Source organism: Salvelinus namaycush, chromosome 19, assembly GCF_016432855.1.
Source record: "Salvelinus namaycush isolate Seneca chromosome 19, SaNama_1.0, whole genome shotgun sequence".
NCBI lineage: Eukaryota > Metazoa > Chordata > Actinopteri > Salmoniformes > Salmonidae > Salvelinus > Salvelinus namaycush.
The window spans coordinates 23,574,988-23,793,329 of NC_052325.1; the positions used below are offsets into that span (position 1 = coordinate 23,574,988).

General features: G+C 44.8%; 3 protein-coding genes across 4 annotated transcripts; all 3 read left to right on the plus strand.

Moving 5' to 3' along the window:
* Nucleotides 1–3,188: 3,188 nt before the first annotated feature.
* On the plus strand, nucleotides 3,189–5,693 carry tmem177 (transmembrane protein 177). The gene is made up of 2 exons (XM_039014057.1): nucleotides 3,189–3,343; nucleotides 4,246–5,693. The coding sequence occupies exon 2, from the start codon at nucleotides 4,285–4,287 to the stop codon at nucleotides 5,215–5,217; it is 933 nt and encodes a 310-aa protein (XP_038869985.1). The 5' UTR covers nucleotides 3,189–3,343; nucleotides 4,246–4,284; the 3' UTR covers nucleotides 5,218–5,693.
* Nucleotides 5,694–8,566: 2,873 nt separating this feature from the next.
* Nucleotides 8,567–112,289, plus strand: LOC120064248 (tyrosine-protein phosphatase non-receptor type 4-like). Its single transcript, XM_039014683.1, has 27 exons — nucleotides 8,567–8,971; nucleotides 41,616–41,770; nucleotides 54,596–54,703; nucleotides 60,980–61,022; nucleotides 61,110–61,188; nucleotides 70,001–70,045; nucleotides 71,209–71,261; nucleotides 77,497–77,617; nucleotides 77,849–77,936; nucleotides 79,674–79,762; nucleotides 81,087–81,150; nucleotides 86,713–86,885; nucleotides 87,456–87,524; nucleotides 89,632–89,766; nucleotides 90,069–90,230; nucleotides 93,578–93,734; nucleotides 93,958–94,041; nucleotides 94,406–94,462; nucleotides 98,615–98,771; nucleotides 99,116–99,282; nucleotides 103,172–103,262; nucleotides 103,391–103,452; nucleotides 103,678–103,824; nucleotides 104,062–104,190; nucleotides 104,720–104,868; nucleotides 106,652–106,787; nucleotides 110,726–112,289. The coding sequence occupies exons 2-27, from the start codon at nucleotides 41,633–41,635 to the stop codon at nucleotides 110,975–110,977; spliced, it is 2,955 nt and encodes a 984-aa protein (XP_038870611.1). The 5' UTR covers nucleotides 8,567–8,971; nucleotides 41,616–41,632; the 3' UTR covers nucleotides 110,978–112,289.
* Nucleotides 112,290–116,214: 3,925 nt separating this feature from the next.
* On the plus strand, nucleotides 116,215–170,157 carry LOC120064249 (band 4.1-like protein 5). 2 transcript variants are annotated; one of them, XM_039014684.1, is made up of 26 exons: nucleotides 116,215–116,497; nucleotides 118,386–118,587; nucleotides 131,377–131,481; nucleotides 131,918–131,960; nucleotides 132,212–132,290; nucleotides 132,413–132,457; nucleotides 136,421–136,473; nucleotides 140,286–140,406; nucleotides 141,180–141,267; nucleotides 141,696–141,784; nucleotides 141,948–142,038; nucleotides 151,391–151,560; nucleotides 152,857–152,963; nucleotides 153,048–153,066; nucleotides 154,062–154,098; nucleotides 154,398–154,525; nucleotides 161,620–161,780; nucleotides 162,134–162,219; nucleotides 163,341–163,463; nucleotides 163,937–164,001; nucleotides 164,755–164,874; nucleotides 167,123–167,204; nucleotides 167,350–167,442; nucleotides 167,656–167,721; nucleotides 167,906–168,051; nucleotides 168,666–170,157. In XM_039014684.1, exons 2-26 carry the CDS (start codon nucleotides 118,408–118,410, stop codon nucleotides 168,730–168,732), a joined length of 2,364 nt encoding a protein of 787 aa, XP_038870612.1. In that variant the 5' UTR covers nucleotides 116,215–116,497; nucleotides 118,386–118,407; the 3' UTR covers nucleotides 168,733–170,157. The 2 variants fall into 2 exon arrangements, with proteins under 2 accessions (XP_038870612.1, XP_038870613.1); XM_039014685.1 differs by lacking the exon at nucleotides 167,906–168,051.
* The last annotated feature ends 48,185 nt before the right edge of the window (nucleotides 170,158–218,342 follow it).

Genomic DNA, 218,342 nt, shown 5'->3' on the forward strand with positions numbered 1-218,342 from the left:
TAACCAGTCACCACCATTACTACTGCAGACACTATCACTACTATAATGTTTTTCTAAACCATACATACTTTAAAACTGCTTTGCTTTAAATAGTAAAGTAAAACTTTTTAAACATCTACCACTACCACAAAAATACTTTTAAAGTGTTAAAGCAAGTCCCATCAATTGTACTTCATGTACAATTATTATCTATACTGAACAAAAATGTAAATGCAAAATGCAACAATTTTACTGAGTTACAGTTCAGATAAGGAAATCAGTCAATTGAAATAAATTCATTGGGCCCTAATCTTTGGATTTCACATGAATGCTGAATGGGCAGGTGCGCAGCCATGGGTGGGCCTGGGAGGGCATAGGCCCACCCACTTGGGGGCCAGGCAGAATTAGGTTTTCCCCACAAAGGGGCTTTATCACAGACATAAATACTCCACAGTTTCATCTGCTGTCTGGCTGGCTGGTCTCAGACGATCCCGCAGGTGAAGAAGCCGGATGTGGATGTCCTGTGCTGCCGTGGTTACATGTGGTCTGCGGTTGTGAGGCCGGTTGAATGTACTTTCTCTAAAATTACATTGGAGGCAGCTTATGGTAGAGAAATTAACATTCAATTCTCTGGCAAAAGCTCTGGTGGACATTCCTGCAGTCAGCATGCCAATTGCACGCTCCCTCAAAACTTGAGACGTCTATGGCATTGTGTTGTGTGACAAAACTGCACATTTTAGAGTGGCCTTTTATTGCCACACCTGTCAGGTGGATGGATTCTCTTGTCAAAGGAGAAATGCTCACTAACAGGGATGTAAACAAATTTGTGCACAAAAGTTGAGAGGTATAAGCTTTTTGTGTGTATGGAAGATTTCTGGGATCTTTTATTTCAGCTCATGAAACATGGGACCAACACTTTACATGTTGCATTTAGATTTTTGTTCAGTGTTTAGACAGTATCATAGGCTTGCAGTAGCTAAAGCTAAATAATAGCCACGCCACACCACACCTTGACAAACGTTTCTAAACTTTATTATGGTAATATCAAAAGTAAGGTTATTTATGAGCAAGCTATTATATTGTGGAAAACAGCATTACAGTTGGAACTTAAATTGGACAAAGAGAATGGCTCAACAGAATTAAATATGGTTTAAACCTTCGCAAAAGTTCTGAACAGGTTATATTGTAGCAGTTACCATCAAAGGCAACTGCCTACCCTACCCAACAAGTGACCGAAATAGGCTAATATTATTTATACAGACCTACTAATCACCCATCTTAAACTAAACATGGAGCACACAATTAAAAAGACAGATCAAATTTAATTTAGCCAATGAAATGTCTCAACAGAATTAAACAAAACAGGTTTTGCATATTTAAAAATCTGGGTTTGATTAATAAATAGTCTTACAATAATAACAATGATATACAATAATAATAATGATATAACAAATAATTATAAATAAATGTAAGTTCCAAAATTGCACAGTAGCCTGGAATTTGGCAATGCCAACGTTCTTCTCATCTTCCACTACAATATTAAAACATACTAAATTCCCCTTATAGGCTTTTCACTACAGGCATGCTCTTTTTACTCTAACTTCTGTTTTAATTCAATGAAAAAAGCTTCCATCTTCACAATCAACAGTGGCCTAGGCAAAGGCTCCTCTCTCGCTTGCTCTGTCCTAAGCTGGAGGCTCACGTGCTCGCAAGGCATGAGAGAATTGTGCCGAAGCACGAATTCTGGGTATAAGCTATGATAGACAGTCTCTCCTGAACAATTTGGCTTGCTACAATTTTATTTATTGGCTTTTCATTTTTTTATTGGCCAAATGCCGCAATTAGCCTAGGCTAAGGGAAACCCTTGTGCATGTTCCCATCAGAGTTGTGCTTCCATCAAATGTACTTGTTGCAGATAGTCTGTGCATACATACGTAGTGCAGATAATAACTTTTGGGGTCAAATTCCCATGTAGCGAATAAAAAATACAAGTTAAATGGGTTTCCATGGCATTTTCAACTCTAGGTTTACTGATGGTTTTGTCACAAAAAATGTTGTGTAAGTATAGCGAATGTGCCGACTAAGTAATGTACGTTCCTTGCATCACATCCACCTAGTTACATTTAATTTGCATCTCCTGCATACTCCAACAACACCATAAACATTTCATAACAGCTCGCAGACATTTTGGACATTTATTGAGCACATCATTACAGCTCAGGGTGTGAACACACATTCCTACACTGATCAATGTGCGTCTGGCAGTAATAATGCATGAGAAGTGTGCTATGCACACTGTAATTACCCAGATGCATTACGTTGGTAAATCCCCAGAAAAAAAAGAGAAAAGAGCCGGTTGGTAATCAAGCATTCTCTACCCATCACGCCCACAGCTCCAGCAACAGTCTGGAGGAGAACAGGGAACAACAGTGATATGGGAGCCTGGAAAGCTAAATGATTCATATCAGGCTATGACTTTGAAAATGTGAGACAAATAGAGGGGATGGAACTTTGATATCATTGTGACAGGGGTTTTTGCATTTTCTCTGTGACACACACACACACACACACACACACACACACACACACACACACACACACACACACACACACACACACACACACACACACACACACTAAATATAGTAATATGTGTTATTTATAACAGCCCCTATTAGAACACTTTACAAATGCCTCCCTCCTTCCTTCGGTGATATCTAATAGGCTGATACTGTGCCTTTGCTTTGCACTTATTTCAAGCAGCGGTAAAATAGCCCCTATATTAGAACACTTTACAAATGCCTCCTTCCTTCAGAGGTCTAATAAGCTGATACTGTACCTTTGCTTTGTACATATTTGAAGCAGCTGTAAAGTAGAGTATGCCCCCTTGTGGTCAAGTGAATAGCGTGACACGTATATGAATCTATTCCAGCAGACTACGATAGCAAAACATGAATGCATTAAAAATAAACTACTTTAACCCACTATGCAGTGTTTGATATTCTTACAGCGTAAACAGATTGACGCGCTTGTCACTGATTAACATAGTGACTAGACATTAACGTAAAACGGTCGTAATAACAGTTGCTTTACGGCGTTGTTGCCTTCGTAATAACCGGTTTCCACTATATAGCACAGCAACAAAGTCAAAATGTCTATATCTTACAAATTTATGAAAAATAAAATTTGCTTTTTTGTGTTAATTTAAGGTTAGCAGCGTGGTTGAGTTTAGGGTTAAGATTAGGTTTAAAATCAATTTTAAGAAGTGAAATTGTAGAAATAGGCGGGGTGTATGACTTTGTGGCTGTGGGAATTAGTGACGACCCTTTTAGTCCAGTTGCCCTTACATAGATGTCCATGGCATGTGAGTTATTCAAACGTTTTATGAAACGCAACATTACCTGTTGGTTCAGTGTGTGTTTTCAAGCTGTTAGTGTTAGTATTGCTTCACTTGCCTGGCAGTCATGCACAGCTATCGTTATTTTATTGAGATGGCTGTGCTGGTTATGCTAACCAACTAACGTTAGCCAGCCAGCTAACATAATAATCTTGCTTCTAGTTGCACACGTCTCCATTGCATTTTGGATTTGACCAACAGGATAACATATTTGCCAATTGGAACATTAGTGTGAGACTTTCTTGTTACATTTTCAGCAGACGCGTTTATCCAGAGCGATTAAGGTTGGCTAAGTACTTTGCTCAAGGGCACATCGACCAATTGTTCAACCGTGTAACTTTTTATTTAACTAGGCAAGTCAGTTAAGGACAAATTCTTATTTACAATGACGGCCTACACATTAGTCTGCTCTGGGATTTGAACCAGCGACCTATCGATTACTGGCTCTTAACCGCTAGGCTACCTGCCGCCTTTATTACACTATGCACTGTTGTCACTGTTGTCAAGTTCAGGTGGTCTGGATGAATTCTAGGACCCCATACATTCTCAACACATCGCTATGAGAATGTGTTGTATGCAATCACAGTAGAATAAAAACAGTCCAGTCCTCATGGTTCCCCAACTTCACAGAGAGCATTGTTTTCCCTGTATTCATTTAGCAGCGGTGGCCCTATATTCATTTAACCCCCCACCCTTGCCACCACTGCTGGGGAAAAAATCCTAGGGGAAACACTGGAGAGTATATATTTGTTATTCCTAAAACAAGAGTAGGCCTATTCACCGACAGTATTTTGTCACAACTCATTCAGTCAGGTCAAACCTGCTTTGTCAGATATAAAACCATTAATGTTATAATTCTGTTTCTGCAGATCCATCCCTCTGAAGTCTGTGTCTAACAGATTACGACCATGGCGTCTCCTTTTCTGAAGTATGCCGTGATGGTACAGAAGTACCGGACGCCGCTGCTCATCGCTGGGTGCAGTGGGGTGTTTGCGGCCCAAATGTTCTACCACTTATTCCCAGAGAACACTTATAGGAAGCTGTATCAGGCCTGGAACAAAGGAGAACCAGCCAGCCTTTCTGAGAAGCTGGAGAGTGTCTTCAAACAGGTGCTGAAGGATTCTGATGTGGGCGCCCCTGATGGTTATAGTGCCTTCGCGTCGTTTGGCTTCCACCCTGTTGGGGCTGGCGTACCCTGGCTTCCCTCCGGTGCCCAGATTGGCATCCCTGCCAACTTCAACAGCACGCTGGACGACCCGGCTGGCATCACCAACCGCACCATACTCATCAATGGCGAGAAGGTGGAGTGGGACAGTGTCATCGGCACGGCCCTGAAAGATGCTCTAGTGTTCTCCCCAGAGGCTCAGAAGTTTGCCGTGGCGAGGGAGGTAGCTCGTCTTGAGGTGGGCGGGCCTGTGCTGAATGCGGCTGTAGCTCCATTCTGCTTGGCCGGAGTGATGGTCTACTCGGTGACCCTGAAGCAGATCTTCAGGCTCCACGCTGGGCCTGTGATCTTCAGGGGCGTAGTGAATGTAGTGGCGCTCGGCCTTGGCGCTGTGTCTTACTTCCTGACTTCCGACGCTGTCAGCCAATGGCTGGACTACAAATCAGACCGCCGTGCTGCAGGCCTGTCCAAGATCTATGCCAAGGGAGGGGTGGAGTTCTACAACAAGATCCTCTCCCGGAACAAGACGCTACGTTCGCTGATGGGCCAGAAGGGGGAGGAGATGTACGCGCCCAGTGGCAACCTGTTCCCTGCTCACCTGCTAAGACTGAAGCACGCTCCTTACACCTCCAGGAGGGACGGCATTGTGGGCCTACTCAAGGAAGAGAAGGCCTAAAAAGGACATTGGTCGCCCAGTAATCTCCGCACCAAGAACCAAATATCACGTGAGCTTTGACCTCTGGCCAGCTACTTGTAAAGTCTGACACGAGACTAGAAGCCCACTGCTGTTTGTTCTAGTTTTCCAGCAGGTATTATTTATGAAATCACAATTACTGTGAGGAAAAAGGACATTTCAACCACATGTAACATTGCCTGAATAATGACAGTTATACTTGACCTTGATACTATCGTTTCTTTATCAGTGACCTCAATTTGAGCACAAATTTGCCTAAAATTGGTCTACATGGTGAACCTGCACTTTTGTGTTGTAAAATACATCAGGGCAAGGCACAATACAAATATTTCATAACATTACCAATTTGACAAAATGTATGTTATAATGTTTAAACGTGTGCAGCTGACTTGTGTGAGATGAAATTGTTGTGAATGTTTAACCACAACAAATAAATAGCCTTTGGCTATTGTGTGAGAGAGAGTGTGTGTGCGTGAAGGGAATCAAGAATCAGTTTGGTTTTAATGAACCCATCTTTTTAAAGCAATTTGCTTGGTGATACAGATCTTAATCTCCCGAGTCTCCACATTTAGCAGTTGTCTGCATATGAAATTGGAAACTTAATCTAGTTTTTTAATCACATCTCACACGTCTGAAGCCCTGTGGCGTTCTACAAAAAGAACCAAGTAATTAACGTTGTGACAGAGTGACTACTGCGGAGCAAAACTGAACCTAGAGACTAATAGCATTGTCAAATGAAGGTGCATCTCAATGGCACTTTATCTCGGTCTAAATCAAAGAGCCAGAACAAAATCCACACTAGTCACAGCAATTGACAGCATCTTTTTAGCTTTGATAGTGAGGCTCTCATGGGCTATATACGAATGCCTGTGTTTGTGATTACAAAAAACTCCAATAATTTTATGCAACGGAAAACTTGTTTAGGAAAATGACAATTCTCCACCCAACTTCCATGGAAATGTGATTGGGCCGTTCTCCACAGAAACTAATTACAGCACTGTACTGGGCTACCACCAATGGTACCCACAGACTGGGTGGAGATGACATGGGGTACCACTAATTTGTGACAATAGATACTCTACAATTCATAGTTTAAAAAAATCACATGCAAATAGCATTTATCTTTTAAAATATATTCTCAGTTTTTTACATACCACTTCACCAGTATGAGAGAAAATCATTTTCATCACCACATCAGTCATTGCTAACTGCATACATGGATTGTCAACAGAAGTGGGAGGATCAAGAGAAGTACACTATATATACAAAAGTATGTGGACACCCCTTCAAGTTAGTGGATTCGGCTATTTCAGCCACACCAGTTGCTGACAGGTGTATAAAATGGAGCACACAGCCATGCAATCTCCAAAGACAAACATTGGCAGTAGAATGGCCTTACTGCAGAGCTCTGTGACTTTCAGCGTGGCGCCGTCATTGGATGGCACCTTTCCAACAAGTCAGTTCGTCAAATTTCTGCCCTGCTAGAGCTGTCATGTCAACTGTAAGTGCTGATATTGTGACGTGGAAACGTCTAGGAGTAACAACGGCTCGCCATGTGTAATGCCAAGCGTCGGCTGGAGTGGTGTGAAGCTCACCGCCATTGGACTCTGGAGCAGTGGAAACAGTGTTCTCTGGAGTGATGAATCGCGCTTCACCATCTGGCAGTCCGACGGACAAATCTGGGTTTGGCAGATGTCAGGAGAACGCTACCTGCCCCAATGCATAGTGCCAACTGTAAAGTTTGGTGGAGGAGGAATGATGATCTGGGGCTGTTTTTCATGGTTCGGGCTAGGCCCCTTCGTTCCAGTGAAGGGAAATCTTAATGCTACAGCATACAATGACATTCTAGACGATTCTGCGCTTGGGGAAGCGAAAAACAAAACAGTTTGGGGAAGGGCCTTTCCTGTTTCAACATGAAAATGCCCCCATGCACAAAGCGAGGTCCATACAGAAATGGTTTGTCAAGATCGGTGTGGAAGAACTTGACTAGCCTGCACAGAACCCTGACCTCAACTCCATCGAACACCTTAGTGATGAATTGGAATGCCGACTGCCAGCCAGGTCTAATAGCCCAACATCAGTGCCCGACCTCCCTAATACTCTGTGGCTGAATGGAAGCAAGTCCCCGTAGCAATGTTCCAACTTATAGTGGAAAGCCTTCCCAGAAGAGTGGAGGCTGTTGTAGCCGCAAAGGGGGGACCAACTCCATATTAATGCCCATGATTTAGGTATGAGATGTTCGACGAGCAGGTGTCCTCATACTTTTTGTCATGTAGTGTAGGTGTATGGAAATCAAATCAGCTAATTGGGCAGATTTGTTACCACTTAAGACCATTTTGCTGGCTGATTTGGATGCACGACAAGTCGATTATGGACAACTATAGCATTTTAGCTAAGCCTAACCCTTTTCCGAACCATTCTCCTAACCTGCCAAGTTAATTATCCTAACCTGCCACAATAATTATCCTAACCCTTTTCCTAACTGGACACGTTAATTATTCTAAACTGCTACGCCACGTTAGTTCTCTTAACCTGCTATATTAACATTAAGTTAACATTAAATATTTAATTTAAGTTGACCCGCAGTGCACCTGGTTATGGCCTGTCTAACCAATAATGGAGACTTGACGTTGCACCCATCGCTGTTGATCCAACCATTGATTCTACTGCACCCATCACTGTTGACCCATCCAGTTATTTTGCAAAGCCCACTTTCAGACACTCCAAGTATGTAGGTACCCATACTTGCCCCATCATTGGTCGCAGTGATATGGAATTAAGGGGGTAGTACTGTTCTTGTTTGGACCACATGATGTCGCCACAGCCCAAATTTACATTCTACTCTATAGTCGCATTGTCTGGCCTAACCCACAGTGGTGTATTGTTAATATAGTTCATTCACAGTCACAGGCCTAGATATTTCCTGAATTTAGGACAATAACAAACTAATTTAGGCTAATTCTGACCAACAATGGAATATTGCATATCCTGTGGCTAAAATTAACTGAGGCAATGGTGTCGTTTCCTCGCCACTGACTACCGGTATTCTACTCCACACTGTTGCTTTTAGATTTCAGTGACCTTGGCTGCACAATGTTCTAAGGTGATGCCACAGTTCTCACAATACATTCGGTAAATCTATAAAACCGGCAAAATACCAATAACATGGCATGAAAAGTAGTGGAAAAATTACAGGAATGCTCACTCGCGATTTAACAAATTAAAACCACGCCTCCCTGTCCTGTGACTCCACCCCAGTGCACTGGTGGCGCTACGGAGATTGCGCCGGTACGTTGCTATGCTGTTGCCTCTGCTGCAGTGAGCGTGCATTGACAACGGACTCCGCTGAGAAAGTCAGAGACGCTATTCGGCAATCCGGAATACACTTTTTCCCCCAACATTTATGTCGCTCATACCCTCTCATTTACAAATCAAAGGAATTGTAAATATCATTCACTCGGTCTGAGATGCCTGCTGGTTCGCTGTAGCCAATGGTTGCTGTATGTTGTGTGTGGATTATTCGTCGCCGAGCTAGTCGCATATTCGAACTAGTAAAGGGCCCGCAGACAGTTGAATGTATGAAGCTGAAGGATCGGAGTGATAAAAATGAGGTTTTGTCGGAGTTCCCAGCGGGTGAACTGAACTTGGATTTTCAGTCCCTCACCCTAAACTCATTTCCCGCTGTAAGAAAACCATATTCCTTAAAAACTGGACGCCTCTGGAACTGTTTATGACGGTAAGATATTTGACCAACTAGCTACAGTACCTAGCTAAGCGAGAACGTTACTCCTTAGAACCACATTGTACTGAAAAGTAATGCAGCTTGTTAGTTACTGTACAGTAAGTTAACGTTAGATGGGAATGAAGTAGCTAGCTAACGTTAGCTAGCTAAATTGCTAGGTAACTTTTGCTGTCCATAAACCCAACCAAGATATAGCTAAATGTTTTGCGAACTTTTCTAGTTGCACTTTTGAACTGTCCTATACTCGCGTCCAATGCCTTTGGGTTTTTATTGGAAATGATGAAAATAAACTGTTCACTACTGTTACTGTAACGTTACTATCTCACTGTAACGTTAAAGGTATTCACAAGACTTCAGCTAACGTTAGATTTAACCAGCTCAAATTTGACAGATTATGGAAGGAGAATAGCAAGCTAACAGTATTTAGCTAATCCAATTCTGGATCATGTTGGAACTAGCTACTGTAGCTAGTTAGGCATCTACTGTTGCAGATATTTATATTTGAATTACGCAGCTAGCTAAATTAGTTATGATGCTAACTAAATTAACCCATTCTAAAATAGCCTACAACAGAGCCTAAATTGTCATAATTAGCATCCAGTTACTGTATCCGCATGGCCCACTATCACCAAAGACAGTACAGTATGTGATCACTCACAACTGTTCAACCAGGTTGCAGTTGCGTTGTACTGACAGCTGTATCAATCCTGTCACTTTCTTGTTGGTCATTTTGAAACAACATTAGGGAGAACTAACGTTACAAGCATTCGTCAAGGGTTTCCTTCCTTCTGACATTACTGAGGGCCGTTTTCAAATGAGTAAATCGATGGTTAATCTGTATTTTCTGAATTTGGACATAATTAAATTATGTAGCTAGCTAATGTGGTCAGCGTTTACAATTACTTAATCGTCAGACATGCCCCATTAATGTTTGTGGAAGCGCATCGAGAGCGTACCTGGACTGATTTCAGCCTGCGAGCTCGAACATGTCACTACGTGAAAGCAAATTGAATTCCACATCAATAATTTGTTTATGTTTTATTGTCCGAGTTCTGCCTGAATGAATGATAGTCTACATCACAAGACCGGACCTCTCACTTTTCGCAAATGTGTACTGGTTGGCTTTCTCAGGTCCCCGAATCTCATTCAATCGAACCTATTCCTCCCTTACACGCTGAATGACGGGCTGCTTTGTAGTCCAAAGAGGACCTCTGTATTTTTCCTGTCCTCATTTCATTAATCTAACAAGGCCCCCATAGATTGCTACTTTGCTTCACAAAATCCTAAGGAGATCACGTCCAGGATTCAGAGAGAAATCAGACTCATGCCAAAGGGTGGATTTACATTAGTAAAATATGTCTAGTGAGGTCTATCTCTGTTCAACATCAGATTTACAACGTTTTTGTTTATGCTAGCCTTGGATGTGGTGTGGCCAATGCCACATTCCTGCTTCATGTGTGGAGCTATTATCATACCTTAAAAAAACATATTATATAGACAAAGAAATTCAAACTATACAGGAAGTTCTCATCTAATCCATATTGCACATAGTGGTGCACATAGTGGTGCACACTTGATTAATGCAATGATTCTCAATTGTGTGGATATTTTAAAAGCCTTTCATTACATTTGGCTAACAGAGCAAAAATGATGTCTGTCTATTGGCATTAAGGTAATTCTTGCATGGACATGTGGTGTGGGAGAGCTGTTGTCGTTAAACTGTACCACTCAGAGGGGTGTATGTGGTGTAGATATGTTGTGTGGGATACATCTCTTAAAGAGAGTTAGTTAGCCCTCTTAAAGAGATGTATCCTGGACCTAGTTTGTGTCGTCAAAGTAGTGTTGTGTAAAGAAGCCATAAGAGACTGTGACTGTCTGTGTCAGCAGAGATGCCTCTGTGTACACTAGAATAAAACCTTTTATGGGGACCCAGCTGGTAATCGAAAAATGGCCGGTGGCGAGAGCCATGGCTTAATAGGTTGTGTACCGGAACTAGGCATCCCTGGATTTGAAGTGGAGTGTGGGTGGGGTATTGGGACTGGGGGTAGAGTGGGAGGAGGGGGAGAGAGGGTCCCAGGTGCGGGTATAATTGGGATAGACTACACCTGCTAACATGAGCATGGACGAATCCACAGGGAGATTGATGGGACACAGCTAGCTAATCTACAATGAGGTTGGCTAACATTACTGCTGGGATGACAGTAACAAAGCTAGAGGCAGAATTTGTATGCTCACACAATGGTTTTGGGAATGCCTGCAATGGGAATGCCATTCTCATCCTTGTTTTAGTTTATCATACGTGAAAATACAGCTATAGGTTGGGGATGAGATAAACCTGTGATCGTATGCCATGTTCTCTTAGACAATCCCTAGTCTAGTGGATGATCTAACTACACCAATCAGTCAATACATTTCAACCCAGGTAAGCTACTCTGAGAAGGCAGCAGCTCCAAGATTGACAGCTGTGTTGACTTGGCTCAGGTCCACCTCTGTTTGAGACAAGAGGAGGCAGGCTAACAGGAGACAGCTCTTAGCTCTGACACTTTCTGTTTAGTTAGCCCTGCAATGAAAGCTACATGCTTGCGCTGGGTGTTACAGCAGTGTTGTCATGTGTGCAGCACACCCTGTCAGCACCCCTTGCAGAGACAGCCTGTGTGGCAATCCATAACGAAGTGGCCGTCGGGTCGGCCGGCCGGATATCACACCCGTTTCAGCAAATCTCTAAAAGGCAAAACACAGCTGTGTTTATACTCCCATCTCTCACAGCCTCACATCTCAGAATCAAATGTGTTTTGGCTAATCTTTTCGCTTCCTAACTCTGTGATGATCACTGGATTGCCAGCTAAATGAAGGGTATTCATCAGCTAAGCGACAGTCCACAGAGGGATGAGTGACAGCTGGTTCTACACACTCCTGTTTGTACTGGACTACACTGTGCCTTGAAATGAAACATTAATTACTGATATAACAAAGTTAAATCCACAACTGGCTTTAACTCTTTATCCTTCCCATTTCCCAAAATCAGCTACTTAATTCTTGGAAGAGGGACCAGAATAGAAAGACCCTTTTACCAACAACAACAAAAAACCTCTCAGACATATACAATTAACAGAACCCCATTCTCCAGGGCAGACGATGGTAGGCTTCACATTAATCAAAGGTCCTAATTGGAGCATAGTGTAACAGCTTTATGCTCTAAAACACAGGCGTGGTAGGGTGGAAAGGTTCAACCAGTCCTTTCATTCAGAACCTATTGTTAGTTCACAGGCCTGTTGTCTCTTTTGCGCTGGACAGATGCATAACAAATCAGATGAAATAGAATTTTAGCTGCATGTTAATGATGTTATTGGTTACTCACCTGTTGTACAGATTTAAGTTGTTGAAAAGTGTGGTAGAGAGAGGGAGAGACAAACTGTAGGAGCTTCTGACCACCTGCTGTCAACTGAATTGAACCTGCTCAGTGCACCTACTCCCAGGTTGAACATTTGTGATTATATTGTTGGAGATGCAGCATTTAGTTCAGAGCAATTCCACAGTAAAGGAATTACCACAGAACATGGTTAGCTTTAGACTTGATTTACAGAGGGGTAATTCCACGCAAATGGAATTACTCCTAGACTCCTATTTTTCACTTTAAGATGTATGCCGAACAAAACATTGATTTAAAAGTTTAACAAACCATACAACACAATGACTACTTCAAATAATTTACACAATAAATCAAGTTTGGTAACAGAATTATGGTAAAATCCATAGAATTTTGAATTTAATAGGATCTCTGTGGTTAAATCTCACTGTTTTAAGGTTACCAAACTTGAGCTGCAACATTATTCCTGTAAATGTGTTTTTGTAAAATGTTCAGTGGAAAGGTACATTGTAAAGGGAAAAATCTGAGTCTCAGCGTAATTCCGTTACCATGGATTTGCACTTCTATTCCCAGCCAATGATTATTTAGGGTGCACCACTGGGACAAGAGAGGATTGCCTCATGACTGATACACCACCAGTAGGGAATCGAGAGAATGAGATGAAATAGATGACACAATGAATCACCTATAAAAATCCACGTGTGTGTGATTGCCATTGCCAGCTGTGGGAAGGCCCAATCTGGCACACCCTTTGTGTTAAAGTCCAGCCCTGAAAGATAGACTGTTCTGTTTGCCTAGATTGGATACAGTGTGTTAGAATCTGTGTGTGCTTGTTGGAGACGGTATTGCACTATTTCATAGTGAATAGACAGTTTTAGTCAACCTCCATCCAGTGGTTCTACTGAGCATGTTGGCGATGCCTGTTGCCCAGCTACGCCCAGTACACTGCCCACTGCTAGACCATAGGAAGGTGATCTGCTCCAGCTGTGAGGGTTCATATTGGGCACTACGGACAGTGTGACTCAAACATCCTCACATCATCCAGGTCAGATTAAGAGATTACGGGCCCTGGGGGCTGCCTGCCGTAGCATAGCGGTGCTCTGGGTCATGGCTGAGTTTGCTGTGGCTTAGAAAATAACAGGTACGAACATTAAAGGATTAGCATGATCTGTGGTGATTACTGTATAGGGAGGGTTAGGGCCTATTAATGGACTAACAACGGGGAAGAAGAGGGCATGTCACCATCCATGCGTATGAAAACATAAATAGAGTGAGGAGGAGCTTTCTTCCATTTCTGTTATTGTGCATCAGAAAGCAAAGATGAAGTGTAGCCATGATATTCCACATGAAAAGAGACCACAGAACATGGTTCAGCTTAGACTTGATTTATAGAGGGTGGTTCCTCTTTCTGAAGCCTTTGTGCTGTATATCAACATTGAGTTGGATAGCAGGCTTTGGCGGCTTCCCAAATGACATCCTATGGGCCCTGGTCAAAAGTAATGCATTACTACATAGGGAATAGGGTGCCATTTGAGATGCAGCTTACAGTGCATTCGGAAGGTATTCAGACCCCTTCACTTTTTCCACATTTTGTTACGTTACAGCTAGGGATGCACCGATATTACATTTTTGGCCGATACCGATATCCAATATTTTCCTTGACAAAAAAAATGATAGTGCTATTTTACATTTTAGTAGCCTTTTAAGCATTCTAGTACTGTTAAATAGTTAACACACACACACACACACACACACACACACACACACACACACACACACACACACACACACATGGACACAGTGGTCTAAGGCACTGCATCTCAGTGCAAGAGGCATCACTACTAGAGGTCGACCGATTATAATTTTTCAACGCCGATACCGATTATTGGAGGACCAAAAAAGCCGATGACGATTTTTTTTTATTTTAATTTTTAAAAAAAATGGTAATAATGACAATTACAACAATACTGAATGAACACTTATTTTAACTTAATATAATACATCAATAAAATCAATTTAGCCTCAAATAAATAATGAAACATGTTCAATTTGGTTTAAATAATGCAAAAACAAAGTGTTGGAGAAGAAAGTAAAAGTGCAATATGTGCCATGTAAGAAAGCTAACGTTTAAGTTCCTTGCTCAGAACATGAGAAGATATGAAAGCTGGTGGTCCCTTTTAACATGAGTTTTAGGTTGTAGTTATTATAGGAATTATAGGACTATTTCTCTCTCTACGATTTGTATTTCATATACCTTTGACTATTGGATGTTCTTATAGGCACTTTAGTATTGCCAGTGTAACAGTATAGCTTCCATCCCTCTCCTCGCCGCTACCTGGGCTCGAACCAGGAACACATCGACAACAGCCACCCTCGAAGCAGCGTTACCCATGCAGAGCAAGGGGAACAACTACTCCAAGTCTCAGAGCGAGTGACGTTTGAAACGCTATTAGCGCACACCCCGCTAACTAGCTAGCCATTTCACATCAGTTACACCAGCCTAATCTCGGGAGTTGATAGGCTTGAAGTCATAAACAGCGCAATGCTTGAAGCATTGCGAAGAGCTGCTGGCAAACGCACGAAAGTGCTGTTGAATGAATGCTTACGAGCCTGCTGGTGCCTACCATCGCTCAGTCAGACTGCTCTATCAAATCATAGACTTAACTATAACATAATAACACACAGAAATACGAGCCTTAGGTCATTAATATGGTCGAATCCGAAAACTATCATCTCGAAAACAAAACGTTTATTCTTTCAGTGAAATACGGAACCGTTACGTATTTTATCTAACGGGTGGCATCCATAAGTCTAAATATTCCCGTTACATTGCACAACCTTCAATGTTATGTCATAATTATGTAAAATTCTGGCAAATTAGTTCGCAATGAGCCAGGCGGCCCAAACTGTTGCATATACCCTGACTCTGCGTGCAATGAACGCAAGAGAAGTGATACAATTTCACCTGGTTAATATTGCCTGCTAACCTGGATTTCTTTTAGCTAAATATGCAGGTTTAAAAAGATATACTTCTGTGTATTGATTTTATGGCATTGATGTTTATCGTTAGGTACACGTTGGAGCAACGACAGTCCTTTTTCGCGAATGCACACTGCATCGATTATATGCAACGCAGGACACGCTAGATAAACTAGTAATATCATCAACCATGTTTAGTTATAACTAGTGATTATGATTGATTGATTGTTTTTTATAAGATAAGTTTAATGCTAGCTAGCAACTTACCTTGGCTTCTTACTGCATTTGCGTAACAGGCGTGCTCCTCGTGAGGCAGGTGGTTAGAGCGTTGGACTAGTTAACCGTAAGGTTGCAAGATTGAATCCCTGAGCTGACAAGGTAAAAATCTGTCGTTCTGCCCCTGAACAAGGCAGTTAACCCACCGTTCCTAGGCTGTCATTGAAAATAAGAATGTGTTCTTAACTGATTTGCCTCGTTAAATAAAGGTGTTAAAAATAAATAAAAAACGGCGTCCAAAATTACCAATTTCCGATTGTTATGAAAACTTGAAATCGGCCCTAATTAATCGGCCATTCCGATTAATCGGTCGACCTCTAGTCACTACAGTCCCTGGTTCCAGGCTGTATCACATCCAGCAGTGATTGGGAGTCGGGCGGCGCACAATTGGTCCGGGTTTGGCGGTGGTATGCCGTCAATTTGTTCTTAACTGATTTGCCTAGTTAAATACAGGTTACACACACACACACCACACCACACTGACCAAAAAGTTATTTTGTTGGCATTTACGTATGTCCCTATTACCAGTAAAACATAATCAAAACATATTTCTTTCACTTACTTGCTGTGCTGTTTCGTTGTTCATTTGTTCAGTCATTTCATTCTCAACCAGGATTTCATCATACATGTCAAGCAGTGAAGTTTCAGCTCTGTCTGTAGCCTCTCTTCCTCGGTGCGCACTGTCACTGTGTCCATTTCCATCTTGTCCAGCTGTGTATGAAACATTTCACGTAAACCCTGTTTCTTATCTGCTTCGAAGTAGCGGTCCTTGTACCTAGCATCGAACATGGTGGCGACACAGTATAGAGGCTCAGAGAGAATGTCACCGAATCGCTTGTTCACAGGCTCTTGTGGAGTACTTTTGCAAGTTTTAACCCCACTGTCTGTGTCGGCAGTTTTGTTGAGCAGGCGTTTCAATGCCATGACAGAGGGTATCACGTCTGCTGCAGACGCAGTTGATGAGCTTATTTCTCCAGTCAGTTGTTCGAATGGGGCTAGGAGTGTGTTCATGTTTCAAACATGTTCTCAAATGCCATTTGAAATGGCAGCAGAGGTATAAGAACCAGCACATTCTTGAGCATGCAATACGGCTTTCCTCAGTACGAAATCCTCGTCGACCCACTGTGCTGTCAGTCTCAGCAGGCTCACGGGGCTGACATCGCTGGTCCAAATGTCAGTCGTGAAGCTAATAGCAGTGACGCCCATAGCAAGTAGCTCATGGATGTGCGTTTCAACAATACTGTGTTACTCCAGTAGGGCAACCTCTGACAAATAGCGCCTACTTGGTAGTGTGTACCGAGGCTCGAGGTGCTCGACCAGTCGGCAAAAACCAACATCATCCACAACAGAGATTGGTTGATTGTCAAGGGCAATGAATTCTATTATCTTGGCGTTAATGTATTTCGCTGAAAGGGTCTTACTCTTTCAAATGACTGCTTGACTTGAACTTGTTTAATTGTTGGAAGTTTGCGTGTAGTTTATTTCTGCTTTTGTTCTAAGTAGTCTCTGAACATCTGGGGGTGATGCACTTCAAATGAGTAATTAGGTTTGTGGTATTGAAAGTTATCACTTTCACAAACGTTGCATATGGCCTTTTTGTTATCTTCCTTTGAAACTTCAAAATAGATCCACACAGCAGACATTGTGTGCTAGGTTAGGCCAACATGATGGTTGTCTAGCAATGATCACCAACAAATTTGAGCACTTGAAGAATAATGTGCAAATGCTGCACAATCCAGGTGTGGAAATCTCTTTGAGACTTACCCGGAAAGACTCACAGCTGTAATCGCTACCAATGGTGCTTCTTCATAGTATTGACTCAAGGGTGTGAATACTTATCTAATCAAGGTATATGAGTGTTGGTGTTTTATTTTTCATAAATATTTGACAAATGTTAGAATTTTTCTTCCACTTTTACATTAGTGTTTTGTGTAGCTCTTTTTTTTAACCTTTTATTTAACTAGGCAAGTCAGTTAAGAACAAATTCTTATTTACAATGACAGCCTAGGAACAGTGGATTAACTGCCTTGTTCAGGGGCAGAACAACAGATTTTTACCTTATCAGCTTGGGGATTTGATCTTGCAACCTTTCGGTTACTAGTCCAACGCTCTAACCACTAGGCTACCTGCCGCCCCGTTGACAAAACATTACAATTAAATTCATTTTGATCCCACTTTGTAACATGCTGACCACACCTCCCGCATTGTTTGCACGAGCATTGCAAAATAAATGTACACATACATGTTATTCAATAATTTCATCTGAAATGCTCGTGTGAGTCAACAAGCATCTGTGTAGCCATGCGCTAAAATAGAATTTATAGAACGTGCTACAAGTCCCGCCTCTCCCATCTCCTCATTGGTTTTTAAGAGCATATACCCATGTGGGTGATTGAAAGATGAAATAGGTCCACACACCTGTCCAGTTGGTGGCTGTAATGTAACTTAAAGTTGGTTGCCATCCACTGAAGAAGACTGAATGAGGAGAGATTACTAGAACCTAACTAGGTTTCCCATTTTATCTGTGGATTAATTGTCGCAGTAGAGAACACACGATTTTGTGTGACTCAAAATTCTACAAAAGTCCAGCAAATAAAAGAACCTTGTGCATTTCAGGTAAAATAACAACCCAATGCTTATATCCCAGGACAAATTAGCTAGCAACAGCAAGCTAGATATCTAAATGTCCAAGAATGTTTCATATGTGTTTCGACCTGTCCTCAAAAGAATGATCATTGTTGGTTCAGGGTTTTTGATAATAACCTGCGTGTCCTGACCGCGTCTGGTGGAGATAGACAAACTCAGTATGTGCAACCGGATACACGCTCGGAGACGGTTTGGTCATCATGTAGCACATCAAAATGTGGAATAAGTCAAGGGGTGTGAATACTTTGATGTCACATGTTTGATGTCCTAAAAACAGCCGGACTTTGTCAAAATAAAGGACAGAATACACACAGGGAACTGTCCAGGGAAAACTCAGGTGGAGTTTTGTGCAGCAACAGCAATGGTTCTGAATATGTTAGGAAGAGAACTTTACATTTGCAAACCTTGTTAAAGACTTCAAACGGTTCAGATTGGATTTGGCTGATTCTAAAGGTTGTGGTGTAAGGGCCCTTTGTTTCAGCTAGGTGTATGAACCCTTATCGCTGTTTGTTCCAGAGCAGGTTTACCAGTGTTTACAAACCGGAGGTCAGATCATGGTCCTTCCTTCACTTTGATGCCTAAAGAATCTAGGCAATGCTCTCTACTCTTCTAATGGCAAACCTGTGACTGCATTTCCCCTGTATTGAAATTAAGACAGTCTTCCCTTAAAAAAAAAAAAACACAGGCCTCCTCTTCTATAGCGCACCCATCCAACCTCTGACATCTCTGGCATGTTGCTATTGCGCTACATTTTGCTCATATCTACTGCTGTGCTTGTTGTGACTTGCCCTCTCCTTTCTCTCCAACCCAGTAGGAAAAGTCTAAACAGAGTCCTTGGGACGTCCCAACTCTGACGACACCCCATTTGAAGTTGAAATTTATAAGGTTTAGGGTAGGCAAGTCCCAAGGATCCTGGATAGCACTAACCCAGCCCCCCACACTCCTCAAATCAAATCAAATTTTATTGGTCGCATACACATTTAGCAGATGTTGCATGTGTAGCGCAATGCTTGTGTTCCTAGCTCCAACAGTGCAGTAATATCTAACAATACACAACAATACTCACATCTAAAAGTAAAATAATGTAATTAAGAAATATAGAAATATTAGGACGGGCAATGTCGGAGTCCAGATTGTGTGGGATAGGATGTATAGACAATTTGGACCATATGTGGATAGAATATGTAGTATATCTGAAGAATACATAGGCTAGAATAGTATAGCAATAGTTGAATAGGATGGCCTTGACTAGAATACATTATATCATATGAAATGCATAAAACAGTATGTACACATTATTGAAGTGACCAGTTTCCAAGTCTATGTACATAGGGTTAGCAGCCTCTAAGGTGCAGGGTTGAATAACCGGGTGGTAGCCACATATTGACGGTGACTAGTTCAGGGCAGGGAACTAGGTGGAGGCCGGCTATTGATATTTAACATGGCCTTGAGATAGAAGCTGTCTCTTGGTCCCAGCTTTGATGCACTGGCCTTCTGGATGATTGCAGGGTGTGGCTCGGTTGGCTGAGGTCCTTGATGATCTTTTTGGCCTTCCTGTGACACAGGGAGCTGTAGATATCCTGACGGGCAGGCAGTGTGCCCCCAGTGATGCGTTGGGCAGACCGCACCGTGGTCTGGAGAGCCCTGCGGTTGCGGGCGATGCAGTTGCTGTACCAGGCGGTGATACACCCCGAATAGGATGCTCTCAATGGTGCATCGGTAAAAGTTTGTGAGGTAGAGGTGAGGTAGGTAGAGGTCGACCGATTATGATTTTTCAACGCTGATATCGATACTGATTTTATTGGAAGACCAAAAAAAGCCGATACCGATTAATCGGCCGATTTTTATTTATATATACACTGCTCAAAAAAATAAAGGGAACACTTAAACAACACAATGTAACTCCAAGTCAATCACACTTCTGTGAAATCAAACTGTCCACTTAGGAAGCAACACTGATTGACAATAAATTACACATGATGTTGTGCAAATGGAATAGACAAAAGGTGGAAATTATAGGCAATTAGCAAGACACCCCCAATAAAGGAGTGGTTCTGCAGGTGGTGACCACAGACCACTTCTCAGTTCCTATGCTTCCTGGCTGATGTTTTGGTCACTTTTGAATGCTGGCGGTGCTTTCACTCTAGTGGTAGCATGAGACGGAGTCTACAACCCACACAAGTGGCTCAGGTAGTGCAGCTCATCCAGGATGGCACATCAATGCGAGCTGTGGCAAGAGGTTCCCCTCTTGCCAGGGTTCCCCTCTTGCTGTTACATTGCACAACCTTCAATGTTATGTCATAATTATGTACAATTCTGGCAAATTAATTACGGTCTTTGTTAGGAAGAAATGGTCTTCACACAGTTCAAAACGAGCAAGGCGTCCCAAACTGCTGCATATACCCTGACTCTGCTTGCACAGAACGCAAGAGAAGTGACACAATTTTCCTAGTTAAAATAAATTCATGTTAGCAGGCAATATTAACTAAATATACAGGTTTAAAAATATCTACTTGTGTATTGATTTTAAGAAAGGCATTGATGTGTATGGTTAGGTACACATTTGGTGCAACGACAGTGCTTTTTTCCCGCGAATGTGCTTGTTATATCACCCGTTTGGCGAAGTAGGCTGCGATTCAATGATAAATTAACAGGCACTGCATCGATTATATGCAACGCAGGACAAGCTAGATTAACTAGTAATATCATCAACCATGTGTAGTTAACTAGTGATTATGTTAAGATTGATTGTTTTTTTATAAGATACGTTTAATGCTAGCTAGCAACTTACCTCGGTATCGGCGTTGAAAAATCATAATCGGTCGACCTCTAATGTGTACACTGGGGAACTTGAAACTTTTTGGCTTTTCCACTGCGGCCCAGTCGATGTGGATGGGGCGTACTCCCTCTGCTGTTTCCTGAAGTCCAGTATCAGCTCCTTCGTTTTCTCTTGATGTTGAGAGAGGTTATTTTCCTGGCCCCACTCTGCCAGGGCCCTCACCTCCTCCCTTTAGACTGTCTTGTTGTTGGCAATCAGGCCAACCACTGTTGTGTTGTCTGCAAACTTGATTGAGTTGGAGGTGTGCGTTGCCACGCAGTCATGGGTGAACAGGGAGTACAGGAGGGGGCTGAGCACGCACCCTTGTGGGGCCCCTGTGTTGAGGATTAGCTTAGTGGAGGTGTTGTTGCCTACCTCCACCAACTGGGGGGCTGCCCGTCAGGAAGTCCAGGACCCAGTAGCACAGGGCGGGGTTCAGACCCAGGGCCCCACGATTAATTATGAACTTGGAGTGTACTATGGTGTTGAAGGCTGAGTTGTAGACAATGAACCACTTTCTGACGTAGGTATTCCTCTTGTCCAGATGGGAAAGGAGAGTGTGTAGTGTGATGGCAATATCATCCTCTGTGTCTCTATTGGCTTGGTATGCAAATTGCAGTGGGTCTAGGGTGTCGGGTCTGGTGGAGGTAATATGATCCTTAACTAGCCTCTCAAAGCACTTCATAATGACTTCATAAGTGAGTGTTACGGGCGATCGTCATTTAGTTCAGTTACCTTCGCTTTATTGGGTAAGGGTGGCCCTGAGGTGTTATGGAGAGACTTCAGAACAGAGTATATCCTGTTTCTCAATCAGTGCTGCTTGTGTAACCTAAGCCACTAAAGACAAGCTCTTAACCATATCGATGCACAGCTTCAAATGCCACGAGTTCCAGTCCTCGGGCTGATGCCACTCTAGACAGCCACTGTTAAGAGTATACTGAAATACTACACCATTCAACTGTATACTGAAATACTACACCATTCAACTGTAGACAGTTGACAAACATAGTCATTTTGGAATGTAAGCAATTTAGGAACTGTTTTTAGTTTTTATCCGCTGTGTATTTGGATTGGACACCCATAGAGGAAACAAAAATCTATGTCCAAATTAAATAAGGATACGCTGCAATCCAAAAATAAGACTGTAGTGCGTTAAGTGCTTTCTCCTTCAATTCCACGTGTTTTCTTTCTCCCTTCCATTGGAACCCTGAATTCATGTCTACGTTCAACCTGTTCTAGAGGCAGAGTTGTTGGAAAAGTATTTTCTTCTCTCCATAACTTCCCTCAGTCTATGTATTTATGGTGATGGTGCCAAATGTAGCCAGGGGCTGTGAAAATGTCAGGTGTGCGTGCGTGTGTCAGAGAGTGGGGAACCTAGTTTCAAGTTCCTATCGACATGGTGTTCCAGTGGATGTGTTCACGTGAGGAAGCTTGAGAAACGCCCTTCGCACCACAGTCATGTCTAGATGGGATACAGCATTTGTCAAATTTGATGTAAAAAGTAGGTTTTTTGCATTTTAGCTCTGTTGTGTAAGTAATCCAAAACCTACAACGAAAAGACAATTTTGACAAAAGCTGTACCCTTCTAGACAAAACCCTGCACCACCTCCCATACCGACAACAGACATGCTTTCTGCACTCTGCTCTGTTAATATGCATGCTTGACTTGCCTTTACTTTGGCTAACCCGCCCTTAGCTCACAGCCAAACGAGAGGAAAAGAGAGCAAGCATTTATGGTCCTGTAATAACACTAACCATGGTCTCTCTGTACAGAATGTATGTAGGGTATTTGTGCTTGCGAGCTTTGCTTATAAACTTTGGTAGTTGCCCCACTTCACAGAATAGTACACTCTCATGCTCCATCTGCTTTCAAGGTTGTTGATTGTAGAAGCTATAATGCTTCCTTTTATTCTTTCAGAGTTCATAGGACTGTTCCTGTCAGCATCTACAAACCTGGCTGTTTTTTAGATTTCATGTATTCTGTAATAGTGAGGGAGTGGGAAGAGCATGTTATTTTCTCCTCCAGGGATAATAACAGAAGCTGTTACATTCTTGTGGTTACTGACTGTGATTTCAGCACTGGGCCAAGTCTGACTCGTTCCCGCTACAGTACCCTGCAGTTCAGTTTAGCAGTCCCCAGCATGTAAGGACACAGCTAGCCTTGACTTCTGGTCCTTGGCAGATGATTTAGCAAAATGGTTTTCACAAAAATCCCCAGTCATACTTGACAAGAAAATGTAAGTAGGCTAAAAGCCTTTCCATTGGGTTGTCATCATTGGATTCAAGGGGTCATCCTCTGGGGCCCCTCTATGAGCTACGCCTGGGTGTAGATTCTACACCTAGTAGGGAGCAGGTGTTAAATTGGGACTGGATTCTACACCTAATAGGGAGCAGGTGTTAAATTAGGACTAGATTCTACACCTAATAGGGAGCAGGTGTTAAATTGGGACTAGATTCTACACCTAGTAGGGAGCAGGTGTTAAATTGGGACTAGATTCTACACCTAGTAGGGAGCAGGTGTTAAATTGGGACTGGATTCTACACCTAGTAGGGAGCAGGTGTTAAATTGGGACTAGATTCTACACCTAGTAGGGAGCAGGTGTTAAATTGGGACTGGATTCTACACCTAGTAGGGAGCAGGTGTTAAATTGGGACTAGATTCTACACCTAGTAGGGAGCAGGTGTTAAATTGGGACTAGATTCTACACCTAGTAGGGAGTAGGTGTTAAATTGGGACTAGATTCTACACCTAGTAGGGAGCAGGTGTTAAATTGGGACTAGATTCTGCCATCAGATTTCTCATGTTTAGCATAGAGCGTAGCCAGCTGCATTTCTTTCTGTTTTGCTTGAAGTTAATCTTGCATTTTAATTTACATTCGGAGAAAAGTAAAGTATCGCAGTCACAGTGCTGTCTGCTGATTGAATGCCCGTTCGTGAATGTGGAAATTAGATTGGTCAAGACGAGCAATCATATCTCATCTGAGTGAGTGGAGAAGTGCAACTGAAGCACAACATTTTCATTTTAAAATGAATGATTTAGAGTGAACTGTGGTTATAAAACGCAGCAGATATTTTTTTCAGCATTTTAGCTTTTCTGCGTGAAAAACGCTGAATTCTGCATTATTGCACCTCTGTGAGATTCATGTGTAAAGGTGAAGATCTGACTGGTCGCAGACTAGATGTAGTGAATACTGCATTATTATTATTATTATTATTATTATTATTATTATTATTATTATTACCTTTATTTAACAAGGCAAGTCAGTTAAGAACAAATTCAGGCGACGCTGGGCCATTTGTGCGCCGCCCTATGGGACTCCCAATCACGGCCGGATGTGATTCAGCATGGATTCGAAACCAGGGACTGTAGTGTTGCCTCTTGCACTGAGATGCAGTGCCTTAGACTGCTGCACCGCTCGGGAGCCCGATGGGAAAACGTGTCAAGTGCTCTCATGCTCAAGACGATATTCTGTTTACTGCTGGTCAATTGCACTTTAACAGAATGTCACTGCCAGAGACCATTGATTTTAAAGTTAAACAAACCATACAAGTCTATGCTCAAGGACTTATTTTTATTTTTTATTTATTTTTTACAAATGTAAATAAATGTGAGATTTGAGATTCTTCAAAGTAGCCACCCTTTGCCTTGATGACAGCTTTGCACACTCTTGGCATTCTCTCAACCAGCTTCACATGGAATGCTTTTCCAACCTTGTGTGTCCAAACTTTTGACTGGTACTTTATAAGTTTTCAACCCCCTGAGTCAATACTTGTTAGAATCACCATTGGCAGCAATTACAGCTTTCAATTTGTTTGTTGATCAATGCTAGACAGCTATTTTCAACTCTTGACATTTGATTTTTAAACCGATTTAAAAGTCAACACTTTAACTAGGCCTCTCAGGAATATTCAATTTCGTCTCGGTTAGAAACTCCATTGTATATTTGACCTTGTTTTAGGTTATTGTCCTGCTGAAAGGTGAATTCATCTCCCAGTATCTGTTTGGAAAGCAGACTGAATCAAGTGTTCCTCTAGGATTTTTTCTGTGCTTAGCTTTATTCCATTTATTTTTATGATAAACACCCTAGTTCTTGCCGATGACAAGCATACCCATAACATGATGCAGCCACCACCATGCTTGAAAATGTGGAACATGGTACTCAGTGAAGTGTTGTTGTGCTGCATTTGGCTAAAACATAACGCTTTTTATTCAGGTCAAAGTTAATTTCTTTGCCACATTTTTTGCAGTTTTACTTTAGTGTGTTGTTCCAAAAATGCATGTTTTTGAATATTCTTTATTCTGTAAAGGCTTCCTTCTTTTCACTCTGTTAATTAGGTTATTATTGGGGAGTAACTACAATGTTGTTGATTCATCCTCAGTTTTCTCCTATCACAGCCATTAAACTCTGTTTTAAAGTCGTCATTGGCCTCATAGTGAAATCCCTGAGCGGTTTCCCATCTCTCCGGCCACTGAGTTAGGAAGGACACCTGTATCTTTGTAGTGACTGGGTGTATTGATACACCATCCAAAGTGTAAGTTAATAACTTCACCATGCTCAAAGGGATATTCAATGTCTGATTTTTTATTTTTACCCATCTACCAATAGTTGCCTTCTTTGCGAGGCATTGGAAAACCTCCCTGGTGTTTGTGGTTGAATCTGTGTTTGAAAATCACTGCTCGACTGAGGGACCTTACAGATAATTGTATGTGTGAGTTTTAGAGATGAGGTAGTCATTCAGAAGTCATGTTAAACACTATTATTGCACACACTGAGTCCATGCTACTTATTATGTGACTTGTTAAGCACATTGTTACCCATTAACTTATTTAGGTTTTCCATAACAAAGGGGTTGAATACTTATTGACTCGAGGCATTTCAGCTTTTCATTTTTAAATAATTTGCACAAAATTCAAAAAACATAATTACACTTTGGCGTGATGAGGTATAGTGTGTAGGCCAGTGCCCCAAAAAATCGCAATTTAATCAATTTTAAATTCTGGCTGAAACAAAACAAAATGTGGAAAAAGTCAAGTGGTGTGAATACTTTCTGAAGGCACCGTATTTCTAATACCTTTTTAGACTTTTGGTAGATGTTTTCTTCGACCCATTTTCCAACTGTCTGACCAGAAACCAAAGCCTTTGCTTATTCCACATTTTTAGGATGGGAATTGGTTGAACAATTTATTTATCAAAAATAGACTGTTAGCTATCATTTTACACCAAATTTGATGTGCTGCTATGAACTTCACATGTTCGTGCTCATGGAGATTTTTACATGGAAATGCCTTGCTGCTCAAGCCGCAGCCTTGGCTGTACCTCCACCACTGGGTTCTCACGGCACAAATTGATTACGCCACACGTTTTTTCCCTCTCTGCCTCTGCATTTCGTGTGAGATGAATGTGACAGACTGATTTTCTGAGAAGTGTTTAAAAAAAAAGTGGAAGCTTCCTTCATGAGAATTCCAGTTCTACAATTGCATGTATAAATATCCCTTAAAAATTACCAATCTGTCACAATTTGTGTTTGAGGAGGAAGTGATTGGTTTGAGAAAATGTTCAGATGAATCTTATCTCATACATCATTCAGAGGGGGAATGTTAGATTAGCTCAACGGCAGGGAAACCTAGTAGGAGCTACATTATACATCAGTAGAAACACTCATCAAATAAATGTGCTGCTGGGCCTATTAGGTCACATTCTTCTCAGACCAGACGCACACACACACACACACACACACACAGACAAACAGACAGACAGACAGACAGACAGTTTTGTATTGCTGTCCTTGTGTGAGGATCAAATAATTATTTACCATCCAAAATCCTATTTTCAGTAACCCTAAATCTAACCTTAACCCTAAAACTATACCTAAACCTAACTGTAACCTCTAACCTTAATCATAATCATAACCCTAAACCTAAAATATTATTTTTCCCTGTGCAGACCAGCAAAATATCCCCCTTGTTTTACTATCCTTGTGAGGACTTCTGTTACCCACAAAGATAGTTAAACACACACACAGTGTTTTCAGTGTGACACCCTCGTCAAAGGCACTAAACCTCTCCAAGGTGATTATTTACGCAACTGGCAATGAATTTTTATGCCTTCTATAAGCAGCTTGTGTGTGTGTGTGTGAGTGAATGTTGCGAGGCAGAAAAAGGCTCATGCCAGTTAGAATGGAAACAGATAAAGTAGGCCTATGTGGTTTCTCAGATGACTCCTCGTTTCCTCTTTCAGAGACCGAGAGAGAGGGAGGGGTTTCCACACTGACGCCATTTTTAATTTCCCCTCTTCTTCCCTCTCCATGGGTCAGAGCATGATTAGCAGGAAGACTGAGCAGAGTGTTGTTCATCTGGAATTAAAAGCTAATGGTCACATCTGGATGTGATGATAAAGCCCTTGTCTGAAGAGGATTAGGCACAATTCAAATGTCAGTTTTCTTATATAATAGGAGTTTCCCTTCTCCAGAATCTCCACCACGCCTGACCACTCCAGTGTGATTCTAAGAAATGGGCACATGTCACAACTGACTGATGTGTATCAAACTGACTGACAGCAGTTGCTGATCAGTTCCTGTCCAAATTCCAAGAGCCTTTTCCAAACTTTCTCACGCTTTTCTATCTGACCAATATCATTAACAAGACAAGTCAATGTCTATGGTTGTGAGTTAGGACTGACACATGCCTTGACAGACAGACGGCCTGACACATGCCTTGACAGACAGACGGCCTGACACATGCCTTGACAGACAGACGGCCTGACACATGCCTTGACAGACAGACGGCCTGACACATGCCTTGGCAGACAGACGGCCTGACACATGCCTTGGCAGACAGACGGCCTGACACATGCCTTGGCAGACAGACGGCCTGACACATGCCTTGGCAGACAGACGGCCTGACACATGCCTTGGCAGACAGACGGCCTGACACATGCCTTGACAGTGTTCTTAGCAACACAGCCTGAAGAACAGAGGGTCACTTGTGTGTGTCTGTAATTCACTCTACCCACACTGCACCAGGATCCTCTCCATTTTAAAACTTGGAAGTCACACAGAGCCCACAGAGGAAGTTTTTGTGTCCAAGTCTATGAGATGCATCGGAAACTAGTCGTAAAGAATTCACAAGGGCCTAACTTCCTCCCAGACTATTAGCAATCCCCAGCAGCCTGAGCAGCTCTGGGGCATTTTCTACAGCTCTTCTAATGAACAGAGGCTGATTCACTTACAGCCTATCAATCTCCCTGAAACTCCTTAGCTGGTTCCCCCTGCCTCATCCTGCATGTTGATTCCCCTCCGGAGATAGCCGACTGTAATCTGCCCGGCCGTTAGTTTCCCATCAGGGCAGGTATGATGCCTCTAGTTGGCTCCATCGTTGGCCATAAGTGGGTCGCAGGAGCAGCAGGGGGCCCCCTCAATGACACACCTGGCTTCCCCTCCGCGACTGCTGCCACACAGGAAGGTGCAAGGTCAAGGTGGATGCAGGAAGAAATGTGCTGCGTGATCAGAACACGGCCCCCTAACATTTAAACCTGCTAACGTAAGCAGAAGAAAATCTGGGGAATGTGCTGCTTTAATCAAATGTATATTTCTGTTTTTTTTTTCTGAAAGTCATGAGTCTAGTGCAATGGGAAAGAGAGGGTCTCTTGTTTTCAACCCGAGCCTCTTGAATGATGTTGTGTAACCAGTTCCCGCTCTCACAGCATTGTACTGGATGACTGATCAAATGTTAAACATGCATCGCTTTAGGATGGTTTTAATGACTGAATCATAATGTATTTTGAATTGACCAATATGCTGTATTATTAGGTTTGTAGCCTAGGGCTATATCTGTACCAGTTTATATGTCGTGACAGAGCCGAAAGTCGTCATGTCATGAGACCTCATGAGGACACAGGCCTTCTGGGGGCACAGACGTCATAATACTTAACGTTGAGGAAATAAGTCTGCTGTTACTCACTTGTCTCTCAGCTGAGGTATTCAAAGGCTTCCTGAGGTTAACATCATTTCAGCACCCTTATAAGATCAGGGGATATTGACGCTCCAACTGTACCAAACATCAATGTAAAGGGGCAAAGGCTTCACAGCTACATCCTCAACCTTATTTAGTTACAAGATGATGTAGCTCTTTGACATGCCCAGCGTTCTCAGGCTTCCACATCTGCACAGTTCATACATTAGCTTTACAGAAGCACAGTTGGGGTGGCCGAGGGGTTGGGTGGGGGGGCGGGCAGTGCGACACACAAGGCCAGTCCAACCATATAGATGCTGTAAAGAGGTCAATCGAACTCGACCAAAACAATTGAAATTAGGGATGCACGATATATCGGTGAACATATCGGAATCGGACGATTATTAGCTAAAAAGTCCAACATCGGTATGGGCCCGATGTTAAAAAACGATGTCAAAGCTACCTTGCATACCTATATTACGTAGGTACATGACGTAATGATGCCACGTAAAATTTTGCGCTACACGTGCAACACAGCATTCCTAACCTAGCCCACAATGTCTGCTGTGTGGATCGAGCAGTCAACAAGTCGAGCAGTCATTTGAAAGAGTAAGAAAATTTCAGCGAGACAACTCAAAGGCGAAATCCATTAAAGCCTATATAATGGAATTCATTGCCCTTGACAATCAACTGTTCTCTGTCGTGGGTGATGTTGGCTTTCGCCGACTGGTCGAGCACCAGGGCACACTACCAAGTACGCTATTTTTCAGATGTTGCCCTACCGGAATTACACAGTAATAGCGTCACTGCTATTAGCTTCACGACAAACATACTATGGAACACCATTTGGATCTTTGCGTGTCAAAAAAGATACAGTAGCACTGTCAAAGCTGAACAAAAAAGTCTGCAAACAAGCAAACACCGGCCACAAACAATGTTTACTATACTGAGTTGGTAATATAGCATAATTTGCTCGACCGCAACTTCTGGGGTAGCAAGCTTTAGCTTGGTACCTAGCTAGCACCTATACAACCTGAAAACAATGACCAGTTGAAACTGCAGTCATTTTCGACCGGACCTGGTTATGTGTTGTGAAGCTAGCCACAATAAGGATTAGGCACAATAGTGGAATTTGCGGGTTGCCTTCAAAAAAAAAGTATGTCATTGGGGCGGCAGGTAGCCTAGTGGTTAGAGCATTGGACTAGTAACCGAAAGGTAGCAAGATCGAATCCCCGAGCTGACAAGGTAAAAAATCTGTTGTTCTACCCCTGAACAAGGCAGTTAACCCACTGTTCCCTGGTAGGCTGTCATTGAATATAAGAATTTGTTCTTAACTGACTTGCCTAGTTAAATAAATATAAAATAAAAAAAATGCTAATTAATACAAATAGTAGAATTATGCTATAGTTTTATTTTGAAGGCTAACGGCAAAGTCCACTATTGTGGCGAGCTTCACATAGATGGGTCCGACCACCATTAATCAAATAAGAACTGTCTTATAAATTAGGGATATTTTAGATGACACCTAAATTATGTCGTTTTGCTGTGTTTTTGGGGAAGAACATTGTTTGCATCCATGAGCTAGCTAGCTTTTTTTCATGGCCAGCACTGTAGGTGCGCTCGACAACTTTACAAGCATCATAGCATACGTATTGATGAATCGTTGTGACATATGAAATGCAAGTGATAGTGTAATCAATGTGTAATAACTAAAACAAAAAAATGAACTCGTTAAATTATTATGAGACGTGCAGTCATATTCAGTCCTGATTGGTCAAATAGAGTTATTTGACACGTCAAATAGTGTTATTTGACACATATCTTTTTTGACACGCAAAGACCCAAATGGCGTTCCATAGAAATCCTGAACAAATTAACAACAAAACAACACAGCAAGTAAGTGAAAGAAATAGGTTTTGATTATGTTTTCATCACGGCCGGAATGTGATACAGCCTGGATTCGAACCAGGGACTGTAGTGACACCTCTTGCACTGAGATGCAGTGCCTTAGACCGCTGCGTCCGTGTGTGTTAACTATTTAACTGTACTAGGATGCTTAAAACGCAGCTAAATTGTAAAATATTGGTTATCGGTATAGTTTTTTTTGGCAAGGAAAATATTGGATATTGGTATCGGCCAAAAATGTCATATCGGTGCATCACTAATGGAAATACCTTGGAAACTCGTGGGGGAAAGAAACCGAGTCTCCTCATTGCCCCCGAGCTAAATTACCCTACATTTAGGCTATTGTTAATGTGTATTTCACACTATGTTGAGGTAAAAATCGGAGTGTAATGCTTGTATGGATGTCAACCCCAATACATGTTCTTGTCATCGTTACCAATCAACTGCATTACAGTTAAAAACAACTTTGACTACCACCACTGAGTTCTGTATGCTAGCTATGCTAACCAGTTTATACGAGCGGGAGTTAGCTATGCTAACCAGTTTATACGAGCGGGAGTTAGCTATGCTACCAGCTTATACGAGCGGGAGTTACCATTTACCAGTCACTTCTTCTAAACCTGAAAAGGGACAACTTCTACATGTTATGCAGCTAAAACATCCACATTTATCCAAATCAGACTTAAGTAACCACATTGTGGACCTGTTACAATACATCATGACGGATTTGACGGATATCCCCTTTTTTTAGATCAGATTTGTTGGTGCACATTCAATCTGTTGTTCCATTGACTCCTTTACCGCGTCTATGGCCTCCGCTCTGCTCGTCTCATCTAGCTGACCTTTGAGCACTGTTAGTGTGCTCAGAATACGTTTAACTTGATGTTCTTGGAAAGGACTGAAACTCTCTTGTGTGAAACCCTCGGTTGTAAACTGCACCCCACCCCCCCAGCACTATCCACCAGCCTCCACCCCCTGTGGGCCGCTGGCCACTCAGCTATGAATGGCCTTGAGAGAATGAATGGTTTCTCCGAGGAGTTGATTATTGCAATTTGCATAATGGCCTTGCTCGGGAGTGACAGGCAGAGTGGAGGCTGAAAGAGAAAAGGGCATACACACAAAACATTTCCCCGCAGTAGGAGCAGGAAAAGAGAAGGGGGAAAGGAGGGGATGGAAGAGAGATGGGAGACTGGAAGAGCACAACACAACTCAAAAAGTGCTATTTATGGTATTGTATGAAATGTATATATTTTTTGAGGGTCTGAGATGATGGCTGTCCGGGACAAATAGTACTTGCTCTCTGGGAGCCATCAGACTGTTAAATAGACTGTTAAATCGTCACCACTAGCTGTTCTCCACCCAGTACCCGAACAAAGATTTTACTGAGTTACAGTTCATATAAGGAAATCAGTCAATTGAAATAAATTCATTAGGCCCTAATCTATGGATTTCACATGACTGGGAATACAGATATGCATTTTGGCCACAGATACCATAAAAAAGGTAGGGGCGTGGATCAGAAAACCAGTCAGTATCCGGTGTGACCACCATCACGCCTTATCCGGTGTGACCACCATCACGCCTTATGCAGCGTGACACATCTCCTTCACATGGCTGTCGACTGTGGCCTGGAGAATGTTGTCGCACTCTTCTTCTATGCGAAGTTGCTGGATATTGTCCGGAACTGGAACACGCTGTCGTAAACGTAAATCCAGAGCATCCCAAATATGCTAAATGGGTGGAATGTCTAGTCAGTATGCAGGCCATGGAAGAACTGGGGCATTTTCAGGTTCCAGGAATTGTGTACAGGTCCTTGTGACGTGGGGCTGACCTTGCGTTATTATGGTGAAGCATGAGATGATGGCGTAGGATGAATGGCACCACAATGAACACTGATCTGTAGTGACTCCTTTAATTGTCCCCAGCACAAGGTGCACCTGTGTAATATCATGCTGTTTAATCAGCTTCTTTATATGCCACACCTGTCAGATGGCTGGATTATTTTAGCAAAGGAGAAATGCTCACGAACAGGGATGTAAAAAAAAATATTCCCAACATTTTTGAAAAATAAGCCTTTTGTGCGTTTGGAACATATCTGGGATCTCTTATTTCAGCTCATGAAACATGGGACCATCCCTTTACATGTTTATTCAGTATACAAAATCATGGAACACTGGTCACTAATTTTCTCATACTGTTTTACCCACTTCGTATGTACTGTATTCTAGTCAAGGCCTATCATATTTAGCTATTGCTGTACATATACTATTCTATCCTATATATATATATAAACTACATATTCTATCCATATACTGTTCATAATGACTTCATCCCATCCTATAGATATATATTTATAGTCCGTGCTCTGACATTGCTAATATTTCTGAATAGCATTATTTAACTTTTTAGATTTGCATGTATTGTTAGATATTACTGCACTGTTGGAGCTAGGAACATAAGCATTTCGCTACACCCGCAATAACATCTGCTAAATGTGTGCGACCCAATATGATTTGATTTTGATTTACAATACCAGTCAAAAGTTTGGACACACCTACTCATTCAAGAGTTTTTCTTTATTTTTACTATTTTCTATATTGTAGAACAATAGTGAAGACATCAAACTATGAAATAAAGCATATGGTCATTGTCTTGTTGAAAAACAAATGATAATCCCACTAAGCGCAAACCAGATGGGATGACGTATCGCTGCAGAATGCTGTGGTAGCCATGCTGGTTTAGTGTGCCTTGAATTCTAAATAAATCACAGACACTGTCACCAGCAAAGCACCATCACGCCACCTCCTCCATGCTTCACGGTTGGAACCACACATGCAGAGATCATCCGTTCACCTACTCTGTGTCTCACAAAGGCAGTTGGAACCAAAAATCATCAGGACAAAGGACTGATTTCTACCGGTCTTATGTCCATTGCTTGTGTTTCTTGGCCCAAGCAAGTATATTTTTCTTATTGGTGTCCTTTAGTAGTGGTTTCTTTGCAGCAATTCAACCATGAAGGACTGATTTATGCAGTCTCCTCTGAACAGCTGATGTTGAGATGTGTCTGTTACTTGAACTATGAAGCATTTATTTGGGCTGCAATTTCTGAGGCTGGTAACTCTAATGAACGTATCCTCTGCAGCAGAGGTAACTCTGGGTCTTCCTTTCCTGTGGTGGTCCACATGAGAGCCAATTTCATCATAGTGCTTGATGGTTTTTGCGACTGCATTTGAAGAAACTTTCAAAGTTCTTGAAATGTTCTGGATTGACTGACTTTCATGCCTAAAAGTAATGATTGATTGTCGTTTCTCTTTGCTTATTTGAGTTGTTCTTGCCACAATATGGACTAGGTCTTTTACCAAATAGGGCTATCTTCTCTATACCACCCCTACCTTGTCACAACACAACTGATTGACTGAAATGCATTATGAAAGAAAGAAATTCCACAAATGTAATTTTTAAAAAGACACACCTGTTAGTTGAAATGCATTCCAGGTGACTACCTCATGAAGTTGGTTGAGAGAATGCAAAGGGTGGCTATTTGAAGAATCTCACATTTTAAAATATATTTTGATTTGTTTAACACTTTTTTTGTTTACTACATGATTCCATGTGTGTTATTTCATATTGTTGATGTCTTCACTATTATTCTACAATGTAGAAAACAGTAAAAATAAAGAAAAACACTTGAATGAGTAGGTGTGTCCAAACGTTTGACTAGTGCTGTAAATAAGAAATTGATTTATTGTAGCTTTATGATCTGTCATTGTCTCTTCACTGACCTTATTCTCATAGATGAATGAAACAGTTTAGACAGGTCTTCAGTAGACACCACTGGGATATTTTTGTTTCTGTTCAATATGATATGTGATGATGGCGGTTCAAAATGTTCAAGGTCAATAGTGCAACAGCGAATGTCCTCAAAAACAATGAGCAGGAAACAAATTGCTGACCTTCATCATAAATATGGCTATGACTTGGAGTTTGTGTTGTGTCATTCTTCACCACATTCTTCTTATGCTCAGTCTTTTAATCTAACCCATCTCTTTGCTCAAATTAAATGAAGCGTAACGGTGATCTCCAATGTTTGGTGCAGCTGGTGATGAATGGTGCTTACACCAGCCTACAGAATAAGCCTAACATATGTATTGGACAGACATTGTGTGAGATACATCAGTCAGTGATCATTCATTGGATTTGCAGGGGAAGAGTGTGTCAGCCTAGTCCAGGAAAGTTTGCAGTAGAGTTAGGACATGGAGGGTGTCTTTACAGAGACAGAGGCATTGCTGCCCTACAGACACTGCATGGTCGCTGTAGAAATGATATGTCAAATCTTTTCAAGTCAAGCCAGTCTGGCAACACTCATACAGAATGACGGTTCTGAAATGTATTCTTCTGGAAATAAAACATTTACAGGAGTTAGAAGGCCCATTGCAGTCCAAAACATGATTTTTCTGTGTTTGTATATGTATTTCTACACTGAGGTGGGAATAACACAAGGCAGTAAATTAGTTAAAAGACCAATAAGAAAGAAAATGCCAAAACTTTCTGCCAATAGCAGCTAGTTTTCAGTTTTCCCCTCCCAACTCAGGCCACTTCCGGACACTCCTAGCAAAATTCATGCAATAAAATTGCTCTTTGCAAAGAAGCTATTTTTATTTTGACCCTTTTAATTGAAAACAAATCACAGTAAAGTACTTACATTGCTAGCCAGAAATGATTTGATATTGAGATAAAAATGGCATCATTGGACCTTTAAAGGGCAGAAAGCTGTAGGTCAGAATCAAATCAAATGTTATTCGTCACATGCTCCGAATGCAACAGGTGAAATACAACCATACAGTGAAATGCTTAGGGTCTGTAGTTCAACTGAGATGCAGTGCCTTAGACCGCTGCACCACTCAGGAGCCAAATTAACAGGTGTACCTTGTTAAAAGTTCATTTGTGGAATTTCTTTCCTTCTTAATGCATTTGAGCCAATCAGTTGTGTTGTGACAAGGTAGGGGTGGTATACAGAAGAGAGCCCTATTTGGTACAAGAGCAAGTCCATATTATGTCAAGAACAGCTCAGATAAGCAAAGAGAAACAAAAGTCCATCATTACTTTAAGACATGAAGGTCAGTCAATCCGGGAACATTTCAACAGTTCAAGAACTTTGAAAGTTTCTTCAAGTGTAGTCGCAAAAACTATCAAGCACTATGATGAAACCGGCTCTCATGAGGACAGCCACAGGAAAGGAAGACCGAGAGTTACCTCTGCTGCAGAGGATAAGTTCATTTGAAAACTGCAGCCCAAATAAATGCCTCAGAGTTCAAGTAACAGACACATCTCAACATCAACTGTTCAGAGGAGACTGCGTGAATCAGGCCTTCATGGTAGAATTGCTGCAAAGAAACCACTACTAAAGGACACAATAGAAAGAGACTTTCTTGGGCCAAGAAACACGAGCAATGGAAATTAGACTATTGGAAATCTGTCCTTATTGGTTCCTACCGCCATGTCTTTGTGAGACGCAGAGTAGGTGAACAGATGATCTCCACATGTGTGGTTCCCACCGTGAAGCATGGAGGAGGAGTTGTGATGGTGCTTTGCTGGTGACACTGATGTATTTAAAATTCAAGGCACACTAAACCAGCATGGCTACCACAGCATTCTGCAGCGATACGCCATCCCATCTGGTTTGCGCTTAGTGGGACCATCATTTGTTTTTCAACAAGACAATGCCCTAAAACACCTCCAGGCTGTTTAAGGGCTATTTGACCAAGAAGGAGAGTGATGGAATGCTGCATCAGATGACCTGGCCTCCACAATCACCCAACCTCAACCCAATTGAGATGGTTTGGGATGAGTTGGACCACAGAGTGAAGGAAAAGCAGCCAACAAGTGCACATCATATGTGGGAACTCCTTCAGGACTGTTGGAAAAGCATTCCAGGTGAAGCAGGTTGAGAGAATGCCAAGAGTGTGCAAAGCTGTCATCAAGGCAAAGGGTGGCTATTTGAAGAATATAAAATATAAAATGCATTTTGATTTGTTTAACACTTTTTTGGTTACTACATGATTCCATATGTGTTATTTTATAGTTTTGATGTCTTCACTACTATTCTACAATGTAGAAAATAGTAAAAATAAAGAAAAACCCTTGAATAAGTAGGTGTGTCCAAACTTTTGACTGGTACTGTATGTTCGCTTGCACTTGTTAATATTTATCTAGAATCCGCTAGTAATTTGTTAGCGTTTGTTAACATTATTTGCATGTATTTTTATCTTTGGAAAGAAATAACGCCCTTTGTGTGCACTGCCGGTGACACGTATACCCCGGTATGGTACAGGAACGGTAATTCAATCTGGATAATGGCCAACCCTACTATACAGTACTATTGACATCAGCACTCAGCTAACAAACTTGCACATCCAGAAGGGGCAACAAGTGCTCCATCTAACAAGAATGAAAATTAAAAAATGGGGAGTACAGACAAACCTACATGCTGACTGGGGAGAACATAATTCCATGTTAACTCCCTGATTGAATCCTCACACACACACACTGCATTGGTTGGTAAAGCCCTGTCTTCACAGCATCACCCCTCTAGGGATCGGCTACATAACCTAAGCTATGGAGGTCACGCCCCTTCAGTTTAATCCTGATGGATCCATATGGAAGGCTTTCTGTGCCTTTCTGAAGAGTTATCACAAAACATCACAGGCCTCGCCAATGATGAACGGCAGAAGATGGCCTGTGTGTGCAGAAGTGCTGAGTTGAACAGAGGCATAGCAGGGGACCCCAGGGACTAATTCCAGCGTGCTGTGCAGAGTCACAGCAGTACTTATTCCATGAACACACACAGCCTTCTACCCTGCTGTACTTAGTAATTCTGGTAATGTAAACTCTCACACAAAGAGGAACAAGTAAGCCAACTCGCCCATATTAAGAGCACATTGTCCATTCGTCCTACTACACGGAGGTGTCTTTAGCCTGTCATAGGGAGGTTCTGAGAATTGTACACAAGTACACGAGACAGGCTACAGTACTTGGAAAAAGATTAGTGACTTAAGAAAGGCCTTGGGGATGACTTATTACGGCTCACGAGTCACGCATATTGTATGGAAAGAGCAGCATGTGATATGCTACATATTGTATGGAAAGAGCAGCATGTGATATGCTACATATTGTATGGAAAGAGCAGCATGTGATATGCTAGATATTGTATGGAAAGAGCAGTATGTGATATGCTGAATATTGTATGGAAAGAGCAGCATGTGATATGCTACATATTGTATGGAAAGAGCAGCATGTGATATGCTACATATTGTATGGAAAGAGCAGCATGTGATATGCTGAATATTGTATGGAAAGAGTAGTATGTGATATGCTGAATATTGTATGGAAAGAGCAGCATGTGATATGCTGAATATTGTATGGAAAGAGCAGTATGTGATATGCTGAATATTGTATGGAAAGAGCAGCATGTGATATGCTGAATATTGTATGGAAAGAGCAGTATGTGATATGCTGAATATTGTATGGAAAGAGCAGCATGTGATATGCTACATATTGTATGGAAAGAGCAGTATGTGATATGCTGAATATTGCATGGAAAGAGCAGCATGTGATATGCTGAATATTGTATGGAAAGAGCAGTATGTGATATGCTGAATATTGTATGGAAAGAGCAGCATGTGATATGCTACATATTGTATGGAAAGAGCAGTATGTGATATGCTGAATATTGCATGGAAAGAGCAGCATGTGATATGCTACATATTGTATGGAAAGAGCAGTATGTGATATGCTAGATATTGTATGGAAAGAGCAGCATGTGATATGCTACATATTGTATGGAAAGAGCAGTATGTGATATGCTACATATTGTATGGAAAGAGCAGTATGTGATATGCTAGGTATTGTATGGAAAGAGCAGTATGTGATATGCTAGATATTGTATGGAAAGAGCAGTATGTGATATGTTAGATATTGTATGGAAAGAGCAGTATGTGATATGTTAGATATTGTATGGAAAGAGCAGTATGTGATATGCTAGATATTGTATGGAAAGAGCAGTATGTGATATGCTAGATATTGTATGGAAAGAGCAGTATGTGATATGCTACATATTGTATGGAAAGAGCAGCATGTGATATGCTACATATTGTATGGAAAGAGCAGTATGTGATATGCTGAATATTGTATGGAAAGAGCAGCATGTGATATGCTAGATATTGTATGGAAAGAGCAGTATGTGATATGCTAGATATTGTATGGAAAGAGCAGTATGTGATATGCTGAATATTGTATGGAAAGAGCAGCATGTGATATGCTACATATTGTATGGAAAGAGCAGCATGTGATATGCTACATATTGTATGGAAAGAGCAGTATGTGATATGATACATATTGTATGGAAAGAGCAGCATGTGATATGCTACATATTGTATGGAAAGAGCAGTATGTGATATGCTGAATATTGTATGGAAAGAGCAGCATGTGATTTGATACATATTGTATGGAAAGAGTAGTATGTGATATGATACATATGTACATAATAATATGGGCTCAGGTGGCGAAGGTCAAGTCATGCATCCTCCAAAACATGACCGCCAAACCACGCTTTGTAACACCCGCCCACTTAACTCAGAAGTCAGCCGGAGCAATGTGTCAGAGGAAACATCGTTCACCTGACAACCGAGGTCAGCCTGCAGGCGTCCTGCCCGCCATAAGGAGTCGCTAGAGCGCGATGAGACAAGTAAAGCACCCCCGGCCAAACCCTCCCCTAACCCAGACGACGCTGGGCCAATTGTGTGCCACCCTATGGGACTCCCGATCACAGCCAGTTGTCATACAGCCCGGGATCGAAACCGGGTCTGTAGTGACGCCTCTAGCACTGCAATGCAGTGTCTTAGACCGCTTCGCCACTCGGGAGGCCCAAATGGTTTCATTTATAAATTTAAAGCTGTGTGTGCGTGTACTATGATGCTGTTCACTGATGCTCAACATGTGAGGCGCCACAGCTGAGGCTTGTCTTCTCCCATCCCAATGAGAGGAGGACAAAGCAAAGCCCAGTGAGTTAGCGCTCCGTCAGGCAACAGGAGGCTGGCCGCTCAGGCCTCTGCTCCTCTCCTCTCCCTCCCGGCAGGAAGAACGCTCCGGAAGCATACTTCCATTATTGCTTACTCCAGTAAGCAAAGCTTCCAAACACTGGGCCTGGGCTCCCGTGTGTGTGTAGCAGGCCACTTGACCCCAGTGCTTCCCTCACCGGTGGGCTCCTCCGGTGCACTCGGCTTATTACAAACACAGACAGCCCAGCAGCCTTTCTGTCTCCCATCTCCCATCCTCCCCCCTACATACCAGTCCTTCCCCCTCACCCCTCTGCCTCTCTACTGTCAACAGGATATTAGAAAAGCCCAGAAGAATCTCAGGAGATCTCTTTCCTGCTCCAGTAAGGTGCTGTAGTGCAGTTTACACTGGCCACAGAGAAACATATCAAATACAGATTTAGAGACTAGAGCGTCTTCATCATCTTCATGTGAGCTGATAGGGAAAGACGGCTGGTGAGCGCTGCCAACAGAGCTCTGCATATATATTTTTTAAGTAGCTAGCTTTCACGAGGCACCTAATTGGCAAAGCACAGGGATCAGAAGCAGTGAGTCAATCGTCAGACAGCAGCTACAGTAGAAAAGGAGGAGTCACTATGGGGAATCCCCGCTGAGATCCACCCAGGTCGACAGCTAGCGTGTGACAATTCAGGCACAACAATACAACTAAGAACAGAGAAGCTTGTTTAAGGAAACAAAAACAGGAGAGATGACCGTTCCTAGCTCGATCAGTAGAAGAAAAAGCAACACTACAGGTTTGCTGTACTAGTATCTAGGACAGCACATATAATGGCCAGAACACACAGACAAGAGAGGGAAGAAAGAATGCTTAATTTTTAAGAGGGTGTGTTTAGGGGTTGTGGGTAGCTCAAATACCCCGACACCGGTGCCCCCGCACATTGACTTTGTACCCCCTGTATATAGCTACGCTATTGTTATTTACTGCTGCTCTTTAATTATTTAAAGAGGGGTTTCTTAAAACTGCATTGTTGGTTAAGGGCTTGTAAGTAAGCATTTCACTGTACGGTTGTATTTCACCTGTTGTATTCAGAGCATGTGACGAATAACATTTGATTTGATTCTGACCTACAGCTTTCTGCCCTTTAAAGGTCCAATGATGCCATTTTTATCTCAATATCAAATCATTTCTGGCTAGCAATGTAAGTACTTTACTGTGATTTGTTTTCAATTAAAAAGGGTCAAAATAAAAATAGCTCCTTTGCAAAGAGCAATTTTATTGCATGAATTTTGCTAGGAGTGTCCGGAAGTGGCCTGAGTTGGGAGGGGAAAACTGAAAACTAGCTGCTATTGGCAGAAAGTTTTGGCATTTTCTTTCTTATTGGTCTTTTAACTAATTTACTGCCTTGTGTTATTCCCACCTCAGTGTAGAAATACATATACAAACACAGAAAAATCATGTTTTGGACTGCAATGGGCCTTCTAACTCCTGTAAATGTTTTATTTCCAGAAGAATACATTTCAGAACCGTCATTCTGTATGAGTGTTGCCAGACTGGCTTGACTTGAAAAGATTTGACATATCATCTCTACAGCGATCTGTCCATTGGCCAGGTTGTCACGGTCAGCTTCCTTTCTGTGTTGCAGACCCTGGTTGGACCGTAATGACCGCACGCTTCCAGTTGCCTGCTGGCAGATCTTACAATGTCCGGGCATCAGAGCTGGCACGCGACAGGCAGCACACTGAGGTGGGCTGCAACGTACTTCTCTTGGACAACACTGTCCAAGCCTTCAAAGTTAATGTAAGTATCACAATAAACTCTAGTATGTTCATGTTTATGTACAGTGCTGTCAAAGTATTCACACCCCTTTACTTTTCCCACATTTTGTTGTGCTACAGCCTGAAGTTAGTGTCATTGGCCTACACACGCAATACCCCATAATGTCAAAGTGGAATTATGTTTTTTCTAATGTTTACAAATTAATAAAAAATGAAAAGCTGAAATGTCTTGAGTAGTAGGACTGTTGCGGTGACCGTATTACCGTATTACCGCCACACTGGCGGTCACAAGTCACAAGTCACGAAGGCAGTCAAATTCCACAATGCAAATTACCGTTTAGTCACGGTAATTAGGCTTCTCCAAGCTCTGATGCTGCTGCTGATCATTAGTAGCCTACCAAACGTGCTAACTGCCTGGTACTCAATCATCAATCAATCAAATTTATTTATAAAGCCCTTCTTACATCAGCTGATGTCGCAAATTGCTGTACAGAAACCCAGCCTAAAACCCCAAACGGCAAGCAATGCAGGTGTAGAAGCACGGTGGCTAGGAAAAACTCCCTAGAAAGGCCAGAACCAGGAAGAAACCTAGATAAGGACCTAGATGCTTTTATCCAGAAACTCAGCACTCTATTGTCCCTCTCATCACTCTGACATCAATGCAAATGAGAGCCCATGAGCTCATGTTGCGCAACAGTTCTATAGGCTATGCAATTGCGGGAGAAAACCGAGTGATTGCTACTGATAAAAAGAATAGGATCCCATCAGCTATCTATAGGCTAGGCCTATATTTATTTCTCAACTTTCCTAACATGAAGCACATTGCTTGTATTTACAACAGGAGTATAGCCTACCTGGCTGGCATGAAAATAAACCACGGGGAAAAGCGTCCTCCATTCGCTATTTAAGTGCATAGATGACATGTATTTTTTTTCTAGCTGACCCTGTTTTGAGACAGGTGCATGATTATGGTCCATTCTAAATCAAAACAAATGTCACACATATATTATTTAGTATATGTAAAGACAAGATTAAATCAAGAAATGTCTGATGGGTGACGATATTAGCCTGTCACTTGTGAATTATATATTATCACTTGTGAATGATGCCCAGCATAAGAAATAATGCCTTTTTTTGCGACTTGTTCGAATCACACCTCATGTATCCTAGCCCATATGCCTATATGTTTTAATAAGGTTGGTATCACAACTAAAGTTACCAAATAACTTAAAATGAAGCACATTAATCCGCTTTACAAAGGGTGTAGAGCCTAACTGGCATACATAAGCAGCGGGTAAGTTCCAAGTTTGGGGAAGATCATTTTCACAAAAAATGCTCCTTTTATAATTAAAACATTACATGCATAATTGCATTTGTGGTCACTTTTGATAGTGTTGTTGTCCGCTAATGGAACATTCGTGCTTATAGCCTAATACCATGTACGCATTGCTGCTCTTATAATGTGAAGAAATAGCCTAATAGTTGATCAACATTTTAAGCTAAAAGTCTGTTGCTGTCCCAGACTATGTTTGTAATTTTTATTTCTCGCACAGAATAGAATGGGTCAACTTTTGTACTATGGGGGAGAGTAGATTGACATGGGCTAGTGCTTTTACTGTTCATTAGGCTTACTCATCTTGTTGGCTGACGAAAAGTAAATGTGGACAGTTCTTCCAATATCTTCAATAGGCACCTCGGAATTGGCTAAGGACACGCGCAGTGTCTGTCTTAACTTGTAGCCTGTGAGAAAGACCGATAATGTGACGGAGAGCCATATGAGTGAGAGACGCTTTGGGTTGCGCAGCACACTCAGGGAGAAGGGTACAACGCAGCACTCTGGGCTACAAAAGGCATGGATTTTTTTGGGGGGGTGCATTACGGCCACAAAGGTGATGCCACTGTGAAATTCGAGGAATTATCAAGTACTTGTCAAATTGTGAATGAGAGACTATTGGAGTGTGTACAGCCTGCTCAAAAAAACTAAGCAGAGCTCATGCCTTTCAAGCAACTGTTTTCAAATCTTCATTAGAATCTCGTCATGCCACCTTACTATGTATTAAAAATCAAAACACAGCCCAAATTTGCAGAACAACTAAAGTTACATTAACAACAGAACATTAAGCATATTGGCGTACCTATTTCTTTGTTAGTCGCTCAACACAGGATATCTGCGTGTGCGCACTTTCTCAAATCATTTGGAGAATTATTATTTTTTCCCCCAGATTTGTTCAATTGTATTCTTCATACTATAAAATAATATAAAATAATGCCACGGAATTATAAGCAAATCTTGTCTGCTAAATTAACTAGTGTAGTAACCCACAGCCATTTGTCATAGCCAGATCAGGACCCAACATAAGGACAACTCAGAGTATTCTGTTCTTCTGAAATAGACTACATTTTCTTAATACCATTCTTCTTTAGACCTGTCTAAAATAAATAATGGATTTATTGTGGTGGTGTAGGCTATATGACATGGATTTATTAGCCTACAAGCCATTTTAAAAAGTATATGTGTGGAAGCCATGAGATGCTAAATGTGTTTGTTAATTAATGGTAAATTACCATGAGACTGACAGTTATTTGCTTGACAATCGTCGGCTGACAATTTCGTGACCACCATAGTCTTGAGTCAATAAATATTCAACCCCTTTGTTATGGCAAGCCTAAATACGAGTACAAATTTGCTTAACTAGTCACATAATAAGTTGCATGCACTCACTCTGTGGGCAATAATAGTGTTTAATGTGATTTTTTTTATGACTCCCTCATCTCTGTACCCCATACAATTATCTGTAAGGTTCTTCAGTTGAGCAGTAAATTTCAAACACAGATGCAACTACAAAGACCAGGGAGGTTTTCCTATGCCTCGCAAAGAATGGCACCTATTGGTAGATGAGTAAAAAAATAAATAAACAGACATTGAATATCCTTTTGAGCATAGTGAAGTTATTAATTACACTTTGGATAGTGTATCACCCAGTCACTAAAAATATACAGGCGTTCTTCCTAACTCAGTTGCCGGAGAGGAAGGAAACCACTCAGGGATTTCACTACGAGGCCAATGGTGACTTTAAAACAGAGTTTAATGGCTGTGATAGGACAACTAAGGATGGATCAACTAAATTGTAGTTACTCCACAATGCTAATGTAATTGACAGAGTGAAAAGAAGTAAGCCTTTACAGAATAAAAATATACAAACATGCATCCTGTTTGCAATAAGGAACTAAAGTAATACGGCAAATAATGTGGCAAATGAACTTTGTCCTGAATACACAGTGTAATGCTGTTATTGTACAATCCAGGTGTGCAAAGCTTTAGAGATTTACCCAGAAAGACTCACTGCTGTAATCGCTGGCATAGGTTATTTAACATTTATTGACTCAGAGGGTTGAATACAATATTGTTATTGTATTCAATATAATATATTTTTTAAATATTTTTTTTAATACAAATGTTAGAATTTTTCTTCCACTTTGACATGAAGAGTATTTTTTTGTTGTTGTTGATTGTTGACAAAAAATGACATCTAATTTAATCCCACTTTGTAACACAACAAAATGAAATCTAGTTTAATCCCACTTTGTAACACAACAGAATGTGGCAAAAGGGGTGTGAATTCTTTCCTCCTAATCCATTGTCATGTGCTGTTACTCTTAACCATGTCGAAAGCACTACATGGCCATGTCCCAGAATAGGTAGATCTTTCAGGGCTATCTTTCTCCTATAAGATACCCGGGACTGTAACACCACAACATGTTGCAAATCTAAGATGGAAATGTCCCCCATCCGTTCCTTCCGTCCTCTGCAGGGTGGTGGGGGTTGAGGCCTGGGCTGTAGCCCTAGCTCTTCTCACCGTGAAATGCCTGACATTCTTTCTCACATAGTAGCTTCCCTAAGGGCTGTCCATTCAAGTACATACTCGCTCACAGGCACGTCTTTCTAGCTACACACACACACACACACACACACACACACACACACACACACACACACACACACACACACACACACACACACACACACACACTGGGTGCCAATTATGGAGGGAAAAAATCAGTGTTCAGAGTAGGGATGGGTATCGTTAAGATTTTAACGGTATTGCTACTCTTACCGATACTGCTTATCGATCCGGTACTTTAACAGTATTCCTATCGGGGTTTTTTTGTAATTTTTTACGAGAGAAAAAACAAAACAAATTACGATCATAATTAACATTTGCTTTATTTTCTGAAATGTAAAATATATAAAATACACAATTATTTACAGCAAAAGAAACAGCAATGATTTGAACAAATCACTAATTATAGACTCTAATGTTGTGATGATGGAAATGTAAAACAAAATAAAACAATATTTTCTTGCAAAAGAAAATACAGTGGTATAGAACAACAGGGGTGGGGCATGCAGGTAGGCTGCAAAAGGACTAACAGTTCTTAGCAGTTCTTCTGGAGAAAGATGAACATACACTGCTCAAAAAAATAAAGGGAACACTTAAACAACACAATGTAACTCCAAGTCAATCACACTTCTGTGAAATCAAACTGTCCACTTAGGAAGCAACACTGATTGACAATAAATTTCACATGCTGTTGTGCAAATGGAATAGACAAAAGGTGGAAATTATAGGCAATTAGCAAGACACCCCCAAAAAAGGAGTGATTCTGCAGGTGGTGACCACAGACCACTTCTCAGTTCCTATGCTTCCTGGCTGATGTTTTGGTCACTTTTGAATGCTGGCGGTGCTCTCACTCTAGTGGTAGCATGAGACGGAGTCTACAACCCACACAAGTGGCTCAGGTAGTGCAGTTCATCCAGGATGGCACATCAATGCGAGCTGTGGCAAAAAGGTTTGCTGTGTCTGTCAGCGTAGTGTCCAGAGCATGGAGGCGCTACCAGGAGACAGGCCAGTACATCAGGAGACGTGGAGGAGGCCGTAGGAGGGCAACAACCCAGCAGCAGGACCGCTACCTCCGCCTTTGTGCAAGGAGGTGCACTGCCAGCGCCCTGCAAAATGACCTCCAGCAGGCCACAAATGTGCATGTGTCTGCTCAAACGGTCAGAAACAGACTCCATGAGGGTGGTATGAGGGCCCGACGTCCACAGGTGGGGGTTGTGCTTACAGCCCAACACCGTGCAGGACGTTTGGCATTTGCCAGAGAACACCCAGATTGGCAAATTCGCCACTGGCGCCCTGTGCTCTTCACAGATGAAAGCAGGTTCACACTGAGCACATGAGCACATGTGACAGACGTGACAGAGTCTGGAGACGCCGTGGAGAACGTTCTGCTGCCTGCAACATCCTCCAGCATGACCGGTTTGGCGATGGGTCAGTCATGGTGTGGGGTGGCATTTCTTTGTGGGGCTGCACAGCCCTCCATGTGCTCGCCAGAGGTAGCCTGACTGCCATTAGGTACCGAGATGAGATCCTCAGACCCCTTGTGAGACCATATGCTGACACATGCACATTTGTGGCCTGCTGGAGGTCATTTTGCAGGGCGCTGGCAGTGCACCTCCTTGCACAAAGGCGGAGGTAGCGGTCCTGCTGCTGGGTTGTTGCCCTCCTACGGCCTCCTCCACGTCTCCTGATGTACTGGCCTGTCTCCTGGTAGCGCCTCCATGCTCTGGACACTACGCTGACAGACACAGCAAACCTTCTTGCCACAGCTCGCATTGATGTGCCATCCTGGATGAACAGCACTACCTGAGCCACTTGTGTGGGTTGTAGACTCCGTCTCATGCTACCACTAGAGTGAGAGCACCGCCAGCATTCAAAAGTGACCAAAACATCAGCCAGGAAGCATAGGAACTGAGAAGTGGTCTGTGGTCACCACCTGCAGAATCACTCCTTTTTTGGGGGTGTCTTGCTAATTGCCTATAATTTCCACCTTTTGTCTATTCCATTTGCACAACAGCATGTGAAATGTATTGTCAATCAGTGTTGCTTCCTAAGTGGACAGTTTGATTTCACAGAAGTGTGATTGACTTGGAGTTACATTGTGTTGTTTAAGTGTTCCCTTTATTTTTTTGAGCAGTGTATTTGCCTTCTCTGGCAGAAGTCGGGACCTCTCCTGGCTTATTGTGTTCCCTGCAGTCGAAAATACCCTCTCGCTAGGGGTGGATGAGGCTTGAGCAAAGAGGTAGCTTGTTGTAATGTTTGTGAGGAGGGGCAGAGTAGCTCTCTTCTCCCACCACCACATCACAGGATCTTCAGCCATGGGGATGGGAGGCAGGTCTTTGGGATGGGAGGCAGGCCTTTGTAGAGCTCGACCTCCAGGTCAACACGCTCGCTGAGGGACGAGGTGTCCTGTTGGATCGTCAACTTCAACTCCCTGTCTTCCTCTGAGAACAGCTCCTCCAAGCATCTCCTTGTTTTGTACAATGGAGGGGTTGTCTCCACCATTTCCTCTCCTTCTCATTCAGACTCCTCCTGTTGCTGGTGCTCTGTGTCTGTCTGCTCCGGCTCCTCTGACAGCCCTGGTGTTGCTCCTGTCACATTGGCCTCAACAGTTGCTTTCCTCAGCCTGTCCCAGGTGGCGTAACTCACCAGCCTCCCTTCAAATCTGGGGTCCATTGCTGTGGCCTCATGCAGGAAGGCTTGAATGTCCTCATCCTGATAGCGCTCGGAGAGATTCTCCCAGACCTTCTCTTTGATGGTTGCCACAAACGTTGTATCTTCATGTTCACAGTGAAGTGCTCTTCCAGTTTGTGGAGGATGGGTTTGATCTGTCCACAGGTGGCACTCTTTTCACATGACACACACAGTGTGGATGTATAGAGGATTCTCATGAGCTGGACAAACTCCTCAGCCTTATGGAAGTCCTCGTCCTTCAGACGGTCCAGGTTGTCCTTGGTCATTGCTTTTCTCAGTCATGTGTCCAAGGCTGCTGCTTGGATCGCTGCCTACTGCTCCATGAATCTCTCTATCATTAGATAGAGTTCCATCTGGTCCTGACATCAAGAATGAGTGAGTGTTGTGGAAGGTCTGAAACAACATCAAAAATCAACATACATTTAATTACCACACACTTGAATATTGAATTAAATTGTTAAATGTGGGGATTTCAAAATAATACTTTAATAGATTGAACTGGCTTCTTACCAAGGAGCTGCTGCTTTTCCTTCAAGACTGTTTTGGACATCGAGGATCTCTTGAACCACACGGCCACTGCTCTGATTCAGGCTTCCCATTTATTAATGGAAGTAATATTGTAGATTTTATGTGCTACTAGATTTACTGTGTGCACAAAGCTCTTGATGGCAACATCCATATTGCCAGCAATATCAACAGTCACAGCTACAATCTTTCTCGGCTCTGTCTCAAACTCTTCCAGAATGTCTTAGATCTCCTCTGCCACTACTTCGCCAGTTTGCGATTTGTACACTGTCCTGGTGTGGAGGACCTTCTGTTTTACACTGCCCTGGTGTGGAGGACCTTCTGTTTTACACTGCCCTGGTGTGGAGGACCTTCTGTTTTACACTGTCCTGGTGTAGAGGACCTTCTGTTTTACACTGTCCTGGTGTGGAGGACCTTCTGTTTTACACTGTCCTGGTGTGGAGGACCTTCTGTTTTACACTGCCCTGGTGTGGAGGACCTTCTGTTTTACACTGTCCTGTTGTGGAGGACCTTCTGTTTTACACTGTCCTGGTGTGGAGGACCTTCTGTTTTACACTGTCCTGGTGTGGAGGACCTTCTGTTTTACACTGTCCTGGTGTGGAGGACCTTCTGTTTTACACTGTCCTGTTGTGGAGGACCTTCTGTTTTACACTGTCCTGGTGTAGAGGACCTTCTGTTTTACACTGTCCTGGTGTGGAGGACCTTCTGTTTTACACTGTCCTGGTGTGGAGGACCTTCTGTTTTACACTGTCCTGGTGTAGAGGACCTTCTGTTTTACACTGTCCTGGTGTGGAGGACCTTCTGTTTTACACTGTCCTGGTGTGGAGGACCTTCTGTTTTACACTGTCCTGGTGTGGAGGACCTTCTGTTTTACACTGTCCTGTTGTGGATGACCTTCTGTTTTACACTGTCCTGGTGTAGAGGACCTTCTGTTTTACACTGTCCTGGTGTGGATGACCTTCTGTTTTACACTGTCCTGGTGTGGAGGACCTTCTGTTTTACACTGTCCTGGTGTAGAGGACCTTCTGTTTTACACTGTCCTGGTGTAGAGGACCTTCTGTTTTACTTACACTGTCCTGGTGTGGAGGACCTTCTGTTTTACACTGTCCTGGTGTAGAGGACCTTCTGTTTTACACTGTCCTGGTGTGGAGGACCTTCTGTTTTACACTGTCCTGGTGTAGAGGACCTTCTGTTTTACACTGTCCTGGTGTGGATGACCTTCTGTTTTACACTGTCCTGGTGTGGAGGACCTTCTGTTTTACTTACACTGTCCTGGTGTAGAGGACCTTCTGTTTTACACTGTCCTGGTGTAGAGGACCTTCTGTTTTACACTGTCCTGGTGTGGATGACCTTCTGTTTTACACTGTCCTGGTGTGGATGACCTTCTGTTTTACACTGTCCTGGTGTGGAGGACCTTCTGTTTTACACTGTCCTGGTGTAGAGGACCTTCTGTTTTACTTACACTGTCCTGGTGTGGAGGACCTTCTGTTTTACACTGTCCTGGTGTGGAGGACCTTCTGTTTTACACTGTCCTGGTGTGGAGGACCTTCTGTTTTACACTGTCCTGGTGTGGAGGACCTTCTGTTTTACACTGTCCTGGTGTAGAGGACCTTCTGTTTTACACTGCCCTGGTGTGGAGGACCTTCTGTTTTACACTGTCCTGGTGTGGAGGACCTTCTGTTTTACACTGTCCTGGTGTGGAGGACCTTCTGTTTTACACTGTCCTGGTGTGGAGGACCTTCTGTTTTACACTGTCCTGGTGTGGAGAACCTTCTGTTTTACACTGTCCTGGTGTGGAGGACCTTCTGTTTTACACTGTCCTGGTGTGGAGGACCTTCTGTTTTACACTGTCCTGGTGTGGAGGACCTTCTGTTTTACACTGTCCTGGTGTGGAGGACCTTCTGTTTTACACTGTCCTGGTGTGGAGGACCTTCTGTTTTACACTGTCCTGGTGTAGAGGACCTTCTGTTTTACACTGCCCTGGTGTAGAGGACCTTCTGTTTTACACTGTCCTGGTGTAGAGGACCTTCTGTTTTACACTGTCCTGGTGTAGAGGACCTTCTGTTTTACACTGCCCTGGTGTAGAGGACCTTCTGTTTTACACTGTCCTGGTGTGGAGGACCTTCTGTTTTACACTGCCCTGGTGTAGAGGACCTGTTTTATACTGCCCTGGTGTGGAGGACCTTCTGTTTAACACTGCCCTGGCTTGTGTAATGCACTGTACCAGTGAGACAGTGGTCCTGGCAGAGGCTGATCCACCCGTCTGATGTGATGGCCAGCTTTGGCACGTCCTTCAGCTCAGTGATCACATTGGTCTTTTCTACACTATACCAGGTAGGAATGAATGTGTCACTGAGGTAACTCCTGGAGGGAGGGGTATATTTGGGTTGGGACTAACATACAACCCTTTTATACTACTATATCCAAAAAATGTATCCAACTCAACATATACTGACAGACTGTTACCTAAAGCCCTTGGACTCCACTGTTGCAAAGGGGTGTAGGCCTTTCACTATGACCTTGGTCACGGCTAGGTGGCACTCATTCACCCTCTCCTCATGCATCCTCCCACTAGCTGCCAGCGTGTAGGGGCTTTGGGCTGGTCTTTGGCTTGGACCAGCAGTATTAGAGGGAGGAGTGGGTTGGTTCATTGTAGCTGCAACTTTAACAAAAAAGTTGCAACATCTTTAAATGGGTGATTAAATTTATGAACACACCCATAGCTAAACAATCAGCTGGCTAATGGTTCCTTTTGATCAGGAACCCATGTTCTCATAATAGAGTTAACTCAGTGTGTGGGCTCTAGGCTGCTAGCATACATACCTAACGTAGATCAGCCAATGACAGATGAACTACGAGCTAGGCAGTCGAAAACTGTGCATTTATCTGCCTGTACATGATGCACTTTCGATAGATGTTTGGACAGATTGCATGCGTTTCTGCCCTAACAAGCAAAACTCTTGTTGCATTGTGGCAACGAGCATTGTCAGCATCGACTCTGGTGAAGTGTATCCACATTTTTGTATGTTTAGTTCTCTCTGCCATCGTCACTAATTAAGAGCAGGGTCTTTGTGCGTGCGACAGGCTCCTCGCGAGAGCGATCTCGCTTCTGGATTGGGAATAGTGAAAATGCATCATAGACGAATGTCTTAATCTTATTGCAAATTAGAAACGGTTGGTGAGATGATAAAATGTACAGGATAACGTTTATGTAGCAATAATAAATAGAAAATGTATTTTCTTAATTTCTCCAGTTCCGAAAGCAGAACCGATAACGTCGGAGTTTACCGATAATACGGTCTTTTATAATTTAGCCCCGGGGCCCATTTAATAGCTGGTTTCGGGACCCATCCCTAGTTCAGTGTCTTTTTTACGACACCAGTGTCTTCCCTCCTGATGGGGAGCAGTCACTGCTTCTGCCAGGTTATTTGATCATGAGGCAGCCAGCCAGTCACAGAATGTTCGCCACAGGACATTTGTTTTTTCTTCATGTTGTCATTGTTCCGAAAGAGGAAAAGCCTTCCTCTGTGAAGCATATTGAGCGTGTTCAGATATAAAAATTATTATTTTTATTTTTATTTAGCTAGGCAAGTCAGATAAGAACAAATTCTTATTTACAATGACGGCCTACCGGGGAACCGTGGGTTAATTGCCTTGTTAAGGGGCAGAAGGACAGATTTTTACCTAGTCAGCTCGGTGATTCGATCCAGCAACCTTCCGGTTACTGGCCCAACGCTCAAACCACTAGGCTACCTGCCGTCCCAAATGGCCACACAATCATATTAAATGTCAGGAAGAATATGAAAGCGCTTGCACAAACCCCCCTCCCCATGTTATTTTTATTATATAATGTGGGAATATGTGAATTATATTATTATGTAACTTCTCTGAGTAATTTTTTTTCTGGTTGATACTGTATATATATATATACTCCATCTGTTGCCGTGGTAGCCCGGCTATAAAAGGAGCTTGTGACACTGATCTTGGCTCAGCAGCTAAATTAATAAAGCTCAACTTTCCTTCGATTTCCTTCCTCAGTTCCGCATCGATTTGTACTCTGCAGTTCCTGGAAAGCCATCCGTCCCTGGCATAGCAAGAGTTAGATTGATCAGATTTGTCCAAGCCTTGTCGTGACCTACATTCCCTGACTGAACAGTTCCTCTGAATGTGAAGGGAAACTGAGAAGACAAGATGTAGTGATGAGAAAGTAGGAAGGGAGGAGGAGTGAGGATGATGAACGGGACAGTAAGAAAGAACCTGGGTGATTGTTGGTGTCAAAGACTGGTCACTAAATATTGTCACTAAACATAACATAACTAACATCGGTTCAATTACTTGAATTCCATGTAGTATCAACTCAAGAACTTTGTGGGACGCTGGAAGGGAGTTTTCATTAAGCAAATATTCAACCTTGCTCAGCTCAGAAACATGGTAATTAACTACAATGACCATAATCCATTGCGCCTGTTTTTCCCAGCTCAGGCAGAGATGGATATACTTTTATGCCTGCTACGTTAGGTTAGATGCACACAGACCACAGCCTGAATGAGAGGAATGTGCACATCACAGCAAGGAGAGAGGGATAGAGACCGTTTGTTTATGTATGCCTCATCTTCTTTGAAGAACTAGTAAAATGATTTAGTCAGACAGCTCTGCAGCTAGCCTAGCAAACTAAATAGGATGCTCCATGCTCTGGACACTACGCTGACAGACACAGCAAACCTTCTTGCCACAGCTCGCATTGATGTGCCATCCTGGATGAGCTGCACTACCTGAGCCAATTGTGTGGGTTGTAGACTCCGTCTCATGCTACCACTAGAGTGAGAGCACCGCCAGCATTCAAAAGTGACCAAAACATCAGCCAGGAAGCATAGGAACTGAGAAGTGGTCTGTGGTCACCACCTGCAGAATCACTCCTTTATTGAGGGTGTCTTGCTAATTGCCTTTAATTTCCACCTTTTGTCTATTCCATTTGCACAACAGCATGTGAAATTTATTGTCAATCAGTGTTGCTTCCTAAGTGGACAGTTTGATTTCACAGAAGTGTGATTGACTTGGAGTTACATTGTGTTGTTTAAGTGTTCCCTTTATTTTTTTGAGCAGTGTATATATATATATATATATTCTTAATCCATTCCTTACTTAGATTTACGTGTGTTTTGGGTATATGTTGTGAAACTGTTAGATATTACTGCACTGTCGGAGCTAGAAGCACAAGCATTTCGCTACACCCGCAATAACATCTGCCAAACACGTGTGTTTGTGACCAACAAAAATGTGATTTGATTTGGTGTCATCTGAGGGTTGAGGCTAAAAATAGTGTACACGGGGAGAGGCTGCGTTTCCCCACTCTGTCAGCGCATGTTTGACAGTCAGCAGCCCAGAGCTGCCAGTCTGCTCCCTGTGGCTTAGAACTGGCCTGGGGCTGTGACATGGACTTACCTCTGTGGAGCTCTGTGTCAACACCATCACCATCCCCTCACTGGCACAGCACTGCTGTGTGCCACATGGGAGGCAGGGGGAGAGTGGGAGGGGCAGAAGGGAGACAAGTGGTTGTCACTGTGTCCCTGGTGTGACCGCGCTATGGGAGACGGACAGTGATAGGTAGCAGCTACTCAGACCTGGCTGCCATGGAGACTTGAGGCATGGGGAGTTTGCTAGGAGACACACACAAATAATTTGTTATTTTCTCGCTCCCTCTTTCTCACCCCCTCCCCCTCTCTCTACAGAAGCACAACCAGGGTCAGGTCTTACTGGAGGAAGTGTTTAAACACCTGGAGCTGACAGAGAGGGATTACTTCGGCCTGCATCTGTCCGACGACTCCTCCGACAGCCCGGTAGGTGCCAAGGTCAGACTCTTGATGGCAAAACACCTTTTTACACTTCAGTCAACACTGTCTCGTTCACTACTGTCCATCTCCATCAAGTCTTTCACTTGAGGACAGCCTTTTCCTGCTCTCACCTAAATGTAACTCTCTGTGGTGAATTTAGTCTTCAGACAAGTGTGTTGCTGTGAGAAATGGAGGGGGATGGGGAGTTATTGTTCTACATAACCCATTGTACAATCCATCTGTTAGCCTAAGTCATGTTGGAAGCCTGTATGTTAATGGGACATTGCCTGCCACTACACACTATACTACAACACAGCTGATGGTCGCCTCGCTTCGAGTCCTAAGGAAACTATGCAGTATTTTGTTTTTTCACGTATTCATTCTTACGTTGTCACCCCAGAAAATCTTAAGTGTTATTACATACAGCCGGGAAGAACTATTGGATATAAGCGCTAAGTCAATTTACCAACATTACGACCAGGAAAATGACTTTCCTGAATCGGATCCTTTGTTCGGACCACCACCCAGGACAATGGATCTAATCCCAGAGGCCGACCCAAAACAACGTTGCCGAAGGAAGAGGCAGACGGAGCGGCCTCCTGGTCAGGCTCCGTAGGCGTGCACAACGCCCACCGCTTCAGAGTGTACTACTCACCAATATCTAGTCTTTTGACAACAAGGTACATGAAATTAGAGCAAGGGTTCCCTTCCAGAGAGACATCAGAGATTGTAACATTCTCTGTTTCACGGAAACATGTCTTTCTCGGGATACGTTGTCGGAGTCGGTTCAGCCACCGGGCTTCTTCATGCGTCGTGCCGACAGAGATAAATACCTCTCTGGAAAGAAGAAGAGCGGTGGTGTATGCTTCATGATTAACGACTCATGGTGTAATCATAACAACATACAGGAACTCAAGTCCTTCTGCTCACCTGACCTAGAATTCCTTACAATCAAAAGCCGGCCATATTATCTTCCAAGAGAATTCTCGTCAGTTATCTACACAGCTGTGTATATACCCCCTCAAGCAGATACCACGGCGGCCCTCAAGGAACTTCACTGGACTCTATGTAAACTGGAATCCATATATCCTGAGGCTGCATTTATTGTTGCTGGGGATTTTAACAAAGCACATCTGAGAACAAGGCTACCTAAATTCTACCAGCATATTGATTGCAGCACTCGCGCAAGCAATACACTGGACCACTGCTACTCTAACTTCCGTGATGCATACATGGCCCTCCCTCGCCCTCCCTTCGGCAAATCCGACCACGACTCCATCTTGCTCCTACCGTCTTATAGGCAGAAACTCAAACATGATGTACCGGTGACTAGAACCATTCAACGCTGGTCTGACCAATCGGAATCCACACTTCAAGATTGTTTTGATCACGTGGACTGGGAAATGTTCCGGGCAGCCTCAGAGAATAACATTGATCTATACGCTGACTCAGTGAGTGAGTTTATAAGGAAGTGCATTAGAGATGTTGTACCCAATGTGACTATTAAAACCTACCCTAACCAGAAACCGTGGATGGTGGCATTCGCGCAAAACTGAAAGTGCGAACCATAGTTTAACCATGGTAAGAGGACTGGGAATATGGCCGAAAATAAACAGTGTAGTTATTCCCTCCGCAAGGCAATCAAACAAGCGAAATGTCGGTATAGGGACGAAGTGGAGTCGCAATTCAACGGCTCAGACACGAGACATATGTGTCAGGGTCTACAGACAATCACGGACTACAAAAATAAAACTAGCCACGTCACGGACACCGATGTCTCGCTTCCAGACAAACTAAACACCTTTGCCCGCTTTGAGAATAATACAGTGCCACTGTTGCGGCCCGCTAACAAGGGCTGCGGCCTCTCCTTCTCCGTGGCCGACGCGAGTAAGACATTTTAAACGTGTTAACCCTCGCAAGGCTGCCGGGCCAGACGGCATCCCTAGCCGCGTCCTCAGAGCATGCACAGACCAGCTGGCAGGTGTGTTCACGGAAATATTCAATCGCTCCCTATCCCAGTCTGCTGTCCCCACATGCTTCAAGATGTCCACCATTGTTCCTGTTCCCAAGAAGGCAAAGATAAATTAACTAAATGACTACCGCCCCGTAGCACTCATTTCTGTCATCATGAAGTGCTTTGGGAGACTAGTCAACGATCATATCACCTCCACCTTACCATTTTAGAATAAGTCTTTCAAGGACAACAACCACCCGAGCCACTGCTTGTTTACCCCGCTACCATCCAGTAGGCGAGGTCAGTACAGGTGCATCAAAGCTGAGACCGAGAGACTGAAAAACAGCTTCTATCTCAAGGCCATCATTAAACAGCCATCACTAACTCAGAGATTCTGCTGCCTACATAGACTAAAATCACTGGCCAGTTTAATAAATGGATCACTAGTCACTTTAAATAATGCCACTTTAATAATGTTAACATATCTTACATTACTCATCTCATATTTATATACTGTACCTTATACCATCCATTGCACCTTGCCTATGCCGCTCGGCCATCGCTCATCCACATTTATATGTACATATTCTTATTCCATCCCTTTAGATTTGTGTGTATTAGGTAGTTGTTGGGAATTTGTTAGGTTACTTGTTAGATATTACTGCACTGTCGGACCTAGAATCACATCATTTCTCTACACTCGCATTAACATCTGCTAACCATGTGTATGTGACCAATACATTTTGATTTGATGACACACACTGATGCAGTGTTAATATGAACAGGAGTTGTGTTGACACCGTCCTCCTCATCTCCCCTCCATAATTGTTGTGTACTGTCACTACTGTGTGGTAAATTTGTACATTCGGAAAGTATTCAGACCCCTTCACTTTTTCCACATTTTGTTACGTTACAGCCGTATTCTAAAATGGATTCAATAGTTTTTTCCCCCCTCATCTATTAACACACAATACCCCATAATGACAAAGCAAAAAATGTAAATGTGTGTAGATAGATAGATAGATATCTATCTATAAAAAAAAAAAATCACATTTACATACCGGTAAGTGTTCAGACGGTTTTGATTCAGGAAACTAGGCGTATGTCGTAAGTCACGACTTCACAAGAGAGCTGTTTGAACGTATTATTTTTTTTTTTTATCAATTTTTTTTGGGCAGAAATGCCTTCTCGAACATGTGAACTTTCATGTGCCTTAATATCAAACTTGTATGCCATCTGTAAATACGAATACAATTGTTAAATTATGAGCCTAGTTGGTTTAGCCACAGAAAAAGGGGCAACCTTCCCACTAGCCATGATTGGCTGAGATAATGAGTGGGCTTTACATGCCAAGAGATGAGTTTGGATTGGTCTATTGGAGCTGGTCAGTATGTTTAGGTAATCGTGTCAAACGCTGCTTTTTTATATTTTTATGTATGGCGTAGTAAAACTGCATAAACTTAATGTCAAGTTAAAGTGTACTGTTAGCTAACTAACGTTAGCTGGCTGGCTCGCAAGGAAACGTTATGTGTATGCTCTCCACTTTTTGGAGGACCGAATTTTGAAATCAGTGGAATTTGAGTATGATAGCTAAGGAGATGGAGAAAACACCAGTCTGGATTACAATGTAAAACTAAGGCAACCATGCATGGCATCAGACAGGAGATGCGTCCAACCATGATGTATACTGGTAATATTTTCAGATATTACATGTTTCTAATTTTGACAGAAAGTGGTTTCATTTCCAGTGTAAGGTTAGCTAGCTAACGTTAACTGGCTGGGTCGCTAGCTAATGTTATGTGTATGATCTTATTCTTTGTATCTCAGACACATTTGCTTGACTAGTTATAGCCGTTGAACCTGCTGGTTAGCTACCTGCAGATTTATGTAGGGTAGTAATGTCATGAGTTGTTGGTCCATTGTTTTGCTTGCTAGCTAGCTAGCAAAACAATGTCCTAACAATACATGTCTTAACAAAAGACTCCACTCTAATTTTTACGAAGTATTTTCATTTCCAGTTAGTGTACTATTAGCTAGCTAGCTAATGTTAGCTGCCTGGCTCGCTAACGTCATGGGTTGGGATTGATTGTTTACCTAGCTAGCTATCAAGCTACAATTCTTAACAAAAGACTCATCTTAGTGTGCCAGAGCGCAGAATAACTGATGCATTTTTGAGCGCTAAACACCCGTTGAAAATGTCCGTTGTCAGTAAACGTTGGCAACAAAACGTAATTCAATTGTTGCTAGTCGCACAGGTACAGTCACCAACGCTCTGGATAATGCCTAACCAGCTCTGCTAGTGTGAGTAAAATGGTCAGAGTGGGGTGTTCTCTCATTATGTCTCTCATTATGTGTCTGGAAGTAGCAAGCCAATGTTTAGCACCCAAGCCAGTTAGCTTGGGTGCTTGACTGTAGGTCAGAGCTTTCGGAACAACCCTACTTACTTATTGGCCAGAGCATCCAGTGTGCGCTCTGAACGCGAAACCACAGATAGAGCAATAGGGTGAGTAATGTTCAGTGTGCTGTTCTCTCTCTCTCTCTTAGATGTCTGGAAGTAGCTGGACAATTAGTACAGGACGCACGGATCAGTGTGTGATCAATGCTGAATGGGTGTAGACAAAGAAGGGCTCTCCAATAGTAGTAGCAAAACATTGAAAGACGGTTTTCTCAAAAGTGAGTTTACAAGTTAATCAACTTTCAAAGCAGATTTACTTTCCCATTGTTTCCTCAAATGCAGTGTATGATATACCAGTTTGTAGCTATGAGTCTCTAATTTATCCAATGTAAATAACATAAATTCAAATGTTGCTATATAAGACAGAATCCAGGTGGTGAGTCACATTTACTCAGTACTTTGTTAAAGTACCTTTGGCAGCGATTACAGACTTGAGTCTTCTTGAGTATGATGCTACAAGTTTAGCACACCTGTATTTGGGGAGTTTCTCCCATTATTCTCTGCAGATCCTCTCAAGGTCTGTCAGGTTTGATGGGGAGCGTCATTGCACAGCTATTTTCAGGTCTCTCCAGAAATGTTTGATCGGGTTCAAGTCCAAGCTCTGCCTGGACCACTCAAGGACTTTCAGAGACTGTTGGGTAGTGATCCTTTGCCCCGGCTGATGTCCTGAGCGCTCTAGAGCAGGTTCTCATCAAGGATCTCTATTTACTGCTCATCTTTCCCACGATCCTGACTAGTCTCCCAGTCTCTGCCACTGAAAAACATCCCCACCACCATGCTTCACCGTAGGGATGGTATTAGCCAGGTGATGAGCGGTGCCTGGTTTCCTCCAGACTTGACGCTTGCCATGCAGGCCAAAGAGTTCAATCTTGGTTTCAGCAGACCAGAGAATCTTGTTTCTCTTGGTCAGAGTCCTTTAGGTGCCTTTTTGCAAACTCCAAGCGGGCTGTTGTGTGCCTTTTATTGAGGGGCTTCTGTCTGGCCACTGTACCATAAAGGTCAGATTGGTGGAGTGCTGCGGAGATGGTTGTCCTTTTGGAAGGTTCTCCCATCTCCACAGAGGAACTCCGGAGCTCTGTCACAGTGACCATCGGGTTCTTGGTCACAGTGACCATCGGGTTCTTGGTCACCTCCCTGACCAAGGCCGTTCTCCTCCGATTGTTCAGTTTGGCTGGGCAACCAGCTCTAGGAAGAGTCTTGGTGGTTTCCATTTAAGAATGATGGAGGCCACTGTGTTCTTGGACCTTCAATGCTGCAGAAATGTTTTGGTACCCTTCCCCAGAACTGTGCCTTGACACAATCCTGTCTCGGAGCGCTACGGACAATTCCTTGGACCTCATGGCTTGGTTTTTGCTCTGACGTGAACTGTGGGACCTTATATAGACAGGTGTGTGCTTTTCTAAATCATGTCCAATCAATTGAATTTACCACAGGTGGATTCCAAGTTGTCAAAGAATCTCAAGGATGATCAATGGAAACAGGATGCACCGTAGCTCAATTTCGAGTCTCATAGCAAAGGGTCTATGTAAATAAGCTATTTCATTTTTTCATTTTTTTATGCATTTGCAAAAATTTCTAAACCTGTTTTTTCTTTGTCATTATGGGGTATTGTGTGTAGATTGAGGATTTGTTTATATTTAATGCATTTTAGAATAAGGCTTTAATGTGACAAAGTGTAAAAAGTGAAGGGTTCTGAATACTTTCCGAATGCGCTGTTACTAGCTACAGATCATCACGGCCCAGCCTGCATTTCCCAACTGGAAAACAGAGAGTGAGAGGTGGAGGGGGCTGACTTGTGAATAATTGAGAATGAACACGGCTGCTGAGGAAATGCTGTTGTGTCATTGAGTTTCTCCTCATTTATCTTTTACAGAGATGGCTGGATCCAAACAAACCCATCAGGAAGCAACTAAAACGTAGGTGAACCTTCAGTGGATGGATTAACTAGGAAGTGGTTGTTTTCAAGTGTAGATACAATAGTCTCTCTCATTGTGCATTTACAGGGGGATCGCCTCATAATCTGAGCTTCAGAGTGAAGTTCTTTGTGACCGACCCTAATAAACTTCAGGAAGAGTACACTAGGTAAGGATACTAATTAGAAATTGAACATTTTGCTTAATGTTTAAACTGCCAAAATTCCACGTCAATTCAAAATGTAGAATAATGGTCCTATTACGTATGTATGACCAGGCAATGACATTATATCAACTGCAACCCTTTACAGACATGGAATGCAGCTACAGTAACATGCCAATAGCGACCACTGATAACAATTTATGAAGGAATCAGAAGAGTATGTACCTTTTCAGACGGTAGAATTCTGCTCCGGCATATGTTCTATTGTTTCGCTGACCACAAGAAACGTTGCTGATTTGATGTGCTGCTGTGTTGTTTTTTAGAGTAGCTAGATGTACTTTCTTTCTACTAAATGTCTTGGTAAGTCACGGTCTTTAAAAAAATGTAAGTATTTTTTTAGGAGAGAGTGTTCTGCAGGCAGGCAGGCTGTGCGAAGCAGTTTGAGAGGATTTGATTGACAGTTCTGGTCGCCTAGTGATGGAAGTTAGTCCCACTTTAGAAGCAGCATTACTTTACAGACAACTAAAATGCCATTCATATCTCCAGAGATGGTTTTGTGTCGGCATTTAAAAAGCCGCAGTGTAGCCTTACCCTAACAGACAAACAAAAATGCCGTAGCCGAGGCGCTTTCCATTCCATTATATCTGAAAAGGGTCATCTTTACAGGCTACCAGTAGTCTACTGTAATTTCATATTATGAGACAAAAACAGCCCCACCCACTCAGCAACGAAGAGTACTGAAGAGTCGTGCTCGCAAGACTGGCCCGAAAATACCTCTGTATCCCAGCGACATCGGTCCCATGATTAAACTAGGATATTCTCCAGGCAACAGACTGAACACACACATGCATCATTAGCAAAGTGAAAGAGCAGGCAGGCCAGCGCTAGGGAGGGAGAGGGGCAGGCAGGCCAGCGCTAGGGAGGGAGAGGGGCAGGCAGGCCAGCGCTAGGGAGGGAGAGGGGCAGGCAGGCCAGCGCGATGGAGGGAGAGGGGCAGGCAGGCCAGCGCGATGGAGGGAGAGGGGCAGGCAGGTCAGCGCTAGGGAGGGAGAGGGGCAGGAAGGCCAGCGCTAGGGAGGGAGAGGGGCAGGCAGGCCAGCGCTAGGGAGGGAGAGGGGCAGGCAGGCCAGCGCTAGGGAGGGAGAGGGGCAGGCAGGCAGGCCAGCGCGAGGGAGGGAGGGAGAGGGGCAGGCAGGCCAGCGCGAGGGAGGGAGGGAGAGGGGCAGGCAGGCCAGCGCGAGGGAGGGAGAGGGGCAGGAAGGCCAGCGCTAGGGAGAGGGGCAGGCAGGCCAGCGCGATGGAGGGAGAGGGGCAGGCAGGCCAGCGCGATGGAGGGAGAGGGGCAGGAAGGCCAGCGCGATGGAGGGAGAGGGGCAGGAAGGCCAGCGCGATGGAGGGAGAGGGGCAGGAAGGCCAGCGTGAGGGAGAGCGAGAGGGGCAGGCAGGCCAGCGCGAGGGAGAGAGAGATCCAGAAAAGAGCTGTTAAATTCTACAACCACCTAAAAGGAAGCGATTCCCAAACCTTCCGTTAAAAGCCATTACCTACAGAGAGATGAACCTGGAGAAGAGTCTCCTAAGCAAGCAGGTCCTGGGGCTCTGTTCACAAACACAAACAGACCCCACAGAGCCCCAGGACAGCAACACAATTACACCCAACCAAATCATGAAAAAACAAAAAGACACATTGGAAAGAATTAACAAAAAAACTGAGCAAACTAGAATGCTATTTGGCAGAATACCTGACCACTGTGACTGACCCAAACTTAAGGAAAGCTTTGACTATGTACAGACTCAGTGAGCATAGCCTTACTATTGAGAATGGCTGCCGTGAACAGGCGTGGCTCTCGGGAAGACAGGCTATGTGCACACTGCCCACAAAATGAAGTGGAAACTGAGCTGCATTTACTAACCTCCTGCCAAATGTATGACCATATTCGAGACACATTTTTCCCTCAGATTACTCAGATCCACAAAGAATTTGAAAACAAGCCCAATTTTGATAAACTCCCATATCTATTGGGTGAAATACCACAGTGTGCCATCACAGCAGCAAGATTTGTGACCTGTTGCCACAAGAAAAGGGCAACCAGTGAAGAACAAACACCATTGTAAATACAACCCATATTTATGTTTTTTTATTTTCCCTTTTGTACTTTAACTATTTCCACATTATTACAACACTGTATATAGACATAATATGACATTTGTAATGTCTGTATTCTTTTGGAACTTTTGTGAGTAATGTTTACTGTTCATTTTTGTTTATTTCACTTTTGTATATTATCTACTTCACTTGCTTTGGCAATGTTAACATATGTTTCCCATGCCAATAAAGCCCCTTGAATTGAATTGAATTGAGAGGAGGGGCAGGCAGGCCAGCGCGAGGGAGAGAGAGAGAGGGGCAGGCAGGCAGGCCAGCGCGAGGGAGAGAGAGAGAGGAGGGGCAGGTAGGCCAGGGAGAGAGAGAGGAGGGGCAGGTAGGCCAGGGAGAGAGAGAGAGAGGAGGGGCAGGTAGGCCAGCGTAAAGGAGACCGGGAGGAGAGACAAGCAGGCCAGCGTAAAGGAGAGCGGGAGAAAAGAGGGGAGGGGCAGGCAGGCCAGCGTGAGGGAAGGAGGGAGAGAGAGGGGCAGGCAGGCCAGCGTAAAGGAGAGCGGGAGAAGAGAGAGGAGGGGCAGGCAGGCCAGCGTAAAGGAGAGCGGGAGAAGAGAGAGGAGGGGCAGGCAGAACCATAAACATATATCTTGGTAATCTGAATTTCGCAATGTTTTGTCTTGCATGCCTCGCAAATTCACCAAACTAGCCTAAAGTTGGCCTCTTCCTCTCTGGTTTTATTTGAAATACACAACTCTTATTACACAATACAAGGCTATGTGTATTAACGTTTAAACGTTCACACCCCTAACACTAATAAAGAGCACTGGCTGAGGACCCTAATAAAGAGTACACTGGGTAAGGGCCTAATAAGGAGTACACTGGGTAAGGGCCTAATAAGGAGTACACTGGGTAAGGGCCTAATAAGGAGTACACGTGGTACTCTTTAGAGGTAGTAGACAGGGCTGATCACTTTCCCCCGCTCATTTTTGAACCCCTGGCGGAGGCAATAAGAACAGATCCTGGCATATAGGGCTTTCAGGGGGGCCAGATAAATCAGAAGATCTCATTGTTCGCAGACAACATTATTTTGTTCCTCTCTGACCTGACCGGATCCCCCTCAAAACTACAGACACTTTTTGGTACATACAGCTCTATATCAGGTTACAAAGTCAACATGGACAAAATTGAAATACTTCCACTGACTCGCTTTGACTATAGCATCTGTGAACGAACAGGTTCCTTCAGATGGTCGCCACAGGGGTTCAAATATCTCGGAATCACAGTTGATAATGACTTAAGAAATTTGTACAAGCGTAACTACTCTGTCTTGGTTCAGAAGGTGGTGGATGACTTGAATAGTATTTGGGAGAATTAGCTGTATTAAGATGAACGTTCTGCCTAAGATGTACCTATTTCAATATTTACCCATAATCCCTACCTGAGAGTTTATTTAAGTCCTTTAACAAGACCATAAGACAATTTGTATGGAACCGTAAAACACCAAGGGTGAGCCTGGACAAATGTATGTGGGATTATAGTCTAGGAGGTCTCCGTCTACCAAAGATGCATCCTATTTGAAACTGAACCAGTCCCTTGAACTCTGATGGACATGTTTGCTCTTAATGAAGAGGTTGGGAGTAATATTATCTACAAGTGGAACCCCAAGACTATATCAACAAGAACAAGCAATCCCTGTACCATCAATTTAGTAAGATCTTGGTATGACATTTGTAAGTTATTTGGTCTGAAACAGGACTTGTCACCCAAAACACCCCTGTGGCAAAACAGACTCCTGCCAATGATTTTGGATAGCAACATGTTTCAACATTGGCATGAGAAGATGTAGAACATGTAGAACATTGTTATAGAGATGGGGTACTTATGACATGTAGAACATTGTTTTATATAGATGGGGTGCTTATGTCATGTAGAACAGTGTTATATAGATGGGGTACTTATGTCATGTAGAACATTGTTTTATATAGATGGGGTACTTATGTCATGTAGAACATTGTTTTATATAGATGGGGTACTTATGTCATGTAGAACATTGTTATATAGATGGGGTACTTATGTCATGTAGAACATTGTTATATAGATGGGGTACTTATGTCATGTAGAACATTGTTTTATATAGATGGGGTGCTTATGTCATGTAGAACATTGTTTTTCTATAGATGGGGTACTTATGTCATGTAGAACATTGTTTTATATAGTTGGGGTACTTATCTCATGTAGAACATTGTTATATAGATGGGGTGCTTATCTCATGTAGAACATTGTTATAGAGATGGGGTACTTATGTCATGTAGAACATTGTTTTATATAGATGGGGTGCTTATGTCATGTAGAACATTGTTTTATATAGATGGGGTGCTTATGTCATGTAGAACATTGTTTTATATAGATGGGGTGCTTATCTCATGTAGAACATTGTTATATAGATGGGGTGCTTATGTCATGTAGAACATTGTTTTATATAGATGTGGTACTTATGTCATGTAGAACATTGTTTTATATAGATGGGGTACTTATGTCATGTAGAACATTGTTATATAGATGGGGTACTTATGTCATGTAGAACATTGTTTTATATAGATGGGGTACTTATGTCATGTAGAACATTGTTTTATATAGATGTGGTACTTATGTCATGTAGAACATTGTTTTATATAGATGAGGTACTTATGTCATGTAGAACATTGTTATATAGATGGGGTACTTATGTCATGTAGAACATTGTTTTATATAGATGGGGTGCTTATGTCATGTAGAACATTGTTTTATATAGATGGGGTACTTATGTCATGTAGAACATTGTTATAGAGATGTGGTACTTATGTCATGTAGAACATTGTTATAGAGATGGGGTACTTATGTCATGTAGAACATTGTTTTATATAGATGGGGTGCTTATGTCATGTAGAACATTGTTTTATATAGATGGGGTGCTTATGTCATGTAGAACATTGTTTTATATAGATGGGGTACTTATCTCATGTAGAACATTGTTATATAGATGGTGTACTTATGTCATGTAGAACATTGTTTTATATAGATGGGGTGCTTATATCATGTAGAACATTGTTTTATATAGATGGGGTGCTTACAGTTAAAGTCGGAAGATTACATACACTTAGGTTGGAGTCATTTAAAACTTGTTTTTCAACTACTCCACAAATTTCTTGTTAACAAACAATAGTTTTGGTAAGTTGGTTAGGACATCTCCTTTATGCATGACAAAGGTCATTTTTCCAACAATTGTTTACAGACAGATTTTTTCACTTGTAATTCACTGTATCACAATTCCAGTGGGTCAGAAGTTTATGTACACTAAGTTGACTGTGCTTTTAAACAGCTTGGAAAATTCCAGAAAATGATGTCATGGCTTTAGAAGCTTCTGATAGGCTAATTGGCATCATTTGAGTCAATTGCTGGTGTACCTGTGGATGTATTTCAAGGCCTACCTTCAAACTCAGTGGCTCTTTGCTTGACATCATAGGAAAATCTAAAGAAATCAGCCAAGACCTCAGAAAAAACAAAGAAAATTGTAGACCTCCACAAGTCTGGTTCATCCTTGGGAGCAATTTACAAACGCCTGAAGGTACCACGTTCATCTGTACAAACAATAGTACGCAAGTATAAACACCATGGGACCACGCAACCGTCATACCGCTCAGGAAGGAGATGCGTTCTGTCTCCTAGAGATGAACATGCTTTGGTGCGAAAAGTACAAATCAATCCCAGAACAACAGCAAAGGACCTTGTGAATATGCTGGGGGGATCAGGTACACAAGTATCTATATCCACAGTAAAACAAGTCCTATATCGACATAACCTGAAAGGCTGCTCAGCAAGGAAGAAGCCACTGCTCCAAAACCGCCATAAAAAAAGCCAGACTACGGTTTCCATCAGCACATGGGGACAAACATCGTAATTTTTGGACAAATGTCCTCTGGTCTGATGAAACGAAAATAGAACTGTTTGGTCATAATGACCATTGTTATGTTTGGAGGGAAAAGGTGGAGGCTTGCAAGCCGAAGAACACCATCCCAACCGTAAAGCACGGGGGTGGCAGCATCATGTTGTGTGGGTGCTTTGCTGCAGGAGGGACTGGTGCACTTCACAAAATAGATGGCATCATGAGGAAGGAACATTTTGTGGATATATTGAAGCAACATCTCAAGACATCAGGCAGGAAATTAAAGCTTGGTCGCAAATGGGTCTTCCAAATGGACAATGACCCCAAGCATACTTCCAAAGTTGTGGCAAAATGGCTTAAGGACGACAAAGTCAAGGTATTGGAGTGGCCATCACAAAACCCTAACCTCAATCCTATAGAAAATGTGTGGGCAGAACTGAAAAAGCATGTGCGAGCAAGGAGGCCTACAAACCTGACTCAGTTACACCAGCTCTGTCAGGAGGATTGGGCCAAAATTCACCCAACTTATTGTGGGAAGCTTGTGGAAGGCTACCCAAAATGTTTGACCCAAGTTAAACAATTTAAAGGCAATGCTACCAAATACTAATTGACTGTATGTAAACTTCTGACCCACTGGGAATGTGATGAAAGAAATAAAAGCTGAAATAAATAATTCTCTCTACTATTATTCTGACATTTCACATTCTTTAAATAAAGTGGTGATCCTAACTGACCTAAAAGGGGAATTTTACTAGGATTAAATGTCAGGAATTGTGAAAAACTGAGTTTAAATATACTTGGCTAAGGTGTATGTAAACCTCCGACTTCAACTGAATGTCATTTGAGCAACTTAAAGAGAAATACCATTTATCCAATAATCATTTATTTTGTTGTTTACAGTTAAGCAACTTTCTCAGAAGCACTTTTGGAGATAATACTTACCAAACCTATCAAGTTTTGAACAACTACTCCATGATAACAATGACACACACAGATTTATATCCAGAGTGTACTCATTGCTAATGCAACAATGCCCAAAACAAGATGTACATAAGTCGAGAGAGCGATGGGAATCCGATTTGAATATTACAATTGAAAAGGGTCTATGATTGAACCTATGCCAAGATAGTGTGTCAGTGACCATCAGCTCTAGATATAGACTTCTACATTACAACTTCCTCTACCAACTCTATCTGACACCTCAGGTTACATAGATATCACCCTGAAATATCAGAAATGTGTTTTAGATGTGGAACAACAGAGGACACTTTTTTTCATTCTACTTGTCAGTGTACTAAATGACAAGCCTTCTGGCATGATGTTTGTGACACCCTGGCCTTTATTATGGAGGTCCCTTTCCCACTTGAGCCTGAAATATGCTTTCGGGGTAACTTCACAAATGTGAATTTGAGGAATAACTTCAAAATCTAATTTACAGAAACCTCTCTTGCCACTGCAAGAAAATGTGTTGCATTGACATGGAAATCAGATTCCCCTCTCCCATCCCCTCTCCCATCCCCTCTCCCATCCCCTCTCCCATCCCATCCCCTCACCCATCCCCTCTCCCATCCCCTCTCCCATCCCATCCCCTCACCCATCCCCTCACCCATCCCCTCACCCATCCCCTCTCCCATCCCCTCTCCCATCCCCTCTCCCATCCCCTCTCCCATCCCCTCACCCATCCCCTCTCCCATCCCCTCACCCATCCCCTCTCCCATCCCCTCTCCCATCCAATCTCCCATCCCCTCACCCATCCCCTCTCCCATCCCCTCACCCATCCCCTCTCCCATCCCCTCACCCATCCCCTCACCCATCCCCTCTCCCAATTACAAGACGGCTCTCTGAAATGAATAAGTGTATTCCTATGGAGAAGATTACCTATGCTTTAACAAATATATTCAACCACTTCGTGGAAATATGGTAACCCTTCCTGGTCTATATGGAAACACTTCCATTGAGGTTGGAGGATGTGAGCTTGTAGATTGATGTAGCTATTGTCTCTGTAATGTACTGTTTTGTGTAAATGTTGGTATCTCTTGTCATTTGTCTTATTTAGTCATTAGTGTTATTACTATTACAACCTGCCATGTCATGCCCATATAAGGACATGAATTACCCTGTGTAACTGTATTGCACTTGCTAAAGCCCTCAGCTAATCATTCTACTAATGGAGATGACTACAGTAAACGGGTTAGGAGTAGGTCTGGGGTTGAGAGTTCGCTACAACTTAGTCTAAGACTAGGATCAGCTTGGTAGATATATTAACCAATAATGGGCTAATTCTACTGCTGGCTGCCTGGCACACAGCTAGATAAATGTGAATAGCATGCCATGGATGCTGCCAGCCCCTATTGCAAGGGTGTCCATCCATGGTCATTAAAAACAGAGTTACAGTCAACTAGATACTCCAGTGTTATTTATTCAATCCATGCACCACTCAAGCATGATATTGCTCAGCCAGCCTTATTAAGTGAGTAAACCACTTTGTATGTCTGAGATGCAGAGGCATGGATCTGTTTTGGATGTGCATTATCGATTCCAGACAGCACACAACAACAGTGCTGGTGAGCTCTTACACTATGATGAGATTCATTCCGTATTAGTTATACACAAAAACAACAGGCTACAAGTTAAGTCATAGAAAAGTTGCCTAAGCAATGAGCATCAGAGAAGCTCCATGTGAGTGGGTCCGGTCCAGGTGCTTTATCTAGTGTACTGTACATTATGTCCTATGGTCCATAATCACAGAGATATCTGTATCACATTGTTGTTGCTGTAACTGCTCTCCTTATTCCCTGTAGGTACCAGTATTTCCTCCAGCTCAAACAGGACATCCTGACTGGAAGGTTAGTTCAGTTGGCTGTTCTTATTTACACAGGTTCAGCAGCACTCTGACACACTGTTCTAGTGGACTAACACTGATTCTACCAGGCCAGCACTCTGACACACTGTTCTAGTGGACTAACACTGATTCTACCAGGCCAGCACTCTGACAAACACTTCTAGTGGACTAACACTGATTCTACCAGGCCAGCACTCTGACACACTGTTCTAGTGGACTAACACTGATTCTACCAGGCCAGCATGCTGACACACTGTTCTAGTGGACTAACACTGATTCTACCAGGCCAGCACGCTGACACACTGTTCTATTGGACTAACACTGATTCTACCAGGCCAGCACTCTGACACACTGTTCTAGTGGACTAACACTGATTCTACCAGGCCAGCACTCTGACACACTGTTCTAGTGGACTAACACTGATTCTACCAGGCCAGCACTCTGACACACTGTTCTAGTGGACTAACACTGATTCTACCAGGCCAGCATGCTGACACACTGTTCTAGTGGACTAACACTGATTCTACCAGGCCAGCACGCTGACACACTGTTCTATTGGACTAACACTGATTCTACCAGGCCAGCACTCTGACACACTGTTCTATTGGACTAACACTGATTCTACCAGGCCAGCATGCTTGACACACTGTTCTAGTGGACTAACACTGATTCTACCAGGCCAGCACTCTGACACACTGTTCTATTGGACTAACACCGATTCTACCAGGCCAGCATGCTTGACACACTGTTCTAGTGGACTAACACTGATTCTACCAGGCCAGCACTCTGACACACTGTTCTAGTGGACTAACACTGATTCTACCAGGCCAGCATGCTGAGACACTGTTCTAGTGGACTAACACTGATTCTACCAGGCCAGCACTCTGACACACTGTTCTAGTGGACTAACATTGATTTTTACCGGGCCAGCATGCGGACACACTGTTCTAGTGGACTAACATTGCTTTTTACCGGGCCAGCATGCGGACACACTGTTCTAGTGGACTAACACTGATTCTACCAGGCTAGCACTCTGACACACTGTTCTAGTGGACTAACATTGATTTTTACCGGGCCAGCATGCGGACACACTGTTGTAATGATTTTCCTATTGATCCAAATTAAATTAATGTGGTGACTTGTGTGTTTGTGGTTTGTTTCACACAGACTGCCCTGTCCGCACAACACTGCCGCACTCCTGGCGTCCTATGCTGTTCAATGTAAGTAACCATTCTCCTGGTGTCCTATGCTGTTCAATGTAAGTAACCATTCTCCTGGTGTCCCATGCTGTTCAATGTAAGTAACCATTCTCCTGGTGTCCTATGCTGTTCAATGTAAGTAACCATTCTCCTGGTGTTCCATGCTGTTCAATGTAAGTAACCATTCTCCTGGTGTTCCATGCTGTTCAATGTAAGTAACCATTCTCCTGGTGTCCCATGCTGTTCAATGTAAGTAGCCATTCTCCTGGTGTTCCATGCTGTTCAATGTAAGTAACCATTCTCCTGGTGTCCCATGCTGTTCAATGTAAGTAACCATTCTCCTGGTGTCCCATGCTGTTCAATGTAAGTAACCATTCTCCTGGTGTCCCATGCTGTTCAATGTAAGTAACCATTCTCCTGGTGTTCCATGCTGTTCAATGTAAGTAACCATTCTCCTGGTGTCCCATGCTGTTCAATGTAAGTAACCATTCTCCTGGTGTCCCATGCTGTTCAATGTAAGTAACCATTCTCCTGGTGTTCCATGCTGTTCAATGTAAGTAACCATTCTCCTGGTGTTCCATGCTGTTCAATGTAAGTAACCATTCTCCTGGTGTTCCATGCTGTTCAATGTAAGTAACCATTCTCCTGGTGTTCCATGCTGTTCAATGTAAGTAACCATTCTCCCGGTGTTCCATGCTGTTCAATGTAAGTAACCATTCTCCCGGTGTTCCATGCTGTTCAATGTAAGTAACCATTCTCCTGGTGTTCCATGCTGTTCAATGTAAGTAACCATTCTCCTGGTGTTCCATGCTGTTCAATGTAAGTAACCATTCTCCTGGTGTTCCATGCTGTTCAATGTAAGTAACCATTCTCCTGGTGTTCCATGCTGTTCAATGTAAGTAACCATTCTCCTGGTGTTCCATGCTGTTCAATGTAAGTAACCATTCTCCTGGTGTTCCATGCTGTTCAATGTAAGTAACCATTCTCCTGGTGTTCCATGCTGTTCAATGTAAGTAGCCATTCTCCTGGCGTCCCATGCTGTTCAATGTAAGTAACCATTCTCCTGGTGTTCCATGCTGTTCAATGTAAGTAACCATTCTCCTGGTGTTCCATGCTGTTCAATGTAAGTAACCATTCTCCTGGCGTCCCATGCTGTTCAATGTAAGTAACCATTATCCTGGTGTTCCATGCTGTTCAATGTAAGTAGCCATTCTCCTGGCGTCCCATGCTGTTCAATGTAAGTAACCATTCTCCTGGCGTCCCATGCTGTTCAATGTAAGTAACCATTCTCCTGGCGTCCTATGCTGTTCAATGTAAGTAACCATTCTCCTGGCGTTCCATGCTGTTCAATGTAAGTAACCATTCTCCTGGTGTTCCATGCTGTTCAATGTAAGTAACCATTCTCCTGGTGTTCCATGCTGTTCAATGTAAGTAACCATTCTCCTGGTGTTCCATGCTGTTCAATGTAAGTAACCATTCTCCTGGTGTCCCATGCTGTTCAATGTAAGTAACCATTCTCCTGGTGTTCCATGCTGTTCAATGTAAGTAACCATTCTCCTGGTGTTCCATGCTGTTCAATGTAAGTAACCATTCTCCTGGTGTTCCATGCTGTTCAATGTAAGTAACCATTCTCCTGGTGTTCCATGCTGTTCAATGTAAGTAACCATTCTCCTGGTGTTCCATGCTGTTCAATGTAAGTAACCATTCTCCTGGTGTTCCATGCTGTTCAATGTAAGTAACCATTCTCCTGGTGTTCCATGCTGTTCAATGTAAGTAACCATTCTCCTGGTGTTCCATGCTGTTCAATGTAAGTAACCATTCTCCTGGTGTTCCATGCTGTTCAATGTAAGTAACCATTCTCCTGGTGTTCCATGCTGTTCAATGTAAGTAACCATTCTCCTGGTGTTCCATGCTGTTCAATGTAAGTAACCATTCTCCCGGTGTTCCATGCTGTTCAATGTAAGTAACCATTCTCCTGGTGTTCCATGCTGTTCAATGTAAGTAACCATTCTCCTGGTGTTCCATGCTGTTCAATGTAAGTAGCCATTCTCCTGGCGTCCCATGCTGTTCAATGTAAGTAACCATTCTCCTGGCGTCCCATGCTGTTCAATGTAAGTAACCATTCTCCTGGCGTCCCATGCTGTTCAATGTAAGTAACCATTATCCTGGTGTTCCATGCTGTTCAATGTAAGTAGCCATTCTCCTGGCGTCCCATGCTGTTCAATGTAAGTAACCATTCTCCTGGCGTCCCATGCTGTTCAATGTAAGTAACCATTCTCCTGGCGTCCCATGCTGTTCAATGTAAGTAACCATTATCCTGGTGTTCCATGCTGTTCAATGTAAGTAGCCATTCTCCTGGCGTCCCATGCTGTTCAATGTAAGTAACCATTCTCCTGGCGTTCCATGCTGTTCAATGTAAGTAACCATTCTCCTGGTGTTCCATGCTGTTCAATGTAAGTAACCATTATCCTGGTGTTCCATGCTGTTCAATGTAAGTAACCATTCTCCTGGCGTCCCATGCTGTTCAATGTAAGTAACCATTCTCCTGGTGTTCCATGCTGTTCAATGTAAGTAACCATTATCCTGGTGTTCCATGCTGTTCAATGTAAGTAACCATTATCCTGGTGTTCCATGCTGTTCAATGTAAGTTCCCATTCTCCTGGCGTCCTATGCTGTTCAATGTAAGTAACCATTCTCCTGGTGTTCCATGCTGTTCAATGTAAGTAACCATTATCCTGGTGTTCCATGCTGTTCAATGTAAGTTCCCATTCTCCTGGCGTCCTATGCTGTTCAATGTAAGTAACCATTCTCCTGGTGTTCCATGCTGTTCAATGTAAGTAACCATTATCCTGGTGTTCCATGCTGTTCAATGTAAGTTCCCATTCTCCTGGCGTCCTATGCTGTTCAATGTAAGTAACCATTATCCTGGTGTTCCATGCTGTTCAATGTAAGTTCCCATTCTCCTGGTGTTCCATGCTGTTCAATGTAAGTAGCCATTCTCCTGGCGTCCCATGCTGTTCAATGTAAGTAACCATTCTCCTGGTGTTCCATGCTGTTCAATGTAAGTAACCATTCTCCTGGTGTTCCATGCTGTTCAATGTAAGTTCCCATTCTCCTGGTGTTCCATGCTGTTCAATGTAAGTAACCATTCTCCTGGTGTTCCATGCTGTTCAATGTAAGTAACCATTCTCCTGGTGTTCCATGCTGTTCAATGTAAGTAACCATTCTCTTGGTGTTCCATGCTGTTCAATGTAAGTAGACGTTCTCCTGGCGTCCCATGCTGTTCAATGTAAGTAGCCGTTCTCCTGGCGTCCCATGCTGTTCAATGTAAGTAGCCATTCTCCTGGTGTTCCATGCTGTTCAATGTAAGTAACCATTCTCCTGGTGTTCCATGCTGTTCAATGTAAGTAGACGTTCTCCTGGCGTCCCATGCTGTTCAATGTAAGTAGCCGTTCTCCTGGCGTCCCATGCTGTTCAATGTAAGTAGCCGTTCTCCTGGCGTCCCATGCTGTTCAATGTAAGTAGCCATTCTCCTGGCGTCCCATGCTGTTCAATGTAAGTAGCCATTCTCCTGGCGTCCCATGCTGTTCAATGTAAGTAGCCATTCTCCTGGCGTCCCATGCTGTTCAATGTAAGTAGCCATTCTCCTGGCGTCCCATGCTGTTCAATGTAAGTAGCCATTCTCCTGGCGTCCCATGCTTTTCAATGTAAGTAACCATTCTCCTGGCGTCCCATGCTGTTCAATGTAAGTAGCCATTCTCCTGGCGTCCCATGCTGTTCAATGTAAGTAGCCATTCTCCTGGTGTCCCATGCTGTTCAATGTAAGTAGCCATTCTCCTGGCGTCCCATGCTGTTCAATGTAAGTAGCCATTCTCCTGGCGTCCCATGCTGTTCAATGTAAGTAGCCATTCTCCTGGTGTCCCATGCTGTTCAATGTAAGTAGCCATTCTCCTGGCGTCCCATGCTGTTCAATGTAAGTAGCCATTCTCCTGGCGTCCCATGCTGTTCAATGTAAGTAGCCATTCTCCTGGCGTCCTATGCTGTTCAATGTAAGTAGCCATTCTCTTGGCGTGCTGCTAAAGATATGTAGCTACTGGTAGTTAGTTCATGCATTTGATCTCTCTGTTGCTTCATACAAGGCTACACAGTTCCTGGCCACTAGGCAACTCCAACGTTTTTGTTGTGAGATGACTAGAAAGATGTGTGTTGTAAGCCTTTAGCCGAGAGTCAGTGTATTCACCAGGACTTCCCAATGATCACTCTGTGTGTGCTGCCCTGCATAACTTTTTACGACGTCATATCCAATTTATTCTTTAATTCTCTCACCCAATAAAACAAGCAGTTTGCAGCGGAGCCTGAAATCGACCATAATCCTCTCTTTATGCCCTTGTTGCTTTTTTAAATTGAATTAACCTTTATTTAACTAGGCAAGTCAGTTAAGAACAAATTCTTATTTACAATCACAGCCAACGTTAGCAGGACATGGAAAGCTGTATACGGAACGCTATGCTAATCATTAGGCTGTTTCTCCCCATCTTTTGTCCCAGATTGATTTGTGTGGTATGACTATTTTGTGCTGGTAGTGTGACTGGCCATTCGCCAAGCATGCTCAGGACAGCAAAGCACAGTATAGTACAGCACATAACACAAGAGGTTGGGGAGAACAGGTTTATGGTAATGGCTGACGCAGAATGAGTAGAATGGTATCAAATACATCAAACACATGGTTTCCAGGTGTTTGATGCCATTATTATTACTCTGTAACCAACATTCTAACTAATAAACTAGCACGCTGACTACTGTAACATGTTAGCATAGTATAGCCTAGCCTAGCGGTCCACAGCTAGCATAGAGCCACAGCCTACCATTGTGATGGGCCCTTTAGCCTGAGGAGTGTAGTTTACCAGCCTGTGTCACCAGATTGACCTGAATAATGGCTCCTGACAGATTGGAGAGGGGGTTAGCCAGGGGTCTGTCCCCATTCAATCTGTCCACATCCCCACTGCAGTGGCCTGCTGAGGCTTGCCTCTCTCTCCAAACTCCCCAGGGAGTCTCATGGCTATATAGGTCACTGGAGGGATTTGAACTGCACCTCCAACATCTAACACAACCTGTGAGTGTCCATGTCCAGAATCTCACTTAGCTCAGTGTCCCTCCCCAAGAGAAGGTTTTCATTTCATTGTAGCCATGGGGATAGCGGTATGAATCATTTTAGCTTCAATTAAATGCTGCTGGTCATTCGGTTAGTTTTACCAAATCAATGAGGCTGGTCAAATTCGATCAAGAAAAGCACTCTGCTGAAAGCTTTGGCGTTAGTGCTGTGTAGATATTTATTTGCATACTGCTAATAAATCCATAGGCAATTGACCGGTTAGTTTGTGGGTCTTTTTGTGTGTGATGATTAGATTGAAAGCTGTTTTGAATTGATCTGTTTGTTTGAGGCCGTGGTTAAAGGGATTTTCCCCCAGAGTCAGATGAAGTCGTGGATGTCATATTTATGTCTCTGCGTCCAGTATGAAGGAAGTTAAATGTAGTTTTCCAATCCAATGCTAACTAGCGTTAGCGCAATGACAAGAAGTCAAACTAGGCATGACTTCCTGTCATTACGCTAGTTACCAGTTGCGCGAACGCTAGTTGGCAACTTCCTTTAAAATGCACGCTGAGACATTGTCAAAATCACAAACTATCCATTTTAAAGCAGCAATCTGCAGTTGCTACATCCATTTTTGGACTTATAAATGAGTTATGAATACCCATTGATTCTTGGAGAATATAACTAATACACGCTTGTTTTATTCCAATGTTTGTAAACAAACACTGTATAGCTTCAACATGCTTAAAACTATACATGTTATATTGGATGGTCAGTCCTTGAATTCCTCAGCTTTTTCACAAAAACAGAGGCAAGGACACTGCTTTGTTATTGTTACAATGAAGGATTGTCCCTTTAAGAGGTCCACTCTTATGAATTGGTGTCTGTTTCACACACGACCACAAGCTAATGGATTTGAGGTACTCAGCTACTGTAGTGGTGGTTGGTGCTCCAAAGCTTCTCAACCACTTGTGTATTTTATAAACAGACCTCTCAACCAGGCTTTTGATTGAGGTTATTGTATTCATTACTGCATTGATAGGCAATGGTTTGTCTGTCCAGTCCAATATAGGCCTACTGTTTGCTGTGTATGATACAGGCTATGTTTGTCGACTTAACTGTCTGTGTACTATTGAATAGATTTTCTCTCTCTGCGTTGTGTAGCTGAGTTGGGAGACTACAGTGACTCGGAGCATGCTCCTGGCTACCTCTCAGAGTTCTGCTTCATCCCCAACCCACCACAAGGGTTCCACAAGGAGGTCACCAAACACCACCAACAGCACAGGTAGAGAGGCCCATCTTTATGTCCCAGGCACACATGTTCATTCACAGCTGTATACTTGTCACTTGTCTGCCCCAGCTCTTATAGCAGACTAGGTTTTCATGGTTTTATTGGGTGCATTTCCAGGCATGGTCTCACTGTGCTGCTCTATCTTCTGTGAATGGATTACGTGCGTTTGATTAGAGGAACCGTCTCCCTCTCATTTATCTCTCTCTCGTTCTCTCTACTTCTCAGTGGTCTGTCTTCTGCCCAGTCAGAGTTTAATTACCTGAACACAGCACGGACGCTGGAGCTGTACGGAGTGGAGTTGCACTATGCAAGGGTAAGGCTGCTCCCCTGTGTGTCTGTCACTGCTACAGTAGAAAGGGCTTGTCATAGCAGCACTGATACCCATGTTCCATACAGCTGTGCCTTAGCTCTAGAAAAGCCTGTGCCTTCTAAGCCAGCAGGTAGAAGTAGGTTGAGGCAGTGTACAGTAGTATGTAATTCCTCTGTCCCCAGCTGCCAGGGCCTCATGAAGCCTTTAAAGGGATACTTTGGGATTTTGGCAATTAGCCCCTTTATCTACTTCCCCACAGTCAGATGAACTCCTAGATAAAACATGTATGTCTCTGTGTTCAGTATGAAGGAAGTTAGAGATAGTTTTGTGAGCCAGTGCTAACTAGCGTTAGCGCAATGACTGGAAGTCTATGGGTATCTGCTAGCATGCTAGTAGCGAAGCTATCTCGAACTTCCTTCATACTGGGCACAGAGACATAAAAATGGTGTCCACAAGTTCATCTGACTCTGTGTAAGTAGATAAAGGGCCTCATTGCCAAAATCCTGAAGTATCCCTTTAAGGCTGAGGATTCCTTTATAGCTGAGGAACAGCAGAACCACTGAGCCTTGACAAGCTGTGTCTGTGTGTCTGTGGAGTCCACTAATCCAGCCATTGTCTGGAGTACAGAGAGTTCCCTCATTGTCCGATTTAGACAGACTTCTCTTTTTGTCCCAGATAATGTGTGTGTGTGTGTGTGTGTGTGTGTGTGTGTGTGTGTGTGTGTGTGTGTGTGTGTGTGTGTGTGTGTGTGTGTGTGTGTGTGTGTGTGTCCGTCTGTCCGTCTGTCTGTCTGTCTGTCTGTGTACTTTTATGTGCATGTTTGGGTGTCTTGGTCTGTTTGTCTGACTGTCTGTCTGGGTACTTTTATGTGCATGTTTGGGTGTCTTGGTCTGTTTGTCTGACTGTCTAGGTTTGGTTGGTTTTGTCTGGATAGTAGTTTGGTTCATAAGACAAAGCAGGTCACAAAATTATTGGTACAATGAGTGAATGGCAGATCTCAACTGAGGCCCAGCCACCATTGTCCATCCAGCCATTTTTTGCTGTAGAATGATCATCACATTTTGACTATTACAGTGAAGAGGTGGAGTGGTTGTGCCCCATTTTAAACTGGGGACAATATTGCCCCCCTACTGTTGTCATACCCTTACACCCCCCCACCCTGCCATAGAGAGATGGGGGGAGAGAGATAGGAGGAGAGGGTCTGTGTCTGTACCCCCACTCCTGCCATAGGGGGAGAGGGTCTGTGTCTGTACCCCTACTCCTGCCATAGGAGGAGAGGGTCTGTGTCTGTACCCCCACTCCTGCCATAGGGGGAGAGGATCTGTGTCTGTACCCCCACTCCTGCCATAGGGGGAGAGGGTCTGTGTCTGTACCCCCACTCCTGCCATAGGGAGAGAGGGTCTGTGTCTGTACCCCCACTCCTGCCATAGGGGGAGAGGGTCTGTGTCTGTACCCCCACTCCTGCCATAGGGGGAGAGGGTCTGTGTCTGTACCCCCACTCCTGCCATAGGGGGAGAGGGTCTGTGTCTGTACCCCCACTCCTGCCATAGGAGGAGAGGGTCTGTGTCTGTACCCCCACTCCTGCCATAGGGAGAGAGGGTCTGTGTCTGTACCCCCACTCCTGCCATAGGGGGAGAGGGTCTGTGTCTGTACCCCCTTCAAAGCTTCCACCAGGCTGGCCCACTGTCAGGGTGCTTAGACACTTCATTTTCTCTCTCTGTCTCTGTGTGTGTGTTCCAGGATCAACGCAACACTGAGATTTTAATTGGGGTGATGTCAGCAGGGATCGTGGTTTACAAGAACAGGGTACGAATCAACTGCTTTCCCTGGTGAGTGACAAACTGGAGGCGTTTGATTCTGATACAAGATGAGGCGATTTGTAAATCCGATAATTAATTTGATCGTTGCTGCAAGGGGATCGTTTGTGATCACACAGCGCGTCCACTTCGGGAGATTGTGTTAGAAATTCTAAATGCTTACTGTATGTGTGAGTAGGAAGAGGAAAGATGAGGATATGTATTTTTGAATGTATATATTTTTATTTATTTGACCTTTATTTAACTAGGCAAGTCAGTTAAGAACAAATTCTTATTTTCAATGACGGCCTAGGAACAGTGGGTTAACTGCCTTGTTCGGGGGCAGAACGACAGATTTTTACCTTGTCAGCTCTGGGATTCGATCTTGCAACCTTTACGGTTACTAGTCCAACACTCTAACCACTAGGCTACCTGCCGCCCCATATATCATTGAGTCTTCCAGGGTGCAGAATCATTCTGAGAAATGTTAAATATGATTCTTCTAAGCGCATCACATAACTGTTTTGCATATTCATCTGTACACTACAGATGATCATTCCTAGAATCTCAGAGCGGACTCGGAGCGGTTTAGGCTTTCATGTGGATTGTCTTTGAGGCCCAAAGCTTTAATTCTTAGAAATCTTTGATATTCAGCTGTGTTGGTGGGGCTACTGGAAGTGTGTGCCAGGGGTGGGATAGCACAGCCCAAATCCCCACCAGACGAGTAATAATCCAACACACACACTGACACACACACTTCCCCACCCCCCACTAGCTCCTCACAGCACACATCCCCATTCTTTTTCAAGCAGCCAGCTGCTTGCTGTAGCACAGGCAGCTCCGACGCTTTCCAGTCAGGCTAAATTTAGGGCTGCTGGCAGTGGCGCGTTTCACAACAGCTGTCCTCCACTGTCAAGCGAGAAGGCTCGCTCCTATTGACCACTCTCTCTGTTTGGCTTGCCTGCCAATACTATTAAAAGGTGATACACAACGTTACTCCTCTCAGAAAGCAGAGTGGTCCGGTATCTAAGAGAGATGTGTGAATTCTAGCCTCTCTCCCATTTATGTCCACAACGGGCTGACAAATTAGCTATCTTAGATGACACTGTCTTAGAGAGAGAGTGTGTGTGAATTTAAAATATATTTATCTGAGCTGTGAGTCATGTAGAAGGGCTGTAGGGGGAAGGGAGCGAAGAGGGGAGGGGGAAGGAAGAAAGGAGAGGGGGGATTAGTTTTGATGGGGAGACAGCTGCTCTCTGCAGCGAAGGCTCTGATTTGAGCCGTGAAGGAAGGAGACCCTCTGCAGTGACACACATTGTGACGCAATTTCTGTGTATTTCTCACTCACCCCTTTCAGGTTGAAGATTGTGAAAATATTGTTCAAGTGCAAACAGTTCTTCGTTCAGCTCAGGAGAGAAGTGGTAGGTATTCAAGCCGTCGTTTTCAATGTCCTTATTTTGATAATAAAATGTAAGGCGGGATCTACTAATCTAGCAGCAATGTGTTTTATACAGTAGGAATGATGACTTACCCAGCAGAAAACACAGCAGTGAACACAGCCACAGGTTCTGCCTCAGCTTGTGTAACTGTGCTTCCCTGTCATTAGTGTCCCCAAACCAGACCCAGTTCTCTGACTCTTCCTCAGGGAGGAAACTAGCTAGCACTGCTAATGGACCACCTACCACTGGTCCAGTCCCTCATCACTCCACAGGCACCATATCAATCTGAAACAACCTAGCTTAGACATGAACAACATTAACTGCCCCCTCACCCAGACCCAGCGTCCATATTTGTTTATTTGATGAACTGGTTTTCTGGCATAATCACCGGCCTGCTCCGCCGCTGACTGTCACTGAAATCTGAAAGAGCAACAGAGGGAGAGCCTCTTAAATGCTTTTTAATTATGAAGAATAGATAATGTATTTTGGATGTGGAGGTGGGAACGTGATCTGAAAATGAATTGAAAGTGCTGCAGGCTCCCTCTCCTACTTCCTCTGTTCCATGGAATCTCAGGAAAAGATCCCCAAAACAGCCCCATCAACCCCCCTCCCATCTCCCTCCCTGGTTTCATAATGGAGAAGGGGTTTTTCCAGAGCAGTTGTACTAAGAGCACTGCGGCCGTCGCCCAGCCTCCAGGGTGTCACTCAAACTGAATTATTCATGGATTGCATCCCAAATGTAACCCTAGTCCCCATTTAGTGCACTACTTTAGACCAGGGCTCTGATCAAAGTAGTGCCATGTATAGGGAACAGGGTTCCATTTGGGACGCAGACCCATGGACATATGGGTCATGTGCGCGCGGGTCACGGCACACGCTTTAAAAAGCAACAACGAACCAGGAAATTAATTTCCCTCCTTTTACATTTTCCTCCTGGAGTAGTAAGTTGTTCCTGCGAGCAATATATATTTTATTATATACTATACATATACTGTTCTTCAGATATACTACATATTCAATCCATATGCTGTCCACATTGTCTATACATCACTCATATATATATATATATATATACAGTGCATTCAGAACGTATTCATACCCCTTGACTTTTTCCACATTTTGTTACGTTACAGCCCTATCTGTAAATATATTTTAAAAAAAACATTTAAATATTCATAAATCTACACACAATATCCCATAATGAAAAGTGAAAACAGGTTTTTAGTACTTCTTAGTACTTCATACTTCTTACTTATTTCATTTAAGAATGATGGAGGCCAATGTGTTCTTGGGAACCTTCAATGCTGCAGAAATGTTTTGGTACCTTTCCCCAGATCTGTGCTTCGACACAATCCTGTCTCGGAAGTCTACGGACAATTCCTTCGACCTCATGGCTCGGTTTTTGTAGTGACATGCAGTGTCAACTGTGGGACCTTATATAAACAGGTGTGTGCCTTTCCAAATCATGTCCAATCAATTGAATTTACCAAAGGTGGACTTCAATCAAGTTGTAGGAACATCTCAAGGACGATCAATGGAAACAGGATACACCTGAGCTCAATTTCAAGTCTCATAGCAAAGGGTCTGAATACTTATGTAAATGTATATAGATACATTTTTTTTTAAATTAATTTTTTAATTAAAAAAATGTGCAAAACATTTTTACAAACCTGTTTTTGCTTTGTCATTATGGGGTATTGTGTGTAGATTGATGATGGAGAAAAGAAATGTAATACATTTTAGAATAAGGCTGTAACGTAGCAAAATGTGGATAAAGTCAAAAGTATGTGGACACCCCTTCAAATTACTGGATTTGGCTATTTCCGCCACATCCGTTGCGGACAGGTGTATAAAATCGAGCACACAGCCATGCAATCTCCATCGACAAACATTGCCTGTAAAATGTCCTTATTGAAGAGCTCAGTGACTTTCAACGTGGCACCGTCATAGGATGCCACCTTTCCAACATGTCAGTTTTTAAAAAATTGCTTCCTTGTTGGAGCTGCCCCGGGCCAACTGTAAGTGCTGTTATTGTGAAGTGGAAACGTCTAGGAGCAACAACGGCTCAGCCGCGAAGTGGTAGGCCACACAAGCTCACAGAACGGGACCACTGAAGCGCGTAGAAACATCTGTTCTCGGTTGCAACACTCACTACTGAATTCCAAACTGCCTCTGGAAGCAGTTCCAGCACAAAATGTGTTCGTCAGGAGCTTCATGAAGTGGGTTTCCATGGCTGAGCAGCTGCACACAAACCTAAGATCACCATGTGCAATGCCAAGCTGGAGTGGTGTAAAGCTCTCCGTCATGGAAACACGTTCTGTGGAGTGATGAATCACGCTTCACCATCTGGCAGTCTGACGGATGAATCTGGGTTTGACGGAAGCCAGGAGAACGCTACCTGCCCGAATGCATAGTGCCAACTGTAAAGTTTGGTGAAGGAATAATGGTCTGGGGCTGTTTTTCATGGTTTGGGCTAGGCCCCTTAGTTCCAATGAAGGGAAATCTTAAAGCTACAGCATACAATGACATTCTAGATGATTCTGTGCTTCCAACTTTGTGGAAACAGTTTGGGGAAGGCCCTTTCCTGTTCCAACATGAAAATGCCCCCATGCACAATGCAAGGTCCATACAGAAATGGTTTGTCGAGATCGGTGTCGAAGAACTTGAATGGCCTGCGCAGAGCCCTGACCTCAACCCCATCGAACACCTTTGGGATGAATTGGAACACCGACTGCGAGCCAGGCCTAATCGCCTAACATTATCTGACCTCTTGGTGAGGCGAGGGGAGCTTTAGTCTACTGTACATGATGATGGTGTTGGTCAGAGAACCTGCTCTTCCTTGACGACGTTTCAAGATGCTGAGAACCTGCTCTTCCTTGACGACGTTTCAAGATGCTGAGAACCTGCTCTTCCTTGACGACGTTTCAAGATGCTGGTGTGGACAGTCACAGCAAAGTTAACATTTATATTTTTTTAAAGACACTGAACCTTAACTGGTCTCTCTCTGTTTCTGTACAGTAGACTCACAGGCTATATGAGCAGACAGCTTACTAGAACATTATGCTATGGCTGTCTCTGTGAACATAATGACCCAAGTGGGAATGGGGACCACCATGTCTTCATGACGAGTGGCATGTTCCCACAGGAAACACTGTGGAGGCTGAGGGAGGGGTATGGGGATGTGGCATGTTCCCTCAGGAAACACTGTGGAGGTGGAGGGAGGGCTATGGGGATGTGGCATGTTCCCTCAGGAAACACTGTGGAGGCTGAGGGAGGGGTATGGGGATGTGGCATGTTCCCTCAGGAAACACCGTGGAGGCTGAGGGAGGGGTATGGGGATGTGGCATGTTCCCTCAGGAAACACCGTGGAGGCTGAGGGAGGGGTATGGGGATGTGGCATGTTCCCTCAGGAAACACTGTGGAGGCTGAGGGAGGGGTATGGGGATGTGGCATGTTCCCTCAGGAAACACCTTGGAGGCTGAGGGAGGGTTATGGGGATGTGGCATGTGCCCTCAGGAAACACTGTGGAGGCTGAGGGAGGGGGATGTGGCATGTGCCCTCAGGAAACACTGTGGAGGCTGAGGGAGGGGTATGGGGATGTGGCATGTTCCCTCAGGAAACACCTTGGAGGCTGAGGGAGGGTTATGGGGATGTGGCATGTGCCCTCAGGAAACACCGTGGAGGCTGAGGGAGGGTTATGGGGATGTGGCATGTGCCCTCAGGAAACACTGTGGAGGCTGAGGGAGGGGTATGGGGATGTGGCATGTGCCCTCAGGAAACACCGTGGAGGCTGAGGGAGGGGTATGGGGATGTGGCATGTTCCCTCAGGAAACACTGTGGAGGCTGAGGGAGGGGGATGTGGCATGTGCCCTCAGGAAACACCGTGGAGGCTGAGGGAGGGTTATGGGGATGTGGCATGTGCCCTCAGGAAACACCGTGGAGGCTGAGGGAGGGGGATGTGGCATGTTCCCTCAGGAAACACTGTGGAGGCTGAGGGAGGGGGATGTGGCATGTGCCCTCAGGAAACACCGTGGAGGCTGAGGCAGGGGTATGGGGATGTGGCATGTGCCCTCAGGAAACACTGTGGAGGCTGAGGCAGGGGTATGGGGATGTGGCATGTGCCCTCAGGAAACACCGTGGAGGCTGAGGGAGGGGTATGGGGATGTGGCATGTTCCCTCAGGAAACACCTTGGAGGCTGAGGCAGGGGTATGGGGATGTGGCATGTGCCCTCAGGAAACACCGTGGAGGCTGAGGGAAGGGTATGGGGATGTGGCATGTTCCCTCAGGAAACACCTTGGAGGCTGAGGGAGGGGTATGGGGATGTGGCATGTTCCCTCAGGAAACACCGTGGAGGCTGAGGGAGGGGTATGGGGATGTGGCATGTGCCCTCAGGAAACACCTTGGAGGCTGAGGCAGGGGTATGGGGATGTGGCATGTTCCCTCAGGAAACACTGTGGAGGCTGAGGGAGGGGTATGGGGATGTGGCATGTTCCCTCAGGAAACACCGTGGAGGCTGAGGGAGGGTTATGGGGATGTGGCATGTGCCCTCAGGAAACACCGTGGAGGCTGAGGGAGGGTTATGGGGATGTGGCATGTGCCCTCAGGAAACACTGTGGAGGCTGAGGGAGGGGTATGGGGATGTGGCATGTGCCCTCAGGAAACACTGTGGAGGCTGAGGGAGGGGTATGGGGATGTGGCATGTGCCCTCAGGAAACACCGTGGAGGCTGAGGGAGGGGTATGGGGATGTGGCATGTTCCCTCAGGAAACACCGTGGAGGCTGAGGGAGGGTTATGGGGATGTGGCATGTGCCCTCAGGAAACACCGTGGAGGCTGAGGGAGGGTTATGGGGATGTGGCATGTGCCCTCAGGAAACACCGTGGAGGCTGAGGCAGGGGTATGGGGATGTGGCATGTTCCCTCAGGAAACACTGTGGAGGCTGAGGGAGGGGTATGGGGATGTGGCATGTGCCCTCAGGAAACACCGTGGAGGCTGAGGGAGGGTTATGGGGATGTGGCATGTGCCCTCAGGAAACACCTTGGAGGCTGAGGGAGGGGTATGGGGATGTGGCATGTTCCCTCAGGAAACACCTTGGAGGCTGAGGGAGGGGTATGGGGATGTTGGGGCTGCAGATAGAGATGAACTGCCTGTCTCCTCGTCTCGTGCAACAAACCTACCGGATCATGGTGGCTAATCCAACACATTCTATTTCCCCATCTATGAACATGGCACTGTAGCCTTGTCTTGACATCTGTGACCATAGGACCAAGATTTGAACTCAACACCTCACTACTGCCTCTCCCCCAAATGCATAGTACACAGTACACAATAAAGCCTATGGATTAAAGGAATTGAATGATGTGTGGGAGGGTGGTCACATAACAGCAGCTCAGAATATATTGCGCTCAGTATAGAAACATGTCCTTTCTCATTATTGTTCTCACTCACTCTGTCATTCTCTCTCTCTCCCTCCCTCCTTTACATTCTCTGTCTCTCCCTCCCTCCCTCCTTTACTTTTTATCTCTCTCCCTCCCTCCTTCTACAGAATGAGACGAGGGAGACCTTGCTGGGGTTTAACATGGTGAGCTACAGAGCCTGTAAGAACCTATGGAAGACCTGTGTAGAGCATCACACCTTCTTCCGTCTGGACCGGCCCGTTCCCCCTCAGAAGAACTTCTTTGCCCACTATTTTACCCTGGGCTCCAAGTTTCGTTACTGGTAAGAGAAAATCCCCATTACCACAGGTGCATACACCAACCCATGCACACTATACCTGCAAGGCACAAAGCACTGCCACTGAAATGTCAACACAGGTCAAAAATGTTTGCGAGGTCACGGTGAGTGGCATCAACAGTCAGTGTTTGGGGAATTGCGTTAGTGGTTGCTTATTGTGCTCTCATCTTTGGGAAAAGTAGATGAATTATTAACGCAAACCCAAAACTGGGCTTGTTTTTCTTCAGTCCTTTCAAAACGCTTTTGGGGGAAAAGGAGTTATTCTATTATTCATATGGATTCACGTCTCAGATGGAGATTAGAAATAGTAGAAATAAAACAAACTGTTCATTGTTGAAGTACTTGAGCATTTGCTTTGAGCTGTGAAGGGGATGAGGGGTGGTAAGGGGGCGTTTCGTCCAGTGAGATATACAGTCTGGGTGAAACAGAGTTGGGAGATTGTCAATGCATTTTTTTAAGCTCCAGTTGGGATGTGAGGTGCAGCACAGCAGTTTGTAAGATGTGGCTGAGTGTTACTAAAATGATGGTTTGGATGTTTGAACGTGTTCTATGCAGCGGGAGGACCGAGGTGCAGTCGGTGCAGTATGGCAAAGAGAAGGGGATCAAGAACAGGGTGTTTGCCAGGTAATGCAACACAACACTACTGTATATGTACAGTGTCTATAGAATATCTACACCTCCCTTGAATTTCTGTACATTTTATTGTTACAAATTGGGATTAAAATTCATTAATTGTATTTTTTTTGTCAACGATCTACACATTTTAAAGATGAATGAAAAGCAAAACACTAGTATTCCTTGATTAGATAAGTATTCACGCCCCTGAGTAAATACATGTTAGAAACACCTTTGGCAGCAATTACAGATGTGAGTGTACTTGGATACGTCTCTAAGAGCTTTGCACACCTGGATTGTGCAATATTTGCCAATTTTTTCCCCAAACAATTCTTTATGCTTTGTCAAGGTGTTGGGGATCTTGACATAGATTTTCAAGCAGATTTATGTCAAAACTGTAACTTGAACATTCACCGTCTTCTTGGTATGTAACTCCAGTGTAGATGTGGTTATTGTCCTGCCGAAAGATGAACTTGTCTCCAAGTGTCTGCTGGAAAGCAGACTGAACCATGTTTTTCTCTAGGATTTTGCCTGTGCTTAGCACCATCCCACATTTTTTCGTCCTGAAAAACTCCCCAGTCTTTGCCGATGACAAGCATACCCATACCATGATGCAGCCACCACCATGCTTGAAAATAAGTAGAGTGGTACTCAGTGATGTGTTGTGGTGGATTCGCCCCAAACATAAGGCTTTGCATTTAGGCCATTTTTGATGCAGTATTACTTTAGTGCCTTGTTGCATACACATGCATGTTTTGGAATATTCTGTATATTTGTGTTCTCCTTTTCACTCTGTCATTTAGGTCATTATTGTGGAGTCACTACAATGTTGATCCATCCTCAGTTTTCTCCCATCACAGCCATTGAACTCTGTACATGTTTTAAAATCACCAATGGCCTCAAGGTGACAACCCTAAGCAGTTTCCTTCCTGTCCTGCCGCTCAGATCAGAAAGACAACTGCATCTTTGATGTGTCTGGATGGTTTAATACATAATCCACAGCATGATTATTAACTTGACCATGCGTAAAGATATATTCAATGTCTGATTTGTTATTGTAACCCATTTACCAATCACTACCCTTCTTTTTGATGGTCTTTAGTTGAATCAATGCTTGAAATTCAATAATTGACTGATGGACCTTACAGATGTATGTATGGGGGGCAGATGGAAAGGGTAGTCAATCAAAAATCATGTTAATCCCTATTATTTCACACAGAGTGAGTCTATATAACTTAGTGTGTGATTTATTAAGCCACATTTTACTTCTGAACTAATTTATGCTTGCCTAAACGAAAGGGGTGAATACTTACGCAATGGCTATTTTAGTTATTACATGTTTTATTAATATTTAGAATGCTCTTTTCACGTTAACATTATGGAGTATTTTGTGTAGCTCAATGACAAAAAAATTAAATTTGATCTGTTTCAATCCCACTTTGTAATGCAACAAAATGTGAAAAAAGTTAAAGGGGATGTCGAATGTGTATAGGCACTATATTTATGATTTATGCATGTATCTCTGCTATTAAGTCCTCTATCAAAAGAAGTACGACAGCTCTAAATATCTGTTAATGCCCAGAGAATTAGTAATGTTGATGGGCCAATCATCACATCCTGGAGGTGCTGTAGGATGAATTAGTGATGTTGATGGGCCAATCATCACATCCTGGAGGTGCTGTAGGATGAATTAGTAATGTTGATGGGCCAATCATCACATCCTGGAGGTGCTGTAGGATGAATTAGTGATATTGATGGGCCAATCATCACATCCTGGAGGTGCTGTAGGATGAATTAGTAATGTTGATGGGCCAATCATCACATCCTAGTCTCAAGGATTCTATCTTTATCACTGAGTTGTGTTTCAGTCATTTACATCTGGGCTTTAGACTGGAGTGTTTCACCACTCTAACTGGGTCTGACATGGCGCCCTATTCCCTATATAGTGCATTACTTTCCACCTGAGCCCTATCCGGACCCTGGTCAAAGGTAGTGCACTATATAAGGAATAGGGTGCATTTTCAGACACACCCTCTGTCTTCCTTATCACAAAGTCAGCAGTATCACATCCTCATTGGCTCTGTCATGTGACTGATTATATTTCCTGTTTGAGTAGGTCTCCCAGTAAGCCCATGGCCAGGAAGTTGATGTGCGGGACAGACTGGGAGGCGGTGAGCAGGAACAGCCTATCAGACGAGAGGCTGGAGACCCAGAGCCTGCCCACACGCTCCCCACCCGGTACCCCTAACCAGTGAGTACCTGGCTGTCACTCCTTATATACCCTGTCCTAATATAACGCCCATGCCTCCGAGTGGGAGACACGCTGTGAGGGAGTCCCAGTTCCAATAACATCAGAAATGGAAGTCACACTGTTCATAGCATGGGCAAAACAAAAGGAACTCTACACATTCAAATGTATCACAGAAGCTGGGTAAAACATAATAGAATCAAACAAACAATGGAAGTCTTCAAACAGTGTGGAATACCGTACATTCATTTGCTTTGATTCCACACACTCTCATCCTAACCACCATGTTGCGTGTGTGTGTGCAGCCGGAACTCGTTGTTCGTAGAGGAGGGGACGCGGATGCGCCCGTTGTCGGTTGGGCACCTGGTGGACCACATAATCCACGCCTCGCCTAGTCTCCCCGTCTTCTCCAATCACAAATCAGCGTCCTCCACCCAGGCCAACTCTATCAGTCTGGACTCCAGCCCGTAAGTCTGCTGCCACACACACACACACACACACACACACACACACACACACACACACACACACACACACACACACACACCAATCGCAAGTCAGCCTCATCCACTCACCCCAACTCCATCAGTCTGGACCTCTAGTGGACACTGGACACACTGTAGTAGTCAGGAAGATGAGAGGTGTGGTGGTTATCAGTGGCCCTGTTGACATGACTGTACTGATCTGACCAGGAACAACTGGGGCACCTAGTTGTAGCCCAGTACGAGATACTAGGCCTACATTAAAACAATATGCACCAAGGGACTGCTCTAAGCAAGACTGACAATCTAATGGAAGTTGTCTCTGACCAGCTCTTCCCTCTCTGCAAAACACCACCATAGCTGTTAATGAGGGTGAAAGTTGGTGACTGTGACTATATTCCACTGTTAAAGTCTCCACTAAAGCCACTGTCTAAAAATCAATGGAAGCCACATTTGAATTGGACATGACAGTACCAGTGCCATGGTGTCTGCTCCGACTTCTGAAACGGCTGCTTTTTAAAAGTTATCCTTTTTAACGGTTGGCTTGTGTGTCTGTGGCTTGCAATTACAGTTCACACCCTTTCCCAAATGTCATTTAATGGGCTTAAATGGAAACAGAGCCTTTGAACGCGGGCTATAAAAAGTGTTTACAGCTCTGGGGGCATGGAGGGGGTTCGGCAGGGCTGGGATGGAGCAAGGTGGGGGGTGGTAGACACATAAAAATGAGGCCTGTCTGACTCAGCGCAGTATACCCGTCCTAGGTCAAACTTCCCCGGCCCGTGGCTGTAGTCTACTGCACTGGTAGTCCACTGATATCTGAGAGTAGCCTAACAGTAGAGCCTAACCCAGCATGACGTGTGAGAGTGACCTAACCCCTGGTGACTCTACTTTAGCAGTGTGACATGTGAGAGTGACTTAACCCCTGGTGGCCCTACTGTAGCAGCGTGACGTGTGAGAGTGACCTAACCTCTGGTGACTACTGTAGCAGTGTGAGAGTGACCTAACCCCTGGTGACTCTACTGTAGCAGCGTGACATGTGAGAGTGACCTAACCCCTGGTGACTCTACTGTAGCAGCGTGACGTGTGAGAGTGACCTAACCCCTGGTGACTCTACTGTAGCAGCGTGACATGTGAGAGTGACCTAACCCCTGGTGACTCTACTGTAGCAGCGTGACGTGTGAGAGTGACCTAACCTCTGGTGACTACTGTAGCAGTGTGAGAGTGACCTAACCCCTGGTGACTCTACTGTAGCAGCGTGACGTGTGAGAGTGACCTAACCCCTGGTGACTCTACTGTAGCAGCGTGACATGTGAGAGTGACCTAACCCCTGGTGACTCTACTGTAGCAGCGTGACGTGTGAGAGTGACCTAACCTCTGGTGACTACTGTAGCAGTGTGAGAGTGACCTAACCCCTGGTGACTCTACTGTAGCAGCGTGACGTGTGAGAGTGACCTAACCCCTGGTGACTCTACTGTAGCAGCGTGACGTGTGAGAGTGACCTAACCCCTGGTGACTTTACTGTAGCAGCATGACGTTTGAGAGTGACCTAACCCCTGGACTACTAGTGTTGAGTTGCCCTGCTGAGTAAGGCTATGTTCAGCCCTCTCCTTGTCCCACCCCCCTGTTTTCCCTCTGCTCTACATCCTAACCTCAACCTCCAGACAACCCTGTACTCCAGTTCTTTTGGCTGTTATGTTCTTTGAGATGCCTTTCAGAGTTCCGTTAACTGTTTATTATTAGGCTAGATTGGGTAAGAGCCTCTACAACAACTGGTTTGTTATGTTAAAGCAGGAAGGGTATTTATCTGCTCTGCAGAAGTGTTATCTTACCAAGAACTGTGTCGCAAGCACTAGTACAGATACCGCATCTCTAATGGGAATAGAGGGAGGAGTTCAGAGTTCCCTCACTTCCCAATTTAACATTTTAGTCATTTAGCAGACGTTCTCATCCAGATCGACTTACAGTAGTGAGTTCATACATATTCATACTTAACCTATGCATATACACAGAGGCACACCCACACTCGGCCTATATACTTTCCCTCCCTCTTTCGCTCTCATTTCACTCCTCTATTCACACACACAAACATATACACACACACACACACACAAACACACACACACACACACACACACACACACACACACACACACACACACACACACACACACACACAAACACACGGACAAACGCACGGACAAACGCATACACACACGCTTGCACGCACCCACATTCTGTGCCAAGCCATTTGCTCTTCTCTTCACTGATCCAGAAGATGACATAACCACCTGCTCACTCTTCCTGGGATCTCAACATCGCCCTCTCTCTCCCCATCTCTCTTTTTCCTCTCTGTCTCTCTCCCTGTCTGTCTCTCTCCCCATCTCTCTTTTTCCTGTCTCTGTCTCTCTCTGTCTCAAAAAGAAACATCAATACAACAGTATTCGCTGTCACAGCATTACTTCAGTAAGATGAGGTTTTAAGCAGTGGCAACCAAGGCAACCAGGTCATATGATACCTCCCTTCTACAACCTGATCTGTGAACCAGGAAAACATCCCATTACACTGTCACGTTAGAGGCTGCTGACCCCAGCCTGACCTTTAAAGAACTAAGTTAAGGTTGACCGTTCCGTTCCCTGACTTCAATCAGTTGGGGGGAGAAGGACAGCAACTGTATTTATGTCTTACTGTCTTGATGTAATGAGATAAATACAGACAAATACTCTGTGTATGTCCCCGTGGTCAGTGTCAGTGAGCAGTAGTCCCTTCCCCCCTTCCCTCTCTCAGCCATGTGGCTGAAGTCCTTGTGGTATCTGTTTATTTTGAGAGAGAGGCCTGTCTGTCCCTCCTGCAGTGTCACCACTCCCTCCCAACCAGTGTCTCCTGTGTTGTGACACCAGCCTGGCATACAGGACGCCAAACAAAGACAATGTGCTGTGACTGTTCCTGACTGGCCTCTAGTCCCCCTGGGCCTCCTGGGATTTATGTGGTTGAGTGACTGGGATGGTTAGGTACACTGTACACAACACACACCCACTGTGACTGGGATTGTTAGATAGTTACACACTACAACACACACACACAGTCTCTCTCTGTGTGGAGGATGTGCTGTAGGAGCTCAACTATTGGCCAATGGCCACGAGCAACTGGAGTTTCTACTTATCCAAAAGCTCTGATTGGCTGAATGGCTTACTGAGCTCTTGTTAGCTCTGTTGTATTTTAGGAAATGGAACGTGCCTTATCTTGAAAAAATATCAAGGACTTAAAAGGGACTGGCTGACAGACAGACTGAAGGTACTCTACCATGAGCTAACGCTGTCTGTGTCTCTCTCCAGCTCCCCAGAGACAGTAGATGGTCTGCCCCCGGCCCTGCCTCCAAAACAGTCCAGGAAGAACCTGAGCCAGATCATCCAGGACCACTCCCAGCAGAGTCTCCTTGACAACCACATCAACGAGATGTACGATGTCCCCATGGCAACCGACAAGACCACGGTAAGTCTGCCCTGACTCAATCTACCACTGTTTTCATTTTGTTTCATAATGAATTTATTCAGCTGAACCTAAATGACTTAGAACTAGGGCCAGGGTCATGGTTTTTCTGACCTTGTGACCTCTGAAGAACTGTGGGTCCTTCAGAGGCTCTGTAGGCTGTCAGGAGCTTATGTCCTTTCCAGTGTAGACATGTATTAACACATCCCTATGTCTTTCTCTACAGTTGAACGGTGTTGTCCCTCACGACAATCTGGTCCTGGTCAAGATGAGGCCAGACGACAACAGACGATTTGGCTTCAACGTCAAGGTGAGACCTCTGCCTAGTGCCTACAGTAGTGCTTTGTAGGGCCGCAGGTAACCTAGCGATTAGAGCGTTGGGCCAGTAACCGAAAGGTCGCTGGTTCAAATACTCGAGCCGACAAGGTGAAGAATCTATCGATGTGCCCTAATTTGCTCCAGGTGCGCTGTTCTACACATTTCACTGCACCTATCATGTGTGTGTGACAATGAAACATCTTTATTATTATATCATTTTTTAATGTATAATGCTATGAAATAACAATGCCCAGAGGGTAGTCACCTAACCCTACTGCTCCTAATCCTGAGACTTAACCAAGAACTGCTGGTGATATGATCAGATTGTTTAGCCCTCTCCATTGCCTTGGTTTTAGGGTGGAGCTGATCAGAAGGTGCCCGTCATCGTGTCTCGTGTGGCCCCTGGGACATCGGTATGTTAGAACATTAACCAACACCCCATACACTCTGGCTCCTGAGTGGTGCAGCGGTCTAAGTCATCTCAGTGCTTGAGGCGACACTACAGACCCTGGTTCGATTCTAGGCTGTATCACAGCCGGTCGTGATTGGGAGTCCGGGTTAGGGTTTGGACGGGGTAGGCCGTCATTGTAAATAAGAATTTGTTCTTAACTGACTTGCCTAGTTAAATAAAGGTAAAATGAAAATAAAATGTAAAAAACATTTACAGTACACATACTCATGTTCTTCCTCTCTCAGATACTCAGAAACACGCTCACACTTTCCCTATCACTTCTGCCCTCACACTCACAATGTCTCTACCCCTCATCTCACTCTCTCTCGCTATTTCTCTCTCCATCTTTCCCTTCTATCTGTCTCTCTTTCCCTCCCAATGTCTTGTTCCCTCTCACGCTCTCTCATTGGAACACGCACATACTCACACACTGTATGAAACGTTCCATTGTTTGGAACAGTAGACTCACACTTGTAGGACTGTCTGTCAATGTAAATTGCGTTGACCTGGTCTGATTTGACATCACCCAGTAATCAAATCAGATTTGATTGGTTGCATACACATATTTAGCAGATGTTAATTGCAGGTTAGCGAAATTCTTGTGTTCCTAGCTCCAACAGTGCAGTAATATCTAACAGTAAATTAAAAAAGTAGAAGAATGGAATTAAAAAATATGTAAATATTACGACGAGCAATATAGGAGTCCGGAGTATAAATATATGTGATGGGATGTATAGTCATTATGGACAGTATATGGATAGAATATGTAAATGTGTGTGTGTGTGTGTGTGTGTGTGTGTGTGTGTGTGTGTGTGTGTGTGTGTGTGTGTGTGTGTGTGTGTGTGTGTGTGTGTGTGTGTGTGTGTGTGTGTGTGTGTGTATAAACATATATACACATAGATATATATGTGTGTGTGTGTATATATACAAATTTCTTGTTAACAAACTATAGTTTTGGCAAGTCGGTTGGTGATTTTTCCAACAATTGTTTACAGACCGATTATTTCACTTATAATTCACTGTATCACAATTCCAGTGGGTCAGAAGTTTACATACACTAAGTTGACTGTGCCTTTTAAACAGCTTGGAAAATTCCAGAAAATGATGTCATGGCTTTAGAAGCTTCTGATAGGCTAATTGACATCATTTGAGTCAATTGGAGGGGTACCTGTGGATGTATTTCAAGGCCAACCTTCAAACTCAGTGCCTCTTTGCTTGACATCATGGGAAAATCAAAAGTAATCAGCCAAGACCTCAGAAAGAAAATTGTAGACCTCCACAAGTCTGGTTCATCCTTGGGAGCAATTTCCAAACGCCTGAAGTACCACGTTCATCTGTACAAACAATAGTGCGCAAGTATAAACACCATGGGATCACGCAGCCGTCATACCGCTCAGGAAGGAGATGAGTTCTGTCTCCTAGAGATGAACGTACTTTGGTGCAAAAAGTGCAAAACACTTCACAAAATAGATGGCATCGTGAGGAAGGAAAACTATGTGGATATATTGAAGTAACATCTCAAGACATCAGTCAGGAAGTTAAAGCTTTGTCGCAAATGGGTCTTCCAAATGGACAATGACCCCAAGCATACTTCCAAAGATGTGGCAAAATGGCTTAAGGACGACAAAGTCAAGGTATTAGGAGTGGCCATCACAAAACCCTGACCTCAATCCCATAGAAAATTTGTGGGCAAAGCTGAAAAAGCATGTGCGAGCAAGGAGGCCCACAAACCTGACTCAGTTTTACCAACTCTGTCAGGAGGAATGGGCCAAAATTCACCCAACTTATTGTGGGAAGCTTGTGGAAGGCTACCCGAAATGTTTGACCCAAGTTAAACAATTTAAAGGCAGTGCTACCAAATACTAATTGACTGTATGTAAACTTCTGACCCACTGGGAATGTGATGAAATAAATAAATGCTGAAATAAATAATTCTCTCTACTATTTTTCTGACATTTCACATTCTTAAAATAAAGTGGTGATCCTAACTGACCTAAGACAGGGACTTTTTACTAGGATTAAATGTCAGGAATTGTGAAAAACTGAGTTTAAATGTATTTGGCTAAGGTGTATGTAAACTTCCGACGTCAACTGTGTGTGTATATATATATATATATGATAGAATGGTATATGTACAGCAATAGTTAAGATAGGCCTTGACTAGAATACAGTACATACATATGAAGTGGGTGAAACAGTATGTAGACATGATTAAAGTGACCAGTGTTCCATGTCTATGTACATAGGCAGCAGCCTCTAAGGTGAAGGGTTGAGTAACCGGGTGGTAAGCGCATAGTGACAGTGACTAAATTTCAGGGCAGGGTACTGGGCGGGGCCGGGTAGTGGTGACTATTCAACAGTCTGATGGCCTTGAGATAGAAGCTGTTTAGAAGAGAGATAGAAGTCTCTCGGTCCCAGCTTTGATGCACCTGTACTGACCTCGCCTTCTGGATGGTAGCGGGGTGAACAGGCCATGTCTTGCGTGGCTGAGTTTCTTGATGATAGTTTTGGCCTTCCTATTACACCGGGTGCTGAAGATGTCGTGGAGGGCCCTCTGGAGAGCCCTGCGGTTGCTAACCGCGCAGGTGCCGTACCAGGCAGTGATACAGCCCTCGATGTTGGTAATCAGGCCTACCACTGTTGTCGTCTGAAAACTTTATGAGTTGAAGACGTGTGTGCCCATGCGGTCATGGGTGAACAGGGAGTACAGGAGGGGGCTGAGCACGCACCCTTGTGGGGCCCTTGCGTTGAGGATCAGCGTAGTGGAGGTGTTGTGTTGCCTACCTTCACCACCTGGGGGGCTGCCCGTCAGAAAGTCCAGGACCCAGTTGCACAGGGTTGGGTTCAGACCCACAGCAGACTTCCTCGGAAGCGGCTGTGGCCTGTGTCTGCGGCAGTGTGATTTCCTTGACGCGGGCGAAGGTGTTTTAGCTTGTCCGGTAGCAAGGCGGACAAGCTAATATACCTGGCTGGTTTTCCCTTTTATAATCTGTGATTGTCTGGAGTCCCTGCCATACGTCTTGTGTGAGTCGTTGAATTGCGATTCCACTTTGTCTCTGTATTGACGTTTTGCCAGTTTGATAACCTTACGGAGGGCATAACCGGATCTGTTTGTACTCAACCATATTCCCAGCGAAATTGCCGTGGTTAAATGGGGTGATTTACGCTTTCAGTTTTGCGCTTATGCTGCAATCTATCGCCATTTTCTGGTTTGGACAGGTTTTAATCATCACGGTAGGAACAACATCCCCTATCCACTTCGGTGTATACAGCAATGTCATTCTCAGAGGCAACCCGGAACATATATCAGTCAGCGTGATCAAAACAATCTTGAAGCATGGATTCCGATTGGTCAGACCATCATTGAACAGACCTTACCACAGGTACTTACTGTTTGAGTTTCTGCCTATAGAAAGGGAGGAGCAGAATGGAGGCGTGATCTGATTGGCCGAAGAGAGGGCGTTGTAGCCGTCCCGGAAGGGAGAGTAGTAATGGTCGAGAGTTTTTGATGCGCAAGTAGCGCAGGCAATGTGTTGGTAAAACTTTGGTAGCGTATTCCTCAGATTTGCTTTATTAAATTACCCAGCTAGAATAAATGTGGCCTCAGGATATGCGGTTTCCAGTTTGCACAAAGTCCAGTGTAGTTCCTTGAGAGCCGTTGTGGTATCTGCTTGAGTAGAAAGTAGAATATACATGGCTGTGACAATGACCGAAGGTAATTCTCTTGAGAGGAAATGAGTGTGAGGTATTCTAGATCAAGTGAACAAAAGTAGCAGTCCTTTCACGGCTCAACTAAAAAGGCTTCAGGATGTTACTCTGATGTTGATTTAGTCAAAGACAATGAACAGCAATTAGTTCTCTTTGTTGTCATTTAACACAAGCTATCGCTACAGGGCCCATATTCACAAAGAGTTGATATAGGATCAGTTTTGCCTTTGGATCATAATAAATAAGATTATATGGACGGAGAAAACCTGATCCTAGAACAGCACTCTTGCTCTGAGAAACTTTATTATATTACAGGCCCAGTGTTCTAGTCTGTTCTTCCCAGTATACCACTTTAACCACTTGACTCAACTGTGTTCTGATTGCGTTCTCCTCCAACCCTCTACAGGCTGACCTGTGTGTCCCTCGTCTGAACGAAGGTGACCAGGTGGTTCTGATCAACGGTCGAGACATCTCGGAGCACACTCACGACCAGGTGGTCATGTTCATCAAGGCCAGCTGTGAGAGCCACTCAGGAGAGCTCATCTTATTGGTCAGGCCCAATGGTGAGGAGAGGGTTCTGATTGGTGACTAAGTAATCTCCTTGGGTTTACTACATTTAACATTTATGTCATTTAGCAGATGTTCTTATCCAGAGGTACTTACAGTAAGTAGTAATTGCATACTTTTCCCGTACTGGTCCCCCGTGGGAATCGAACCCACAACCCTGGCGTTGCAAGCGCCATGCTCTACCAACTGAGCTACACAGGACCACTATTAAAATGTGCAGTTAAAACAGGCCAAATCATTACGATACAGGTAGAAGAACAAGTGACATCAAATATAGCAGGCTATTGTTCTCAAGACACTATTCTAACTAACTGTGTTACTTCCTTCCCTGTCTCTCCAGCCATCTATGACATGGTGGAGGAGAAGCAGGAGACTGAGCCAGACTTCCAGTACATCCCAGAGAAGTGTCCCCAGGACCCCAGTCAGCTGGACCAGGACGCCTGGAGGGACTCCATGAACACCCTGAAGGAGGGTCTGGTCAGCGGGGAAGTACTAGCCCAGTTTGATGTGAGTCAGTCCTCACCTCATCTACAAATTTAAAGCTTTCATGAGCAATACTATCACGTCTATTCCTCCCAATTTTCTTGTGATTTTTTTGTTGTACCTCGAGTCATGTGGGTCTTGTTAATTTTTTTTTTTTTTTTTCTGAGGTGACTGGAAATGTGGCGAGAGCAATAGCTCCCCCTAGTTTGTGCACTATTGTTTTCACCTCATTGAGGTCACAAAGGAGGTTACCACTTTCTGGAGGGAAATGTTGCCCAGGACTGGTGTTACACAAGTTCTACAGTATCAGCTTTATTGCTGTGATTTACTGTGCCCTCTAAGTGCAGGGTGATGCCCCTCACAGAGACCCCCATAACTTCTAGGTTATGGCACATAAGACAACTACTATAACACCTGTTACTGTGTGAGGAATAATCGCCAAGTAGTTTACTTTATTTATTTAATATATATTTTTATCCCCAATTTCCATCTTGTCTGTTCACTACAACTCCCCAACGGGCTCGGGAGGCGAAGGTCGAGTCATGCATCCTCCGAAAAACAAGGCCCGCCAAACCGCGCTTCTTATCACCAGCCCGCTTAACCTCCGCACCAATGTGTCGGAGGAAACAGAGTTTAACTGACAACCGAGGTCAGCCTGCAGGCGCCCGGCCCACCACAAGGAGTTGCTAGAGTGCGATGAGCCAAGTAAAGCCCCCCCGGCCAAACCCTCCCCTAACCCGGACGACACTGGGCCAATGGGACTCCCGATCACGGCTGGTTGTGACACAGCCTGGGATCAAACCCGGGTCCTTAGTGACGCCTTAAAACGCTGCGCCGCTTGGGAGGCCGCAAATAGTTTACTTAAAAACAAAGGTATAATACTTTGATGCATCGGCCACTCTTTGAATGTGGTGAGAAGCACCAGTGTTATCATTTCCGCATTCCGATAACTTCCTGCCTTTCATCAGGCACACTTAAGAGCTTCCTGTTTCTCTACCTTGTGTTATTAGACTAGAAGAATGTGCTAAAGTGTGAGGGCAAAGGAAACATGCACACATACAGACCGAACATACCGGTATGCACTGAGAAAATGTTTTCCGTTCATGTGTGGGTTTATACAAATATTTGTGTTTTGGTCTTAATCCGCTACTGCACTTCACATACAATGTATGTATGCCCCTTTTAAAGATTAGTAGCATCTTTTGAATTCCACACACAGCAGGTGGAAGCAGCTTAAGGAAAGACGTGGGCCTTTTCAGACATAGAAGGCATTCTGATTCTGAACATTCAGACATAGAAGGCATTCTGATTCTGAACATTCAGACATAGAAGGCATTCTGATTGTGAACATTCAGACATAGCAGGCGTTCTGATTGTGAACATTCAGACATAGCAGGCGTTCTGATTGTGAACATTCAGACATAGCAGGCGTTCTGATTGTGAACATTCAGACATAGCAGGCGTTCTGATTGTGAACATTCAGACATAGCAGACGTTCTGATTGTGAACATTCAGACATAGCAGGCGTTCTGATTGTGAACATTCAGACATAGCAGGCGTTCTGATTGTGAACATTCAGACATAGCAGGCGTTCTGATTGTGAACATTCAGACATAGCAGGCGTTCTGATTGTGAACATTCAGACATAGCAGACGTTCTGATTGTGAACATTCAGACATAGCAGGCGTTCTGATTGTGAACATTCAGACATAGCAGGCGTTCTGATTCTGAACATTCAGACATAGCAGGCGTTCTGATTGTGAACATTCAGACATAGCAGGCGTTCTGATTGTGAACATTCAGACATAGCAGGCGTTCTGATTGTGAACATTCAGACATAGCAGGCGTTCTGATTGTGAACGTTCAGACATAGCAGGCGTTCTGATTGTGAACGTTCAGACATAGCAGGCGTTCTGATTGTGAACGTTCAGACATAGCAGACGTTCTGATTGTGAACATTCAGACATAGCAGACGTTCTGATTGTGAACATTCAGACATAGCAGGCGTTCTGATTGTGAACATTCAGACATAGCAGGCGTTCTGATTCTGAACATTCAGACATAGCAGGCGTTCTGATTGTGAACATTCAGACATAGCAGGCGTTCTGATTGTGAACGTTCAGACATAGCAGACGTTCTGATTGTGAACGTTCAGACATAGCAGACGTTCTGATTGTGAACGTTCAGACATAGCAGACGTTCTGATTGTGAACGTTCAGACATAGCAGACGTTCTGATTGTGAACGTTCAGACATAGCAGGCGGTCTGATTGTGAACGTTCAGACATAGCAGGCGTTCTGATTGTGAACGTTCAGACATAGCAGACGTTCTGATTGTGAACGTTCAGACATAGCAGACGTTCTGATTGTGAACGTTCAGACATAGCAGGCGGTCTGATTGTGAACGTTCAGACATAGCAGGCGTTCTGATTGTGAACGTTCAGACATAGCAGACGTTCTGATTGTGAACGTTCAGACATAGCAGACGTTCTGATTGTGAACGTTCAGACATAGCAGGCGGTCTGATTGTGAACGTTCAGACATAGCAGGCGTTCTGATTCTGAACATTCAGACATAGCAGGCGTTCTGATTGTGAACGTTCAGACATAGCAGGCGTTCTGATTGTGAACGTTCAGACATAGCAGGCGTTCTGATTGTGAACGTTCAGACATAGCAGGCGTTCTGATTGTGAACGTTCAGACATAGCAGGCGTTCTGATTGTGAACGTTCAGACATAGCAGGCGTTCTGAATGTGAACGTTCAGACATAGCAGACGTTCTGATTGTGAACGTTCAGACATAGCAGGCGTTCTGAATGTGAACGTTCAGACATAGCAGGCGTTCTGATTGTGAACGTTCAGACACAGCAGGCGTTCTGATTGTGAACGTTCAGACATAGCAGACGTTCTGATTCTGAACATTCAGACATAGCAGACGTTCTGATTCTGAACATTCAGACATAGCAGACGTTCTGATTCTGAACGTTCAGACATAGCAGGCGTTCTGATTGTGAACGTTCAGACATAGCAGGCGTTCTGATTGTGAACGTTCAGACACAGCAGGCGTTCTGATTGTGAACGTTCAGACACAGCAGGCGTTCTGATTGTGAACGTTCAGACACAGCAGGCGTTCTGATTGTGAACGTTCAGACACAGCAGGCGTTCTGATTGTGAACGTTCAGACATAGCAGGCGTTCTGATTCTGAACATTCAGACATAGCAGGCGTTCTGATTGTGAACGTTCAGACACAGCAGGCGTTCTGATTGTGAACGTTCAGACATAGCAGGCGTTCTGATTGTGAACGTTCAGACATAGCAGGCGTTCTGATTGTGAACGTTCAGACATAGCAGGCGTTCTGATTGTGAACGTTCAGACATAGCAGGCGTTCTGATTGTGAACGTTCAGACATAGCAGACGTTCTGATTGTGAACGTTCAGACACAGCAGGCGTTCTGAATGTGAACGTTCAGACATAGCAGGCGTTCTGATTGTGAACATTCAGACATAGCAGGCGTTCTGATTGTGAACATTCAGACACAGCAGGCGTTCTGATTGTGAACATTCAGACATAGCAGACGTTCTGATTCTGAACATTCAGACATAGCAGGCGTTCTGATTCTGAACATTCAGACATAGCAGGCGTTCTGATTCTGAACATTCAGACATAGCAGGCGTTCTGATTGTGAACATTCAGACATAGCAGGCGTTCTGATTGTGAACATTCAGACATAGCAGGCATTCTCCGTCTGTACATTTCATTTTTGATGCTTTGCTGAAATATCATGGTTCCTTGCTCCACATTTCTAAATGTATTGAGGCTGTTAAAGAACGAGGTGCTTGTGTAGAGTTAAAGTAAGATTTGAGATTTCCAGTCAAGGTTTTTTTTTCTCCTAAAGCTTTTATTATTTTCTCACAGCAACTTTACCGGAAAAGTCCTGGAATGACAATGTTGTGTGCCAAATTACCTCAAAACATTTCCAAAAACCGCTACAGAGACATCTCACCCTGTGAGTATCACATCACACTACAGTCTCCTACACACAGTTGTCTTCACTTTCTTAGTCTGTGTTAACCCACCATTTCACACACCTCTCCTCATTTCTCTCCCCTGTCTCTCCTTCTCTTTCGTTTTTAGATGATGCCACACGGGTCATTCTGAAAAGTACAGATGACTACATCAATGCAAATTACATCAACGTGAGTTGCTCTAACCTCCTCCCTCATCACATATGCTGTTCGCCTCAGTCCACCCACACTACCATGGACTCTTTGTTCAGCAGGCCTAAAATAGGCCTCTGTCGGCCAAGATGGAGGTGTAGTCTCCACTCCAAGGACTGGAAATGGACACATGCTCACATGCCCACACACTGTTGATCGTTAACAGCCCTACACACAGGTCTTATTCTCCTCCCTGTACTCTAGATGGAGATCCCAGCGTCCAGCCTGATCAACCGGTACATTGCGTGCCAGGGCCCGCTGCCCAACACGTGCCCAGACTTCTGGCAGATGACCTGGGAGCAGAGCTCCTCCATGGTGGTCATGCTCACCACCCAGGTGGAGAGGGGACGGGTATGTACAGTAAGGTTAGACATGTACTGTATCCTCTCTGGGCCTCCAGGGAAAGGAGACAGGAGTTTTTCCTGAACAATGTAACCTAAGAAGGAAAAACTCCAGGCCCTAGTCATACACTCAATATAAACAGGAGTTTTTCTGGAGTAAAGAAACATTTCATTGATCCTGTTTTTTCTATCATGATGCCATACTAATCTGTGTCTGAGGCCTTATGTTGTTGCTCTGTGCCAACAGGTAAAGTGTCATCAGTACTGGCCCAACCCTGACAGCACTGCCACGTACGGCCGCTTCCAGCTGGCCTGTCTCACTGAGGAGGGTAATTCTGCCTTCCTGGTCCGAGACATGACCCTTACACACCTCGAGGTACATGACGCTCACCAGTCACTGTTGTGTTTCCCAATGGCCAGTGCTAATGCAATGACAACTATTTGGAAGTCAAAGTAAACTTAGCGAAATGGTGGATCACAGCTAAAACCGCTTCAAAGCGTTACGAACACAGCATTGGAACTATCGCTTTAAGCATTTAAAAGAGTTGCCATGGTGACTTGTGTGGGCTGTTCTTTTTTGGCCTCATGCGGTGCACGTACGGTGGATCATCATGTTGCCATGGGGACCAGCAGCTACAGCCATGAGGCTTCCAGTATTAGGGTGCAGCCTGTGTGTATTACCATAGCGACACTGATAGATGATGTTGAAAGGGCAAACAAACATCCCATAATAGCTTTGATTAACCGTGCTGGTCTGGCTGTGCTCCACCATTGTCAGTGAGGTGTCGTGGTGTGTCGTGGTGGGGAATGTTAATAAAGGGGGGTGCAGAGCAGACAGTCCTTTTTTCCCCCTGTTGTCATAGCGACATTGCACTGACTGTACTGTTATGTTGTCATGGTGACAGAGCGAGGAGGTCCGGGAGTTGACCCAGATCCAGTACGTGGCCTGGCCGGACCATGGCGTCCCAGATGACTCCATGGACTTCCTGGACTTTGTCAGCCTGGTGCGAAGCAAACGAGCCGGCAAGGATGAGCCCATGGTGGTCCACTGCAGGTAGGGAACATAATGCATGACACACATCCTTGGATGTATAGCAAGAAATGGTCTATGTTTTCACTAAACAACTCATCACAGGATCCCTCGATCTGACCTCAGCCCTAGTGGCTCAACTACAGAGGCTACTCCTCTCCCTATTTGTGGAACTGTCTGAATGTTCTACTGGACTCCTACACACTGCTGTAGTACACAGCCCAGTGGAACTGTCTGAATGTTCTACTAGACTCCTACACACTGCTGTAGTACACAGCCCAGTGGAACTGTCTGAATGTTCTACTAGACTCCTACACACTGCTGTAGTACACAGCCCAGTGGAACTGTCTGAATGTTCTACTAGACTCCTACACACTGCTGTAGTACACAGCCCAGTGGAACTGTCTGAATGTTCTACTAGACTCCTACACACTGCTGTAGTACACAGCCCAGTGGAACTGTCTGAATGTTCTACTAGACTCCTACACACTGCTGTAGTACACAGCCCAGTGGAACTGTCTGAATGTTCTACTAGACTCCTACACACTGCTGTAGTACACAGCCCAGTGGAACTGTCTGAATGTTCTACTAGACTCCTACACACTGCTGTAGTACACAGCCCAGTGGAACTGTCTGAATGTTCTACTAGACTCCTACACACTGCTGTAGTACACAGCCCAGTGGAACTGTCTGAATGTTCTACTAGACTCCTACACACTGCTGTAGTACACAGCCCAGCAGCCCAGAACACTCCAGATAGAACACCTACACACCTTTTTAGAAATCCACGTCTCAGGCAGATAACTTGGCTAAAGTAAGACCTATCTGACTCAGCCAAAACATGTCTCAACAACACACTGGAATGTATTTAATGTATAGAGCCCAGGGATTGGGAGATTTCTGGATTCGAATCTGGACTTAATTCCATAAATCGATCTTTATGTGTGTTGCTATACGCCAGAAAAATAATGATGCACTGATTTAACCCTCTAGAGTCTAAGCTGCAGAGGGTTCTACTGAGCTAACATATGGAAGTGTTTTAAGATGGTCATACCACGGATCATTTAGATATTTGATATTTTAGGACCCCTTCAGGTATACAAAAATATATTCATGTTTTTTTGTTGGATAAAACATTGAATTTGGCCTTACTGCTATTAGCCCATGTAAAAGCATTGAATAACAGATTCACTACATGGAACAACAGACAGTCCCCCCCAAAATCTAAAAGAAGTTTGTTTTGAAGTGTCTGTCCTATATCTGAGAAATATAAGAAAGATCAGGAAACTATTGTATTTATTTTGACACATATTTAACCCCTTTTTTTAGGCACTAAACTACTTCCATACATTTTTTTATTGGTACCCGGTAACCTTCAGGCAAGTCTTGTGATGCTTGTGATGCTTGTAGAGAAAAACAACCGAGAGACTCACCTTTCCGTAGAGTGGTCATAATAGTTTGTGGGCCATACCGTTCGGATCCTACAGACGTTTTCTTGAGAAGACCGATTTTCTGGATGTCTCATGGGCTAACCACTAGCTCTGCCTCCTTTCACTACAGATGTAGAAGGCCGATTTCGGAGGATACGGTGGATTGAGATGCAGCCCATGCAGATATCTAGTTTAAACAGACAGATATTTACGTGGATTTTTTTACAATGCTTATTGGATTTCAGCAGGGCTGCGGAAATTGACTCGAGGGTTTTAAAAGGTAGAAATGATGTCATGAGTTTATAGTGAAACTTCTTCCTTCGCCCCTCCTCTCCTCCTCCTCTCCCCTTCTCTCCCGCTTGTGTGTCATCACTCAGTGCAGGGATTGGCCGAACGGGAGTTCTCATCACCATGGAGACAGCGTTGTGCCTGATGGAGTGCAGTCAGCCCATCTATCCATTAGACATAGTCAGAACCATGAGGGACCAGAGAGCCATGATGATTCAGACACCTGTAAGTCCTCCTTTCTTCTCTTCATCCTCCTTTTCTAACCTTCTATTTATCCTCCTCGCTCTCTCTCTCTCTCTCTCTCTCTCTCTCTCTCTCTCTCTCTCTCTCTCTCTCGTTCTCTCTCGTTCTCTCTCTCTAGTTCTCTCTCGTTCTCTCTCTCTAGTTCTCTCTCTCTCTCTCTAGTTCTCTCTCTAGTTCTCTCTTCATCTTCCTCTCTCTCTAGTTCTCTCTCTAGTTCTCTCTTCATCTTCCTCTCACTTCCTTTCCTCATTCTCTTTACCCCTTCTCTTTTCCTCCTCACGCTCTCTTCTTCCTCCTCCTTTTCTGGGCAGGCTCGCCTCTCACCTCCTCCAAGATGGCTCCCTTTAGCCTCTGAAGACAACCGAAACAATCTGTGTTAGTGTGTTAAGTAATAACAGATGGAGCACAGTGTAGAATAGAACAGTGTTACTAACTGAAAGGAGAGGGTCATCCTACTAGGAAGATGTTTTATTCATCCCTGTTGTATTGTCAGTGGTAGACTTTCCATTGTTACAGTCTACCAGTGATAATCTCTTATGCCATGAGAATGCCATTGTCTCTCCAGATTCCCATTTTTAGGCTAGGTGTAGGATTTTCTTTTCGTACACTCGCTGGGTTCTCTGGTATTGAGTCTGGGCTACAGTATCAAAGTATTGGGACAGAGACACATTCTTTGTTGTTTTGACTCTGTACTTCAGCACTTTAGATTTGAAATGATACAATGACGTTAAAGTGAGGACTGTCCGCTTTAATTTGAGGGTATTTGCATCCATATCGGTGTGAACCGTTTAGAAACCACAGCACTTTTTGTACAACATCCACCCATTTTAGGGGAACAAATGTATTGGAACAAATTCACATACATGTGTATTAAACAGGGTATGTGAGTGGAGTTGAGCGGTTTGAAATCCCTCTCATCGCTCATGGAGCGGTGCTTGCCCATGGAGCGGTGCTTGCCCATGGAGCGGTGCTTGCCCACGGAGCGGTGCTTGACCACGGAGCGGTGCTTGCACACCGATGCTCCACGTTCCTTCCAAAATCACTCCATTCATTAAAATACCTGGATTTTTGTGACTACCTGGACCAACCATTTGCTTTTGAAGTATTGAAACCAAACCATATGATTTGAATGAAAAGTATTTTAATAAACAACAGGAAAAGGTGACTAAGAAGCGCTCATCGTTTCAAATAGGCTACATGTCATATCTTATAAACACTCTAAAAAGGAGCCAGACAGGGAGCCTAAATTAATTATTTAGGCTATATTATTTAAATTATTTCAAGGCTATAGCCTACAAATAAATAAATTGTGAAGCATTTGCGAGTGCGACACACTAGGCTGGTAGGGACATACAGCACTCAGAATTTAAACAACATTTTGTTGTATTAAACCATTATAGTCTATAAATTGCACATATAGGCTGTGACTTACTTAGAATGAAATGCACATTAAACTAAAAATGCCTTATAAGGCTCCATCTACAGTGCCTTTGAATTCCTTTTTAGAAACATGAGTTTAGCCAGAGTCTCATGCGATGGTACCCGGAGAGCAGGCCAGCACCAGAGAATACCCTCTCAGTGCTTGCAGAGCCACTGCGGATGCTGAACAACCTTTGGGCCACTCTTGCCAGACTGGGCAGGGATGTGTCGTTTTTTATATTATTTTGGTAATATTTTTTTCTGTCGGTATGCCTAAAGGGTTTTAGTTCAAACAACCCTATCAAAACGTAAAGGTTCTTGAAAGCGGTAATAGACCCCTTTCCAGAACACGACACACTGACGTCAGATGCACGCGACTCTTGGCTGCAGTCAGAAAGCCATCACCATCTGCACCCATTCAACATAGCCTAGATTTACGTTTTTATTTCTTCTAAACAAAATAACTTTTTGGGGTTCTCATATACTTACAATGATCTTTTTATTCTGGCTTGAACAGTCGCCAAGATTATATTTGGTTGTGATCTCTGCAAAATAACTATTTTGGATGCAGCATTTGTTAGCTAGAAGGCTAACGCTCATTGATATAGGCTGTAGCAAAAGCTAGCCAAAGAGCCATTTTACTGGTTGAAGTTCAAGTGTTTTCTAATTATAATGCAGTTGATTTGCGATGTTGACACAAACATTATATTAAGCAGGACATTCATACGAGCCTTAAAATCCAATTATAATCCAAAAGCAGTGTGAAATGCACTCATAAGCAACATGTAAATAGAGTTTTTTTTGCTGGCATTCTATAAGAACAGAAAGACCCTGTGTTCTGCCACCAACTTGCGTGCATTTCCCTCATGCGGCAATGTTTGCAAACACAGGAAGGGGTCTATATGCCTATTGAGCCAAAATCAATGATGGCCTATTGTGTATATATAATAGAACGAAAATGAACGAAACTTTTAAGAGATCAGATTTTTTGTTTATAAATACTTTGCTACAATGACACCCTTAGGTAGCTACCCTCCTCGTTCCTTTCTGTTAGCATGTACACATCATGCTTTCAGGATACCCGTCTTTTCAGATTCCACAATGATTCTTTAGTTGTGGACACTACATCACCGCACTCCCTCTCTTGCTCTTGGTCCTCCTCATCTTTGTAAGTCACCTTTATAAAAATATTTAACATACTCCATGACAGTATCTAAAGCAAGGGGCTATAGGGGTGGCAGATAGCCTAGTGGTTAGAGCGTTGGACTAGTAACCGAACGGTTGCAAGATCGAATCCCCGAGCTGACAAGGTAAAAATCTGTCGTTCTGCCCCTGAACAAGGCAGTTAACCCACTGTTCCTAGGCCGTCATTGAAAATAAGAATTTGTCCTTAACTGATTTGCCTAGTTAAATAAAGATAAAAAAATATATAAAAAATAGCAGCACACAAGTAGACTACATATGCATGCTGGGCCGGGCATGCCCTGAGCTTGTTAAGTGAGCGCTACTGGAGCGGGCGAGAAGGCCGACGCTCCAGCTTTTGGGAAATTCGCTCCAGTCAAATTGGGCAAGCTCCTCGCTCTGCTCCAGCTCCACTCACATACTCTGGTATTAAAGTAGTAAAAAGTGAAGTATTTGGTTCCATATTCGTAGCACGCAATGTCTACATCAATCATGATACTAATAATAATGATGTGAGAAAGTTAGAGGCATAAATATCATACCCCCCCCCCCCAAAAATCCTAACTCCCTTGTTAATGTTATGATGAGAGGTTAGCATGTCTTGGGGGTATGATATTTGTGCGTCTAACTTTCTCACTTTAGGCTGAGCTGTTTCTCATCAATACTCAGGGTCTCTGGGTACTTCCCAAATGGCACCCTATTCCCTATATAGTGCACTCCTTTTGACCAGACCCAGCTATTGACCCTGGTCAAAAGTGGTGCACTATATAGGGAATAGGGTGCCGTTTGGGATGCACACTCTCTTCTCAGTCTCTGAAGAACTTCACATGAGTACAATTTGGCCCTGTGCTCAGAACCAGGGTAGCGGGGGTAGAGATGCAGCTGCAGCGGTAATTTCATTAGAATATGCTGAGCTCTAATGAGGCTAGGACACCCTCAGGGTCCGGGAGAAATAGGTGGAAGATAATGGCACTAGGGGAAAAGAGTGGGCTACCTTTCTCCTGTCATGCACACTGAACTAATAAGTATGCGTGCGCGCGCACATGCATTCACACACACACCCACCCACACAACACACCCTTTTCCTCGTACACAGACACACACTGACATAAACACATATGTACATACGCACAGACACATTTGCGGCACACACCACTGCATTACCCACCTCAGGGAAGTTTATTCACGCCTGGCTGCCTCTGTATCCCAATCACTGGCTGTCCTGGCTCCTTTGCTCATGCCTTGCCATTGGCTCTAATGTTGTTGACATTCTCTTCCTTCCCCCTCTCTCTTTCTCTCTTTCTCTTCTGTGTCCTCAGAGCCAGTACAAGTTTGTGTGTGAAGCCATATTAAGGGTCTACGAGGAAGGCCTGGTCAAACCCCTGAAGTCCACCCTTTACCAGAGAGAAGAAGAACGAGAAGAAGAAGAAAATGGAGGAGAAGCAGTAGGAGAGGAAGAAGAGGAGGAAGAGGATGTTAGCGTTAGTGTTAGCGTTAGTGTTAGCGTTAGTGCTAGTGTGACCAGTGTGACGAGTGAGACTAGCGCAACCAGCGATTGCCCTGAACCCTGACCCCTTTGACCTGACCTGGGTCAGCCCAGTGCCAGGGAGGAGGAGCCCTGGTTACCATGCTTACCGCCATGGGCCGAGGAGAGAACAAAGCACTGTTGCACTTTACGCCATCAAAAAAACTAATAACTGAAAGTTATGGACAAATGAATCCAGTTATGTTGAATAGGTACCATTAGGGGTATTGTGTGTTCAGGTAAAAAAGAAAAAGACATTTAAAACATGGTGAAATTGCTGTAGTAGTGCCGTAAGTACAATGAATGGGCGGGGCTGTGAGAGAGGGAGTGTTTTTAAGAGTGATCGATAAGCCCCTCCAAATGAATCTGCCGCCTTTTCTTCTATGTCCCTCCGGTCCAACGAGAGACACCGTATTTTTTTCAAATAATATTTATTGTGTTTTAGTTTGTCAAACCCTGTCCATTGAACAAAGTGTATGTTAGAATGAGTCTTAGCTTCAGGCATCCCAAATGAAATCATAGGTAGTAAAAGTTGTCATTCTTGACTTTTTAATGAAAAAAGTGGTTTAATTTATTATATATTTTAGCTTTTGTCAAATTCAGACACTACACATCAGAGCACTTTGTGTCTACCCCTAACTAACCTTGTGGCTGATGTGGGGCTATGCCCAAGGAGCCATTGACTGGCATCGATTGGCATGTTAAACTGTCCAGTTGGTCAACTTTTAGAGCTGTTTACTGTGTCAAGACAGGGGGAGGATCTACTCTAAGCAATTTGACAAAGTCCACAGCTACTAAGAGGAAGCTCGACCTTAAAACGATCTTTAAGTTCCGTTCCTCTCTGTCTTTGTTTGTGTGTCTGTCTCTAAAGAATGTAGAGAATATCAAGAGCATTCAACCAATAATGATTAGAAACCCACCTCCCCCCTTTTGATATATTTCAAATGGTAGTTAGAGTTTTTAAAACACATTCTTTTTTATTGGAGATGATAATCACTTAGAATGTTTTAGGTACAGATTACTGGGAATTTGTTGTACTTGTACCCAACACAGTTATGACATGTTTCACTCAAACATCTGACAACACGAGGTGTCCTTTTCACACTGGTTCAACTGTATTCACATTATCATCAGCTCTTGTATTGGAGTTATCAGCATGTTTAGTTTGAGCTACTCTCCTTCTCATGAAAGAGTCTGTTTCTTGCTTTGTTTGGTTACCTGGCTGCTGGCATCTTGGCACTGCAGGTAGTGCCACCCTCTCTGATGCGCTCTTCTGCACAACCAAACTGCTGTATGCCTGTATGTGTGTGGGGATGTGTACGAGTGTGAGAGAGTGCGGCACGCATGTGTATTTTTAGTGTGTGTGTGTGTGTGGGGGGGGGGGGGGTGTATGGGTGAGAGAGTGCGGCACGCATGAGTATTTTTAGCAGTTTCTGTTGTGTGTATGTATTATGCCCTGCCTCTGATGATGCTGTGTCTGTGTAATCATCAGCGAACCCCCTACCATTTCACCTTAACCTGGTCGTCATTTCTAGCTCAATATTGGATACCAGGGTTGAAGCCTGCTTTCTTGTAAACTAATTTGCCATAGTTCCATCTTCTTGACCTGCTGAAGAGACTGTGATGCATCTATAGCAGGTGTATTGGACATGAATACATTGTGACCTACGTGTCCATGCTGTAAGAAGCCCGTACAGTAAATTCTCCCTTTCAACCTGGCTCTCACGGGCCGCTATGGTGGGTCATCAGCCCGCTGTGTGGAATCCACAAAACCCTCATTTGATTCTTTTTTTATTTTCTGAAATGTTTGATCATACATGGAGCCCACTCACTCTTTTGCCTGAGAGTATTATGATGACGCATCAAAAAGACCAGACTACAGAGTCCCACATACAAGACTTGGGTTTCCAGAATCATCAAATGTTAATTATCATGAATGTCCAGCATTGAGATGTGTGTTGTGATAGCGTATTGGCGGTACTGTGGGGTTCTGTTTGGAAGCAAGAGTCAAGGGAAGTGGGGTAGGTATTGGAGGGTGGATGAGTTGTATTTTTGTAAAACTGAAACCACAGTTCTTGCTTCTTAAGAATGGACAGCACTTTGCAGATGACTGGGTAGCCATGCTCGCTACTGAGTATGTCAGAAACAGAAAGTGGTGTAGAATTTTTATTTATCATTGAATTTGTTTAAGACACCTGTAGGGAACAAAAACTGCAAACTACACAGTGCCACTTGTTAATGTTGTGTAAATATACTAGACCATGTAAATACAATGTTGTGTGTATATATAAAAACATCTTTAAAATAAAAGGGAAAATGACTTGTGAGTTAAAATGTTTTTATATAGAGAATGCCAAACTTGTGTTTTAAAAATCAAAGAGAAATTGAGATCTGCAACTGTACATTAATTAATGACGTTGCTTTTCCACACTGCAACGGTGAGGTCAATGCAATGTTTTGATAGTAGATTGATGTTATGTTTACTTAACTACACGTAACTGTATTCCAAATTCTACATTTCAGAAGTGTGACTGATGCATCGATTATTTAAATAGTAGCATAAATGTAAAAAGCCTAAAATAATAGCATTTCTACTTGTAGGTGATCAACCTCCCACGTTCCAATAGCCTGAATTAGACATATTTCACTGTTTGCTTTGAGTCAACTTTTAAGTTAAGCATCGAGCATGTTGGAATGGAGTGCACATGTACAGTCTGGATATCCATGGCAGGGCATATGATGACACATTCATGAAGATCACACTGAAGCCATTTTTATTTTATTTCATCTTTATTTAACCAGGTAGGCTAGTTGAGAACAAGTTCTCATTTGCAACTGCGACCTGGCCAAGATAAAGCAAATCAGTTCGACACATACAGCAATACAGAGTTACACATGGAATAAACAAACATACAATCAATAATACAGTAGAAAAATCTATATACAGCATGTGCAAATGAGATGGGATAAGAGGGGTAAGGCAATAAATAGGCCATCAACATGGTCAGTAAGTGGCGCTGTTGCTAAATGGAGAGGAATCATACAGTAGATCAATGGAGAGAGAGGAATCATACAGTAGATATTTGGTCTTTTTGAAAAAAGAAAAAAAAAGTTTTACACTGACATGATGCAGTTTAAAAACATTGAGATTGAGGAATAATCTGTTACTGAATGCACTGACTTCCTATATGAAATTATCTACCGGTATGCCCAGTATTCGACGGGGCCGCATTGAAGAAGGTGAAAAGCTTCAAGTTCCTTGGCATACACATCACTGACAATCTGAAATGGTCCACTCACACAGACAGTGTGGTGAAGAAGGCACAACAGGGCCTCTTCAACCTCAGGAGGCTGAATAAATTTGGCTTGGCCCCTTAGACCCTCACAAACGTTTATAGATGCACCATTGAGAGCATCCTGTTGGGCTGTATCACCACCTGGTACAACAACTGCACCGCCTGCAACCGCAGGGCTCTCCAGAGGGTGGTGCAGTCTGCGGTCTTCCCAACGCATCACCGGGAGCACACTGCCTGTCCTCCAGGACATCTACAGCAGCCGCTGTCACAGGAAGGCCAAAAAGATCAAGGAGATCAACCACCCGAGCCACGGCCTGTTCACCACGCTACCATCCAGAAGGTGAGGTCAGTACAGTTGCATCAAAGCTGGGACCGAGACAGAAGCTGTTTTTCAATCTCAAGGCCATCAGACTTTTAAATAGTCACGACGAGCTGACCTCCGCCTAGTACCCTGCCCTGAATTTTAGTCACTGTCACGATGCGCTTACCACCCGGTTACTCAACCCTTCACCTTAGAGGCTGCTGCCTATGTACATAGACATGGAACACTGGTCACGTTAATCATGTCTACATACTGTTCCACCCACTTCATATGTATGTACTGTATTCTAGTGTGTGAATAACCTGTCTATATAAGGTCCCTCAGTTGACAGTGCATGTAAGAGCAAAAACCAAGCCATGTGGTCAAATGAATTGCCCGTTGAACACCGAGACAAGATTGTGTCGAGGCACAGATTTGGGGAAGGGTAGCAAAACATTTCTGCAGCACTGAAGGTCCCAAAGAACACAGTGGCCTCCATCATTCTTAAATGGAAGAAGTTTGGAACCACCAAGACTCTTCCTAGAGCTGGCCACACGGCCAAACTGAGCCGTGGGAGGTGACCAAGAACCCGGTGGTCACTCTGACAGAGCTCCAGAGTTCCTCTGTGGAGATGGGAGAACCTTCCAGAAGGGCAATCATCTCTGCAGCACTCCACCAATCAGGCCTTTATGGTAGTGGCCAGACGGAAGCCACTCCTCAGTAAAAGGCACATGAAAGCCCGCTTGGAGTTTGCCAAAAGGCACCTAAAGGACTCAAAACATGGGAAACAAGATTGAACTCTTTGGCCTGAATGCCAAGTGTCATGTCTGCAGGAAACCTGGCACCATTCCTACAGTGAAGCACGGTGGTGGCAGCATCATGCTGTGGGGATTCTTTTCAGCGGCAGGGTCTGGGAGACTAGTCAGGTTTGATGGAAAGAAGAACGGAGCAAAGTACAGAGATCCTTGATGAAAACCTGCTCCAGAGTGCTCAGGACCTCAGACTGGGGCGACGGTTCACCATCCAACAGGACAACAACCCTAAGCACACAGCCAAGACAATGCAGGAGTGACTTCGGGACATGTCTCTGAATGTCCTTCAGTGGCCCAGGGAGAGCCTGGACTTGAACCCGATCAAACATCTCTGGAGAGACCTGAAAACCTAAAAATAGCTATGCAGCAACGCTCCCAGTCCAACCTGACAAAGCTTGAGAGGATCTGCAGAGAAGAATGGGAGAAACTTGGTCATTATGGGCTATTGTGTGTTGATCGATGAGGAAAAGTTTAGAATAGGGCTGTAATGTAACAATGTGGAAAGTCAAGGGGTCTGAATACTTTCCGAATGCCGTGTATATGTATATATTATACTTTGGTCTCCAACGACGTAATTTTTCTTAATTCTGTTCTTTTGATTTTTTTAGATTCGTCTTTATTGTCTATTGTTATATTACTGCTGCAATAAGGTCTACTAACGTAAATATGTGAATGCGACCAATACAATTTTATTTGATGCATGATAAAATGGGCATAATCTGAAACAACACCATATGATAATGTGAAGTTGGGAGGACGTATTTGTTTTACTATTTCATTTTCACGATTATAGAAACACCCAAGTGCCCCTTTAAATGTAAATCGCAGTTTTGTTAGGGATTTATTTCGACGTCATTTCCTGAGGGGAATTTTGCTTTGCCTCCCACTTTTCTTGGGAATTGTGAAAATTGTCGCGTTGGAGTGTCGAGTAGGAATTGTAACGCTAGTAAGACTACCTGTCAACCATGGACACGTATTAGTTTTATTTTGTGAAGGTGGAACAGGCAAGTGGATTGGTTCTTATTTTAGATATCGGCAAGTATTTTGTGAGTGTTGCTATAGTATAGGACTTTCGGATCTACAAGTGGCCATCGGCGACATCAGCAAGTGTGAATGTCGGACTTCTTTCATCTGTTGCTTCAGCATCCTCACAATAGGTAACGGTAACCTGTTAGCTTGTTAAACCTGTTGCTCTCGTTCATGATAGGTTAGTCTTTGGGACAGACTCACAATGTTTTGTCCCAAAGCTAGGCTAGTAACGTTATACGGTATTTATTGGGGCAAAGCTTTCTAGTTAGCTAAGTTACTGTAGTGAGCTAGATAACGTTAGTTAGTTAGCCAGCCAACTAGCTAACTAATAATAGGTAACGTTAGTCCATAACATTTATGTAAAATTGTCACCTTTTCAGCCTCAATGGATGTAGTTATGTAATGGCGAATAACCTGCATATTGCTAACAGTAGCTAAGTTAGTGTTAACACAGCAAGTGTTTCTTCATTGCCAAGCCATTTGGAGCAACAACAAAACTATTTGTGGGGAGTCTACATAACATTGTACAAAAGTAATAGGCCGAGAACTTAGTTGCTGTGAGTCACACAATTTTGAATTGCATACTATATTTTGATGTTTTCCTCCTTAGACGTATACTGATGTGGCTTCTGTCACAGTACAGTATTTAACAGATTGAACAAAAAATTGCTATTTTGTACTTTAGTGTGTGTACAGTTGAAGTCGGAAGTTTACATATACATTTAAACTGTTTCACAATTCCTGACATTTAATCCTTGTAAAAATTCTCTGTTTTAGGTCAGTTAGGATCACCACTTTATTTTAAGAATGTGAAATGTCAATAATAGTAGAGAATTATTTATTACAGCTTTAATTTCTTTCATCACATTCCCAGTGGGTCAGAAGTTTACCTACACTCAATTAGTATTTCGTACTATTGCCTTTGTTTAACTTGGGACAAAAGTTTCGCGTAGCCGTCCACAAGCTTCCCACAATAAGTTGGGTGAATTTTGGCCCATTCCTCCTGACAGAGCTGGTGTAACTGAGTCAAGTTTGTAGGCCTCCTTGCTTGCACACACTTTTTCAGTTCTGCCCACAAATGTTCTATAGGATTGAGGTCAGGGCTTTGTGATGGCCACTCCAATACCTTGCCTTTGTTGTCCTTAAGCCATTTTGCCACAACTTTGGAAGTATGCTTGGTGTCATTGTCCATTTGGAAGACCCATTTGCGACCAAGCTTTAACTTCCTGACTGATGTTGCTTCAATATATCCACTTTTTTTTTTGCTTTTCTGGGATTGATTTGCACTTTTCGCACAAAAGTACGTTCATCTCAAGTAGACAGAACTTCAGAACTCCTTCCTGAGCGGTATGCCGGCTCCATGGTCCAATGGTGTTTATACTTGCGTACTATTGTTTGTACAGATGAATGTGGTACCTTCAGGCGTTTTGAAATTGCTCCCAAGGATGAACCAGACTTGTGGAGGTTTACAATTTTTGGGGGGGAGGTCTTGGCTGATTTCTTTAGATTTTCCCACGATGTCAAGCAAAAAGGCACTGAGTTTGAAGGTAGGCTTTGAAATACATCCATGGGTATACCTCCAATTGACTCAAATGATGTCAATTAGCCTATCAGAAGCTTCTAAAGCCATGACATCATTTTCTGGAATTTTCCAAGCTGTTTAAAGGCACAGTCAACTTAGTGTATGTAAACTTCTGACCCACTTGAATTTTGATATAGTGAAATAATCTGTATGTAAACAATTGTTGAAAAACTTACTTGTCATTGCCAAAGTAGATGTCATAACCGACTTGCCAAACTATAGTTTGTTAACAAGGAATGTGTGGAGTGGTTGAAAAATTTACTTTTAAAGACTCCAATGTAAGTGTATGTAAACCTCTGACTTCAACTGTATACTTGTGATATCGCTTTTCAACGGGAAAAGTTCAAACAAAGCTGTAGTCCATCTTTAACATCACGATCTGATTGAGGAACTCAACCGATTGTATTATTTAATCCTTCCTCTCGCATGTGCAGGTAGTGTTCACCAGGCCCCACCATGCTGAGTTTCCTCCGCCGGACGCTGGGCCGGCAGTCCATCCGTAAGCATGCTGACAAGGCCCGGTTGAGAGAGGCCCAGCGGGCCACTACACACATCCCTGCTGCCGGGGACTCCAAGTCTGTCATCACCTGCTGTGTGTCAATGCTGGACGGCACAGATGTCAGTGTGGACCTGCCGGTGAGACTTTACACACAACACAAAGATTCTGAATCTCTAACCTGTTGTTTGAGTTTTAACCGATGTCAAGGCACACCCCGTGAGAAAGTAAAAGAGTGAATAATTGGTACAGGGCTTTCAAAAGGTATTTGAAATGGAAGGAGGACAGAGCAGCAGAGTAGACCCATGTTTTTGGTCATGCCAGGTGCCCTGAGGCTGATGCTCTCTGTGTGCCATTGGTGCTGGTTTGAGTCCATTCCCATGCATAAGGCTCTGCTGTATAGTACTTAGTGACCAGCTCCTTCCATTGCTCTGCGATCCTGCTCATGTTGTGGGCCTGTTCTCAGGGTGAGGTGGAGAAGATGGTAGCTATTAGCTTGTTGCCCTCGTCTCAGTGTGCTGTTACTGAGAGAGTTCCTCTCCGGTCTTGGCATGAGACCTGCATGCCAGTGTGTGTATATGTATAGGACTGTGTGTTGTTGTGAATGCTGTTGATCACTGGTAATTCATTCCATGATCCCTCTACAGCACACCTGGTCACATGATCCACTAGGTCTGAGCGATATATCAAATTCATTTGTATGTATGTTTTTGCGCCATATTCCATATGCCTGTATTGCAAGTATTTTTGTTATTTTAATTTTTATGAGTGTTTGTCTCATGTTGTCTTTTTGGACTTTGGTCTCCTTCGCTCCTGTGCTGTGCACCTTCCCATTTACACCAGAGATCTGAATATAATGACGATATGCTCATGTCTCCACCCTGACAATGGGAGTTGCTGTCCCAAAGGTGGAATGCAGGCGACAAGCTTAGGTCAAAAATAAGCCTATAGAAACGCATTGGGCTTATTTTGGACAGATTTTGCGGAGAGTGAAACCTCTCACTTCACCATGTACGCCAGCAGCGTTTTAGCCAAAGACTTATACTAGCTGTCTAGTCTGTGTTTTTATAAATGTGCAATAAGCTTAAAACACAATTTTTATATAAGGAATTGGCAACTCGTTCTCATTCTGAGAAATAAGGTAAGCCGCTTGATTTCAACAATCTGAACAAAGTGAACAGGCTAGCATGATGTTCAAACAGTTGGAGACGGACAGAAGGGCGTGTTCACAATTAAACTGTTCTGCCTTGTTTTCTAGAATATAGATCCGAGTTGACCTAACTTGAAATATAAAGATTAGATGGCTACTCACTAGAATGTGGGCTTGTGCTTGAGACATTGTTTGAGACCTGTGTTCATTTTCTATAATGCCTGCTATAGGAAGTTGGTCATTATTAGTGAATGTGCGGTATGCCTGGGTATGGTTACATTTTTAACAAAAAGGGCATTTTCATAGACTACCTTGAAAACCAGATAAGTGATTATTGCAAAAAAACAGGTATTATTTTGATAATAAAATGATTTTCTAAGTGGGGCTTATATTTATCCACATTCTTTACGTTACAGCCTTAGTCAAATGTCCATTGGTCATGTTTCTTGGCCCAAGCGAGTCTCTTCTTGTTATTGGTGTCTTTTAGTAGTGGTTTCTTTGCAGCAATTCAACCATGAAGGCCTGCATCACACAGTCTCCTCTGAACAGTTGATGTTGAGATGTGTCTGTTATTTGAACTCTGAAGCATTTAGTTGGGCTGCAATTTCTGAGGCTGGTAACTTTTAATGAACTTATCCTCTGCAACAGAGGTAACTCTGGGTCTTCCTTTCCTGTGGTGGTCCTCATGAGAGCCAGTTTCATCATAGTGCTTGATGGTTTTTGCGACTGCACTTGAAGAAATGTTTTGGATTGACTGACCTTCATGCCTTAACCTCACTAGGGTATGTGGGACGGTAGCGTCCCACCTCGTCAACAGCCAGTGAAACTGCAGGGCGCCAAATTCAAAACACCAGAAATCCCATAATTAAAATTCCTCAAACATACATGTATTTTACACCATTTTAAAGATACACTTGTTGTAAATCCAGCCACAGTGTCCGATTTTCAAAAAGGCTTTACAACGAAAGCAAACCAAACGATTATGTTAGGTCAAAGCCAAGTCACAGAAAAACAGCCATTTTTCTAGCCAAAGAGAGGAGTCACAAAAAGCAGAAATATAGATAAAATGAATCACTAACCTTTTGATCTTCATCAGATGACACTCATAGGACTTCATGTTACACAATGTAACGGATGTGAAATGGCTAGCTAGTTAGCGGTGGTGCGCGCTAATAGCGTTTCAATCGGTTACGTCACTCGCTTTGAGACCTTGAAGTAGTGTTTCCCTTGCTCTGCAAGAGCCGTGGCCTTTGTGGAGCGATGGGTAACGATGCTTCGTGGGTGACTGTTGTTGATGTGTGCAGAGGGTCCCTGGTTCGCGCCCGGGTCGGGGCGAGGGGACGGACGTAAAGTTAAACTGTTACAACAATACATGTATGTTTTGTTCGGTAAAGTTCATATTTATATCCAAAAATCTGAGTGTACATTGGCGCATTATGTTCAGTAGTTCCAAAACATCCGGTGATTTTGCAGAGAGCCACGTCAATTTACAGATATACTCATAATAAACATTGATAAAAGATACAACTGTTATGCATGGAATTTTAGATCCACTTCTCCTTAATGCAACCGCTGTCAAAAAAAATATAAAAAAAATAAAAAACTTTACGGAAAAAGCAAACCATGCAATAATCTACGCATAATAAAATAATTCTATGCAATACGGCGCTCAGGTGACAAATCAAGCCAAACAGATATCCGCCATGTTGGAGTCAACAGAAGTCTGAAATAGCATTATAAATATTCACTTACCTTTGATGATCTTCATCAGAATGCACTCCCAGGAATCCCAGTTCCACAATAAATGTTTGTTTTGTTCGATAATGTCCATCATTTATGTCCAAATACCTCCTTGTTGTTCGCGCGCTCAGTACACAATCCAAACTCACGACGCGCGTGCAAGTCCAGCGGAAAGTATGGACGAAAAGTCCAAAAAGTTATATTACAGTCCGTAGAAACATGTCAAACGATGTACAGAATCAATCTTTAGGATGTTTTTAACATAAATCTTCTATAATGTTCCAACCGGAGAATTCCTTTGTCTGTAGAATTGCAATGGAACAGAGTTCGCTCTCTCGTGAACGCGCGAGACTGAGCTCGTGGCTCTCTGGCAGACCTCTGACTCATTCCCCTCTCATTCGCCCCCACTTCACAGTAGAAGCATCAAACAAGGTTCTAAAGACTGTTGACATCTAGTGGAAGCCTTAGGAAGTGCAATTTGACCCCCATAGACACTGTGTATTCGATAGGCCAAGAGTTGAAAAACTACAAACCTCAGATTTCACACTTCCTGGTTGGATTTTTTCTCAGGTTCTTGCCTGCCATATGAGTTCTGTTATACTCACAGACATCATTCACACAGTTTTAGAAACTTCAGAGTGTTTTCTATCCAAGTCTACTAATAATATGCATATTCTAGCTTTTATGGCTGAGTAGCAGGCAGTTTAATTTTGGCACGCTTTCATCCAAAATTCCCAATGCTGCCTTCATGTTTTAAAGTAATGATGGACCGTCGTTTCTCTTTGCTTATTTGAGCTGTTCTTGCCATAATATGGACTTGGTCTTTTACTAAATAGGGCTCTCTTCTGTGTACCACCCTTACCTTGTCACAACACAACTGATTGGCTCAAACCTATTAAGAAGGAAAACATTCCACAAATTAACTTTTAACAAGGCACACCTGTTAATTTAAATGCATTCTAGGTTACTACCTCATGAAGCTGGTTGAGAGAATGCCAAGAGTGTGCAAAGCTGTCATCAAAGGGTGGCTACTTAGAAGAATCTAAAATATAAAATGTATTTTGATTTAAAACTTTCTTTGGTTACTACATGATTCCATATGTGTTATTTCATAGTTTTGATGTCTTCACTATTATTCTACAATGTAGAAAATAATAAAAATAAAGAAAAACCCTGGAATGAGTAGTTGTGCAAACGTTTGACTGGTACGTGTGTGAGTGAGAAAAAACTGGGTGGTTCGAGCCCTGAATGCTGATTGGCTGACAGCCGTGGTATACCACAAACATTTTATTTGTACTGCTCTAATTACATTGGTAACCAGTTTTTAATAGCAATAAGGCACCTTGTGGTATATGGCCAATATACCACGGCTAATTGCTGTATCTAGGCACTCAGCTCTGCGTCTATCTCGTGAATGGAAGTTGGGAAAAAATGTATTTACATTTTTAAGCCATATTGCCCAACCCTATGACCTACCCACACCCAGGAGCCAAGTGAATGGAGTAGAGGTCGACCGATTAATCGGAATGGCTGATTTCAAGTTTTCATAACAATCGGTAATCGGCATTTTTGGACACCGATTATGGCCGATTACATTGCACTCCACGAGGAGACTGCGTGGCAGGCTGACTACCTGTTATGCGCGTGCAGCAAGGAGCCACGGTAAGGTGCTAGCTAGCATTAAACGTATCTTATAAAAAAACTATCAATCTTAACATAATCACTAGTTAACTACACATGGTTGATGATATTACTAGTTTATCTAGCTTGTCATGCGTTGCATATAATCGATGCGGTGCCTGTTAATTTATCATTGAATCACAGCCTACTTCCCCAAACATGTGATTTAACAAGCGCATTCGCGGAAAAAGCACTGTCGTTGCACAAATGTGTACCTAACCATAAACATCAACGCCTTTCTTAAAATCAATACATAAGTATATATTTTTAAACCTGCATATTTAGTTAATATTGCCTGCTAACATGAATTTCTTCTAACTAGTGAAATTGTGTCACTTCTCTTGCATTCTGTGCAACAGAGTCAGGGTAAATGCAGCAGTTTGGGCCTCCTGGCTCGTTGCGAACTGTGAAGAATATTTCTTCCTAACAAAGACAGCCAACTTCGCCAAACGGGGGATGATTTAACAAAAGCGCATTTGCGAAAAAAGCATAATCGTTGCACGACTGTACCTAACCATAAACATCAATGCCTATCTTAAAATCAGTACATAAGTATATATTTTTAAACCTGCATATTTAGTTAAAGAAATTCATGTTAGCAGGCAATATTAAACTAGGGAAATTCTGTCACTTCTCTTGCGTTCATTGCACGCAGAGTCAGGGTAAATGCAACAGTTTGGGCTGCCTGGCTCGTTGCGAACTAATTTGCCAGAATTTTACGTAATTATGACATAACATTGAAGGTTGTGCAATGTAACAGGAATATTTAGACTTATGGATGGCATCCATAAGAATAAACGTTTTATTTTCGAAATGATAGTTTCCGGATTTGACCATATTAATGACCTACGGCTTGTATTTCTGTGTGTTATTATGTTATAATTAAGTCTATTATTTGATAGAGCAGTCTGACTGAGCGGTGGTAGTCAGCAGCAGGCTCGTAAGCATTCATTCAAACAGCACTTTTGTGCGTTTGCTAGCAGCTCTTCGCAATGCTTCAAGCATTGCGCTGTTTATGACTTAACTGGCAATACTAAAGTGCCTATAAGAACATCCAATAGTCAAAGGTATATGAAATACAAATGGTCTAGAGAGAAATAGTCCTATAATAACTACAACCTAAAACTTCTTAACTGGGAATATTGAAGACTCATGTTAAAAGGAACCACCAGCTTTCATATGTTCTGAGCAAGGAACTTAAAAGTTAGGTTTTTTACATGGCGCATATTGCACTTTTACTTTCTTCTCCAACACTTTGTTTTTGCATTATTTAAACCAAATTGAACATGTTTCATTATTTATTTGAGGCTAAATTGATTTGATTGATGTATTTATTATATTAAGTTAAAATAAGTGTTTTCACTATTGTTGTCATTATTATAAATAAATAAATAATTAAAGAAATGGCCGATTTTTTTTTAATCGGTATCGGCTTTTTTGGTCCTCCAATAATCGGTATCGGCGTTGAAAAATCATAATCGTTCGACCTCTAGAACGGAGATACCCTTCTCCAGTGGGAAGACTTGCTCTTGTCCCTCAATGTCCTCTTTTATTTCTCTGGGTTACAATTTCTAAGGCATTCCAGCTATCAAACCAGTTGAATACCTGATCTTTTGATTCCACTCTGGTATTCCACTGTAATGCTATAGGTCTATTTATAAACCTGGTGGTTCGAGCCCTGAATGCTGATTGGCTGACAGATGTGGTATATTTAAGCAATAAGGCACAAGGGGGTGTGGTATATGGCCAATATACCACAGCTAGGGGCTGTTATTATGCACCACGCAACGCAGATTCCCTGGATACAGCCCTTAGCCGTGGTATAGTGTATTGGCCATGTACCACAAACACCCAAGGTACCTTATTGCTATTATACACTGGTTACCGATGTAATTAGAACAGCATTCGAATCACCCAGTTTATAACAGACCTTATACCACAGTTATGACCAGATTTTTTTTTTTTTTTTACTGTTCTAATTATGTTTATAATAGCATTAAGACACCTCAGGGGTTTGTGGTATATGGGCAATATACCACGGCTAACGACTATATCCAGGCACTCCGCATTGTGTCGTGCTTAGAACAGTCCTTAGCCATGGTACATTGGACATGTATACCACACACCCTCGTGCTTTATTGCTTAATTATACAGTGCTTCTCCATTTGTTAATTCTGTTTTGCAATAGACTTATTACAACATGGAATAGTGCACTGTTTGTCTGAAGAGTTTTTGGAGTTCAGGGGTGTATTCATTACGCCGATTATGTTGCAAAACGTTTTGTCTGTTGCAAATTGTTTTGCAACAAAGTTTACTACAAACGGAAAAGGTTTTGAAATGAAAACAAGAGTTTCTATTGGACAAATTCGGGTAGGTCCCTCCATTTCATTCCGTCTGCTCTGTTTGGTTCTTAAACGGTTTTCGTTGCGAGACATAATGAATACACCCCTGGTTTCTCAACTTGGATGGAAACATCTTTGTTCAGTGACATCAGTACTGTCTCTCATGCTGCTGTGCAGGACAGAATGAGTCTTTAATTACAGACATGAGAAACGGTGGGTAGTTTTCTAATAGCTTCTTAATTTTCATGGGAAGGTATCATTTAGGAACATTGAGAAGTGTTCGCTGTGGCTTTGTATCTCTACCGTTAAGAGTCCTGATGACGTCCGTCTGTGATATTCAACAACAAATAAGTTACTGTACACAACGGAACACTGTTTTTCCCTCCGACATCATTGCACGCACAATATAAGAGCACAATGTGTACTGGTATTTCTTAACCGTGCTACACGACGTCAGCTCGGCAACAACAACAATGGTGGTGTGGCCGTGGCGCTGTTTCCACCTACTGCAAATTCCATCTTTAAGTGTTACACAGCAACGCAGAACTGCTGTTTTTTTAGTTGTGTGTTCTTCTTCCCTTTGGTTAGTGTAATGTTCTGTTTAGGCTGTCGATGGGCTCCCCAGGCAACAACTGAATGATTCTAATCATCAAGGCCTGATGTTAGGATTCTGAGACAGCTTTGGGTCTAATGGGCTGTCCTTTTGTTTACATATTCTGTGTGATGTCTGACTAGCATGCTGCTACAGCAGCCACACTTGGGACTAGCTGGAATAGTGGGATTAAACAGAGTGAATAAACATGTTGACCAATAGGGCTGGTAACTAAATGATGGGTTGGTATTTGTAAAACATGAATGATTCGACTTATTTTAGAAAAACCTTTGCATATTCACTGTCCAGTCCTTTTCACTGTAAGGATACCATGGGGGACTTGAGCTCTCTTGGTCAGTAGAAACTGAAGTTGTTTCCTAATTAGGCCTAATGCATTCTGATTTAACAATGAGTTAGGTTTTAGTGCTAGTCAGTCAATAGTCCAGAATAACTCTTAAAGAAACTGTGTGGCGTAGCATATTTATTTCCCTTACCAAGATGGTTGAAGGCTTGGGTATGCCCACCCAAAGGCTTTCCTAGAGTTACACGTCTGCAATTGCAGACATCCCTCTTGACGCAGGCAGCACAGTGGAGAACCTAATGATTCACCTCCTCCTCGGACACCTACAGCTACTGGACTCCAGTCTGAAGGAGGGAGCTTTAAGACTATGTTTGGAGGAAGGCTGACATATTTCTTGTCCCCTCCCTCAGTCCTGCCCCAGTGGCTCTCTGATGTGCATGCAGCGAGCAGCCTTGTAAATGTAACTGTGTCTCCAGGCAGATAGTTGGCCGGGCAGGCTGGAAACCTCTGGTGAACAGTGTGGCAGCGAGGCCCGGGGTTCACTGGAGCGTACAATGGCTGCTTTGTGGCCATTGTCCCTGGCCGCGGGGCTGCTTTGTGCCCATTGTCCCTGGCCGCGGGGCTGCTTTGTGGCCATCGTCCCTGGCCGCGGGGCTGCTTTGTGGCCATTGTCCCTGGCCGCGGGGCTGCTTTGTGCCCATTGTCCCTGGCCGCGGGGCTGCTTTGTGCCCATTGTCCCTGGCCACGGGGCTGCTTTGTGGCCATCGTCCCTGGCCGCGGGGCTGCTTTGTGGCCATTGTCCCTGGCCGCGGGGCTGCTTTGTGGCCATTGTCCCTGGCCGCGGGGCTGCTTTGTGGCCATTGTCCCTGGCCGCGGGGCTGCTTTGTGCCCATCGTCCCTGGCCGCGGGGCTGCTTTGTGCCCATCGTCCCTGGCCGCGGGGCTGCTTTGTGCCCATTGTCCCTGGCCGCGGGGCTGCTTTGTGCCCATTGTCCCTGGCCGCGGGGCTGCTTTGTGCCCATTGTCCCTGGCCGCGGGGCTGCTTTGTGCCCATTGTCCCTGGCTGCGGGGCTCCTTTGTGCCCATTGTCCCTGGCCGCGGGGCTGCTTTGTGGCCATCGTCCCTGGCCGCGGGGCTGCTTTGTGCTCATTGTCCCTGGCCGCGGGGCTGCTTTGTGCTCATTGTCCCTGGCCGCGGGGCTGCTTTGTGCCCATCGTCCCTGGCTGCGGGGCTCCTTTATGTCGATTGTCCCTGGCTGCGGGGCTCCTTTGTGCCCATCGTCCCTGGCTGCGGGCTGCTTTGTGGCCATTGTCCCTGGCTGCGGGCTGCTTTGTGGCCATTGTCCCTGGCCGCGGGGCTGCTTTGTGCCCATTGTCCCTGGCCGCGGGGCTGCTTTGTGCCCATTGTCCCTGGCCGCGGGGCTGCTTTGTGCCCATTGTCCCTGGCTGCGGGGCTCCTTTGTGCCCATTGTCCCTGGCCGCGGGGCTGCTTTGTGGCCATCGTCCCTGGCCGCGGGGCTGCTTTGTGCTCATTGTCCCTGGCCGCGGGGCTGCTTTGTGCTCATTGTCCCTGGCCGCGGGGCTGCTTTGTGCCCATCGTCCCTGGCTGCGGGGCTCCTTTATGTCGATTGTCCCTGGCTGCGGGGCTCCTTTGTGCCCATCGTCCCTGGCTGCGGGCTGCTTTGTGGCCATTGTCCCTGGCTGCGGGCTGCTTTGTGGCCATTGTCCCTGGCCGCGGGGCTGCTTTGTGCCCATTGTCCCTGGCCGCGGGGCTGCTTTGTGCCCATTGTCCCTGGCCGCGGGGCTGCTTTGTGCCCATCGTCCCTGGCCGCGGGGCTGCTTTGTGCCCATTGTCCCTGGCCGCGGGGCTGCTTTGTGCCCATCGTCCCTGGCCGCGGGGCTGCTTTGTGCCCATCGTCCCTGGCCGCGGGGCTGCTTTGTGCCCATTGTCCCTGGCCGCGGGGCTGCTTTGTGCCCATTGTCCCTGGCTGCGGGGCTCCTTTGTGCCCATTGTCCCTGGCCGCGGGGCTGCTTTGTGGCCATCGTCCCTGGCCGCGGGGCTGCTTTGTGGCCATCGTCCCTGGCTGCGGGGCTCCTTTGTGGCCATTGTCCCTGGCCGCGGGGCTGCTTTGTGGCCATTGTCCCTGGCCGCGGGGCTGCTTTGTGCTCATTGTCCCTGGCCGCGGGGCTGCTTTGTGCCCATCGTCCCTGGCTGCGGGGCTCCTTTATGTCGATTGTCCCTGGCTGCGGGGCTCCTTTGTGCCCATTGTCCCTGGCCGCGGGGCTGCTTTGTGGCCATCGTCCCTGGCTGCGGGGCTCCTTTGTGCCCATTGTCCCTGGCCGCGGGGCTCCTTTGTGGCCATTGTCCCTGGCCGCGGGGCTGCTTTGTGGCCATTGTCCCTGGCCGCGGGGCTGCTTTGTGCTCATTGTCCCTGGCCGCGGGGCTGCTTTGTGCCCATCGTCCCTGGCTGCGGGGCTCCTTTATGTCGATTGTCCCTGGCTGCGGGGCTCCTTTGTGCCCATCGTCCCTGGCTGCGGGCTGCTTTGTGGCCATTGTCCCTGGCCGCGGGGCTGCTTTGTGCCCATTGTCCCTGGCCGCGGGGCTGCTTTGTGCCCATTGTCCCTGGCCGCGGGGCTGCTTTGTGCCCATTGTCCCTGGCCGCGGGGCTGCTTTGTGCCCGTTGTCCCTGGCCGCGGGGCTGCTTTGTGCCCGTTGTCCCTGGCCGCGGGGCTGCTTTGTGCCCGTTGTCCCTGGCCGCGGGGCTGCTTTGTGCCCGTTGTCCCTGGCCGCGGGGCTGCTTTGTGCCCGTTGTCCCTGGCCGCGGGGCTGCTTTGTGCCCGTTGTCCCTGGCCGCGGGGCTGCTTTGTGCCCGTTGTCCCTGGCCGCGGGGCTGCTTTGTGCCCGTTGTCCCTGGCCGCGGGGCTGCTTTGTGCCCGTTGTCCCTGGCCGCGGGGCTGCTTTGTGCCCGTTGTCCCTGGCCGCGGGGCTGCTTTGTGCCCGTTGTCCCTGGCCGCGGGGCTGCTTTGTGCCCGTTGTCCCTGGCCGCGGGGCTGCTTTGTGCCCGTTGTCCCTGGCCGCGGGGCTGCTTTGTGCCCGTTGTCCCTGGCCGCGGGGCTGCTTTGTGCCCGTTGTCCCTGGCCGCGGGGCTGCTTTGTGCCCGTTGTCCCTGGCCGCGGGGCTGCTTTGTGCCCGTTGTCCCTGGCCGCGGGGCTGCTTTGTGTCCGTTGTCCCTGGCCGCGGGGCTGCTTTGTGAGCTATGCCAACTTCATGGGGCCTGCGTGAGCATCCGGCAGGCTGGGGCTAACACTGAGAACTGTGCAATGGCACCATCCACCCCTCTCCTCTCATCATGACCACACCCCCTGTATAGCATGCTGGACTAGAGATGGGCAGGGCAGGCATGTGTCCTCACTGCTAATGTCAATGTTTGTTCCCCTTGCAGGGTGTTTGTGTGTGTGGCTGTGTCCTTTATCCATGTCTACAGCAGTGTCACAACCGGTAATGCGCTTGTTAGGTTTTAGCGATACTGTTGCAGGCTTTGCTGCATGTGGTAACGTTTTATGATTAACCTCTGTCTTTAGTGTGGTGAGTTACCCTTGTTTGAGCACTTGGGAGTGTCTCCTCTGAGTAATAAGTTGCTTGTGTTCACGAAAGAAACCGTCTAAAGGATGACGAACTCTCCCATCCACTGCAAGGGCTGTTTTCTCCCCTTCTATAAGCTTTGTTCATTCAGTCACCTTGAACACAATGAGCTCAAAGCCGCGGCCCAGTGGCGTGCCGACCCAACCCGCGGCCCTGTGGCGTGCCGACCCAACCCGCGGCCCTGTGGCGTGCCCGACCCAACCCGCGGCCCTGTGGCGTGCCGACCCAACCCGCGGCCCTGTGGCGTGCCGACCCAACCCGCGGCCCTGTGGTGTGACCGACCCAACCCGCGGCCCTGTGGCGTGACCGACCCAACCCGCGGCCCTGTGGCGTGACCGACCCAACCCGCGGCCCAGTGGCGTGACCGACCCAGCCCGCGGCCCAGTGGCGTGACCGACCCAGCCCGCGGCCCAGTGGCGTGACCGACCCAACCCGCGGCCCAGTGGCGTGACCGACCCAACCCGCGGCCCAGTGGCGTGACCGACCCAACCCGCGGCCCAGTGGCGTGACCGACCCAACCCGCGGCCCAGTGGCGTGACCGACCCAACCCGCGGCCCAGTGGCGTGACCGACCCAACCCGCGGCCCAGTGGCGTGACCGACCCAACCCGCGGCCCAGTGGCGTGACCGACCCAACCCGCGGCCCAGTGGCGTGACCGACCCAACCCGCGGCCCAGTGGCGTGACCGACCCAATGTTTTTGCTGTATCTCTCCACTCTGGTCCAGTGAGGCAGGACAGGGGGAGTCAGTGGGAGCATTTTGTTTTAATAGGCTGACTGTGGATCAGTCATTAGCTGAGAGATGTCTCTCTACAGGACAGAGCTCCAGGCCGGGCGCTTTGTAGTCAGGCTGTTGAGTAGAGGCTGACTGGGATCACGTGAGCCAGCCACTCCCTTGCTGTGCAGGTGGCTTCGAACAGGTTTCATGGCAACCCCTGTTTGGTTGTCCTTCCTTCCAGCTGTTTTAAAGTTGGCTCCGCCGTGTAGTGAACTGCCTAGTACCGCAGCAGGCTACAAACAGGAGTAGCACTGGCTAGCTCTCTGTCTGATTCTGAGCATGGCAATGTGCCCGGTTTTTAAAATGGGTGAAGCCAGAAAAATAATGACGTGTTCTACTTAGTGCTTGTCTCTCTTTCTGGTGTTTTTTAGTCAGAGGCAATGAAATCAACACCAGGTCTGGGGAATGGAATATCAGGGAAGAGTACCAAACACCTAAAACAGATCCATGTTTTCTCTTTTCCACCAGTGGTGCCTCAGTGAAACTTTACTACAATAGCTCATTCTATTTGTATTGTTGACCATAATGAATACCATTTAGCAACAGTTTACAAATAATTGAATTATTAAACAATTATCAAGATACTAAAGAGAACCCAATGAAAAGTCTTGACCTAGTCTGTTGAATGAATGATTGATTAGGTTGATGACATTGCTTCCAGACTAATGACTGTGTGATGTGACCTCTGACCTCTCTCTGTCCTGTCAGAAAAAAGCCAATGGTGAGGAGCTGTTTGACCAGATCATGTACCATCTGGACATCGTAGAGAAGGACTACTTCGGACTACGCTTCATGGACTCTGCACAAGTACCAGTAAGAACAGACAACCAATTACAACACACCCTTGTTCTGACTAGAAATTTGGAAGGGGTTTGTTTTGGTTAGATTTATCCACTCTCAACTGGAATTGCTCTTCTCTGGATTAGTGATTTGAATAACATCGTTCAGTTTACGTACTTTTGGTTTTCTAATGTAGGGTTTTATGGGAAGTTCAAGTCTAGTTCTTTTCAGAAAGTTATTTTGAAGTGCCTCAGTCAGAGATCCAGCAGCTTGGTCATGCTGATATGGTGTGAAGGGCATGGAAGGAGGGAGAGGAGAGAGGGAGAGAGAGGAATGTGAAAGAGGGCTGTGGCAGAGACCTTCGGTTCCTTCATCAGCACGATGAGGGAACCGCACTCTCTCTCCTAAACCCCAGCCTCTACTTCTTACATTGTTCATGCCTCACAGAAGTCTTTTTCATCTTTCGCAGCATTGGCTTGACATTACAAAAAGCATAAAAAAACAAGTCAAAAGTAAGTATCTCTTCTTTACCTAACAGTCACTGGAGATGCACAACCTATATTTTCTTCTACTGTCTCCTTCTGTACCAATGGAGACCTAGAGCTGTAGAGATGTAGAATGGATAAACTGATAACAGATGGATAAACTGGTGCTTTCATGTAACAGACAGAAATGGATTGATTTCATTACTGGCATTCCAACTTTCACACCTCGAGTTATTTTCCTTTTATCTCTTTCTTCCTTCCCCTATTTCTCTGTGCAGTTGGACCTCCATACTGCCTTCACATGAGGGTTAAGTTCTACTCCTCAGAACCCAACAACCTGCATGAGGAGTTGACCAGGTCAGCTTGTCGTCTTCGTGTTATTAGTATTCAATCAACCAGTTGTTTTTAGAACATTTATGTTGATGAACATTGGATTGATTGGTCAGTTATCTGGACTTTTGACCTTTTTGTTCCTTCAGATATCTATTTGTATTACAACTAAAGCAAGACCTCCTCAGTGGCAAGTAAGTAACCCTCCACTCAACAGTTGTCCTCTTCCTATAGTAGATTAGATGTACAGTAAATTAGATCAGTGTATAGTTCATGTGGTCATGTGCTTCATTATATTTAACATATTTGATGTCTGTAGGCTAAGTATATAATTTCATTTTGGCTACATCTGTTTTGTTGCATCATGGTACAGATGCTAAGAGGTTTAGCTACAGTAGTGGATTACACACTTGTTATTGGGGAATGGAATTATTTGCATCCATAAGTAGTGTGAATATTAATATCTGTTTTCGATACAGGGGATTAGTGTTCATGTTATGTCTGTGTGGTGATCCTATAACACAGCGTTGTGTGTGTGTGGTGATCCTATAACACAGCGTTGTGTGTGTCTGTGTGGTGATCCTATAACACAGCGTTGTGTGTGTGTGGTGATCCTATAACACAGCGTTGTGTGTGTCTGTGTGGTGATCCTATAACACAGGGTTGTGTGTGTGTGTGTCTGTGTGGTGATCCTATAACACAGGGTTGTGTGTGTGTGGTGATCCTATAACACAGCGTTGTGTGTGTGTGTGTCTGTGTGGTGATCCTATAACACAGCGTTGTGTGTGTCTGTGTGGTGATCCTATAACACAGCGTTGTGTGTCTGTGTGGTGATCCTATAACACAGGGTTGTGTCTGTGTGGTGATCCTATAACACAGGGTTGTGTGTGTGTGGTGATCCTATAACACAGCGTTGTGTGTGTCTGTGTGGTGATCCTATAACACAGGGTTGTGTGTGTGTGTGTCTGTGTGGTGATCCTATAACACAGCGTTGTGTGTGTCTGTGTGGTGATCCTATAACACAGGGTTGTGTGTCTGTGTGGTGATCCTATAACACAGGGTTGTGTGTGTCTGTGTGGTGATCCTATAACACAGCGTTGTGTGTGTGTGTGTCTGTGTGGTGATCCTATAACACAGCGTTGTGTGTCTGTGTGGTGATCCTATAACACAGGGTTGTGTCTGTGTGGTGATCCTATAACACAGCGTTGTGTGTGTCTGTGTGGTGATCCTATAACACAGCGTTGTGTGTCTGTGTGGTGATCCTATAACACAGGGTTGTGTGTGTCTGTGTGGTGATCCTATAACACAGGGTTGTGTGTCTGTGTGGTGATCCTATAACACAGCGTTGTGTGTGTCTGTGTGGTGATCCTATAACACAGCGTTGTGTGTGTGTGTGTGTGTCTGTGTGGTGATCCTATAACACAGCGTTGTGTGTCTGTGTGGTGATCCTATAACACAGCGTTGTGTGTGTGTGTGTGGTGATCCTATAACACAGGGTTGTGTGTCTGTGTGGTGATCCTATAACACAGCGTTGTGTGTCTGTGTGGTGATCCTATAACACAGCGTTGTGTGTGTGTGTGGTGATCCTATAACACAGCGTTGTGTGTGTGTGTGTCTGTGTGGTGATCCTATAACACAGGGTTGTGTGTCTGTGTGGTGATCCTATAACACAGGGTTGTGTGTGTCTGTGTGGTGATCCTATAACACAGCGTTGTGTGTGTGTGTGTCTGTGTGGTGATCCTATAACACAGGGTTGTGTGTCTGTGTGGTGATCCTATAACACAGGGTTGTGTGTCTGTGTGGTGATCCTATAACACAGCGTTGTGTGTGTGTGTGTCTGTGTGGTGATCCTATAACACAGCGTTGTGTGTGTGTGTGTCTGTGTGGTGATCCTATAACACAGCGTTGTGTGTCTGTGTGGTGATCCTATAACACAGGGTTGTGTGTCTGTGTGGTGATCCTATAACACAGGGTTGTGTGTCTGTGTGGTGATCCTATAACACAGCGTTGTGTGTCTGTGTGGTGATCCTATAACACAGCGTTGTGTGTGTGTGTGTCTGTGTGGTGATCCTATAACACAGCGTTGTGTGTCTGTGTGGTGATCCTATAACACAGCGTTGTGTGTCTGTGTGGTGATCCTATAACACAGGGTTGTGTGTCTGTGTGGTGATCCTATAACACAGCGTTGTGTGTCTGTGTGGTGATCCTATAACACAGGGTTGTGTGTCTGTGTGGTGATCCTATAACACAGCGTTGTGTGTCTGTGTGGTGATCCTATAACACAGCGTTGTGTGTGTGTGTGTCTGTGTGGTGATCCTATAACACAGCGTTGTGTGTGTGTGTGTCTGTGTGGTGATCCTATAACACAGCGTTGTGTGTCTGTGTGGTGATCCTATAACACAGCGTTGTGTGTGTGTGTGTCTGTGTGGTGATCCTATAACACAGCGTTGTGTGTCTGTGTGGTGATCCTATAACACAGCGTTGTGTGTGTGTGTGTCTGTGTGGTGATCCTATAACACAGCGTTGTGTGTCTGTGTGGTGATCCTATAACACAGCGTTGTGTGTGTGTGTGTGGTGATCCTATAACACAGGGTTGTGTGTGTGTGTGTCTGTGTGGTGATCCTATAACACAGCGTTGTGTGTGTGTGTGTGTGGTGATCCTATAACACAGCGTTGTGTGTGTGTGTGTGGTGATCCTATAACACAGCGTTGTGTGTGTGTGTGTCTGTGTGGTGATCCTATAACACAGCGTTGTGTGTGTGTGTGTGTGGTGATCCTATAACACAGGGTTGTGTGTCTGTGTGGTGATCCTATAACACAGCGTTGTGTGTCTGTGTGGTGATCCTATAACACAGCGTTGTGTGTGTGTGTGTGGTGATCCTATAACACAGCGTTGTGTGTGTGTGTGTCTGTGTGGTGATCCTATAACACAGGGTTGTGTGTCTGTGTGGTGATCCTATAACACAGGGTTGTGTGTCTGTGTGGTGATCCTATAACACAGCGTTGTGTGTGTGTGTGTGTCTGTGTGGTGATCCTATAACACAGCGTTGGTTGTGTCTGTGTGGTGATCCTATAACACAGGGTTGGTTGTCTGTGTGGTGATCCTATAACACAGGGTTGTGTGTCTGTGTGGTGATCCTATAACACAGGGTTGTGTGTCTGTGTGGTGATCCTATAACACAGGGTTGTGTGTGTGTGGTGATCCTATAACACAGCGTTGTGTGTGTGTGTGTCTGTGTGGTGATCCTATAACACAGCGTTGTGTGTGTCTGTGTGGTGATCCTATAACACAGCGTTGTGTGTCTGTGTGGTGATCCTATAACACAGGGTTGTGTGTGTCTGTGTGGTGATCCTATAACACAGCGTTGTGTGTGTCTGTGTGGTGATCCTATAACACAGGGTTGTGTGTGTGTGGTGATCCTATAACACAGGGTTGTGTGTCTGTGTGGTGATCCTATAACACAGGGTTGTGTGTCTGTGTGGTGATCCTATAACACAGCGTTGTGTGTGTGTGTGTCTGTGTGGTGATCCTATAACACAGGGTTGTGTGTCTGTGTGGTGATCCTATAACACAGGGTTGTGTGTCTGTGTGGTGATCCTATAACACAGGGTTGTGTGTCTGTGTGGTGATCCTATAACACAGGGTTGTGTGTCTGTGTGGTGATCCTATAACACAGGGTTGTGTGTCTGTGTGGTGATCCTATAACACAGGGTTGTGTGTGTGTGGTGATCCTATAACACAGGGTTGTGTGTCTGTGTGGTGATCCTATAACACAGGGTTGTGTGTCTGTGTGGTGATCCTATAACACAGGGTTGTGTGTCTGTGTGGTGATCCTATAACACAGGGTTGTGTGTCTGTGTGGTGATCCTATAACACAGGGTTGTGTGTCTGTGTGGTGATCCTATAACACAGGGTTGTGTGTCTGTGTGGTGATCCTATAACACAGGGTTGGTTGTGTCTGTGTGGTGATCCTATAACACAGGGTTGTGTGTGATCTCTGGAGAGAGATACAGGCTGTTAGATCCACTGTATTACCTCTGCAGTTCCCTGGTCTAACAGACAGTCTCCTTGCCTAGAGCGTACTGTACCTCCATGTTGAAAGCAACAGCATCCAGACAGCTGTAATCTATTGTCCACTCTCCTCCTCGTATCACAGGTTAGAATGCCCTTTGGACACAGCAGTGGAACTGGCAGCCTTCTCGTTACAAGGTAAGAACTAGCTAGGATGGTCTAATGTCTTGCTGTGGTTGTCACTCTTCTTGAATGAGATCCACGGAGTTGCACTTTTCTGAGGGGGTGGAATCTAATATGTCAGAAGGGAGAGCCCACAGCACCCCAGTAGTATTCAGAGCCTGTTAACATGGTGGAGTATTCAAGGAAAATGGAAGATAGCCCTGTACCCACATTCCAGAACTGTCTTTCCAAAGGGTTGGAGAAATGCTGAGGCTGCAGTCCTTGCTGAGTGTTTCAACTGTAAATGAGCACTCCAGGGTTGTTCTGAAAGGAAGCGAGCGCCCCTCCCTCTCTCTCTCCCTCCCACTCTTCCAGCTCCTCTGTGGGGTAAATGCCAGCTCGTTAGTGCCCAGCTCTCTACAAATGCCTCCTAATCCAGCCCTCTCCCTCGTTCCTTCGATCTCTCTCACTCACACACTCCCTCTGTCTCTCGATCTCGCTCCCTCCCCTTCTCATAGAAATCCTCCACAGCTCAACATAGCCCCTTTTCACATACAGCAAAACCACTATTTTTCTCAATTATTGTTAGCCAGAACTCAGAATGGCCCTTCCTAAACAAAACAGTCACACTTAAAAGGTCACACTCACGGTCATATATACTTTTTTATAGGTAGAATAGATATCAGGGTTTAAGCTCTTATTCTTCAGACTGTATTCTGTTCTGCTAGCCAAATGGCCAGTGAGTCAAACGATGTCTCAGGTTGGAATGTAACAACTGAATGTCCAGTCCGTAGCTAGATTCCCCTCTGTTTGGCAGCCAGGCTGGGTGTCTGTCTATAGTCCTGGAGCACATCACTGATAATGGAGTCTCTCCTCACTTCCCCCACCCAGATAACATGGTGACACCCTATTTATCCCCCAGCCTGCAGAGTCACACTGCCGCCCTATTTATCCCCCAGCCTGCAGAGTCACACTGCCGCCCTATTTATCCCCCAGCCTGCAGAGTCACACTGCCGCCCTATTTATCCCCCAGCCTGCAGAGTCACACTGCCACCCTATTTATCCCCCAGCCTGCAGAGTCACACTGCCGCCCTATTTATCCCCCAGCCTGCAGAGTCACACTGCCGCCCTATTTATCCCCCAGCCTGCAGAGTCACACTGCCGCCCTATTTATCCCCCAGCCTGCAGAGTCAGACGTGATCTGCATGCTGCTATTTAGGGAAGGAGGAGAGTGAGGCGTCATTGGAGGTCTGTTGCTCGGCTTGAATGTGATGTATTTGAATGTTAGTGTCCCAGTGGGTTTTAGGAATTTAAGGTGGTAAGGGGGGAGCAACCATTTAAAGGGGTTATTCAAAATGTACAAATTTCATGAATAGCTAGCAGGTAATCTATAGATCCTTAGTCAGGGACCATAATCATGGGGATAGAACAATACATGCCCACAGGTTCTCATTAGCTTCACTTTTATTGCAAAACAAGCCCAGACCCCAGATAGCAAATTGCCTTAACATTGATATATAATGGCGCCGGACGGGATGCCTGCCGTTCCTAACCAACTGTGCTATTTTGTTAGTTTTTTTGCATTGTTTGTAACCTATTTTATGTACATAAAGTTGCTGCTACCATCTCTTATGAGTGAAATGAGCTTCTGGACATCAGAACAGCGATTACTCACCTCAAACTGGACAAAGATTTTTTTCTTTAATGAGTCTGACGCGAAGGATATACTGCTTTCCGTAGAACGTGTCCAAATCCCTGTCATTCGCATGAAGAAAAAGGCGGAGTTAGCAAGGGAGAAGGTCGGGATGCCTTGTTAGAATTCGTATGCGAATAAATCACCATTACCATCGGTTCTATTGGCCAACGTGCAATCACCGGAAAACAAACTGGATGATCTACGGTCGAGACCAACGGTACATTAAAAACTGTAACATCTTATGTTTCACCAAGTCGTGGCTGTACGACGACACGGATAATGTAGAGCTGGCTGGTTTTTCTGTGTAAATCGCCAGGACAGAGTAGCTACGACGAGGGGCAAGGGGGTGTGTGTCTATTTGTCAATAATAACTGATGGTGCGCGATGTCTAATGTTAAAGAAGTCACGAGGTATTGCTCGCCTGAGGTAGAGTACCTCATGATAAGCTGTAGACCACACGATCTACCAAGAGTTCTCATCTATATTATTCGTATCCGCCTATATACCACCACAAACTGATGCTGGCACTAAGACCGCACTCAACGAGCTGTATAAGGCCATAAGCAAACAAGAAAATGCTCATCTAGAAGCAGCGCTCCTAGTGGCCGGGGACTTTAATGCAGGCAAACTTAAATCTGTTTAACCTAATTTCTACCAGCATGTCACGTGCAACCAGAGGAACAAAAATTCTAGGCCACCTTTACTCCACACAGAGACGCATACAAAGCTCTCGCCCGCCATCCATTTGGCAAATCTGGCCATAACTCTATCCTCCTGATTCCTGCCTACAAGCAAAAACTAAAGCAGGAAGTACCAGTGATTTGCTGAATACAGAATTGGTCCGATGACACGGATGCTACGCTACAGGACTGTTTTGCTAGCACAGACTGGAATATGTTCCGTGATTCATCCAAGTGCGTCGAGTATACCACCTCAGTCGCCGGCTTAATCAACAAGTGCATTGAGGATGTCGTCCACACAATGACCGTATGTACATATCCCAACTAGAAGCCATGGATTACAGGCAACATCCGCATCGAGCTAAAAGATAGAGCTGCCACTTTCAAGGAGCAGGACACTAATACGGACGCTTATAAGAAATCCCACTATGCCCTCAGACGAACCATCAAAGAGGCAAAGCATCAATAAAGGACTAAGATTGAATCCAACTACACCGGCTCTGACGTTCATCGGATGTGGCAGGGCTTGCAAACTGTTATGGACTACAAAGGGAAACGCAGCCGCGAGCTTCCCAGTGACACGAGCCTTCCAGACGAGTTTAATATATTTTTATTCTCGTTTTGAGGCAAATAACACTGAAGCATGCATGAGAGCACCATCTGTTCCGGACGGCTGTGTGATCACGCTCTCCGTAGCTGATGTAAGCAAGATCCTTTAAACAGGTCAACATTCACAAGGCCCTGGGGCCAGACGGATTACCAGGGCGTGTATTCAGAGCATGCACAAACCAACTGGCAAGTGTCTTCACTGACATTTTCAACCTTTCTAGAGTATGTAATACCCACATGTTTCAAGCAGATCACCATAGTCCCTGTGCCCAAGAATGTGAATGTAACCTCAGTGTTCAAAACCGTAGTGCCCACAAAGCTCATCACTAAGCTAAGGACCCTGGGACTTAACACATCCCTCTGCAACTGGATCCTGGACTTCGTGACAGTCCACCCCCAGGTGGTAAGGCTAGGCAACAACACATCTGCCACGCTGATCCTCAACACCGGTTCCCCTCAGGGGTGCGTGCTTAGTCCCCTCCTGTACTCCCTGTTCACCCACGACTGCGTGGTCAAGCACGACACCAACACCATCATTAAGATGACAAAACAGTGGTAGGCCTGATCGATGATGATGAGAGCCTATAGGGACGAGGTCTATTTCTTGAACTGCACTGTTGGTTAAGGGCTTGTAAGTAAGCTTTTCACGGTAAGGTCTATCTATACCTGTTGTATTCGACGCATGTGACAAATAAAATTAGATTTTATTCAAGAACTCATGTCTATGGTTGTGTTCCAGCTGAGCTGGGGGACTGTGATCCTGGGGAGCATGCTCTGGACATGGTGTCTGAGTTGGAGTTAGTTAGGGTGTCTGAGTTGTGGTTAGGTTTAAAGTACTCAGTATGTTACCTGTTGTGTTCCAGCTGAGCTGGGAGACTGTGACCCTGGGGAGCATGCTCTGGACATGGTGTCTGAGTTCCGCTTCATGCCAGAGCAGACAGAGGCCATGGAGCTGGCCATCTTCAACACCTGGAAGGAGTGCAGGTAAAACAATGATATCACCTGTCTGAGTAACACTTTATGGGATCACCATTGATAGATCATTTACAAGGTAACGTTTTAATGAAAGCTAGTGTAAAGTGTTACCAATGTCTAGAAGTTATATTGCCCATCTTATACAGCCTTTATGTTACAATGGTTACAGCCAGGCGTTACAGCCAGGCGTTACAGCCAGGCGTTACAGCCAGGCGTTTGGGTGCCAGTAGTTGGTTACTCACCTACCTAGTTAAACTCTCCTTGGATTACCTGCTGTATGCTCCCCATGGGCTATAGGATACCTATATTATTTGATCACCCTTGATGTACTCAAGCTGGGGGTGTTCCCAGGCCGGGTTAAGTACACTTATTTTTAGAACTTGATTTAAAGCATGTGTCGGTGTGGACCGGGGTTGACCAGAGGTTACGTTGACTCATGTACTACAGAGGATCAATATTGTCATTGTCTGTTTTTTAATCCTGGGCACATGCATGGGCTTCCTGTGTTGTATGACTTCCTCATGGGTGAGATTTTAATGTCACCTTTTAAGATTTAGAATCATCAGTCGGGGTTCATCTCAAGAGTCAGCATTCTTTGTATGTGACCTTGTCTCTCTCTCTCACACACACACACACACACACATGCATACATAGAGACACATATCACACACATACACATGCATACATACAGAGACACACACACACATCGTACATACACACACACACACCCCATCTCCTGTTCATACCTGTATTCTGTATTTTCTCCCTCTGCTCCATCCCAGGGGCCAGATGCCGTCGCAGGCAGAGATTAACTACCTGAACAAGGCCAAGTGGCTGGAGATGTATGGGGTGGACATGCACATGGTCAAGGTGAGGAGAACAGAACGTGCTGTACTGGTCCTGTGTCTCTCACGTGGTAGAGCATGGCACTTTCAACGCCAGGGTTGTGGGTTTGATTCCCACGGGGGACCAGTATGAAAATGTATGTACTTACTACTGTTATTCGTTCTGGATAAGAGCGTCTGCTAAATGACGTGAATGTAAAATGGTAAAAGAGAAACGCAGAGCGCTAGTGACGATTTTAAGGACGATGACAAACATAAACAGGAACACTGCGCTGAATGGGTGTGTTTGGCCTTTCTAGGGAGTTTTTCCTAGCCACCGTGCTTCTACACCTGCATTGCTTGCTGTTTGGGGTTTAAGGCTGGGTTTCTGTACAGCACTTCGAGATATTAGCTGATGTACGAAGGGCTATATAAAATAAACTTGATTTGATTTGTGTCCTCTTTTCCCTCCAGGCTCGAGATGGTAATGAGTACCAGTTAGGACTGACTCCCACTGGAGTGCTGGTGTTTGAGGGAGAGACCAAGATAGGCCTGTTCTTCTGGTAAGAACACATTTAAGCTCCCAACTCTGCTGCTGCGCTCACTTTCCAATGGACAAAGCCCTGTGTCAATAGATAGTAAGGCACATCCTTGTTTTTAACAGAACAACTGGAAAACACCTTCCACCCGTTGCATCTGAAACACCTGTGTGTGTGTGTCTCCCAGGCCCAAGATCACCCGTCTAGACTTTAAGAAGAGCAAGCTGACCCTGGTGGTGGTGGAGGAGGATGGAGAAGAGGCTCAGGAGACAGAAGAGGTAATTAACCAACCCTACTCTACACTGGGGAAGCCATGGTCCCTACTATGAGAGAGAGAGACACACACACACACACACACACACACACACACACACACACACTGGGGTAGCCATGGTCCCTACTTGTGAGTGAGTGAGTGAGCCGAAGACAATCAGAAATTGGCTCAATGTAATTGAAGAATCCATAGAATCTAACCACTTCAGGAAAAATTGGAAAACGCTAAACAAACAACAACACAGTTATCTTTTTTGGCCCTATAACCAAGAACAAACAGTGAAAACATATACATGATCAAATACAAATCTTAGAATCAACTATTAAGGACTATAAGAACCCACTGGATTCACAAATTACATTGAATGAACTACAGGACAAAATACAAACCCTCCAACCCAAAAATGAAATTATGAAATATACAGACAACAAATTCCAATTGGATATACTTACTCTTTAACATCATCCTTAGCTCTGGCATCTTCCCCAATATTTGGAACCAAAGACTGATCACCCAAATCCACAAAAGAGGAGACAAATTTGACCCCAATAACTACCGTGGGATATGCATCAACAGCAACCTTGGGAAAATACTCTGCATTATCATTATCAGCAGACATTGAAAACAATGTACTGAGCAAATGTCAAATTTACTTTTTACCAAATTACCATACATCAGAGCATGTATTCACCCTGCACACCCTAATGGACAAACAAACAAACCAAAGGCGAAGTCTTCTCATGCTTTGTTGATTTAAAAAAAAACTTTGACTCAATTTGGCATGAGGGTCTGCTATACAAATTGATGGAAAGTGGTGTTTGGGGAAAAAACATACAACATGATTAAATCCATGTACACAAACAAGTGTGCGGTTAAAATTGGCATACACACATTTCTTTACACAGGCCGTGGGGTGATGCAGCTTAAGCCCCACCCTCTTCAACAAATTGGCGAGCGAACTAGAAAGGTTTGCAGCACCTGGCCTCACCCTACTAGAATCTGAAGTCAAAAGTCTACTGTTTGCTGATGATCTGGTGCTTCTGTCACCAACCAAGGAGGGCCTACAGCAGCACCTAGATCTTCTGCACAGATTCTGTCAGACCTGGGCCCTGACAGTAAATCTCAGTAAGACCAAAATAATGGTATTCCAAAAAAGGTCCTGTCGCCAGTACCATGAATACAAATTCCATCTAGTCACTGTTGCCCTAGAGCACACAAAAACTGTACGTACCTCGGCCTAAACATCAGCGCCACAGGTAACTTCCACAAAGCTCTGAACGAGCTGAGAGACAAGACGGGCATTCTATGCCATCAAAAGGAACATAAAATTCGACATTCCAATTAGGATCTGGCAAAAAATACGTGAATCAGTTATAGAACCCATTGCCCTTCATGGTTGTGAGGTCTGGGGAAAACACCCAATTGATTGAGACTCTATGCAGAATTCTGCAAAAATATCCCCCGTGTACAACGTAAAACACCAAATAATGCATGCAGAGCAGAATTAGGCCGATAATCATCAAAATCCAGGAAAGACGTTAAATTCTACAACCACCTAAAAGGATATGCACACTGCCCACAAAATTAGGTGGAAACTGAGCTGCACTTCCAAACCTCCTGCCAAATGTATGACCATATTAGAGAGACATATTTCCCTCAGATTGCACAGACCCACAAAGAATTTGAAAACAAACCCAATTTTGATAAAACTCATCTACTGGGTGAAATGCCACACAGCAGCAAGATTTGTGACCTGTTGCCACAAGAAAAGGGCAGGCGGGGAGGGAGGGAGACTGGGCAGGGAGGGAGACTGGGCAGGGAGGGAGACTGGGCAGGGAGGGAGACTGGGCAGGGAGGGAGGGAGACTGGGGAGGGAGGGAGGGAGGGAGACTGGGCAGGGAGGGAGGGAGGGAGACTGGGCAGGGAGGGAGGGAGGGAGACTGGGGAGGCAGGGAGGGAGACTGGGGAGGCAGGGAGGGAGGGAGGGAGACTGGGGAGGCAGGGAGGGAGGGAGGGAGACTGGGGAGGCAGGGAGGGAGGGAGGGAGACTGGGGAGGGAGGGAGGCAGGGAGGGAGACTGGGGAGGGAGGGAGGCAGGGAGGGAGGGAGGGAGACTGGGGAGGGAGGGAGACTGGGGAGGGAGGGAGACTGGGCAGGGAGGGAGGGAGGGAGACTGGGCAGGGAGGGAGGGAGGGAGACTGGGCAGGGAGGGAGGGAGGGAGACTGGGCAGGGAGGGAGGGAGGGAGACTGGGCAGGGAGGGAGGGAGGGAGACTGGGCAGGGAGGGAGGGAGACTGGGCAGGGAGGGAGGGAGACTGGGCAGGGAGGGTGGGAGACTGGGCAGGGAGGGAGGGAGACTGGGCAGGGAGGGAGACGTGGGAGGGAGGGTGGGAGACTGGGCAGGGAGGGAGACGTGGGAGGGAGGGAGACTGGGCAGGGAGGGTGGGAGGGAGGGAGGGAGACTGGGCAGGGAGGGAGGGAGGGAGACTGGGCAGGGAGGGAGGGAGGGAGGGAGACTGGGCAGGGAGGGAGGGAGGGAGACTGGGCAGGGAGGGAGGGAGGGAGACTGGGCGGGAGGGAGACTGGGCGGGGCGGGAGGGAGACTGGGCGGGGAGGGAGGGAGACTGGGCAGGGAGGGAGGGAGGGAGACTGGGCAGGGAGGGAGGGAGGGAGACTGGGCAGGGAGGGAGGGAGGGAGACTGGGCAGGGAGGGAGGGAGGGAGACTGGGCAGGGAGGGAGGGAGGGAGACTGGGCAGGGAGGGAGGGAGGGAGACTGGGCAGGGAGGGAGGGAGGGAGGGAGACTGGGCAGGGAGGGTGGGAGGGAGGGAGACTGGGCAGGGAGGGAGACTGGGCAGGGAGGGAGACTGGGCAGGGAGGGAGACTGGGCAGGGAGGGAGACTGGGCAGGGAGGGAGGGAGACTGGGCAGGGAGGGTGGGAGGGAGGGAGACTGGGCAGGGAGGGTGGGAGGGAGGGAGACTGGGCAGGGAGGGTGGGAGGGAGGGAGACTGGGCAGGGAGGGTGGGAGACTGGGCAGGGAGGGTGGGAGGGAGGGAGACTGGGCAGGGAGGGAGGGAGGGAGGGAGACTGGGCAGGGAGGGAGGGAGGGAGGGAGACTGGGCAGGGAGGGAGGGAGGGAGGGAGGGAGACTGGGCAGGGAGGGAGGGAGGGAGACTGGGCAGGGAGGGAGGGAGGGAGGGAGACTGGGCAGGGAGGGAGGGAGGGAGGGAGACTGGGCAGGGAGGGAGACTGGGCAGGGAGGAGACTGGGCAGGGAGGGAGACTGGGCAGGGAGGGAGACTGGGCAGGGAGGGAGACTGGGCGGGAGGGAGACTGGGCAGGGAGGGAGGGAGACTGGGCAGGGAGGGTGGGAGGACTGGGCAGGGAGGGTGGGAGACTGGGCAGGGAGGGTGGGAGGGAGGGAGACTGGGCAGGGAGGGTGGGAGGGAGGGAGACTGGGCAGGGAGGGTGGGAGGGAGGGAGACTGGGCAGGGAGGGTGGGAGGGAGGGAGACTGGGCAGGGAGGGTGGGAGACTGGGCAGGGAGGGAGGGAGGGAGACTGGGCAGGGAGGGAGGGAGGGAGACTGGGCAGGGAGGGAGGGAGGGAGACTGGGCAGGGAGGGAGGGAGGGAGACTGGGCAGGGAGGGAGGGAGGGAGGGAGGGAGACTGGGCAGGGAGGGAGGGAGGGAGACTGGGCAGGGAGGGAGGGAGGGAGACTGGGCAGGGAGGGAGGGAGGGAGGGAGACTGGGCAGGGAGGGAGGGAGGGAGGGAGACTGGGCAGGGAGGGAGACTGGGCAGGGAGGGAGACTGGGCAGGGAGGGAGACTGGGCAGGGAGGGAGACTGGGCAGGAGGGAGACTGGCGGGAGGGAGACTGGGCAGGGAGGGAGGGAGACTGGGCAGGGAGGGTGGGAGACTGGGCAGGGAGGGTGGGAGACTGGGCAGGGAGGGTGGGAGGGAGGGAGACTGGGCAGGGAGGGTGGGAGGGAGGGAGACTGGGCAGGGAGGGTGGGAGGGAGGGAGACTGGGCAGGGAGGGTGGGAGGGAGGGAGACTGGGCAGGGAGGGTGGGAGACTGGGCAGGGAGGGAGGGAGGGAGACTGGGCAGGGAGGGAGGGAGGGAGACTGGGCAGGGAGGGAGGGAGGGAGACTGGGCAGGGAGGGAGGGAGGGAGACTGGGCAGGGAGGGAGGGAGGGAGGGAGGGAGACTGGGCAGGGAGGGAGGGAGGGAGACTGGGCAGGGAGGGAGGGAGACTGGGCAGGGAGGGAGGGAGGGAGGGAGACTGGGCAGGGAGGGAGGGAGACTGGGCAGGGAGGGAGACTGGGCAGGGAGGGAGACTGGGCAGGGAGGGAGACTGGGCAGGGAGGGAGACTGGGCAGGGAGGGAGACTGGGCAGGGAGGGAGACTGGGCGGGAGGGAGACTGGGCAGGGAGGGAGGGAGACTGGGCAGGGAGGGTGGGAGGGAGGGAGACTGGGCAGGGAGGGTGGGAGGGAGGGAGACTGGGCAGGGAGGGAGGGAGACTGGGCAGGGAGGGAGGGAGGGAGGGAGACTGGGCAGGGAGGGAGGGAGGGAGACTGGGCAGGGAGACTGGGCAGGGAGGGAGGGAGACTGGGCAGGGAGGGAGGGAGACTGGGCAGGGAGGGAGGGAGACTGGGCAGGGAGGGAGGGAGACTGGGCAGGGAGGGAGGGAGACTGGGCAGGGAGGGAGGGAGACTGGGCAGGGAGGGAGGGAGGGAGGGAGACTGGGCAGGGAGGGAGGGAGGGAGGGAGACTGGGCAGGGAGGGAGGGAGGGAGGGAGACTGGGCAGGGAGGGAGGGAGACTGGGCAGGGAGGGAGGGAGGGAGGGAGACTGGGCAGGGAGGGAGACTGGGCAGGGAGGGAGGGAGGGAGACTGGGCAGGGAGGGAGACTGGGCAGGGAGGGAGACTGGGCAGGGAGGGAGGGAGGGAGACTGGGCAGGGAGGGAGGGAGGGAGACTGGGCAGGGAGGGAGGGAGGGAGACTGGGCAGGGAGGGAGGGAGGGAGACTGGGCAGGGAGGGAGGGAGGGAGACTGGGCAGGGAGGGAGGGAGGGAGACTGGGCAGGGAGGGAGGGAGGGAGACTAGGGAGGGAGGGAGGGAGACTGGGCAGGGAGGGAGGGAGGGAGGGAGACTGGGCAGGGAGGGAGGGAGACTGGGCAGGGAGGGAGGGAGACTGGGCAGGGAGGGAGGGAGACTGGGCAGGGAGGGAGGGAGACTGGGCAGGGAGGGAGGGAGACTGGGCAGGGAGGGAGGGAGACTGGCAGGGAGGGAGACTGGGCAGGGAGGGAGGGAGGGAGGGAGACTGGGCAGGGAGGGAGACTGGGCAGGGAGGGAGGGAGACTGGGCAGGGAGGGAGGGAGACTGGGCAGGGAGGGTGGGAGGGAGGGAGGGAGGGAGACTGGGCATGGAGGGAGGAAGGGAGGGAGGGAGACTGGGCAGGGAGGGAGGGAGGGAGACTGGGCAGGGAGGGAGGGAGGGAGACTGGGCAGGGAGGGAGGGAGGGAGACTGGGCAGGGAGGGAGGGAGGGAGACTGGGCAGGGAGGGAGGGAGGGAGGGAGACTGGGCAGGGAGGGAGGGAGGGAGGGAGACTGGGCAGGGAGGGAGGGAGGGAGGGAGACTGGGCAGGGAGGGAGACTGGGCAGGGAGGGAGACTGGGCAGGGAGGGAGACTGGGCGGGAGGGAGACTGGGCAGGGAGGGAGGGAGACTGGGCAGGGAGGGAGGGACACTGGGCAGGGAGGGAGACTGGGCAGGGAGGGTGGGAGGGAGGGAGACTGGGCAGGGAGGGTGGGAGGGAGGGAGACTGGGCAGGGAGGGTGGGAGGGAGGGAGACTGGGCAGGGAGGGAGGGAGGGAGGGAGACTGGGCAGGGAGGGAGACTGGGCAGGGAGGGAGGGAGGGAGGGAGACTGGGCAGGGAGGGAGGGAGGGAGGGAGACTGGGCAGGGAGGGAGGGAGGGAGACTGGGCAGGGAGGGAGGGAGGGAGGGAGACTGGGCAGGGAGGGAGGGAGGGAGGGAGGGAGGCAGGGAGGGAGGGAGGGAGGGAGACTGGGCAGGGAGGGAGGGAGGGAGGGAGGGAGACTGGGAGACTGGGCAGGGAGGGAGGGAGGGAGACTGGGCAGGGAGGGAGGGAGGGAGACTGGGCAGGGAGGGAGGGAGGGAGGGAGACTGGGCAGGGAGGGAGGGAGGGAGACTGGGCAGGGAGGGAGGGAGACTGGGCAGGGAGGGAGGGAGGGAGGGAGACTGGGCAGGGAGGGAGGGAGACTGGGCAGGGAGGGAGGGAGGGAGGGAGGGAGACTGGGCAGGGAGGGAGGGAGGGAGACTGGGCAGGGAGGGAGGGAGACTGGGCAGGGAGGGTGGGAGGGAGGGAGACTGGGCAGGGAGGGTGGGAGGGAGACTGGGCAGGGAGGGAGGGAGACTGGGCAGGGAGGGTGGGAGGGAGACTGGGCAGGGAGGGAGACTGGGCAGGGAGGGAGGGAGGGAGACTGGGCAGGGAGGGAGGGAGGGAGACTGGGCAGGGAGGGAGGGAGGGAGACTGGGCAGGGAGGGTGGGAGGGAGGGAGACTGGGCAGGGAGGGTGGAAGGGAGGGAGACTGGGCAGGGAGGGTGGGAGGGAGGGAGACTGGGCAGGGAGGGAGACTGGGCAGGGAGGGAGACTGGGCAGGGAGGGAGGGAGGGAGACTGGGCAGGGAGGGAGGGAGGGAGACTGGGCAGGGAGGGAGGGAGGGAGGGAGACTGGGCAGGGAGGGAGGGAGGGAGGGAGACTGGGCAGGGAGGGAGGGAGGGAGGGAGACTGGGCAGGGAGGGAGGGAGGGAGGACTGGGCAGGGAGGGAGGGAGGGAGGGAGACTGGGCAGGGAGGGAGGGAGGGAGGGAGACTGGGCAGGGAGAGGGAGGGAGGGAGACTGGGCAGGGAGAGGGAGGGAGGGAGACTGGGCAGGGAGGGAGGGAGACTGGGCAGGGAGGGAGGGAGGGAGGGAGACTGGGCAGGGAGGGAGGGAGACTGGGCAGGGAGGGAGGGAGGGAGGGAGACTGGGCAGGGACGGAGGGAGGGAGGGAGGGAGGGAGACTGGGGAGGGAGACTGGGCAGGGAGGGAGGGAGGGTGACTGGGAGACGGGGCAGGGAGGGAGGGAGGGTGACTGGGAGACGGGGCAGGAGAGGGAGGGAAACTGGGAGATGGGGCAGGCAGGGAGGGAGACTGGGAGACCAGACATATAGTTGTGTAATGGGACAGAGTAGACCAGGGATTGGCAACAGGAATTATGTTAAGAATGAGTTTAATTTAGGACGTCTTAAGTATTCCCACAAAATAAATTAAATAGACTCTATTGTGTCTCAATGTAATCGAGGTATATAATGATTTCTTTTTCAAATACAATCTCTTTTTGGGCTTAGTTGTGGTCAATTTGCAGTGTACAAATTATTCTCATTTTCCGGCCCCCCACCATTCGATCGGACTAAAATTGGCCTGCAGCTGAACCTAGTTGCCTAACCCCTGGAGTAGACTAATTAAAGTCATGATTTATGAAGCTACTCTGGACTGTTGCTCAGCCAGTCTGACAGGTGACCACTTGGAATGTGTGGACTATGTTGCACCATCGGAATGTGGCCAGGGTCTTGACTTTGGGACATTTTACTAATCGTGTGTGTGTGGGGGGGTATGTGTGTATATGGGGGGTCTGTGTGTGCACACTCAAAGGTATTCTGGTTGTCCTCTCCTGGTGTCTTTGTTGAAGTCTTAATCCTGCCTAGGGTTGAAATCCCGGTTGGTTGTTCCCGGAATAGGGGAGAATAAGCAGGAAATCTGGAATCCTCAAACCAGCATTTCTGAAAAACCCAGGGAATTTATTGAAAGTTCCCCGAATTCTTCTACCCTAATCCTACATGTGAATGTGTGGTGTTCTCTTTGTATCTCTGTACTGTGCTCTTGTGTCCGAATTAATTAAGCACTGTTAGCCGAGCACTGGACAGACTGATTGTAGTGTACTGAGCAGGCTGTCTAGCAGCAGAACAGAGCACTGCTGAGAAAGTCGCTACGCTGGCATAACCGAATAGGACACGAGAGGGGATTTAATTTGCCTCATCGAGGTCTGATGGAAAATTGCAATAATGAGCAAGTTAATGAAATGAAGCGGCCAATTCTCGCTTGCGGGCGCTCTCTCGCGCGCGCTCTGTCTGTGCTTGTCTATAATTTGAGCTAGGAAACTGGGGTATAGGATTGTTGTACACTACCGGTCAAAAGTTTTAGAACACCTGCTCATTCAAAGGTTTTTCTTTATTTTTACTGTTTTCTACATTGTAGAATAATAGTGAAGACATCAAAACTATGAAATAACACATTTGGAATCATGTTGTAACCAGAAAAGTGTTAAACAAATCAAAATATATTTGAGTTTATTCAAATAGCCACCCTTTGCCTTGATGACAGCTTTGCACACTCTTGGCATTATCTCAACCACCTTCACCTGGAATGCTTTTCCAACAGTCTTGAAGGAGTTCCCACATATGCTGAGCACTTGTTGGCTGCTTTTCCTTCACTTTGCGGTCCAACTTATCCCAAACTATCTAGTAAAAAGAAAAACCCTTGAATGAGTAGGTGTTCTAAAACTTTTGACTGGTAGTGTATATTTTCATCTGAATTTTAAGAGAAATATACACTAACCACCCTCCTAATATTGAGTTACACCCTCCCTTTTGCCCTCAGAATAGCCTCAATTTGTTGGGGAATGGACTCTACAAGGTGTCGAAAGCTGACTCCAATGCTTCCCACAGTTGTGTCAAGTTGGCTAGATGTCCTTTGAGTGGTGGACCATTCTTGAAACATTCGGGGAACTGTTGAGCATGAAAAATCCAGCCTGGCACCCCGTTCAAAAGCACTTAAATCCTTTGTCTTGCCCATTCTCCTTCTGAATGGCACACATACACAATCCATGTGTCAAGGCTTAGAAATCCTTCTTTAATCTGCCTCCTCCCCTTCATCTACACTGACTGGTTGAAGTGGCTTTAACAAGTGACATCAATAAGGGATCATAGCTTTCACCTGGATTCACCTGGTCAGTCTGTGTCATGGGAAAAGCAGGTGTTCCTAATGTTTCGTACACTCAGTATATTACATTGTACTAAGTCTTAACTGGTTTAATTAGCATGTCTCTGGATCCATAATAACCTATTAGATCATGTCTCTGGTCTAGTTTCTAGTTTCTAGAGCCCAGGACCCAAAGCCCCAAAATAGTCCTAACCACTTTTTAGTCATTGTACTGTTTCATGTATATGTGTTCCCTCTCTGTCCCGTTCTTTATAATACAGGGGATGTTCTTGTCTGTCTCTCTCCGTCTCAGGGTAAAGAGCAGCAGCACACGTTTGTGTTCCGTATGGACCACCCCAAGGCCTGTAAGCACCTGTGGAAGTGTGCTGTGGAACACCATGCTTTCTTCCGGCTCCGCGGCCCGGTCCAGAAGGGCTCAGCGCGCTCCGGGTTCATCCGCATGGGGTCACGCTTCCGCTACAGGTAGCTATTGAGCAGCATGTGTACACTACACTCTGCAGTATACTACCATCTGCATATTACTCCTCACCAACCATGTCAGTCTGATATGGTTGATGACAGTACTGCTACACTTAACACTCATTATTCACTCCACTCTGCACAAGTCTCTACACAATGCCCCTATACAATTCAATCCCCAGTTCATTATTGTAAAACTCAAAAAATGTGCACATTAGACAAATCCACAGATTATAATTTTAATAGGATTTAACTGACCATGTGCTCACATTAAGCTAACTGTGCCTAATGAAACTCGTTACAACTTTCAACTTGTCCCGTTGTGTAAAAATAGCTTGTCTTGCTGCAGTGTAAACAACAGACTGCTAAAACAGCAGCTTCAGGCTCTCTTTGGGGCCTTGTTGTTTTAAGATGGCGTGTTTCTGGTTGGATGACCACAGAGTTCAGCAAGGGTCAGTCCCGTGTCACAACACCTTGTCGAGGGGGGTTGAGCATTGAAGGCCACCCTGGGGGTTATGAGGGGGAGCTGGGGACTGGGGGTGAAGGATGGGAGGAGATACAGAACGGTACACTGCACCCTCCACGTCTCTTTTTCCTCTGAAGTAGCCCAGCAGTGGCTACTATACTCAAGTTCTTGGCTATATTCCATAGGGCCAGGCGTGTTTCCATCCTGACCGTGTGGCGGACTAGTAAAACCTCAACCGTTACCAGAGATGAAGGAATCTCGTTGCCTTTTGTGTTTTCATGTGATCTTCTTTATATTCTAGCTGAAGTGTCTCCTCCACAAACTTGACTCCAATTACCCCCTCTTGTTCTCCTTGAAACTACCACATTTGCATATTTTCCAAGGCTTGTCTGTTTGAATACAAGCTTTCCCTTCAGCCCAGATCTAGCTAAGGATTTTCTATATGTTCAAGTCATTTGCAAAACGGTTTCCCAGTGTTGCTCCTGAGCCCCAACAAAAGTTCCAGTCAGTATGTGAATCAGTCCTGGTGGTCTGATTGCCAGGGAGGCTCTCCCTCTCCCTGCCTGCCTGTGTTCAGGCTTCACTGGGCAGACTCACTGCCTGATTGTCCCCTGCCTGGTGGTGGGTTGTTTGGTTTCGCTCTCATTCACCCTCCTTCCTGTCTGTTGTTCTGGGTTGTATTCAGGAACGAAACAGAATCAAACAGGCCCGAAATGGGGGGGGGGGGGGGGGGGGGCGCTACCTTGTCCAATAGGAAATGCTTGTTTTCGTTTCCCGTAAGCAAACTGTTTTGCTACATTGTACGCTAATGAATATTACCCTGTTGTCCTCAGTGGGAAGACTGAGTACCAGACCACCAAGGGCAACAAAGCCAGGAGGTCAGCATCGTTTGAGAGGAGGCCCAGCCGCCGTTACTCCAGGAGGACCATGATGAACCGGGGTGCGTTCACTGTACACACACACACACTGTTTAATATACTCCTTATACATCATAATGACTCATGTTCTGTCTCTTATTTCCCAGGAGCCAACAAACTCCAGGAGTAAGTACACCCCCCCCAAAGTAACTAATAAATAAATAGATATTTGAACATGTTTTTTAAAGGGAATGTTTTGTTACTAAATGTTTGGGATGGGCACTGATCAGTGATTGACTAATCTCAAGCTGTTGATGTATACATATGTTTCCTGTTGTTATAAAACTCATCTCAGTATGATAACCATGACATACACACACACACAGAGAGAGAGAGAGAGAGAGAGAGACAGACACTATATTATTTTCTTTGCATTGTTGGGAACGGGCTCGTAAGTAAGCATTTCACGGTAAAGTCTACACGTGTTGTTTTCAGTGCATGTGACAAATAAAATGTGATCTGATAATTGACTAGATTAATATCAGAGGCCCTCACACAGTCTGTAGTATCCTCTGGCTTGTATCCTCCTCCAGGCTTGCCTTCCTCTCCCAGCACACAGAAGAGATAAACACACTGGTTATCACACACAGTTCTCTGTCCACACTGTGCTGTCTGCTGCAAGAAGTTCTAGATCTCTCTCTCTGTGTGTGTGCGCGCACTACTCTGCTCTTTCAGCCGGTGACCTTTTTACATCACAGCAGCAATAAAGCGTTGTGAATGAGTAATGTTAAATGTCACGGAGAGAAGGCTTAATTATAAAACAGTCAGCCTGACGTCCCCTTCTTACCATTCGTCATGCTCACTGAATCATAATGGTTAAATCATGTGTGTGGATTACTTAGGTAGTTAGCAGTGATGTCATCATGACTGTGGGAGTGATGATGCTCACTTCACGTGCATCGCCGTAGCGATGAGTGTTTAATCAAAGGCAGAGTGCTCTGACAAGGACATGAGTCCTCCATGGCAGCCTTGACATGGCAGCCATGTCTTCTGTGAAAAACAAGGGTGGAATGTAATTTGCTTCAGGGTTACATCAACATAAGCTCATAAGGCTGAAAGGTCAAAGGTCAAAAAAAAATATATATATATGTCCGTTGAGTTCTCTCTCCTCTCTTTACCAGTCACAACAACGGAATGAGCCCCAACAAAGATGCCAAGGTATGTTGCTCTGCTGTCCTTGAACCCTACTGACTCTAGTGACAGTTTCCCAGGCACATATTAAGCCTGGTCTTGGACTAGGAAGCACTTTCAATGGAGAATCTCAATTCAACATGCTTTTTTTATTTCAGGACTTGGAAGAATCTGTGTTAGGGATGGGCACAGTTATTTTAATATTCAAATAGCCGAACGGACCTAACCCGTCTGTTACATCCAGCCCCTCCACATCAGACCTAACCCCTGTCTCTCCCCCAGCCCCTCCACATCAGACCTAACCCCTGTCCCTCTGTTTCCCCCAGCACCTCCACATCAGAAGCCCCTGGTCCCTGCCCGTGGTCAGCCCTGTATCCTCAGTCTGCACCAGCAGACCTATGAAAATCGAAACCCTCCCCAGGAGTCCTGGCGGTGGCCAATCGGAGAAGAGGAGGTGAGGCGCTCTCTGTTCAAATGCCATAAGATCATTAAGCTGCCTAATCTGTTCATCCTGCTGGCAGTGGGTACTGGGTGGCGGTGGGTGGCACTGAGTGGTGGCCACAGAGCTGTCATTGGGCAGTGGGTACTGGGTAGAGGACACAGAGCTGTCATTGGGCAGTGGGTACTGGGTAGAGGACACAGAGCTGTCATTGGGCAGTGGGTACTGGGTAGAGGACACAGAGGCAGCATCCCAAATCACACCCTATTTCTTATGTAGTGCATTACTTTTCATCAGAGCAGTGGGCTATGGAGGGAATAAGGTGCCATTGTGGACGCGCGTAGTGGCTCTGCCTAGTGCCTGCTCTGCGACAGCTAGTGACCAGACAGATGGGGAGACACTTAAATGTGCCTCCCGCATTTAACCCAACCCCTCTGAATCAGAGCGGTGCGGGGGGCTGCCTTAATCGACATTCACGTCTTCGGCGCCCGGGGAACAATGGGTTAACTGCCTTGCTCAGGGGCAGAACGGCAGAATTTTACCTTGTCAGCTCGGGGATTCGATCCTGCAACCTTTTGGTTACTGGCCCAACCTTCTAACCACTAGGCCCCCTGGGTCGTGTTCATTAAGCACCAAACTGAATAAATTAGACAAACAGTGGTGGGATTAACTGGACTTGTTAAATAAGAAACACACATTTTTGTTTTCCGTTGCAAAATGTTTTGACGCGTTTTCCTTGGCGTACCCTAGTGAACATGACCCTGGCTACATTACGCTCACCCTGGAGCTCTCAGGTGGTGGTGGTTTGGTGTGTGTGTAGAGGTACACTGAGTGACTAGAATGTGAAGGGGATCTGGGAGGTGGTGGTGCATGTTTGACAGTGTGTTACGACACTGAGTAGACGGATAGTGGTTGTAGTCCAGCTACTGCTGCGTTGGTGGTGGCCATGGCCCCCGCTGAGGTGGAAACAACAAACTCTCTTTTCTAGGAAATACCCCATCTTTTTCTTCAGCCCCCTCTCTCTTCTCTCCTAAAACTTGATCCCCAGAGGATGACTCTGCAATGAAGGCTGTCTGCCTTTAGAATTCCTGACATATTAAAAATAAATGGTTTCCTGTATTTGGTTGACCTTTTAAGATAAATCCCCATTTCTAAGCTCTACCTTTTTGTTCTAGTATGATGTACTGAGACCAAACAGGCCTTTTCATAAGGCAAGGTATGTACCCTCCAAGTTACCTGGAGTTCTGCTTCAACCAATTAAGTTATCTTGGTCCTGCTGGGGACTGTGATTCAGGGCTGGGGGCTGGGTCCTGTGATTCAGGGCTGGGGACTGGGTCCTGTGATTCAGGGCTGGGGACTGGGTCCTGTGATTCAGGGCTGGGGACTGCCTCCTGGGGTAAACAAATCATCTTCATCCATGGTAATGGTTGCTCTCTGCATTGATCCTCCTTCAATACCAACCCAAATACTCAGGTGACCCTTGCCCTCTGTCCCGTTTTCACGACCACCACTTGTTGTGATCTACTAATGCTACTGTATCCTCCCTCTTTGTTAAATCCTTTTCCATTATTGGCTCAGTACCTGGCTGAGATTATATCTACCATTTGAGTCTTTATTTCACTTCTCGTCTCCCTCCCTAGCCATATGAGGAAGAGTAATGAAAAACAAACTTGATTATAATGATAATGCAGTACTGTAGGCTAGTTGTTTTGATTTGATTAAAGCAGCCACTGAGGATAGATCAAAATGTCAGCCCACAGCCTATAAACGCTTAAATCACACTTGGTGCATATTTCATGGCACTGAGTGAACAAGCTTGAAGGTCTTTGCCAGCTGGCGATTACGATTTAATGAAAGTTTACTTTAGGCCAGGAGATCTCTTCAGAGCCACTTCACACAGGCCAGGGAAGAGATTCTCACGTTGTCATGCGATCAGGTGGTGGAACTGAAGATAATGGCACACCATCCTCCCTGGATCTAGGCCTATTCCCCATCAGTGGTGTAGTAGAGATTATATGTTATATGCAGGTACAGTTGAAGTCAGAAGTTTACATACACTTATGTTGGAGTCATTAAAACTGGTTTTTCAACCACTCCACAAATTTCTTGTTAACAAACTATCGTTTTGGCAAGTCGGTTAGGACATCTACTTTGTGCATGACACAAGTCATTTTTCCAACAATTGTTTACAGACAGATTATTTCACTTATAATTCACTGTATCACAATTCTAGTGGTTCAGAAGTTGACTGTGCCTTTAAACAGCTTTGAACATTCCAGAAAAAGATGTCATGGCTTTAGAAGCTTCTGATAGGCTAATTGACATCATTTGAGTCAATTGGAGGTGTACCTGTGGATATATTTCAAGGCCTACCTTCCAACTCAGTGCCTCTTTGCTTGACATCATGGGAAAATCAAAAAAGTCTGATCCATCCTTGGGAGCAATTTCCAAACGCCTGGAGGTACCACGTTCATCTGTACAAACAAGGTCTTATAAACACCATGGGACCACGCAGCCGTCATACCGCTCAGGAAGGAGACGCGTTCTGTCTCCTAGAGATGAATGTACTTTGGTGAGAAAAGTGCAAATCATTCCCAGAACAACAGCAAAGGACCTTGTAAAGATGCTGGAGGAAACGGGTACAAAAGTATCTATATCCACAGTAAAACGAGTCCTATATCGACCTAATCTGAAAGGCCTCTCAGCAAGGAAAAAGCCACTGCTCAAAAACCGCCATAGAAAAGCCAAACTACAGTTTGGAGAAATGTCCTCTGGTCTGATGAAACAAAAATAGAACTGTTTGGCCATAATGACCATTGTTATGTTTGGAGGAAAAAGGGGAACGCTTGCAAGCTGAAGAACACCATCCCAACCGTGAAGTGTGGGGGGGCAATGCAAATAGTCTGGGTAGCCATTTTACTAGATCTTCAGCAGTCTTATGTCTTGGGGGTAGAAGCTGTTCAGAAGCCTCTTGGAAGGGTGTTCCTAATGTTTTGTACACTCAGTGTAGCTTTCACTCACCGTGCGTTAATAGCAGCTGTGACCATAGCACAGTGTTAAGTGGGGAATTCACATGAATAAATGAGGCACGGATTTGGCTGGAGTTCTGGAGTAACACTGCTCCTAATCCTGTGGATCTGACTGCGACACAGGCCAGAGCAGAGACTTTAAGGACCAGTATTATGACTGTGTTTATACTGATAGGAGCCTGATGTCTGACTCACTGAATAGTTTTTCAGGGGGTTTTGGTTTTGTTCTTTCCTGTAATTTGATAATCTCTTGCATTGATTCATGTTGAGATCAGATTATTTGTTTGTGCAGTTACTGGCAATGAACTAGACCTGCTAGACACATTCCTTAGGCTCTTTGCTGACTGCTTAGCTTTCCTGGCTGTACGTCATTGGTTCCGTTTTCAGTTGTTGAGGATTAACGATGCAGGTGAAGGCCAGTGTTCACTTTCAAGCCCTAAGAAATCGACTTTTACAGAAACATAGGAGTCGTGTTAAATTGGTCTTTAGGTTGCACCCCTCTCCACCCCAACCCGTGGAGGATTCTGCATGCTAACCTCTTCTTTTCCTCTTCTCCCGTCTCCCTCAGTTTACCCTCATTAACCTCCACCAAAAACACTCCCAATCACTCGTTACCAATCATCTGCCTGCCTTCCCACTAACCTAACCAATGCATGACAACAACAAGCACATTTATAGCTAGCTTTAAAAAAAAAAAAAAAATGTTTAATTGATGTTAAGTTGTCCTCCATGTCTGTCTGATGTGTAATGTTATCTTCCTGTTACCTCCTCTTTGACCTCAGTTTCACACTCATCTATACACACCTCATCATCCACCTTCTGTAGAAGTACTGTGAACATCAATATTAAGATGTCTGATTAGTACACCACTAGCATGCCTTTCTCAGCGGTCTTTGAAGAGAGGTTAGCCTAGTTGTACGGGTATAGAGTTGCCTGCTTCTTCATCGAGTTGCAAAGCGAGATATATTACTGGAAACTTTCTAAGTTTACCAGTAAACTACCAGACTTTTGGTCAATTTCAAGGACAGAAACTCATGGACAATATAGACACAGATGTAAAAAATGTATACTATATACTCTATAAATGACCCAAGATACTATAGATTGCCATAGAGTACCTGTTAATTACAAAAATTACAGAAGATTCGATTAACTTTGGTAAATAAATGGTAGCTATGCAATCCCCTAGGCATGCATAAGTATGAGAAACACTCTCCACTCACATTGAGTTTGTGAAATGGTCAACATTGGAAGAGCTGTTTCCTATCTGCCTAATCTCAGCTAACCCTGAACTAAAGTTTCAAGTAATTGGTCATCTGCTCGATTTAAGTTCTTGGTCCATACATGTTAGGAGAAGATCTCAAGAAATACTAGAATGATGAGCGGAACTGGAACGAGGTACTCCACGAATGTCCCCTTCCAAAATTCAAAAGATGCTAACACCTGCGAAATTGTGATTTGTCCAAATAACCAGTGATGGGAAAACCCCTAAATACTGCTGCTCTTATCATACACATCCCATTCAGTCCCGACAGATTCTCACTTTCCACGAAAGATTACGGTCTGCCGATTAATCTGTGATTTGAAATGCGGTGCTTCAAGTCCACTGATGTAGTTCTATTAGTCAACCAGACTCTAAAGAATGTCACGACTATTCATGTCTCTTTGAGATCCTAATGCAGTGATGTCACAACATCTTAATGTATGTAGTGAATTATATAAGGACCTTCCATCACTTACAATGCTGTTGTAATACTATCATGTAAGGGAATGCTGACTTCAGGACCTCCCGTTTACCTCTGTCTTGCACTTGGTAGGTACACTGACTTTAGTTTGCAGAAAGAATAGTCCCCCACAGCTGATTAGTCACTGAACACCTAATACAGGCAGGTCAAGACCTTCTCTGTAAATTCTGCTGTATCTCCTCTCCAGATCTGCTCTGCCACTCCCTCTCTTCCACACACTCCTCTTTTTGACTCCTTCCCCCATACCCCCTGTCTTCTCCTCTCCTCCACCCTTCCTGTCCAGGCCTCACCCTTTCACCACCCAATGCTGACCCTTCTCCTGGATGTGGGCGGACACCACTGGACCTACCCGTCTCACTAGGACACTAAGCTAATCCTCAGCAAGAGACAGACCAGACAGAGCTCTGTGTGTCTCAGTGCTCAGGTGACACCACATTACCTGGACTATTCACTCTCTCTCTACTCCTGCCCATTCCTCCTCCTCCTCACTCAACCACTGAAACTGCCATGACACCCCCCCCGCCCCACAGAAACTGTCTGGCAAGATGGTATTGGAGGGAGAAACAGTAGAACAAAAACCAGTCTGTAGACAGGAACCAAGAGGAGAGAGGCAACATGAACCCACTGGACCACTGTTCTGTTCAATTATAGACAGACTGAAAGATGTCTCTGAAGAACGACTTTATATTATATTTCCAGGGATATTAAGTGTTCCTCTTGTTCTCACTTCCCCAGTTGTTTTATCTGTTATATTTCATGTTACTGCCGGCTGTCTTTGTGTATTCTCAATCATCCAATGATTTGATTCAACCCACTTTTTTATGATTGTTGATTTGAATCTGTTTTGGTACATTTTATGGATCTGCACATGTTTCAGTCTCGCCTTAATCGGTGTTAAGTTAATGCACAAACTATGAATACAGATAGAAGATAGATTCCTAACAGTGTACTTGCTGTAAACTCCTAGCTGGTTAATTTGAATGTAATCTAATAGTTCTATATTCTATATTATTTCTATATATTGACAGTACTCTTACACAGCTCTACCAATGATTTATTTATTTTAAATGAATTTCCTGTTTACATTATTAAGTCGTGTGAACAAAGGTTGTCTCAGTATTGTAATTTATTGAGACTTCTGATAATGAACAGAAATAAAGCGCCCAGCTCCAGTTGGTGAGTAGGCAGTTGTTGTTTATATAGTTTCAGTGTAAAGTGCACTGCACTTAGTCATTTGTATACTTATTTGTTAATTCTGTAGAGGCAACAAGTGCTGTTTGGCTGTATTATGGCCAGTGCTGTCACTAGTCCCTGAGGTGTAATTATTAGTAGCTGGCCTAAATCTTCTTTACTATGGAGGCAGGTGTCTCCTCTGTGACAACTGAAACCACTTGTATCAAAGCCTCTTAGACTGCGTTTACACAGGCAGACCAATTCTGCTATTTTGTCCAATAATTGGTCTTTTGACCAGTCACATCAGATCTTTTCACATCGGATCTTTTTCATAGCTGATCTGTTTTGCTCAAAAGACTAAATAGTGAAAAAAATATCAGAATTGGGCTGCCTGCGTAAACGCAGCCTCTCAGCCTGTAATCTCACTGCAGTCACATATGGAATGTGATTCGCTAGCTAGTACACCGCCCCCTCTCTCTACTCCCTCTATCCCCTTCCCTCCCTCTCCAACTCCCTTCTCCCACCAGTCTCCCTTTCCCTCCCAAACTGTGTGTAAAGAGTTCTCAGACCATTGTTGTTCTCCTTACATGGAGTTTGTATAGATGATGCCAATGCCATGTTACATGATGTGTGGTGTGTCACGTCTACAGGACTTGAGGCAGTAGGTGGTAATATTTCCCTCAGCTTTCACCGTGTCTTTGTCCTCAGGCTGCAGCAAAGTGTAAGCTACGCCCTGCTGGTCTCACTTCAAGGCCCTCTTTGATGTAGAGAAGAAGCTACTTCCTCATTACCATACAGTTACTTGAACTAACTCGAGGCCTGATAAGGCAGCTGTTGACTTACAAGTGTAATTATGGATATGGTCAGTTGATTTCAGGATTAGTCGTGCATGGTGCTGGCTCTGAGCCTCATTCATTAACTGTCACAGTGGGGTAGACTCTTCAGCCTTTCTCATCCAGTGTTCACAGGTAAGTCATACTCATGTTGTGACCCTGTCTTTCTGTACCAGGTGACTTGATCAGGGGGGGGAAAACCTGGGCCCAGTAACTACCCTGGAGGTTGTTAATTTTGTTGTCAGATCAAATGCTCTGGAAAAACTCTGCAGGTATAGCAGTGTCTCCCTCCCATGCCTCTATCTGTCCTCGTGTGTGTGTGTCCGCAGCATGGCCCTGCCACTCGTAGCTGATCTGCTGGAGACATGCGTTAATGACGTCACCCATACACCTGTTCCCATGGCGACAGCAGGCCTGTCTGAGGAGGCGGGACTAAGCATGGCTGCCTCCGCCTCCAGCCTCACAGGGGAGGAGAAAGTCTCTCTTGCCGGTGAGTTTAAACACAGTCATGCCAAGGCTGGACTTACTGTATAACACCAGTCATGTCATATGTTTAGTAGGTAACCTTAGTAGTAGGACTTGCCTCATTAAAAGTACTCCCCTTGCAGAGGAAGTTGTGTTCGCTAAGGTTGTATAATGTCAAAAAGAAGCGCACTGCCTTGCAAATATTCTGCCTACCAAACACAGGATGTTTGTTATTGGAGGCTTGGTACACCAAAGACGTTCACTGGTGTTATTGAACGTGCTGAATAGAACTATGAAATGTATTCAACAGTTAAATGTTCTGTGTGCTCCACCAGGAGTGTTACTGATAGTAAAGACGTGTCCGTGTTTCTTCAACAGAGGCGGCAGCGCGGCTGAAGCAGCCGGAACTACAGAGTCTCTCGCTCCCTGTCCCTTCCAGAGCCAACCTCAACATGAACAACCAGGTCAATGCACTCAGCTGGAAGAGGGAGAGGGGTGGAGAGAGGGGGGTAGGGAGAGCGGGAGGTAGTGGGAAGGGGGTGGAGAGAGCGACGGGGAGACGAGGGAGAGAATGAAAGGGGGATACTCTGCATGCCCAAAAGAGACATGAATACTGTGTACATACACTCAGCCACACACACACACACCACCCTCTACAGGGAACAAAGCCTGGTTAGTGTCAGTCAGACGAGCAGCGCTGTGTTGTATGGGAAGAGGCAGAGAGCTGCACGGCCCGTCTCCCTGGTGGGGCAGAGAGCTGTACGGCCCATCTCCCTGGTGGGGCAGAGAGCTGCACGGCCCGTCTCCCTGGTGGGGCAGAGAGCTGCACGGCCCGTCTCCCTGGTGGGGCAGAGAGCTGCACGGCCCGTCTCCCTGGTGGGGCAGAGAGCTGCACGGCCCGTCTCCCTGGTGGGGCAGTGAGCTGCACGGCCCGTCTCCCTGGTGGGGCAGAGAGCTGCACGGCCCGTCTCCCTGGTGGGGCAGAGAGCTGCACGGCCCGTCTCCCTGGTGGGGCAGAGAGCTGCACGGCCCGTCTCCCTGGTGGGGCAGAGAGCTGCACGGCCCGTCTCCCTGGTGGGGCAGAGAGCTGCACGGCCCGTCTCCCTGGTGGGGCAGAGAGCTGCACGGCCCGTCTCCCTGGTGGGGCAGAGAGCTGCACGGCCCGTCTCCCTGGTGGGGCAGAGAGCTGCACGGCCCGTCTCCCTGGGGAAAAAGCAAATGTGTGATGGTTCTTGATTTGATGTGTGCTGATAGGCAGGGGCTTGCCAGGAGTGTTGGTTTTAGTTTCACAGGGACCCTAATTGGCTCCATATGCTGAGGAAGACAGTAGGCCACTATGACAGGCTAATGTATGGAAGCAATGGCAGACAGGGAGCGACTCAGAAGGCTGGGGCTGGGGAGAAAGGCTGGGGTGGGGAGCCATTGTAGGGGTGGGGTGGGGAGCCATTGTAGGGGTGGGGTGGTTTTGTGTTTGTTTTTGGATCTTAAAGGAAGGTGGAGGGCAGAGATATATTGTAACTACAGCCTTTACAGGAAGATACTGTAGCCTAACTCCTCCGTGTGTGTGTGTTGGTCCCCCCACAAGGAGGATGTGGTGAAGCTCACAGTGAAGTGTCTGAACAGTGTGGGTAGCAGCTCTGTGCCTTCTCCACTTCGCCCCCCAGAGGACCTGAAGAGTAACATCATCAAAGCCCAGGCTGCCCTCAAGGTACTGAACACTAGCGCCACAGAGTTTTGCGATACTTCCAGCAACGCTTCGAAGCAGGTTCCACAGACCAAGACGGGGTTGGGAAGTCAATGGGAGAAGTGAGAAATTCTTCCTTAGTTGTTAATTTTAGAACCGATTTACATGTTTCTGCCCATAAGCTTAGCTAGCCACCATCGCCATGACATCGCCTACAAGCGTGATCAGGGATTTCTACTGGAGGAGCCGTTTCTGCCTATCTTCATACTGTCTGTGCTAGCACTTTGTCGATGGACACTCAGAAATCATCTTGGTGCAACATAGAAATGGTACAGGGATGCTTTGGAATCTTACATCTAGACGAGGAAGTATTGTATAAGTACTGTAAACCTTTGGATAATCAGGAAGTTGGATACAGTGGCAAGTTTCTATTTGAAATACACGCAGCCTGGCATATTGATTGTATTATACCTCCACTGATGTTCTGTATGTTATAGAGCTCCCTGGAGGAGCACGTTGTGATGGGGGACAAGAACACCAATGTACAGGAAGCTGCAGCCAGGTGAGTGAGGACACTGAAAGAGTCACTACGGTTGTGTTCCTAGTCTCTACCCTTTAGTGTGCAATCTTTCGCTTCCCCTCGTGCATTCAAAGCATTGAGCATTGCATGATCACGCTTTATTGTACTGTATTTGATGACGAAGGAAACCTCAATCTTGGAATGTCACCAAGCCTCCCCTGTCTCCATCTCCCTGGAGTCACCCCAACACTCCACAGCCAGCCTAAGCCAATCACAGCCTTCCTCCAAAGCTCATTAACAGCTAGAATATTTATGAGGGTTCTTGGCATAATTCTGTTATGACATCACCCCCTGAATCAACGGCTCATTCCCAGGGGCTGCCCACTTTTCTGTGGGCAGGACTCTTGGGGTTGATTGACAGGAGGGATTCTTGCAGCAGCTGTAGTCAAGTTAACACAAAAGCCAAAATGTGTTACGGTGATAATTCCTCTGAAAGAAAATCCCCCCTTTTCTTTTCTTTTTTTGTTGTTAAACAAACCTAAGCACCACACCTGCATCCCTGCACACACAAGAAACAGCAGTTCATGGAACTTTGTTTTGCCCTTCTCCAGTGACCTATTATGTTGAGCTTCAAACAATGCACAAGATGGGGGATTGGTGTAGTGGTACAGAAGCAACAAAGGCGACTCGCATCGAAAAATCTAAATTTGCCTCAACAAACTGGATGTTTAGGCTGAGCTGAGTAGTGGAGGGTGTTGTAGATCTCTCTTACTGTCCACTCTTTTTCATTCCCAGGCTGAAGGTGCGTAGTGGCCGTATGGGCAGCAACTCCTCCCTGTCTCTAACTGGACATCCCGAGAGACAGGAGTCAAGGGACCTGCTCAAACCAACACTGCTGACCACAGCTGGGACCAGGTGAGGCTGGGAAATAAACACCTCACACTCACTGTATAGATTATGAGAAGGAGTAGGCCTGCCATTTGAAAAGGGGGGGGGGGGGGGGGGGGGCGGTTTCAATGTGTTATTGCTTAATGCTTCTTGAAGTAAACTGTGCAGTGTTCATATGGTTTCAGTTAGAACTGGAGAGATATGTGTTTGTGTATGTTCCATGTGCGTGCCAATGTTAGGGTGTGCGTGTGTGTAAGATGATGTACAGTACCTTCAGAAAGTATTCACACGCCTCGACTTTTTCCACAATTTGTTTGTTACAGCCTGAATTCAAAATGTATTACATTCTGATTTTGTCACTGGCCTACACACAATAATCAGAATGTCAATGTGGAATTATGTTTTTTGAAATTTGTACAAATGAATTACAAATGAAAAGCTGTTATGGCAAGCTTGAATAAGTTCAGTAGTAAAAAATGTATTTAAGTTGCATGAACTCACTCTGTGTACAATAATAGTGTTTAACATGATTTTTGAATGATTACACATTTATGTACCTCACACATCTAAGATTAATTCACCTTTCAGCAGGACAATAACCTAAAAGGCCAAATCTACACTGGAGTTGCTTACCAAGACGGTGAATGTTCCGGAGTGGCCGAGTAGCAGTTTTGACTTAAATCTACTTGAAAATCTATTGCATGACCTGAAAATGGTTTTCTAGCAATGATCAACAACCAATTTGACAGAGCTTGAAGAGTTTTTTAAAAGAATAATGGGCAAATGTTGCAGAATCCAGGTGTAGAAAGCTCTTAGACTTACCCAAAAAGACTCACTGCTGTAATTGCTGCTAAAGGCGCAGTTGTTGATCAACCACAAGATGATTTTCCCACCGGTCACACTTCAGTCTGCATGGTCAATGCAGCAGATGCAGCAATATGTGAATGACAATGATGCCGCTTTCCACTTTTTGCTTCTTACTGTAAATCGACAACCGTTCTATAATTACATTATCTTACTGTCTGCAAACAGCTTGGCTTTTCTTAGCAAGCTGTACCTAAAATAAATTGTTAGCCACTAATCGCTAGTTAGATAGCTAGCTAATAAATGTATGGAGTCAGAGCAAACGTAGCTAGCTACAGCCTTATACCAGTGCTGGTGTAGGCCTAAATCAATATGTTTATGCAACAGTATCTTCTGAATCCGAGAGGAATAGGCGGAGAATGAATATGTTAGCAACATGAAGTAAGAGAATATTTAATGTAGCCAAACATTCTTGGGTCCCACTCCCCTGGGAAACACTGACCAACACTTTGGTTCCTAACCTGTCACAATAATACCTACATAGAGATCCTATTAGTATTCTAATGAATAGTCATATGAAAGCCTCCCTGGCTTTTTCATCTGTTGTCATTGTTATATTTCCATGATTCCAACAGTTCACCTGTGTTTTGATCTAAATCGCAAGTCAAATCCAAATTCCAATATTTGGTTAAAAATAAGTTCTCTATTTTTTTGCACATATCGTGCAGCCCTACGTCGCAGTGTGGAATGATATATTGTAAAATGAGATGGACTTTTGGTTTAAGCTCGATTGTTTTATGCTGTTCAATCAGAATGGAGATAGCTCCATTGAAATAACTTGTAGAATGTATGTGTTGCCACCCTAGGACCATACACAACTCATAAAGCACATTTACAAGTTTTATTATTCAAAAACATAAAATACCGTCATACTGTCAAAAATCACGGCATGAGGAGATATTTTGGCCATATCGCCCAGCCCTATGTGAGGCTAAGAGTGGGGCCCACCCAGGTTAGAGGGTGCCACCTGTCCAGCCATAGGGTACCACGAGACAGCCTCATGCAGTCAGGACTACAGCTCCATCTGACACTCATTTAAGGATATATGTCACTTCTTAGATTCTAGTCAACATTGTTAACAAGCGTTCTTTAGTCTACTAGGCTATAGGTTGCAGCACTCAAGACAAAGACAGTGTTTTTACACAGCTCTCTGCTGCCATCTGGTGGATTATAGGAATCATAGATCTCTGATACCATCTGATTGAGCATGGGAATCACACTCCTGCTAATGTGATATGACTCAATTCTGCATGGATACATGTCTTTGCATATTCAGCACTTGTGAGGATTGTGTCCATTGATAATGTGTATGTTAGCCTTGCTATTGTTCAGTACTTCCTCATCAGACCCTATAGGAATGAATTAAACTCTCGTCCCTCTATCTTCTGTCTCGTCCCTCTTTCCTCATCAGTGTTGAGATGTTGGCTGTGGATCTCATGCAATCAGCACCTATGATGCCCCTCGAAATACTTAACGGGGGGCAACCAACAAAGGTAATCAATGAATCTGTGTTTTGCTTTTCCGGTTAATCGCGTGCATTAGAAGGCAAACTACATCTGAATGCACAGAGAATTGTATGCCTTTTTGTGGGAATGTGAGAGCTGTTTGTAACATAGCCATTGGCTTGTCACTATGCAGGCCGAACCTGAGGAGCTGAAGATGCCCACCCCTCCGTCACTGCGGGCCCCACTGAGCAGTAACCTGATGGACTTCTCAGACCTAACCCCAGTAGTAAGTCTATAGACCACGTCTGCTGCCTCACGCTTCAGCTGCTGTTATCTTTTGCCTTGAGTAGTTCAAACTTACCAAAAATAAGTGTGATTCGCTTTCAAGTTTAAACCCAATAGGCCTACTGTATGTTGACAGGTCACCTACTTACTTTGGCATCATTGTGCCAATTGATAGGTGTTTGAGTGTAACTCTTCAACATTTGTTATCTTGTAGTTACCGCCACCATCAGTGCAATCCAAGCCCATGATATCACCTCGCTGGATCATCCCTGCTGCTGCAGTGAGTACTGTCTTTCACTGTCCTCCAGCCTTTAATGCTCCTGTCTGTCTTTAGCCTGCCTGTCTGGCCTGGGTTTAAGTATGTCTGTATTTTAGTCTGTCTGTACGTCAGTCTACCATTCCTACTGTAGCTGCCTCAGAGACTGACCCAGTCAGTCCACTTTCCTTCTCCCATTCTAACACAGCCACTCACTGCCATCTTTACTAACGGCCTCTTTGACCTTGACCACTCTGCAAAGACCGCCGCCCCTCTCCAACCTGAAGGGAGGGCTCTCACCCCAGCTCTGCACCCCCATCTCTCCTCTCAAATGCACAATGTGATTGACACCAGGTAACTCCGTCGTGGCACGTCGTCATCTCTACCTTGTCCTAATGCTCTTTAGGTCATCTCATCTGGACATTGTGGTCATCGTTGCTAGTCTTAGTTGCTATGTGCTTTTGCTGCCATGCCATATGCTGTGTTGTAAAGAGTAGACAATATAATTCTCCATCCTGTTAATAATTGAAGCCTGTAGTGATTAACATCCACATTTACTAATTATGGTCCTGATGAGCTTCTTGAAATAGCTTTGTGAAAGCTGGAGCTAAATGTTTCATTTTCCACTACATCTCTACAGAAGTTATAAAGTTTGGCTGTACTGCTGAATAAAGTCTGTTCGTTAAGATGAATGTTGTGACCACTAAAAGTTAGTAGTGATCACATCAGGTAAATGGAAAGATGAATGGTACAGGCAGGTCTGGAACAATATGCGTAGATTGATGGATGTGAACCGTCTTGTGCAGTTTCTCATTACGTTGTGACGTTCCCATGCATCACATTATACTGGCTAGCAATACAATATTCCTATTCTACTAGAATATTACTATGATACATTACTTTATGTTGTGCACACTGAAAAGTAGGTGTTCTGGGCTTTTTATTTAGTTGTGTTCTCCTCTCACCAGCGTTGTGGCCCAGCCACCCAAAGAGCACAGCTCCAAGCACAAAGGTCTGTTGACCACTGAGCTCTGAGTGGGAACCAGGGGGGAGCTAGCTTCTACCCTCCTCACAACGAATACTTCCTACCCCTGGTGTTCCCAAACTAGGGGACTACTTCCTACCCTGAGCACATTCATCTCCTACTGCATTCCCAAACCTGGGGGAAGTTCCTGCCCTAGCGACAACCAGTATCTCCTACTGCGTTCCCAAACAATTCCCAAACCAGCAGCAATCAAGAGATTGGATGATTGGAATTCCTCGTCTCACTAGATTCCAGTTTGGAGCAGTGTTTTTGTTCTTTATTTTAGTACCACAGTTGGTTCACTGGTTCTTTTCATAAGCATTCCTACAAAGTGCACAGACTCCCTTTTAGAAATGTTTTAAGCAGGAAGGGACTGCAATAAGTGCTACGGAAGAGGACATCTGTTCCTCAAGCCACTGGATTACATTGGAGCATTGGACCTGGACTCTTAGAAGATATGAAACAATGACTTTTTACAGACTTTTTTTTTTTGTGCTGTTTTTTAAAATTTAAAGTCATACCGAGTGAATCGATCAAGTACCAGTGTTCAGTTAGGACCTGGTGCTCACTAGACGTTTCTGAATCTGATTAAGACTCAGTTATCAGAGGATGACAACAGCAATATGTAGAATGCAGGCATGAATTTAGCCACATCTAAAATGTCTATTTTGTATCCATATAAAAACACTGTAGCTACAACCTGCCTTAAGCTAGCTGAATGTTAAATTATGATTGCATAACTTCACACTGTAAGGAAATACTACCACTACTATTACCAATACTATCACTACTGTTACTAATACTACCACTAATACTATTACTACTGTTACTAATACTACCACTACTATTACTGATACTACTATTACTAATACTACCACTACTATTACTAATACTACCACTACTAATACTACCAATATTACTACTATATTTAGGCCTATACTGTACTTTAGTTTTTCATTTTACTGAGTCCACTGCTTACGACTGGAGTGTCTGTGTGTGATGGTAATATCTAATCATGTAGTCTTGACACCGTTTCTGGCTGTGGTCATCAATGACAGGTGACATGACTCATAGGCCTATTTCCTCTGTCAGCCTATCATAAACTGGCTCTCCATTGGTTCTTTTCCACAGTAAGCCAATCACATACAGGATCTCTGGTGGTAGGAAGTTGTCAGTCAACTGTATTATTCACTAACATAAAATGTAATGAAAAATGTATTTTAGATATCAGACGGGCGGTAGATCAGTAGGTCTTTGCGAGACGATGTGCAGTAGAGGTAAAAGCAGAAGACATTTTCAAATACAGTTAATTTGAACAAGTGATCTGTGAACAACACCCATCTCAACGGAAAGACTTAAAACGCATCACGTTTATAAAAAAAAAAAAAAAAAGTGAAGTCTTTAGGTTTTTTTTATACTTAAAATAGCCACTCTGAGAAGATGTGAAGTGTTCTCCCTCTCTCTCTGTATCATGAATATAAACTCAGCAAAAAAAGAAACGTCCTCTCACTGTCAACTGCGTTTGTCAGCAAACTTAACATGTGTAAATATTTGTATGAATATTACAAGATTCAACAACTGAGACAAACTGAACAAGTTCCACAGACATGTGACTAACAGAAATGGAATAATGTGTCCCTGAACAAAGAGGGGGTCAAAATCAAAAGTAACAGTCAACGCAGCTGGGTGGCCACACCAGATACTAAGTACTGCAGTGCAACTCCTCCTTATGGACTGCACCAGATTTGCCAGTTCTTGCTGTGAGATGTTACCCCACTCTTCCACCAAGGCACCTGTAAGTTCCTGGACATTTCTAGGGGGAATGGCCCTAGCCTTCACCCTCTGATCCAACAGGTCCCAGACGTGCTCAATGGGATTGAGATCTGGGCTCTTCGCTGGCCATGGCAGAACACTGACATTCCTGTCTTTCAGGAAATCACGCACAGAACGAGCAGTATGGCTGGTGGCATTGTCATGCTGGAGGGTCATGTCAGGATGAGCCTGCAGGAAGGGTACCACATGAGGGAGGAGCATGTCTTCTCTGTAACACACCGTTGAGATTGCCTGCAATGACAACAAGCTCAGTCCGATGATGCTGTGACCCACCGCCCCAGACCATGATGGACCCTCCACTTCCAAATCGATCCCGCTCTAGAGTACAGGCCTCGGTGTAACGCTCATTCCTTTGATGATAAACGCAAATCCAACCATCACCCCTGGTGAGACAAAACCGTAACTCGTCAGAGAAGAGCACTTTTTGCCAATTCTGTCTGGTCCAGCGACGGTGGGTTTGTGCCCATAGGCGACGTTGTTGCCAGTGATGTATGGTGAGGACCTGCCTTACGACAGGCCTACCAGCCTCTCTCAGGCTATTGCGGACAGTCTGAGCACTGATGGAGGGATTGTGCGTTCCTGGTGTAACTCGGGCAGTTGTTGCCATCCTGTACCTGTCCTGCAGGTGTGATGTTCGGATGTACCGATCCTGTGCAGGTGTTACACGTGGTGTGCCACTGAGGATGATCGGCTGTCCGTCCTGTCTCCCTGTAGCGCTGTCTTAGGCGTCTCACAAGTCAGGACATTGCAATTTATTGCCCTGGCCACATCTGCTGTCCTCATGCCTCCTTGCAGCATGCCTAAGGTACATTCACGCAGATGCGCAGGGACCCTGGGCATCTTTCTTTTGGTGCTTTTCAGAGTCAGTAGAAAGGCCTCTTTAGTGTCCTAAGTTTTCATAACTGTGACCTTAATTGCCTACCGTCTGTAAGCTGTTAGTGTCTTAAGGACCGTTCCACAGGTGCATGTTCATTAATTGTTTATGGTTCATTGAACAAGCATGGGAAACAGTGTTTAAACCCTTTACAATGAAGATCTATAAAGTTATTTGGATTTTCACGAATTATCTTTGAAAGACAAGGTCCTGAAAAAGGGACGTTTCTTTTTTTGTTGAGTTTATAAACTAATTTACCTGGCAAGAACATTCTTTGTCATATTATTGAATTCCATCTGCATTATAGATTGTAGAGATGGTGATTGACCAACATGAGTGGTCTTTTTTAAAGCTCTGAGAGGAAACTTTTCTCAGTTAAACATACCACTGTTTTTCTCTGCTGTTAGAAATTGTGCCTCACCATGTAAGTGCAATTGTGCTGTAGCTCTCGTACGTTAATTTATTCCTCTTTTTGTAAGAGCACCCTTGTTATTCGCACTGTATTTAAGTGTATTGTAGATGTTAAAAAAAAACTGCTCTAGATAGTCATCATACCGATTTTGTATCTTGTATGTACATTGAACGTCATTACTTTTTAAAGGATATGTAGACTAGTATGCCAGTAGTAATTTTGTACAATGTAGTAAATTCTGTAAGTAAAAAAAGTATTATAAAAAAACAAGTGTGAATTCTTCCATTTAAGATCTCTGGTCTTTGAGAAAATGTGGATCTCTTCCTGTACATGCAGTATTATCATGAATGATATGTCCATCAGCATCGATTCATTGATTTCCTATAGAGCCTTTCCAGATGCTCGAAGACTCACCTCTTCCACCACCAATGTGTAGCACCCACTTGGGGGGGGGGTGCATGGTCAGCAACCATTTCTGCCAGAACGCTCACCACACATCAGCTATCGGGTGGAGAGATTAATGATATATGCCAATGAGGAACTGGAGCTGTTTGTTGGGACTGCGGGAGCTGTAATTCTGCCTTGATATATTCTAACACTAGATGGCAACATTAGGTGAGGTTGGACTGTACTACTTCATCGTCAAGCTTGCTCAACCTGTCTGGTTTAACCCCTTAAATCCAATCCCATAGGTCAAATGTATTATCTTTTAAAAAATGTATGTAGAAGCCTATGAACTTTGACATCACATTGTGTAGTAGGCTAGGATGAATGTCATTTTATTATAATGTCAACAATGACACCAGGCTGATACTGATCACTTTTCCCAGAAGCAAGTGTTCATTTTGAATGTGTAACAGGCACCATTTGCTCACAATTTGTTTTATGTACAGTACTGAATGTATGTAGTCCCTGCAGCAAAGTCGGCCTCTGCCTTATGCTGCGTTCAAAACAACTGAGAACTCGAACAATACGAGGTCAAATCATGACGTCAGTGATATTCAGGTCGAAAAGTCGGAGCTCTAGTTAGAGGCTCGAGTTCGCGAGATCAAAACGGTTTTTCCCCCAGACGTGTTTTGAACACACTGAAGTAGGAAGTCGAGATTTCCCAGTTGCTTTGAATGCGGCATTACCCCCAGAATAGTTTACCGACATCAGGGATAATCGACTAGATACAGCTGCGTCCCGATTTCAGGGGACCGGAACATATTTTAAAATAATTGATAGACTGCAAATTGACCGCAAGAATCCCAAACATATACATTTGCCTAAAACCTAATACTTTTAAACCTTGCTGACATTTGTATGCTTGGGAATACTTTGGAACAGATTTACAAAATGTAAATAATTTTGAGCTGATTTGCTGGTGTTTTAATGTCCCCCAAAAATACAATTATAGATTTGTTTTGCTCAGAACGTGGGGGGTCAAATAAAATCACCTGTGTTCCCCCCAATTGGGGAACCCTGGCCTACATTCTGGTTATGGTCCCTTGGCTCTCCCACGCACTCTCTGTTGATGTCAGTCAAGAGAACGCACGCTCGAGATCCAGCAATTCACTGGAGGCTTTACTCTGGCTCAGTGCGTTTCGCTTACGCATGGTTGTTTGGAGTTGCCAAGTATGTCCTCGTAGTGTACGCAAGGTTTTTGGACTCTAATGGAACTTACAATTTTTGAATTATCAAGACTCGATGTTGGTTGCATATTCATTTAAATGATAGCGAATCTATTTCGTAAAGAAATCTGACGGGAGAGGTTACTCCGAAAGCAAAACTCCCGACGACCCGACCCAAGTGTACCTCTTCCGAGTTCTTGCGCAAGGTGATAGTGACCGTGACGACAGTTGAGCTGCCCTCATAGTTGGCTGAGAGGAACGAGTCGAATGCTTATGGATTACAACTCTGTGATTCTGTGACAGGGTCGTCTCTTAGTGGATACATTAGCGAGGAGAATTGTGACGCTTTTATCGTCGGTTTCATCTTAACGCTTCTCCAACTTCTTGCATTGGATAGTTGTTTTTAAAGAAGACCATGGCATCGGATACCACACCAGTGTTGTCGAAACAGGTGCTCCTGTGGCTGGTTGTAGGTAAGTTTTGGAGAGACGAGCAGCGCACCGCTATCCTTGATGCCGCTCAAGGCTTTCTTTAATTCCATTCTATAAATTATGCCTGGCCATGATGGTTTATCATTCATTAATGAATGATGACCATAACATAATTCGATAGAAACTGGAAAGATAAAGTATTGATATATTAAAATAATGACCATTCCTTTCATGTCAAATCATTGATTTATTAGTAATATATAAATATTATTAAATTATGTTAATATTTTTAGAGATTCCTATATTCAATCATTTTAGAAACCATGAAAAATAATATTAATTCTAACAAATAAACGTGTTTGTCTGAGCCAGAGGGTTGACTTGTGTGTATATATGGAAAATCGTCATCATGAATCCGAATTATTACATATCCTAAGGGCATTTTCATAACATTTCGTGAAAGGAGGACGCTCCAGACATGGAAGGTCTAAGTGGCTTGTAAAAATGTCATGTCAATATGACATTTAGACTTTCCAGCAAGTTGGAGGTGCTCATAACGGACCCATCCACACAAGTTAAATATCGGTTTTAATTAATCATGCAAAGCTCCCTCCTGCTGAGAAATGTAATTTACACTTCTCTTAACCAGCCTGCTGTGCTAAGGTCTGATGAGGGGTGTTGCTGTCTGTGCACACCTAATGGCTTCACTTTGCTCCCCAGTTTTCCTTTCCCCTTCAGCACGATCCACGTGGAGCCTCTCTATTTTTCCTGTACACACACCGACTCACAGGACCAAGACATGGCTCCTCATAACTATTGAACTATTTTTGTCTAAGAATAGGCTAGCATTCTCTTTGCCTAATAAAAAGCTAGGTTTTTGGTGCTGTCTTGCCTACTGTTAAAACAGATGGAATACTTTGACCTACCTAACTGAGGTGATAATAATTTTCAAATGATAGTTCACATCATTCAATATTATATGATTAATATTATTTGTTTCCCTGATAAACCAGGCAATTGTGGATGCTTCGCATAGTACTGTAATGGTCTGTGATGTTTAACTGTGTGAGAGTCTGAGTCATAACTGCAGAAGGCCACTGTGTGTTAGGACCCATACGATACAGCAGCTCTGACTTTTAAATGAGGGAACTCTTATTAATTTTTTTATGTTTTAATCTCAAAACAGTATAGAAATGGGAGCATGTCATGCTAAAACATTCCTCCATTTTGTTTTGTTCATAACAGAACCTCAATCAATACACAACCCTTTGTGTAAAATGCTGTCCACACTACTGTGCTCTAAGAGTCCTGGCTAAAAATCACAAGAAAATCATATTTAAAACAAGCTCAAAGAACATTTACATAGCTTGTCTCAGTCTCTCTCTATTTCCCTGTTTGTCTAAATAAAGCTTTTTTCTTTTTTTAAAAAGCTTAATAGCTTAAATGAGGGTGGAATTCCACTCTCTTACAAAATACAATACATTTAGCAGTATGTTTTATAGTTGTGTTATCCCTGCTGGTTGATCCAGTGAGGCATGCTTAGCTGCAGTGTTCTGATCCAGTGAGCCATGCTTAGCTGCAGTGTTCTGATCCAGTGAGGCATGCTTAGCTGCAGTGTTCTGATCCAGTGAGGCATGCTTAGCTGCAGTGTTCTGATCCAGTGAGGCATGCTTAGCTGCAGTGTTCTGATCCAGTGAGGCATGCTTAGCTGCAGTGTTCTGATCCAGTGAGGCATGCTTAGCTGCAGTGTTCTGATCCAGTGAGGCATGCTTAGCTGCAGTGTTCTGATCCAGTGAGGCGTGCTTAGCTGCAGTGTTCTGATCCAGTGAGGCGTGCTTAGCTGCAGTGTTCTGATCCAGTGAGGCGTGCTTAGCTGCAGTGTTCTGATCCAGTGAGGCGTGCTTAGCTGCAGTGTTCTGATCCGGTGAGGCGTGCTTAGCTGCAGTGTTCTGATCCGGTGAGGCGTGCTTAGCTGCAGTGTTCTGATCCGGTGAGGCGTGCTTAGCTGCAGTGTTCTGATCCGGTGAGGCGTGCTTAGCTGCAGTGTTCTGATCCGGTGAGGCGTGCTTAGCTGCAGTGTTCTGATCCGGTGAGGCGTGCTTAGCTGCAGTGTTCTGATCCGGCGAGGCGTGCTTAGCTGCAGTGTTCTGATCCGGCGAGGCGTGCTTAGCTGCAGTGTTCTGATCCGGCGAGGCGTGCTTAGCTGCAGTGTTCTGATCCGGCGAGGCGTGCTTAGCTGCAGTGTTCTGATCCGGCGAGGCGTGCTTCGTTTAGCTGCGGTGTTGTTCTGATCCGGCGAGGCGTGCTTCGTTTAGCTGCGGTGTTGTTCTGATCCGGTGAGGCGTGCTTCGTTTAGCTGCGGTGTTGTTCTGATCCGGTGAGGCGTGCTTCGTTTAGCTGCGGTGTTGTTCTGATCCGGTGAGGCGTGCTTCGTTTAGCTGCGGTGTTGTTCTGATCCGGTGAGGCGTGCTTCGTTTAGCTGCGGTGTTGTTCTGATCCGGTGAGGCGTGCTTCGTTTAGCTGCGGTGTTGTTCTGATCCGGTGAGGCGTGCTTCGTTTAGCTGCGGTGTTGTTCTGATCCGGTGAGGCGTGCTTCGTTTAGCTGCGGTGTTGTTCTGATCCGGTGAGGCGTGCTTCGTTTAGCTGCGGTGTTGTTCTGATCCGGTGAGGCGTGCTTCGTTTAGCTGCGGTGTTGTTCTGATCCGGTGAGGCGTGCTTCGTTTAGCTGCGGTGTTGTTCTGATCCGGTGAGGCGTGCTTCGTTTAGCTGCGGTGTTGTTCTGATCCGGTGAGGCGTGCTTCGTTTAGCTGCGGTGTTGTTCTGATCCGGAGAGGCGTGCTTCGTTTAGCTGCGGTGTTGTTCTGATCCGGAGAGGCGTGCTTCGTTTAGCTGCGGTGTTGTTCTGATCCGGAGAGGCGTGCTTCGTTTAGCTGCGGTGTTGTTCTGATCCGGAGAGGCGTGCTTCGTTTAGCTGCGGTGTTGTTCTGATCCGGAGAGGCGTGCTTCGTTTAGCTGCGGTGTTGTTCTGATCCGGAGAGGCGTGCTTCGTTTAGCTGCGGTGTTGTTCTGATCCGGAGAGGCGTGCTTCGTTTAGCTGCGGTGTTGTTCTGATCCGGAGAGGCGTGCTTCGTTTAGCTGCGGTGTTGTTCTGATCCGGAGAGGCGTGCTTCGTTTAGCTGCGGTGTTGTTCTGATCCGGAGAGGCGTGCTTCGTTTAGCTGCGGTGTTGTTCTGATCCGGAGAGGCGTGCTTCGTTTAGCTGCGGTGTTGTTCTGATCCGGAGAGGCGTGCTTCGTTTAGCTGCGGTGTTGTTCTGATCCGGAGAGGCGTGCTTCGTTTAGCTGCGGTGTTGTTCTGATCCGGAGAGGCGTGCTTCGTTTAGCTGCGGTGTTGTTCTGATCCGGAGAGGCGTGCTTCGTTTAGCTGCGGTGTTGTTCTGATCCGGAGAGGCGTGCTTCGTTTAGCTGCGGTGTTGTTCTGATCCGGAGAGGCGTGCTTCGTTTAGCTGCGGTGTTGTTCTGATCCGGAGAGGCGTGCTTCGTTTAGCTGCGGTGTTGTTCTGATCCGGAGAGGCGTGCTTCGTTTAGCTGCGGTGTTGTTCTGATCCGGAGAGGCGTGCTTCGTTTAGCTGCGGTGTTGTTCTGATCCGGAGAGGCGTGCTTCGTTTAGCTGCGGTGTTGTTCTGATCCGGAGAGGCGTGCTTCGTTTAGCTGCGGTGTTGTTCTGATCCGGAGAGGCGTGCTTCGTTTAGCTGCGGTGTTGTTCTGATCCGGAGAGGCGTGCTTCGTTTAGCTGCGGTGTTGTTCTGATCCGGAGAGGCGTGCTTCGTTTAGCTGCGGTGTTGTTCTAATTAAACATGTACAATTAACAGAGGGCTCCTGAATAATGAATGACTGTAGGGGTGCCAGATTATAGGAAGCATTCTTGGGTGACGTCAACACTTCCTCCCCATGAAGCACCAGCATGCTTTTCCTATATGAGGTTATTCTCTGGCAAGGACTAAAATCTACAAACTGAACTAAGTTTGTCATGTTTGCAGTGCTGTGTCTCCTGTTTGTCAGTTCTGTTTCTTTAGAACTCTGACCTCCTGTGAACCCTGTTTTTCATCATTACATGATGTCACTCAGAGGGAGTTTATCGAGTATTCAATCAGAGGTGCTGACAACAGGGCTGAAGTATTGACTTGTGGTGGGAAAAGGAGAGGAGGAGGTGAAGTGAGGCCCAGAGGAGTTAGCTAAGTAGTTTAGGAGACAGAGTGGATGTGTACCGCTGGTAAGGAATAAAACGGAGGGAGTGAGGGAGGAGGGGACAAGGGAGCCCAATTGGAGTTGGCTAAGTATCTTAAGAGAGAGAGCGATGTTTTTCCCCTACCAATCACCCCATGGGATGACGGAAGCAGGGAGAGTAGTGTCAAGTTTGCCCCCCCCCCCCCCCCCCCCCCTTTTTTCAGAACTGGCTTTGTGTGGCAATCAACACCGATCCTCTGAGATTCATTACCCTCACAGGAGACTCCCCACTACTCTCTCTGCCCCCCTCTCCAACACACAGACTTACATCCTCTCTCTGGCCCTCTCCAACACACATGCTGCAGACATACAGTTAAAGTTGGTCAGTCATCTGTCTTCACTAGTGTGGGATTCTTTTCATTTGTTTTGGACACATACTCTGCCCCTCTCCAACAGGACATTAAACGTCACCATTCCTAGGAGATAGAATCAAATAAATCTCCCTGTTTGGTGAAGAGAATTCCTCTTACCTAGAGAGATTAATAAGAAATTGTGGAGGCGGGGCCGAGGTAGGCAGGAAGAAAAAGTGCAGATTGGTGTATTGGTTGTTTTATGACTACAGTTGTCACCTCTGCTGTGTTCTCGGGTCCAGTTGGACTGGTGGGACAGGCCCACCCACTTGTGATTGGAGTCATCTGTCGTGAACTACATTATGTCTGGAGAGATCAGGATGGAAACCATGCCTTCTTTCATGTAGCTGTGCTCAAGTGTAACATGATAAATATCTGGATTTCTCTTTAAAAACTACAATATCTACAACTCTTTCTATGGTCAGTCTCCCATATTCAGTGAGCGGACTTCGGCAAAATGTAGCATGGCAATAGGCCAATAGTTTTTGCTTTAACTCTGTTCATGGCGCCCCATAAAACCTACATACAGCAGCATTATTTATTTCACTCAGTGGGCAGCAGAGCTGATTTTACAGCACATTGGTTTTCATGCCCGTCTTATAAAGCACATTTAACCTTGTATAGCAAAGGCACAGCATCCCTGCTATCTGCAGACAGAGACATCCAATGGCTTTTCATTAGTGACCCAAAATCCAGGGAGTGAAGATATGAAAATACCCTCCTCTTCCATCATGCATATCTCTATATATCTCCATCTCTAAATATATCTCTATCTATATATCTCTTTATCTATATCTCTTTATCTATATCTCTCTCTATCTATATATCTCTATCTATATCTCTCTCCATCTATATATATATATCCATATGTATCTCTCTCTCTATATTTATGACATATCTCTCTATCTATATATCTCTCTCTCTATCTCTCTATATATATCTCTATCTCCATATACAGCTCTCTCTATCTATATATCTCTGTCTCTATCTCTATATATATCTCTACATGTCTCTCTCTATATATATGTATCTTTATCTCATCTATATATCTATCTACATAGCTCTATATCTATATATCTCATCTATATCACTATATATCTATCTAGCTCTCTATCTCTCTCTATATATCTACATATCTCTCTATGTATGTATATCTCTCTATCTATCTAGCTCTCTATCTATATCTCTATCTAGCTCTTTATCTCTCTCTATCTATACATCTCTATCTCTATATATACATCTCACTCTATATATCTATATCTACATATCTCTCTCTCTATATATATATATATATATCTATATGTCTCTATCTCCATGTATCTATAGCTCTCTATCTAGCTCTTTATCTCTATCTATATATCGCTGTATCTCTATATATATCTCTCTCTATATATACAGTGGGGCAAAAAAGTATTTAGTCAGCCACCAATTGTGCAAGTTCTCCCACTTAAAAAGATGAGAGAGGCCTGTACTTTTCATCATAGGTACGCTTCAACTATGACAGACAAAATGAGGGGGGGGAAATCCAGAAAATCACATTGTAGGATTTTTAATGAATTTATTTGCAAATTATGGTGGAAAATAAGTATTTGGTCACCTACAAACAAGCAAGATTTCTGGCTCTCACAGACCTGTAACTTCTTCTTTAAGAGGCTCCTCTGTCCTCCACTCGTTACCTGTATTAATGGCACCTGTTTGAACTTGTTATCAGTATAAAAGACACCTGTCCACAACCTCAAACAGTCACACTCCAAACTCCACTATGGCCAAGACCAAAGAGCTGTCAAAGGACACCAGAAACAAAATTGTAGACCTGCACCAGGCTGGGAAGACTGAATCTGCAATAGGTAAGCAGCTTGGTTTGAAGAAATCAACTGTGGGAGCAATTATTAGGAAATGGAAGACATACAAGACCACAGTTTGATTTCACAGAAGTGTTATTGACTTGGCGTTACATTGTGTTGTTTAAGTGTTCCCTTTATTTTTTTGAGCAGTGTATATCTCTATGTCTATCTCCATGTATCTATATCCCTCTATCTAGCTCTCTATATCTCTATCTCTCTCATATCTATATCTACATATCTCTATATCTCTATCTCCATCTATATATATATATATATCTCTCTACCTAGCTCTCTATCTCTCTCTCTATATCTATATATATCTCTATATGTATCTATCTCCATCTATATATCTATATATTTATCTAGCTCTATCTCTATGTATCTATATCTCTCTATCTATATCTCTCTATCAAGCGCTCTCTATATCTATATAGCTCTCTATCTCTCTCTCTCTCTCTCTATATATATATATATATATATATATATATATATATATATATATATATATATATATATATATCTATATAGCTCTCTATATGTGTATATATATATATCTATCTCTCTCTGTATATCTATATATCTCTATCTAGTTCTCTATCTATATCTCTCTCTATCTCCATCTATAGCTCTATCTATATGTATCTATATCTCTCTAGGTAATATATATCTATCTAATATATATCTAGCTTTCTATCTCTTTATCTATATAGCTCTCTATCTCAATCTCTATATATCTATATCTCTATCTCTCTCTGTATATCTATATATCTCTATCTATATGTATCTATATCTATCTCCATATCTCTGTCTATCTAGATCTCTATCTATATCTCTATCTCCATCTATAGCTCTATCTATATCTCTCCAGCTAATATATATATATATATATCTAATATCTATCTAATATCTATCTAATATCTATCTAATATATATCTAATATATATCTATCTAATACATATCTAGCTTTCTATCTAATATATATCTAGCTTTCTATCTAGCCCTCTCTATCTAGCCCTCTCTATCTAGCCCTCTCTATCTAGCTCTCTATCTATCTAGCTCTCTATCTATCTAGCCCTCTCTCTCTCTAGCTCTCTATCTATCTAGCCCTCTCTCTATCTAGCGCTCTCTCATAAGTTTGGGGTCACTTAGAAATGTCCTTGTGCTTTTCTTTAAAACATTTTTTTGTCCATTTTTAAATAACATCAAATTGATCAGAAATACAGTATAGACATTGTTAATGTTGTAAATGACTATTGTAGCTGGAAACGGCGGACTTTTAAAGGAGTATCTACATAAGGGTACAGAGGCCCATTTTCGGCAAGCATCACTCCTGTGTTCCAATGCCACGTTGTGTTAGCTAATCCCAGTTATCTTTTTAAAAGGCTAATTGATAATTAGAAAAACCTTTTTCAATTATGTTAGCACAGCTGAAAACTGTTGTTCTGATTTAAAGAAGCAATAAAACTGGCCTTCTTTAGACTAGTCGAGTATCTGGAGCATCAGCATTTGTGGGTTAGAATAAGGCTGTAACGTAACAAAATGTGGAAAAAGTCAAGGGGTCTGAATACTTTGCAGTATGGTTGTCCCCCAAATGGCACCCTATTCTCTAATATAGTGCCCTACTTTTAACCAGTGCAGATAGGGTGTAGGGTGCCATTTGGGATGCATTTCTCTCCACACTTTGTTTTATTGTCACATACACCTGATAGGTGCAGTGAAATCTGTTGTTTTACTGGGTCAGCCATAGTAGTACGGCAACCTTGGGTAAATTAGGGGTAAGTGCCTTGCTACAGGGCACATTGGCCGTTTTTTTTTTTTTTTTTTTTTTTACCTTGTCAGGTATTCGAACCAGCAACCTTTTCGTTTACTGTCCCAATGCTCTAACCGCTAGACTACCTATCGCCCTTCAACCACTGGTCACGGCAGCCTGAGCGAGAGAGTGAGGACAATTGCTCTCAGGGGACAGTCAGTCAGTGAGCAGCCAGCCACATATCTAGGGCCGTGACGGTAATTACAAGTGTTTGTGGAGCCTGGCTGTTTCCCATTGAAGCCAAGCCCCCTGCGTGTGCACGTAGCAGCACTGCTTCAAGCCCTCAGCTGGACAACTCATTGTGTACCAATGACTCTTTGATCCAACTGAGCTGCATGCTGCATGTTAAGGAAGAGAGCTCGCAAAAGTATGATTTAGACGGACGCACGAACACGTACATACGGACTGGTTGACTTCCCATTAGGCAGAGGAGGCAATTGCCTCAGGCCTCATGTCATCAAGCGGCATCATGAGCTGGCCATAAAAAATAAATACAAATAAACAAAAGATTCTCTGCTTGAGGCCTCCTCATGCTCCGCTCGAGGCATAATAAAATAAGAATACAAAATTCCTCTGTTTGAGCTAGTGTTTTATTGCATGGGCTGTGTCTCAATCCATTGCATCTGTTGAAGTTGGGCCTTCTACATCTGCGGTGGAAGGTGGCTGAGCTACAGCGATGTTAGTCAGACTAGGAGACATCCCGAAAATCGGTCTTCTCACGAAAACATCTGTAGCATCCGGATGTTTTTGGCGGCTCTCTACACCCCTCTATAGGAAGTTGTAACTCTCACGAACACAATGGTGTGCTCCCTTTTGCTCGACAACCCCACAAGTGTCACAAGACACATCTTTTGTCTTGCCTATTCACCCTCTGAATGGCATACACACACTCCAAGTCTCAAGGCTTAAAAATCTTTCTCTAACCTGTCTCCTCCCCTTCATCTACACTGATTTGAAGTGGATTTACCAAGTAACATCAATAAGGGATCATAGCTTCCACCTGGACTCACCTGGTCCATCTATGTCATGGAAAGAGCAGGTGTTCTTAATGTTTTGTATACTCTGTGTATCTCTGATGTAGGACAGACACTTAATTCCTTTTGATTCATTACATTTTCTTTCTGTTTCTCCATGTATGCATCTGTTATTAAATGGATTTATGTGGGCTAATAGCAGTAAGGTCGAATGTTTAATCAAATAATTTTTTTATATATTTTTTCATACCTACAGACGTCCTAAAATTGTAAATCAAATAGCTAAATGATCCTTGGTATGACCATCTTAATACAATTCTATATGTAAGCTCAGTAGAAAACCAGCCCCGGGTCATTAGACTCTAGGGGGTATTTAATACATAATCCACAGCATAATTATTAACTGGACCATGCTTAGAGAGATATTCAGTGTCTGATTTGTTATTGTTACGCAAACACTGCGGCCTTTCAGGTTATGTCGATATAGGACTCGTTTCCTCCAGCATCTTCACAAGGTCCTTTGCTGCTGTTCTGGGATTGATTTGCACTTTTCACACCAAAGTACGTTCATCTCTAGGAGACAGTACGCGTCTCCTTCCTGAGTGGTATGACGGCTGCGTGGTCCCATGGTGTTTATACTTGCGTACTATTGTTTGTACAGATGAACGTGGTACCTTCAGGCGTTTGGAAATTGCTCCCAGAGATGAACCAGACTAGTGGAGGTCTCCAATTTCTTTTCTGAGGTTTTGGCTGATTTCTTTTGATTTTCCCATGATGTCACGCAAAGAGGCACTGATTTTGAAGGTAGGCCTTGAAATACATCCACAGGTACACCTCCAATTGACTCAAATGATGTCAATTACCCTGTCAGAAGCTTCTAAAGCCATGACATCATTTTCTAGACTTTCCCAAGCTGTTTAAAGGCACAGTCAACTTAGTATATGTAAACTTCTGACCCACTGAAATTGTGAATTATAAGTGAAATAATCTGTCTGTAAACAATTGTTGGAAAAATTACTTGTCATGGCAAAGTTTTTACTCAAAAATGAGTTGTTTGAGCTCAGGTCAATGAGGCCTACAGGCCATAAATAGAAGGTCAAAACTTGTAATGTTCACAAGAACTTAAGTTGATAAAAAGATCTAACACAACATTAGGTGATAATATATGTATTATTATGGATTTGTAATCAGCTATAATGGGGTGGTCATTTTGGCTCAGGAACACAGAATTAATTAACATGAAAGGAACACAACAGGAGGGTTAATAACTAAGGGGGAGAACTCCAGAAAGTTGAGTGAAGTTCAATCTCGTGCTTCTGATATTTATTCCGCAGACACGCATGTGCGCAGCTTAGAGGGAACATTGGTCATAATGCTTCTTGACAGTGTCATAAAGTGTATTTTCTTCAAGTAATTTTAAAATATGATGAAAAAAACATGACTGTAAATAATTCATTACAACAACAGCAAAGGATTTAAGAAACAAACTTTCAAATGAAAGGAAACTTCTTGACAGGGAGATAAAACATTTGAATAAATGTGGGTTTTGACACTCTTATGTAGGTGTCATAACCAGCCATAAAATAACACAATATGTCACAACAGGTGTAAATATATGGGTCATGACAGTGTTATGATCATATTATGACAGGTTATGACGCTGGGTGTCAAGTGCTACTCATATTTTTGTCAATTTGTGGCATTGTTTTGCTTTTACCAGATTGCTCAGGTCTGTTTTTGACCTATATTATCATAATTTATGTAATGTTGCGTCCCTTGGCACATGAAGGTCATGGTCATGACTGTCTTTGTAATATTCTCACGGAGTTAACTTTTAAGTGAACAGCAGTTTATGCCGGTAAAATATCACAGTGAATGAGAAAGCCATATGCAAATAGAGTATCTTTGTTATTGCCATAGGTTATTATGTGTTTATAGCTGTGACCTGCATTTATAGGCTCATTGGACCTCCTGAAAGATGCAGGATGGGGCTGTGACTATCCTTTAGCTGCATTAAGGGACAGGTGTAAGCTTAGCCGCTAGTGAATATTTGATGCTTCACTAAGCAGTGTCAATAGGAGGTGGTAGTGAGGGAGACGTAGGCTGAGTCCTAAATGGAACCCTTTTCTCTACATAGTGCTCTACCTTTTACCCTATGGGTCCTTGTCAAAAGTTGTGCACTATAGGAAATAGGGTGCCATTTAGGATACAGCCAAGCTTAGTTCAGTGGGCTGGCTCCTGGCTGGCAGCTCCCTGCATTAGCTAATTATTCATTATGCAGATCTGGTCTCACCCAGCCAGTCTCCAGCCCAGCGCTGCTGCAGCACACTGTTAATTTATTGAGGACAGAAAATAAGGAGAGGCAGGATTCATCTACTCCTCTGCCTCTCTCTGTCTCATTCTCTGCCCCTCTCTCTCTGTCTCTCTCTCTGCCTCTTTCTCTCTCTGTTTGTCACAGAGACAAACTTTCTCTCTGTTTGTCTCTCTCTGTTTTTCTCTCTTGATCAGCGAACTGTGTGCGTGCGTGCTTAGCGCTGAATGTGCCCAACCATGGGACCCAATCCATTACACATCATCTTTTCATTGTGCTATAAAAGCTACTTCTCCTGGGTGGGTCCAAGGTGTAGCCTGGACTCTGCGTCCCAAATGGCACCATATTCTCTATATAGTGCACTACTTTGGACCAGAGCCCCACATAGGGTACCATTTAGTAGGCACCCTCTGACTACTGTTGCTCCACTTATCACACTTTCTGGTGCAGGGGTGTCATGCAGCCCAAAAATCTGAGGGGGCACAAAGTACGTGTTGTTGTTGTAGAGGGTTGGTCTGGAGTGGAGCTTAGCCCGCTGTCCGTAAATCTGAAAATGTTGAATATTTGAAACACCTGAAACAGCTTTTTCCTGCATTCTGAAGCCGTAATCATTAGACCTAATTGTATGTCAAAAATGTATATTTTTCTACATAGCATATCTAAGCATACAGTGCTTTCAGGAAATGTTCACACCCCTTGACTTTTTCCACATTTTGTTTTGTTACAATCTGAATTTTAAAATGGATTTATGATTTGGAAATGTTTACAAATGAATGAAAAATAAAAAGCTGAAATGTCTTGAGTCAATAATTATTCAACACCTTTGTTATGGAAAGCCTAAATAAGTAAACATTTGCTTAATTTACAAGTCACATAATATGGTGCATGGACTCACTCTGTGTGCAATAATAGTGTTTAACATGATTTCTGAAATACTACCTCATCTCTGTACCCCACACATACAATAATAATAAGGCCCGTCAGTCAGGCAGTGAATTTAAACACAGATTCAACCACAAAGACCAGGTAGGTTTTCCAATACCTCACAAAGAAGGGCACCTATTGGTAGATGGGTAAAAAAACAAACATCTTAACATTATTAATTGCACTTTTGGATGGTGTATCAATACACCCAGTCACTACAAAGATACATGCGCCCTTCCTAACTCAGTTGCCGGAGAGGGAGGAAACCGCTCAGGGATTTCACCATGAAGCCAATAGTGACTTTAAAACAGTCAGAGTTACCCAGTCACTGTGATAAGAAAAAATTGAGGATGGATCAACAACATTGAGGTTTCTCTACAATACTAACCTAAATGACAGAGTGAAAAGAAGGAAGCTTGTACAGAATAAACAAATTCAAAAACATGCATCCTGTTTGCAAAAAGGCATTAAAGTAAAAACTGAAAAAGAAAAAATGCAAAGAAATGCATTTTATGTCCTGAATACAAAGCATTATGTTTGTGCAAGTCCAACACAACACATCCGTGAGTACCACTCTCCATATTTTCAAACATGACTGTGACTGCATCATGTTATGGGTATGCATGTCATTGGCAAGGCAGTTTTTTTAGAATAAAAATAAACGTAATAGAGCTAAACACAGGCAAAATCCTAGAGGAAATCCTGGTTCAGTCTGCTTCACTTCTGACACTGGGGGACAAATTAATCTTTCAGCAGGACAATAACCTAAAACACAAGGCCAAATATGTACTGGAGTTGCTTACCGAGGCGACATTGAATGTTCCTGAGTGGCCTAGTTACAGTTTTGACTTAAATCGACTTGAAAATCTATGGCAAGACTTGAAAATGGCTGTCTAGCAATGGTCAACAACCAACTTGACAGAGCTTTGAAGAATTTTAAAAAGATGTGCAAATATTGTACAATCCAGGTGTACAAAGGTGCCAAAGCTCTTAGAGACTTACCCAGAAAGACTCACAGCTTTAGTCGCTGACAAAGGTGTTTCTAACATGTATTGACTCAAAGGTGTGAATACTTGTGTAAATGAGACATTTCTGTATTTCATTTTCAATAAATTTGCAAAAAAAATTATAACATGTTTTCACTTTTTCATTATGGGGTGTTTTGTGTAGATGGGTGAGAAAAAAACGTTATTTTATTTTATTCAGGCTGTAACACAACAAAATGTGAATAAGTAATTGAGTATGAATACTTTCTGAAGACACTGTACCCCTTTACCTGTTCAATTGTAACTTAATGATTCACAAAAACGAAATATGGTTCTCTGCATCTTTGATAAATTCTGGGTAAAAAATGTAAACAAATGTTAGTCTTATTCGGTGCATTTAGAAATTGCTTGCTTTTCTTTTTTATATACAGGGCATTTAGAAAGTATTCAGACCCCTTCCCTTTTCCCACATTTTGTTACGTTACAGCCTTATGGATTCAATACTTTTTTTTCATCAATCTATGCACAATACCCCATAATGACAAAGTGAAAACAGATTTTTGCAAATGTATTAAATATAAAAACTAAAATATCTTATTTACATAAGTATTCAGACACTTTGCTGTGAGACTTGAAATTGTGCTCATGTGCATCCTGTTTCCATTGATCATCATGAGATGTTTCTACAACTTGATTGGAGTCCACCTGTGGTAAATTCAACTAATTGGAAATTATTTGGAAAGGCACACACCTGTCTATATAAGGTCCCACAATTGACAGTGGATGTCAGAGCAAAAACCAAGCCATGTAGGTCATAGGAATTGTCCATAGAGCTCCGAGACAGGATTGTGTTGAGGCACAGATCTGGGGAAGGGTAACAAAAAATGTCTGCAGCATTGAAGGTCCCCAAGAACACAGTGGCTTCCATCATTCTTAAATGGAAAAAGTTTGGAACCACCAAGACTCTTCCTAGAGCTGGCGGCCCGGCCATTTTGAACAATTGTGGGAGAAGGGCCTTGGTCAGTGAGGTGACCAAGAAACCGATGGTCACTCTGACAGAGCTGGGAGAACCTTCCAGAAGGAATAACCATCTCTGCAGCACTCCACCAATCAGGCCTTTATGGTAGAGTGGCCAGACGGAAGCCACTCCTCAGAAAGAGGCACTCGACAGCCCACTTGGAGTTTGCTAAAAGGCACCTAAAGACTCTCAGACCATGAGAAACAAGATTCTCTGGTGTGATGAAACCAAGATCGAACTCTTTGGCCTGAATGCCAAGCATCAAGTCTGTAGGAAACCTGGCATCATCCCTACAGTGAAGCAAAGTACAGTGAGATCCTTGATGAAAACCTGCTCCAGAGCGCTCAGGACCTCAGACTTGGGCGAAGGTTCACCTTCCAACAGAACAACGACTCTAAGCACACAGTCAAGACAATGCAGGAGTGGCTTTGGGACAAGTCTCCTGAATGTCCTTGAGTGGCTCAGCCAGAGCCCGGACTTTAACCTGATTCGAACATCTCAGGAGAGACCTGAAAATAGCTGTGCAGCGACGCTCCCCATCCAACCTGACAAAGCTTGAGAGGATCTGCAGAGAAGAATGGGAGAAACTCCCCAAATACAGGTGTGCCAAGCTTGTTGAGAAGACTCGAGGCTGTAATCATTGCCAAAGGTGCTTCCACAAACTACTGAGTAAAGGTTCTGAATACTTATGTAAATGTATTATTTCTGTTTTTTTAATATATATATAAATTTGCTAACATTTCTAAAAACCTGTCCTTAATGTTTTGTATACTCAGTGTATATACTGTATCTCTTGTCTGCACCTCTGGCTGTTCTCCTCTCCAGTAGCTGTACTTTACCCTGGTGGGATTGATGTGTAGCCTAAAGCTAGGACGATAAACCGAACATTTGTGACATCGACCATACAGATCACTTATCGCAGGCATTTAGCTTATATCGTTCATTATGATAAGTAGCCTATACTAGAGAAATATAAATGTTGAAATAAAATAAGTTTGCTGCCATCATACTGTAGGCCTATGGCTGCATTGGCAATGCATTCCATATGAAAAGCTGTTAAATGGATTCACATAGCTGATATACTAAGAGTGACAATCAAATAAAACAGATTGGAGATCTTACACACAAAAAGGAAATGTTCATTTGAGAATACAACACAGACACATTAGAGACGAACCCCTTCCCCTCTTTATTGCAGGATTGTGATATGCGATTAGTCAACATTGACACTTGTTCATTTTGAATGGTTTAACAATTAAATAAAGTTTAAACACTTCACTTCAAAGAATCAATACTTCAATCAAATACTTTGTACTTCAAAGAGTACAAATAAGCTAACTCGTAAAGATTAGACATCTTAGTCTAAACAACAATAGTTCATTGAGTAGTAACAAGTAGGCTATTATTACTAAAGCATCATTTCAGGTGAAGAAAACAACCTCCATTCCAGCGGTGGGTCAACCTTGCTCCACTGATCCCTGATCTACTGGGTCAGCAGAATTCTCAACTCATTAGATTAGATACATTAAATCAGGTGGGAGATTAGTGCGCTGAAACAGAAGTCTGCACAACCAGCAGACCTCCAGCAGGGTTGACCTGCTCCAATTGTAATCAGTTTATACATTGTATGTGTGATGTTTTAACTGTATTTTTGTATAGGCCTACACATATAACCCATGGCGTATAGGAGATAACCTTAGTCTCTTGGGACGTTCATTGGGACCTCTCAGGCTTTCACAGCTTTCAATAGCTGAGGACAGAAAACATTTTAAAAAACAGGATTCATTATACTCAAATTAGACAGCACTGAATATTATCTTGCTATAATCTCTATGTCCTCAACATTTTCCCCTCTAGGGACTGGAACTGGAGAATCTTTTCATGGTGTCCTCCCACAAAATGACCTGCCCTATCCAGTAGCCTACACCCTCCTATCCAGTAGCCTACACCCTCCTATCCAGTAGCCTACACGCTCCTATCCAGTAGCCTACACGCTCCTATCCAGTAGCCTACACCCTCCTATCCAGTAGCCTACACCCTCCTATCCAGTAGCCTACACGCTCCTATCCAGTAGCCTACACCCTCCTATCCAGTAGCCTACACCCTCCTATCCAGTAGCCTACACCCTCCTATCCAGTAGCCTACACGCTCCTATCCAGTAGCCTACACCCTCCTATCCAGTAGCCTACACCCTCCTATCCAGTAGCCTACACCCGCCTATCCAGTAGCCTACACCCTCCTATCCAGTAGCCTACACGCTCCATTTACCGACAGCTGGAGCTGCAATTTCACCCTCTTCCATGGCTGTTATCTACAAATACATTTGGATTTTAATTCACAATGATTACATCAAGATAGCTAGCTAATAGAAAGTTAGTTAGCTGATGACATTTAATTAACTTAGCTAAACAGTGTGTAAAGTTAGCTCAGTTGAGTTAGCCTACAGTAGAGCTGGGGAATATGGCCTAAAAATCATATCTAGATTTTTTCAAATTTATGGCCGATTCACAATATACAGTACCAGTCAAAAGTTTGGACACACCTACTCATTCCAGGGTTTTTCTTTATTTTTACTATTTTAAACATTGTAGAATAATAGTGAAGACATCAAAACTATGAAATAACACATATGGAATCATGTAGTAACCAAAGAGTTAAACAAATCAAAATATATTTGAGATTCTTCAAAGTACCCACCCTTTGCCTTGATGACAGCTTTGTGCACTTTTGTTAACTTCTACTCTTGTGCAGTAAAATAATGTTTTGGTGTCCATATGACCGATTCTGTCAGAGAGGAAGAAACAAGTTGAAACCGCTTGTCAGAGAGGAAGAAGTGATCTGTGGTAGGGGCTTGGTGTATGTGTAAGTTTCACACAGCCTACAGTCATTGCACACGGCACAGGAGCGAAGGAACCAAAAAGACAACATGAGAACAAGCGGCCTATACAGGCATGTGGAATATTGCGCAAAAACATACATTCTAGTTAATCAAATGAATTATATCGCCTAGCCTACAAAGTGGCCTACTGTAGCCAGCTAGCGAGCTAGCTTATAATACATAGTTTTTTTACATTTAAAAAATGTATTTACTTACTTGAATAGGTTCTCCTACTGTCTCCATTTTTTGGTGTCCTTACATTAACAAAATAAAGGGCAATCTTCACAATATTTTTGGTGGTAGCAAAGTGCAGCCAGCAGCCATGTGGACAAGGAAAAAAGTGTTTGTCACCAGAACGGTTTATAATGTGTAGAATGTGAATGTGTTTGACTTTACCAGCGTAATCCACTTTCAATTCCAATAAATATGAAACAGACTGTCGGCCACACTTAAAAACTTGAAAACTAGCACCTGAAACTAGCATATGCATGGAACACAGTGATGCACATAACATCCAGCAGCCCATCTACGGGCGTGTGGGGCAAGGTCCTTGAAATGTAACATCCAATCCAAATCTTGCTGCTGGGAGCCAGTGGACCGTTCAAACCATTTTTCCAAAACAAAATGATCCAGACCTCCCAGGGAGGCGCGACAACGATATGATTTTTGAGTTATGGCAACGCAAGACTAAGGGAATAGAAATGAGCTGAAAATTAAAGCCTAATTTCTCTCAGGACTCCAAAGCTTATGAATATATGCGTCTGTGTGAATGTTGTTGGAGTTTCTGTTGACAGCTCGTATCATATCAAGAGGTCTCCACAGAGGAAAACAGACAGACAGGGCTCCTGGCAGCTAGTGGCCGGGGACAGGAACAGGCTCACTCCGCTCTGCGCTAATCATGACATCACCACCCCCCTTTCCTCTCCTCTCCCAAAACAACTCTGATACATTGTGGAATTGTATTCATCCACCTCCATCCCCCTCTGTTTCTCCTCTGTCTCTCTCTGTTGTGTCTGTGCCGTGAGGTGTCTCTCATCCAGTGGTGGGGACTACCTTGTCTGTCTGTCTGTCGCACTACGCAGCCAGGCCGTGAAAACTCTGACAGCTCTTTTCTTTTTAATCTGAATCTTAATCTATTGTGTACAAGAGAAAGTGAGTGGCTTTGGGCTATTATTGTTCAGTCAAACATCTACCACTGCTGTGCTGGAACAATTAAATTGGGCTGTATGAGTAATGAGTTTAATCACCTCAATACAGATAAAGTAAAATGCTGCAGGAGTCCCACCAGTATTACATAGGCTATCTGCTCACCTCTCTGAGATAGACACAGAGGCTTTGTAGAGGCTGTGTTTGGGTTGCATGTGTAAGGTATTTGTGTGTCCATCGTCCATCCCCCAACAAATTATTGGCAACAAATGGAGAGAGCAGGGCAGGCTGTCTGTGTTTCCCCGCTGGCTGGCAGCTGCAGGACCTAATGGGGATGTGGAAGGTGTAATGGGTGTGGGTGATCTATCACCAGCAACACACAGAGGTAACAGATCAGTGCCACAGCAATTACCATAACACATAGGGTATACAGTGCCTTCAGAAGGTATTCATACCCCTTGACTTATTCCACATTTTGTTGTTACAGCCTGAATTCAAAATGGATTCAAGTGATATTTTTTATTTCACCTATCTACACACAATACCCCATAATGACAAAGTGAAAACATGTTTTTAGAAATGTTTACAAATTGATTAAAAATGAAATACAGAAATATCTAATTTACATAAGTATTCACACCCCTGAATCAATACATGTTAGAATCCCCTTTGGCAGTGATTACAGCTGTGAGTCTTTTTGGGTAAGTCTCTAAGAGCTTTGCACACCTGGATTGTACAATATTTGCCCAGTATTCTTTTCAAAATTCTTCAAGCTCTGTCACATCGGTTGTTGATAATTGCTTGCAATGGCAGACGTATCATTAGGCTGAAGAGGCAATTGCCTCTGGCCTCACATCATCAAGGGGTCTCATGAGCTGGACATAAAACAAATATATACACTGCTCAAAAAAATAAAGGGAACACTTAAACAACACAATGTAACTCCAAGTCAATCACACTTCTATGAAATCAAACTGTCCACTTAGGAAGCAACACTGATTGACAATAAATTTCACATGCTGTTGTGCAAATGGAATAGACAAAAGGTGGAAATTATAGGCAATTAGCAAGACACCCCCAAAAAAGGAGTGATTCTGCAGGTGGTGACCACAGGCCACTTCTCAGTTCCTATGCTTCCTGGCTGATGTTTTGGTCACTTTTGAATGCTGGCGGTGCTCTCACTCTAGTGGTAGCATGAGACGGAGTCTACAACCCACACAATTGGCTCAGGTAGTGCAGCTCATCCAGGATGGCACATCAATGCGAGCTGTGGCAAAAAGGTTTGCTGTGTCTGTCAGCGTAGTGTCCAGAGCATGGAGGCGCTACCAGGAGACAGGCCAGTACATCAGGAGACGTGGAGGAGGCCGTAGGAGGGCAACAACCCAGCAGCAGGACCGCTACCTCCGCCTTTGTGCAAGGAGGTGCACTGCCAGAGCCCTGCAAAATGACCTCCAGCAGGCCACAAATGTGCATGTGTCAGCATATGGTCTCACAAGGGGTCTGAGGATCTCATCTCGGTACCTAATGGCAGTCAGGCTACCTCTGGCGAGCACATGGAGGGCTGTGCGGCCCCACAAAGAAATGCCACCCCACACCATGACTGACCCACCGCCAAACCGGTCATGCTGGAGGATGTTGCAGGCAGCAGAACGTTCTCCACGGCGTCTCCAGACTCTGTCACGTCTGTCACGTGCTCATGTGCTCAGTGTGAACCTGCTTTCATCTGTGAAGAGCACAGGGCGCCAGTGGCGAATTTGCCAATCTTGGTGTTCTCTGGCAAATGCCAAACGTCCTGCATGGTGCTGGGCTGTACGCACAACCCCCACCTGTGGACGTCGGGCCCTCATACCACCCTCATGGAGTCTGTTTCTGACCGTTTGAGCAGACACATGCACATTTGTGGCCTGCTGGAGGTCATTTTGCAGGGCTCTGGCAGTGCACCTCCTTGCACAAAGGCGGAGGTAGCGGTCCTGCTGCTGGGTTGTTGCCCTCCTACGGCCTCCTCCACGTCTCCTGATGTACTGGCCTGTCTCCTGGTAGCGCCTCCATGCTCTGGACACTACGCTGACAGACACAGCAAACCTTTTTGCCACAGCTCGCATTGATGTGCCATCCTGGATGAACTGCACTACCTGAGCCACTTGTGTGGGTTGTAGACTCCGTCTCATGCTACCACTAGAGTGAGAGCACCGCCAGCATTCAAAAGTGACCAAAACATCAGCCAGGAAGCATAGGAACTGAGAAGTTGTCTGTGGTCACCACCTGCAGAATCACTCCTTTTTTGGGGGTGTCTTGCTAATTGCCTATAATTTCCACCTTTTGTCTATTCCATTTGCACAACAGCATGTGAAATTTATTGTCAATCAGTGTTGCTTCCTAAGTGGACAGTTTGATTTCACAGAAGTGTGATTGACTTGGAGTTACATTGTGTTGTTTAAGTGTTCCCTTTATTTTTTTGAGCAGTGTATTTTAAACAAAAAATATAATTTCTCGGCCTTCTGCATCATCTGCGGAGGAAGGTGGCCGAGCTACAGCGGTGTTTGTCAGACCAGGAGACATTCTGAAAATTGGTCTTCTCATGAAAACATCTGTAGTGTCCGAACATTTTGGGCTGCACTCTACATCCTTCTATGGAACTGGGAGAAGGGGAGTCTCACCAACAGTATGGTGTTCACCGTTTTGCTCTACGACCCCACAAGTGCCACGAGACTTGTATGAAGGTAAGCCAGTACTGGGCTGAAAAATGTATGGAAATGAATAAGGCATTTCCACTTAAAAGGTATACAGGTAATTCAACGATTCTTCATTTTTTTCTGAGCTCTCAGATATGAGAGACACTTCAAAACATACTTCCTTGTCATAGTTTTTCCAAGTATGAATCTGTTATTAACTATGGGCTAAAGCAGTAAGGCCAAATTCAATGTTTCATCAAATCATTTTTGAATATATATCTTTTATACCTACAGGGGTCCTAAAAATCTAAATCAAATAGCTAAATGCTCTTTGGTATGACCATCTTAAAACAATTCCATATGTTAGTTTAGTAGGAACCCAATCTCGCATTTATTTAGTAAAAACACAGGTGCTGCTGATAACACTGCATCATTTTCAAATCAAAGACAGAGGACATGTACTGTACAGTGGCGTAAAAAGGTATTCATACATCTAAATATGTTGTGTTACAAAGTGGGATTAAAATGGCTTTAATAGTAATTTTTTGGTCAACAATCTACAATAAAAAAAGATTTATAGAAGTTAAACTAGCCGTTGCTTAAGGATACAGCTCTCTCAGTCAATAAGTTTAGAAACACCTTTGGCAGCGATTACAGCTGTGAGTCTTCTTGGGTAAGTCTCTAAGAGCTTTACACACCTGGATTGTATCATTTTTAGGATTCTTCAAGCTAGGTTAGACAGCAATTTTCAAGTCTTGCCATAGATTTTCATAAAGATTTGAGTCAAAACTGTAACTTGGCCACTCTGGAACATTCACTGTCATCTTGATAAGCAACTCCATTGTACAGTCGTAGCCAAAAGTTCTGAGAATGACACAAATATTCATTTCCACAAAGTTTGCTGCTTCAGTGTCTTTTGATATTTTTGTCAGATGTTATTATGGATCACTGAAGTATAATTACAAGCATTTCATAAGTGTCAATGGCTTTTATTGACAATTACATGAAGTTGATGCAAAGAGTCAATATTTGCAGTGTTGACCCTTCTTTTTCAAGACCTCTGCAATCCGCCCTGGCATGCTGTCAATTAACTTCTGGGCCACATCCTGACTGATGGCACCCCATTCTTGCATAATCAATGCTTGGAATTTGTCTGAATTTGTGGGTTTTTGTTTGTCCACCCACCTCTTGAGGAGATACCCATAACATGATGCAGCCACCACTATGCTTGAAAATATGGAGAGTGGTACTCAGCAATGTGTTGTATTGGATTTGTACCGAACATAACACTTTGTATTCAGGAGAAACTTTATTGCTTTGGCACATTTTTTGCTGTATGACTTTAGGGCCTTGTTGCAAACAGAATGCTTGTTTTGGAATATATTTATTCTATACAGGCTTCCTCTTTTTTTTGGTTATTTTTCTGGGGGGGTAGATCAGCTTTAATATTGCAGATAGATTGTAGCTTCCATCAATATAATTGTCTACATCACTTCTAATCCCCCATGTATCTTTTTGCAAATATATATAGATATACAGTTGAAGTCGGAAGTTTACATACACCTTAGCCAAATACATTTAATCTCAGTTTTTCACAATTCCTGACATTTAATCAGAGTAAAAAAAAATCCCTGTTTTAGGTCAGTTAGGATCACCACTTTATTTTAAGAATGTGAAATGTCAGAATAATAGTAGAGAAAACGATTTATTTCAGCTTTTATTTCTTTCATCACATTCCCGTGGGTCAGAAGTTTACATTCACTCAATTCGTATTTTGTAGAATTTCCTTTAAATTGTTTAACTTGGGTCAAATATTTCAAGTAGCCTTCCACAAGCTTCCCACAATAAGTTGGGTGAATTTTGTCCCGTTCCTCCTGACAGAGCTGGTGTAACTGAGTCAGGTTTGTAGGCCTCCTTGCTCACACACGCTTTTTCACAAGAATAGACAAACACACACTTTTTTATGACCAATTTATGCAGAAATCCAGGTAATTCTAAAGGGTTCACATACTTTTTCTTGCCACTGTACATTAAAAAAAAGCTATCATCCGGCGCCGACAGAAATGGCCGCCTCGCTTCGCGTTCTCAGGAAACTATGCAGTATTATGTTTTTTGATGTATTATTTCTTACATTGTTACCCTAGGAAATCTTAAGTTTTATTACATACAGCCGGGAGGAACTATTGGATATAAGAGCAACGTCAACTTACCAACATTATGACCAGGAATACGACTTTCCCGAAGCGGATCCTCTGTTTGGTCCACCACCCAGGACAATGGATCGGATCCCAGCTGGCAACCCAAAACAACGGCGCCGCAGGAGGGGCAGAAGAAGCGGTCTTCTGGTCAGGCTCCTTAGACGGGCACATCGCGCACCGCTCCCGAGTTTACTACTCGCCAGCGTCCAGTCTCTTGACAACAAGGTAGACAAAATCCGAGCAAGGGTTGCCTTCCAGAGAGACATCAGAGATTGTAACATTCTTTGTTTCACGGAAACGTGGCTCACTCGAGACACGCTATCGGAGTCGGCACAACCACCTGGTTTCTTCACGCATCGCGCCGACAGAAACAAACAACTTTCTGCTAAGAAGAAGGGCGGGGGTGTATGCCTTATGATTAACGAGACGTGGTGTGATCATAACAACATACAGGAACTCAAGTCCTTTTGCTCACCTGACCTAGAATTCCTTACAATCAAATGTCGACCGCATTATCTACCAAGAGAATTCTCTTCGATTATAATCACAGCCGTATATATATCCCCCCCAAGCAGACACATCGATGGCCCTGAATTAACTTCATTGGACTCTATGTAAACTGAAAACCACATATCCTGAGGCTGCATTCATTGTAGCTGGGGATTTTAACAAGGCTAATCTGAAAGCAAGACTCCATAAATTTTATCAGCATATCGAATGCGCTACCTGGGCGGAAAAAATCCTGGACCATTGTTACTCTAACTTCCGCGATGCATACAAAGCCCTGCCCCGCCCTCCTTTCGGAAAATCTGACCACGACTCCATTTTGTTGATCCCAGCCTATAGACAGAAACTAAAACAGGAAAAGCCCGTGCTCAGGTCTGCTCCACGCTGGTCTGACCAATCTGATTCCACACTTCAAGATTGCTTCGATCACGTGGACTGGGATATGTTCCGCATAGCGTCGGACAATAACATTGATGAATACGCTGATTCGGTGAGCGAGTTTATTACCAAGTGCATCGGTGATGTTGCACCCACAGCAACTATTAAAACCTTCCCCAACCTGAAACCGTGGATTGATGGCAGCATTCGTGCAAAACTGAAAGCGCGAACCACTGCTTTTAATCAGGGCAAGGCGACCGGAAACATGACCGAATACAAACAGTGTAGCTATTCCCTCCGCAAGGCAATGTAACAAGCTAAGCGTCAGTATAGAGACAAAATAGAGTCGCAATTCAACGGCTCAGACACGAGAGGTATGTGGCAGGGTCTACAGTCAATCACGGACTACAAAAAGAAAACCAGCCCCGTCGCGGACCACGATGTCCTGCTCCCAGACAAACTAAACAACTTCTTTGCTCGCTTTGTGGACAATACAGTGCCAACGACACGGCCCGCTACCAAAACCTGCTCTCCACAGCCAACATGAGTAAAGCATTTAAACGTGTTTACCCTCGCAAGGCCGCCGGCCCAGACGGCATCCCTAGCCGCGTCCTCAGAGCATGCGCAGACCAGCTGGCTGGTGTGTTTACGGACATATTCAATCAATCCTTATCCCAGTCTGCTGTTCCCACATGCTTCAAGAGGGCCACCATTGTTCCTGTTCCCAAGAAAGCTAAGGTAACTGAGCTAAACGACTACCGCCCCGTAGCACTCACATAGATTACAGCTCAGCATTTAACACCATAGTACCCTCCAAACTCGTCATTAAGCTCGAGACATTAAGCTCTGGACTTCCTGATGGGCCGCGCCCAGGTGGTGAGGGTAGGAAACAACATCTCCACCCCGCTGCGTTCTCAGCCCTCTCCTGTACTCCCTGTTTGTTCACCCATGACTGCGTGGCCATGCACACCTCCAACTCAATCATCAAGTTTGCAGAGGACGCTACAGTGGTAGGCTTGATTACCAACAACAATGAGACGGCCTACAGGGAAGAGGTGAGAGCCCTCGGAGTGTGCTGTCAGGAAAATAACCTCACACTCAACGTCAACAAAACAAAGGAGATGATCGTGGACTTCAGGAAACAGCAGAGGGAGCACCCCCCTATCCACATCGACGGGACAGTAGTGGAGAAGGTGGAAAGTTAAGTTCCTCGGTGTACACATCACGGACAAACTGAATTGGTCCACCCACACAGACAGCGTTGTGAAGAAGGCGCAACAGCGTCTCTTCAACCTCAGGAGGCTGAAGAAATTCGGCTTGTCACCAAAAACACTCACATACTTTTACAGATGCACAATCGAGAGCATCCTGTCGGGCTATATCACCGCCTGGTACGGCAACTGTTCCGCCCACAACCGTAAGGCTCTCCAGAGGGTAGTGAGGTCTGCACAACGCATCACCGGCAAACTACCTGCTCTCCAGGACACCTACATCACCCGATATCACAGGAAGGCCAAAAAGATCATCAAGGACAACAACCACCCGAGCCACTGCCTGTTCACCCCGCTATCATCCAGAAGGCGAGGTCAGTACAGGTGCATCAAAGCTAGGACCGAGACATTGAGTGGTTGCTGCCAACATACTGACTCAATCTCTAGCCACTTTAATAATTAAAAATTGGATGTAATAAATGTATCACTAGTCACTTTAAACAATGGCACTTTATATAATGTTTACATACCCAACACTACTCATCTCATATGTATATACTCTACTCTATACCATCTACTACATCTTGCCTATGCCGTTCGGCCATCGCTCATCCATATACAGTATATTTTTATGTACATATTCGTATTCATTCCTTTACACTTGTGTGTGTAAGGTAGTTGTGAAATTGTTAGATATTACTGCATGGTCGAAACTAGAAGCACAAGCATTTCGCTACACTCGCATTAACATCTACTAACCATGTGTATGTGACAAATAAAATTTGATTTGATTTATACAGATACATACATACATACATACATATAAATACATATATATATATATACATATATATATACACACATCTTAATTTGTTCTTTTTTTCCTTTTATTACCCTCCAACCCTACCACCCTTCCCCCAATTATAGCAAACGAGTGACCAACCCCTGTATTATTATTATTATTATTATTATTATTATGTGACTTGTAAATTTACAGCCAAACTTATTTAGGGCACTTATTGAAGGCACTGTACATCACAGAGACTGTAACACATAGTGTATACATCACAGAGATTTGATGTACTGTATGCTTTGTTTGTTGTTTTTGGTTTTACTATCTTTGTGGGGACCAGAAGTCCTCACAAGGATCTTAAAACGAGGAAAATTCGGACGAGTGGGGACATTTCACTGGTGCCCAGAAGGAAAAAGGCTATTTTAGGCTTAAGGGTTAGGTTTAGGGTTATAATTAGGGGTTAAGGTTCGGTTTATGTTAAGGGTTAGGTTTTTGGGAAAATAGGATTTTGAATGGGAATCAATTGTTTGTTCCCCACAAGGATAGTAAAACAAATGAAAATATAGGCATTAAACGTTGTCGTTGTGCAGTTTTTATTACCTATTTTCAAAACAGCTGGCCTATAAAATATAACACCAATTAAAATTGATTATAATTCATTTTCTCGCTTATAAATGACAGCTCTCAAACAGTAATGTGTTTGTCAAGTTTAGCCCAGCCACACAACCATAGAATTCTGTCAGTCAGACTACTTCTTTCCCCCTGAGAATTCCTAATTAAATTGAATGTCATTATTTTTTGTATTTTTTTGTTGCACCTATGCATTTTGTTGTGTTGAGACATGTGCATCTCAGTTCTTCACCCTATGGCCACAGAGCTGGACTGAATTGATATTACTCTGTCAGACTATATGCTCTAGCACACACAGGACAGGGTGGGGAGGTGGGGGCGATGGGGACATTCAACACTGGAGACAGTTCTTCCACCAATTATTTGGTCGTTATTTTTCCCCGGAGCACGATTGCTTGTCAAGGTGACAAAATCCCATTTGGTGGTATCTTGATGAATCGCGGGCACATTTTGCTATGCAAAGATCATGAAGGTGAACTGATAGTTCCGTTCTGAGAACAAAAGGTATTGAGGAAGTAATGATCAGATATAATGGTGGTTCCTGCCAGGCCAGGCTTCTATCTGGGTTGTGTTGGTGGGAGTGGTTCTGGCTCTGCTGGGTTTCTAATGAGAAGTAGTTCTCAGAGAATCATTTCTAGTGGTTGTACGTTTAGGGGGATGCTTGTGACTGTGGGAAGTGTCCATATGTACAGTGCCTTGCAAAAGTATTCATCCCCCTTGGTGTTTTTTCTATTTAATTGTGTTATAACCTGTAATTTAAATGGGTTTTTATTTGGATTCCATGTAATGGACACACAAAATAGTCCAAATTGGTGAAGTGAAATGAAAAAAACAATTTGTTTCAAAAAAATAAAAAACTGAAAAGTGGTGCGTACATGTGTATTCACCCTCTTTGCTATAAAGCCCCTAAATAAGATCTGGTGCAACCAATTACCTTCAGAAGTGACATAATTAGTTAAATAAAGTCCACCTGTGTGCAATCTAAGTGTCACATGATCTGTCACAGGATCTCAGTATATATACACCTGTTCTGAAAGGCCCCAGAGTCTGCAACACCACTAAGCAAGGGGCATCACAAGCAAGCAGCACCATGAAGACCAAGGAGCTCTCCAAACAGGTCAGGGACAAAGTTGTGGAGAAGGGTTGGGTTAGGAAATAATATAGCACCACAACAAACCTGCCAAGAGAGGGCCGCCCATGAAAACTCACAGACCAGGCAAGGAGGGCATTAATCAGAGAGGCAACAGAGACCAAAGATAACACTGAAGGAGCTGCAAAGCTCCATAGCGGAGATTGGAGTATCTGTCCATAGGACCACTTTAAGCCATACACTCCACAGATCTGGGCTTTACGGAAGAGTGACCAGAAAAACACCATTGCTTAAAGAAAAAAATAAGCAAACACGTTTGGTGTTCGCCAAAAGGCATGTCGGAGACTCCCCAAACATATGGAAGAAAGTACTCTGGTCAGATGAGACTAGAATTGATATTTTTGGCCATCAAGGAAAACGCTATGTCTGGCACAAACCCAACACCTCTCATCACCCCGAGAATACCATCCCCACAGTGAAGCATGGTGGTGGCAGCATCGTGCTGAAGGAATGATGGATGGCGCTAAATACAGGGAAATTCTTGAGGGAAACCGGTTTCAGTCTTCCAGGGATTTGAGACTGGGACGGAAGTTCACCTTCCAGTAGGACAATGACCCTAAGCACACTGCTAAAGCAACACTCAAGTGGTTTAAGGGGAAACATTTAAATGTCTTGGAATCGCCTAGTCAAAGCCCAGACCTCAATCCAATTGATAATCTGTGGTATGACTTAAATATTGCTGTACACCAGCGAAACCCATCCAACTTGAAGGAGCTGGAACAGTTTTGCCTTGAAGAATGGGCAAAAAACCCAGTGGCTTTATGTGCCAAGCGAGAGACATACCCCAAGAAACTTGCAGCTGTAATTGCTGCAAAAGGTGGCTCTACAAAGTATTGACTTTGGGGTGTGAATAGTTATACACACTCAAGTTCTCTGTTTTTTTGTCTTATTTCTTGTTTGTTTCACACTAATGTCTTGTGTAAATCAAATGATACAAACCCCCCAAAAATACATTTTAATTCCAGGACGAAGGCAACAAAATAGGAAAAATGCCAAGGGGGGTGAATACTTTTGCAAGCCACTGTAAATATTTGGACACTTTTTCAATATTGATGTATGGGTCTGATTCCAACCCGAGTTATACAAGCGTGAATGGACCTTAACATCCCTTTTTATGCACTTTTCTCTCTATGTGTATTCTGATCGAACGTAAGCATGAGAATAGCATGCTATACACCCGCTATTTGTTTGGGGTGGAGATGGAATAAATTAGGGTGTGGCGGAGGTGGTCTACAGACTATATTCTGACCCTTACTTAATTCCACTACATTTACGCGCGAGGAAACCATGAATAAGTTCTAGTGACCCTACCAGTTCCAAGAAGAAAAAGCATTTACTTTATTTTTCCGATAGAAATAACATCATTCTCCATGCACTGTAATGTACAACTTGATAAGAGCTAGGTAAATGTGTAATCCGTTTGGATAAGGGAATTATAAATTACACTTGTTTTAGATCTATTTTACCTTATAATCGCTGGAGACAAATGTGAAACCAGTCATATGGCAGCAAACTGAAGCATATCAACATATCACTTTTCCACAATGAAGTTTATGAAATGCTGTGCCAGAATAACAATTGTATGGCCTTTTAAATTGCAGGGATGGGCACTCTTAATTATACGCTACCCCGTTGTTTCCTATTTCTATCATGTTAAATATTAGCCACTATCACAGTCAGTAGGCCTAATAACAACACATATTCAACCGCCAATTTACTGTTAGTTCCCTTCAGTTGGTATAGCCTACATTATCATTCCATATAATTACATTGTTTTGTTTACCTTCATTTGCTTCCTCTGTAAACTCTGTCACTGCCGTGTGGTTGTTGCTGAGTATCATTAGTTGATAATATAACAGTTGATAATATAACAAAAAAACATGTAGGTAAATTCAATTGTTATGGAGCAGAGCACAGACCAAGCCGTAACAGTTTGAACCCGACGCATGGCGCAATACTTGGCTGTGTCATCACACAGTACCATGGTTAGTGCAGGCAATAGAGTATAGCCTACTATTGGACACTATTCTCCCTATCATAATTCTATATACACTAGTCTTCCAACATTATCATGGGTTAAAGAACTGAATGTGGCAATGTTCAAAATGAATCAAACCACCCCTTTCTTTCGTGCGTAAAGGCTCTCAAAACCTGTTTTTTATTTTTCATAAATACTTTCCTAACCCTAAATAATCTACAAGATCAGAGTATTTTTTTTTTTAAATCTACCAAATTGGTGCTGAAACGGAGACGTATATGCATGTATTTAGAAGGCTTTCTTTCCTTGGCCCCTAATATTCTCAACCTGTTCTCTCGATAAATTCTATCGAGTCTGACGACAAAATTCTAACTAACAGGTACACCATATTTAAATGGAGGCTTAAGTTAAATGTACTGAAAACCCCTTTGAATGAAAACTCCATGAGAAAATCTTTTGGGCAGCAAGTGGTGGGGTTTTCAGCAGTTGAATTACATTTATTCAGTGCGCGCAAGGGAACCACGCCTGCAAAGCCCATTACTCACCTTCAAATAAAATAAAACTTTATTTGTCACATGATAGAATTATGGTGAGATTTGCCAAATGGATGGCGGGGGAGAGCTTTGTATGCATCTCTGCGTGTGGAGTAAAGATGATTTAGAGTTGTTTACCCTCTGGTTGCACATGTGACATAATGGTCAAAATTTGGTAAAACTGATTTAAGTTTCCCTGCATTAAAGTCCCCGGTCACTAGGAGCGCCATTTCTGGATGAGCGTTTTCTTGTTTGCTTATGGCCTTATAGAGTAAGATAAGTCTGAGGTAAGGTAAGTCTCAGTAGTTGGTATTCATAAAGTAAGTCTGAATACCGACTACTGAGAAGCGTAATTTCCTAAATCGGAATCAGGCCCTATATGAATAACACATTCCACACACTGTAAACACATTTAAACTCATCCTAAACATGGTACTTTGTGGTGTAACAGTATATCTCCATCCAAACACCAGTGGATGTTTAAACTGTACATTTAAAGCCTTGTGCGTGTGAGAGAGAGATGTTTGCTACTAGGAAGAGTTTAGGGATCAAATTTTCATTTTGAAGCAAACCAGAGATGCTCTGACTGGCTGATATGAAGATGTACAAATACAATCTTAGTCAGAAGAGTTTACATGAGACTGTTTGGAAGTAAAGCAGTGCATAATGGGATATAGTGGGGAAGATTTCCAATATTTGTAGATTAATTCTGAGAGAAATAATATAGTGATATTCAGTAGCCAGAGAAAGGTAGTAGCCTGGAGCGATTGACGAATAGCTAACTGTCCAAAAAGCTCAAATACTCGACAGCGTGGGCCAGGTGAATCTGTATAGGGAGTAGGTCTCATTGAGTGTCTCAATGAGTGAACAGTGTTTTACCTATTTCTTCACAGTATAATGCACTACTGAAAAAGTTATACCGGCAAAGTTTGTCGGCTTTATCAGTGCACTAAACAGAGTCATCCATCTGCACTGGCTGGCCAGTCCAGCTGTCTGCCCTCATTTCACCACAGTCTTAGGGAACTTCTGTTAGCGCTGGCTGAAGAGAGAGACACACACAGACTTAACATGCCTCTCTCCTAGCTCCTCTCCACCATAAGTGCACATGTTTTCTGAGAAACTTACTGCGGGCTAAAATGGCTCCCTGGAGCGCAGCGCATTCAAAGACCCAGGAACATGAAGTCTCAGTCAGATTGAGGACAGTGTTAGAGCAGGAATGTGTCCCAAATGGCACTCTATCCCCTATGGGCCCTGGTCAGAAGTCGTGCACTATGGGCCCTGTTCAGAAGTAGTGCACTATGGGCCTTGTTCAGAAGTCGTGCACTATGGGCCCTGTTCAGAAGTCGTGCACTATGGGCCCTGTTCAGAAGTCGTGCACTATGGGCCCTGTTCAGAAGTCGTGCACTATGGGCCCTGTTCAGAAGTCGTGCACTATGGGCCCTGTTCAGAAGTCGTGCACTATGGGCCCTGGTCAGAAGTCGTGCACTATGGGCCCTGGTCAGAAGTCGTGCACTATGGGCCCTGGTCAGAAGTCGTGCACTATTGGCCCTGGTCAGAAGTCGTGCATTATGGGCCCTGGTCAGAAGTCGTGCACTATGGGCCTTGTTCAGAAGTCGTGCACTATGGGCCCTGTTCAGAAGTCGTGCACTATGGGCCCTGTTCAGAAGTCGTGCACTATGGGCCCTGGTCAGAAGTCGTGCACTATTGGCCCTGGTCAGAAGTCGTGCATTATGGGCCCTGGTCAGATGCATTATGGGCCCTGGTCAGATGCATTATGGGCCCTGGTCAGATGCATTATGGGCCCTGGTCAGATGCATTATGGGCCCTGGTCAGAAGTCGTGCACTATGGGCCCTGGTCAGAAGTCGTGCACTATGGGCCCTGGTCAGAAGTCGTGCACTATGGGCCCTGGTCAGAAGTCGTGCATTATGGGCCCTGGTCAGAAGTCGTGCATTATGGGCCCTGGTCAGAAGTCGTGCATTATGGGCCCTGGTCAGAAGTCGTGCACTATGGGCCCTGGTCAGAAGTCGTGCACTATGGGCCCTGGTCAGAAGTCGTGCACTATGGGCCCTGGTCAGAAGTCGTGCACTATGAGCCCTGGTCAGAAGTCGTGCACTATTGGCCCTGGTCAGAAGTCGTGCACTATTGGCCCTGGTCAGAAGTCGTGCATTATGGGCCCTGGTCAGAAGTCGTGCACTATGGGCCCTGGTCAGAAGTCGTGCACTATTGGCCCTGGTCAGAAGTCGTGCATTATGGGCCCTGGTCAGAAGTCGTGCACTATGGGCCCTGGTCAGAAGTCGTGCACTATGGGCCCTGGTCAGAAGTTGTGCACTATGGGCCCTGGTCTGAGGTTGTGCACTATGAGCCCTGGTCAGAAGTCGTGCATTATGAGCCCTGGTCAGAAGTCGTGCATTATGGGCCCTGGTCAGAAGTTGTGCACTATGGGCCCTGGTCTGAGGTTGTGCACTATTGGCCCTGGTCAGAAGTCGTGCACTATGGGCCCTGGTCTGAGATTGTGCACTATGGGCCCTGGTCTGAGGTTGTGCACTATTGGCCCTGGTCAGAAGTCGTGCACTATGGGCCCTGGTCTGAGGTTGTGCACTATGGGCCCTGGTCAGAAGTCGTGCACTATGGGCCCTGGTCAGAGGTTGTGCACTATGGGCCCTGTTCAGAAATAGTACATCATATAGGTAGTAGGGTGCCATTTGAGATGAAGCGGGTTCAGGTTCAGGTTACACACCCTAAGTACCTGAGTTTCCATACAACTTAAATGACCAGGTCCCATTCTCCCTGGGCAGCCTGAGGGTGATAGGGAAGAGACTCAGGACCCAGTGACATTCAGTCAGCTGCTGCATAAAGTAGCTTTGGGTAATATTAGCTTATCTTTATTTTAACACCCTTTACAGACAGACTTTACGGTATGTTGTCTGTAAAAAAAGGAAAACTAGCAAGATTTTTATCACATTCTTGCCGGGATAAGCCTTTTATATCCCCTGTGCACACGCCGGCACGTTTAGGAGTGGGACTAGACGTGGGTCGATGTGGGTGGTCTATTTTAGTAAATACATTGAATATAAACCATTACAAAGAAACCAAATATTATAAGACTAATAAAATGTATTGTCAAAACAATAGAATAGCATATTTTGAGTTGAATGATGTTCCTGGTCTGTGCAGTCTATAGGCTACATGACTGCGCCATGCACAGGAAATCAATAGTTACACATCAACACATATGTTTTATAGTAGGCTTCGAATACAAGGAAATATAACAGAATAAAATACAAGGAAATATAACAGAATAAAATACAATTCATATTTTTCCCACACAACTCGCGTCACGACTAGTGTAAACATGTGGAACCACTGTCATATAAAAGAAAATGTGATATTTTGGAACAGAGCCAATGCTTTTTTGATCCACGCTTCATCTCTTTCCTACCCTCACACCACTTTGTTAGGGGCCAGGCGTGGGGTCTTACATTGAGAGTATCATGATACTGACAGGAAATAATAGCTATCCTATTGTTAGATATTACTGCACGGTCGGAACTAGAAGCACAAGCATTTCGCTACACTCACATTAACATCTGCTAACCATGTGTATGTGACCAATACAATTTGATTTGATTTTCTCATGTTTATATTTCACAACCTCCACAGGCTTTTGAAGTTGCCTGTACTGATCGAGCAAAATAATAGCCCTACACTTGATTTAGGCTACATTATTGCATGCTAAATGTTTCTGATCAGTGATTTAGGCTACATTATTGCATGCTAAATGTTTCTGATCAGTGATTTAGGCTACATTATTGCATGCTAAATGTATCTGATCAGTGATTTAGGCTACATTATTGCATGCTAAATGTATCTGATCAGTGATTTAGGCTACATTATTGCATGCTAAATGTTTCTGATCAGTGATTTAGGCTACATTATTGCATGCTAAATGTTTCTGATCAGTGATTTAGGCTACATTATTGCATGCTAAATGTTTCTGATCAGTGATTTAGGCTACATTATTGCATGCTAAATGTTTCTGATCAGTGATTTAGGCTACATTATTGCATGCTAAATGTTTCTGATCAGTGATTTAGGCTACATTATTGCATGCTAAATGTTTCTGATCAGTGATTTAGGCTACATTATTGCATGCTAAATGTTTCTGATCAGTGATTTAGGCTACATTATTGCATGCTAAATGTTTCTGATCTTAGATGAGCTATACCACTTCCACTATAGCCCAGCCAGAGAAAAACAAATATACAGACAGAGATTTAGTGAAACAAAATCACATTGATTGGTTAAGATAATTCATAGGGTCGGTAGAAGGCCTAGGCTACTAAGCGACTGTGAGTGAAGAGAAAAATAATCCACTTGTTAAGCTACATAACGTGCTGGCAAAATGTTCTGATCAGAGATAATACATGATCAAACTAGACAAGATAATCGTGAGCAGCACTCAACTCAATTTAGCTAACATTTCCAGAGCCTAATTGTAGTCTAATCAATATCCAAATGGAGATTCAGTGAAAAGAAAAATCTGACATGGACTTATCAAGTCCCCACACTAGTCTCAAAGAAGTACGAAACGGTTCAGAAACAGTTTACCACAAATAGGCTATTGCTTCAAATGTATTAGAACACTTGGATGACTTTGATGCCTTTCAAAAATGTGATGCCTTCGATTGCATTAGCATATACTTTATTCCAGTATTTTCGTCACTCAGTAATATTTATTCCCACATTAATTCATTCCGGATCCATCCAATTGTGGTTAAGAAAACAATGCGTGTGGTGGGCTACGAGAAGAGATGGGTGAAGTGACATTAAGATCCTTTTTTGGTCAATTGTACACAAAGTCCTGTGCCTTCCGCTTTTAACCCAACCGATGGTTCGCCGCCTCAGCATAACGGTTACATTTCAAACAAAGCCGTAGGCAGAACTTTACCGCAATCATGACTAGGTCGGGTGGCGGAAATAAAATTAGAGGCTTTGTTGCTGGCAATGCCTTTCATATTACAGTGCCCAATTTTGTTAGTTTACAGACTTATTCTAAAATGTATTAAATTGTTTTTTCCCCCTCACCAATCTACACACAATACCCCATAATGACAAAGCAAAAACAGTTAAAAAAAAAATAATATTGTGCAAATGTATAAAAAATTGAAAAACTGAAATATCACTTTTACATAAGTATTCAGACCCTTTACTCAATTGAAATTTGATTTGATTTGAAGCACCTTTGGCAGCAATTACAACCTTGAGTCTTCTTGGGTATGACGCTACAAGCTTGGCACATCTGTATTTGCATATCCTCTCAAGCTCTGTCAGGTTGGATGGGGAGCGTTGCTGCACAGCTATTTTCAGGTTTCTCCAGAGATGTTCGATCAGGTTCAAATCTGGTCTCTGGCTGGGCCACTCAAGGACATTCAGAGACTTGTCCTGAAGCCACTCCTGCGTTGTCTTGGCTGTGTGCTCAGGGTCGTTGACCTGTTGGAAGGTGAATCTTCATCCCAGTCTGAGGTCCTGAGTGCTCTGGAGCAGGTTTTCATCAAGGATCTCTCTGTACTTTGCTCTGTTCATCTTTTCCTCGATCCTGACTAGTATCTCAGTCCCTGCCACTAAAAAACATCCCCACAGCATGATGCTGCCATCGCCATGCTTCACCGTAGGGATGGTGCCATGTTTCCTCCAGATGTGACGCTTGGCATTCAGGTCAAAGAGTTCAATCTTGGTTTCATCAGACCAGAGAATTTTGGTGGTTCCAAACTTCTTCCATTTAAGAATGATGGTGGCCACTGTGTTCTTGGGGACCTTCAATGCTACATAAATGTTTTATTACCCTTCCCCAGATGTTTGTCTCACCTCGACACAATCCTGTCTTGGAGCTCTACGGACAATTCCTTCAACCTCTTGGCTTGGTTTTTGCTCTGACATGCACTGTCAACTGTGGGATCTTATATAGACAGGTATGTGCCTTTCCAAATCATGTCCAATCAATTTAATTTACCACAGGTGGACTCCAATCAAGTTGTAGAAACATCTCAAGAATGATCAATGGAAACAGGATGCACCTGCCCTCAATTTCGAGTCTCATGTAAAGGGTCAGAATATTTGCAAAAAATTATAAAAACCTGTTTTCGCTTCGTCATTATGGGGTATTGTGATGTCATTATGGGGTATTGTGTGTAGATTGATGAGAAATTGTTTTATTTAATCAATTTTAGAATAAGGCTGTATGTAACGTAACAAAATGTGGAAAAAGTCAAGAGGTCTGAATACTTTCCGAATGCAGTGTATCAAGAAAAGTCTGCAAAAAGTTGGCGGGATGCTAAAGTGTGGCAGGAAAACGTCTTGGTTTGAAATGTGTGTGAGAGTGACAGACATTCTGGTCTCTTTAAAACCATCCAGACTTGTGATAAATGGTATTTGAATTTCAGAATTCCTCTCAAAAACACTTCACAATTACACAGAAGGAGACAGGAAGGATTTTTAGACCCTGTCTTGGTGACCATGGTTGGGGTAGAGGACCTGTCTTGGTGACCATGGTTGGGGTAGAAGACCTGTGGTGGTGACCATGGTTGGGGTAGAGGACCTCTCCTGGTGACCAGGGTTGGGGTAGAGGACCTGTCTTGGTGACCATGGTTGGGGTAGAAGACCTGTGGTGGTGACCATGGTTGGGGTAGAGGACCTATCCTGGTGACCATGGTTGGGGTAGAGGACCTGTCTTGGTGACCATGGTTGGGGTAGAGGACCTGTCTTGGTGACCATGGTTGGGGTAGAGGACCTGTCTTGGTGACCATGGTTGGGGTAGAGGACCTGTCTTGGTGACCATGGTTGGGGTAGAGGACCTGTCTTGGTGACCATGGTTGGGGTAGAGGACCTGTCTTGGTGACCATGGTTGGGGTAGAGGACCTGTCTTGGTGACCATGGTTGGGGTAGAGGACCTGTCTTGGTGACCATGGTTGGGGTAGAGGACCTGTCCTGGTGACCATGGTTGGGGTAGAAGACCTGTGGTGGTGACCATGGTTGGGGTAGAGGACCTATCCTGGCGACCATGGTTGGGGTAGAAGACCTGTGGTGGTGACCATGGTTGGGGTAGAGGACCTGTCTTGGTGACCATGGTTGGGGTAGAGGACCTGTCTTGGTGACCATGGTTGGGGTAGAAGACCTGTGGTGGTGACCATGGTTGGGGTAGAGGACCTATCCTGGTGACCATGGTTGGGGTAGAGGACCTGTCTTGGTGACCATGGTTGGGGTAGAGGACCTGTCTTGGTGACCATGGTTGGGGTAGAGGACCTGTCTTGGTGACCATGGTTGGGGTAGAGTACCTATCCTGGTGACCATGGTTGGGGTAGAGGACCTGTCTTGGTGACCATGGTTGGGGTAGAAGACCTGTGGTGGTGACCATGGTTGGGGTAGAGGACCTATCCTGGCGACCATGGTTGGGGTAGAAGACCTGTGGTGGTGACCATGGTTGGGGTAGAGTACCTGTCTTGGTGACCATGGTTGGGGTAGAGGACCTGTCTTGGTGACCATGGTTGGGGTAGAAGACCTGTGGTGGTGACCATGGTTGGGGTAGAGGACCTATCCTGGTGACCATGGTTGGGGTAGAGGACCTGTCTTGGTGACCATGGTTGGGGTAGAGGACCTGTCTTGGTGACCATGGTTGGGGTAGAGGACCTGTCTTGGTGACCATGGTTGGGGTAGAGGACCTGTCTTGGTGACCATGGTTGGGGTAGAGGACCTGTCTTGGTGACCATGGTTGGGGTAGAGGACCTGTCTTGGTGACCATGGTTGGGGTAGAGGACCTGTCTTGGTGACCATGGTTGGGGTAGTAGACCTGTCTTGGTGACCATGGTTGGGGTAGAAGACCTGTGGTGGTGACCATGGTTGGGGTAGAGGACCTGTGGTGGTGACCATATTTGGGGTAGAAGACCCTTGGTGGTGACCATGGTTGGGGTAGAGGACCTGTCTTGGTGACCATGGTTGGGGTAGAGGACCTGTCTTGGTGACCATGGTTGGGGTAGAAGACCTGTGGTGGTGACCATGGTTGGGGTAGAGGACCTATCCTGGTGACCATGGTTGGGGTAGAGGACCTGTCTTGGTGACCATGGTTGGGGTAGAAGACCTGTGGTGGTGACCATGGTTGGGGTAGAGGACCTATCCTGGTGACCATGGTTGGGGTAGAGGACCTGTCTTGGTGACCATGGTTGGGGTAGAGGACCTGTCTTGGTGACCATGGTTGGGGTAGAGGACCTGTCTTGGTGACCATGGTTGGGGTAGAGGACCTGTCTTGGTGACCATGGTTGGGGTAGAGGACCTGTCTTGGTGACCATGGTTGGGGTAGAGGACCTGTCTTGGTGACCATGGTTGGGGTAGAGGACCTGTCTTGGTGACCATGGTTGGGGTAGAGGACCTGTCCTGGTGACCATGGTTGGGGTAGAAGACCTGTGGTGGTGACCATGGTTGGGGTAGAGGACCTATCCTGGCGACCATGGTTGGGGTAGAAGACCTGTGGTGGTGACCATGGTTGGGGTAGAGGACCTGTCTTGGTGACCATGGTTGGGGTAGAGGACCTGTCTTGGTGACCATGGTTGGGGTAGAAGACCTGTGGTGGTGACCATGGTTGGGGTAGAGGACCTATCCTGGTGACCATGGTTGGGGTAGAGGACCTGTCTTGGTGACCATGGTTGGGGTAGAGGACCTGTCTTGGTGACCATGGTTGGGGTAGAGGACCTATCCTGGTGACCATGGTTGGGGTAGAGGACCTGTCTTGGTGACCATGGTTGGGGTAGAGGACCTGTCTTGGTGACCATGGTTGGGGTAGAGGACCTGTCTTGGTGACCATGGTTGGGGTAGAGGACCTGTCTTGGTGACCATGGTTGGGGTAGAGGACCTGTCTTGGTGACCATGGTTGGGGTAGAGGACCTGTCTTGGTGACCATGGTTGGGGTAGAGGACCTGTCTTGGTGACCATGGTTGGGGTAGAGGACCTGTCCTGGTGACCATGGTTGGGGTAGAAGACCTGTGGTGGTGACCATGGTTGGGGTAGAGGACCTATCCTGGCGACCATGGTTGGGGTAGAGGACCTGTCCTGGTGACCATGGTTGGGGTAGAAGACCTGTGGTGGTGACCATGGTTGGGGTAGAGGACCTATCCTGGCGACCATGGTTGGGGTAGAAGACCTGTGGTGGTGACCATGGTTGGGGTAGAGGACCTGTCTTGGTGACCATGGTTGGGGTAGAGGACCTGTCTTGGTGACCATGGTTGGGGTAGAAGACCTGTGGTGGTGACCATGGTTGGGGTAGAGGACCTATCCTGGTGACCATGGTTGGGGTAGAGGACCTGTCTTGGTGACCATGGTTGGGGTAGAGGACCTGTCTTGGTGACCATGGTTGGGGTAGAGGACCTGTCTTGGTGACCATGGTTGGGGTAGAGGACCTGTCTTGGTGACCATGGTTGGGGTAGAGGACCTGTCTTGGTGACCATGGTTGGGGTAGAGGACCTGTCTTGGTGACCATGGTTGGGGTAGAGGACATGTCTTGGTGACCATGGTTGGGGTAGAGGACCTGTCTTGGTGACCATGGTTGGGGTAGAGGACCTGTCTTGGTGACCATGGTTGGGGTAGTAGACCTGTCTTGGTGACCATGGTTGGGGTAGAAGACCTGTGGTGGTGACCATGGTTGGGGTAGAGGACCTGTGGTGGTGACCATATTTGGGGTAGAAGACCCTTGGTGGTGACCATGGTTGGGGTAGAGGACCTGTCTTGGTGACCATGGTTGGGGTAGAGGACCTGTGGTGGTGACCATGGTTGGGGTAGAAGACCCTTGGTGGTGACCATGGTTGGGGTAGAAGACCTGTGGTGGTGACCATGGTTGGGGTAGAAGACCTGTGGTGGTGACCATGGTTGGGGTAGAAGACAGGTACATACAGAAGTTCTACTATCCTCACTCAGAGGAACGATGGTTCATTAGTTAAACTCAAACTCTGCTTTGCCTTGGTCTCCTCCTGAGTGCTCTGACTTTTCTCTTAATGCAGCACTTTCTTTCCAGTGACATACAGTATGTTTCTTGTTTCCAAGCTGCTGAGAGGCAGGCATAATTCACTGGACTATCTAAGGTTGTGCCTTGCCAACATCCGCTGTCCAAATGTTTGTATTTCAACACTGCATGTCATTTTCCACTTGTGGAACATTCACAGAGGCAACCGTATTGGCCAGAGGGGTAGATTATGAACAGAAAGGTTCGACTGAATGTGTATGTATGAAAGCTTATCTGCCACAAACCTGTTCAAACCGATGCATTGCTATTGTAATGAGGATCATCAAAGATGCAGATTCCTTTTGGCCGTAGAGTAACATTCTCTACTGATGCTGTAGGCCAATGAGCAGGACAGGAAGTCATGAAAGGCATGAAAGAGAGATGGATAGTCTCTTTGGAAAGCAGAACATCAATCTAGACTGTGGCCCATGCCTGTCCAACACACAACAAAACAGACCTTCTGTCATGACAGAGGAGGGAAGAAGGGTGTCAACAATACACTAGGCAGACTTATTTCCCCCTGTCTGTTTTGGTTGGGGACTATGAGAATGATTCAGTTAAGGCAACACAAGCTTCTCTTGTCCTGAATAATAAATCCATGATGTGACGAGAGAGAGAGAAAGAGAGAGAGAGAGAGAGAGAGAGAGAGAGAGAGAGAGAGAGAGAGAGAGAGAGAGAGAGAGAGAGAGAGAGTCAACGACAGAGACAGAGAGAGAGAGAGAAAAGGAGAAAGAGAGTCAGCGACAGAGGGGGAGAGAGAGAGAGAGAGAGAGAGAGAGAGAGAGAGAGTCACCGACAGAGACATAATTATAGACGTAATATGACATTTGAAATGTCTTTATTCTTTTGGAACTTCTGTGTGTGTAATGTTTACTGTTACTTTTTATTGTTTATTTCAGTTTTGTTTATTATCTACTACACTTGCTTTGGCAATGTTAACATATGTTTCCCATGCCAATAAAGCCCTTGAATTGAGAGAAAGAGAGAGAGAAGGAGAGAGAGAAGGAGAAAGAGAAGGAGAAAGAGAGAGAGTCAACAACAGAGACAGAGAGAGAGAGAGAGAGAGAGAGAAAGAAAGGGAGAAAGACACACATTCTACAAAAACAAGTCTTCAGGGAAACAGACATCAGTTGGGTTAATGTGTATCTATTTGACCCTCATGTCTCACATGGGTATGCTGTACATCCTTACAGAGGTAAGTTGAGAGACTAAACACCAGATGGCAGTGTAGGCTGCATTGCTTTTGGAGAGGGGTTAGAATCCTCCAATCTGTCCCCAAGTGTTCAGCTGCTCAGTAGTGAGGGAGAGCGGAAGTAAACCACCCTAAAGATGTCCGTGTCTGTGACCACTCCAGCACCATCGTCTGATGAATCAATCTAATAAAATGGAACACAGGCATGGTGTGTGTGTTCCTGAAGGATCTGCCATGGAAAGTACAGCAGCAGATGGGCAGTGTTTGCATTGTGTGTATGGAAAGTCTTTGAGAATTTTTTTTTCAGTTGCAAATCAGAAGGAAATGCTCTCTGAGACTAGGGTTAACCTGAGAGGGAATCTAATTTGGCCCATGCATACAGTAGTATACAAATGTAGGATGTTAATTTGACCTATATCGTCACAGCAAATCCTCCAACTGTGCGTTAGTTAGTGTGGATTTTCAATTAATTTATATAAATCACAAAGCTCATCTGCATGTCCTGTAGTGCAGGAAAATTGTGATCAAATTAAGATTCATCATCTGTACCAACAATTTAGCATAACTCCATCCATTCATTCAACAAGAACCAGATACTCAATCAACCCCAGTTCAAATGCAACTACTACTGAGAGCCAGGAAAAACACTGTTGATATCTACCCTGATCATGTTTAGTAGGGATAAAACATTATGAAACATGTTAAAACAGGAAGGTAATACCTCAACTTGTCCAATAAAAGCAGATATTTTCCCCAAAAACTGAAGACAAAAAAAACAGTGCAGCCAGAATGAGTGCCCAGCAGGGTGAGGTAGGACACTACTTACCCAGGAGTCCTACTCCTGCTCGGGGCATCTCAGGAGAGCAGCCCCCTGTCTTGCTCTTGAAGGAGGTGAATAAGTGCTGACACAGCTCCTCAGGGATGTCGTTCTCCAGGTAGGTGGCCATGAAAAGCTGGAAACCCTGGTAGTCTATGGGCTGCAGACACACGGATGGATGGAGGGGATGGAGAGATAGACAAGAGAAGTCAGGTACCTTTGTTGTTACTAGAGTAAACAAGAGAGGGTCTGGCCAGCAGAAAGAAGGGACACCACCAAGGGATAAAAGGTACTATCACCTTACTTATTTTTGCCTCCCATTTTCTAATTTGTTCACTGGATTTATGTGTGATGGCAAAAACCATGTGAAGTGTTGTTAACCACATACTTCTACAGTAGAAATAAAAGAGCCTACTGAGCACAGACGTCAATTCAACGTCGATTCCACATTGGTTCAACGTAATTTCATTGAAATGACCTGGAAACAATGTTGATTCAACCAGTGTGTAGTAGGAGGCATAATGCTGAAAATCAGTTTCAGTATATAAGAGGAATGAAACCTTTAGAAAATGTGTTTTCCTGAATTGTAATGCTGAGAGTTTTACTGATGATCTGCAGTATTGCATTTGAGATTAGTATGTCATATTCAATCACCTCTCTAAAGAGCATGATGATAACATTTAGCGCTTTTGGGACTCTGAATAAAACCATACGGCTGAGAAGAGTCAGGAAATCATTAATTTGGAGAAACATAAACCAGTTGGATGGTAGGCTGACATTTTAGCCAGCCTTTAAAAGTTTAATGTGAGTGAAACAGACAGTACACAGAAACAATCCTGAGTCACTTCATCAGCAGGCAGACACAGTAAAATGCCTGACAGAGATTCCTCAGGCAAGATACCTTTACAGAAACAGCATGAGGTTGTCTGAACTGGCATTCACACAGTGATCGGTGCCATTAGCTATGCCGTTGAAAAAAAAAAATAGACACAACATTCCTGAATTATGGATACACTGTTGTTACATGTTGGTAAGTTGAGCATCAGAAAGAAGCAGCTGGCATACAAAAGCAGTGGACCTGAACCCTGACCTTTGACTGGGTGAGAGAGCATTATTGGTACCGTAGTACGTCATGTTACAAACGTCTCTGATGGGATAGAGTTATGTATGTTACATGCATTATGTGCTGGAAAAACAATCCTTCATGTGTTTTAATTTCTGCACCTTTTATTATTATTTGGTTAACACAAAAATCAGCACTGGACCTGACCCCTAATCTTTGACCTGTGCCCTCTGACTGGTGGTGACAGCGGGTTGGGTTGGTGTCTCTGATGATACAGGGTTCAGTATGTTACATGCAGTCTGTAGAGTAAGACACAGAAACCACAGACCATGCAGACCCCCAACAGGGGCTGTGGCTTACTTGGTTGAGAACATCTTGCTTCTGTTTGACAGTGGGGGGGGGGGGGGGGGGGGGGGGGGGGGGGGGGGGGGGGGGGAGAAAGGGAGAGAAGGAGACATGGGTTACATCATAGTGGGGGTTAAGAAGGAAACATGGGGTTACATCATAGTGGGGGGGGTAAGAAGGAGACATGGGGTTACATCATAGTGGGGGGGTAAGAAGGAGACATGGGGTTACATCATAGTGGGGGGGTAAGAAGGAGACATGGGGTTACATCATAGTGGGGGGGTAAGAAGGAGACATGGGGTTACATCTAGTGGGGGGGGGGTAAGAAGGAGACATGGGTTACATCATAGTGGGGGTTAAGAAGGAGACTGGGGTTACATCATAGTGGGGGGGGGGGGGGTAAGAAGGAGACATGGGGTTGA

Bases quoted from the DNA above. Each gene is read 5' to 3' on its own strand.
- tmem177 (XM_039014057.1), top strand. From the start codon at position 4,285: ATGGCGTCTCCTTTTCTGAAGTATGCCGTGATGGTACAGAAGTACCGG.
- LOC120064248 (XM_039014683.1), top strand. From the start codon at position 41,633: ATGACCGCACGCTTCCAGTTGCCTGCTGGCAGATCTTACAATGTCCGG. The intron at 70,046-71,208 runs GTTAGTTCAGTT...TGTTTCACACAG, and splicing joins CAGGACATCCTGACTGGAAG to ACTGCCCTGTCCGCACAACA. The intron at 94,463-98,614 runs GTATGTTAGAAC...AACCCTCTACAG, and splicing joins GTGTGGCCCCTGGGACATCG to GCTGACCTGTGTGTCCCTCG.
- LOC120064249 (XM_039014684.1), top strand. From the start codon at position 118,408: ATGCTGAGTTTCCTCCGCCGGACGCTGGGCCGGCAGTCCATCCGTAAG. The intron at 118,588-131,376 runs GTGAGACTTTAC...CTGTCCTGTCAG, and splicing joins ATGTCAGTGTGGACCTGCCG to AAAAAAGCCAATGGTGAGGA. The intron at 167,205-167,349 runs GTAATCAATGAA...GTCACTATGCAG, and splicing joins ACGGGGGGCAACCAACAAAG to GCCGAACCTGAGGAGCTGAA.